The sequence below is a fragment of the Ascochyta rabiei genome, chromosome 1 (genome assembly GCF_004011695.2).
Source record: "Ascochyta rabiei chromosome 1, complete sequence".
Taxonomy (NCBI): domain Eukaryota; kingdom Fungi; phylum Ascomycota; class Dothideomycetes; order Pleosporales; family Didymellaceae; genus Ascochyta; species Ascochyta rabiei.
In genome coordinates this window covers 1492106-1751896 of record NC_082405.1, presented here as the reverse complement: position 1 = coordinate 1751896, position 259791 = coordinate 1492106, and the positions used below count along the sequence as shown (strand labels likewise).

The 259791-nt window shown below is 49.4% G+C and overlaps 81 protein-coding genes across 83 annotated transcripts in view, besides 208 other annotated features; 38 read left to right on the top strand and 43 right to left on the bottom strand.

The window, feature by feature from the left end:
• Positions 1 to 1608, bottom strand: part of EKO05_0000506 (RNA helicase) — a gene marked incomplete at both ends in the record, with an annotated part of 4585 nt that extends 2977 nt beyond the window's left edge. Inside the window, 2 exons of the mRNA XM_038936759.1 lie at positions 1 to 759; positions 870 to 1608. The exon at positions 1 to 759 is cut by the window's left edge and continues 928 nt beyond it. Coding sequence (XP_038803048.1) covers positions 1 to 759; positions 870 to 1608 — 1498 coding nt within the window. The remainder of the gene's footprint in view (positions 760 to 869) is intronic.
• Positions 1164 to 1189: a tandem repeat.
• Positions 1609 to 1986: 378 nt separating the features above from the next.
• Positions 1987 to 10287, top strand: EKO05_0000505 (translational activator of GCN4; the record flags this gene model as incomplete). Its single annotated transcript, XM_038936408.1, has 6 exons — positions 1987 to 2116; positions 2174 to 4266; positions 4318 to 4996; positions 5043 to 5237; positions 5286 to 9455; positions 9506 to 10287. 6 exons carry the CDS (start codon positions 1987 to 1989, stop codon positions 10285 to 10287), a joined length of 8049 nt encoding a protein of 2682 aa, XP_038803047.1.
• Positions 10288 to 10817: 530 nt separating this feature from the next.
• On the top strand, positions 10818 to 12284 carry EKO05_0000504 (uncharacterized protein; the record flags this gene model as incomplete). The annotated part of the gene is made up of 2 exons (XM_059635444.1): positions 10818 to 11448; positions 11551 to 12284. 2 exons carry the CDS (start codon positions 10818 to 10820, stop codon positions 12282 to 12284), a joined length of 1365 nt encoding a protein of 454 aa, XP_059491427.1.
• A 2737-nt stretch (positions 12285 to 15021) lies between these two features.
• On the bottom strand, positions 15022 to 16764 carry EKO05_0000503 (uncharacterized protein; the record flags this gene model as incomplete). Its single annotated transcript, XM_038944716.1, has 1 exon — positions 15022 to 16764. One exon carries the CDS (start codon positions 16762 to 16764, stop codon positions 15022 to 15024), a length of 1743 nt encoding a protein of 580 aa, XP_038803045.1.
• Positions 16765 to 17506: 742 nt separating this feature from the next.
• Positions 17507 to 18719, top strand: EKO05_0000502 (uncharacterized protein; the record flags this gene model as incomplete). The annotated part of the gene is made up of 6 exons (XM_038936946.1): positions 17507 to 17582; positions 17631 to 17727; positions 17780 to 17832; positions 17887 to 17958; positions 18012 to 18237; positions 18293 to 18719. 6 exons carry the CDS (start codon positions 17507 to 17509, stop codon positions 18717 to 18719), a joined length of 951 nt encoding a protein of 316 aa, XP_038803044.1.
• A 1878-nt stretch (positions 18720 to 20597) lies between these two features.
• Positions 20598 to 22442, bottom strand: EKO05_0000501 (RNA helicase; the record flags this gene model as incomplete). The annotated part of the gene is made up of 2 exons (XM_038937031.1): positions 20598 to 20870; positions 20919 to 22442. The coding sequence occupies 2 exons, from the start codon at positions 22440 to 22442 to the stop codon at positions 20598 to 20600; spliced, it is 1797 nt and encodes a 598-aa protein (XP_038803043.1).
• Positions 22443 to 24773: 2331 nt separating this feature from the next.
• Positions 24774 to 26893: a mobile genetic element.
• Positions 26894 to 27451: 558 nt separating this feature from the next.
• On the top strand, positions 27452 to 30399 carry EKO05_0000500 (uncharacterized protein; the record flags this gene model as incomplete). The annotated part of the gene is made up of 3 exons (XM_038936756.1): positions 27452 to 29795; positions 29845 to 30196; positions 30246 to 30399. The coding sequence occupies 3 exons, from the start codon at positions 27452 to 27454 to the stop codon at positions 30397 to 30399; spliced, it is 2850 nt and encodes a 949-aa protein (XP_038803041.1).
• A 1112-nt stretch (positions 30400 to 31511) lies between these two features.
• EKO05_0000499 (uncharacterized protein) lies at positions 31512 to 32330 on the top strand (the record flags this gene model as incomplete). The annotated part of the gene is made up of 1 exon (XM_038936601.2): positions 31512 to 32330. One exon carries the CDS (start codon positions 31512 to 31514, stop codon positions 32328 to 32330), a length of 819 nt encoding a protein of 272 aa, XP_038803040.2.
• Positions 32331 to 33641: 1311 nt separating this feature from the next.
• On the bottom strand, positions 33642 to 37141 carry EKO05_0000498 (Non-specific serine/threonine protein kinase; the record flags this gene model as incomplete). 3 transcript variants are annotated; one of them, XM_059635443.1, is made up of 3 exons in its annotated part: positions 33642 to 34376; positions 34424 to 35046; positions 35098 to 37141. In XM_059635443.1, the coding sequence occupies 3 exons, from the start codon at positions 37139 to 37141 to the stop codon at positions 33642 to 33644; spliced, it is 3402 nt and encodes a 1133-aa protein (XP_059491426.1). The 3 variants fall into 3 exon arrangements, with proteins under 3 accessions (XP_059491426.1, XP_038803039.1, XP_059491425.1); XM_038937004.1 differs by having other exon boundaries at positions 35287 to 37141; XM_059635442.1 differs by having other exon boundaries at positions 34424 to 37141.
• Positions 37118 to 37198: a tandem repeat.
• A 214-nt stretch (positions 37199 to 37412) lies between these two features.
• Positions 37413 to 37446: a tandem repeat.
• A 207-nt stretch (positions 37447 to 37653) lies between these two features.
• Positions 37654 to 37705: a tandem repeat.
• Positions 37706 to 37748: 43 nt separating this feature from the next.
• Positions 37749 to 37788: a tandem repeat.
• A 135-nt stretch (positions 37789 to 37923) lies between these two features.
• Positions 37924 to 37962: a tandem repeat.
• Positions 37963 to 37978: 16 nt separating this feature from the next.
• Positions 37979 to 38022: a tandem repeat.
• Positions 38023 to 38346: 324 nt separating this feature from the next.
• Positions 38347 to 38407: a tandem repeat.
• A 2598-nt stretch (positions 38408 to 41005) lies between these two features.
• EKO05_0000497 (Hexokinase) lies at positions 41006 to 42647 on the bottom strand (the record flags this gene model as incomplete). The annotated part of the gene is made up of 3 exons (XM_038936597.1): positions 41006 to 42322; positions 42374 to 42522; positions 42611 to 42647. 3 exons carry the CDS (start codon positions 42645 to 42647, stop codon positions 41006 to 41008), a joined length of 1503 nt encoding a protein of 500 aa, XP_038803036.1.
• A 1114-nt stretch (positions 42648 to 43761) lies between these two features.
• EKO05_0000496 (uncharacterized protein) lies at positions 43762 to 44910 on the top strand (the record flags this gene model as incomplete). The annotated part of the gene is made up of 2 exons (XM_038936404.1): positions 43762 to 43942; positions 43997 to 44910. 2 exons carry the CDS (start codon positions 43762 to 43764, stop codon positions 44908 to 44910), a joined length of 1095 nt encoding a protein of 364 aa, XP_038803035.1.
• A 324-nt stretch (positions 44911 to 45234) lies between these two features.
• On the bottom strand, positions 45235 to 46497 carry EKO05_0000495 (uncharacterized protein; the record flags this gene model as incomplete). Its single annotated transcript, XM_038944713.1, has 1 exon — positions 45235 to 46497. One exon carries the CDS (start codon positions 46495 to 46497, stop codon positions 45235 to 45237), a length of 1263 nt encoding a protein of 420 aa, XP_038803034.1.
• Positions 46498 to 46644: 147 nt separating this feature from the next.
• Positions 46645 to 46970: a mobile genetic element.
• A 205-nt stretch (positions 46971 to 47175) lies between these two features.
• Positions 47176 to 47426: a mobile genetic element.
• Positions 47315 to 47380: a tandem repeat.
• A 196-nt stretch (positions 47427 to 47622) lies between the features above and the next one.
• EKO05_0000494 (U4/U6 x U5 tri-snRNP complex subunit Prp1) lies at positions 47623 to 50516 on the bottom strand (the record flags this gene model as incomplete). The annotated part of the gene is made up of 2 exons (XM_038936790.1): positions 47623 to 50056; positions 50155 to 50516. The coding sequence occupies 2 exons, from the start codon at positions 50514 to 50516 to the stop codon at positions 47623 to 47625; spliced, it is 2796 nt and encodes a 931-aa protein (XP_038803033.1).
• Positions 50517 to 50572: 56 nt separating this feature from the next.
• Positions 50573 to 50625: a tandem repeat.
• Positions 50626 to 50772: 147 nt separating this feature from the next.
• Positions 50773 to 50798: a tandem repeat.
• A 445-nt stretch (positions 50799 to 51243) lies between these two features.
• Positions 51244 to 52080, bottom strand: EKO05_0000493 (uncharacterized protein; the record flags this gene model as incomplete). Its single annotated transcript, XM_038944712.2, has 2 exons — positions 51244 to 51388; positions 51455 to 52080. 2 exons carry the CDS (start codon positions 52078 to 52080, stop codon positions 51244 to 51246), a joined length of 771 nt encoding a protein of 256 aa, XP_038803032.2.
• Positions 51624 to 51657: a tandem repeat.
• Positions 52081 to 52265: 185 nt separating the features above from the next.
• Positions 52266 to 52351: a tandem repeat.
• Positions 52352 to 52362: 11 nt separating this feature from the next.
• Positions 52363 to 52401: a tandem repeat.
• Positions 52402 to 52568: 167 nt separating this feature from the next.
• Positions 52569 to 52599: a tandem repeat.
• Positions 52600 to 52649: 50 nt separating this feature from the next.
• Positions 52650 to 53931, top strand: EKO05_0000492 (uncharacterized protein; the record flags this gene model as incomplete). Its single annotated transcript, XM_038937049.1, has 4 exons — positions 52650 to 52657; positions 52759 to 52777; positions 52833 to 53628; positions 53732 to 53931. 4 exons carry the CDS (start codon positions 52650 to 52652, stop codon positions 53929 to 53931), a joined length of 1023 nt encoding a protein of 340 aa, XP_038803031.1.
• Positions 52692 to 52734: a tandem repeat.
• Positions 53932 to 54344: 413 nt separating the features above from the next.
• On the top strand, positions 54345 to 55230 carry EKO05_0000491 (uncharacterized protein; the record flags this gene model as incomplete). The annotated part of the gene is made up of 3 exons (XM_038936371.1): positions 54345 to 54432; positions 54485 to 54581; positions 54636 to 55230. The coding sequence occupies 3 exons, from the start codon at positions 54345 to 54347 to the stop codon at positions 55228 to 55230; spliced, it is 780 nt and encodes a 259-aa protein (XP_038803030.1).
• Positions 55231 to 55287: 57 nt separating this feature from the next.
• On the bottom strand, positions 55288 to 56586 carry EKO05_0000490 (Dihydroorotase; the record flags this gene model as incomplete). The annotated part of the gene is made up of 3 exons (XM_038936717.2): positions 55288 to 56070; positions 56122 to 56313; positions 56452 to 56586. The coding sequence occupies 3 exons, from the start codon at positions 56584 to 56586 to the stop codon at positions 55288 to 55290; spliced, it is 1110 nt and encodes a 369-aa protein (XP_038803029.2).
• A 306-nt stretch (positions 56587 to 56892) lies between these two features.
• On the bottom strand, positions 56893 to 60604 carry EKO05_0000489 (DNA (cytosine-5-)-methyltransferase; the record flags this gene model as incomplete). The annotated part of the gene is made up of 4 exons (XM_059635441.1): positions 56893 to 58298; positions 58356 to 59409; positions 59466 to 60377; positions 60428 to 60604. The coding sequence occupies 4 exons, from the start codon at positions 60602 to 60604 to the stop codon at positions 56893 to 56895; spliced, it is 3549 nt and encodes a 1182-aa protein (XP_059491424.1).
• A 788-nt stretch (positions 60605 to 61392) lies between these two features.
• On the bottom strand, positions 61393 to 62753 carry EKO05_0000488 (uncharacterized protein; the record flags this gene model as incomplete). The annotated part of the gene is made up of 2 exons (XM_038936909.1): positions 61393 to 62247; positions 62364 to 62753. 2 exons carry the CDS (start codon positions 62751 to 62753, stop codon positions 61393 to 61395), a joined length of 1245 nt encoding a protein of 414 aa, XP_038803027.1.
• Positions 62754 to 62921: 168 nt separating this feature from the next.
• Positions 62922 to 62983: a tandem repeat.
• Positions 62984 to 63316: 333 nt separating this feature from the next.
• Positions 63317 to 63369: a tandem repeat.
• Positions 63370 to 63396: 27 nt separating this feature from the next.
• Positions 63397 to 65808, bottom strand: EKO05_0000487 (DNA-dependent ATPase protein rad54; the record flags this gene model as incomplete). The annotated part of the gene is made up of 1 exon (XM_038944711.1): positions 63397 to 65808. The coding sequence occupies one exon, from the start codon at positions 65806 to 65808 to the stop codon at positions 63397 to 63399; it is 2412 nt and encodes an 803-aa protein (XP_038803026.1).
• A 460-nt stretch (positions 65809 to 66268) lies between these two features.
• EKO05_0000486 (mitochondrial 54S ribosomal protein YmL19) lies at positions 66269 to 66854 on the top strand (the record flags this gene model as incomplete). Its single annotated transcript, XM_038936572.1, has 2 exons — positions 66269 to 66397; positions 66450 to 66854. 2 exons carry the CDS (start codon positions 66269 to 66271, stop codon positions 66852 to 66854), a joined length of 534 nt encoding a protein of 177 aa, XP_038803025.1.
• A 373-nt stretch (positions 66855 to 67227) lies between these two features.
• EKO05_0000485 (uncharacterized protein) lies at positions 67228 to 69696 on the bottom strand (the record flags this gene model as incomplete). The annotated part of the gene is made up of 3 exons (XM_059635440.1): positions 67228 to 67482; positions 67621 to 68371; positions 68423 to 69696. The coding sequence occupies 3 exons, from the start codon at positions 69694 to 69696 to the stop codon at positions 67228 to 67230; spliced, it is 2280 nt and encodes a 759-aa protein (XP_059491423.1).
• Positions 69299 to 69393: a tandem repeat.
• A 339-nt stretch (positions 69697 to 70035) lies between the features above and the next one.
• Positions 70036 to 70123: a dispersed repeat.
• A 274-nt stretch (positions 70124 to 70397) lies between these two features.
• Positions 70398 to 70427: a tandem repeat.
• Positions 70398 to 70563: a mobile genetic element.
• Positions 70564 to 70628: 65 nt separating this feature from the next.
• Positions 70629 to 70657: a tandem repeat.
• Positions 70658 to 70785: a mobile genetic element.
• Positions 70771 to 70934: a mobile genetic element.
• Positions 70857 to 70865: an inverted repeat.
• Positions 70857 to 71225: a mobile genetic element.
• Positions 70935 to 70971: a tandem repeat.
• Positions 70972 to 71034: a mobile genetic element.
• Positions 71035 to 71428: a mobile genetic element.
• Positions 71217 to 71225: an inverted repeat.
• Positions 71429 to 71596: a mobile genetic element.
• Positions 71597 to 71601: 5 nt separating this feature from the next.
• Positions 71602 to 71744: a dispersed repeat.
• Positions 71745 to 72159: 415 nt separating this feature from the next.
• Positions 72160 to 72204: a dispersed repeat.
• Positions 72187 to 72224: a tandem repeat.
• Positions 72206 to 72651: a mobile genetic element.
• Positions 72546 to 73079: a dispersed repeat.
• Positions 72704 to 73129: a mobile genetic element.
• Positions 73112 to 73473: a mobile genetic element.
• Positions 73474 to 73475: 2 nt separating this feature from the next.
• Positions 73476 to 75342: a mobile genetic element.
• Positions 73926 to 73959: a tandem repeat.
• Positions 75330 to 80193: a mobile genetic element.
• Positions 75590 to 75601: an inverted repeat.
• Positions 75590 to 75768: a mobile genetic element.
• Positions 75757 to 75768: an inverted repeat.
• Positions 76778 to 76786: an inverted repeat.
• Positions 76778 to 77060: a mobile genetic element.
• Positions 76937 to 76945: an inverted repeat.
• Positions 76937 to 77281: a mobile genetic element.
• Positions 77052 to 77060: an inverted repeat.
• Positions 77273 to 77281: an inverted repeat.
• Positions 79232 to 79281: a tandem repeat.
• Positions 80194 to 80947: a mobile genetic element.
• Positions 80261 to 80316: a tandem repeat.
• Positions 80809 to 80864: a tandem repeat.
• Positions 80948 to 81556: a dispersed repeat.
• Positions 81557 to 81767: a mobile genetic element.
• A 24-nt stretch (positions 81768 to 81791) lies between these two features.
• Positions 81792 to 82707: a mobile genetic element.
• Positions 82337 to 82345: an inverted repeat.
• Positions 82337 to 82617: a mobile genetic element.
• Positions 82553 to 82611: a tandem repeat.
• Positions 82609 to 82617: an inverted repeat.
• Positions 82622 to 86550: a mobile genetic element.
• An 11-nt stretch (positions 86551 to 86561) lies between these two features.
• Positions 86562 to 86713: a dispersed repeat.
• Positions 86677 to 86714: a mobile genetic element.
• Positions 86715 to 86927: a mobile genetic element.
• Positions 86921 to 87003: a mobile genetic element.
• Positions 86937 to 87265: a mobile genetic element.
• Positions 87004 to 87106: a tandem repeat.
• Positions 87208 to 87258: a tandem repeat.
• Positions 87266 to 87638: a dispersed repeat.
• Positions 87639 to 88209: a mobile genetic element.
• Positions 88208 to 88883: a mobile genetic element.
• Positions 88884 to 90033: a dispersed repeat.
• Positions 88928 to 88936: an inverted repeat.
• Positions 88928 to 89412: a mobile genetic element.
• Positions 89404 to 89412: an inverted repeat.
• Positions 90034 to 90094: 61 nt separating the features above from the next.
• Positions 90095 to 90159: a tandem repeat.
• Positions 90160 to 90220: 61 nt separating this feature from the next.
• Positions 90221 to 90734: a mobile genetic element.
• Positions 90367 to 90375: an inverted repeat.
• Positions 90367 to 90461: a mobile genetic element.
• Positions 90453 to 90461: an inverted repeat.
• Positions 90718 to 90795: a dispersed repeat.
• Positions 90731 to 92597: a mobile genetic element.
• Positions 92595 to 94985: a mobile genetic element.
• Positions 93146 to 93387: a mobile genetic element.
• Positions 93149 to 93384: a mobile genetic element.
• Positions 93231 to 93239: an inverted repeat.
• Positions 93231 to 93845: a mobile genetic element.
• Positions 93479 to 93717: a mobile genetic element.
• Positions 93479 to 93741: a mobile genetic element.
• Positions 93606 to 93641: a tandem repeat.
• Positions 93640 to 93643: a direct repeat.
• Positions 93644 to 95235: a long terminal repeat.
• Positions 93644 to 98460: a mobile genetic element.
• Positions 93679 to 93689: an inverted repeat.
• Positions 93679 to 93795: a mobile genetic element.
• Positions 93784 to 93860: a tandem repeat.
• Positions 93785 to 93793: an inverted repeat.
• Positions 93785 to 93795: an inverted repeat.
• Positions 93785 to 94087: a mobile genetic element.
• Positions 93837 to 93845: an inverted repeat.
• Positions 94079 to 94087: an inverted repeat.
• Positions 94986 to 95257: a mobile genetic element.
• Positions 95258 to 99568: a mobile genetic element.
• Positions 96456 to 96464: an inverted repeat.
• Positions 96456 to 97071: a mobile genetic element.
• Positions 96678 to 96970: a mobile genetic element.
• Positions 96684 to 96907: a mobile genetic element.
• Positions 96705 to 96970: a mobile genetic element.
• Positions 96870 to 98460: a long terminal repeat.
• Positions 97010 to 97086: a tandem repeat.
• Positions 97026 to 97159: a mobile genetic element.
• Positions 97063 to 97071: an inverted repeat.
• Positions 98461 to 98464: a direct repeat.
• Positions 99569 to 101160: a dispersed repeat.
• Positions 101161 to 101162: 2 nt separating this feature from the next.
• Positions 101163 to 101414: a mobile genetic element.
• Positions 101407 to 101444: a tandem repeat.
• Positions 101416 to 103467: a mobile genetic element.
• Positions 101521 to 101529: an inverted repeat.
• Positions 101521 to 101894: a mobile genetic element.
• Positions 101774 to 101782: an inverted repeat.
• Positions 101774 to 101907: a mobile genetic element.
• Positions 101820 to 101828: an inverted repeat.
• Positions 101820 to 102067: a mobile genetic element.
• Positions 101886 to 101894: an inverted repeat.
• Positions 101899 to 101907: an inverted repeat.
• Positions 102059 to 102067: an inverted repeat.
• Positions 103444 to 103883: a dispersed repeat.
• Positions 103670 to 103681: an inverted repeat.
• Positions 103670 to 104106: a mobile genetic element.
• Positions 103854 to 104405: a mobile genetic element.
• Positions 104095 to 104106: an inverted repeat.
• Positions 104288 to 104296: an inverted repeat.
• Positions 104288 to 104351: a mobile genetic element.
• Positions 104343 to 104351: an inverted repeat.
• Positions 104406 to 105973: 1568 nt separating the features above from the next.
• Positions 105974 to 105982: an inverted repeat.
• Positions 105974 to 106211: a mobile genetic element.
• Positions 106019 to 106027: an inverted repeat.
• Positions 106019 to 106210: a mobile genetic element.
• Positions 106202 to 106210: an inverted repeat.
• Positions 106203 to 106211: an inverted repeat.
• Positions 106212 to 106214: 3 nt separating this feature from the next.
• Positions 106215 to 106266: a tandem repeat.
• A 284-nt stretch (positions 106267 to 106550) lies between these two features.
• Positions 106551 to 106649: a mobile genetic element.
• Positions 106650 to 107143: 494 nt separating this feature from the next.
• Positions 107144 to 107174: a tandem repeat.
• A 188-nt stretch (positions 107175 to 107362) lies between these two features.
• Positions 107363 to 107546: a mobile genetic element.
• Positions 107450 to 107480: a tandem repeat.
• Positions 107547 to 108535: 989 nt separating the features above from the next.
• Positions 108536 to 108598: a dispersed repeat.
• Positions 108595 to 108871: a mobile genetic element.
• Positions 108872 to 110010: 1139 nt separating this feature from the next.
• Positions 110011 to 110839, bottom strand: EKO05_0000484 (RAS2 protein; the record flags this gene model as incomplete). Its single annotated transcript, XM_038936735.1, has 2 exons — positions 110011 to 110664; positions 110762 to 110839. 2 exons carry the CDS (start codon positions 110837 to 110839, stop codon positions 110011 to 110013), a joined length of 732 nt encoding a protein of 243 aa, XP_038803023.1.
• Positions 110719 to 110752: a tandem repeat.
• Positions 110840 to 110881: 42 nt separating the features above from the next.
• Positions 110882 to 110916: a tandem repeat.
• Positions 110917 to 111039: 123 nt separating this feature from the next.
• Positions 111040 to 111060: a tandem repeat.
• Positions 111061 to 111393: 333 nt separating this feature from the next.
• Positions 111394 to 111402: a tandem repeat.
• Positions 111403 to 111438: a tandem repeat.
• Positions 111439 to 111483: a tandem repeat.
• A 15-nt stretch (positions 111484 to 111498) lies between these two features.
• Positions 111499 to 111542: a tandem repeat.
• An 85-nt stretch (positions 111543 to 111627) lies between these two features.
• Positions 111628 to 111670: a tandem repeat.
• Positions 111671 to 111763: 93 nt separating this feature from the next.
• Positions 111764 to 111843: a mobile genetic element.
• Positions 111773 to 111799: a tandem repeat.
• Positions 111781 to 111840: a tandem repeat.
• A 113-nt stretch (positions 111844 to 111956) lies between the features above and the next one.
• Positions 111957 to 112035: a tandem repeat.
• Positions 112036 to 112064: 29 nt separating this feature from the next.
• Positions 112065 to 112108: a tandem repeat.
• An 82-nt stretch (positions 112109 to 112190) lies between these two features.
• Positions 112191 to 112379: a tandem repeat.
• Positions 112380 to 112694: 315 nt separating this feature from the next.
• Positions 112695 to 112739: a tandem repeat.
• A 1434-nt stretch (positions 112740 to 114173) lies between these two features.
• Positions 114174 to 114211: a tandem repeat.
• A 277-nt stretch (positions 114212 to 114488) lies between these two features.
• Positions 114489 to 114986, bottom strand: EKO05_0000483 (Propionate--CoA ligase; the record flags this gene model as incomplete). The annotated part of the gene is made up of 1 exon (XM_038944710.1): positions 114489 to 114986. One exon carries the CDS (start codon positions 114984 to 114986, stop codon positions 114489 to 114491), a length of 498 nt encoding a protein of 165 aa, XP_038803022.1.
• An 84-nt stretch (positions 114987 to 115070) lies between these two features.
• Positions 115071 to 116642, bottom strand: EKO05_0000482 (Propionate--CoA ligase; the record flags this gene model as incomplete). The annotated part of the gene is made up of 1 exon (XM_059635439.1): positions 115071 to 116642. The coding sequence occupies one exon, from the start codon at positions 116640 to 116642 to the stop codon at positions 115071 to 115073; it is 1572 nt and encodes a 523-aa protein (XP_059491422.1).
• A 1033-nt stretch (positions 116643 to 117675) lies between these two features.
• Positions 117676 to 118580, bottom strand: EKO05_0000481 ((S)-2-haloacid dehalogenase; the record flags this gene model as incomplete). Its single annotated transcript, XM_038937058.2, has 2 exons — positions 117676 to 118109; positions 118154 to 118580. The coding sequence occupies 2 exons, from the start codon at positions 118578 to 118580 to the stop codon at positions 117676 to 117678; spliced, it is 861 nt and encodes a 286-aa protein (XP_038803021.2).
• Positions 118581 to 119372: 792 nt separating this feature from the next.
• EKO05_0000480 (Histone H4) lies at positions 119373 to 119829 on the bottom strand (the record flags this gene model as incomplete). Its single annotated transcript, XM_038936498.1, has 3 exons — positions 119373 to 119536; positions 119588 to 119725; positions 119820 to 119829. The coding sequence occupies 3 exons, from the start codon at positions 119827 to 119829 to the stop codon at positions 119373 to 119375; spliced, it is 312 nt and encodes a 103-aa protein (XP_038803020.1).
• A 473-nt stretch (positions 119830 to 120302) lies between these two features.
• Positions 120303 to 120370: a tandem repeat.
• Positions 120371 to 120375: 5 nt separating this feature from the next.
• On the top strand, positions 120376 to 121046 carry EKO05_0000479 (histone H3.1; the record flags this gene model as incomplete). The annotated part of the gene is made up of 3 exons (XM_038936453.1): positions 120376 to 120400; positions 120608 to 120943; positions 120997 to 121046. 3 exons carry the CDS (start codon positions 120376 to 120378, stop codon positions 121044 to 121046), a joined length of 411 nt encoding a protein of 136 aa, XP_038803019.1.
• Positions 120522 to 120551: a tandem repeat.
• A 299-nt stretch (positions 121047 to 121345) lies between the features above and the next one.
• Positions 121346 to 122165, top strand: EKO05_0000478 (uncharacterized protein; the record flags this gene model as incomplete). The annotated part of the gene is made up of 2 exons (XM_038936847.1): positions 121346 to 121685; positions 121738 to 122165. The coding sequence occupies 2 exons, from the start codon at positions 121346 to 121348 to the stop codon at positions 122163 to 122165; spliced, it is 768 nt and encodes a 255-aa protein (XP_038803018.1).
• A 188-nt stretch (positions 122166 to 122353) lies between these two features.
• EKO05_0000477 (uncharacterized protein) lies at positions 122354 to 124141 on the top strand (the record flags this gene model as incomplete). The annotated part of the gene is made up of 2 exons (XM_038936970.1): positions 122354 to 122840; positions 122910 to 124141. The coding sequence occupies 2 exons, from the start codon at positions 122354 to 122356 to the stop codon at positions 124139 to 124141; spliced, it is 1719 nt and encodes a 572-aa protein (XP_038803017.1).
• Positions 124142 to 125027: 886 nt separating this feature from the next.
• On the bottom strand, positions 125028 to 126184 carry EKO05_0000476 (uncharacterized protein; the record flags this gene model as incomplete). The annotated part of the gene is made up of 2 exons (XM_038936454.1): positions 125028 to 126003; positions 126060 to 126184. 2 exons carry the CDS (start codon positions 126182 to 126184, stop codon positions 125028 to 125030), a joined length of 1101 nt encoding a protein of 366 aa, XP_038803016.1.
• Positions 126185 to 126286: 102 nt separating this feature from the next.
• Positions 126287 to 126317: a tandem repeat.
• Positions 126318 to 126626: 309 nt separating this feature from the next.
• Positions 126627 to 126907: a tandem repeat.
• Positions 126908 to 127159: 252 nt separating this feature from the next.
• On the top strand, positions 127160 to 128981 carry EKO05_0000475 (uncharacterized protein; the record flags this gene model as incomplete). Its single annotated transcript, XM_038936799.1, has 2 exons — positions 127160 to 127317; positions 127370 to 128981. 2 exons carry the CDS (start codon positions 127160 to 127162, stop codon positions 128979 to 128981), a joined length of 1770 nt encoding a protein of 589 aa, XP_038803015.1.
• Positions 127746 to 127778: a tandem repeat.
• Positions 128315 to 128344: a tandem repeat.
• Positions 128838 to 128901: a tandem repeat.
• A 56-nt stretch (positions 128982 to 129037) lies between the features above and the next one.
• Positions 129038 to 129076: a tandem repeat.
• Positions 129077 to 129219: 143 nt separating this feature from the next.
• EKO05_0000474 (uncharacterized protein) lies at positions 129220 to 130253 on the top strand (the record flags this gene model as incomplete). The annotated part of the gene is made up of 3 exons (XM_038936772.1): positions 129220 to 129360; positions 129441 to 130024; positions 130079 to 130253. 3 exons carry the CDS (start codon positions 129220 to 129222, stop codon positions 130251 to 130253), a joined length of 900 nt encoding a protein of 299 aa, XP_038803014.1.
• Positions 129233 to 129260: a tandem repeat.
• Positions 129385 to 129423: a tandem repeat.
• Positions 130254 to 130963: 710 nt separating the features above from the next.
• Positions 130964 to 132271, top strand: EKO05_0000473 (Saccharopepsin; the record flags this gene model as incomplete). The annotated part of the gene is made up of 3 exons (XM_038937033.2): positions 130964 to 131065; positions 131121 to 131271; positions 131331 to 132271. The coding sequence occupies 3 exons, from the start codon at positions 130964 to 130966 to the stop codon at positions 132269 to 132271; spliced, it is 1194 nt and encodes a 397-aa protein (XP_038803013.2).
• A 705-nt stretch (positions 132272 to 132976) lies between these two features.
• EKO05_0000472 (Sterol 3-beta-glucosyltransferase) lies at positions 132977 to 137469 on the top strand (the record flags this gene model as incomplete). The annotated part of the gene is made up of 4 exons (XM_038936377.1): positions 132977 to 133831; positions 133880 to 134320; positions 134372 to 137128; positions 137179 to 137469. The coding sequence occupies 4 exons, from the start codon at positions 132977 to 132979 to the stop codon at positions 137467 to 137469; spliced, it is 4344 nt and encodes a 1447-aa protein (XP_038803012.1).
• Positions 137470 to 137690: 221 nt separating this feature from the next.
• Positions 137691 to 137736: a tandem repeat.
• A 384-nt stretch (positions 137737 to 138120) lies between these two features.
• Positions 138121 to 138160: a tandem repeat.
• A 133-nt stretch (positions 138161 to 138293) lies between these two features.
• Positions 138294 to 138332: a tandem repeat.
• Positions 138333 to 138358: 26 nt separating this feature from the next.
• Positions 138359 to 140865, top strand: EKO05_0000471 (Protein-serine/threonine phosphatase; the record flags this gene model as incomplete). The annotated part of the gene is made up of 3 exons (XM_038936882.1): positions 138359 to 138609; positions 138674 to 140035; positions 140082 to 140865. 3 exons carry the CDS (start codon positions 138359 to 138361, stop codon positions 140863 to 140865), a joined length of 2397 nt encoding a protein of 798 aa, XP_038803011.1.
• Positions 140866 to 140900: a tandem repeat.
• Positions 140901 to 141694: 794 nt separating this feature from the next.
• Positions 141695 to 141822: a tandem repeat.
• Positions 141823 to 141870: 48 nt separating this feature from the next.
• On the top strand, positions 141871 to 143657 carry EKO05_0000470 (uncharacterized protein; the record flags this gene model as incomplete). Its single annotated transcript, XM_038936995.1, has 3 exons — positions 141871 to 141942; positions 142012 to 143181; positions 143232 to 143657. The coding sequence occupies 3 exons, from the start codon at positions 141871 to 141873 to the stop codon at positions 143655 to 143657; spliced, it is 1668 nt and encodes a 555-aa protein (XP_038803010.1).
• A 459-nt stretch (positions 143658 to 144116) lies between these two features.
• On the bottom strand, positions 144117 to 148268 carry EKO05_0000469 (uncharacterized protein; the record flags this gene model as incomplete). Its single annotated transcript, XM_038936798.1, has 4 exons — positions 144117 to 144442; positions 144508 to 144837; positions 144899 to 146384; positions 146472 to 148268. 4 exons carry the CDS (start codon positions 148266 to 148268, stop codon positions 144117 to 144119), a joined length of 3939 nt encoding a protein of 1312 aa, XP_038803009.1.
• Positions 148269 to 151883: 3615 nt separating this feature from the next.
• EKO05_0000468 (uncharacterized protein) lies at positions 151884 to 153684 on the bottom strand (the record flags this gene model as incomplete). Its single annotated transcript, XM_038936570.1, has 3 exons — positions 151884 to 153067; positions 153120 to 153206; positions 153255 to 153684. 3 exons carry the CDS (start codon positions 153682 to 153684, stop codon positions 151884 to 151886), a joined length of 1701 nt encoding a protein of 566 aa, XP_038803008.1.
• A 3262-nt stretch (positions 153685 to 156946) lies between these two features.
• EKO05_0000467 (uncharacterized protein) lies at positions 156947 to 159834 on the top strand (the record flags this gene model as incomplete). Its single annotated transcript, XM_038936968.1, has 2 exons — positions 156947 to 157092; positions 157182 to 159834. The coding sequence occupies 2 exons, from the start codon at positions 156947 to 156949 to the stop codon at positions 159832 to 159834; spliced, it is 2799 nt and encodes a 932-aa protein (XP_038803007.1).
• A 1374-nt stretch (positions 159835 to 161208) lies between these two features.
• Positions 161209 to 162261, bottom strand: EKO05_0000466 (uncharacterized protein; the record flags this gene model as incomplete). Its single annotated transcript, XM_038936638.2, has 2 exons — positions 161209 to 161692; positions 161747 to 162261. The coding sequence occupies 2 exons, from the start codon at positions 162259 to 162261 to the stop codon at positions 161209 to 161211; spliced, it is 999 nt and encodes a 332-aa protein (XP_038803006.2).
• A 706-nt stretch (positions 162262 to 162967) lies between these two features.
• EKO05_0000465 (uncharacterized protein) lies at positions 162968 to 163654 on the bottom strand (the record flags this gene model as incomplete). The annotated part of the gene is made up of 1 exon (XM_059635438.1): positions 162968 to 163654. The coding sequence occupies one exon, from the start codon at positions 163652 to 163654 to the stop codon at positions 162968 to 162970; it is 687 nt and encodes a 228-aa protein (XP_059491421.1).
• A 755-nt stretch (positions 163655 to 164409) lies between these two features.
• EKO05_0000464 (WD40 repeat-like protein) lies at positions 164410 to 166415 on the bottom strand (the record flags this gene model as incomplete). Its single annotated transcript, XM_038936394.1, has 4 exons — positions 164410 to 165950; positions 166031 to 166208; positions 166264 to 166352; positions 166400 to 166415. 4 exons carry the CDS (start codon positions 166413 to 166415, stop codon positions 164410 to 164412), a joined length of 1824 nt encoding a protein of 607 aa, XP_038803005.1.
• Positions 166416 to 166482: 67 nt separating this feature from the next.
• Positions 166483 to 166530: a tandem repeat.
• A 403-nt stretch (positions 166531 to 166933) lies between these two features.
• Positions 166934 to 167518, top strand: EKO05_0000463 (uncharacterized protein; the record flags this gene model as incomplete). The annotated part of the gene is made up of 1 exon (XM_038944709.2): positions 166934 to 167518. The coding sequence occupies one exon, from the start codon at positions 166934 to 166936 to the stop codon at positions 167516 to 167518; it is 585 nt and encodes a 194-aa protein (XP_038803004.2).
• Positions 167519 to 169913: 2395 nt separating this feature from the next.
• Positions 169914 to 169960: a tandem repeat.
• Positions 169961 to 171683: 1723 nt separating this feature from the next.
• Positions 171684 to 171696: a tandem repeat.
• Positions 171697 to 171805: a tandem repeat.
• Positions 171806 to 171835: a tandem repeat.
• A 6-nt stretch (positions 171836 to 171841) lies between these two features.
• Positions 171842 to 173182, top strand: EKO05_0000462 (Gluconate transport-inducing protein; the record flags this gene model as incomplete). The annotated part of the gene is made up of 1 exon (XM_038944708.1): positions 171842 to 173182. One exon carries the CDS (start codon positions 171842 to 171844, stop codon positions 173180 to 173182), a length of 1341 nt encoding a protein of 446 aa, XP_038803003.1.
• Positions 173183 to 174881: 1699 nt separating this feature from the next.
• EKO05_0000461 (Allantoate permease) lies at positions 174882 to 176711 on the top strand (the record flags this gene model as incomplete). The annotated part of the gene is made up of 5 exons (XM_038936753.2): positions 174882 to 175121; positions 175174 to 175419; positions 175479 to 175989; positions 176046 to 176423; positions 176479 to 176711. The coding sequence occupies 5 exons, from the start codon at positions 174882 to 174884 to the stop codon at positions 176709 to 176711; spliced, it is 1608 nt and encodes a 535-aa protein (XP_038803002.2).
• A 76-nt stretch (positions 176712 to 176787) lies between these two features.
• On the bottom strand, positions 176788 to 177307 carry EKO05_0000460 (uncharacterized protein; the record flags this gene model as incomplete). The annotated part of the gene is made up of 2 exons (XM_038936723.1): positions 176788 to 176872; positions 176928 to 177307. The coding sequence occupies 2 exons, from the start codon at positions 177305 to 177307 to the stop codon at positions 176788 to 176790; spliced, it is 465 nt and encodes a 154-aa protein (XP_038803001.1).
• A 985-nt stretch (positions 177308 to 178292) lies between these two features.
• Positions 178293 to 178319: a tandem repeat.
• Positions 178320 to 178332: 13 nt separating this feature from the next.
• Positions 178333 to 178362: a tandem repeat.
• A 114-nt stretch (positions 178363 to 178476) lies between these two features.
• On the top strand, positions 178477 to 179331 carry EKO05_0000459 (uncharacterized protein; the record flags this gene model as incomplete). Its single annotated transcript, XM_038937013.1, has 2 exons — positions 178477 to 178566; positions 178663 to 179331. The coding sequence occupies 2 exons, from the start codon at positions 178477 to 178479 to the stop codon at positions 179329 to 179331; spliced, it is 759 nt and encodes a 252-aa protein (XP_038803000.1).
• Positions 179332 to 179442: 111 nt separating this feature from the next.
• Positions 179443 to 180332, bottom strand: EKO05_0000458 (uncharacterized protein; the record flags this gene model as incomplete). The annotated part of the gene is made up of 3 exons (XM_038936880.2): positions 179443 to 179749; positions 179802 to 180212; positions 180268 to 180332. 3 exons carry the CDS (start codon positions 180330 to 180332, stop codon positions 179443 to 179445), a joined length of 783 nt encoding a protein of 260 aa, XP_038802999.2.
• Positions 180333 to 180734: 402 nt separating this feature from the next.
• Positions 180735 to 182576, top strand: EKO05_0000457 (26S proteasome non-ATPase regulatory subunit; the record flags this gene model as incomplete). Its single annotated transcript, XM_059635437.1, has 3 exons — positions 180735 to 180813; positions 181074 to 181381; positions 181446 to 182576. 3 exons carry the CDS (start codon positions 180735 to 180737, stop codon positions 182574 to 182576), a joined length of 1518 nt encoding a protein of 505 aa, XP_059491420.1.
• Positions 182577 to 182911: 335 nt separating this feature from the next.
• Positions 182912 to 183996, top strand: EKO05_0000456 (Target of rapamycin complex 2 subunit avo2; the record flags this gene model as incomplete). The annotated part of the gene is made up of 4 exons (XM_038936549.2): positions 182912 to 182913; positions 182968 to 183133; positions 183211 to 183378; positions 183430 to 183996. Coding segments are annotated over 4 exons (903 nt in total).
• Positions 183997 to 184070: 74 nt separating this feature from the next.
• EKO05_0000455 (uncharacterized protein) lies at positions 184071 to 184811 on the bottom strand (the record flags this gene model as incomplete). The annotated part of the gene is made up of 1 exon (XM_038944706.1): positions 184071 to 184811. One exon carries the CDS (start codon positions 184809 to 184811, stop codon positions 184071 to 184073), a length of 741 nt encoding a protein of 246 aa, XP_038802996.1.
• Positions 184424 to 185828: a mobile genetic element.
• A 230-nt stretch (positions 185829 to 186058) lies between these two features.
• On the top strand, positions 186059 to 186481 carry EKO05_0000454 (uncharacterized protein; the record flags this gene model as incomplete). The annotated part of the gene is made up of 1 exon (XM_038944705.1): positions 186059 to 186481. One exon carries the CDS (start codon positions 186059 to 186061, stop codon positions 186479 to 186481), a length of 423 nt encoding a protein of 140 aa, XP_038802995.1.
• Positions 186482 to 186588: 107 nt separating this feature from the next.
• On the bottom strand, positions 186589 to 187565 carry EKO05_0000453 (uncharacterized protein; the record flags this gene model as incomplete). The annotated part of the gene is made up of 2 exons (XM_038936711.1): positions 186589 to 187100; positions 187154 to 187565. 2 exons carry the CDS (start codon positions 187563 to 187565, stop codon positions 186589 to 186591), a joined length of 924 nt encoding a protein of 307 aa, XP_038802994.1.
• Positions 187566 to 188906: 1341 nt separating this feature from the next.
• On the top strand, positions 188907 to 190109 carry EKO05_0000452 (Medium-chain acyl-CoA dehydrogenase; the record flags this gene model as incomplete). Its single annotated transcript, XM_038944704.1, has 1 exon — positions 188907 to 190109. The coding sequence occupies one exon, from the start codon at positions 188907 to 188909 to the stop codon at positions 190107 to 190109; it is 1203 nt and encodes a 400-aa protein (XP_038802993.1).
• Positions 190110 to 190321: 212 nt separating this feature from the next.
• Positions 190322 to 191987, bottom strand: EKO05_0000451 (uncharacterized protein; the record flags this gene model as incomplete). Its single annotated transcript, XM_038937047.1, has 2 exons — positions 190322 to 190758; positions 190817 to 191987. 2 exons carry the CDS (start codon positions 191985 to 191987, stop codon positions 190322 to 190324), a joined length of 1608 nt encoding a protein of 535 aa, XP_038802992.1.
• A 2428-nt stretch (positions 191988 to 194415) lies between these two features.
• Positions 194416 to 194980, bottom strand: EKO05_0000450 (uncharacterized protein; the record flags this gene model as incomplete). Its single annotated transcript, XM_038936575.1, has 2 exons — positions 194416 to 194898; positions 194948 to 194980. 2 exons carry the CDS (start codon positions 194978 to 194980, stop codon positions 194416 to 194418), a joined length of 516 nt encoding a protein of 171 aa, XP_038802991.1.
• A 1563-nt stretch (positions 194981 to 196543) lies between these two features.
• On the bottom strand, positions 196544 to 197143 carry EKO05_0000449 (uncharacterized protein; the record flags this gene model as incomplete). The annotated part of the gene is made up of 1 exon (XM_038944703.1): positions 196544 to 197143. One exon carries the CDS (start codon positions 197141 to 197143, stop codon positions 196544 to 196546), a length of 600 nt encoding a protein of 199 aa, XP_038802990.1.
• A 1624-nt stretch (positions 197144 to 198767) lies between these two features.
• Positions 198768 to 199488, top strand: EKO05_0000448 (uncharacterized protein; the record flags this gene model as incomplete). The annotated part of the gene is made up of 3 exons (XM_038936388.2): positions 198768 to 199028; positions 199082 to 199357; positions 199411 to 199488. The coding sequence occupies 3 exons, from the start codon at positions 198768 to 198770 to the stop codon at positions 199486 to 199488; spliced, it is 615 nt and encodes a 204-aa protein (XP_038802989.2).
• A 1276-nt stretch (positions 199489 to 200764) lies between these two features.
• Positions 200765 to 202123, bottom strand: EKO05_0000447 (uncharacterized protein; the record flags this gene model as incomplete). Its single annotated transcript, XM_038936787.1, has 5 exons — positions 200765 to 201115; positions 201167 to 201352; positions 201401 to 201452; positions 201506 to 201580; positions 201627 to 202123. 5 exons carry the CDS (start codon positions 202121 to 202123, stop codon positions 200765 to 200767), a joined length of 1161 nt encoding a protein of 386 aa, XP_038802988.1.
• A 1400-nt stretch (positions 202124 to 203523) lies between these two features.
• Positions 203524 to 203573: a tandem repeat.
• A 959-nt stretch (positions 203574 to 204532) lies between these two features.
• Positions 204533 to 205797, top strand: EKO05_0000446 (Mitogen-activated protein kinase; the record flags this gene model as incomplete). Its single annotated transcript, XM_038936559.1, has 5 exons — positions 204533 to 204636; positions 204692 to 204887; positions 204939 to 205320; positions 205374 to 205721; positions 205769 to 205797. The coding sequence occupies 5 exons, from the start codon at positions 204533 to 204535 to the stop codon at positions 205795 to 205797; spliced, it is 1059 nt and encodes a 352-aa protein (XP_038802987.1).
• Positions 205798 to 206979: 1182 nt separating this feature from the next.
• Positions 206980 to 207621, bottom strand: EKO05_0000445 (Thiol oxidase; the record flags this gene model as incomplete). Its single annotated transcript, XM_038936384.1, has 2 exons — positions 206980 to 207406; positions 207515 to 207621. 2 exons carry the CDS (start codon positions 207619 to 207621, stop codon positions 206980 to 206982), a joined length of 534 nt encoding a protein of 177 aa, XP_038802986.1.
• A 72-nt stretch (positions 207622 to 207693) lies between these two features.
• Positions 207694 to 207861, bottom strand: EKO05_0000444 (uncharacterized protein; the record flags this gene model as incomplete). The annotated part of the gene is made up of 1 exon (XM_059635436.1): positions 207694 to 207861. The coding sequence occupies one exon, from the start codon at positions 207859 to 207861 to the stop codon at positions 207694 to 207696; it is 168 nt and encodes a 55-aa protein (XP_059491419.1).
• Positions 207862 to 207961: 100 nt separating this feature from the next.
• EKO05_0000443 (uncharacterized protein) lies at positions 207962 to 208951 on the top strand (the record flags this gene model as incomplete). The annotated part of the gene is made up of 3 exons (XM_059635435.1): positions 207962 to 208006; positions 208068 to 208289; positions 208343 to 208951. The coding sequence occupies 3 exons, from the start codon at positions 207962 to 207964 to the stop codon at positions 208949 to 208951; spliced, it is 876 nt and encodes a 291-aa protein (XP_059491418.1).
• A 384-nt stretch (positions 208952 to 209335) lies between these two features.
• EKO05_0000442 (uncharacterized protein) lies at positions 209336 to 210278 on the top strand (the record flags this gene model as incomplete). Its single annotated transcript, XM_038936461.2, has 2 exons — positions 209336 to 209822; positions 209875 to 210278. 2 exons carry the CDS (start codon positions 209336 to 209338, stop codon positions 210276 to 210278), a joined length of 891 nt encoding a protein of 296 aa, XP_038802985.2.
• A 472-nt stretch (positions 210279 to 210750) lies between these two features.
• EKO05_0000441 (uncharacterized protein) lies at positions 210751 to 211587 on the bottom strand (the record flags this gene model as incomplete). The annotated part of the gene is made up of 1 exon (XM_038944702.1): positions 210751 to 211587. One exon carries the CDS (start codon positions 211585 to 211587, stop codon positions 210751 to 210753), a length of 837 nt encoding a protein of 278 aa, XP_038802984.1.
• A 1846-nt stretch (positions 211588 to 213433) lies between these two features.
• On the bottom strand, positions 213434 to 214116 carry EKO05_0000440 (uncharacterized protein; the record flags this gene model as incomplete). The annotated part of the gene is made up of 2 exons (XM_038936375.1): positions 213434 to 213843; positions 213891 to 214116. The coding sequence occupies 2 exons, from the start codon at positions 214114 to 214116 to the stop codon at positions 213434 to 213436; spliced, it is 636 nt and encodes a 211-aa protein (XP_038802983.1).
• Positions 214117 to 214502: 386 nt separating this feature from the next.
• EKO05_0000439 (uncharacterized protein) lies at positions 214503 to 215168 on the bottom strand (the record flags this gene model as incomplete). The annotated part of the gene is made up of 2 exons (XM_038936894.1): positions 214503 to 214919; positions 214971 to 215168. The coding sequence occupies 2 exons, from the start codon at positions 215166 to 215168 to the stop codon at positions 214503 to 214505; spliced, it is 615 nt and encodes a 204-aa protein (XP_038802982.1).
• Positions 215169 to 215923: 755 nt separating this feature from the next.
• Positions 215924 to 217646, bottom strand: EKO05_0000438 (multicopy suppressor of BFA (Brefeldin A); the record flags this gene model as incomplete). Its single annotated transcript, XM_038936958.1, has 3 exons — positions 215924 to 216145; positions 216199 to 217347; positions 217482 to 217646. 3 exons carry the CDS (start codon positions 217644 to 217646, stop codon positions 215924 to 215926), a joined length of 1536 nt encoding a protein of 511 aa, XP_038802981.1.
• A 250-nt stretch (positions 217647 to 217896) lies between these two features.
• EKO05_0000437 (Uroporphyrinogen-III synthase) lies at positions 217897 to 218826 on the top strand (the record flags this gene model as incomplete). Its single annotated transcript, XM_038944701.1, has 1 exon — positions 217897 to 218826. One exon carries the CDS (start codon positions 217897 to 217899, stop codon positions 218824 to 218826), a length of 930 nt encoding a protein of 309 aa, XP_038802980.1.
• Positions 218827 to 219198: 372 nt separating this feature from the next.
• On the top strand, positions 219199 to 220559 carry EKO05_0000436 (Uroporphyrinogen-III synthase; the record flags this gene model as incomplete). Its single annotated transcript, XM_038936531.1, has 2 exons — positions 219199 to 220438; positions 220489 to 220559. The coding sequence occupies 2 exons, from the start codon at positions 219199 to 219201 to the stop codon at positions 220557 to 220559; spliced, it is 1311 nt and encodes a 436-aa protein (XP_038802979.1).
• Positions 220560 to 221003: 444 nt separating this feature from the next.
• Positions 221004 to 222722, bottom strand: EKO05_0000435 (uncharacterized protein; the record flags this gene model as incomplete). The annotated part of the gene is made up of 2 exons (XM_038936908.1): positions 221004 to 221817; positions 221866 to 222722. The coding sequence occupies 2 exons, from the start codon at positions 222720 to 222722 to the stop codon at positions 221004 to 221006; spliced, it is 1671 nt and encodes a 556-aa protein (XP_038802978.1).
• A 548-nt stretch (positions 222723 to 223270) lies between these two features.
• EKO05_0000434 (uncharacterized protein) lies at positions 223271 to 225186 on the top strand (the record flags this gene model as incomplete). The annotated part of the gene is made up of 2 exons (XM_038944700.2): positions 223271 to 223411; positions 223495 to 225186. 2 exons carry the CDS (start codon positions 223271 to 223273, stop codon positions 225184 to 225186), a joined length of 1833 nt encoding a protein of 610 aa, XP_038802977.2.
• A 790-nt stretch (positions 225187 to 225976) lies between these two features.
• EKO05_0000433 (uncharacterized protein) lies at positions 225977 to 230476 on the bottom strand (the record flags this gene model as incomplete). Its single annotated transcript, XM_038936767.1, has 4 exons — positions 225977 to 227747; positions 227795 to 229456; positions 229505 to 230227; positions 230289 to 230476. The coding sequence occupies 4 exons, from the start codon at positions 230474 to 230476 to the stop codon at positions 225977 to 225979; spliced, it is 4344 nt and encodes a 1447-aa protein (XP_038802976.1).
• Positions 230477 to 230810: 334 nt separating this feature from the next.
• Positions 230811 to 230896: a tandem repeat.
• A 327-nt stretch (positions 230897 to 231223) lies between these two features.
• Positions 231224 to 231259: a tandem repeat.
• Positions 231260 to 231628: 369 nt separating this feature from the next.
• Positions 231629 to 236656, top strand: EKO05_0000432 (RING-type E3 ubiquitin transferase; the record flags this gene model as incomplete). The annotated part of the gene is made up of 1 exon (XM_038944699.1): positions 231629 to 236656. One exon carries the CDS (start codon positions 231629 to 231631, stop codon positions 236654 to 236656), a length of 5028 nt encoding a protein of 1675 aa, XP_038802975.1.
• A 557-nt stretch (positions 236657 to 237213) lies between these two features.
• Positions 237214 to 237253: a tandem repeat.
• A 1-nt stretch (position 237254) lies between these two features.
• On the bottom strand, positions 237255 to 238116 carry EKO05_0000431 (uncharacterized protein; the record flags this gene model as incomplete). The annotated part of the gene is made up of 3 exons (XM_038936927.1): positions 237255 to 237467; positions 237532 to 237845; positions 237900 to 238116. The coding sequence occupies 3 exons, from the start codon at positions 238114 to 238116 to the stop codon at positions 237255 to 237257; spliced, it is 744 nt and encodes a 247-aa protein (XP_038802974.1).
• Positions 238117 to 239498: 1382 nt separating this feature from the next.
• EKO05_0000430 (uncharacterized protein) lies at positions 239499 to 242066 on the bottom strand (the record flags this gene model as incomplete). The annotated part of the gene is made up of 2 exons (XM_038936401.1): positions 239499 to 240764; positions 240813 to 242066. The coding sequence occupies 2 exons, from the start codon at positions 242064 to 242066 to the stop codon at positions 239499 to 239501; spliced, it is 2520 nt and encodes an 839-aa protein (XP_038802973.1).
• Positions 242067 to 242227: 161 nt separating this feature from the next.
• Positions 242228 to 242235: a tandem repeat.
• Positions 242236 to 242263: a tandem repeat.
• Positions 242264 to 242346: 83 nt separating this feature from the next.
• Positions 242347 to 243094, top strand: EKO05_0000429 (nuclear cap binding complex subunit; the record flags this gene model as incomplete). The annotated part of the gene is made up of 3 exons (XM_038936947.1): positions 242347 to 242409; positions 242464 to 242603; positions 242797 to 243094. The coding sequence occupies 3 exons, from the start codon at positions 242347 to 242349 to the stop codon at positions 243092 to 243094; spliced, it is 501 nt and encodes a 166-aa protein (XP_038802972.1).
• A 182-nt stretch (positions 243095 to 243276) lies between these two features.
• EKO05_0000428 (Pyridoxal 5'-phosphate synthase (glutamine hydrolyzing)) lies at positions 243277 to 244187 on the bottom strand (the record flags this gene model as incomplete). The annotated part of the gene is made up of 2 exons (XM_038936605.1): positions 243277 to 243871; positions 243925 to 244187. The coding sequence occupies 2 exons, from the start codon at positions 244185 to 244187 to the stop codon at positions 243277 to 243279; spliced, it is 858 nt and encodes a 285-aa protein (XP_038802971.1).
• Positions 244188 to 244424: 237 nt separating this feature from the next.
• On the top strand, positions 244425 to 245577 carry EKO05_0000427 (uncharacterized protein; the record flags this gene model as incomplete). Its single annotated transcript, XM_038936485.1, has 2 exons — positions 244425 to 244523; positions 244618 to 245577. The coding sequence occupies 2 exons, from the start codon at positions 244425 to 244427 to the stop codon at positions 245575 to 245577; spliced, it is 1059 nt and encodes a 352-aa protein (XP_038802970.1).
• Positions 245578 to 246537: 960 nt separating this feature from the next.
• Positions 246538 to 247076: a mobile genetic element.
• Positions 247067 to 248937: a dispersed repeat.
• Positions 248934 to 249745: a mobile genetic element.
• Positions 249746 to 250811: 1066 nt separating this feature from the next.
• On the top strand, positions 250812 to 252971 carry EKO05_0000426 (uncharacterized protein; the record flags this gene model as incomplete). Its single annotated transcript, XM_059635434.1, has 3 exons — positions 250812 to 251541; positions 251596 to 251781; positions 251848 to 252971. 3 exons carry the CDS (start codon positions 250812 to 250814, stop codon positions 252969 to 252971), a joined length of 2040 nt encoding a protein of 679 aa, XP_059491417.1.
• Positions 252972 to 254826: 1855 nt separating this feature from the next.
• Positions 254827 to 255085: a mobile genetic element.
• Positions 255078 to 255132: a mobile genetic element.
• Positions 255133 to 256920: a mobile genetic element.
• Positions 256916 to 259212: a mobile genetic element.
• Positions 259206 to 259791: part of a mobile genetic element that runs on past the window's edge.
• Positions 259207 to 259211: a direct repeat.
• Positions 259212 to 259411: a long terminal repeat.
• Positions 259212 to 259791: part of a mobile genetic element that runs on past the window's edge.

Sequence of the window (259791 nt, the reverse complement as noted above, 5' to 3'; positions counted from 1 at the left end):
AGCGATATGTTGTAGGGGAGATCATCTTGTACGCTACTCGCGCTCCCGGATCTCTAGATCGTATTGCTTCTTCGAGGCAACGCCGAGGGGTCAAGCCACTTTGTTTGCCGAAGTCTCGTAATACAACGTTACCCGACTCAGCATTTTCACTCAGTGTTTCGTTAGCCGCTGGCTCATCGGGGATGGCAGAGAACATGTCCCCCAGCATGTCGGCCTCAGCCATGATGTCGTCGGCGGCACTCCCATTTGTGGCTGTTTGCGGCTCCTCCATAGGTGCTGGCACAGCTGGTGCTTCAAGCTCTTGTTGTTTCCGCGCAGATTTTGATGGTGTTGTTTCTTGCTGTCTTTTAGCCGCTTGGTTCTGTGCAATTTCGTTTCGCTTCGTAGGCCATTGTGCTTCGGCTTCACGGTCGTCAAAAAGGGTATCAGACTCGAGTTGCTGTAGCTGGGATAGAAGCTTCCGGACTTGTGGAGATTGTACCGTCTTCACAGGTGCCGCTTTTTTACCTTTGGGGCCCTTCTTGCGTGGGCTGGCCTCGACAAGCTCAGGATCGATTTCGTAGAGTTTGCTTTTGATTTTCAGATACGTTGGCACGAGCTCTTCTAAGTCGATATCGCTGTCAATGTCGCTGACGTGAACGTCGCCATGGTCTGAATCAGCCAGAGTCGGTGGTCCGGGTGCTGGAGCTTTGTTTGAAGCACGGTCGAAAGCGCTGGCTGAGTTCGTCTTGACTGCTGAGGTATCCGGTACAGGTGATGCTACTGCATGTTAGCGACTGGAGAAGCCGAGACGAATTCTTGCTTCGAATAAAGTTGAAACCTGTGAAAAGACAGAGCAATGGCCGGTGCGGAAGAGAGCTAGTACCTACCAGGGCGGGACACATCCGGAGTGAATATAGCTGATTGTTTTGGCTTTGGCTCTTCGTAAGAGAACGCATGTCCTTTGCACTGGTCAAGTGCGAGCCATTCTAGCGCTTCTTGCAGGCCCCAGACAGTAGATGTTGCGTCGATGCCGCCAGCATCTGCACATAGCCATTTCAGAACTGGCTCGATCTGCTCATGGGAGAAGCCCAGATCACGCAAAGTCAAATTCAGGGTCCAAAGCTTAGACATTGCGTCCTCTTCTGACATCACCTTGAGCAAAGACTGTTGCTGTCCTTGCCTTCGATTCGAATCGTTCGATTCGGTTTGCGCTAGCGATATGATAGTATCCAAGACCTCGCTTGGAAGCCAATCGTGGACAGTCATAGCATGAGACTGCGCACGAAGGACTCTGCGGTCTGTCTCAAACTTGGTGACCTGCCGGCGAGACTCTCGCCGCACCTTGGCAGCATGCTTCTCAACAAGCAGCTGAAGTTCATCGCGCTCGAGCTGAGCTTCCAGTTCTTCTGGCGTTTGAGCTGCTTCCTGCTTGGCGACTTCTTCCACCTTAGGAGCTGGGGTTGCTGTTTTAGCAACGTCTGCACTGTCTTTCGAAGACGTGGGCACACTTTCCTTGTTGACGGCGGCCTCATCGACAGCAGACTTCTCCACTTTTGGTTTGCTGGCGACCGAAGTGGTGGCAAAGCCACGTGCAGGATTACCCGCTGGCTTCTTCTTCTTCGCCATTATTGAGTGTGGTAGATGGGTTCAGATTTTGCTTGACAGGTGAAACTTCCAAAAAGGGTAGGACCTCAGGCGGGCTGCCGTATAGAGTATATCGGGGCTTGATCCTTTACGAGATCAAGATTGGACAGGGCGCAGAAGCTGATGGGACGCATGTAGGGCGGCGCAGAGTGCTCCAAGGTGCAGCGAAGAGGTGCAGAGGGCTGCTGGGCTGAAGTGGAGTACCTTGAGAAGGGCGCTCCACTCTCGATGTCATTGAATGAGTCGAGCTCGGGCCGCTCAATTGGCCGACGTGCATCGCGACTAACTTTTCGAAGAGCAGCAAACGCCCCGCCAACCACCCCGCATTCCCCTGCTGCTGTCCCATGTGGCAGAGACGACATGACTGTGAATGGGGAGGTTAAATCACAGGCCATCGACCGCGATGTCCTGCGGCGTGGTCTCGTGACGAGCTCTACGAAACTGAGAATTGAGAGTCTGGGGCGGCTCGAGCACCAGGTGGCAGACGAGTGTAGGTGCACAAGCAGCATTTTGATAGGAACCGCGCTGATTGCGAATTCGTGTGTAGCTCTCGTTCCTGCCGATCTGCAAGCTCTTCTAGCCACGCTCTTCGAAACATATCCCCTCTACGACGACAGAGAATCACGGCGCGCTGTCGAAGCAGTCCTCAAGTCGCTTGTGAACGGCCCACACGGCGACCTCGTCCTGCCCGTAATTGTCAAATTCCTGAAAGAAGAGTGCCAGAAGAAGGGCATTGCACACGTTAATGCATTCGTGCTGGTCGACTGGTGCTCGACACTGCTTGTGCAGTTTGCGAAGCAGCCAGAGCGATGGTCCAAGTTTGGATTGGACCTAGCATTGGCTGATGCGCGCGTGCTGGAGACGTGTGTGGCCGCCGGCAGTGATCGTCGAGCTACTCGCATCTCGCACTCTGCTTTGGTAGTCACACGGCGCGCTCTGCGTGCCATCCTGGGCTCCAAAGAAATTGGAAAGGATGCACTTGACAAGCTGGTGGCGAACCTCACTGCGAAGGGCGCTGCGCCCGCGGCTGGCAACGCCGTATTTCTTGGAGTCATTGCCGGTGTCTCGTCACGCCTGTCAGACGTCAAGCTGCGATTCGAGCAACACAAGCAGGAGTACTACGCTTTCTACGTGCGCGAAATTGTGGGCTCGAGAAGTCAGCTACCCGACCATATATCAAATGCGTTTCACGATTTCTTCGACACCTTCCCCACACTTGAGGAGCTGCGCAAGGAGGTCATAACACCTATCGAAAAGGCACTTCTGCGAGCACCAGAAGTCGTGCTGAACGATATTGTTTCGCCAATGATCTTGGCTCTTCCCGAGTCTATGGACCTTTCAGATGTGTTCATCAGCAACTTACTTAAGCCACTGCTCTCCAACGTCAAATCTAGCAACCCTGTCATCCGCGCTGGAGCTCTCCGAACCTTTACCGCGCTAGCCTCCAGGTCACAAAACGAAGATGTCATCGGGAAGGTAGCAGACGAGGTATTAAACCCGCTGAAGCAGGGCAAGGTTTCGGGTGTTGAACAGAAGGTATTACACGCGCAGATGCTGTCAGCTTTCAAAGAGTCCTCGGCTCTGTCTCACAAAATTCCCGCTGGTATTGCACCTGTTGCACTGAAGGAGCCCGGCGAGTCAGCTGTTGTGGCAGAAGTGTCCACCATGGCCAAGCATCTAACTTTCGGGTTAACCAACGGAGTAGCCCTTGACAAGACGGTCGCGGATGCCTTCATCAAGGGCATGGCAGACAAACGCATCCCCGTCCGCCGCCTTTGGGCTATTCGCGCGGCAGACATTTGGTGGAACCTTACCGAGTCACAGCACGGCCAAGCAGACATCTTGGCGTTCTGCCAGAGCACACTGCCCAAGCTTGTAGAGATCTGGCAAGAGGTCAATGCAAATCCACTTCCTGCAACACAGAACGGTCTGGTGACTGTGGGCCACTACGTTACTGCACTTCTTCTCAAGATCCGAGATACCAAGGATGAGAAGCTTGCTGCTGTCTACAAGAAGTCTGATGTGCTCTCGCAATCACTCGTAAGCCAACCGAAGCCTTCATTCCTGCTCAATGCGAAAGTGTACACCAAGCTGTCCACCGAGGACGATGTTGCAATCGCACTCCGCGCGTTAAGAGCTGTTGCTCCCTTTGTCATCCAGGAGTCTGTTTCCGGAGATGTCCAGGACGCCTGGGCACAGGCTTTTATCTTTTTCATTGCGGGACAGAGTGTTTCTTCGAGAGCAAAGTCTGCCGCCAGGCTAGCTCTGACCCAAACGTACCTCGAGGTATCAACAGAGAAGATCAGTGAGATCGTCATTCAGGGTGCATGGTCGTGGTACAGATTGAGCACACAAGAAGACAAGGAAAGCGCCGCGTTCGCATCCAAGACCGGAGCTACCGAACTCGGTGCGGTCCTTGGGTGCATCTGCCTTCCACCTGATGTTGTAAAGAAGCTCGAAGGAAGCGTCGATCAAAATCAGCTACGTAAGCAAGCCATCAGCCTATTAGTACTGGCAAGGGGCGAGCTTATTCCAAGAACATCCTGGATCGACATGTGCCTTCGCATGGGCGTTGACCCTGGCCAGCTTGTGCAAGAAAATCTGCAAGAATGCATGAGTTTGATTAATGCAGCTACCGAGGTGCGTGCATCACCTATTTCACTCAATCTGTCGTCACTGACATTTACGCAGAACAAAGACAACAATCAACTTGCAAGCATTAGCTTAGCCGCATATAGCGCCTACACTGATTTGGCTTTTGTCGCACCTGAATCAGCTTTGCCAATTATCGTGAAGCAGTTCAGTCAGGATCTTGATCCTAAACAGCTCGAGTCAGTTGGGCCACAAGAAGCAGCCATCTTCAGAACACCGGAGGGGACAGCATACGTAGACGTATTGTCCAAGAAAGCACCAGTCACCATCGACAAGAATACCAAGGACTACGACACTCTGAAATGGGAGGAGGAATTACGATCACAGCTGGCTCAAAAGCAGGGCAAAGCCAAAAAGCTCACTTCTGAAGAACAAGCGAAGGTTAATGCCCAATTAGCCAAAGAGTCGGCTATCAGGAGAGAAGTGGCTTCGACAGAACAAAAGATGAGACGTGGAGTGGGCATCATCCAGAGCCTTGCCACTGGGCCTCCAACGGAGGCAGAGCAGTGGATGGGACCTGCTGTCGACCTTCTCATACACTCAATCCGCGCTGGTGCTGGTCTTCTTCTCGGAGACCTGCCAGCTACAACCTTCATCGCATGCTCCCAACGTGTCTCGAACCGTCTCGGTGCAATCAGACCATTCGTCGGTGTCGCAACATTGCGAACGATTGGTTCAATTCAGCTCTCAGACGAGTACGAGGGAGAGCAACTTGGTGGTGCGTTACTCACCTACTTAGCCTTTCATCTTGCTAACAAATGTAGATCTCGTTACAAGAGTTTTGTACCGACTTCGCTTCCTGAGCGAGCAGCGTCCTCTTGATCCTGTATCTGTGGCATATTGCTTGCCACTTATTTTCCTTGTACTTGAGAAGGGCGGCATTGGCAAGTCGTCCCCAGAGGAGGCGGACGAACAGTTGATTCTGGCATTCGAGTTCCTGTCTTTCCATGCCAACTCATGTAAGTCGAGCAATTTTCTTCGTAATACTTCCGCTGACATTTTCACAGGCACAGATACCCGACTGCCACGTAAAGATATGCTCGAAGTCCTCATCTGGTCAATGCAAAGCTACCAGCAACACTACAAGATAATCAAGGATTGTCTGACGGACCTTGCCAGAGGCCTGGCTGTCAATATTACCAACGAGGAGCTGGGCGCACTACTTCGAGGAACTATTGTACCTGAGACAGCTGTACGCACAGCAACACTACAGGCGATTGATGCGGAACTTGACATGAACGACCTCAAGTTCAGCGAAGAAATCTTCATCGCGTCGCATGATGACGACGAGGAGAACGTCGAGCTTGCAAAGACAATCTGGGACGATAACGAGCTTCAGCTTAGTGCTGATGCTGGCGCAAAAATGCTGCCCTACCTTGAGTCTCTTGATAAGCAGCTTCGTCGAGCAGCTGCTCGCTCTATTGGCGAGACTGTTGCCGAATTCCCGGAAATCTTTGACGACCTCCTCCAGAGACTGCAGGAGTCCTACATTGAGAAGGCTAAGCCCCGAGTCGCAGAGCGTGACGAGTACGGCATGCCACGCAGGAACGATACACGTGATCCTTGGGAGGCCAGAGACGGTATCGCGCTTGCGTACAAGGAGATGACGCCTGGCTTCAAGCCAGATGGCCTGTCGGACTTCCTCACGTTTATGGTTTACAATGGCCCTCTGGGTGATCGAAGTGCTGCTGTCCGTGAACAGATGATTGAAGCCGCTACATCAATCATCACCAACAAAGCCAAGTCGAAGGTTGAACACTTGATGGAGTTGTTCGAAAACGCACTGGAAAGTCCTGATCGCAAGTCAGAGATGTACGACCAAGTCAACGAGGCTGTCATCATCCTTTACGGTGCCCTAGGCCGCCACTTGGGAGCAGGAGACAAGCGTGTGCCGAAGGTCGTACAACGTCTACTCGCCACCCTCAGCGTACCCTCCGAAACCGTGCAATATGCCGTTGCACAGTGCCTACCACCTCTAGTCCGTACCTCAGAACAGGAGACTTCTAAATATGTTGACCAGATGATAGAGCAGCTCCTGCAGTCTAAGAAGTACCCCGCGCGTCGTGGTGCTGCCTATGGTCTCGCAGGTATTGTTCAGGGTAAAGGCCTTGGCATACTCAGAGAATACCGTGTCATGTCCACACTCAATGCTGCAGTCGAGAACAAGAAGGATCCCAATGCTCGTCAGGGCGCCTTCTTAGCTTATGAGCTCATGTCGCTTATCCTTGGGCGTTTATTCGAGCCGTACGTCATTCAGCTCGTGCCTCAGCTGCTGGTTGGATTTGGCGATACCACCGCAGACGTTCGTGACGCTTGCTTAGATGCAGCGAAGACGTGCTTCTCTACCCTCAGCTCCTACGGTGTCAAGCAGATTTTGCCCATCCTCTTGGATGGTCTTGATGAGCAACAATGGCGCAGTAAGAAGGGTGCCTGCGATTCTTTGGGCGCCATGGCTTACCTTGACCCTAACCAGCTCGCTCTCAGTCTGCCAGACATCATTCCGCCTCTCACAACTGTGCTGACTGACTCTCATAAGGAGGTTAGGTCCTCAGCCAACCGCAGTTTGAAACGCTTTGGAGAAGTCATCAGCAATCCAGAGATCAAGAGCGTGGTCGACATTCTTCTCAAGGCACTCAGTGACCCGACCAAGCACACCGACGATGCTCTCGATTCACTTATCAAGATTCAGTTTGCCCATTTCCTTGATGCTCCATCGCTGGCGCTTGTCGTCCGCATTCTTGAGCGTGGTCTGGGCGACCGCTCCGCTACAAAGCGCAAGTCTGCCCAAATCATTGGCAGTCTGGCGTATCTTACAGAGCGAAAGGATCTCATTGCTCATCTGCCAATCCTTGTCGCTGGCCTGCGTGTAGCAATTGTCGATCCTGTGCCTACTACGCGTGCCACTGCCTCGAAAGCGCTTGGTTCGCTTATGGAGAAGCTTGGAGAGGATGCTTTGCCAGATCTCATCCCAAGTCTCATGGCAACCCTCAAATCAGACACTGGAGCGGGCGACCGTCTTGGTTCGGCACAAGCCCTTTCCGAGGTCCTCGCTGGTCTGGGTACTGGACGTCTGGAGGAGACTTTGCCCAGTATCTTGCAGAACGTCTCGAGCAACAAGCCGTCTGTACGAGAAGGCTTCATGTCGCTCTTCATCTACCTGCCAGCTTGCTTCGGAAACAGCTTTGCGAACTACCTTAGCAAGATCATCCCTCCTATCCTTGGTGGGCTGGCAGACGATGTCGAGTCCATTCGCGAGACTGCTCTGCGGGCTGGTCGACTTCTGGTCAAGAATTTCGCGACAAAGGCCATCGATCTGCTCCTGCCCGAGCTGGAGAGAGGTCTGGCAGACGACAGCCACCGCATCCGTCTCAGCTCCGTCGAGCTGGTCGGAGATCTCTTGTTCAACCTTACTGGTATCAGCGGCAAGGAGGGCGAGGATGTCGAAGAGGGTGCCAAGGAAGCTGGTCAGTCCTTACTCGAGGTTCTTGGAGAAGAGAAGCGCAACAAGGTTCTGTCAGCACTCTACATCTGTCGCTGCGATACTTCTGGTCTTGTTCGCACCGCCTCCATCAATGTTTGGAAGGCATTGGTGGCCTCTCCGCGTACCCTTCGCGAGCTCATTCCTACACTCACTCAGTTCATCATCCGCCGTTTGGCTAGTTCCAACATGGAACAGAAGGTCATCGCCGGAAACGCTCTGGGAGAGCTTATGCGCAAGTCTGGCGACGGTGTGCTGGCAACATTACTCCCTACTCTCGAAGCGGGTCTGCACACTACCGATACCGATGCCAAGCAAGGTATTTGTATAGCACTTCGCGAGCTCATCTCCGCAGCAGCGCCAGAACAGCTAGAGGACTACGAGAAGACACTGATCCAGGTTGTAAGGACTGCACTGGTGGATTCAGACGAAGACGTACGAGACGCCGCCGCCGAAGCCTTCGACGCCCTGCAGCAGATCTTTGGCAAGAAGGCTGTCGATCAGGTCCTACCCTACCTGCTCAACCTGCTGCGCAGCGGAGACGATGCGCAGAACGCACTTTCTGCTCTTCTCACACTTCTCACAGATCAGGCAAGATCAAACATCATCCTGCCCAACCTCCTCCCAACACTTCTTACTTCGCCAATGTCCGGCTTTAACGCCCGCGCCATTGCCTCGTTAGCTGAAGTTGCAAGCTCTGCCATGACCAGGAGGCTGCCGACCATCCTCAACACGATTATGGACAATGTCATCACTTGCAAGGACGAAGCTCTCAGGTCCGATCTGGAATCATCGTTCGACAAGGTACTGTTGTCAGTTGATGAGTACGATGGACTCAACACTGCCATGAGCGTCATGCTGGCTCTGTCCAAGCACAACGACGAGCGCAGACGTGCTCGCGCAGACATGCACCTGGTCAAGTTTTTCGCCGAGACCGATGTCGACTTCTCGAGATATTACCCTGATCTCATTCGAGCTCTACTCATCTCCTTTGACGACGGTGACAAGGAAGTCGTCAAATCGGCGTGGACGGCCCTTAGCACGCTCACATCGAAGCGCCTGCGCAAGGAGGAGATGGAATCACTTGTCATCTCTACTCGTCAAACCCTTTCGCAGGTTGGTGTTGCCGGTGCAAACTTGCCTGGTTTCTCCCTACCGAAGGGCATCAGCGCTATTCTGCCCATTTTCCTGCAGGGTCTCATGAACGGCTCGGTCGACCAACGAACACAAGCTGCCCTAGCCATTTCAGATATTATCGACCGCACCGATGCCAAGGCGCTCCAGCCGTTCGTGACCCAGATTACGGGTCCTCTCATTCGTGTCGTCACAGAGCGCTCAACGGAAGTCAAGGCAGCTATCCTGCTTACGCTCAACAACTTGCTTGAGAAGATCCCAACCTTCCTCAAGCCTTTCTTGCCTCAGCTGCAGCGTACGTTCGCCAAGTCACTTGCGGATACGTCTTCGGATCTTCTGCGAGCGCGTGCAGCCAAGGCACTAGGCACGCTGATCAAGCTTACTCCCAGAGTCGACCCTCTCATTGCTGAGCTTGTTACTGGATCCAAGACCAGCGATGAGGCCGTCAAGCTGGCCATGTTGAAGGCCTTGTTCGAGGTGGTCAGCAAGGCTGGCAAGAACATGAGTGAGGCGAGCAGGAATGCTATTCTGGGTCTCATCGACAACGAGCTCGATGACTCGGACGGTAAGCAATAACAAGATGATCTGAGGGGACCTGAACTAACGACCTTGCAGATTCCATGGCAATCACCAATGCCCGTCTCTTAGGTGCTCTTATCAGCTGCTTGCCGGAGGAGAGCGCTGCCAGTCTGATCAAGACGCGTGTGCTGACAACTCACTTCAGCAAAGCATCCTTGCTCGCTCTGAACGCTATCTTGCTCGATGCTCCAGAAGCCCTTACGGGTAGTTTTGCCGACGAAACTCTTCACGTCATCTGTCAGGGTATTGCACACAATCAACCCGTTATCTCAGACAACTCGGTCCTGGCAGCCGGCAAGTACCTTTTGAGCGAGAGGACAACAAAGACTTTTGAGCACACCAAGCCTATCTTCGAGGCTCTCGCTCCCGTTGTCGAGCCCGGTCACCCTGTCGACACCAGACGTCTGGCGCTCGTTGTCCTGCGCACTGTAGCTCGCGAACACAACGAGCTTGTGCGCCCGCACATCCCGCTCCTTGTCCCTGTCGTGTTCGCATCGGTTCGCGACCCTGTTATCCCCGTCAAGCTGTCTGCCGAAGCAGCGTTCTTGACCATCTTCTCAGTCGTAGAGGAGGAGAGTGCTGTGTTTGACAAGTACATGGCGGACAAGGGCAAGAGCCTTCCGCCTGCTCAGCAAAGAAGCATAGGAGAGTATTTCAAGAGGATTGCGCTGCGATTGGCGAACCAGGCGAGAGAGAAAAAAGAGGCCGAGGGTGGTTCGGGAGGATTAGGATTGAGCAGTGATGAGGTAGAAGATGAGAGGGAAATCTGGAGCGTAGGAAAGGTGGAGCTGGGCGATGTGTTTGGGGACAGCTCGTAGGTGTGGATAGAACGGGCAGGGAAAAGCAAGATTCTGAAAGATTCACGTAGTTTGAGCATATTTCAAATGAATGCATAGCGTTGTTTCTGCGACCATCGCTTGCGCACACGGTTGGGTAAACACTGTTCTTCTGGTCAAGCACCCAAGGTGTTGTCGATCAAGTGTACCCTCCCACGTCGAGTCTGGCACGTCTGGCACCCCAGAGCTTGGCGGTGAACTCCGCAACCTCCGTTGATGCAACCTCACCCTACGTCCACCACACCGTTTCCATCAGTGCACGCCCACACAACCATCGATGCACCCCATCGCCATCATATCCCTAACCAGGTAGCTCCCGCGATCCGCCTGGGCCCCTCGAACGCTCGTGCAGCCCCCTCAACAGCCCTCGCGCATTGTCGTGTTCTCTACCGCGGCCCCCCAGCTCTCCGCAAGCATCACGCGCTTCGGCCCGCCTACACGTCCTCGATCACGACGACCACCGCGTCACTACCAGCCATTGCGCGCACCACCAACACTCCCCGACCGCCAAAATGGCAGGCACCATCCAGCCCAACGACACAAATATGGCCAACACCGGCACCCTCCCCTTCTCCAGCATTCCCGACCTCGACCCTCCACTCACCCTGAAGAAGCCCACCGCCCCCCGCTCACCACGCATCGACGTCGAACCTCTCTACTCCGCCGTCAAAGGCGCAATCAGCGACGCGGATTGGACCACATACAAGACATCACTCACACAATTCTTCCTTGGCAACCTCAACCAGGAGGAGTTGAGCTTCAAGCTCGGCAAGATTCTCAACACTGCTGCCCTAGAACACGCGCACAACACACTCATTGCGGCAATCTATGCAAATATATGGCGCGACGCGCCCGAGCCGGGTATTGCCTCATGGGTGTCGTCGACCGACAAGCCTTCCAGTTCGACGGTCAAGGGCCAAGGGGACGAGAGCGAGAAAAGGCTGAAGTATGAGGTTATGCAACTGTCGAGACGGGAGCGGAAAAGGCTGAAGACTATCCCTGCAGCCGAGACCGGAGTGCAGGACGCAATCGGCGGAGGGGCGGGAACTGGAGCATTGGGACTGGTGAACGAGTTGGCGGAGATGAGGCGAGGGAAACAGCCTGAAATTGGCCCTGTGGGTCCAACTGGAGGGTATAAAACCAGTACGTCTATCCTCAATATCCTCCTATTACATGTTTGCAGCATTGATCTCGAGACCCTTGACCCTAGGTCGCTAGGCAGCGTGATACTGACTACGCGAACAGACTGGGATCTCGAAATCCGCAAACGCTATACCGCACCCCTCTTCTCCGAAACCCACGAATTCCCCACCTCGCTCTCCATCTCTGCCCGCCTCCTTCCCACCTGCTACGAGTTTGGCTTACCCCAAGGCCACACCCCCGAATGTCCCGACCTCATGAACCTCGCGACCGAGACGTACATCAAGGAAGCCCTCGCCTCTTTCCTTGGCAAGGTAGCGGTGAATGGGGTTGGGTACGTCAGGACAGGCGCATTCAAGAAGAGGGTCGAGCGCGAGGAGAACGCTGTCGAGAGGGGGGAGGCTGTAAGGGACGGAAAGGGTGAACTACCTGTTGAGAGCGAGGAGCGGCGGAAACGGAAACAGCTCTGCATGGAAGACCTACGTTTGGCATTACAGCTAGGTGATGGGTATCTGGGACAGACGCCGATACTAGCTGGCAACATCACAAATTCCACCTTCTTGGATGTGCCAGGGATAGAAGACATCTATCCTTTGCCACAGAAGCAGAAGAAGAAGGAGAGAGCGAACGGGATTGTAAACGGGATCGAGCAAGACAAGAGCGGCCTGGCGAAGTGGCTCGGTGACGGCATTACAGTCGACTTCAAAGACAGTGTGGAAGGAGACAAGATGCAAGTCGACGGCGAGGACGAGATGGCGACTTGGATGGGCGGGAGTGTAAGAGACGTTGGCGAATTGGATTCGGCGCTGGACGACGTGCTAAATCTGGGCGACTTGTAGGCATATCGCGCGCTGCAAGTCTGCCTTACTTGCTACAGACTTGGTGGTTGGTGTTTTGTCATGCATTGGCGGCGTTTGTTGTATTATTCATGGCGTTTGGACTGGCTCGGGACGATACCCTTTGGGAAGACCAAGACGGCATATTTGCTTCTAGGCTGCACGTTGGTCAAAGACGCTACGGATAGCAATCTTAACAGATTCACATCATTACAGGTGTTGTTATGCCGTGAGCGAAACGAGTGCAAATACTGTGGTCTATGAAGCATTTTCATCCCCTGCTGGGCTGATGCAAAGCCTGACACACGCTAGCGCCATTATCAAACTCCAAATCTTCCTCCACTGGCAGTTATTCAAACGCTGCTTTGCCTGCATATTCCACTTCTTCCTTGTCTCTATTCAAGCAGTTGAGGGCTGTGAACCCAACAAATGGCCTTTTTATACCCAAAGCTGGACTACGCTCAGCTCTCACGAACAACTCAGGCATTGTTCGCCCTACTCGGACAGTAGTTTGAGGTAGTAAGATATCACGCGTCAGCAGTTTGAATATAACAACAACAAACTGCTCTCTCTTCGGTACTACGTCCACGTTCTCAATTGGCCAGGTCTTTTGTAATTGATGGCCAATCTCGCTTCGTTTCCTTTTACGCATCGTGACAAAAATCCAGGCTGTATCGTTGCAAATCGGATACAGCTAGAAGTCTCGCAGACCTCAGCCTGGAACGGAAGAGGCTGGGATCAACTGCAGCAGTGCGAATCCCTGAACGCCTCCGGATTGATTTTTGACATCTGAAGGCTGAGCCAACTTAACCAATATTATGATTATAGCCTCGCTATTCGACAACCGTAAGGGTCACGATCAGCTGACATAAGACTTTGTTTTGCCCACCAACATGTGCCTCACTTCCATCTCGGCTAAAGCAAATAGTCGTAGCCGTGTGCTCCTTCCGGGCAACACCTGGCGAGCCTTTCATTCGGCCCGAAAGTCAGCCTACTTGGACTTGAGGAATGTGCGCGTATATGCTCCAACCACTGTCTCTGGATAAAGGCGTGTGGGACATGGTACAGATGCAGGCTATATCTCACAGGTGTATCTGGCTGATTCGCTTGTTTTGCTTTCTGGGCACCTTCTGCATTGATATGCGATGCGCGGTAAGCTTGTTCCTTGATTCGCTGGGCTTGTCGTCCCACAGGCAGATACGCGTCATTCCGACTGCAAGGTGTGCAATGAAGAGGGTGTTGATTCGTCGGGCTGTCACCAAGGTGTTTGAAGGATTGCAGCCATACCCAATTGGACATTGCTTCTGGTGTTTACACATCGCAGCAGTACTCCCCCGTTCGATGGAAATAAAAGTGATAGGGCGACAATATCGGTGTTTGGCATGTCGATTCAGAAATAGGAGTAACAGCAGTCGAGGCCTCTCGGTCGTGTTCACGAAAACCTGTCTCGAAAAGCTCGAAAGGACCATACCGATAGAGCTGGTTTCCGTGATTCCATGTCGGTAGTGACCTATCAGAGGTGGCAATTAATAAATATGATCAGGGTCTTGTTTCATACTCAGCCACATTTTCGACCTTACCTGCACACATAATGGCATGTGTGAAAGCTCGTGAAAACAAAGATCATTCTAGAATGGAGAACTATGAAGCCGTAGATCGCAAGCCCACAGACATGAGCTTAAACACAAAGGAAATCTGCTGCTAAGTTCATCTGACTATATCTGATAGTATGGCGATTCTGTGTTCCGCGTGACAAAATCATAATAAGTCGCGAAAAACCAACATACATCAAAAGGGGTATTATATAAAGAAGCGAAACACTTATAACTAATGTCCAAAATAAAAATATCAAAGAAAGTACATCTACGGAATCGTTAACTCATTTGTACGAAACACTGCAATAGAGCTGGAGAAGATAAATCTGCTCGCCGACTACCAAGCCTACACCTGCTACCGGAAGATCGTGTTGAATGGCGTATGTTTTGCTGAAGTCCGCTCTACTTTCCTCGGGGAGATCTCCGCATTGAGAAGGCTGTACTCGAAAGGGCTGTTTGAGGAGGCGCTCTCGTGGACGTGGCTTGGGTGGATACTCGGATGTGTACAAGATGCTGGAATCCAGCGTTGATCCAGATCCAATGGGTTTGCAATCTCCTTTCGACTGTACCGGACTGTAGTCTTATGAGGATCGAGCAAGATGAGAAAAGATCTGGAAGCTTATATGCACTGGCTAAAGGTGTGTTTGTTACGAATGACCACAAATCGCCGCGTTTCGTAGAAATTCTGTTGGCTGATTTTTGCCGCTTGCAAATGATTCTTGATATCCTTAGGGTAGATGTCATTGTTCTGGGCCCAAAGCATGTTGAAGACCTGCCACCTGTCAGTTCCCATATTTAATTCCTACACATGTTCCCAGTGCTCAACAAACCCTGCCATTGACGTAGAATCCATCTTGATGTTCAGCGGTAATGCATTGAAAGCCTGTTTCGTTAGTGTTGCAGATGTTCGATGTCAGGGGTGGCACCTTACATGTACTACATGCGTTGCTCTAATCAAGGCAAAAGTCTACCCAGGAGTTGTATAGAGGCTCGAAAGGAATCACAGTGTAATCGAGTCCGTTCTTCCGAGGCTCTGCTTGTCTACTTAGCAAGTTAGAGTTGATCGTAACGCTTTCCGCCATGTACATCGTAGTAAGTAGTTTGAAGAAAGTAAGAATGCTGCACAATCTTACTTACAGTGTATCCTATGATGCGTGCGATTGTGCATCAGAGACAACTAATCTATCCATATCGTTGCTGATAGTGTTCTCTAGCCATAGAACTTCGATAACCGTATCATCGAGTGAAAACCCGTAACAAAATTCTCGCTTCAGCTCTACGGACCAGGTCCAATGGGAGTAGGTTACCCCAGGAGTCATTATAGCCGCATTCACAGCTTCAAGATCTGTGTGTACAAGATCTGCCACCTCGCTCACGCGTGGCTGGGATCGTTCGTCAACGACTTTGAGAGACGTGGGCGGTGATGCAGTCCGTGAAAATTTAGCAGCTCCACTATCGTGCGCACTGTCGCATCTTGCCATCAAAATATCGGTTGCACTCACCTGAGATGCATTGAAAATATCGGCTGGTGTTCGGTGGCCAGCCTCCACACCAATGTCCAACGTTTCGTCGTTTGTCAGATCAATGCTTGGGGGGATCGAACACTCGGTCCAGGAAGCTGACGGCGAGGTCAGACCACGCAGCAGTGCCGTATTATCGAGGCCAAGCCCGATTGTCTGCGAATTTTGTGTTGCATACGCTTCATCGGATCGAGAAGCATGCAGTGCGCTATTTGAATCATTGTCCTGGAGGCTCAGATCGTGCCCTTCAAAGGCCGATGGTGTGACTGAAACAGATTGAACCAAGTGCTCCATTTCGTTAGAGGCCCAATGCTGTCGAACCAAAGTCTCCCACTGAGCCACGTCAGGTAACAACGATTCCACAAAGTTCAGAGCTTTGTGCAAAGTGCTGAGATACTGAACTCTTTGAACCACGTTCTCTCTCAAACATTCAACTAGCCAGTCCCTGATATGATGTACGATGAAATTGCTGTCCTCAAGCTGCGACAACGATCCGTCCGACCTTGTGTGTGACACCATCTTGAGGCTAATCCTGTCTCTCGAAAGAATAGTAGGCTCGGAGAAGCTGCGAGTTGTCGCTACAGGCTCAGTACCATGCTGAATCATGGTAGCCTTTAGGTGTTGGACCCTAACTTCGGCGTTTGTGATTTGATCAAGCAAGTCAAGGAAGGATTGTACAAATTCGATCGAACCGAGATCTATCAAGTCAGCATCCTCGACACTCAAGTTGGTTGCGCTGATGAGTCTATCCGATATTTGCTGTCGAAGCTTCATAAATCGTTGGACAAGTCCTTCGAGCTCTTTCGTGAGCACTTGGTACTGAATCGCGGTCGAAGGACTCATGGGTTTGGGTAATCTGGGCGCTGGGATGTGGTCTTCCAGCGCCGGAACACTATGCCCTTCCAGGTTTGACTCGGGAAAGATGTCTCGCAGTCCGTACTGATATAAATCCGATTCTAGATCCATGAAATTCCATTCCAATGCCCCTTGTTCTTCCTCAGCTTGAAGGTACTCGTCTTCCAAATAACCCAACTTGTTTCTTTCCTCATCAACAGCCCTGTAGGCCACTGCGAGCCTCTCCGGGATGCTTTGCGAAATTTGGTTGTAGTGCTGGCGGAAGGCGTTCATTAAGGTGACCTCGACTTTGGCTGTTCGAGCACGCTGCTCACGCATGTGCTGGCGGCTCTCACTCAGAACCTCACGGTTGATGAGAGCCTCCTCTCTGGTCTCCTGCAGGTCCTCTTGTCGTCTGATTAGGCTTTTAAGTCTTGTCTGAACCTGTCTTGCATTGAGGTCGCTACTGAAAGACGTCTGAGTGTTCGCCTTGTAACCCGCCAGCGCACTTGGTATGCTACTGGATACCGGCATGGCGCGTTTGAGGCCATAGAGGCCATATGAGATGAGAGAGGTTCTGTAATAGCTCGGCCAATCTGAATAATAGACAATCGAATGAGATTTTGCACTGCGAATCTTTGTCACCCTATGAAGTCACGCTCGACTTGAAGGCTATGGGTGCGAGCTTGACTTGTAGTTCGACGACCGAAACGTGGTCTGGTCTTACAGGCAGAGCCGATTGATGTATCTGAGAGGTCAAATTGCAGGAGGCTGACACTGGGGCCTGTGCAAGCTGTGGGAGAACAAGGCGCGAAGGCAAGCAGCCACCGCACTATACGTACGCAGCTGCACACAAAGCAAGGGGGCACAATACACGGTTTGGCGGGTATGTGCTATCGCACAGCTGCCCTGTTTTGTTGAAGGGCGGGCTATTTGCCTGCCGGCTCATGCTCTGTCCCGGCCGCACGGGTTGCACGGCACGGAACGGCACCCTGCGGTAGGTCTTCTACGACACCAACCAACAACATGTGCCACGCACGCTTGAGAAGTCATGCGCCGCCCATATGCACTACTAATCAGAATGCATTTGCAGCTTACGCAAGTGGGGAAGCGTCATGCCCAACAAAGCATTGAAGAAATGACACGTACTGAACGCTACCTACCGTCAACGAGTCGTCCAGCTTACTGCAGAGCCGCATAGCTTTTCGGATAAATTAACCGCCAGTCGCGTTGTCGTGAGAGGTCTCGAACCCGCAGAATACGCGGTCAGGGAATCATGGCATCAAACGGAACCTGGCAATGGGACGGACGTTATCAAAAGTTCTATCTATTTGTGGGAAACGATGCGAACGGTGAGTCCTGTGGGCCTCATAAAGATTTCCATTTCTGATCTCCAATAGGAAATCCAGTTTACGAATGGGCGGACACGGTGCCGCAGCCTTCAAACGCGCAGCTACCATCAGGAAACACAACACAAGCCCAGCCTGGCTATGAACAGTACGCTGTCCTTGACACAGTTCTTTAGTGAAACAGGCTAACGTCAGCTGAGATCTCGTGCGCGATCTGATTCGGTTGTAATCGACCCAAACATGATCCCGGGTGGTAGGTGAACCATCAACCCTCGGTGTAGGATTGTATTGACATTGCGTTTCACAGCGAGCGAACACGTGAGAACCCAGCTATACTTCACTGGGACACCAGAACGTGGTTGGTACGAATTAGACTCTAGTAGGGAACTCCCTCGTAACCTGATCTTCTGTTCACCCAACTGACGTCACAAGGCTACCGCATGAGAACCAGAGCAGAAGCGCACCGTTTCTTCCAAAAAGGCCGTGTGCTCGCCATGCTTTATGCGGAGACACAGAGCGAAACATCTGCTCGAAACTATAGGAATGGTACTGATAACACCGCCATCACTGTTGGACGATTTGGACAGGGCGTCTTCTCGCAGATCCGTAGGTTTGTGATTGTCAAAGTTAAAAGAGCCGAGCACTTCTTCTACGCCTGGTAAGTGAAACAAATACCCAATTCAGTATGTACCACTCACTAACGATTCGGGAAGCGCGATCACGACTTACGGCCGGCGAGGAGTGACAAAGCCGGGCTGCAATGCCGCCGATCATTCTGTTGTGTACCTCAATGGGAAGCTTCCAATCATGTATTCAGGAGAAGCAGAGCAAGGTTTGGTGAAGGATCCTATCATGATTATGCCGACCGACGCCAACGAAGCGATGGATCCTAGCTCCAGGCTCAGATACGGAAAGATGTATCCCATTGAGTGGAACGTGAAGTTTCGTGATGTTGGCATGGTGTCCCCACGCGACAGAACCAAGCTTATGAGATACTTCAAAGAGTCACAACAGGCCGGTTTCGATTCGGATACCGACGATGATACAGAAGATGGCGCTGATGAGCCCCAACCCTACCGTCAAGCCTCTTCGCAATACTCGTACTCCCATGGACCACATTCTGGTCATGGCCACTATTGACGACACTGAAACGAGACCGGGGCCACTGGCAAACTACTCATACGTTTTTCATTGCTCTCCACAAAGACAATTGTTCGCCTTTGTTAACGTTTACGGGACACAGAACCTTTCATTTTAAATTGCCGACATACAACGACAAGGTTGATCTCCTTGGATGCACGACGACGTTATCTTAGTTCGATAGCTCCTTACCACATAATAGCCACGTCCTACCATTGTCTAATAATACACTACGGAAATTGCACCCTGGAAGAGGCTTTGTGGTTAGTAGTGAGTATCGTGTGGAACGAGGCAAACAATAAGCAAACTTGCGAATGTGGGATGATTACTGGTATTGACAGGGGTATGGCTGCATGCCACCGTCCTATGGCACCTGAGAATCAAGGCAACGAACCCTACCATACGCGTTTTCAATTCGACTTCTAAGCAAACTATTGGTTTTTGATATTGCTTGTGAAACCCCGAACAGTGAGATGTATCGAATTGTCAAGAAGCCCAGCCAAAAGGTTCAACTGGTACCAGAGGTTCCAGCCAAATGAGCCATGAAAACAAAGCGGCACATTGAAGACCAGTCACGCCATACGAGTCAATGATGATCGTCAATCCACGAACGCGCCGATAGAGCTAGCAGTGTAGCCTCTAGACGGGTGAATTTTGTTCTGGGTTAGATCTCCGACATTGCTTAACCACAGCTGACACGTTGCCTTCGAGCCAAGTCGCAACGATTTGTCTGAGCTGCATGCCGGTGTCATGGGCTGAGATCTCGATAGTCCACATAGAACATAGAGCATCGCTGTATGAGATAGGATGCGCTTCACGAGGTCAGCTACGCCTCGCAACCCCTCTGCCCCACCAATCACGCTACAGAGTCTACGTGGTCCCGACGTGGAGGATATCATTCCAAGCTGGCCAAGCGCTAACGGACAAGCGACGAGACAAGGACAATACCACCCGTGCATCTCCATATTCTTGGCCGGGCTAGAGGGTTTGTCGGGCCTATCGGAATGGCACAGCTTGCGGGTGTGGACATCTGCTGTAGCCCGAGGCACGCCCTGGCGGTATTGAGCCTTTCAAAAGCAAGCCTTATCAGCCGATCATGACTCACGGAAGGTCATAGAATGGGTAAGGCTGGGCTTTTGGGAGGGCGGGTCAACTCAAAGATTGGTGTTAAAGGGAGCGCCATCTGGCAGGTTGCACCGCTGCAGCTGACCCTTCTCCCGTCCCACAACGGCTCGGGCCCTACGAGACCCACTTCAAACCGTACCCGAACTAGCAGCTTGGATTTCAAGTTAAATTTTTTCACGAAGCTTCATCCTTGGCAGAATGTTTGCGCATCTTGAACAGGTATCAACATCGGGTGGATGTAAGCTCTTCTTCACCATCAACGGATCTACTCTTAAATAGGGTCTGCAGCAATGTTGCGAGTTTAATCCTAGATCAGCTAAAATGTACCGTTTAAACACATCGGATGTTCCATGTCCTCGAGGATTAAGAGGCGAACGTTGAGTAGAGACAGGGTTATTGATGGACGAAGACCTCCGATTTTTCGGTACCTCGTGCTCAGCAACAATTTAAATTGCTTCTTGCTAGCTTTCACAATATTATTATACTCACGCATCGTTCGCCTCTCTCCCTCCCAATATGTATTCAATATCCGCAATTGAAGTATGAGAGGGCCAATCCACTCTACCAGCGATAAATGTGGAAACGCGCGATCTCATCAATGCCGCACAATGTAAAGGCCTTGAGGAAATATAACACAGTCTTTATTACCAGGTTTGATTGATTAAAAACAGACCTTCAGGACGGGGTGGGTATGTATAGAGCACGAACACAGATCCAAAGCGCAGCAGCGTGGTTGGATGATCACTTGGATCTCTATTTCTTGCCCTTGCCCCTCGCATTGAATGTTTTCAGCGGATCAACTTTCCCGTTCTTTCCGCGAACGACCTTCCTCCTTCCACCACCCTTGACAAACTTCCTGCCACCAGGCTTGGGCATGTTCAACCCAACGAAGCCGACGTCTTCGGGTTTCCTTCCACCTGGAAGCAGGTAGTCTGGAATGTGCTTGAGATGGGGTTGTATGCGAGCGGGGTGATTGAGGGTCTGATCGTGACGGAGATGGGCGAGCGCTTCGGGGTTCTCCTCGAACTGTGCAGTTGTTAGTCATATTTTGAGCTCTGGGCTGATGTAACGTACGTAGCGGGAGAGCTTCTGCGACTTGGACAGCTCCATCCTGATCTCCTTAATGCGTGCTTCGCGGATAGCGATCCTTGTGACCGACCGCAGAGCATCGCCAAAACGGTACCTAAAGGGCTCAAGGCGCTTCATGTCAAAGTTGTAGTTCTCCAGCTTCTGCCCATCCGTCTGGTGCTTCTCCACCTTGTCCAAAATCTCTTCGTCGTTCTCACAGGCTGCAAATGTTGTCGGCTTGTGCTTGCGGTACTTGTCCTTAGGAATGATGAAGGAAATGGCGGTGCCAGACTTTCCGGCACGCGCGGTTCGGCCGATCCGGTGGAAGTACGACTTGTAAGAAGAGGGAAAATCGAAGTTGAGGACGCAGGAAACATTGAGGAAATCGATACCGCGAGAAACGCCGGAGTCAGTATCGGCAGCCTTCTTCTCTGTCTTTGACTTCTTCCTTGGCCGTGAGGTACCGTCATCCTTCCTTAACCCCAAGATCTCAGTCTCATCTGATGCGATCAGAATGTTGTAAATGTTCTTGTTGAACTCTTCGACGATGTGTAGGCGCGACGCCAGCGGCAGCTCCGAGTTCAATACACACGACTTGATGCCGAATTGCTCGAGGAACAGCTTGACGCGGTACGAGCGGTCAGTGTCGCCAACAAAGACGATAGTCTTGCCCTTGATTAGCCTGAGCTTGAACATGGCGTAGATCAACAAGAACTTCTCCTCCTCTGCGCACTTGATAACATATTGCTTGACCTTCTGCGCATCCTTGTCCAGATCGTCTAGCTTCAGCACTACCGGGTCAGTGCATAGCAAGCTGCCAAGTGACTCAACTTCAGTGTTGAGTGTGGCGGACATGAGGAAGATCTGAACGCCCTTTGGAATGCTTTGCGCAATCTGGTCGAGGTCTTCCTTGAATCCATAGCCCATGACCAAGTCTCCCTCATCGACGACCAAGTGCGCGAGCTCTGCCACAGACAGTGCACCATTGTTGATGTTCGCACTCGCTCGCGCAGGTGTTGCAATGACTACGTCTGGGTTGTCCGCCAGCTTTGCTTTCGTGACAACCTCTGATTCTTTGCCAGCAATGTTCTGTATCCGGATGTCCTGCCCGCAGTGTGTCGAGAGTGCCTTGGCAACTTTGGTGATCTGTAGAGCTAGCTCTTTGGTAGGGACAAGAATCAAGGAGGTTTTGCCTTTCTGTCGCAGGGCGTTGTGGAGGACAGGGAGAAGGTACGCTGCTGTTTTGCCTGTGCCCGTGCCACTGCGCGCCAAAATGTCACGACCTTGTAAGGCAAGAGGAATGGCTTTCGATTGTACAGCAGTCGGTGCGCTCCACCTCTGGTCTCTTATACCCCGCAGTAGTCGTGGCTCAAGTTCGAATTCGGCGAAAGATGCAGCAGGCGCGGTTGTAGGCTTGGACGGTGTGGTGGGCACGTCGCTCTGGGATGCATCGCTCGCTCTGCGTTTCGTAAGCTGCGGAGATTCTTCTTCAGGGACATCGTGTTCATTGAGCTTGCGCTTGTTCGCCATTGTGAAGTGTAGAATTACAATTCGCCGTTTGTTGGAGAAGTATCTGCTCTGTGCACCTTGCAGAGTTCATCGCAACTTCTCAACTTTTCGGGGCGCTAGGACTAAATTAGGCAAGACGCGCCCCACTCATGGAAGAATCGTCGGTCCGCAGATTACCACTCATCAGAACCGCTCGTCGAGGTCCCTCATGTGGCTATCCTACTATTTTCTCAAGGGTTTTCATTGAACATGTCTTCGGCAAGAAAACCTACGACTCATGACCACGCGTCAACCACTACCTACACCGGGACAGTATTTGACTCGGTCTGGGATAGGGTGCTTATGTAAAGAAGCTACTTGAGCGACTCCCCAACCCATCACACCAGCGTAGAGCCATGATGAACGTCGACTCAGTATTGACATTGTGGCGGTCCTTGATACCAGTCTGAACCAGCACGCAGCCTGTATCGAGCAAGGGACCGTCCAATAATACATTGGTTCGTGGTCTTACTGATCGTGCTGTAGCTGCATATCAGACTCGCAAAATATGAGTCGTCACCATCACAAGCTCCTTCTTGGCAATGAAATATGTTGCATCGCGCTAATAGACTTAAGATCAATGTCTCCAGGAAGGTTCCACGATGAGGCCTTCACAGCATGTTGGGAGGTAACGCGTACGGCTTCATCCGCGCCCCTGTCGATCGCCCTATGAGTCCGCGCTATTACCATCACTCGCCGAACCCGCTTGTCTCATCAAGCAGTGTTGTCAGTGCTCATCTAGACAGTCTCAACTCTTGTGATTAACGCACCTGGCACTGAACCGCCATATCGGCCAATAGTGGTGTCATACACTTTGACAGAGCAGATCGTGTAGATCCATACGCCAAATCAGGTAGGCAACGGCAGGTCAACTTTCAATTGAGCCTTCGACTTGGCAACCTTGCATCACGGCTCTTTTTGATCCCACTGGAAATTACCGTGATGCAAGAAGCAAAGCTTCTTGACGTGAAGTGAAGGAGATGAAGACCTGCAATCAGAGGGCTCTTCAGTATAAAGACGGCCTATCGTCAGTAATAAGGAACTATCAATCTCAGCACTTCTAGCCCCAGTCACTCATTTAAGAAGTCTTCTTTACCTCGAAGTAATACTTAATCCTTATTCACCTATTCACAATGTGAACCACTGCCTTTGTTTCCAGTTGCTGTAGACGACGCGTTTGAGGTTCCCACTATCGCTGTCCCTGCTGTTGAGGATCCGCCCAAGGTTAACCTACAATCTTGCGAGATGAAGCAAAGCCTCCCCGTTGTTGGCGGTACTGATGTACCTGTCGATGTTGGAAAGCTCCAGGTTGACACTGCTGACAATTATGCTGAAGACGTAGTCCAGGGTACTACTGTCAAGGGTCTGCCTGAGGTTGACCTGCAGTCCCGTCAGGTTGAGCAGAGCCTCCCCGTTGTTGGTGGCGTCGATGTTCCCCTCGACGCAGGCAAGATCCAAGTCGGTACTGTAGATAAGTATGTCGAAGATGTTGTCAAGGGCACCACCGGTCTTTAAGATGCTGCGTACGCTCATTGCACACATTCTCAGAAGTCGGCTAAGGGACCACTTGTTGATTTGCTAGAGACAGAGTAGATGAGGCAACAAAACACGTATATCCGCCTTGTAAAAATCCCCATGCCCCATCTGCGCTTTTGCTAATATTTGCCTTTTTCCAGCATACATCCTTCTCTTGCACAGTCGCGTGTGGCAGGGTTGATCTTGGTGTCAAGGTGTGACCCGTGCCTTCGGACCTTAGACCCGCTGATGTGAGCGATGCTTAGATGTGACTAGCTTTGGCTGCTCTGGATGGGGAGAAGACGCGCGTCATGAGGGTGTCGTCGTGAGACTATGACCTCAAATCTACGTCGCATAAAAGCGTTCCTTGGTCTCAGGCTCGATAGCTCTATTGGTCAAGCCTATTGCAAGGGGAAATTCACGCAGAGGTTTGTTAAGTCGCGGCGGCAAGGCTGGTTATGGAGCTGCAGCTGCAGCTTAGTGTTCCATCCGGGAGAACGTGGGAGGCCACACTTCGGGAGCGGACCGTTTGAGACGAGCTTTAGCTGCTCTAGTGGCAATCTTGAACTCTTGCGTGTCTTGAGCGCGGTCCTCATTGTGTGTGCGAATTCTTCGTGTATTGCACGCTTGAATTGACGCAGTGTTGTACACACCCAGGAATCTTTAAGCAGAAGTTCATGTTAAAATTATAAGCCACGTTCTGCATTGCCGACCCTTAAATACAAGGATCACAATGCCTCTGGCCAAACATCAGGTTAAGATCGAGTTAATAACATTGAGACTCGCGCTAATGACACCTACCGTGTCCGTGCGCGCAACAACCAGAGTCGCACAACAACCGAAAACTACCTTAACGCTCAAAATTAGATAAGGCTATAGAGCCACCTATAATAGCTATTATTTTGTAATTTTATAGTATAGTACTAATTAATTACTTATAAAAAAGATGTACTATTTAAATTTGGCTAGTAACTTAACGTTACAGCTACGTGATGTGGTTTTAAGCAGGGGAGCTAGGGACAGCAATAGGGGACTACAACCACTAATATTATCCCTAGGACTATGTTTTTAATGCTTTTTTAGCTAGGTTGCTTATAAAGCTTTCTTTTTACCCTTTTAAGGTAATTATATAGCTTTTATAGTATTAAGCTCTTATTATTAATACTGCTTTTTAGCCTTCTATTTAGCCTTCTAATTTGCTGTATTAGCCTTCTTCTTCTTACGTACTACCTTAGCTGCCTCTTATGCTACATGCCTCTCCTCCTTCTCCTTCTCCTTAACTAGCTTCTTAGTAGCTGCTACTTCCTTACTAGTAGCTTTTCTAAGCCTCTCCTCCTTCTTCTTACGTTGTCTAACTTGCTTACAGAAGCGTGCTTTGTTAACCTTTCTAGGTAACTAGAACACTGCACCACTATAGTACTCCTGCTGTTACTGCAAGTCTAAGGTTTTACTCTTCTTTTTATGCTTCTTCTGTGTCTTTAGAGTCTTTTTAAGGCTATCTATCTTATACTAGAGAAGTAAGGTTTTAACTAAGATATAGTAGATTAATTATCTTATCTTTTTAACATTACTCTTACTTTAGTTTTTAACTACATACTATAACAATGTCTCTATTTTAAGCTAATCCTTATTACTATAAACAGACAATAAGGACCTATCTAAATCTAAGCTCTCTAGTGTTTTAACAAAGCAGTAGAGGATAACGTTAGGATTAAGTAGATAGATACCTGTTACCTTAAAGGACTTAAGTATTAGCTTTTTAGTAAAGCTACACATCTACGCTAGCTAGAATAGGTAGAAGAAGTCTACTCTAGTAATAGGTGCATTATTTTAAGCCTTATAGATATATGTTATAACTACTTTTAAGTATACTGTTAATAGAGGCTTAAACAGCACTATATTAAGCAGCTAGAGCGTTTAGGTTAAGTAAGGAGAAAGGATAGCTAGAAAGATCTTGTAGTTATTACAGTACTTAATAAAGTCTATTATTACGTAGGATCTGTGGCCATCTAGTATTAAAAGCCTCTACTTTCTTTGTGCTTTCTCCTTAGTGTAGTAATTAAACACCTGCTTAAGCTAGGTAAGGCCTATATCCCTATTTGTCCACCCTAAGAAAGATAATATAACTATTACAGAGTGTTTTTCTAGCTTAATTTTAGCTACCTAGTCTAATTTAATACTAGCGTTAGCTAACTTATAGATAATGCCTAGTAGTAGTACTATTCTATTACTACACACACACGCTATAAGCGTCTGCTAAGCTTAGTTACTATCCTAGATAGATACTTTAATCTCTCCCTTTATCTATATACACTTACTAAACATATATTTTATTCTGCCTATAATACTAATTATAAAGCCCTTCTTATCTATATTATATATATAGCAACCCTTAATAGAGTATTTAGAGATTTTGTGCTATAGTAGGTTAAAGTAGAGCGTATATTTATTGTAGGAATTAGTATTATAACATAGTTAATCTATCCTAGTAGAGTAATATAAAATAAGATAGATAGAGTACTTATTAATAAAGCAGGTAACCTAGCTCTTACTAACTAGATTTTAAGCCACTAGCAACGCAAAATTCTAGATTATCTCTCTAGTAGGTAGTAAGTAATAAGTACTAAGCAACTCTATATACTTTATAAGCTCTATCTCCTGTTATAGCATTAAACGTTACTAGTTAATATCCTTAGTCTCCTAGGAGTCCTAAACGTGCTTATGTCTCTAAGCTAGAGTTACGTAGTTAATGCTAAACCTGGTAGCAAAATGCTAATACACAAGTTTTTTACCTAGTTTTAGCACATTAATTACTATAAGCGCTTTATTAATAGCTGCTATAGTTGTTAAGTTATAACGCGTTAAAGTATGGTGTAGTTGTGATGATTCGGTTGTTGCGCGACTCCGGTCGTTGCGCGCACGGACACGGTAGTGACAACGCAAGCGCGACGCGCCCAGCGCACGAACACATCTCCAACCTTTCTCCATACGTACCAATTTTTCTCATGATCAGTAAACAGTCACATTGTATCGATAGTGCCTACGCCATGTGCGCAGCTGGGTGCAAATCGTCAGCTTTACGTTTGCACGCACAATGAACGGAAGGCACCGGGTTTATTTACTAGTTCTAGCTCTCAAGCGTGCGTCAACAATGTGTTGTTGATGAAGCAGGTACCAGAACGCAACAAAATCTAGTCATGATCTACCTTTCAAAGGATGGTTCTCAGTACTCACCGCTCTGTGAGTACATTGGGTATCCAATGGTGAAGCTTTCTGGTTCCTTCTGGTCCCTTCCCTTGACCAGCAGAGACCGTCATGGTGCATGCCTTATGCATGCTTACCAAGTTATCGCGATGACAGCAATTTGTTGTCTGAATCCGGGTCTCTGGGCGTTTTAATGGACACCGCGCCCTTCTGAGATACGTTCACTTTCACGTCGATCCGTCAATCGTTCAGTTGTGTCGACTATCTTCATCATGGCTAACTGTTCGCTCGTCGCCCCTGGCCTGGTGTCACAATATGGCGGCCAGGCCCCGACATTCAGTTATCGTCAAACAAGTCACAGTGGTGATTACTTCGGGATCCAGATGACCTACATGAACGGAGCGTCTACTTGTTACAGTGGCAAACCCAACTTCACTCCAGTCATACAGAACCCAGCCCAAGGATTCAGCGTGGACTGTACGTTTGTAATATCTTCGTCATACTCTGGAATCTACTGCCCCAGTGCTCCGGTCACCCGCATTCCTAACGGCGTCCTCACCGTTTCTTACAAGAACTGGGTTAACAACCAGCCCACGCCAATCGCTTTTCCGGCTACTTTCGGTCCTTCACCTGCCCCAAGAGCAGTGACTGCAACTGCTGGAGCTGTAGCAACCTCCACCGCAACGCAAACGTCGACTGTTTCGCCAGGCTTCGCTTCCACTGTCACTGTGTACGCCGCCGGTGCCACCCAGACCTACACAAACACAATTATTGTTACCCAGACTCGGACCACGACCAACACCAATTACGTCAGTTCTTGCGCTGCCCCCTCGGTTGTTTCGAGCTCCAGTAGGTCACCAGCGTCTAGCTCTGGGACCTCGTCTAGCACGGCTAGCGCGTTCCCGACCCCCAGCGGACTGTCCAACAGCTGCCCAGAAGATGACGGCAAGTATGTCTACACATCAGCAGGTACCTTCCAGATCACTTGTAGCTACGACCGTGACGGTACGACTACTGGCTTGTTCCATCCAGGCAACGGCCTCCTGGGTTGTGTCGACCTGTGCGCGAACACTCGAGGTTGCGTTTGGTCGACGTACTACAGCGCTCAGGATGCCTGCTACCTCAAATTTGGCACAGGCGTCCCCAACTACAGCACCGCCGCATGGAGTGCCAATTTGATCACTGCGTCGTCATCATCGACTCCAGTCCCATCTACTTCTCCTGCCATTTCATCGCCGATATCATCGCAAGTCGCTACCTCCTCATCAAGGGCCTCGTCGAGCTCCGCTGCAGCTCCAGCACCTTCGCCGTCATCGAGCTCTTTGTCAAGCCCCTCGCCAAGTCCTTCGCGAAGTTCATCATCATCGGCAGCTCCATCGCCATCGCTTTCGAGTCCCGCTGCATCTCCTTCGAGTCCCGCTGCGTCTTCTTCGAGCCCCACTGCATCTTCTTCGAGCTCTGTTGTGTCTTCTGCATCATCGCCAAGTGCTACATCTACCAGCATCACATGCCCATATGACAACGGCAAGACAGTCAACACAGCTTCCGGTGCGTTTGTAGTAGAGTGCTACATCGACCGAGTGGGTGGTGACCTCAGCACGGAGTACCCTGATGGAGGCTTTAACGGATGTATTCAGCTTTGTGCTAACACTCCCTATTGTGTCGATGTCTCGTATTTCCCGAACGGACCTTGCTACCTGAAGAAGAACCTAGGTACCCCTAGCTCTAACAATGGTGTATGGGGGGCTAGGTCAGCAGCCGTTCCTCTTTCGTCGAGTGCAGTTTCTTCCACCGCTGCTTCTAGTGTCATTACCTCATCTCCTGCGGCGACCTCGACCAGCTCTGCCACAACGGCAAGTTCTTCTTCGTCCGCTGCGGTCACATCATCATCTGTTGCTTTTTCCTTGGCTGCAGTGTCGTCGGAGCCAGCGGTGACTGCTTCATCCTCCGCCGGTGTTTCAGCCACGACCACTTTGACAGGTCCAGTCGCAACATCTTCTGTGGGTTGCCCTGGAAGCAACGGTCAGACTATCGAGACAAGTGCAGGTACATTCCTCGTCGAATGTGGCATCGACCGCGGTGGCAACGACATGGTGGGTTCGCCCGTATACCCTGGATCGTACGAAGCTTGTGTCTCAAATTGCGCTCTGCGTCCTGGTTGCGTGGTTGTTTCTTATATCGCCTTCGGGCCCTGCTATTTGAAGAGCGGCGCTGGCACAGCCAGTCAGAATGCTAACATCATTGGAGGTAGACTGATCAGCAGTTCCTTGAGCTCTAGTACTGCAGCAGCTTCTTCAGATGCGGCATCATCTTCGGTCGTGGCGTCTTCGTCAGTTGTAACTTCATCAGCTCCAATTTCGACGCCAGTTGCCACATCTGGGGCCGGTTCTCCAGTGCAGACCGTCACCGTTACGACTACTATTGGTGGTACTGGATATCAGTGCGCCTGCACGCCAACAAACAACCTGGGCTCTGGATCAGCTTCTTCAGCCGCCACATCCCCGGCTGCTACGTCTGCTGCACTTGGCTGCCCGTCTTCCGACGGTTCGACCTTCACAAGCAATTGTGGGGCCATGTACGCTATCGAGTGTTACTCTGACCGCTATGGCTACGACAGTATGTATCGACCATTAATGTTTACACTAGTCTACTAACTCCTATCCAGTTCCCGGGGGCCCATCGTACACCAACACTCTCAACGACTGTATCGCAGATTGTGACAGCACCGACGGCTGTATTGATGTATCATACATCCCAGGGTCCCCCGGCCCTTGCTACAAGAAGAGTAGCATCGCCGAGATCCGTCCTAACAACAACATCTTTGGTGCTCGCCAACTCACCCAGTGCAAAGCGTCCACCAAGCTCAAGCTTCACCGTAAGCGCGTTGTCCGCACACCAACGGAACTCAAGAAGAAAATCCAGAAGCGCGGAGTCTACGGTCCAGACTACACTTTTACTCAGGGAGCCACCACAACGATTCAGACAACAACTTCCACTGTTGTTCGCATGACGACCATGTAGGTGCTTTTATTAAGCTTTAATGAGTATCCGCTGATGAAAAGCTAGAACTACAACTCCTGCCAACGTAGGCACCACGACTGAGACTGTGTACACAACTGCTTCTACAACCGCCACCGTCACCAACAGTGCCACGGTCACGCAGGCTCAGCAGACTACGGTCACCACGTGTCCTGCAGTTACGAGACGTGCAGTCTTATAAGTGAAGGTACCAGTCTCGCTACAACTCTCATGAACGGAAACCCGCAAAGTGCAGTACAAATTCGTTACTTAATGTAGATAGATATCTGGACACCACAAACAGCATTCCCGTGGTTTCCAACTCACTAATGTAATTTGCTCATGCATCAAGTTTGGCTTGATATGCTGTGCACTTCCGTTCGATGTTCAGAATTTCACGCGATCTTCGGAGCGTTGCAATGACTACGCTCCTTCAAAAGCTAATTGGATGTTTAGAAACTGTGATGCGAATATCGGTTAGACCGATGCTATTAGCGTCCCCCTATCGCTCATTGGAGGCCTTGTCTCCCCTCACTATTCACTCAGCCTGTTTGTTACAAGAGATCGTGGTGCAGCACGCTTGTGCAAAACGAGAAGAGGTCAGATCCTCACATTCACCACTATCTTTTCGCGTCGCCTGTCGTGCCTTCACTGCAGTCATAATGTCAGCTCTTGTATCGAGGTCCCGAGCCGAAGCGGTCAGGAAGAGGCGCGCTCATGCGAAGTCGCGCAAAGGATGTGGTAACTGCAAGCTACGACATGTCAAAGTGAGCTAGGCTACAGCGCAATGTATTGGACCTCATAAGCTGATCAGCCAACAAGTGTGATGAAGCGCGACCTTTGTGTAAAAACTGCAAGTTGTATGGTGTATCGTGCGATTACTCCGGTTTACAGAGCTCTTCATTCCTCAATACCCCGGGTTCCTTTCAAGTACACTTTGCCTCAAATTATCCTGACAAGACGAAGCCCAACAATTTGATCGAAGGAAACGCTCTTAAAATGTGGATGCCTCCACTGAAGTCCATATCTATTCACTCCGGCCTTCCAACAATCGTCAACGACTCGCTCAACTTCAACGTTCGGAGTCTTGGATGGCTGACTGGCTCCCAACACTTCACAGCAGACCAGCTCATGATCGTTTCGAGATTTAGAAACAGGACTTCAATAACCATCGGCAATCCGCAGATGGCCCCATTGTATCGAGATCTTGTTTGTCAGCTTGCATGCAAGGTAATAATAGCTCGCTCGGACTTGCTACCCTGATCCGACCCCCGTGACCTTGTTTGGCTAACCCTGCTTCAGCATGCCTTTCTCATGCACATGCTGCTTAGTGTCACTCTAATGCATGACGCCCATCTTGCGAATCCTTCGGCAGTTGCCTCCAAAAGCAGCCAGGAGGCTCTCAGGCACTGGAACACGGCTTCAAAACTCTTCAATGAGATTCTTTCTCGACCGATTCCACCTTCTTATCAAGATGCCATTTGGACAACTGGAGTCTTTCTGGGTGCCGCATCATTCTGGTCCATTGGCTCCACCAACCCGTACGAAGTATGGCCGCTAAAACCGGCAGAGCCGGATGATCTATCGTGGCTGAAAGTTGGTGAAGGCAAGAAGCACCTCTGGCGTCTGGCGCAACCGAAAAGACCAGATGGTATCTTCTACGAGCTCGTCAAAAATTACAACTGTCACAGTGTGCCAGAGTGGATGGCCATGGACTCTGAACTACATATCTCTGATCGCATGAAGAGGATCTTCGACATCACAGCTTCATCAGATGAACACGACAACATCTACTACCGGCCAATACTTACCCTCTCAAAGTGTCCAAACATCCAGCTGACCTACGAGAACGCGCTGAAGTTTCTTTACATCCTGGCGGTCCTTACGCCAGACTTCTTTGCGCTGCTGGAAGCAAAAGACGTGAGAGCTGTATTTATCATGGGATGGTGGTACATGCTATTGAGGACCGGAGATCTGTGGTGGATGAGTCGGAGAGCAAGAGTCGAAGGGCTTGCCATTCGGATCTGGCTGGGGAGACAGCAGGGCGGAGAAGAGCTCGTGTATCTGCTAGATGAGATTGAGAAACATTCAGAGTTAGACGACCATGCGGCGCCATGGTTCTTCGAGGCGTGAACCCACATTGTGCGAGGGCAATATAGCATTGACACAAAACACTCTGTACCGAAAAGCATCACAGAAGTAAGGTCTCGGCGGCAAAGTCAAGGCTGGTAGATGAGCAAAGATAGTCTTCACAAGAGAAGAAATGCGCCAGGATCAGCAGCCCACGACGGCGTGGGCGCCTTCTGTAGAGAAACGAAACAAAACGATGCAAAAAGCGTACCATAAAGCACACAGTACTTGTGCGCTGGCTTCACAAGGCTAGCCCTCGTGCTGTTCTGCACGAACGAAGTAGCGTACCCGAAGCCCCCTCCGAGCTTTTTTGCCCACGTGTTGGAAATACGAGTATCGAGCACTACAAACGACCTTTGTTTCTCGGGGATGACACACATCTTTTATACCATTCCGGGGTGTTCGAATTTTTCAAGCTGCTGAAGCCTTGACTCTTTTTCGGAAAGTCTCGGACGAGTTACGCATGGGAGAGTTGGTACGACTCAATCATGTTTGAGGAGCAAGACACCATGATGCATTACCCGGGCCAATGCGAAGTGCCTTCCCTGTCCCCCATGACCATCTGATTCAATTGGTCAGGTGATCAGGTGTTCGGTACCATTGGACGTGCTGAGCGAAGGATAGTCTTGAAGGGCTGGGCTCGTCCACGTGACCTGCACCTACGACTAGCGACATGAATGTCGTAAAGGTTGCATCACACACATCACACTCAAAATCGCGCAAATCCCCCTTCAAATGGTCATGATATCGTGATATTGTTTCTCCAACATTACCTTCGAGATCCACCGTACTCCACCCCCACCCGTTTCTTACAACTCCACACCAACCGTGTACACAGCGCAAGGCCCGCACCACCACTCATCCGGTACAGAGAGAAGAAAAATCGTTGCCATAATCGTTGCAACATTTCAGAAAAAGATCAAGAGTAACGCCAGCCCCCAGTTCGCGCATTTCCAGCTGCGAAGGTATCCTTGGGGAATGCTTTATGCAATGCAAAACTCCTGAAACCCAGGTCAGAAAGGACGTCTCAGTCCGAAAGACATCTGGCCGTGAAACTCATAAACAGGAACAACTCTGAAAGGTAGAGTCGTGGAAGCAACAAGATGATGATGCTTTTGCCCAATGGGCCAGAAACGCCGATAGAAGAAAAAATACAAAAGAAACGCTAGCTGCATAGTGCTGATCGAGGTGTACTATGCGGCGCGATTTTGGTGTGTTGTTGCGGATCTGTGTATCCCCCCACCCCCCCCAAAGAAAGCACTAGAAGTCGGAACAAGGCGAGGAATGGTATCGACAGAAGACAAGTGAAGCAGCTTAGCTCATGTCCATCATGTCAGCGTCAGCATCATCGAGCGCATATGTGGCCAGTATATCCTCGCCTGGTCCAAAGTTGCCTTCGTATACAGTGGCTCCCGCTCGCCTCCTGTAGTCGACCCACTGGCAACCAAAGCACTGCAGGACTTGCTCAGATGTTGGCCGCTCTTCTGGTACAGGATGCAACATTGCTTTGACTACCTGGTCCATGGTATTGGGGTCGGTGTAGTCAATCATGAACTTTGGGGCACGGGCAAGGTCCTCTTCCGGACTTGAGGCTGCCCGTATTTGGACCGTGGACTGGGGCTCGATGTCGGTGTCTGACATGAGGAAGGTGTCCAGAGAAACGTTACTCTCGGGAATCGGGTCACCGTTGCCATCGCGGCTCAGGGTACCGCTATCGGCACTCCAAGTCAAGCTCGGGAGTACGTGCTCGAATTCGCCTGACCTGAGCTTCGTCCAGTAGGTGCCGTTCTCGGGAATAACACAGTTGCCGGCAATCTCAGTCAGCATCATGCCGAGCGCGAATACATCGGCGGGCTTGTCAAAGCGGCCGCAGAGAGCTTCTGGCGCCAGGTAGTGGCGATCGCCTTCGCCATCGATGCCTTTGGGTGCAGGCCAAGAGCTGGCCAGACCGAAATCAGCGATCTTCAGCGAACCCCCAAAGTCAATCAGGATGTTGGCGGGCTTCAGATCGAGGTGGATGTAACCTGAGTGGTGTATAAAGGTAAGTCCCTTGTAATTGTTAGTACTGTTGGACAGAGGCGATATGATTGGCTTACCTGTGACAGTTCCAGTAGAATCTTCCAAATGCGGAAGTCGTCGAGACGGCTACTGTATCCAACAGTGTCGAGGAAGCGGCGCAAGTTGCCGCCTTCGCAGTATTCGCTTTGGATGTACAAGTGTGAGTTGGCTTCCCAGTGGTCGTTGATGTTCAGAACGTGGTCATTGCCCCGAAGAGCATAGAGGATGTCAACTTCACGCATCTTGCGGTTGCGGTCACCCTGGCCTGTATATGGCTTCTTCGACTTCTTAACGACCCATACCTGACTCCCAGCTGGAGTGTCCTGCGTTGAGCCCTGCACAGACTGGCTGACGCGGTAGACCTTGGAGAACTCCCCTTCGCCACCGTCGAGCTCCTTGACCTCACGGAAGCGCGAGCTGATGGCCTCATCGACGTCGTTCTTGGTGAGACCGATGGGGATAGCTCCCTTGTCTTCAGCGAAGAAAACGGAATGATCACGTGGCGTGGTTGGTGTAGCGGGAGGGAAAGTGCTGACACTGCTGTTGAAGTTCATCGAGCCGCGCCTGTTACCCGCGATGGACAATCGATTTGTCTCAGCGGGTTGGAACGAGGAATCGAGTGGGGAACCTGGCGACGATGAACCGAACGAGATGATGGACGCTGGGAGCTGGTTAGCATTGGCCTCACGACTGAAGGGAAGAACAGTTGTACGAAGTATCTGTCGCGAAAGCGGTGATGGACGACCCAATCTCTTGGTACGTCGCAAGAACCGAGTCCGAGTAAGAGAAGCTTGTGCGGGAGAGGAGGTACAGTTCTTTGAGTCAAGCTGCTCACCACGTGATGGTGGCGAGCTACTCTTGTCATGTGAAGCTGTCGCAACTGTGTGTGGACTAGACTTACCATTGAAATCATTGGCAACTTCTGGGGCCGCAAACGTATCGTTACCAATAGAAGGTCGGGAGCGGAAGGTTTTGCGCCTGAGACTGCTCTCCTTTGAGCGGCGACTCGATGCACCATGTCCCTTTGTAGGGGTCGGTGGCATATCGTCAATGCTCGCGTCGGTGTCAACCATAGTACGGTTGGCAGTTGGCGACTGGCTATCAGGAAGGTCGTCATCACCATCCACGCTGACCATGCTGCCTCGGCGCTGAAGGGATCCGCCCATGTTGCCAAAGACGCTGGTTCCTTTACCAAAGGATCCCGTAGAGAACTTTGACACATGCGCGCTAAAGGGTGTGCTTGTTGTGCCGAACTGAGGTTGTGGCCTATTGAAATCTCCAAATAAACTTCCACCTCGCTTAACGAGAGGTGTGTCGATGACATCAGTCCTGTCTGCCTGAGCAGGGGGATACGACTGCCGCTTAGACGGGGTGTCAGGCATGACATATACATTGGCGGGCTCGTCCGCATTGCGGTTCTTCTTCGACATGAGACCGGTGGAGAATGCAACTGGGGCTTGCTGCACAGACTTGAATGGCGTGTCAAACGAGTCATGTTCTCCTTCCGGTGCGTGTGGGCGCGGTACGCCGATTGGCAGAGAACGTGAAAATTGATGACTCTGGTTTGGCCGACCAGGTGGAGCTGCGAAGTGGGGTGCCCGTGGCGGTGCCATGGGAGTCATCCCACCGAGACCTGACGTAGTTGAAGATGGTGTGTGCGCATGCGACAACGGGTGCGGTTGCGATGCGCCGGCAGTGCTGCGAACGAAGGGTGTAGGCAAACCCATGCGCCCAGCATCGAAGGTGGACTTGCGGAAGGGCGTCTGCGTGGGCGTGGTACTTTGACCAAGAGAGCTGTCGAGCGACATGCGGTTTCTCGATTTGGACGCTGCGAGGCCAGGCATGGCAAACTCGCCGTCGAAAGCTGGTTTCGGTCGTGGTGAATTCGCGTTTCGCTGCATCACAGTCGATTTTCGAAGAGACGTGGCTCTGCGCATAGGCGATTGCGACGGGTTCGCAGGCGTCGAAAAGTCGAACTCGTTTTGCGTCTCCTCCTCTTCCATAGGTGATTGTACGGCATGCATGCTGTTGCGGTCGAAAATACTCTCGAAATCGGTTCCCAGGTTCGAGACGCTGTGCAAGCTCCTCCGCTTAGCGACAGGACTGAAGCCAGTGGGTGTCCCGCTCAGGTTCATAACACCATCGTTACGCTTGAGAGGACTCGACTTTACAGGGGGGCCCGGAGAGAGATCCGGACGTCGGTGCGCAAACTCGAACTTGATGGGCTTGTCGTTCAAGCCAAACTTCCTGCAGTCCGTGTCCATGCTCTCGAGGGAATCCGAGCTGGAAGGGCGTGCGGGTGTGTCGTTTTCTTGGCCGACGGTCGGGCGGGTGTAGAAGGGTGTTGTGGAGTTTGCGCCGGTGGGTGAGTCGCCGAGGACGCGACGGGGGCTTTTTGAATTCTGTCGTGCGCGCGGCGAGGCCTTGAAGTTTGCGGTGGGTCGTCGCAGAGTGAATTTCTTCTTGGCTGGCACGGCCTGTGCCAGAGGCGATTCAAAAAATGTCTTGATAGGACTCGTTGGCTTGTGTGCCTTGGGGCTGAAGGCGCGCGCGAGTGCTAGTGGAGAGATGGGCGAGCGTGGTGAGTCGGACTTGTGCAGCTGGAAGCGCGAGGGTTTCGAAGGTGAGCGTGATAGGGAACGGCGCAGCTGCTGCAGATGGGCGAAGTGGGTGCCGTCCAGACGATAGGTGGGTGAAGGGAGGTCCAGGTGCATGGTGCCGGCCTCGCGGTGGGGCGAGTACGAGGCGAAGGCCATGGCTGGCGGCGGGGTGCAGGAGGCCGTGGGGTCAGTGGGTGAGGGCGAGGGTGAGGGGGGTGAAGCAGTGGCTGGCTGGGTGGTGGGTGAGGACGTCGTGGGTAGATGGGGTGGTTGGTCCCCGCGTGGTGTGGACGGACGGGCTGGGAGCGTGCAGCGTGGCAGGGTGGACGAGGCCAGCGCGCAATCAATAACGATGGCCACGGCCAGAGTGTTTGAAGCGGGGTGCAGGACGAGGCGCGGTGGGAAGAATGCAGTGCGAGGAATGCGCGCGACAGCGACAGCGACAGCGACAGCGACAGCGAGTGCACGCGGTTGGGTCTACACGTCGCAAGCAGGAGTTCCCCTCAGCGAACAACGACCGAGTGCAGACGGTCGCACTCCATGCAAGGCCTGTCGAGAGGGTGCGGCAGGCTCGAGGGCGGTGCTGGCAGAGGCGCGTGGACGTGTCGAGGGGCGATTCGATGCGGCGACGCGCAGGCGGAAGCGGAATGCGCTGTTGTTTTGATGTTGCGACAGGCGGCAGGCGGCAGGCGGCAGGCGCGACGCAAGCGGAGGCAGGCGCGATGACGGAGCCACACGCAGCGAGGTGAGCCAGAGGCGTAGACAAAGACGAGGGCAATGGCGACGGCAAGGGCAAGGGCAAGCAGTTGGCGAGCGATGGAGAGACCCTGGGTGCGCTCTTGCTGCTGCGATCGGAATCGACGGACGGGGAGGGTAAATGGGAGAAGGCGCGCACGCGTACGAGGCGGGCGACTGGGCTGGCGGGCTACTGGGCTGGCGGGCTACTGGGCTACGGGGCTACGGGGCTACGGGGCTACTGGCCTATTGGCCTATTGGCCTACTGGGCTACTGACCTGCTGGCCTGCTGGCCTGCTGGCGAAACAGCAGATGCCTGTGCACGCGAGCGAGAGCGGCCGTGCGCCTGCTGTCTTTTCCGAGGCACCAGCCCACCCCTGCAGGTGCAGCCCGCCGTTGCGACTCTACTCTGCGCTTGTGTTGCGGCCCCCGTGGGCCAATCGACCACGCCGCGCCAGGCACACGATGAAGCAGCAGCGTTCGATGCACTCGACGCGCTTGGCCCTGTCGGCGCCCTCGACCCTCGAGACACTTGATGCGCGCTCCATGCAGCTGCGCGAAAAATGCAGGTACTGCTTTCTGTGTCTCCACTGCCGTTCGCTGCTGCTACCTGTTCAGCAGCCCACTTGGTGTCGTTGTTGTCGCTGTTGTTGCGGTTGTCACTGCCGTATTTGTTGACGTGGTGGTGGCGAGTAAACAAAACACCAAACACCACAACCGGCCTACTCCACCCGCCACACCAGTTGACCGTGTTTCGATCAGCCATCATCCATCGCAGCAGCGGTCGCCCGACGCTCGCACCACCACACACCTACTACCATAGCTTGTACTGTCCAGTGTCAGGCTGTGAGGGTGCGGTGCGCATCGCTGGCCAGAGGCAGCCCCGGCATGGCCCCCTTTCCCACCACAAGCTGCGTCTGCAGCCCGCGCGAGGGCCAAATGAAGCAATTTCGTGCTCATTCATGCACACTGCACTGCACACGCGAAAAGGGGCAGCGCGGCAGCGGCCCGCCGAGCATAACAAACGAACCAACGAACAGGCAGAGGGACCGACAGCCGACTGCACAACGACAGCCCTGCTTCTCCACACAATGATTGCCGCTGCAGCACCTGTCGGACCTTTCGGTGGCTTCTCCCATGCATTCGCTCGCTTGGTTCCTGTCTATCCTTTGTCTAGGGCTCCGTGGCCTCGAAAGCCGCCTTCGTCACCACAGCTCAGTGAACGTAAATAGCTAGCTAGTAGTAGACCTCGGCTCCGTGTGACCTGAAGACCTCCACAGCCGCCGTCTTGGCTGCGAGATAGCATATGCTGTGTTCACCCATGCTGTGCTCAGCTTCTCCCTCGGCGCGACTCGCCGTCCCTGCAATGCTTTTCGTCCTGAGCGGCTACCCGTGCTGCGGTAGTGCTGCGGTAGTGCTGCGGTAGTGCTGCGGTAGTGCTGCGGTCGGTTTCTTTGCTCTGAACAAGACGAAACAAATCGTCATGTGAGAGCTGAGCGAGCCTCCAAACACACAACGTCATCAATACCACAAGCCCCCACTACCAGGAGGCCACACACGCAGCGTGGTCATCAAAGGCGGCTTGTGAGCTGTCCTAAGCTCACTGTTCGTCTTCGTCGTCGGTATCGAGCTCTCGATGACCTTCTCCCCATCGATTGCGCTTGCTGATGGATATCGACACATACTCGTCATGACGTCCACTGGACCCTTGCGCTATGCTACGCTCCAGGACATCAACCCTCCATTCCAAGGCTACCAAGCCGCCGATAGACTCGGATGGTTGTCCATAGGCACGTTGATGCTGTGGCATGACGCGTTGTTTGTGTGTGTAAACACCATCCAAATAGGCAAGCCTTTGAACCTCGTGATGTTGTGGCATGACGCGTTGTTTGTGATCGTAAACACCATCCAAATAGGCAAGCCTTCGAACCTCGCGAACCGCAACCACAGCGCATGCCTGAATCCACGGCCTAAACCCTGCAGAGAGTAATACAAAGTCCAGCATGGTCCAAGGGGAACACTCGACCTTCAGCTTGTGTCCGAGTCCGAGCGGACAGATGTCATGCAGCCTGCACACTCAGCCTTAGCCGCTGTATGCGCAGCCTCGGTTGACATCGTCATGTAGCACGTTTCGATTGGGAGAAAGCGAACATGGGTGCATTGGACAGCTGCCATACGCAAGGCCTTAGCTCTACACACGAGTCTGGGTCAGGTACAAACGCAGACCGTACGGTTTGCGTGGCCGCTGCCTGCCGGAAGCTGCGGTCCTGCTCGGCCACCGGCAGCGTAGGAGCTCACATGCGTGTGTCGGTCAAGTCAACAGTTGCAAAATACTTGCCAAACCCGGCGCCAGAAGGAAAGAAGACGGAAGCGAACTGCGCCATCTATAAGTTCCCTAGCCAACAAGGACCATGGGTGGCGGTGTATCATCTCCCCAAAGAGCGGTATCCTAGTGTCGAAATAGGGCGGAGCCGAGTCAGTACAAGGCATCCTGTGCTAGCTACAGAGAAGATCCACCACCCTACACGTCAAGTTAACCACCTGGCTGGGCAATGCGTGCATGGCCCTCTATGCATTCTTCAGAAGACCTTGAATCTTGCAAAGATTGGCATCTGCAGCGGATCACGCTTGGCTCGTCATCGAGGCACGAAAATCAGGGTCGTAGACCCTCGAAGCTGTGGCAATCCACCTCTCCTTGACAAGCCTATCCTACCCTTTTCAGAGCCCGTTTTCAGATCCTTGGACTGGCTGCTCTAGCCTTCAAGCCATCACGGAGAGCGCGACCCAGCCGTCCACGTAATGCGAGATGCCAATTCTGGTGCCCGAGATTAGCTCAATGCCTCAGAGTCCTCCAACATGCATGCGCATCCAGTCCGTCCCCATAGTGATGCGCTGTACTGGATCGTCGATCAATACAGTTTCTGTCCAGCGTACTCATGGTACCCAGGTCAAGGTACACATGGCCTAAGTGGGGGGGGGGGGTGCTCGAAATTGTCTGCGCGCGCACTTCGTGACCATTTCGCGTGCTGAAACGTACTTTCTTTACGCGCGCACAACACACGTCGACGTGTAAAGTGGCTGGCGACCCAAGTATAGAACCGACTTGTACCGGTCGGTTGCCGAGAAGGTTTCTGCATGTCTACCATTGGGCCTATCTACGCTTCAAGCTTTGTTGGCTGTCATGTGTCAGCCGCCTCTCCTCTCACCACATCGCATCGAGGTGTGGCACGGATGATAGATTTACTTCTAGATCGTCATTACAGGATAAAGTAGAGACCGCTTGGCTCATGCTGCCCGAGGCTTCTTTCCGGCTATCTTCAGCATAGCATCACGGTCTTGGATACCCGCAAGCTGGCCTTCCTTCACGCGCTTGATCGTGAGCGCAGCAATCAAAGCAGCACCAACACCGGAACCGTCTTCCGCGGGTAGAATCTCGACAGGGTCGTTCTTGCCCTTGCCATACTTCGCAGGCCAATCCAGGATCTCCTTCAGTGCCTGCGCATTGCGGATCTTGAAATGGGGGTACTTGGTAAAGACGGAGCCGTCAGCACCAACGTGTGTCTGGTCCCAGTTCTTGTGCTTGCAGATGGCCGCAACACCGCACGCGGTCAGACGCGCAGCACGGGTGCCGATAAGCTCAGCCAGACGTCGGATGAGCTCGAGCTCTGGCTTTGAACATGTGATGCCAAGCTTGTTCTGGAAGAGGTCACCAGTCTCTAGCAAGTTCTCGAAAGGATCCTCCTCGATGGCAGAAAGGAATCCTGCATCCAGAGAGTAGGGCCTCTCCAGTTTGCTGGCATCTTGACCCTCGAAGATCGCGCACTCGTGGCCCTTGTGCAAGTCCAAAAGGACCAAGCGGAAAATCTCGCCCAGGTACAGCCCAGCGACCATCTTTTCAAATGACTGCTGACCAGGACGAGGTGACTCCTTGTCGATGATGACGTCGTATTGTGTGCGGGGTAGGACCTGGTGTTCGTTGTCGAATGCGCCCCATTCACAGTTGACAGCCATGGGTAGCTTGGGGTCGAGGTTGAGGTGTGCAATCTTAGGGATAGCACCGCACTCCTCCATGTATGCAGCGTTACAGCCAGTTCCGAAAATACATCCAATTTTGATCTCCGCGTCGGTGTATGCGGAGGCGATCATAGTGCCAGTGGTGTCGTTGACCAGAGCGGCCAGCTTAATAGGCACTCCACGCTCAGCCAGGGCCTTGTTGAAGGGTGGTACAACATCGTGCCCCTCAACTCCGTCAATGTCGAATCCTTTTGTCCATCTCTGGAGAACACCGTGGTCGATGTAGTCCTGAGTTGCCGGGTAAGAGAACGTAAAACCCAAAGGCAGATCCTCAAGCTGCTCGTCCTCATGGTGATATTCGACGAATTGCTGCAAACAATCGGCAACATAGCCCCAAAGTTCGTCGGCGGTTCCCGTTTTCAGCTCCTCGGGCATGCGGTACTTGGACTGAATGATCTCGAACTCGCCCTTCTCATCGGTCAGGGTCACCTCGCAGACGCGCAAGTTGGTCCCTCCCATGTCGAGAGCAAGGTACCGGCCGGTCTCGTTACCGTCAGGAAAAGCCATACACCATGTTGGGTTCATGGGCTGCAGCGTTCAGTCTTATGCCATACAACCTTTTCTACAAAGAGTACTCACGATTGATCCTCCTTCTTTTGTCAGACCCTTCTCAAGCTCCTTCACGAAGTGATCCGTGATCTCCTTCAGCTTCTGAGTAGGCACGACAAAGAGCTCCTCGAGCTTCTCGATCTGCTCCTTCAGATCCCGGGGCATATCCGCCATGGAACCTTGTCTATTGTTAACTCTGCGCATAATGTATTCCAGCTCGCTCGCGACCATGCGCAGGATCTGGGAGGGGATTCGGTATGGTCATACCCTTTCGGGAGGGAGGCTTCCTTGCACCTGTAACCATCGTGACGGTGGCTGTACGTAGTGTGAAGGTAGTTCTGGGGAAGCTCGAAGCTGACGCAAAAGAAAGATGGAAGCGCTATCTGGAGACCTTCGGCACAGATAAGGCGTATTGGTACGGTCCTGAAGGGGCGGTCAGCATGGATGTGCCAAGTACGAAGAGGACAGATGTCTGCGCGGAATGGGGCACGCAGGCTGTGGAAATCATGTGTTGCAGCTCCCTTGTACTGATACTTTCAGACTCGGTCACGGCCGGAGCTCGATGTTGCTTTGAGACATGAGACGGACTTACAGATGCTGTCCAATAACGATCACAATAACGAGGGGTTCTAGTCTGACGGACGATTTGATGTGCAATGATTAGGCGATGCAAAAGCTGTTAGGTCCAAAAGTTCAGAGATAGAAAGGCAACGCAACTGGGGCACTTGGTGGAGGAATTGACGTGAGGAGGGGCTGGAAGCCGCAAAAATAGTGGAGGTTGTGCCCCGCCCCGCCAATCCCGCTGTCGGGGCGAATGTACGTCATCGCTATGATTGTTCCTTCAACGTGTTCGTGCTTGTTGACTTCACTTGGGGTCGCACAACAACAAGATCAATCAGTTTTAGGATTAAACGTGCCTGCTCCCTTACGTTCTGAGACGTTGCCCGTCCTCTCTAGATTACTAAAGACGTATCTTGTACCACTGCGACTGCTTCAAAGACCAATGATTGAGCCGGCATACGCACTGAGCAGTTTTGCAAACACTGTAATCTCATCTACTGCAGCACCTCTGAAGGCTATACACACCTCACAAAATTCAGAATTGCTGCTCCTCAGAGCTGTGATCCAGTCCAAGATTCCAGCAATCACAAAGGCCACAACAGAGCTATGAACTGGCACGACTTCATGTCGCAACGCTGGCCCCTCGAACATCCTGTTAGTCGAGAGCAAACATTACGCTAACCGACCAATCAGCCACTCAGTCACCACGTTCGCCAAGAGCTCATGATGGTCGGTGTGGAGTCATCTTCACTGCGTTTGTCCTTGCCTAGCGCCAAGCACATCATCATACAGCCTCACACTTCATGTTTACATTGATATTACTCTGCTTATACCAGAGACATCTCTAGGAACCCAATATGCAAATTCAGTCGAGCTCGCCCTCGGGTATTGGTAAAGCACTACAGCAGCTTGATGGCAAGCTTGAAGCAAACAGCATCGTTTACGCTGGAGAGGCGAGGCATATGCCACTGCTAGGTAGCTTTGACCTGACAGTGTCAGAAGCGCGCATGTTTGCCCACTTGGACCTTGGACCTGACGGTAGCTTCTCTGAACATCGGAACTACGACTTCACACATGACTGACTTGCTCCAGGTGCAACTGAGACGACCCCGGATAGCAGCGTCAAAGGAATCGGAGTACCTAAACGCCGCGATACCGTATCCACTTTCAACAATGACCTTCGTAATTTCTGCACAGGTCAGCCACCCAAGCAGTCATTCCTGGCCCCAGGTGGACGAACACCCCCTCGCTTTCGCATGTCTCGACGCTCGACCCTAGCCGACAAACCGGAATTAGACAGCCTTTTGAAAACTGTCATGATCACGTACAAGGGCAAGGAATTCCTTCCGCTGGACGAAAATACTGTGCACCGTCTGTCTCAGTACTTGAACGGCTCGAAGCCTTTGGCACCCACATGTCTCTTCACACGGCTCATGATAACCAGCGATGCCAACAAGATTCGCGCTGATCGCTTCGTAGCTACCTTGGAGCAAGTTGGTGTGTACTGTAAGCATCTGGCCATCATTTCACCGTTCCATGCTATCGAGTTTGGCAATGTTTTCGCCTGTGAGGTCGATACCCTGGAATCTGGCAGCGACTGGGAAAGGATCCTACAGTGCTTCCCCAACCTCCAGACTGTCATCTTCGAGTACCCAGCAGGAGAACCCACGATTCTCACACGAGATACGTTCTATGCTTTGAACTGTGCACTTGCCAATAGCACAACTCTCAAGAAGATTGAGAAGGTCCAGCTGGATGTTCCACCTCGTGTGCTCTTCGACTACCATTGCGACTATCACTATGGTCAACGTCAATGCCACGGTCCCTCGCCTCACGCATTCAGTGCTACGTCGTTGCCGCTCACGATGGTTGGCTCGGACATGGTGTACGCAGATGACGTCGAGGCCTCTGATCTACTGGATGTTGATGTCGTCTTTGGCAAGGTTGAAACCACTGACGAGGTCGACGCCATAAACAAGTTCAAGACGGAGACCATTCCTCTTTAGACGCGAAACAATACGGAGGCTTCTATTCGAGTGTATGAAGCTACCTTGTATTGGTGGTGCGGCAGATGCTCAAGGGCGGCACTGGCGCACGGTCCCACATAGCCATTTAGGCTCCGAAAAGTTAATCGCACAAAATCAGCCATAGGAGTCATGGTTACCTGTGCCGGAAACCATTTACGATGGCAATGCGGTTTCCGACTTACAATTACGCCCTGGGACTTGTGTAGTATAGCAATATCATACGTTTACTATTGTTCATTGATCCCAGTACCGCAACTATAGGTTCTTTCAACGCTGGAATGCTAACAGGTTCTTCGTACGCGATCAATACTTGGCCTTGAACGGTATTGTCTGCATCTGCTTGGCTACATCCGCCTCAATCCCAAACAACTTGTACAGCCATCTGATAATGATGAAAAAGCTTATAGGCTCGCCCATGTGCTTGATGCCCGTGACAAACCTCGCTTCCTTGGGCGCACCATGCTGGAGAGCGAGGTAATAGTCGTCGATAGGGAAGATCTCGTCCTCGGTTCCGTTGACCAGTAGTAGTCTCGCGCACTCGGGCATGTCCAGCGTCCCGTCCTCTAGCAACGAGAATTTGCTCTTCGCCTCCTTCTTGAACGTTTCGACGTCGTCTCCATACCCCCACTTGTACGCCAGTGTGTTGGCCAGGTCGAAGGGATACTCCAAGTGGTTCACATTATCCAGCCATTCTCGATCAAACATGTGATGGCATCCTCCTCCCAGCGCGACCACACCGGCCAGGCGGTCAGCATGCGTGTGCGCGACGCGCATGGCGTAAAATCCGCCTGTGCTGAAGGCCCAGATGGCCGTCTTCTTGTTGTCAAGCAGCGGCTGCTCGTCGATCCAGTCAAATAGACTACTATACAGTCGGTCTGGGCTCTTTGCATCAGACGCTGTGGCAGGGCAGTCGCCAGTCCCCGGAATTTCCAACACAATCGTCGCAACTCCTACTCGGCGCCAGCCTTCCATCCACACAGCGAGCTCGGCCCTGTAGCCATCGAGCCCGGTGAAGATGATGACGGTCGGCACTGGTTTGTCTTTTGTAGCTGTATTCGGAATCAGGAGGTAGACGGGGATGATTTCGCCCTCATTGTTGCTGCGGTGTTTGTGTGGAATCTCGACCTCGTGGACAGGATGCTCGCGCATGCCCAGGCCCTTGATGCAGCACTCCTTACCCAACTTCCATGCTTCTCTTTGCACGCCACTCCTCGGAGCGGGAAATCTTGAAATACGGTACACAGCACTAGCTCTTAGGTAGTACTCGGATGCTTTTTCTTTCTCGCCAGTAGCTTCTGCCTCTTTGGCAATGCTCTTCAGGTGCTCTGCTTGAGGAAAGTACACTTTGGCATACTCATCCCAGTTGTACGGTTCCTTGAAGTTGCCCTTGGTGAGTTCGGAAACGATAGGCTCGAAGTCTTTGGCTGTGCCGAACATGAAGGGGTAGACGCCCATTTCTGCAGGCTTCTTCCACTTTGTTTCCCACAGTTGCGCGTAGGATTCATGGTGTGCCGCGGGCTTCGACATGTCGTCTTGAATAAAGAACTTCCCGCCCGGGGCTGCCATCTTTGGTCGTAGTAGGTAAGAAAGACTTTGCGTGTAATGTCTATTGCGTGTGAATGATGGAGCGTGGTTGGAATGAAAGGAAGTTTGGATGAGGCGATGGAGACATTTCCTTATTGACGTTGTCGGACCTTTCTATATAATTCTCTCTACTATGGTATCCGGCAAAAGTAGTTTACATGGCCAATGCACGACAGGGGTGTTTGCCACCGGAGATAAAGTAGACTTATCTCAATACAGTCATTTGTTACACTCAAATCTCAGTACTTTATGTAACCACCTTAAGCATTAACAACTGCCTATCAGCGTGCTGGCATAGTCTTAATAAATCTCTAAAGGGACTTAGGGTTAACTAATGCCCACGCCTCTTACACAATACTCCTAAGTTAATCAGGAGTACGCTGCTTCCCACCTAGTAGATCGGGATGGTTTCTCTCTATAGGTGACCTTAATCTTAATACAAATTATATAGCTTTTGAGGTATTCTTAGTTAGTAGAAATATTCTGTTCGTCTGAGGCAGCACCACTGTCGTGCATTGGCCATGTACACTAGGTACATTTGCCGGATACCATAGTAAACTGAATCATTGAGCACACAGGCCGGCCAATGTGCGACGTGCCGGTGCGGCAATCATAGGCGGGCTGTTCCGGGTGTGGTCCGCGTGGGGAGCCGAACGCAGGACACGCTTGAGCTGACCAACGCCAAGAGCTCAACCGTGCCTTGGCAGCTCCACCTGACCAACGCTAGGGATTATCTTCTAAACCTATTTAGAAGATAAAATAAACATGTTAGGATTACCGGTATGTTTGTAACAAAATCTTAGGGCTAAAGTTAGTTTAAGGTTAGAGTTAGCTTAAGGTTAGGGTTATTTTTAGGGTAGGGTTATCTAGAATCTACTATATTTTTTTGTTGTAGAGTGCAGTAGCTGCAAGAGTATCCTCAGCCGAACGTCACGACTGCACGACACGGCCGCTCGTTTCGTGTTATTCGCCAGTACCTAGCGCTTCTACGACGTTTGAGGGCAATGAAGATCGCATGTGGTGAAATCGATATTTGGTATGGATATAGGTTTCGGTCGGCGTATTGTGTATACAGGTGGTAACGAACTACTCAGTAGTAATGAAGAACTACTCCGCCTTACTAGCTGCAAGCTTCAATACCTCCTCAACACCGAGTCGCGCATTCTTTGGATCCTTGTTTACACTTTGCCAAATCTCCCCATGCTTTGGTTCCGCCATCGCGGCCTTGCTCAACACTTCCTGCTTCTTCTCCTCCGTCCCATGCTGCTCAAGGAACTTGTAAAACCAGACCCATCCGTCACCGTAGTCTGGATCCAGGACCACCGCCTTTGTGAACCAAGTAGCCGCTTTGTCAAGCCTCCGTTCGGACCAGAAGATGCGAGCAACGACCACAAAGAGCTGCGGGTCCTTTTCAACTTTCTTGATAGCTTCGAGGGCGCGCGGTTTCCGTTGGGTCCTAGATTCGAGATGCATGATCTTCTCAGCCCAGAGAAGTCCGGAAGTAGGACAGTCTTGGAGAGCAGTAGCCATGACTTTTTGGGCAGCGGGGATGTTGCCCTGGCGGTGTTCCAGGCGGACCGATTCGCAGAGGAGGTCAGCGTTCTTGGGGTTCTGCTGGCGACCGCGGTCAAGTGTCGAGCGAGCTTTGACGACAGCACCGGTCTTCTCTTGTATTCTCGAGAGCAGAATGTAGAGCATAGGTGACTTTGGTGCGGCTCTTGTGCCAATGCTGAGTGCTTCTTGTGCCTCCTTCAGCTTCGACAGCTGCTCGTAAATCTGCCCCTTGATGGCGTGCAACTTCCAACTGCCGGGCCAGTTTTGCAGGCCTTGGTTGCAGATATCGATAGCAGTTTCGTAGTCGCCGAGTTGGCGCTCGAGAACCGCAGACTTCATAAATATGCGATCGGTGGCAGCCGAATCTCGCGCAACCTTCAAGAAACTGCGCGCCTGTTCGTAGTTGCCAGCGTCCGCTTCAAAGTCGACAGCTCTTGTGTAGAGATTCTCGTTACCTGGAAGTTGCTCGAACGATCGTCCTAACACCTGACGAGCACCCTCAATATCTCCGGCCTGCCACCTTTCTCGTGCATACAGCAGCCACAACGATTCCGAGTTCGGGCAGGCGTTGACAGCACGCTCAAGGACACTAAGAAGCGACTCGGTAGTCCCGTGATGCTTCTCAAGGTCGGCAGACGCATGCCAGACTGTGGTCGAGTATGGGAAAACGGATACACAGTGCCCAAGAATAGCCCGGGCTGTTTCGTAGTGACCTCTATTGGAGATGCTCTTTGCGTCTTCCAGCCAAGTGTCGCGTCGTTCGTCGTCCTCGTCCAGACCCCAACCGATGGTCGCTTTCACAATGGAGCCCGCAGTCACTTTGTCGCCCTCCTCTTCACAAATCTCGGCTTGTGCCAGCCACTCTTCGCGCTTGATCATAGCGTTCTCCTTAATCAAGGCCTTGACCGCGCGTTCCATGATCTTGTCGCAAATGTCGACCTTTCCAAGCTCTTCTTGCAGTCTGCAAGCGTGTACCCAAATCGCCCAACTGGTAGGAATGGCTTTGCGCGCCTTGTTCAAGACCTGCTGAGCGGCGTCTGCATCGCTCACACGCGCATAGGAGATCCACAGCTCTTCTGAGAGCGGGACCGTGTCTGTAGCCTTTGCAAACAGCAGTTTTACATTCTCGATGTCTTCGGTGTCGTTGATCAAGGTCTTCCAGAGCTCCACAGACTGAGGGTTGTGATCCAATGCTTGTCGAGTGACCTTCTTCCTAGCTGCTGGCGTCTGCTCTAGGTCGATGGCTGCTTTCCACAGCACAATAGCCTTTGGGTTAAGCTTGATGCCGTTGGCAGCGATGATCTTGGCGTTGTGCAAGTTCTCGCGGTTCAGTCGGATGGCTTCCTCCCACACAACGATCGACTTGGGACACATGTCGCAACCTTTCTGGATGACCTTCTTTGCGGTGTGAATCTTGCCTGCAACTTCTTCGAGACGTGCTAGCGCAACATAACCGGGGCCGTTGTTGACGTTCGTCTTGACTGCCGACTCCAATAAGACACGCGCGCGGTTTATGTCTTCCACTGGCACTTCGCCGCCCTGCATTTCCTTCTTGTCCAACGCCGTGATGTAACCTTTGGGGTCGACCGAAGTTGCCGTCCCTGAGGTTGTCGTTGTCTGCGTACCGGGGTTGCTCGACGCCGCCGAATCTAGTCGCACCGTCAAAGCGGACAGTTGTGCAGCACCGATGGAGGCAAAGTTGGTCATGGTGCCCGAGTCGGAGTCGCCTGTGGATATGGAAGTCTCCAGCTCGCCAGATTTGGACGCGGCGGACAGAACGCTGTCAGGTACCGCATACGATCGTGCATTTGCCATGCGAGCTTCTCGCGCGCGCTTCGCCTTGCCCGTCATGTCTCCAACCTCGGGTAGCGCAGCCCATTCTTCTTCCGATACAGCGCCGAGCGCACGCTTCAGGTCGGCGAACTGGAGTTGAATCTTGGGGTTGTTTTTTTCGTATTCGTCTCGTTCTTGTTGCTCGCGAGCTTCCCTAGGTCGGACATCGGTATCTGTTCGTGGCGAAAAACACGATGAATACTTCGAGCAAAAGATAAAAGGGCAAAGGGAAAAGAGAACATGGGTACTAACCGTCTCACTCGCCGCCGCTTGTCCATTTTCTCGTCCACTTCCTGGTATATGCGGTCTGCTTCGTCGTCGTCCTTGTCGTAGTTCATGCCGCTCGAGAACAAACCCACCTCGTTATCGGGGTCCTGGAATCGATCTGCCTCGTCGTCCTCTTCCTCCTTTTTCTCCGTGACACCATAGGCAGATGGGGCCGCTTGGCCTAAAGAAGCCGCGCGCTTGGCCAACATTTCCTTCATCTGCTCCTCAGAAGGGCCCTCCCGTGCCGGACCAAGATCGCTTCTGGTCGTGAACCCGGTAGCACCACGCCCGAGACCAGCTACATAGTTCTCGGGCGCAGGCATAGACAGGAAGTCGCGTCTGCTCATCTTGGCGGTGTTGGCAGTATTGACGTGTTTGTATGGGCGTCGTCGTTGTCTTTGTCGTCGTTGTCGTTGTCGTTGTCGTTGTAGTTGTCGTTGTAGTTGTCGTTGTCGTCAGTCGCGTGGCCTCTGCGAGGCCCGGCAGTAGCTGTTCGGCGTCAAGACGACCGTACTGCGGGGACAGCTAACACGGGCCAAACGTTTGGCGTCGCCAACGTCTTGAGCTTCGTACGGCTCTGCTGTGGATCAGAGGGCCAGCAATTGGGTGGGGGCGTGGCGTGGCGTGGCAATCAAGTTGCTGGGTAGAAGTTGCGATCAGAAAGTCAGGCTGTCACAATCACGTGCATCTCCCCAGCGGCCGCTAGCCAGAAGAAGGACTTTGCGATCTGCCATGGACATGCACCGGATGTTGGAACTGCAAGACTGACTAATCATCGCTGCAGTGTGTTGATCGGAATATCTACTTTCTAAAACTGGAGACTTTACGAAGCAGTCCTGCCGCATACTTTTCCGCGGAAGCATTCCTTTGTTGGTTCAGCACAAAGTTTGCAGAGTTCACAGCCGCCAACATGGTATGCTACTCAAGGATGCCGTTCCTATCAGTATGTTCTGCGGCACTATCGTGGTTGTACACTTTGTTTCATGCGCTCAATACTCCACGTACGAGATCTTGTGTACGTGTCGTGTATTCATATGTTCATCCTCTTTCCAAATCCCCAAGTCTCGCGTTGGCTCAACGCGCAGGACGGAGTGGTATCGACGTTTTGTCATTCGCCGATTTGGGTAAGGATAGTGCTGCCTTTGGAGACATGGGCGGTAGTGGGGGGACCGGTGGTGGAGTCTTTGATTGCGTTGCTTCGCCTCTCAGGCTTTTGGAGCTGAGTGGGTCAGTACAGGAGTAGGTCAGTACAGGAAGACAATGTAGGTGCGCTCGGCCAGTCTACCTTCGTGTTTTGCGGAGCATGCCGCCTATCCAGTTCTTCATGCTCCTGCTTGTCGAGGGTCGTACGGGTTCTTGTGCATTGCCTGTCCACACGCTGCTCCCGGGACTTCTTGCTGGCGGGCTCAGCGTCTTTGTCTCAGCTTCTTCCTCGTCCTCTTCGTGTTGTAGGCCGTCGTCGCCGTCGTCGTCGTCGTCGTCGTCGTCCAGGGGTGGGGCCCACCGCTCTACATCGCCATTGACCACGACGAACCAGCCGAGTTTGGCGTCTGGTGTGACCTTGTCTCTTAGCTCTGCAACGGCGGCCAACTGCTCGTCTGACAGGGCAGGTGCCTGTTGCAGCTCATCTACGTCTATCCCTAGCTTGATGTCGTGGACCTGGTCGCATACGTATGCGTAGGGCTGGTCCTTGACTGTGAGGTCGTCTGGGTCGTACTGCTCGATGAAGCGTAGGGTGGGCAGGCGTGCCATGATATCGGGCCATTGCTGCTTGAAGTTGTCGGTCAGGCAGGCTTGGGTCGCGGGGGCCATGACCCACTCGGGGGCGACATCATCGAGGTTCTGGAGAATGGTGTGGATGCGAACTTGGGCTCGCGGCCAGCGAAAGCCATGGACCAGCCAGGTGGGCATGGTACAGGCTCAAGGGGGAGAGTCTACGCGGATGTGCGTGGGTGTGCGCGACTTGCTACGCTTGGCGACTCGCGAGGTGTGGGGGGACCGAGGGGACCGACGAGGCCGAGGGGACTGTGTGGTCTAGGAAAGGGACTTGCTTTCTTGCCGATGCTCAGCTTGCGAGTCGCGCATGATCGAAGGCAGTAGTATGTAGTACGTAGTATGTATGTATGTAGTACGTAGTATGTATGTAGTATATATGTATGTAGTATGTAGTATGTAGTATGTATGCAGTATATATGCAGTGTGCAGGGTGCAGTGTGCAGGGTGCAGGGTGCATGCAGTGTGCAGGATAGAGGCGGGGCCATGCATGGAGCGGCTTTGTGAGCCTCCCGCACCGTTGTCCCGTTGCAGGTCCACAGTGCAGCGATCGCCGACGCTTGATGCTCCTGCCTGGTGGCTGCAGCTCCTGCCCACCCCACCATTATAGCTACTTGCTACTTGCTACTACCACCACCACCACCACCACCGCCGCCAAGACCTGCCCACGGCTGCCAAGACTTGCCCACGGCTGGCAACGAGCCACCATGCCACTGTACGCCGTCCGTCCCTGGCAGCCTGCTCTTGCACCCACGCCCACGCCCACGCCCATGCCCATGCCTATGCCCATGCAAACGTACACTAACACAGCTGCAGACACCTCCTCGGCAAAAAGGTAACCCCTCTCCAACCACACATCCCCACCACGTCCTCGCACTGACTCGCCCCAGTCATGGAACGTCTACAACCCCGCCAACATCGCCCGCGTCAGGGCCGACGAGGAGGCCGCCGCCGCCCGCGATGCTGCCGCTGACCAGCGCATGCAAGACCTCGACGCCGAGCGACGCGCTGCCCTACTAAGGGGCCGGACACCCCCGCCGCTGCCTGAAGAGCCCGCCACTCACAGCGACCGCACGCGCGCCAGAGAAGGCGGGCACGACACAAAGAGGAGGAAGCTCGCAGGGGAAGATGACACCGACATGGACATTCGCTTGGCTGCGTCCGTGGCGAATCCAACCCACGGCGACCACACGGACGCAAAGCTTCTGAAGCTGCGCACACCCACGAGCGATGCACCCTTGACCGACCATGCCGGCAACATCGACCTCTTCCCCGTCGACGTTAAGGAAGCCCTCAAGCGTGAGAAGAATGCAGATGCCGAAAAGGAGAAGCGCAGGAGGGAGCTGGCTTTCGAGGACCAGTACACCATGCGCTTTTCGAATGCCGGCGGCAACAACGGCTTGCAAGAGCCATGGTACACGGCTCGTCAGAAGATAGCCCACCCCACGTACGCAACCACTGCTGCACCTGAGTCCTCAGGCTTCGACACTAAAAACGTCTGGGGCAATCAAGACCCTCGTCGCAAAGAACGGGAGCAAGCACGCATCTCCTCCAACGATCCTTTTGCATTCATGCAGAAAGCCCAGACACAGCTGAAAAAGTCGAAACAAGACAGGAAGAAGTGGTCAGACGAACGCAACCGCGAGCTGGGAGAGCTCCGAGATGCACAGGAAAAGGAGGAAAGAGGTAACAACCACCGCAGGAGGAGCACGCATCGCCGCAGTTCAGGTCGTAGTCCCGATCAGGAGCGCAAGCTTACACAATCGCTTCGCAAAGACAGACCATGCAGTCCAAGCCGACATCAAGATCGTCATCGCCATCGTAGACACGCACATAGTCGGTCCTCTTCATCGCGACATTACAGGAGTCGAAGCCCTAGTAGCCGGGCACGACAAGACAAGCACGTTGACACATGACCAACAAGTAATCCATGAGCTATATACATCTGGCAGTTTCCCCAATCATCAGGTCAAGCCGTACCCCCATTAATAAGAACAAGGTGAGAGGTGAATCCTAGATAAGCAACTGCTAGAGTCAAACAGGTAATCAATCAAATTAAATCGTTTCCTGGGCCTCACCTACTTGATCGTTGACAGCCCTGGCCATTACCTGTGCAGGCACAAGTGCGTCTACCTCACTCTAATCGCAGTTTCTTGCTCTTCGTCATCTCATGCTGTGCATTTTCTCCTCAAACGTCGCCCAAGTCGCAGCGTGATGAGACGGATCGTTTCTGCGAACCATCACTGGCGTGCAACCAAGGCAATCGATTGCATCGTCATAGCTTATATGCATGCCCCGCCGTGGGGCAACAAGTTCCGAGGTGGACCTCAGAACTACTTACTCTTGAGCTTCGCACAAACCGCTTCCACTTTGACATCTCCAGGCTAGCTCTCCTGTCCAACATGACTTCTCACCCTATGCAACAGTGTTGCGTCATCGGCGTCAAGCATGAAGGCACACCGAAAGGAGACATCAAAAACATTGGCGACAGTACGTATTTCCCCTCCCAGACATGGAGAGATTTGCTGAGTCGTTGGACAAGTCCGCGCATACATTACCTACCCTGAAAACCGCAGCACCCAGAACGCCATCCTCATCATGACCGACGTCCTCGGCTTCGAGTTTCCAAACGTGCAACTGTGCTGCCATCCTTGCCCTACCGATCCTCTCAAGCACTGACTAACGCATCAAAGCATCGCAGACCAGTTCGCAGCAAACGGCTACTTTACCATCATTCCTGACGTCTTCAATGGAAACACGGTCCCACTCAACCCCGGGCCTGACTTTGACTTCCCTACCTGGAAAGCCACTAAGATGCCTCGCGAAGCTGCTGTCGACCCCATCTATGCCACCGTCATCAAGCACCTGCGCGGCGAGCTTGGCGTGAAGCGCTTGGGTGGCGTAGGATACTGTTTTGGCGGCAAGTACGTATGCAGATGGCTCAAGGAGGGTGGCCTTGATGCTGGCTATACTGCGCACCCAAGTTTTGTCGAGGTGCACGAGCTAAAGGGAATCAAAGGGCCGCTGAGCGTCGCCGCGGCGGAGACGGACTTTATCTTTCCTGCGGAGAAGAGGCGGGTGACCGAAGATGTACTCAAGGAGATGAGTGTGCCCTATCAGATGACGCTCTACTCGGACGTGGAGCATGGCTTCGGCGTCAAGGGCGATCTGTCTCATCAACGCGCACGATTCGCAAAAGAGCTGGCCTTTTTGCAGGCTGTCCTCTGGTTCGACGAGTATGTCAAGAAGGAGACGCATGACACGCCTATCCCAAACCCTAGCTGCTAGATGTATGTAAATGCAATGATTCCTCTCACTACGAGTGCTTGTTTGTTTCTGGCGGGTTTACCTCCACTCGGCGCTCCACGTCTGCTCACCCTTCCTGAACGGGACCACCTCGACGCTGACACCATCCTTGTTCAATACATCCACAATCTTCTCTCCACCTTTCTTCAGCATGATCCTCTCATTCTTCTCATCCCTGACCTGGTAGAACTTCCTTCCATATCCACCAAAGAAACCCTCCAACACCTCCTGGCTGACCTCTTCCTCCTTGACGACACCCCTCTCAACACCCACCTGTAGCGCATCGAGCACATAGCCCAGCGCATACGGCTGGGTAAACACGCCCGCAGCTACCTTGTCCTCGCCCCGCTTCTTCGTGCTCGGGTGCGGCGCCGAATCCGTGCCCAGGAAGAAGCGACCTTGACTGCCCACTACAGCCTTCAACAGCGCATCGCGGTCCTCGGGTGTCTTGGCTACAGGCTTGCAGAAGCAGAACGGATCGCCAGCCCAGTCATCAATAACCAGACTCAAGTGGTGCGCCGTGATGGTCCCGCTGACGCTGGGCCCGCAAGCGCGGACAGCGTCGAGGGCGGCCGCCGTACTGCAGTGCTCGAGGATGATGCGCAGGTTAGGGAACCTGGCGTGCAGGGACCGGAAAGTAGGGAGGAATGCAGGCTCCGCGTTGAGGATGGTGATGGAGGCCGAATCCCCCGTTTGGGAAACATGGGTGTTTGCGGGCGTCGAAGGGACTTCGCCATGCAGATTGAGGATCATGTTTTGTTTTTCCATCTCTGCGAACACGGGGTAGAAAGGTTCATAAGAGAGAACGCCAGACGAGGAGTTCTTTGTCTCATGTTAGCGCTTTTACGAGAGGAAGGGACGGCTACTACTTACCGTGGTGACACCAGCTGGGTAGGACTTGACACCGGTGATGCCTGCCTTTTTGGCCTCGCGAATCACCTCGGGTGTGATGTCCTCGTGCAAATAGAGGGACATGAGATAGTGAACATTCGGCTCGATGGCTCGCAGGCGGTCACGATACTCGAGAGCTGCTTGAACCGATGTGACGGGCGGGACAAGATTAGGCTAAGGAACAAATCAATCCTTGCGCGACTGAGAGGAGAGACGAGAGTGTCTGCGCAATAAGAGAAATGACATTTTTTGAGAAAGCCTGAGAAAGAACTAAACTCGACGAAGTGACCTGGTGGCGAAGAACTAGCTTACCATGACATACACCTGATTCACACCTCCCTGGCGGATGGTGGGGGTAACGAGCTGCGACATTTCACCGTCACGTAAGTGCACATGGGCGTCAAATGCCGCCGGCAACTCGATTTCAGTCAGATTGATGAAACTCATGTCTTATGATCTGCCTGGATAACGAGTGTTCGAAAATGCTGTGGTTGTTGATTGAATTTTGAGGTCGCTGCATGAGAGCGAGATCGGGAAGCAGCTAATGGTGGAGCTAACCAAGCTAGGAAATCATCCCATTGAATTCAACTTGCGATTTTCTTTATCGGACTATCTCACCCATACAAAATGATCTAATGAACCTGGTGTGTTGCTGCTACCCAGGAGACCTACAACAGCTTGACCGCTTTACTAGAGGTTCCGACTTCTTTGTGCAATGCCTCGGGCGCGAACTTCGCTGGTGCTGATCTTCGGCTATGTGCCACTCCTTTGCAGCCTTCCGAATTTTGCGCGTTTAAAAGAGCCGGCAGTCTTATCCGCTAGCTTGGGACCCTCTTCTTGTTTCTCTGCCCAGTCTTCTCTTTGGCGTTTGATCGATGGATATTGTCGTGCTGACTGCATGGATGTGGACAAAGCTGATAGGGAGGATCTTCGAAAGCTTGTTGGTGCAACTTGCTCTTTGACTTCGATGAATCGTTGCAGTGAGGTCAAACGTAGACTAGCCTGTGATGATTCATTATTGACTTTGTCAAGCAACGTCGACACATTAAACCTCGGCTTTGTTTCGCACGTTGATGAGAATGAATCTGTCGATACTGGCGCCGAGGAAGATACGCTTGTCTCTTGCAGTGTGTTAACGTTTGAAGGCCGAGCCGCTTCTGTTAAGCGATATTTCAGCACTTGATCGACATCTACAAAAAGCTCAGTTTCGTTTTCTAAGCCATTGGCGGGCTCAGTGATGCATTTGGACTTGGTCAGAGTATCGCGTAGTGTAAGCCCTAGAGAGAACGATACCTTCCGGTCTACTCCGTTGCCAATAATTCTCCATTGTTCGTTGAGTGATCCTATGATTGGCTCGTGGTCTGGGTACCCTTGCGTACGTCGAACCTCCTGGATGCTTAGTGGACGATGCTGAGACCAATGCACTGAAGCACCGTTCCGCGCATCTTGCATATTGAGATCCGTTGTGATCGTCGGTATGAGCCCATCTGCTTTAATGCGTCGGTACGCTCTTCCCATCTCTTTCTTACGCATCTGAAGGAGTGGTGGTACCAGCTCCAGCTGCATAGCTTCTGCGTAGCCGTAGCCTGGAGGTTGTCTCGGTATGAACTCCAACAGCGCCCGATCTTTGCCATTTGTCGGCCGGGAGAGACGATGATCAGGAAACAAAACACAAGTCTGCACGTTCCCATTGCCGATGTTAGGGAGGTCGGATGTGAGCTCTGCGGCAGAGACGTGCGGGAAAGGCGTAGGGTAGTATTCCCGATCGCCAAAGCGCTCACCGTTCGGAAGTCTGCCTAGACTGCGTGCGACAGTTTCTTCATAAGAACGGCTGTGAGTATGGGGAGGCTGTAGAATTTGCTGAAGTCCTGGTGCTGCGATTGTCAGTACGATTCTTGATCGCCGCTGGCAGCTGCCGTAGCTCCAGCTATCCATTATGAATTGATTGACCTGGTAGCCCATGGATACCATGCAAGCCACTAGTTGTGAAAGCACGTTCTGATCTTCGAATCCTGTTCGTGTAGACGCCATGTTGATGACGTTCTCCAGAATGCCATATAACGGGCGATACACATCTACAGCCGTGCAGAACGTGGTGACATGTGAGGCATGCGTAAGCGATTGCTGGCTTAACATGTTTTGTTGCAGAGCAGAAAAGCCTGCTCTAGTTAGTGACGTTCACCAGATGCTGGTAGGAATGAGAGTCGCTAGCGTACCCGGACATGGGGAACCTGCTGCAATCAAGTCTACTTTGCCAACGCAAGCCACATCGTTTGACTGAATCGCAGACAGCAACTTCTGGAGGTAGTCGTCAACAGATCCACAAAATAGTCGCATATTTTGTGGGTCATGACAGTTAGCTCGCTGCGTATGGATCGCCGCAGGGTCATAGTCGACTGACGTCTGGAACTCCACGGCACCTCCTTCCTCAAGGCCTCGATCGAGACCACCGCCACCGCTGAACAAGCTGAGACCCCTCAACTTCTTGCAGGGCAGTGGTGCTTCCCGAGCCTCGTGAAAACCTGCTGGTAGCGCTTCCAAAAAGTTCAGCCGCCAAACATCGTCCTCAAAGTGCAATCCCATGCTGATGAACCAATGATCGCCAGCACCTCGTTGATCGTAGGGTGAAGGTACCTGATGACTGAGTACATCGTGCCGTTGAACAAATCGTATGCGGCAAGCCCGTTTGATTCGTGTTATAGGCAATACTTTGAGCTTGTCGGTGAGGACGAGTTCATTAGGCGCAACCCTAGTCCGCCTGGCCTCGAGCGCCAGCCCCAAACAGTCTCGTGCGAGTCGCAAAAGTACACGGGCTTTCATTTCACCGGCGTTGTAGTCGATCTTGTAGATAACGACAGGTTCAAGGCGCTGTTGACCGTTGGTATACTCTGTGATGTAGACCGTATCGCCGGCACGCCAATCCATAAACCTCGCTTTCGGCTTACGGCAAGGGCACATGGTGTGATCGGTGGTGACTGTCACAAATGCGCTATCTTGTGTGATGTACGTTTGGCGGATGATGAGATCCTTTCCAGTGTTGAGAGATTTTGGGTTCCAGTCCACACTGTGTGTTCGTGAGACATCTGTCGTAAGTATCTCGCGCTCACCGCAGTTGCAGTTGTCCGACAGAAAAACCTCGTTTGCAATAGGATATTTGGCGAGACACATGTTAGTGTCGGAAGGGCGATAGAGCCATAGAACCAGAAGTCGCTGCGCACCGTTGCGAAGATATTCGATTCCTTGGACATAGGCAAGCCACTCAGAACCAGACTTTCGCCAATTGGCTTTATCAGCCTCGTCCGGGATGATGAGACCACATCTCCCACCCTCGCGCCGGAGTCGCTCGTAAATTCGGTAACAGTGTGCTCGGACGAAGTCTGCGCCGTGCGATCCTCTGCAAAGCCTAGCATCTGTTTTCTCAGATGCTGCATCTCCTTGACCGCTTTAGAGGGAGAAGCCGGTTTCAGCTTGCTAGCGAAGTACACATGTTTGAAACTTTCGAACACATGTGGTGTTGCGAGAGTATCCTTGACTACGTCCGGTTGCCGCTCAATTGCCATGGTTCTATTGCACTTGCAGTGGCTCCACACCGGGTGGCTAATTAGATGTTTTGAGGTACTTAGGTTGACAACCTGGTTATAGAAGAAATCCACATAGGCATTCAAAGCAACTCGGAAGTCTCTTACATTCCCGAACGCTGCAAACCACTCTGTGAACTTCTTGTTGGACCCGAACCGTTGTATAAGCCAACAGTGAAAATCGTTCTTGAAGCTCTCTAATCCCACTGTGTTTTTCTTTTGGTCGTCCATATAGTCAATTGCATGCTTTCCCAACGTAGCGACCCACATGAAGGGGGCGTGGAATCTTTTATAGCGAGAAGCAGGTTGTTTCAGCTGTAGCCAGATATCGTGAGTGGTTTCTATGCTGGCCAATCTGGTTTGAATATATGCGACGATGTCAGGGTCTTCTCGTGAGCCGTATCCCTCAATCGAAAGATCTTGGATCTGGATGCGTTCAACGTAGTGTTCTACTTGGCCTAACCGAACGTAACCATCGAAAGAAAGGTTTTTGGCCTTGACGTCGAACAGGTGTAGACTCGTTAGCTCCGAAGAGCGCTTTTGGTCCTTCAACGGGCATCTATAAATCTCAAAGTCAAGAAGATCTGCAATGACATTCCTCCTCCCTAGTCCGGATGTCTCTGGAGCGGGCTTGTCCTCTTCAAGTCTCTCCCATTCGTACTGTTCAGAGCTTAGCTTGCGCTTCATAACTTTGGAGTTGGCCCACTAACCTTCAGGCTCTCTAGGACGTCTTTCTCGGAGGTAGTCGGCTCAGGACAGCTGTGGTTTGCAGCGTGTGATCTGGGATAATCCCATAAGGAGGGCGTCACCTGGACCTTGCATCGGGATGTCGGCTCAGGACGCGCGCCGACTCCAGCAGAACGCAGCTGGATTGTTGCTGTCAGCATAGCGTTCGAAATCTAGGATGTGAGGGTAGTTTGATGCACTGCCAGTCCCTCTAGCAATGAGATGCCAGATGATCGCAATTCCAGAGAGCGTTGTGATGTGGATTGACGTTATTTTTAGGTGTATTGAGGTGGAGAGAGCTTAGCCAGGCATCTATCCAACTCTGCCGAAGTGCGAGTGAAGCCGTTTTGGACCGTGGCGCAGCGCTACCCTTCTGTTGTTTCAGGCACAGTGATTGTTCGCTGTAGGCGCGTTTTTACAGTCAAACGTGACGCGTCGTGCACCCCAATTGCAACCCATGGAACGGTTGTTCAGTTGCGGCACGGTACTGCTTGCTGCTAGTGAGCCTCACCGAGGCGAGGGGTGGAAATGCCCAGCCACCACATTTTTAGAGAATTAGCGCAGCCGTATCGGTCAAACACATGACATGCAGGAGTGGATGCTACCTCGAGAGCAAACCATGGTGACTGAGCTCTCCCGGTGAAGACGCAGCGTGAAGAAGAAAGCGCGGTGGGAACAGAGCAGCTGCTTGGTGTGCAAAGTGTGGGAGCCGAGGCACGTGTCGACGTGTAAACGGTGGTCACAACCAACATGCTTGAGCCAGCAGTCAACAGCACAGCGGCGTCAAAGAGGGAAAAGGAATGATCAACGGATAACACAGTCTGATGCACGTTGCTCGATAGCGACTTCCAATCTATATACAACAGTCATGATCGGATCTAATGTGCTCGCCGGCTAAACGCCCGCGCCGCCGCAACGCCAGTCAAAGAAGCCACCATGTACATCATGTTCAGAGCTTTTCGCCGTGGGGTGCATAGTCCCAAATGTGAGAGGAGTCGTACGTCTCCGTCTCCTCTGCTCTCAGCTTGGGGTCGTCGCCCCGCTTCCTTGCATCTTCTCTTAGCTTGTCGAGCTCAACGTCCATGTCGCCAATTGTGCGCTTCAGCGTGTCCATGGTGACCTTTTCGGCGTCTGTAAAGTCGGGCTCTTTACCGTCTTCCTTGGCCTTGTCTGCGCGCTTGTTGAATTCGTCGAGCTGATTCCATTTTGCGTTGCGATCGTCCTGCTTCTTGATGTAGTCGTCGAACTTCTGGCGGCCGCCGAAGCAGATGCCGTAGCCGTCGCAGTAACACGTGTTCATGGCTGGGCAGTAGATTTCATGGCCGGTGAAGATATAGTGCCAGATGTACTCGAAGATGCGACCGGAGAACTGATCATCCATGCCGGTGGTGAGCAGCCACTTGCGGTAGTGCTGGAAGCGCTCGAGAGGCACTTGGCGAATCCTGTCGCGTGAGACGGCGAACTGGGCACAACAAATGCCCGAGATGGAGGGCGGGATGGGGGCGCCCGGGTGGATCTCCTCCCAGACGCTCTTGCGCCAGTAGATCTCCTCGGGCTTGTGGAAGAAGTCGAAATCGCCGCCGGGGCGGTCCATGTGGATCCAGTCCGGGCAGCCGGGATCGTGGTGGCATCGCACGTTCATGTAGCCGAGGCGGGCGACGCGGTCGTGGTTGAGGCGGTTGACGATCTGGGCGGCGTCGAGGCCCATGAGCTGGTTGTTGTGCCACGCATGGCGGTGGGCGTGCATGAAGAGCGAGGTGTCGGGGAGGTCGTCATAGTGGTCGATGATGTAGCTGAGGTAGACCTGGCGCGCACGGTTAGCACTGTCTGCTCTCTCGTCCCTATGCGCTGTGTCGTGTGCTCTGCGCGACCACTGCACTGCACTGCGCACTGCTGTATGGCCTTGACTGCACCACCTACCATAGCCTCACGGCCCTTGTTCTTGGGCACCTTGTTCTCCGCCTTGTCGTTGTCGACCTCGTAGACGACCAGCGGCGCATGTGGAATCTCCTGCTGCATCCATTCCAGGTCTTCCTTGGTCGTCTTGGGCACCACGATTTTGAATGTGTAGTTGCTGCCTGCGGGCTTGGGCTGCCCCTCGGAGAAGCGCAACGGAATGCTGAAGTCCAGTGGATCCACTCCCGGCCGCAGCGACGACGGCCGCTCTGTCGACAAGGCGGACCCGAGCTTCCATGGCGACAGCGACGCGCTGGCCCCTGTGCCTGACACGCCGTGACGATACCACACCACTAGCGCCAGCACAAAGGCCACGAAGAGGAAGGGCACGAGCCGAGGCGGCCCGCTGAGCATGTTGGCGGCTAGGGCGGACCGTGATTGCCGAGTGCAATGGCAATGGCAATGGGTCACGGCACGCAGGTTGGTGTGCAAGAACGAGACGGCGTGGGCAGAGCCGACATGGCCTGGACAGACTGCAAGACTGGCAGACGTGCGCTTGTCCCCGTGCTTTCGGTGGAGCTAGCGCTGATGGCGCTGATGGCGCTGATGGCGCTGATGGCGCTGATGGCGCTGATGGCGCTGATCTCGCTGATCTGCCCGTGGACGTGGACAGGCCCCGACCGGTTTCGGCGTCTAGCCCCTGCTTTCCATTTCGCTCGTTGCCTCTGTCAGCCATTACGCGTCAAATCTCCTTACTTCCAGGCAGCCTTGCAACACCATAGCACATGCACGCTTCCAAGTCCGGTCCATGTCACCCGCAACCTCTCGACATGCAATATGTGCACACTTGCCTTGCATTGGACACACGAACGCACAAGTGTCAAGTCCAAGAGAATTACGCCTACGATGCCACGCCACGCTTCATGAGCTGGAAACGCCCATGTGATGCCCAGAACTCCACTGCTACCCAAATCTAGCAACTACCAACCACCAACCACCAACCACCAACCACCAACCACCAACCACCAACTACCCGCTACCCACTACCCACTACCAACTAATGACTGATGTACTGGAACACGGCGCTGACCTCGTTACAGCCCTGCGCAGTCTCCTGCCTGAGTAAGAGATCCTGTATCTTCCCAAGCGGTCCCGACTCCCCGTCGTTGACAAAGTGGTTCCATGTGCTCGTATCGCCATACAACATGGCCGGTGCCTTGAGCACCTGCCGGCCGTCCTCTTTCCTGCAACGCTTGCATTTGAACGTGTCGTGCGTGTCACTCGTAGTGTTGTCTCTGTACATGAACAACTCGCGCAACGAGTCGAGACTGAAATGACGCTCAACATCCTCGGCCGAGTCAACAACACACGAGGAAAGCGATTGCTTGTGCGACTGTCGCTGAAAGATCTTCTCCTCAATAGTGCCAGTCGTCATGAACCGGTACACAAAGCAGTCCTTCTTCTGTCCGTCACGCCAAACACGCGCAAGCGCTTGCTGGTCAGCCGCGGGGTTCCAGTCAGGGTCAAACAGGACCAGTCGGTTCGCTCCGATGAGGTTGAGGCCGCAGCCACCCGCTTTAGACGACAAAAGGAAGACAAACTCGGGACCCTCGGGGTCATTGAACTTGTCGACTAGCTTTTGACGCTTACTGACGTTCATCGTGCCATCCAGGCGCAGACAACCGTAACCGCGAGATCGACAGAGAGCACCAAATATGTCCAACGTCTGCGTGTAGTTGGAAATGAGGACGATTTTGTCATTCGTCTCAGCACGAATGCGGGCGAGCATGCGGTCGAGCACTAGCATCTTGCCAGAGTACCAGACCTTGACATCTCGGTCTCTTCCTCGAGCATCCTTGGGTACAAAGTCTTCCGGAAGTACGTTCTCGCTACCAGGTACATCCATGGGCAGGTCGAGTAGGTCGGGGTGGTTGCAGAGCTTCTTCAGCATACCGATAGCCTTGAGAGGCTGCGAGCCTTTGCCTTTGAGCAGACTCTTGATCTCCGGCGACTGGAGGAAATGGTTGTAAAGATCCTTCTGAAAAGGCGCAAGGTTGCAGAAGACCACATGTTCGTACTTGACAGGCAGGTACTTGGAAAGGATGTCGTTGGTACGTCGAATGATGAACTTGTTGACGAGCGTCAGAAGCTCTTTGAGGCGTTCGTCACCCTTCTTTCGGTCTTCGTCCGTTCCGTCGGCATCGCGACCTCTCAATATAGGAATCTCAAACTGCTTGCGGAAGTCTGCTCGTGTGCCGAGGTAGTTGGGGTTCGCAAAGTTCAACAAGGCGAAATATTCAGACAGATCATTCTGAATTGGAGTGCCAGAGAGGATGACGCGTCTTTGTACGTTCAGCCCGTTGAGCGCTGTGAAGGTTTGGCTTTCTCCGTTCTTCAGTCGGTGACCTTCGTCGCAGAGCAGTAGGCCGATGGGAGTCTGGCCAAACTCGTCCACGTATAGGCGAAGTGTCTCGTAGGAGACAATGAGAACAGGTCGAACAACAGAACGTCCGGAGGCAATGGACCACTGTCGAATTTGTGAGATTAGCTCCTCCTTGGTTGCTTTGCCGTCTATAGCGAAGGGGTGGATTGCATCCGGGCCGAGCCACTTGACCAGCTCGTTTGCCCAGTTTCTGACCAGACTTGAAGGGCAAGCGATGACACACTTCTGAATCGTGGATTTGCCGGCGTCGGGGGACTGCTTGATCAGTGTCCACATGAGTGCAATACATTGCAGCGTCTTGCCGAGACCCATCTCGTCCGCCATGATGCATCCGTTCGCCTTCGGGTCGATCAAGCCCGTCGTGGCTCGGTACAAGAAGCGGACACCTTCAACCTGATGCGGGCGTAAAACTTTGGTCAGTCTTGGATCGATGACGACTGGCACTCTTGGCCGTTCTTCGTCGACCTTTTTCTTCAATCCAAGAATCTCAGCAAGGCTCTTGTGTACTACAGGCGTGTCCATTTCTTTCTTCTCTTCCTGGCTCATCTTGGGCACAACCTCTTCCGTGGATGCAGGCTTGTCGTCAACAGTGGGGTCGTAGAGGACAATGGCGAACTCTCCACTCGGGTCGTGCAGCGGCCGAGCAACAAAGACGGCGCCGAGGCGCATGCCCAAAAGTGGCGCAGGGCGGTTGGCATTGTAGGACGTCGCGTCTTTGTTCAGCAGAGGAACCGAGAACCTCGCCCTGAATGCCGTGTCTTTGTCCTTGGGCTTGAAGACAGGGAAGCGGTTGATGTCGCGCGTGGCGAGTGCCAGGCGGTCGTCGTTAGAGTAGGGCTTGTCGTCGCCATCCGCGCCATCCGCGCCAGCATAGTCGACCTTGCGCCTCTTGCGGGCAGGCTTCTCTGAGATGCGTGTCGACGCTGCGGATCCGGGGCATTTGAAGGGCTTGTGCAGGCGTTCTGTCGAGTGCGGGGTGCCGCCATACAATCGCACCACGGGCTTTGCGGGGGTACACTCGCCCATTGCGGTCGACTTGGGACGATGCCTATCTGCAGTTAGTCTACGTGCGCGTGATCGTGCATGTCGGAGCTTACATGGGGGTGGTGGACGATTAGGAGAGGGAGAAGCGGTTGTGCTGCGAGCATGTGTTGACTGGCGCGGCCCAGTGGCGCAAGATGGAAGGCGGCAGTCGCGTCGTGCACTTCTTGGCAGGCGCGGTGTCACGTGGAGGCCAGCACTGACTTGCACTTTTTCACATTGACTGGTGTGAGCGTCACGGTCATCATGACTACCTCAAACTACGCCGGGCACAAGAACTCGCGACAAAGTCTATGATGAGCTCCGGCCCGCTCGAAACAAGTGCGGCGCGCAGTTCACAGCCGTTCTGACACGGCTACGGAAAAACCTTGTTCCCCTCTTTGCGCTGCGGACCTCCGAAGCTGCCCCAGGACGGAACCGTATTCACCACCAGAGACAGCACGCAATGGCACGGAAGGCGATAGCAAAGGACCAAATCGTCAAGCTGATAGTCGGCGCTGGCCAGGCGTCCCCATCGCCACCCGTCGGCCCGGCGCTCGGTAGCAAGGGAGTTAAGAGTATGGATTTTTGCAAGGTAACAGTCACCAACTCTTCAAGCCCTGGCACGGCTGCTCACACATAGACAGGAGTTCAATGCGCGCACAGCCCACTACAACCCCGGCACCCCGATACCTGCTCGCATCACCGTCCGACCGGATCGCTCCTTTCACTTCTCTCTTCGCACGCCTCCCACGGCGACCCTCCTCCTTTCCGCTGCTGGTGTTGCGCCCACCAAGAGCAAGATCCGCGGCGCAGGCAACGTACCAGGGCCGATGAACAACCATGAGGGACAAAAGGGCAAGACAAGTACAAACAGTCCTACCATCGGCAACGCCGTCATGGGAACTGTGGGCACAGTCAGCCTGAAGCATGTTTACGAGATTGCCAAGATCAAGCACAGCGAGACCAGGCTTTCAGGTCTGAGCCTCGAAGGCATCGCGAGGAGTGTAGTGGGACAAGCAGGGAGTCTAGGTGTTGTCATTGTGCCGTAGACGGCAAGAACAGCGGTGATTCAGCGTAGAACCGTCTTTCCTAGCCTGGAAACATCAGGAGCGCAGACATGTTTCGCTTTGTATAAGTTTTTGTACGACAGGTGTATTTCTACGATTTTGGGGGGTGGCATATGCAAGTCGTGGTGGTTGAGAATCTGAGCTCCACCTTGGTTTACAGCGTCTGCGACCATCATAACAAAGTTCGTCTCGTTGGCGTTGCCTGCAAACAAAGTAGAGCCCACTTTCTGTTGCCAAGTTGGTGTGCTGATGTAACATCGTCGGAGGTTGTTGTGCAAGGCCCAGGAGTCCTGCGCAGTACTATGGATCAACCTCGCGACAACATGATTTTTTGCTGCTCGTCCTAGATTTCGTCTCAAGAGAACCCATAAACCCCGCCTTGCTCTTGAAACTTCAGCTGATGGTCACGTAAATCGGCCCACAATCTCAGCTCAGTCTCTTCGTCCATGTTTGCGTCGGACGGGTCGCTAGCCTCAGGACTAGCCCGCTCCAATTTCCCAAGGATCTCAAGGAACTTGTACAGATAGTCCTGATGCTGCAGAGCCACGCTGCCCTTTCTCTCCTTGGGCACTACCAGCAGTGTGCTGGCAATTGAGCGTATCTTTTGGATCTGTGTCGGAACAAACCGTAAGCTGGCGATCGGGCTCAAGTTTTGTGTGTGCAGGATGAAGTGAGTCGGACAAGACAAGTGCAGTTCATCGGCTTGATAGAGAAAATCAGAATCTCGCAACTGAAGCAGTATACTTACGAATGAGTCTCCATTTGGCTCCATGTTGACCATGTCGATGCTGCCGAGCACCACAAGAAGGTCCTTGACGACAAGCTCTCGCTCTTCGGACATGATCTTCTCAAGGGCCTCGGCGTCTGAAGTAGAGCTGGATACGAACCTGTCCAATCCGGTCGCCAGGGCGCTAGGGGAGCTCCGAATATTGCTCTGAGCTTTTGTGCTGGCCTTCTCTTGAAGCATAAAGTACTTCTCGACAAGATAGGAGCGCGTAGCCAAGTGGCTAGCATACACGTTGGCCTTTTGGATCTCATAACGACGCAGGTCCTGGGCTTCGGCAGTACTAAAACTGTTCAGTGCAGGCTCACGCATGCCGTCGAAGTCAGGTAAAGGTGGGAAGTACGGCTGCTTGGGTTGTGCCAGGTTGTCACGTGCGGCTTTAGACTGTACCTTGAGGACGTCTGGTAGGCTTTCGAGGATCTGCCTACAGCGCTGCAAGCTCTGCTCGAATATGCGCTGCTGTCGATCCCAGTCAAAGACCTCATCCATGCCGAATGCCATCTCGGCAGTAGAGAGCGAAGAGTACGACAAGAAGATGCGGACATTTACGTTGAAGCCTGTGATGAGAGGGATAACACCGGACTGCTGGGCTTGTATTTCGTCTGGGAAGATGTGAACATCGTCTACTTCAACAGGCAGTGGCGGCAGGGGCTCGGTGGGTGTTGCGGGCGCAATTGTCAGCTCGCTGAATGAGGCGCCAAGTTGCTGGATTGTCCTGCGCCACGGTCAGCACATACGGATACTCTCCCGTACACGCAAATCTTACCGTACGCCAACGAAGACAGTCCAGAACAGCCTCCGACCAATCTGCTCGGTGATGTGATCCAGCTTGAAGTCGTGTGCGCCGTCGAAATTTGGGCCATCTGAGCCCCACGCGCTCGGCACAGCTCCCAGATGAGTGTAGCCCTGGTCGTGTGCCTTGTGCAGGCCCAAGGAGCGGATGATGGTCAGGCACTCGGCAAAATAGAGCCGTAGCTGGCGCCATTGGAAAACATACGCGCCCGTCAGGCCTAGGAAGTAACTCGTGCAGGCATCATATACGTTCAAGCTGGGCCGGTCAAGATAGCCAGGTCCTCGCGCCTGGGTACACACCTCGCGACACTTGTCGACCAGAGAGAGGTGGGAGGGGTATTCGTGGCGCGTCTGCGTCTTCAGGTGAAGACGTGGCTTGCGCGGGAACGATGCCACGAGACAGGCAATCATCGAAGCCAGCAGGGCCAGAAAAGATGGATTGGTATAGTCTTCGCGGCGCGCCCATGCTTCTCGGAACGACGGTTCGTGCGGGAAGGGACACAGCGGGTGGATGTGGGTGAAGAAGTCGTCGATGAGGGCGTTCATGGTGTTGAGCGGACAAATGGCGTCGGCGGACAGCTGCGTAGGCGTCGACGACTGCAACTGGGCCAGGGCGTGGGCGGCATTGGTGGGCGACTGCGGCGACGGCTGGCCCGAGGCGGGGTCTGTCTCGTCCAGACGGCGCTTTTTGATGGCTTCGGCATGGCGGTTGGGAGGGCCTCGTCTCCTGCTGGGGCGGTCGAAGGTGCACGGAATCTCCAACGCAAGGCAGGCACGGCACGGCGGCCCGGACTCATCGCACTTGACCTTGCGGATGCTGCACGAATCGCAGGCCTTGCGGAGGCGATTGGGCTTGTGGTTGTGACCGTGGCTGTGACCGTGGCTGTGGCTGTGACCGTGACCGTGACCGTGGTTGGTGTTGTTACTGTCAATGTTGCTCTGCTGCTGCGCCGAAGCTATCTGGACCTGCCCGTGGCCCTGTCCAGGCGGCGGCAGGGGTCGCTGGTCGGTCAGGGCATGATTCGCGTGGAGAGCTTGTGCCTGCAGCACTTCGTTGATGTTCTCAATTTTGGGGTAGCCCGGCTCTGGCGGTGGTGGATAGGACACTCCTGGCGCTCCAGACACTCCCGGCGCTCCAAGCAATCCGCGTGAAGTCTGGCCATCGAGCTGCTGCGTATTGGGATGCTGCGGGTAGAGCGTCGTGTAGGGATGCGGCGCGTTCTCATTGGGATCGGGATATGCGCTCATGATGAACCGATGTTTCTCCGCAACAGCCTGAGGGTGCTTCAGGCGAGAGGCGTTAGCTCAAGAAGTTCGGACGCACTGGATTGACGGCAAGCGCCAGCACGGGACTGTTCTAGGCGGATGCTTGGCCCACTCCGCTCCGCGCGTGCTTTTCACCCAAGCGTGAGAGAAGATTTTGCAGCCATCATAGAGAGCGCGCTTGAATGCATCCGGCAAGTCCCGGCCGAAGGAACGCGTCTTGAAGATCAACGTCGACCTGTTCGAGCTCTCCAACGTTAGGCACAATAGGGAGGTTTCCCAGTCTATTTTGAAGTGCGCGATTCAAGGTTTTCGCTGGTTCATTGTCAGGACTTCCGATAGGATCAGATGGCACAACCTACTAGCGGGTTCCATCTGACTTCGTCGATCCTTCCAGACCTTCACTTTCACTAAGAGCTAGGGCCATTGTCAGGATTATTACCCAACGGGAGTCTTGATACTTTAGGATGATCCGCAATAGCCCATTTTCAGCCATAATTAGACGTTAGCGCTGACTAGTTATCTATAGTATATAAGGAGGGTGTAAAGCACCGGTCCCTCAAAGGGTCCATGCCCCGACTCACATCCGACTCGGTGCCTTTACATTCCGCTTCCGTCCCGCATCCTAGTCAGCACTTCTAACCCTCCCTGTACCTAAAGGTATAAAGGCATAAGGAGAATTAGTCTTTATTAATTAGTTAATTAATAAGTTTAATGTCCTGTGTGAGTATAAGACTATATAAGACGAGAGTAGTTAAGCTGCTCTAGTAATTTAAAGAGTCTATTTGTACAAAGGGATAGTAGATATATGTTTACAGTCATATAGTAAGGGCCTGTGCCCTAGGTTGTTAAGAAGAGCTGTTATTCTGTTAAATTAGAGTTGTGTAAAACTACTCTATAAGTAGGCTATTGTTCTAAATTAATTAATTAATTAATTAATTAATTAGTTTAACGTTCTGTGTAAGTCTAAGACTATATAAGACAAGAGGAGTTAGGCTACTTTAGTAGTTTAATAGTTTAGTTTGTTTAAGGGGATAGTATATATAAGATTACAGTCCTATAGTAGGAGCCTATATATTATAATCTATAGAATATAGAAAGGATATAAGCTAATTATAGTGTATAGGGCATAGTAATTATAATAAGTTATTAGGTTTAGCGTAAGTAAATATAACAGTGTTAGTACTTAGTAAGATGCTAAATATTACATAATATAATTAGGCTTAGTATAATTAGTATAATTAGTAATTAGTATAATTACTGCTTAGGGTAATTAGAGGACTTCTAACACTAATTAGTCTATACTACTACTACTATTATTAAAGTATATAGTTAGTAGGAACATAACCCTTATAGTTTATGTTTAACCTTATTAATTAAGTTTATCTTTAGAATCTTAACATACTCTTATACTAAACAGTCTACTCTATACTATTTATTACACCCTATCTTTATAAGCTTTACTAAGTTAATAACCCTTACTAATCTAGTAACTGTACTTATCCCTAACAACTAATAGAATTAGTGCTTACAGTCTTTAACTAAAGTACTACTTTAATATTTTAAACACCTCTAGGATAGGTACCTCTATAGAATCCTATACTACCTCTAGTAGCTCTAATATAGACGTTTATATAGATCTACTAGTCTAGCCTTTAGAAATAAATGTTTATAAATCTATCCTTTACTACTAAGACTATAGTAAGCTTAATAACTATAAGGTTACTATAGGTAGGTAATAGAGTAGAGTAAGATAGAACAAATAATAGGGTAATATTTAAGAGATAAGATAAATTCTTAATAGATAAGTCTTAAGGTTTGTAAATATTATATATGTGTGTAGCTAGTAGGTCTCTAGGCTTACTCTAGAACCTAGCTAAGGTATTATTAAGGCTATAGCTCTGCCTACTATGCTAAGTATACCTTAAAAAGGTAATAATGCTTACTTTAATAGTAAGACAGTAGCTAGAACAGTACTTATTACCCTTAGGTTAGAGGTAGACGCATCTACATGCCTAAGGCTAAGAGTCTAAGGCTAAGAGCCTAATAATATCTGCTCTTCTTAATAAGTGCCTAACCTAGGCCTAATAGGCAGGTATCTATAGTGCTAGGATCTAACACACACCTATAGCTGCTTAGAGAGATCTCTCTCTTATCCTAAGTACTAGACCTTCTAGCAGCAATAGCACTAGCCTACGTAATAGGGCTGTGCCTTAGCTTACCTACAGATAAGCTAGCTTAGCTAAGACTAGACCTGTGTAGGGTAGTTAACTATCTATAGGTAGACTAGGTCTACTAGTATAATTTAAACTTACGCTATACTATAGCTATTAAAGTAAGCATAATATTAAGGCTATAGCTCTGCCTACTATGCTAAGTATACCTTAAAAAGGTTATAATACTTACTTTAATAGTAAGACAGTAGCTAGAATAGTAATTATTACCCTTAGGTTAGAGGTAGACGTATCTATATGCCTAAGGCTAAGAGTCTAAGGCTAAGAGCCTAATAGGTATTTCCTAGCGTAGAGAGGACACTTATAATAATAGCCTTTCCCCTACTCTCTTTAAAGGTTCGTCCTAAACTGTATAGAGGTTTCTAGTAATATTATTAAGCTCTAGAAAAACCTCCTCTAGAGGGAAAAACTTAGTAGGAGAAATATAGCGCTAGGAGGGGTCTATTAGTTTATATTTATAAGGATAGAAAGTAATTTAGTATATAAAGAACGCTAGTAATCCTATCCTTATAACGTTTACTTAGCGTATTACTAGAGCAGCGTTACTGCGCAGCTAGGTAGACAATTCTTTAAAAAAAAAAACTAGCTAAGGCTAAGTTCTCCTTTATACCTTTATTAGCAGCTAGTTAGTAAGCTATTACTTCTACTAGATATTACTATAAATAATACTTTAGTAGTTATTAGCTCTAAAACCTATATAGCTAAGGCTATAGAAAGCGTAATAAGTATATACTAAGTAGGTAGTTTATAAGAAGTATTATTTACTTCCTATATAGTATATATAGCGCCTAGTACTAGGCTAAGAGTTACTCTAGGCATACCTACTGTTTACTCTCTACAATCTCCTAAGGAATTAGGTGCCTTAATCTAGGGCTAAGGCTGCTAGTGGCGTAAGTAGTTAGACGTTGTCTGCCTTATAGGTTAGATTAGTAAGTCTCTAACTAGTAATGTCTATAAGAGGATTGCTAGCAGCTTCTACAGCCCTATTCCTACGTAAACTAGACTAGAATTTACTTATTTATAGGGGATCTTATCTATATACTAGTAGTAATAGTAAGCTATTAGCCTTACTATATATAATACCTTACTTAGACCTTTACGCAGTATAGTCTAGGCTCTAGCGTTTTATTTACACTATAAATCTTAGGTAGGATTACTAGTTACCCTTCTAGTAGTTAATAGACTGTTAAAGTTATACTTTAGTTAAAGACTATAAGTACTAATCCTATTAGTTCTTAGGGATAAGCACTAGTAGATTAGTTAGGGTTATTAGCTAAGTAAAGCTTGTAAAGATAGGGTGTAATAAATAGAACAGAGTAGACTGTCTTGTTTAAGAGTAGGTTAAGATTCTAAAGATAAACTTAATTAATAAGGTTAAATACAAACTATAAGGGTTGTGTTTCTACTAACTATATACTAAGAAGATAGAGTACTTATTAATAAGTAACTAGAGTTAATCTTATAAAATATATAAGGGTGCTTATAGATAAGTATATTATACTATACTTATTAATAGGTAGTTATATATATTAACGTATTTAATAGGTAAGTTAGCTACATAGGCGAGTTGGCTACTCTGCTAAGACTATACTAACATTCTACCTTATAACGTAATAACTTAATAATAATATAAACCTACGCCCTTAAAAGAGGCTGTAATACAGCTTACGCTCTAGGCACTTAAATAAGACGTAAACCTTACTATATAATGCGCTATAGCTATATACAACACGCCTTATAGTATACTATATAATTAATATATAGAATAACCTATATAAGCTAATTATACGCTAAGTTAACAGAATATAGATTAGACTAAGGAGGATATAATTACTAAGTATATTCTTAAGCTAGATATATAAGAATTTACCTCTTAGCTAGCTGCTATAGCTAATATAGCTAATTCTTTGCGTGCTAAGCGTAATATAGGCTATATTAGCATAAACTAGCCTAATATATTTGTTAAGCGCTGCCCTAACCTTAAAGTAAAGTTTAATTATAAGTATAACTATAAGAAAGTTCTCTATAAGGATCTAGAGATTATATAAGGCTAGTTTAGACTTATAGTAAATGTTAAAGCTAAGTATAGTATCTAGGATAATAATAGATATAACTTTAATAAGATAGGCTTTATAATAGGCTAGATATCTATAGAAGTAGTTATTACAGGTTTAGAGTGTTAAGGATAGCTAAAGGTAGTGTAGTAGGGTAATTAAGAGTAGATAATAGTTATATAGGGCATTAATAGCATAGGGTAGGCTATTCTACCCTTTATTATCTTTAAAGGCTGTAACTACGTCTCTGCCTAGTATAAAGAGGACAACCTGCCCTACAACTAGGTTATTAGAGTCTCTAAGAACAGATAGACTACTAATAAGCTTAGTCTAGACTAGTTAAAGCACTTTAATGCCTATATAAAGACGCGCACCTAAGGAGTGCACTAGCTGCTCCTTATTAATAGCTACAAGAGCTATAACTCCCTTAACTCTTAATAATACTATAAGGAAGTAAAGATTATTACACTATATATACCTCTATACTTATCTTACCTCTTATAACTACTAGATATAGGTTGTTTTACCCCTCTAAAGAAGGTATATAGGCGCTAAGCTAAGATTCTTATATATAACTATATTACTTATATTACTAAAACTAAGTTTCTACTATGCTTTATAGACGCCTATAAGGAGACATTTACTTTTAGCAATATCTAAAAAGGCTTCTAAGGCGCTGGAATAGTCCTCTTTAACCTAGAACAGGTTATAATAGGTCTTAATGTCCGCCTACGTACCTTACCGCTACCTACTATAGAAGATAAGCCCTAGCAGTCCTAAACCCTAAGTACTACCCTGTAATTAGGGTTATAATTAAAGCTAGTTTAAGAGAGGATTTAAAGGCATGCAAGCAGCTTACTAACTTTAATAGTTAAGGCCTTTAAAAAGCTTACTAAAGGCGCAGCTATAGTAGCGTATAAGCTAGTATTAGCTTAAAGGAAGATTACTAGGCTTTAAGTAGTAAATAAGGCTGCTACGTAACGTAAATTGCATAAAAGAAAGTAGTTGTAGCAGAAGGGAGTCCTAACAGCTAAGAAAGGCCTTTAATTAACTACTCTAACTAAGTTTAGGGCGCGTAGTAATAGTAAGAAGGTAAGGAAGTAAGTACGTGTTAAAGCAGGTAAGGTAACCTAAAGACGCTGTAAAAAGTGCTATAACGTAGAGCATAACTTACGTACGTGTAAAAAGCCTAAAGAAGGTGTTACTAAATAATATTATATACTATACTACTATAAACAATACTAATATAGGCTAATGTAAGCTATAATAGAGTAGAATGTTAGTGTAGTCTTAGCAGAGTAGCTAACTTACCTGTGTAGCTAACTTACCCGTTAAATACGTTATACTTATTAATAAGTAGTTATATAATATCCCTCTCTATTCTATTCTTCTCTATAGTTTGTTCCTTTAGACTAGAGTAAGAGGTCTTAGTTAGCTAGTACTTATGTTTATGCTGTACCCTAGTACAGAATTATAATACTATCCTCTCTTTCTCTTTATTTTATTCTTAAACTATATAATTATCTATTAGAGTTTTATATAATCTATAATCTCTATATCTAGTAACCTATAAGTTAAGATGTTCTTATATACCTAAAATATCTATCTTATATTAGTAATCTATTAAGCTAATACTTCTACTAAAGTCCCCTATAATTATTATTTCTTTAGCGGCTATAAGTACTATATTATGCTAGGTAGTCTAAAAAGTCTAAAGTGTACTAAGTGTATAAAGGCTAGTAAGCTATATAGAAATATATCTTAGGTATTATTAGATAAGACTTACAAATAGTATTAGAAAGAGGTAGAAGAAAATAAGTTACTTCTTATAACTATAATTACGTAATTATTATATAATAAGAAAATTCTAAAATAGGTAAATAAACGTGCGTAGTAAAAGGCACTATATTTAGTAAATAGAATAGTTAAGGCTAGTAAGTTAGACCTAGCTAAGGAAGTTAATTCTAACTATTCTATAGCGTCTATTAGCATATATACCTCGCTAGCTACCTAGAGCACTCTTAGCTTAATTAATAAGTCTATAGTAAATTATAGTACTTATATACTAATTAGTAGTAGCTTATAAGATATATAGGTAGTTTCTATATATTTTTTAAGTCTAGGTATTCTAATTATTTAACTAGATACCTTTATTAATTGCTATTTCCCTTATATATTATAATTTTTTTAACTTCCTATTTATCTTAATATTAGCTTAATAATAGAAGTTCTCTTAAACAGGCGTTCTAGGGTTAGCTAGTTCTAATAGTAATATGTAGAACACTAGATAGATCTTTACATCCTTTAGTAGGTTAACTCTATAGTTAACTAGGCTTATCTGCTTAGAAATTAAAAATAGTCTAACGTTAACGTAGTCTAGTTTTTTTATTATTCTTTATATGTAAAAGATTTTTATAAAGAGATAGACTGTATCCCTCTCTTTTAGCTAAGGTGCTGTTTTTCTTTTCTAGTTAACATATAAGATTACTTGTTCTTAAGCCTTACTAATATTTTCTAGTACCTTTTTATACGATTCTTTTTGTCTTACTACTAAAGATATTGCTAATTTAGTCTAAATTAGTGTGTCTAAACTTCTAGTAAAGAGGTTTAGGTGCATCCTATAATTTAGGAAGAATAGTAATTTTCTTATTACTTCTAATAATTTACTATTATATGTAATCTATACTATAGGTAATAGTAACACCTAGTTATCTTACTACTAATTACTGTATATTTATAGGTATGTTTCTATAGTCTAATTTATTCTTTTAGTCTATCTATCTATCTATAGATAACAGGCTATTAAAAGCTTTATCTTAGTACTAATAGCTGCTAAGTGTGTAGTCTAGTAGTTTAACGTAAAAGGCTTATCTTAATTACTAATAATTAATTGTAGTATGCTATAATACCTTATATATTAATCTAGAAATACTTATATAAGCTACTCTATAGTATAACTATATTAAAACAGTATTATTTTAGCATACTTAGTAAATCTATTAACTATAACAAATATTAAGTTATAGTTATATCTAGTAATAGGGTCTCTTAAGATAGGTAGCTATGTAATAGAAACTATTAAAATATTTATCTATAGTGCTGTAGGTAGCTCTATTACCTATATTTTTGTATATTTTGTGTGTGTACAATGTTTATTTTACTAACAGTTAATATAGTTCTTAAAAGATTTAGTAACCTTATTCTTTATATTACTAAACTTATAGTATTACTTAATAAGAACTATTATATATGTAATTTGAGGATGTCTATATAGTAGGTTATTATAGTAATTAGCTATAATTTTATTCTAAAGTTCTTCTAGTACGTCTAATATAATAAACTATTTGTTTTTAATTTATATTATATTATTTAGTTACTATAATCGTCTAAGTAACCTATTATTATTAATTTCTAGTACTGCAAACTAATTTTTTGTCTTTTCTCTTTTAACGATATATTATCTAATAAGCGTATTAGCTCTACTATTGTCTTTACCTAGTATATACAGTATCTTAAATTTATATTACCTTAGTATCTTAAACTAACGTACTTATTATTAATTTAAGACCTTAGTAGTAGTAAAGTATACTAGGTTCTTATAGTTAGTATAGATAGTAAGTTCTAAGCAGCTTTCTACGTATAATTATTAATGTTCTAAAGCTAATTTAATTAGAAGTAAGTCTTTGTTGTATATATTATAGTGTTCTTTAGGTTCTAAGAACTTTTATAAGTAGTAAGTAAAAGAATACTATAGTTTATTCTTCTCTTCTATAATATATACGCCTTATATAAGATCTAAGACGTTAGGCTCTATATATATTAGTTTACTACTATAAAATATAATTAACATAGAAGGTATAATATAGGCTTACTTAAGTGCCTTAAACACATTATTCTATTCTTATCTCTACTTAAATAGTGTATCCTTTTACGTAAGCTTTATTAGCAGTATTATATCTAGAGTAGTCCTTAATAAACTAGTAGTTAAAGTTAATAAATTCTAAGAATTCCTAGATGTGTTTAACTGTTTTTAGCGTCTGCTATGTCTTAACTACTTCTACTTTTATTAGACTAATCTTAACTCTGTATTGTCCTACAACATACCTTAGAGATTTAACTTCCTTATTATACTATTTACACTTCTTAGGTTTAAGTTATAGGTCTACCTACCTTAGGTATTTTAGCACTTCTATAACGTTTTATTTATACTCTTTTAGTGTCTTTAAGTATACTAGGATATTATCTAGGTACGCTACTATAGTTCTGTTAAGGTATAGTCTTAGAACGTTATTAATTAACTCCTAGTATATTACTAGTGTGTTTATTGGACTAAATAGTATAACTAGGTACTTATAGAGTCTATAATACGTTTTAAATGTAATTTTTTATTCCTTTTCTTTCTTTATACGTATAAGGTTGTACACACCTTATAGGTCTAACGCTATAAAGTACTAAGCTTCTACTAGCTAGCCCTATAACTCTATAATATTTAGAAGAAGGTAGTAGTTTTAATAGTAATTTTATTAAGCTTCCTAAAGTTAATGTAAGGTTAAAGCTTACTATCCTTCTTAGGAATAAATAAAATTAGGTACCCTGCAGGTAATTCTAATCTTCTAATAAATTCCTTCTTAAGGTTTTTCTTAATGTAATTGTAAAGTACTTTAAGTTCCTTTTCTAATAACTAATATAATAGCCTAAAAGTTATTATCTTTCCTTTCTAGAGCTTAATCTTATAATTCTAGAATTTATACTTAGATAGAATTTTTACTATAAGCTTTTCTTTAAATATCTCTAGATACTATCTAGATATATTAGAGATAGTAGAAGGTATACTTCTCTTCTTCTTAACTCTTACTTTATTATCTATAGGGCGTTTAGCATCTATAGAGTTAACTACTCTATCTTAGTACATCTTATATATTAAAGAGATATTATTAATTTTCTTCTTATCTACTAGCTGCTATATACGCTACGTAGGCTTAGATATATTAATACTATATTTATATCCTTCTAATAAAAGTCTTTCTTATACCTAGTCTATCTTTAGGTTATACTTTTATAACTAAGAAAGTCCTAGTATAATATTATATATAGCCTTTATAAAGATATCTAGGTTTATTTCCTTATAGTGCCTCTATATCTATAGGGGTGCTGCTATTACTTTATATATAATAAGTAGTTTATCTAGCATTAATTCTCTATTAGCTACTTAGAGTAAGTAAGGATTCTTCTTATAATATAATCTAAGTCTAACTTACTATATTACTATTTTAGATATATAACTTACTTATGCTCCTAAGTCTAAGAGTACTTTTAAGGCTGCTCTATTTAGTTTAATAGGTAGCTTAATAAGGTAAAAATTCCTAATGCTATTAATAGATTAATCCCTAGGGCCTGTAGGCGCTAGCTTAAAAAAGTCCCCTCTTTACTAAACCCTTTAAACTCCTTAGTACTGTAATACTTCTTACAATCTATATTAAGGTAGTTCTACTAGTGTGTATTATAGTAACTTCTATTACCTACTAGCTATATTTATATTATAGCCTATAGGTTATCTATTTTATAAAAGTATACTTTTTAGTATTTATTAATAAGATAAAGTTTATATAGGTTATTATAACACTAGTACTATAAACTATAATAGAGGCTTTATTATACTAGAAACTATCCTATACTAAGCTTCTTATTATAGTAGATTATATATTTATTCTTAGTGTATACTATCTATATAAGGTTTCTATATTTTAGGTTTTAGTAGTTTAGAATATACTATAGTTATAGGCTAATTATTAGTAGTACTTCTTTCTACTTCTATATACGTTCTAGGCTAAGCTATATTTCTTAGTTACACTAAAGCTAGTCTTTAGCTTCTTCTAGGTTATTAGTAAACTGTTTACTATTTTTATTTTCTTTTCTAAACTAGTAAACAAGCTATTAGAGTTCTAATATTATTTCTGTAATTTTAGTTACTTATATAGAACTAATAAGTTCTTAATATATTTAGTAATAGGCTTCTTTATTATTATACTTCTAGCGTTGTTAAGCTATATATTCTTATTTATATATTAGTAGAGTACTAATTTAGTTAAACTCTTATCCTAAGGTGTCTAGTAGGTTGTCTATCTTTTACTAGTTGTTATTAGAGTAGTACTCTATTTCTTTACCTGTCTAGGTGTTCTAGTAGAGTATTACTATATAAATTAGAGGTATAATACAGTTATTATTGTTTTCTAGACTAGAATCTAGGTCTTCTAGTAGTTGTTCTATATTATTAGTATAAATTTTCTATTTACTAGTATCTATATTATTATAATTATAGGTACGTACATTTAACTAGTAGTAAACCTGTTTTATTTAGTAGTCTCTAGTAAAGTAGCCTAGCTTACTACAGTTATAGTAGTCCCTACTACCTCTATATTAGTTACCCCCCTTAGGCTTTTTATTCTATTACTTTAGTAGTCCCTTATTAAGGTTTAAGAGGTCTATTACTTTAGGTCTGTAGTATCTACTCTAAGTGTTACTATAGGTGCAACAACTTATATTTAGCTAATTACAGCCTCCTTACTATTCTTAATTTAATTTTTACGCTACTAGTTCCTTAGTAGCAGCCTATTAGTAGCAATAACAGTAGTACGTGCTCTAGGGTTATCTTAAAGTTCTTACTAAAGTTTACAGAGTTGTACGTTAATATTAATAGTAGTATTAATAAGCTTATTAAGGGTTTTTATACTTACGCTAGTACGTATAAGTTCTTTCTTAACCTTAGGCTTTCATCCTTATTAAAACATAGTAATTAGGGTAGTATTATCCTAGTTAGTATTAGTAGTAAGCTACTTACACTCTGCAGCGTAGTTAGCAGCTAACTTATTTAATCTAATTTTCTAAATGTTATATTAAGCAATGTATAGTTTGTTAGAGACTCTAAAGATTAGCTTAATTGTTTTTTTATGTTTTATATAAAATAATTTAAAAAGGTAAGTAATATAACTACAAATATAAAAACTAAGAGAACACTTCTTAAATGAACTATAACAAAGAAATTATAATATAAAATAATTCTAAGTAGATATAGTTAAAGCTATAATAGAAGCTATAAAAGTCTAGAAATACTTATAAGACTAGTAATAGGTATAACACACCTTATAAACTAAATTAAAATATTACCTAAGCTCTATAAGTCCTAACTAAGTCTCTAAAGAGAATAGAAGTTAAGGAATAGAAGAAATACAAATTTTTTGTAATAAAAACGTTATAATTAGGAGTAACCTATTATTTATTACACTAGCGCATCTTAGACTAGATACATTACTAGCTAATATATAATATTTAAGTTTAGTAAGCCTATACTACTAGCAGCGCTAGTGTAATAAATTATTCTAAACTGACTTTTTAACACCTTGCTTGCAACGGTGCCAAAACGGGTTTTTTAAGGCTTCTTCTCTAATACTAGAATAAACCTAGTAAGACTAAGTACAGATAAAAACTTTAAGATTATAATACTCTAGGTATAAGAGTACTAAAACTAAATCTAAAACACTAAGTGTTTTACTAAGGGGTGATCTAAAACCGGATCTAACCCTATCTAAAACAAGATTTAGGCCTATCTAAAAAACTAGATCTAGGCCTATCCGAAACCGGATCTAGGTCTACCTAAATCTAGATCTAAGACTATCTAAAAACCGGATCTAGGCCTATCCGAAACTATAAAGAATAAATACTGCTCTCTCTCTATAGTTACAAAATTAATTAATTTCAACTATTACTTCCACAACTATTACTTCTAATTTTCACACTTTAAAAAGGTTAAAGTCTTTTATCTATTTATCTATATTATTTAGAGCCTTACTAGCTTAGTACTACTATATAAAGGGCTTAATCTAGGTAAACGCTTTACTACGCATATAGCTAGCTGTAAGGACTACTTATTTAGCCTTAGAAACCTTCTTACCTTAAAAGGTAAAGATTAGGTCCTACTATATAAGCTAGTTATTAAGCTTACTATAATCTCTATAATAAAGGTTAGGCTTATTAATATTTATAGTACTAGTAGTAACAGTTATATCTATATTAACGTTACTAGACGTAGAGTTACTAGGGGTAGCATAGGATCTAATAGTACTTATCTTAGGGGTGTTTAAAATGTTAAAGTTGTACTTTAGTTAAAGACTATAAGCACTAATTCTATTAGTTCTTAGGGATAAGTACTAGTAGATTAGTTAGGGTTATTAGCTAAGCAAAGCTTATAAAGATAGGGTGTACTAAATAGTATAGAGTAGACTATCTAGTTTAAGTATAGGTTAAGATTCTAAAGATAAACTTAATTAATAAGGTTAAACACGAACTATAAGGGTTGTGTTCCTACTAACTATATACTTTAATAATAGTAGTAGTAATATAGACTAATTAGTGTTTAGAATCCTCTAATTACACTAATTACTAATTATACTAATTACTAATCGTACTAATTATACTTAGCCTAATCCTATTACGTAATCCTTAGCCTCTTACTAGGTATTAACACTATTATACTTACTTACACTAAACTTAATAAATTATTATAATTACTATACCCTATATACTATAATTAGCTTATGTCCTTCCTATATTCTATAGATCGTAACACTACCTACTTAAGTATTCTCTAGCTGTAACTAGGTACTAGAAGCCTCTACTTATTAGTATATATATAATGTTAATAGTAACTAACTTCTATAGTATATAGAAGTAGGTACTAGTTAGTATATTCTTTATAATCTTAGTTACTCTAAGTTAGTAATCTTTACACGTAGAGATTCTCTTCTTAACACTCCTATATATATTAAGCTAGTAGTATTATTATTAAGAGACTATTAAGAATACTGTGTTTAAATCTTTATAGCTAATAGTTTAGTAGATGTTCTATATCACTGCTGTTTAGATATCTATATTGTTAACTACTTACCTAATAGTAATATTTCTTAATATTTTTAAGAATAAGTAGCTGTCCCTCTTAAAGAAGTTTATAGCTCTCTTCTTTTAAGCTCTATACCCTTTCCTACTTAACCTAACTAGGGTCTTAAGAGAGTATAGGAACATAGTAATGTCCTCTAATTTATAAGAGTATTCCTGTCTTAGAATCTAGGTAGTTCTTATATTAACCTAGTAACCTAACACTACATTTACTATTAGGTTTTTATTAAACTCTTTAATATTAGATTTAGGCTTATCTAGGTTCTCTTACCCTTCTAGCTTTAGGTATCTTAATAGTGCGTCTATAATTACGTTCTTCTTTCCTAGTACATAGTATATTTTAAAGTTCTAAAGTAGAATTACAGCAAGCTACCTAGTTATAACTAAGCCTAGAAGGTCTAACAACAACCTATTTAGTTAGGTAATTAAGGTCTAGAAATCTATTTTAATAATAAAGTGTATACTATATAGCTACATACTAAACTTCTTAAGTGCCTAAATAACTACCTTATATTTAAGCTCTGTTAAGTACTACCTACTTTCTACCTTAGACTAGATAGTGCTTTTAAACCTATATAGGTGTTGTTTTCTATCTAGGCCTATCTATTTAAGGTATACTCCTACGCCTATATTACTTACATTAAATAAGAGAAATACTTAACTAGTATTTTTATAATTATTGTTATAAGCGTACGTACGTTAATAATATACTTTTTTAGGAGTAATATTAAGCTCTATTCTACGTTGCCCTATTGCTATACTACGTTGTTCTTTAATAACTAGAATAATAGTTTTGCCTTTAAGGTAAATAAGGGTATTTAGATATAGTAGTACACTACAATTCCTATAGATAATTAGACCTTCTTTAGGTTCTAACACTATAGCTAATTTATAATTTTATTAACTTATCTTTATGCTAGATATTATCGTTCTATAGACACTTTATAACTAACTACCTCTAATTAATTATATCCCTAGTAGTATTTAAGCCCTAATACTATACTACTAGCTCTTTCTACATCTATAAAAACTATATCTAGTTACTAGATATACTTAAGTATATATTACTAAACACTAGGTAAAGCCTTCTTACTATTATAATCTGTCTTTAGGCTACTACTAGTAACGTTGTTAAGGAAAGGGAGTGTTTCTAGCTAGTAATCCTTAAGAATCTTTGTTATAATTCTTTAAAAGACAGCTACTAAGTTAGTAGCCTCTTAAACTAGGGTATATAATTATAAAAGGCTAATTAGTGTTATAACTACTGTTATATCTTTACTATCTTTATCTAGTATTATCTAGTTATAACTAGAGAAGAAGTCTATAAGTAATATAATCTTATTACTAGTAAACCTCTTAGAGAACTTATCTGTAGTTAGTAGGGTTCCTATATCTTAGAGATAGAGACTTTATTTATATATTAGGCGTTATTAATAAACTAAAATATACTCTCTTTATTAGATAATAAATGCTATAGGTTTCTATATTAGCTGTTACATTACTTAAATATTCCTTACTCTAGCCTGTTATTTAATATTTTAATAAGTTCTCCTTCTAAGCTTCTTATAATAGGGAAGGTCTTAACCTACTAAGCTTTAAATAGGATTATTCTATTTTAGTAGAAAGAAGAAACCTCCTTTTAAATTTACTTAGATTTAGAAAAGGTAAAAGCTATAGCTACTTCTCTATTTAGGATTATTTCCTTAAAGAGTGCTATCTCTACTAGAAATAGAGTATTACTAAACTTCTAATCTCTTATTCTCTAAGGAGTAAGCCTTTTTCCTCTTTAGAAAGGGGCATATTACCTTTTAAATAAGTAATTAAAGACCTAATATTATATAGTCTTAAACTAAGTATTAGCTACTATTATTTATATACAACTTTATTCTAGGCCTTCTAACTAAGTTCTATAGGTTTATTAGATTATAGATTGTTAATAGGTTTAACTCTTACTTCTACTTGTTTATAGAGTATATTAACTTCTTAGTTTTTAACTATATTATACTAACCCCTTATCCTAAATAAATTATAAGTTTATTTAGGATAGTAAGATAAGAAAGTCCTTATTTGCATGTACGTGCCTAGGGTCCCCTCCCTTAGAGATCTATTAGAGACTGCTAGCATTATTCTGTGTAAAGATAAAACTACTTAGGCCTTTTAAGATTCCTAAATCTATAGTTATACGTAGAAAGTTATAGTTTACTTCTACTAAGTAACAGAACTTTAGTGTTATTAGGTCTTTACTAGTATTAGAATATCCTAACCTAATTAAGAAGTTCCCCTAACTTTTCTCTTACCCTAGTTATACTTAACTAGAGTAGAGTAGTAAGAAGATAGGTCTATAGTAATAAAGTTTATATTTCTTCTACTATTATTAGATATAATACAGTATATAGTTCTTCTAAACACGTTATATTATATAGCTAGTCTTACTAATAAGCAGTATAGTATTCTAAGAATAACTAATCTAGGTAGGTTCCTTATAAGTATAAAGTGTGTTAAGGTTCTAACTTCTTTAATCTAGACTAGAATATTCTATAATATTCTAATAAATAGATCTATACTACTATTAGCTATAAAAACGCTCTTTTCTTTCTCTATTAGGTATGTTATTTCTTTGTACACTATTTCTAGTGCTTAAGAAGTACTAAACCTTATTAAATTTATTTAAGCTCTAGTATTAATTAAATAGCTAACTATAAATAATTTAATATAAGCCTAGTATATTAGTAAGTCTTAGTATACTAGCTTCTCTAACCTAGTAGTTTCTATAGTTTTAGCTAGCTTATATAGAGAATCTTTATTATTCTATATATCTCTATATACTTCTACTTAATAGCTCCTATAAGCATTTCTTTCTAATCTAATATTAAAGTATTAAGGCTTACTGTTTACAATTGCAGAATAATTTTAGCTAAACTTAGCGCTAGTACAGACCCTTATAACTTCTAGCTAATTAGTAGTTAACTAGTAAGACCTTTTAACTCCTAATTAGTTAGAACCTCTCGCCCCTAGGGTTGCTACGTTAATACTCCTACTAACTATTAGGTTAGAGTCTAACTTTTTTAAAAGCTTCTAAAATATTACTTAGATATAACCTTAGGAGACTAAGTCTCTAATAGTAATCCTCTTTACTTTGCAACAGAAAACTGCAGTTAGAATCTTAGTTTTAGATAGTTTAAGTAGGTCTGCTATTCTGTTATCTAAGCCTGTTATTAAATACCTCCTCTTTTATTAATTTAATAGTAAAATAGTTTCTAATACCTTCTCTTAAAATAGTAGTTTAATAAGAGTATATAGCTAACTATAAGGCTAACTAGTAAAGAGTATTATTTAGTTACCCTCTATTAGTAAAGGGCCTAACCCTAACAAGTCTTTAATATCTACTACTAACTTATCTCTAGCATTATTATATACTTGCTTAACAGTAGCTTATTTAAAAGTTAAAGGTCTTTCCTTTCTAACTGTAGCTCTCTAAGCTCTTTTTATAATAGTATTAACTTAGTAGTTACGTGCCTTATCTAACCTAGTTACTATAGTTAAGAAGGAGCTATCTTTAACATTATATACCTCTAGTATAATATTCCTGTTATTAGTATAATTAAGACTATAAACTTTGTAATAGTTATTATTAAGGATTTAGAAATTCTATAAAGAGTCTAATAACTTACAGTCTAGCTTATAATTATCTATTATAGTTAGTATACTAATACTCTTAATACCTTTTTCTATATATCTAGGCCTAGCCTAGATCTATATATTACTCTATTTAATATAATATAATTTAAAAAAGTAAGTAATACAACTATAAAAACTAAGAGAACACTTCTTAAATAAACTATAATAAAGAAATTATAATATAAACTAATTCTAAGTAGATATAGTTAAAGCTATAATAGAAGCTATAGAAGTCTAGAAATACTTATAAGACTAGTAATAGGTATAACACACCTAATAAACTAAATTAAAATATTACCTATGTAAAAATTAGAAGTAATAGTTGAATTAGTTTTGTTACTAGAGAGAGAGCTGTATTTATTAATTATAGTTTTAGATAGGCCTAGATCTAGTTTTTAGATAGGCCTAGATCTAGTTTTAGGTAGACCTAGATCCGGTTTCGGATAGGCCTAGATCTAGTTTTAGATAGGCCTAGATCTAATTTTTTAGACGGGCCTAGATCTAGTTTTAGATAGGGCTAGATCTGGTTTTAGATTACCTCTTAGTAAAACACTTAGTGTTTTAGATTAATTTTAAGTACTCTTATACTTAGAGTTTTATAATCTTATAGTTTTTATTTATACTTATTCTTACTAGGTTTATTCTAGTATTAGAGAAGAAACCTTAAAAAACACGTTTTAGCACGATTGCAAGCAAGATGTTAAAAAGTTAGTTTAGAATAATTTATTACACTAGCGCTGCTAGTACTATAGGCTTACTAATCTTGGATATTGTGTATTGCTAGTACTATATCTAGCCTAAGATGCGCTAGTGTAATAAATAATAGGTTACTCCTAACTAAAAGGTTTTTATTACAAAATTTGTGTATTTCTTCTATTCCTTAACTTCTATTCTCTTTAGAGACTTAGTTAGGACTAGTAGAGCTTAGGTAATATTTTAATATAGTTTATTAGGTGTGTTATACCTATTTACTAGGCTTCTAAGTATTTCTAGACTTCTATAGCTTCTATTAAGAAGTTAAGAAATAGGAGAAATACACAAAATTTGTAATAAAAACCTTTTAGTTAGGAGTAACCTATTATTTATTACACTATCGAATCTTAGACTAGATACATTACTAGCTAATACATAATATATAAGATTAGTAAGCCTATAGTACTAGCAGCGCTAGTGTAATAAATTATTCTAAAATAACTTTTTAACACCTTGCTTGCAATCGTGCCAAAACGCGATTTTTAAGGTTTCTTCTCTAATACTAGAATAAACCTAGTAAGATAAAGTAAAAATAAAAACTATAAGATTACAATACTCTAAGTATAAGAGTACTAAAAATAAATCTAAAACACTAAGTGTTTTAATAAGGGGTAATCTAGAACCGAATCTAGCTCTATTTAAAACTAGATCTAGGCCTGTCTAAAAAACTAGATCTAGGCCTATCTAAAACCAGATCTAGGCCTATCCGAAACTAGATCTAGGTCTACCTAAAAACCGGATCTAGGCCTATCTAAAACTATAAAGGATAAATACAGCCCTCTCTCTATAGTTATAAAATTAATTAATTTAACTATTACTTCTAATTTTTATATAATATAATACTCTAAGTATAAGAGTACTAAAAATAAATCTAAAACACTAAGTGTTTTACTAAGAGGTAATCTAAAACCAGATCTAGCCCTATCTGAAACTAGATCTAGGCCTGTCTAAAAAACCAGATCTAGGCCTATCTAAAACCGGATCTAGGTCTATCTAAAACTAGATCTAGGTCTACCTAAAACCGGATCTAGGCCTATCTAAAAACTAGATCTAGGCCTATCCGAAACTATAAAGGATAAATACAGCCCTCTCTCTATAGTTATAAAATTAATTAATTTAATTATTACTTCTAATTTTTATAGGTAATAAGCCTAGCGCACTATTACCTAAACAACATCTAAACTAATTATTTCTTAATTAAACTAATTGTTTCTTAAATTAACACCTCTTTAAGTTAAAAACAGCACATATTTACAATTAAAATATTAGATTCTCTTAAAATTAAAAAGCTCTCTAGCTAAGCTAATTACAAATTCTAGAGTAACTAAATAATAGCTATTCTTACTACTAAGGATCTCTATAACGCTATCTACAATAATAATAATAATCCTATTATTATTCTAACTACTATAGACAGAAAGGTAAAAGTATATATTATACTTAGTTATAAAAAAGGCCCTAGGATATAAATTTAAAAGTGTACTACTGCTATACATTGCTAAATTATACTAGTAAATCTATACTCTCTAAAAGGATTTACAGCTAAATTTCTTCTATTAAAAGAATTCTTTAAATCCTATCTCCAGAACTTCGATTTAATAGAAAATTTCCTAAGCAAAATTAAATATCTTAATAATAATTTAAGCTTAAAAGGAATTTAATTACCTAAGTAAGCAGTACTTGCTTATGTCCTTAACAATCTAACTCTAAATTACAAGGGATTTGTTACTATTATTACCTAATCCTTTTGTTAGAATTTAGATAAAATAAATATAGAAACACTATTTTCTAATTTAATTAATAAATCCTGTTGCTAAATAAGTACTAAAAAAGTACTATACTAAACAAAACACAAACTATACTAAAAGAATAAGGTTATAAAGTAACGCTATTATAATAAATATAAAGTAAATACGTATTAAATAAGTAGTTACTAGTTTCTTAGTCTAGAAAAGAAACCTAACTAGTTTAAAATAGATATACCTATAATTCTATTAAACAATTAATTAATCTAGCTAAAAATATAGCAGAAAAAAGGGTTAAAAAAGAATAAGATTAAGCTCTCTTATCTCTAGATTAAATAGATCTAGATTTACTAGGGGAGTTAGATAATAAGGTATTTTATAATAATAACCTATAGTTTAGTTTAACTAAAGCTAACTTAATACTAGATTTAGGAAGTACTTAGCATTTAATATGTAATAGGTTACTGTTTTTAGAAGGTAGTTTAGTAGATAAAGTAACTAAATTGGGCTAGGGTAATAAGACTACTATTAATGCTGTAGCTATTAGAAAGTTATGCTTTATAGTAAATAATATAAAAATTATACTAAATAATTACCTCTTTATACTAAGCTTCTCTATAAACCTTTTTTCTATTTAAAAATTAATAGAAAAAGACTTTAAGGCAAACTTTACAAAGGAAGAAGCTATCTTAATAAGAGATAATCTAGTTAGTAAAGCTAAGTACGCTTATAATATGTATATACTAGACCTTATAAATAAGATTATTATTAAAGATAGCTCTATAGATAATTTAAACTATAAGAACTATATACTCTACTTAGATCCTAACAGATCTACTATGGAAAAGCTAGAACTATATTATAATAGATTTAGATATAAAAGTGTAGATACTATAAGTAAACTACTTAATATTAAAATACTATAAAATTATAATTTTAACTGTGTAGCCTGTATACAGGCAAAACAAACTAATAATAAATTAAGAGTAATAATAGATAAACCTACTATTTATCTATAAAAAGTAGTAATAGATATTTACAGACCTATAACCTCTAGATTAAAAGTAGGATATAGATATATTATCTTTTTCCTAGATAGTGCTACTAGGGAACTATACTTTAAGCTCTTAAAACAAAAGTTAGAGGCCCTAGAATTATTTAAAGAATAAATACTAAAAGTAGAAAACTAATCTAATCTATCTATTAAGATAATAGGATTAGATAATGGTAAAGAATTTAATAATTCTCTATTTAAGAGATTTACTATTAAAAATAGTATTCTTTATTAAATTTTAAGCCCCTATACGCTAGAACAAAATAGTTTAATAGAGAGAATTAATTAAACTATTATAGAAACAACTAGAGTATTACTATTAAATACTAATATAGATCTTCTATACTAGGTAGAGGTAGTTAAAACAGCTGTTTATATATATAATATAACTCTACACTTCTATTTATCTATATTACTATTTAAAAAGCTCTATAATAAAAAGCCTAATCTAGATAATCTAAGGATTTAGGGCTCTATAGCATACTATAAGGATAAATTATTAGGCCTTTTAAAGCTAGAGCCTAGAGCTAAGAAAGAAATTCTTATAGGTTTTAACGTACTCTACAGGTAAGCGGATTAAACGGGTAAGCGGATCACTCTGCCAAGACCACACTAAACCTCCACCTTACCACGCAATGCCTCAACAACAACATTAATCTACGCCCTTAAGAGAAGCTGCGATACAGCTTGCGCTCTAGGCAATTAAACAAGACGCAACGCTTACCCTATAACGCGCTGCAGCTATATATAATGCGCCTTACAGCACACTATACGCTTAATACACAGAACAACCTACACAAGCTAATTGTACGCCAGTTTAACAGATTATAGACTAGACTAAGAAGGACGTGATTACTAAGTACATCCTTAAGCTAGATGTACAAGGATTTGCCTCTTAGCTGGCTGCTATAGCTAATATAGCTAATTCTTTACGTGCTAAGCGCAATATAGGCTATATTGGCATAAACTAGCCTAACACGTTTATTAAGCGCCGCCCTAACCTTAAAGTAAGGTTTAATCGCAAGTACGACTATAAGAGAGCCCTCTGTAAGGATCTAGAGATTATTAGGGGCTGGTTTAGGCTTATAGCGAATGTTAAAGCTAAGTATAGTATCTAGAACAATAACACGTACAACTTTAATAAGACAGGCTTTATAATAGGCTAGATATTAACAGGAGCAGTTGTTACAGGCTTAGAGCGTTAAGAACAGCCAAAGGCAGTGTAGTAGGGCAATTAAGAGTAGATAACGGTTATACAGGGCATTAATAGCATAGAGTAGGCTATTCTACCCTTTATTATCTTTAAAGGCCGTAACTACCTCTCTGCCTAGTATAAAGAGGACAATCTGCCCTATAACTGGGTTATTAGAGTCTCTAAGAACAGATAGACTACTAACAAGCTTAGTCTAGACTAGTTAAAGCACTTTAATGCCTATATAAAGACGCGCACCTAAGGAGTACACTAGCTACTCCTTATTAACAGCCACAAGAGCTACAACTCCCTTAACTTCTAACAATACTGTAAGGAAGCAAAGATTGTTATACTATGTATGCCTCTATACTTATCTTACCTCTTATAACTACTAGATATAGGTTATTTTGCCCCTCTAAAGAAGGTATATAGGCGCTAAGCTAAGAATCTTATACACAACTACATTACTTATATTACTAAAACTAAGTTTCTACTATACTTTATAGACGCCTATAAGGAGACATTTACTTCTAGTAATATCTAAGAAGGCTTCTAAGGCGCTGGAATAGTCCCCCTTAACCTAGAACGGGTTATAATGGGTCTTAATGTCCGCCTACGTACCCTACCGCTACCTACTGTAGAAGATAAGCCCTAGCAGTCCTAAACCCTAAGCACTACCCTGCAATTAGGGTCGCAATTAACGCTGGTTTAAGAGAGGATTTAAAGGCATGCAAGCAGCTTACTAACTTTAATAGTTAAGGCCTTTATAAAGCTTGCTAAAGGCGCAGCTATAGTAGCGCACAAGCTAGTGTTAGCTTAAAGGGAGATTACTAGGCTTTAAGCAGTAAATAAGGCTGCTACACAACGTAAATCGCATAAAAGAAAGCAATTACAGCAGGAGGGAGTCCTAACAGCTAAGGAAGGCCTTTAATTAACTACTCTAACTGAGTTTAGGGCGCGTGGTGATGGTAAGAAGGCAAAGAAGCAAGTGCGCGCTAAAGGAGGAGAAGTAACCTAAAGACGCTATACAAAGTGCTACAATGTTAGATATAACTCGCATATATATAAGAAGGCTGTAGAAGATGTTTCTAAATAATATTATGTACTGCACTACTGTATACAAGGCTAAAGTAGGCTAATACGAGCTATAATAGGGTAGAAATTTAGTGTTGTCTTAGCAGAGTGATCCGCTTACCCGTTTAATCCGCTTACCCGTAGAGTACGTTAACTAATATTATTACTATATCTTAGATAATTTATCTAAGAGGATTATATAAACAAGAGATGCTACAATCCTAGAAGGAAAATTTAATAATAGTTTTAAAAACTAAGATATAATTATAATAGACTTTAATAAAGAACTTACTAATAATAAAAGAAGTTATTAAGAGTTCTCCTATAAGAATAATAACTAAAGTACTAGAGTAGATAGTCTACCTAGTAACTCTAATAGCACATAAAACTAAGATTAAACTAATAGTAATATTAACAACTACTATAGTAACTCTAAGGATAAATTAGTATTTATAACTAGTAATACTAATTTAGAGCTAAGTACCTACTTTAAAGCAATAAATTTAGAGAATAAAAAGGAATAGCTAGAAGCTTGTAAACTAGAGTTTAATTAACTAAAAGAATAAAATACCTAGTTACTAGTAGAGCTACCTAAAAATAGAACAACACTAAAGGGACGCTAGGTGTTTAAGATTAAGGAGGACTCTAATAACAACATTATTAAATATAAAGTAAGATAGGTTATTAAAGGGTTTAGCTAAATCTATAGACTAGACTACCTAGAAACCTTTGTAAATACAACAAGAATAGAGATTATAAGACTTCTACTATTTATAGCAGTATTTCTAGATCTAGAAATAATACAGCTAGATTTTAAAAACGCTTTTCTATACGTACCTATAGATGTAGATATATATACAACAACCTATAGGCTTTTAGAAGATAAGACTAAGGTTTATAAATTAAATAAGGAAATTTATAGATTAAAACAAGCACCTAGAGCCTAGTATATATACCTAAAAACTATTCTAAGTAAACTAGATTTTAAGCCTATATTTATAGAATAAGGTATCTTTATAAATAAGAAGATAGATATCTATCTAATAATCTATATAGACAATGTTCTTATAATAGAAAATAACATAAAACTTATAAAAGAACTAAAAATAAATCTAGTAAGGCTCCTAGAACTAAGTAATCTAGGAGAAGTAAAATATTTTCTAGGGATAGAGATAATAAGAGATAGAGTAAGAAGATTAATTTACTTAAAACAAACTAAGTATATTAAGGATATACTAGTAAAGTATAATAAGCTAGATTTAAATCCTATTAGTAAATTAGCAGAAGCTAGTGTTAAGTTTTAAAAGAATAAAGAATAAGTAACTTTAGAAGATATAAAACTATACTAGTAATATATAGGTAGTTTAATATACTTAACTACCTATACTAGACTAGATCTAGTATTTAGTATATATAGCTGTGTAAGACAGATGTCTAACCCTACTAAAGAATACTTTATAGTAGTTAATAGGATTTTAAAATACAGAAATTACATAAAAGAAAATAGATTATTTTTCTAATTACAATTAGTAACCTTATTACTTAGGTATACAGATGCAGATTAAGGTAGTAATTTAACTACTAGAAAAAGTATAATTAGATATATATTTATGTTTAATAACACCTCTATTAGCTAGTCTAGTAAACTATAAAAATTAACTTCTCTAAGTAGCTATAAAGCAGGGTATATAGCTCTAAAAGAAGCTATTAAAGAATATACCTATTTAATAAGTATCTATAGATAACTAGATATTAATAAACTTCTAAATCTAAAAGAAGAAAAATTCTATCTATTTAGTGATAATTAACCTGCTATTACACTAGTAAATAGCCTAGAACACTACTCTAAAACTAAGTATATAGATATACAATATTACTTTATAAGAGAAAAGATTCTAAAAGAGATAATAGATCTAAACTATATACCTACTAAAGAATAATTAGTAGATATAATTATAAAAGCATTAAATACACCTACCTTTTCTACTTTATTTAATAAGCCAAATCTATAAAATAGTTATATTGCTTAAGAGGGTATGTTTAATATAATAATTTAAAAAGTAACTAATACCACTATAAAAATAAAAACTAAGAGAACACTTCTTAAAATAAACTATAAATAAGGAGATTATAATATAAACTATTTCTAAGTAGATATACTTAAAGCTATAATAGAATCTATAGAAGTTTAGAAATACTTATAAGCCTAGTAAAAGGTATAAAACACCTAATAAACTAGATTAAAATATTACCTAAGCTCTACTAGTCCTAATTAAGTCTCTAAAGAGAATAGAAGTTAAGAAATAAGAGAAATACACAAATTTTAAAATAAAAACCTTTTAGTTAGAAGTAACCTATTATTTATTACACTAGCGTATCTTAGACTAGATACATTACTAGCAATACACAATATCTAAGATTAGTAAGCCTATAGTACTAGCAGCGCTAGTGTAATAAATTATTCTAAACTAACTTTTTAACATCTTGCTTGCAATCGTGCTAAAACGCGTTTTTTAAGGTTTCTTCTCTAATACTAGAATAAACCTAGTAAGATAAAGTAAAAATAAAAACTATAAGATTATAATACTCTAAGTATAAGAGTACTAAGAATAAATCTAAAACACTAAGTGTTTTACTAAGGGGTAATCTAAAACCAGATCTAGCCCTATCTAAAACTAGATCTAGGCCTGTCTAAAAAACTAGATCTAGGCCTATCTAAAACTAGATCTAGGCCTATCTAAAACTAGATCTAGGTCTACCTAAAACTAGATCTAGGCCTATCTAAAATCTAGATCTAGGCCTATTTAAAACTATAAAGGATAAATACAGCTCTCTCTCTATAGTTATAAAATTAATTAATTTAACTATTACTTCTAATTTTTACAAACTTTAAGCTCTTAAAACAAATATTAGAGGCTCTAGAATTATTTAAAGAATATAAACTAAAAGTAGAAAACTAATTCAATCTATCTATTAAGATAATAGGATTAGATAATAGTAAAGAATTTAATAACTCTCCATTTAACAGATTTACTATTAAAAATAGTATTATTTATTAATTTTCAAGCCCCTATACGCTAGAACAGAATCGTTTAATAGAGAGAATTAATTAAACTATTATAGAAACAACTAGAGTATTACTATTAAATACTAATATAGATCTTCTATACTAGGTAGAGGTAGTTAAAACAGCTATTTATATATATAATATAACTCTACACTTCTATTTATCTATATTACTATTTAAAAAGCTCTATAATAAAAAGCCTAATCTAAATTATCTAAGTATTTAGGGCTCTATAGCATACTATAAGGATAACTTAATAGGCCTTATAAAGCTAGAGCCTAGAGCTAAGAAAGGAATTCTTATAGGTTTTAACTAATATAATTACTATATCTTAGATAATTTATCTAAGAGGATTATACAAACAAGAGATGCTATAATCCTAGAAGGAAAATTTAATAATAGTATTAAAAACCAAGATACAATTATAATAGACTTTAATAAAGAACTTAGTAATAAAAAAAGAAGTTATTAAGAGTTCTCCTATAAGAATAATAACTAAAGTACTAGAGTAGATAGTCTACCTAGTAACTCTAATAGTATATAAAACTAAGAGTAAACTAATAGTAATATTAACAACTACTATAGTAACTCTAAAGATAAATTAGTATTTATAACTAGTAATACTAATTTAGAGCTAAGTACCTACTTTAAAGCAATTAATTTAGAGAATAAAAAGGAATAGCTAGAAGCTTGTAAACTAGAGTTTAATTAACTAAAAGAATTTAATACCTAGTTACTAGTAGAGCTACCTAAAAATAGAACAGCACTAAAGGGACGCTAGGTGTTTAAGATTAAGGAGGACTCTAATAACAACATTATTAAATATAAAGTAAGATAGGTTATTAAAGGGTTTAGCTAAATCTATAGACTAGACTACCTAGAAACCTTTGTAAATACAACAAGAATAGAGATTATAAGATTTCTACTATTTATAGCAGTATTTCTAGATCTAGAAATAATGTAGCTAGATTTTAAAAACGCTTTTCTATACGTACCTATAGATGTAGATATATATACAACAACCTATAGGCTTTTTAGAAGATAAGACTAAGGTTTATAAATTAAATAAGGTAATTTATAGATTAAAATAAGCACCTAGAGTCTAGTATACATACCTAAAAACTATTCTAAGTAAACTAGATTTACAGCCTATATGTATAGAATAAGGTATCTTTATAAAAGAGAAGATAGATATCTATCTAATAATCTATATAGATAATATTCTTATAAAAGAAAATAATATTAAACTTATAAAAGAACTAAAAATAAATCTAGTAAGGCTACTAGAACTAAGTAATCTAGGAGAAGCAAAATATTTTCTAGGGATGGAGATAATAAGAGATAGAGTAAGAAGACCTATTTACTTAAAACAAACTAAGTATATTAAGGATATACTAGTAAAATGTAATAAGCTAGATTTAAATCCTGTTAGTATACTAGCAGAAGCTAGTATTAAGTTATAAAAGAATAAAGAATTAGTAACTTTAGAAGATATAAAACTATACTAGTAATATATAGGTAGTTTAATATACTTAACTACCTATACTAGACTAGATCTAGTATTTAGTATATATAGCTGCGTAAGACATATATCTAACCCTACTAAAGAACACTTTATAGCAGTTAATATGATTTTTAAATACCTAAATTACATAAAAGAAAATAGATTATTTTTCTAATTACAATTAGCACTCTTATTACTTAGGTACACAGATGCAGATTTAGGTAGTAATTTAACTACTAGAAAAAGTACAACTAGATATATATTAATGTTTGATAACACCTCTATTAGCTAGTCTAGTAAACTATAAAAATTAACTTCTCTAAGTAGCTATAAAGCAGAGTATATAGCTCTAAAAGAAGCTATTAAAGAATATACCTATTTAATAAGTATCTATAGATAACTAGATATTAATAAACTTCTAAATCTAAAAGAAGAAAAATTCTATCTATTTAGTGATAATTAACCTGCTATTACACTAGTAAATAGCCTAGAATACTACTCTAAAACTAAGTATATAGATATACAATATTACTTTATAAGAGAAAAAATTCTAGAAGGGATAATAGATCTAAACTATATACCTACTAAAGAATAATTAGTAGATATAATTATAAAAGCATTAAATACACCTACCTTTTCTACTTTATTTAATAAGCCAAATCTATAAAATAGTTATATTGCTTAAGAGGGTATGTTTAATATAATAATTTAAAAAGTAACTAATACCACTATAAAAATAAAAACTAAGAGAACACTTCTTAAAATAAACTATAAATAAGGAGATTATAATATAAACTATTTCTAAGTAGATATACTTAAAGCTAAAATAGAATCTATAGAAGTTTAGAAATACTTATAAGCCTAGCAAAAGGTATAACATACCTAATAAACTAGATTAAAATATTACCTAAGCTCTACTAGTCCTAATTAAGTCTCTAAAGAGAATAGAAGTGAAGAAATAAGAGAAATACACAAATTTTGTAATAAAAACCTTTTAGTTAGGACTAACCTATTATTTATTACACTAGCGCATCTTAGACTAGATACATTACTAGCAATACACAACATCTAAGATTAGTAAACCTATAGTACTAGCAGCGCTAGTGTAATAAATTATTCTAAACTAACTTTTTAACACCTTGCTTGCAATCGTGCTAAAACACGTTTTTTAAGGTTTCTTCTCTAATACTAGAATAAACCTAGTAAGATAAAGTAAAAATAAAAACTATAAGATTATAATACTCTAAGTATAGGAGTACTAAAAATAAATCTAAAACACTAAGTGTTTTACTAAGGGGTAATCTAAAACCAGATCTAGCCCTATCTAAAACTAGATCTAGGCCTGTCTAAAAAACTAGATCTAGGCCTATCTAAAACCAGATCTAGGTCTATCTAAAACCGGATCTAGGCCTATCTAAAAACTAGATCTATGCCTATCTAAAACTATTAAGGATAAATACAGCCCTTTCTCTATAGTTATAAAATTAATTTATTTTAACTATTACTTCTAATTTTTACATATAGCTTTAACTATATCTACTTAGAAATAGTTTATGTTATAATTTCTTTATTATAGTTTATTTAAGAAGTGTTTAATTAGTTTTTATATTCGTAGTTGTATTGCTTACTTTTTTAAATTATTTTATATTAAACAACCTAAGCTCTACTAGTCCTAACTAAGTCTCTAAAGAGAAGAGAAGTTAAGAAATAAGAGAAATACACAAATTTTGTAATAAAAACCTTTTAGTTAGGACTAACCTATTATTTATTACACTAGCGCATCTTAGACTAGATACATTACTAGCAATACACAACATCTAAGATTAGTAAACCTATAGTACTAGCAGCGCTAGTGTAATAAATTATTCTAAACTAACTTTTTAACACCTTGCTTGCAATCGTGCTAAAACACGTTTTTTAAGGTTTCTTCTCTAATACTAGAATAAACCTAGTAAGATAAAGTAAAAATAAAAACTATAAGATTATAATACTCTAAGTATAAGAGTACTAAAAATAAATCTAAAACACTAAGTGTTTTACTAAGGGGTAATCTAAAACCAGATCTAGCCCTATCTAAAACCAGATCTCAGCCTGTCTAAAAAACCAGATCTAGCCCTATCTAAATCTAGATCTAGGTCTACCTAAAACTAGATCTAGGCCTATCTAAAAACTAGATCTAGGCCTATCCGAAACTATAAAGGATAAATACTACTCTCTCTCTATAGTTATAAAATTAAGTTAACTATTACTTCTAACTTTTACATACTTCTCTAGGCCTTAAGTCTATACCTTTAAATAGAGTAGGCTTAACTATAGAGGCTAGCTAGTCTAGAACATCCTATAAAACTTTAAAGTACTCTTAAATCTTCTATTTTAACTAATTTACTTAATAGGTAGGTAGGACAGATCCTTAGATAGGTTTAATTTAATAGTAAGTAGAGCTAAAATAGGATCTATATTAACTATCTAAGTTAAGTTAGAAACTATACTACTCTATATAGGTAAGCGCTCTATATAACTTACACTTATAGGCTCTATAGTTTAGCTTTCTATATATATTATAAGAGTTACTATACTCTCTTCCTTAGAAGTAGTTTACTTCTTATCTTAGGTTAATGTTTCTAGGTGTGTTAGTAATGTAAGAGTTATTATTCCCTCCCTAGGTAGCACTAGCTCTAGTTACTTAAGAAATAAAGTAAGCGTAATTAGTAGGAGACTAAAGGATTTCTCTTATTGAATTGTTAGAGTTTATAAGGGTGCTAACCTCTACTAGAGATAGCTTCTATCCGCCTATTACCTAGACAAGCTCTTTAATATCTTTATTAACACTAGAAGGTAGAGGTGTTTTGTTCTTACTACCCTAACTAGGTAGTTAATCCTTAGCCTTAGTAATAATAGACTTAGCATTAATTAGCTCCTAAGTGCTGTTTATAAGGCGCTAGGTTTCCTTAGTATATTTATTATCCCTTCTAGGCGTAGATTTCTTTAAGCCTTAGCGCTGCTTATACACCCTTTTTATAGAATTATAAATATTATTTAGTATAAATAAAGATTAATTTTTTATGTCTAGCTTATTTTATATGTTAAAGAGGACAAGGTCTTTATTAACCTTTAGTAGTTCTAAGAAGAAGTAGTATCCTTTCTTAGAGGTTAAAATCTAATTATCCTTCTAATATATATTACTATATACTATAAAGTTAGTATAGTAGTTTAATAGTCTAAGAAAGGCTTAAGAGGTTTCTTTTATATAGGCTTTAAGAAATACTTAATTACCTATACATTAAGCAGTATCTTAGTCTTTCTAGTAATTCTTTATAGTAATCTAAAGCTTAACCTAATTATCTAAAGCGTATAGTTTTAAGCGTTTAATAAACCTCCTATAGTAATTATAGCAGTAGTTAGAGAGGACCCTAACCTTCTACTTATTACTTAATCTTCTGTTTTCTACTATATAGTTATAGGTATTAAGAAACCCTATAACCTCCTTTCTATTAAAGGATAGTTAGATAGACCTTCTGTTAATTAGAATAACAACCTAACAGCTATTTTCTATTAGGGAAGATAGTGTCTCTAAAGAGTCTAAAGGGGTGTCTATAGTAGTGTACATTAATCCTTAGTAGTCTATTATATTAAGTAGATAATAGTTTCTTATAATTAAAGTAATTCTAATTACTCTATCTGTAGGAGTAGCTTAGTACCTAACTCTTATATTCCTCTAGCCCTAAGGTATAGAGCTAAGTAGAACTATGTAGATAATATATATAATAAGCATTAGAAATTAGACTAAGATAGTCTCTTAGCTAAGGCCTTTCTAGGTTAAGTAAATGCCTGCCTTATTTTAAGCTTGTTTTTCTAGTCTTCTAAATAATAAGTCTGATAGTAACGTTCTAGTCCAGAATTAACAGGATAATTCCTAGGCTGTGCCCTAGCCTTTAGAGTAGCAGATATTTAGATAATAACGTCCTAGTCTAGAATTAACAGGATAATTCCTAGGCTGTGCCCTAGCCTTTAGAGTAGCAGATATTTAGATAATAACGTCCTAGTCTAGAATTAATAAGATAATTCCTAAACTATACCCTAGCCTTTAGAGTAGTAGAGTTTTAATGTTACCTACTATACTATGCCTTCTAGTTAGGTTACTATTTTATTCTAGTATAAGTATAAAAGTATCTTATTAGCAGGCATATTAGAAAGAATACTTATTAACATTATTATTAAGAGTTAGAGGGATAGGTAGTATAGTAATTAAATTCTATAAGTAAGTCTTTCTAGTTATTATTATAGGTGTTGTGCCTTAATAGTTACTATTAAGGCTTCTTATACCTTTCTACTAGCTAGATTACATATAATAGCTAAGTATTCTAGTTCTTACTAAGGTACTTACTATGTACACTAGCACCGTACTAGTACTATACTAGTATTACGTACTTAATAACCTTATCTAAGAGTAACCTTAATAGTACTATCTTATCCTTTCTCTATATGTTTTGTTAGCCTAGTAGGTATAGGCTTTATAAGGATAACTTTAGTATATATCCCTACTACGTCTAATTAATAAAAGAGAGGTGTATTAAAGTATTTCTTACACTACCCTAGTTTCTACTCCTACTAACTTTTATAGATTAACCCTGTTTTCTATTAAGCCTATAATATATATAATTTCTTAATTAAGTATACCCTCTATAAGATAAATAATAAGACAGTTACTTAAGATAACTAGGTAACTAATAATAACGTAATTACTTAGGTATAGGTATACTAGCAGACTATCTATAACTACGCTAAGGCTTATTATAACAGCTTTATTACCTATAATACTATAGTTTACTATTATATTAATAAGTCTAGCCTAAATAAGACTAAGTATACTTAAGCCTATTAGGTCTTCTAGTTATATAACCTTAAGTAGTATATTTTAGGTATTTTTCTCCCCCTTCTTCTTATATAGAGCTAACTTTTTATAAGCTATAGTTAGGACTATTAGTATAAAGCTTTCTAATAACGTTATAATTAATAGTATAATTAAGAGTTACTTCTAAAAGATAGGTAGTACTTATAATGTAGAGAAGCAGTAGTACTACTATAGTACTAACCTGCCTTCTACTATCTAGGCTTTATTAGCTCCTTCTAAGTAGTTTTCGTCGTCTCTAACTAAACCTACTCTAGGTAGTTGTTGCTGTTTTAGCCCCTTCTATAAAATAAGCCCTTCTAAGGGTTATAGAGGAGCTGCTTAAGCTGTAGTTATAGTTATAAAGGCCCTCTACTTCTATAATACTTCTTAACAGACTAGTAGATAATAATAAAAATCTCCTCTTCTATAAATGTGCTGTTCTTTACTAGTAATGTATTAGATAGACGCTAGGCCTTCTTTAGCCTCTAGTTACATAAGTTCTAGGGCTATCTATTCTTACCTTTTCCTTTAGCTATTTTAGAGTAGGGTTTATTATATAGACTACTGTAGACATCCTCTCTTTTACCTTAATAGTGCTAGTTTGCTAGTTGTAGTATAGCTTACTATTAATAGATTACCTACCTAAGCGTACTAGTAATAATCCTAAAAGATCTTATTACAGTAGTTTAGGTTCTTAAGTAGTTCCTAGGTAGCTACTTTATTTAGCTAACTTAGCTACTTAACTCTATACTTTTTTCTCTAGGTAGTAGTATCTCTATATAACAGTATACCTTTAACTTTAAACCTATTACTAGGTAAAACGTCTTCTAGTATACTAATAGGACCTAGCTAGAACCTACTACTTATTAGAGGTTTTCTCTAGTGCTTAAGAAGGAATATGTTAAACACTAGGTGTACTCTATCTATTAATAGGGGTAGCTTTAGCTTATATGCTAGCTTACCTACCTTTTTAATTACTATAAATAGCCTAAGGTAGTAAGCGTTAAACTTCTTAGAAGAATAGCTTGTTATTAGGTTTTTAGCCTAAAGGAGAACAGAGTCTTCCTTAGTAAAGTGTTGTTTAGACTATTTTATATTATACTACTAGGCGTTACCTTTTTATATATACTCTAAGGCCTCTTTTACTATTTTCTACATCTTATACTAGCTTAATAGGTAGCTAGTAACTTACTAGCATAGTTCTAGTGTCGCCTTATTCTTATCCTAGATAGTTTAGAGTTTTTATAGCTAGTACTTATTAGGTATCCTGTTAAATCCTTTAGAGTCTATACTAAAGGTAACCTTTATAGGAGATTCTCTAAAGATAGAGTAAGCTTTAGAGTTATAGGCGTACTTAGCGTATAGTAGAAGGTCTATCTAGTTATCCTATTAGTAGTTTATATATAAATAGAGGTATATTTCTAACTTCTAGTTTTGTTACTCTATCTGCCTATCTGTCTAGGAGTAGAAAGCTGTACTTAATTAGTAGTTAATCTTAAGGTAGTAGTATATATTAGACTAGAATTAACTAGTAAATAAAAGTTAGTTTAGAATAATTTATTATACTTTCGCTGCTAGTAGTATAGGCTTACTAATCTTAAATATTATATAATAGCTAGTAATGTATCTAGTATAAGATGCGCTAGTGTAATAAATAATAGATTACTTCTAACTATAAGGTTTTTATTACATAATTTGTGTATTCCTTCTATTCCTTAACTACTATTCTTTTTAAAAACTTAGTTAGGACTAGTATAGCTTAGGTAATATTTTTATTTAGTTTATTAGGTATATTATACCTATTACTAGGCTTATAAGTATTACTAGACTTCTACAGCTTATATTATAGCTTAAACTATATCTACTTAGAAATAGTTTATGTTGTAATTTCTTTATTATAGTTTATTTAAGAAGTATTCTCTTAATTTTTATATTTATAGTTGTATTACTTACTTTTAAATTATTTTATATTAAACATTTTATAATTTCTAGAAACTTCTTTTACTTTTCTGTAAAAAAAACTATAGAATAAATTCTTTACTACTAGTCTATTAAATATTAACAACCTTATTAATAACTATCTTAACCTAGACAATCTACAAAACGCCTATCTTCTAAGAGAGTAATTACTAGAGAAATATACCCTATATGCTAATATGTTTAGTAAAAAAAGAGTCTAAAACCCTTTAAAAATACTACCCTTATAAGTATAAAATTATCTTAGAAGAACAATTACTAAATTCTTATTTGCCCCTGTATAAGTAAAATCTTAAAAAACTTAAGGCTACTAAGACGTTTATGTAAATTTAACTTAAACACTATTAGATTAACTACAGTTAGAGCCCTTTTCTATTACTAATACTTTATGTTTATAAACTAAATAGGAGCCTATATATTTATATTAACTATTATAAACTTAATACTCTTACTAGAAAAGACTCCTATCTAATACCGCGTATAGATAAGCTACTTACCTAACCCTTAAAAGCTAAAATCTTTACTAAGTTTAATATCTAGAACGCCTTTAATAGGATCTGTTTACACTCTATATTAGAGAAGTATACTACGTTTTATACCTATTATAGCAGCTATAATTATAAGGTTCTACTATTTAGATTATAGACTAGCTACGTACTAACAATATATAAATAACGTTTATATTAAATACCTTAATAACTTCTATATTACGTACCTAGATAACATTCTTATCTACTCTAAAGACCTAGCCGCATATAAGCGCTACGTTAAACTAGTATTAGAACGTCTCTAATTAGCTAGAGTATAAGTAGATATTAAGAAAAGTAAGTTTAATGTTACTTGTACTAAATACCTAGGATATATCCTAACTAATAAGGACATTAAAGTAGACTCTAAGAAAGTATAAGCCCTAAGAAATAAGACCTCTTTTACTACTATTACTAGTATAAAGTTGTTCTTAGGCTTTAGTAGGTTCTATTAAAAATTTATATCTAAATTCTTATATATAGCTAAGCCCCTTATCGCTTTATAAAGCCTAGTAAACCTGTTTAAATAGACTACTTAATGCTAATCTAGTTTTAAAAGCTTAAAAGAGGCACTATTATCTATATCTACTCTCTGCTACTTTAACCCTAAGTATAATTTAAAGATTAAAACTAATATATCTAATAGACTTTTTATAGGAGTTATATCCTAACAATACCTAAATAATAAATAGTACCTAGTTGCTTTCTATAGCTAAGTACTCTCTAGTGCTAAGCTTATCTAGGAGATATATAATAAGGAACTATTTACTATTTTATAAGTATTCTATAAGTAGAGATCTAAACTTACCTCTGCTACAATACAGATCTATATCTACTCTAACTATTAATCCTTAAAATTTTATAACTACTAAAGTTCTAAACACTTAATAAGTATAATAGGCAGAAGCTCTTACTCTATTTAACTTCTGTATTAAATATACCCTAGAAAAGAATAATAAGTATGCTAATATCCTTAGTTAATAGGAGTAAGATCTAGTAAACCTTAAATATGCCTAGAAAGATAGCTAATCCTAAGTACTATTAGGTCTACAGCAGTTACACTAACAGATTAATTTTAATTTAGCTTAGAAATACCTAGCTATAACTAACCTAGCTATATCTACTATCTAATTAATATAACCTATTATAGACCTAGATTTACTTAAATTAATCTAAGCCCTTATTAAAGAAAAGTAGATGTTCTTTAAGTAAGAACGCTTATCTCTAGTATTGCTATATTAGATCTATAACAGACTTCTAGTCTATTAGGATTAACTATATATACTAGCTAACTCTACCTTATATACCTACCTAATTAGAAAGGCCTATAACTAGCTATTAACTACTTATTCTAGTGCTAAGAAGACTTATTAGCTACTATTACAACAGTACTACTAGAAGGGGATAAGTTCTACTTATAAACAATATATCCGGAATTATATCTATTATTATTAAGGTTACCTAAAACAGACCTAACTCTACAGATACCTACGTCTCTTACTAATACCTAATAAGCTAATATAATATCTATACATTAACCTTAAAGACTTCTCTAAGAATAAATTAGGCTATAATTAGATTATAGTTATTATTAATTACTTAACTATATAAGCTATAATAATTCTATACTATAAAATTATTATAGTATATAGAATAGTAAACTTATTTATATAATAGGTATATTAATTTATATATACTTCTAACACTATTTTAAGTATCTAAGAAATATAATTTGTATTAACCTTCTAGTTAGAATTCTACTAGATTATAAGTTTAAAGGTTAAACTATCTATAGCCTATTATAAAGAACGTAATAACTAAACAGAAATTATAAATAAGTATATAGACTAGTAACTTTATCTGTTTATCTTATACTACTAAGATAACTAGTCTAAGCTTCTCTTAATTATTAATTATGCCTAACTTACTCTACTATATTCCTTAATTAGAATATTGCCTTACTAAGCTATCTATAGTAGTAAGCCTAAATAGAGTTAGGATTAGAATAGAACTAATTTAGGTATAAACCTAGTTAAGAAACTTAATTATAAGAATACCTTAGTATTAGCTACCTATATATATAACGCCTAGAAGGTAGCTAAAGAAAATATAGAGAACGCTTAAGACTATATACGCTCTATAGTTAATAGCTACTATTACCCTATAAACTAGACTATTAATAACAAGGTATATCTTTCTACCTAGAACTTAAAAAATAGAGTAACTAAGCTAGAAGCTATCTAACAAGTAGGAGGGTCCCTTTAAAGTTCTAGAGTAGGTAGATTACTTATATTACTTAAAACTTCTACTAGGCTTAAAAATATATAATTTGTTTATACTAAACCTCTTATATAAGGATTCTAATAACCTCTTACCTAGATAAGAAGCCCTAAAACCTATATATATCCTTAACTAAGGCGTAGAAGAATAGAAGGTTTAAGAAATTTTAGCTAGTAAGATTATCTGCTAAAAGCTTAAGTACTATATAAGCTAGGTTAGCTATAACCTAGACCTAACCTAGTATTCTGTAGAAAACTTTATAGAAGCTCTATATAAGCTAAGGTTATACTATAATAAGTACCCTAATTAACCTAGGCCTTTTAAGGCACTAACTAAGTAGATTAAAGTATAGAAAGAAGGCTAGGAGATTTAGTAAGTATAAAGATATCTTAATTTAGAAAAGAATAAAGGAAATCTATTAAAGCTAAAACGCCTCTAACTGCGTTATACATTAGAAAGAAAAAAGAAAGAATAAAAGAAAGAACCTTCCTTACTATATAAATAAGGAAACCCTCTTATAGTCCCTTAATATTACTTATAACAGAGTTACTGTTAGCTAGAATATCTAGCTTATTAATACTACTCTTCTTCTTAGAAGGTAGAGTAGTTGCTAGCGTTACTAACACCTGTCTAACTTTAGTACCTTAATAGACTATCTCTTGTTACAGCTTAACTACCTTTCTAGTTAACACCCCTATATTCTCTACTAACTCTACTATCCTTCTTCTCTCTAATACCTCTTTCTTAGTTAGGCTAATATAGTACTAGTGTAGTATTACGTTAGTAGTAGAGACTTCTTTAAGCTAGGTAGTTACTACCTATACTATACTTACTAGATCCTTTACTAACTCTATAATAATATACTAGGCATTCTACCTTAACTCTACTACCTTCTCTACTAACTCTATATACTTACCTTTCTTTCTTACCTTCTACCTCTACGTAGTAAGGTTGTCTAAAAAAGTTACGTATTCTAGACTAGCGTAAACTAGAACCTAGAAACTGTTAGTATTAGGTAAGAATAGGAAAAGATTATACTTACTAGGTAATACTTCTTATTTTTAAGTGTGTAATAAGTACACTTAGATAATAACGCCTTAAGGAGGCTATAATTAACCTCTCTTCCTCTTATAAAGGTATAAACTAAATAAATACAGATAACTCTATAGGCCTCTATAAGAGCTCTAGGCAGGACTAGTATTAGTATAGTAACTAAGTAATAAACCTTTAATTATTAGTAAGAATATAAGATAGTGTGGTAGGTATACTTATAGTAAGAAATAGTATCTATTAGAGTAAGGAAAGATGTAAGAATTGTCTGTTATATACACACGCAACGCGCCTAGATAATAATAATAATAATAAATAGATAGCGTACTAAATAATAGAGGAAACAGCTTATTTTTACCTAAAAATTAGGCAACAATATTATAAGTAAGAAAGAGTAATCTTTACCTTAGATAAAAATAATAATATAAAATTAAAACAATATAATAGTAAGCTACTAATACTCTAAGATAACATTAAACAGGTATAATCCTAATAGAGGATAATTATATAGATTTTTATACGTATTAGGATAATCTACCTATATAAGAAGAAGGATAGTATAATATACTAGTTACCTAAAGCCTTATCTAATTCCTCTTTAACTTATTACTAACTTAGTGCTGTTACATCTGTATCTACCTTATACCCTAGGCTAGCACTCTAATTCTTTCTAACTCTTATAAGGTATAAAAGGCACAAGGTTAATAGGTATAGAGAGCTAGTTTTTAAGTATTCTTTTATATAAGACCTATAGGAATAGAATAATTCTCTATATAAACTATCCTAGTACTCCTATACACCTTATAGCAGATACCTACCTCTTTTAGAGACTTCTATTATTCTATATTGTTATATAATTAGTCTATATTACTACTATACTTATTAAAGTATATAGTTTATAGAAATATAACCCTTATAGTTTGTGTTTAACTTTATTAATTAACTTTATTATTAGAATATCTTAACCCTACTTATAAAACAGATAGTCTACTCTATACTCTTTCTTATAAACCCTAGTTACTACAGTCTTTAACTAGATAACTACCCCCTTAAGAACCTCTGCCTGTACTTATCCCTAAGACATAATTAAACAATTACTTACAGACTTTGTCTAAAGTGTAAAACTTAACAAATACATTAGCATTTAGAAAGACACTATTTAAATAAAATTAATTGATTGAGTATAGTTCTACAATCTTGTCACCCTATTTACCATTGTCCTTTCTCGCTTAAACACACGGTTGATTTGGCAGGCACACAGCCGAAGACCCTGGATTCTCAGCACACACACCTCTGCACGCTGTGCTTGGCAACGACCCGCCTTCGTCCTGGGTTTCTAGGAACACGGCCGATGGAGGGCGGGACGTTCAAGCGCAGTGCCCGGTCGACGTTCCGAGACTTTCTCGTTGGTTTAAAGTGATGCAGCGTGATGGCGAGCTTGTGTGTCTCACCCCGGTGACGAGGCGGTGCCGTGCAGTGCGTCCCGTCAGTCAGTCGTGTTGGGCCCGTGGAGGCAGGCGCCAGCACTGAAATATGTACTCCACACACACGGCCAAAGAGGCGACGTACCCACCTCACCTCTGTGTGGGCACCGGAGCTATTTCTTCGTGAGGAAGAGCTTCCACGGAAATCCGGCCAGCCGGAGTCGATCTAGGTCGGTTACCGCGCCAAAGCTGTCTGGCGCGGCTCACACGTGGGATTTGCAGCATTGTGACGCAGAATCACAATACGCAGTCATGATATGATGGGAATCGTTAATAGTGCATTCAAAGGTATCCTGTGCCATGGAGAGCCCAACCTAACCCTTCTTAGCGCGCATACTTTTTTCTTTTCCCTCCCCAATTTCAAACCATCACGCCCAGACCCAGCACTGTCACACACTGCGCGTACGCTCTGCATGCGCTCTGCAGTGTCGAGCCACTTGTTCGTCCACGTCCATGGCAATGATGATAGAATCAGCCTTGCAATGTCGTACAAGATCGTAGCCATGTGTGAATGCCCGTCCACACCATGATGCAGATGTTCCTAAAATTAAAAAAAGGGTCCTTTAGACTCCAAAACGCCGTGGGTGTCATGCAAATCCAAACAGAGAGAGAGACGAATGATGCGCGCAGTGCTAAACGCCGCTCCGATGCCGACGCCGTAAGAAGATGGCGGTCTATGAGGGTTTGTGGTGGCGGGTACGAGGTAGATGTCGTGACTTGTGAGGGTGTGGTGTGGTTCGGTTCCCAAAGCTCAAATATGCGGGGCTCGTCCAGGCGGTGCTGTCATCACAATATGATACACTTGGGCTTGTCCTTGCGCTTTGTAGAGCGGCCGTTGTTGCCTCCACGATCACCACCACTCCCTCGAACGCGATCGTTGGCTGGCCCACGCGGGCCACGCGTCTTCTCGGTTCTGTCTGAATGGCGGCCCGAGCCTTGGTGTCGCTGTCGACGCAGTTGTCTGACGACGTCGAAGAAGGCCTTTTCGACGTTGACGCAGTTCTTGGCTGAAGCCTCTACAAAGTCGCAACCCAGGTCCTTGGCTAGGGCCTGGCCTTCCTGTGTAGACACCTCGCGCTCGGTGACGCGATCGCATTTGTTGCCCACCAGCATGACGGGGGCCTGGCCGAAGACGGGGGCCGATGCACTGATGGGAGAGCCGGGGTAGGTGGGGGAGCCAGCCATGGCGGTTTCCTTGACGCGCTGGATCTGACTGTGGAAGCGCTGTATGCGAGCGAACGAGGATCGTGAAGAGATGCTGTAGACGAGGACAAAGCCCTCGCCGTCGCGTATCCATTGGTCTCGCAGTGCAATGTACTCCTCTTGGCCAGCTGTGTCGAGGACTTCAAGCATGCACGACTGGCCGTCGATCTGGACCTGCTTGCGGTACGAGTCCTCGATAGTGGGGTCGTACGTCTCAACGAAGTGGTTCAGGCAGAGCTAGGGGCAGGTGTTAGCATGATTGGGCAGGACTGCAGTCGAGTGAAGCGATTAAGGAGAGGAGAGGAGAGGAGAGGAGAGGAGAGGACAAGCCTACCTGGATGGTCAGGGCCGTCTTGCCCACACCTCCATCGCCCAGCACCACGAGCTTGTACAAGGTCATTTTGCCCGCCATGGTGAGGGAGGCGGTGTAAAGTCGGTGTGTAGATGAGGCGGCGTGGTGTGTGGTGTGTGGTGTGTGGTGTATGGTGTATGTTGACGTGGTGTCGTAGTTTCGTGGGGAGGCAGAGGCAGAGGCAGAGGTGGTTGATAGGGAGAGTGCTCGGGTAAGCGAGGCGCGGTGCAAGCTCTCAGCCACGTCTTTGCAGAGGTGGTGGCGGGCGGGCGGGCGGGCGGTTGGTGTTGCAGGTGACGGGCGGCGTTGGCGACGTTGGGGGTGGTTGATGCCGGTTGGGGATGGGGCAGTAAGGGTGCTTGTCGCGGTGTCAGGCGGGCAGTCCCAACTCGCGCTCTGGCACAGGAGGGGGCAGAAGGGCTCAGGAGGGCTCCGGTGGGCGTGTCGCGGACAGCTGCAGCGTGCTCAGAGTTGATCGGCGGCGGCGGCGCACAGTGTTACACGGTTGCACGGTTGCACAGTCGCACGGGGCTGCACAACGGACGTCGCGGCGGGACGTGGACGTGCAGCAACGTCGGTGCAGAAAGGGCTGCAGAAGCGAGTGGGGGGGAGATGGTGGGCGTGGCTGCGGCTGGCGGCAGGCGGCGGCGGTGCGGGCGAGGATGGCGATGCGGGCGAGGATGGCGGGTGACGGGGCGCACGGGGAAGGAAGACGGCGCGAGCAGAGCAGAGCAGAGTAGCGCAGAGCAGAGCAAAGCAGAGCGCGCTGGAAGCGGCCGTGAAGATGCGGGATGCAAGACGCGAGGGCGAACGTCGGGGCGAGCGGAGCGACGGTGGTGCTGGCAGTGGCAGGTCGAGGCAGGTCCAAGCAGGTCCAAGCAGGTCCAAGCACAGAATCCCCACGTGAAGGGCTAGAGGTGAGGCCGACGGTGGACTAGATACCGCCTATCGACTATCCAACACTGCCGAGATATCAACAATCAACAGCAGCAATGGTGGCGGTGGTGGTGGCAGTAGTGGGTAGTAGTAATAATAGTAGCAGCAGCAGCAGCAGCGACAGCGACAACAACGTCAATGGAGGCTCCGTCTGGGCGGCGTTGCATCGACTCGGGCGGCGTGGGCGTGGGGGGCGCTGCTGGGCGTCGAGGCGGCAAGGACAGCGCGCACGGGGTTGCAGTGGGCAATGAGCAGTGGGCAGTGGGAAATGGGCAATGGGCAATGGGCAGTGGGCAGTGGGAAATGGGAAATGGGGAATGTGGCCGTGGGAGGGCCAGCGAGCGTCGCAGGTCGAGGGGTCGAGGGACGAGGGACGAGGGTCGAGGGTCGAGGTCAGAAGAAAGGCGCTGCTCGGCAACCTGGGCAATCATAATCATGGGCGGCCGGGGGTTTTCGCAAGCTGCCACTCCACTCACTGCCTGCCTGCCCGCCTGCCTGCCTGCCCGCCTGCCTGCCCGCCTGCCTGCCTGCCCGCCTGCCTGCCCGCCTGCCTGCCTGCCCGCCTGCCTGCCCGCCTGCCTGCCTGCCCGCCTGCCTGCCCGCCTGCCCGCCTGCCCGCCTGCCCGCCTGCCCGCCTGCCCGCCTGCCCGCCTGCCTGCCTGCCAGCGCCAGAGTGGTTGGACTTGGGCGGACCGCAAAACCTCAGGGTTCTCTCCACCCCTCTCTTGCACGGCTCGCCTGGCCGGCTGCTAGCTGCTCGCCGCCCCCAGTTCCCAACGCTGCCCTCGCCAACGATGCCGTGCTCCACGCTCCTGGACGTGTCTCTGCTGTGTGCCCCACCGAGTGCCTCCTTCATCTCTGTGCCACCTCGTCTACCCACATGCGCTTGCTCTGCCTCTTGCTACGACTTCTCGACAGCTGACCTCGACGCAAGCGGCAGGCGTGTAGCTGTGCCCACGCTGCTATCGTGCCAACACCAACACGCCAGCACGCCACACGCCAGCACGCCACACGCCAACACGCCGGCATGCCCTCCACCATGCTAACACGTGCATTGCAGCAGCGCTGCAGCACTACTGCCTCCCTCCCTCGTGCATGCCCGTGTGTCCTTACGAGGCCTTCGCCCGCCATCCCTCCCAGGCAGCGTCGAATGTCCAACACCTATAACAATCATAATACCCAGGATGCCACTCCACCTGCGTACTGCACCTCCACCTGCGTACTGCACAGCGCGAAACACGTCCAAAAAAAATAGATACATGAAAAATGAAAAATAACCCATGACCACAACCACAACCTTAGCCACCATTCCCGACTGGTTTGACATCGCAGGCCACTCCTTGTGGATGCGGCTGCTTGCAGTAGCTGTGCTCCCGTCTGACCTTATCGTGGCTGCTTGAACAGCTCGCCCCCACTGCCCCTCGCGTGCCTGGCTCGGCTTGTGAGGCGCAACAACGAACAATGCGGCGGCCTACAGCTGCATGTCTAGTCGAATGCATCCACCACTTCCTCACCGTGACATGTCACTGCAGGTACCGTCGCTGAACTAGGACCCGGACTGCGTCTTGTACCCAGACCCCGGTCCACCTTGCTGGCCGCGCCTCTAAGCAATTCCCAGGTACCATGTGCGCCCGAGTTCCGTAGCCTCAGAGAAGCGCTGAGCGCTGAGCGCTGAGCGCTGGGCTCTCTCCCGAGCCGCCGGCTTCATGCATCCACGTCTCCACACATCCAACCGACACAGGCCCCGGCACACGTTTGTCCATGGCACTGACATCCGTACCCTGCCGCACCACAGCTGCCATGTACGACAAGGCACCAACCACTAGGCGAGACCGCGTGCGGTCGATGGGTGGTGACGAAGCCTATGCAGACGTCATCTGATTGGGCCCAAGGCCGAGCAGCCAGCGTGCGCAGATTCATGTTACATGATGTTAGTACGAACATGCGTGCATGCCATGTCCACTCGCCAGATGCATGGCAGGCCTAGGCTGCTCCTGCCCGGCTCGAATCACCAGGCGGCCCAGCAGGAAGGAACCCTGGCACCGTCGCATCTCACACGTGCTTTCGAGCTGTCGAGCCCGCAGCTGCTGTCAAACACGTGAGGCGTCTAGCCCAATACGCACCAGACAACCTACAACCTACGCTGTCAAGACGCAACATCCTCGGCATCCAACGGCGGTCAACTCGTCATCAACGTTGCTTGTTCTCTCCATGCCACACGCTGCTGCTTCTCTGCGTAACCGACAGCGGTCGTGGGGGACGGGCCGTTGCGATCTGACACCGATCAAGGCAGCCTGACGCAGCCTGTAGCCAACCGGGCAGACGCGAACCAGCCTCGCCAGGAATCTCCTTCTTGCCCACCGTCAGTGTGACGTTGGACGCTGACGACGAGTTGACAAACGACTCCGCTGTCGATTTCGTGACTTTGCCTGTCGACCTCGCGTGCGTGGCGCAAATTGCCTAGCCAAGCTGCCTAGCCAAGCTGCCTAGCCAAGCTGCAGTGCTTCGCGGCTATCAACATCCATGTCGTCGTAGAATACAGGCCAAAGGGCACGGAGGAGGCAAGACGGGTACGGTGGCATCGAGGTGACCTGTCGTGTTGGCGGTCTGCTCTTGGCACAGACGACACAACAGGCAGCACCATCAAGGCAGGAAGGAGCACCACAAAACACTGGCTTACCACAAAACATGGCCAATATTCACGACTGCGACAACGAATGCTGAGTACACGTCTTTCAAACGGCCGCTGTTGACTGCACTGAATACGAAAGCCCTACAGCTTCGCCTTCACTTCAGTCGCCTTGTGCAAATGCTTGCCCTTGACCTCAAAGTACTCCCTAATCTTTTCCCTCGCCACCTTGACAGCCTCGCCATCTTCAATCGTACTCGGCACATTGACCTCCTTGTCAAAATCTTCATGGGTCGCATTCTCCAATAGCTCACGCAGGACGCGCCTCAATGTCTTCCCGCTCCGCGTCTTTGGAATCATAGCTTTGCCTTGGATGACACCGCCCAAGGACGCTATGGCACCAATCTGTTCACGTACAAGCTTCTGAACCTCGGAGAGCAGCTTCTCGTCAGGCACCGCACGGCCTGGGTGAGGATGCGTGGCAAGTGTGACAAAAGCAAACGGTAGGTGGCCTTTGAGGGCGTCGGGAATGCCAACCACGGCAGCTTCGGCAATCGAAGGATGAGTCGTCATGGCCTGCTCAATCGCGCCTGTGCTGAACCGGTGAGCGGCTACGTTGATGACGTCGTCTGCTCGCGACATGATGGAGATGTAGCCGTCTTCATCAATCACACCAGCGTCGCCTGCCCCTTGTCAGCCGCGTTTCGACGTGCCATAATGAACGCGTCACTTGCCAGTATCGATCCATTTCCCGTCGAAGCGCTTCATATACCCCTTGTAAAACCGCTCCTCGTCTTCCCACAGCGTTGTGAAGGCAGTCGGCGCCAACGGAATCGCCATGACAATGTTGCCCATCTCCCCCCTCTTCATCTCCTTGCCTGCATCGTCAACGACGCGTACATCGAAGCCTGGCATGGCTTTGCCAGCAGAGCCAGGTTTGATCCGGAGTGGTACCGGACGGTCCGACGAAGAGAAGTTCAGTCCAGCAGAGGCACTCAGGGCAATGCCAGAGATGGGTGATCCAGACTCCGACGACCACCAGTTGTCAACGACGATAGCGCCAGGCGCGCAATGTTTTGACAACAGCTTTTGGTACATCTGTACGATGCTCGGTTCACTTCGCTCGCCCGCCAGGAACAGAGCTCGCAGCGATGTTAGCGCGCCCTTCTCTCCATACCGCTTCTCAAAGAGCGTGTTCTCCCCATCCTCTCGTCGAATGGCGCGCAGAGCAGTCGGCGCAGTGAACATGGTGGTAACCTTGTAGTCTTGAACAATGCGCCAGAACGTACTTGCGTCGGGGGTTCCGACGGGCTTGCCTTCGAAAAGCACCGTGGTGGCGCCAACCAGTAGCGGTGCATAGACAATGTACGAGTGGCCTACCACCCAGCCAATGTCGGATGCTGTGAACTGAACATCCCCAGGGCCGTGGATTCCGAAAAGATACTTCACGGAGAAGTGGAGGCCAACGGCGTGCCCACCAGCCGAACGAACGACCCCTTTCGGTAGGCCCGTAGTTCCGCTCGTGTAGATGATGTAGAGCCCATCGCCACTCTTCACGGGCACAGCCTCAGCCTTGAGCCCTCTATCCTTGGCGCTCTTCACGAGGCGTTGCCAATTTCGCTGGCCCTCTTCCTTGACCACTGGGTCCCATCTCAGCTGCTCTCTCTGCCACACAATCGTCTTCGATGGCTTGACCTTGCTCCTTCGAATCGCTTCCTCGATCATGTTTTTGTACCCGGTGGGCTTCTTCGATCCCTCGATACCGCACGATGCTGTCATGATGGCGACAGGTCGACTCGCTTCGATTCTCTGCGCCAGTGCCGCAGGCGAGAAGCCGCCGAACACGACGGAATGAATGGCGCCCAATCGAGCGATAGCTAACATAGCGAACATGGCAGCAGGGATCATCGGCATGTAGATGAGGACGACATCGCCCCGTTTAACCCCTTCTTCTCCGAGGACGCCCGCCAGTGTCTCTACTTCCTCAAGTAACTGCTTGTACGTATACTGCTCTTTTGTGTTCGTGACTGGACTATCCCAATAGATGGCTACATTTCCGCCGTTTCCACTCGCTACATGCCTGTCCACACAATTATAAGTCGTCGAGATCTCTCCGTCTGTATACGAGCTCCATGAGTCATGCTCCATGTTGCTCTTGGGAAGAAACTTGGTACTCTTTTGAAACGCCTTGGTGGGTTTTTTGTGCCAGTAAAGATTTTCCCCATGGCGAGTCCAGAATTTCTCGGGATCCTTCATGGAAGCGGCATACACTTCGTCTTGGATGTGCCTTGGAGACATGGTTGAAGTTCCTTCGACCGCCCACGGGCTCCTGCAGTAGGTAGCAGCACCGACGAAGGACTCCTGTGGCTCTGGATTTGTGGCTTCTGGCTTCTGCTGTCCCAAGATTGAGTCGACAGTAGCGAACTTGTATTCGGTTGATCCACTCGGTGGAACGCCAGGTTGGTGCACTCTTACTTCAATCGTTCACCTCGGCAGAAGGCGTTTAGTGTATATCTTGTTTCGAATTGACTGGCTAACGTTGCGCAATTCGAAAACGTTGTCACTGCAGTTGGTCTTGGTTGGATTTTAAAGGCCTCCCCATTGGAGCTCGTCGAACCTGTTCGGCCCAAGGGGAGCTGATGACGATGCCGAGGGCGTGGTGTCTGGGGGGCCGCTAGCGCAATGCGGGGAACACTGGCTCTCTCGGTTCCACCACTCAAGTGACAATATTGGTCTGCTTTAGGGCAGTATGTTACCGAGCATCGTGGTGGAAATCGAACACACGCATTTGGGACTACCACAGGCACATCGTGAGCATGCGCAAGGGATGTTTGGTCATGATTGCGTTGCATGTCTCGGTTGCGCGTTCTAGGGTGGCCCGGTGCCTCGCATTACGGTTGAATCTCTTCCTTGCCTATTTGTTCTGATGATCAAGTGCTTACGTGTCAAGCAGAGTGCGGGTGTCTGTAAGGTGGACTCGTGATAGGTCGCAACCAGCAAAGGTGGTGACAACTCCAGCACATTATTTTTGGCTAAAAATGCTACAGTATTTTGATTGGTGGTGTTGGTATGATTCAGTGGATTTTCAGTTGATTCTATCGCGTTGCGGCGTCACGAATAATTTTTGTGTCGTTACGAAAGAAGATGTAAATGCCCATTTCTGCTCCACAGACGTCCCGAAGAAATGACCGGATAAACATTCAGCCACCAACACCCAGCAACCGCATAGCAATGATATCCATGCGGTATTATTCATATGCGCTATGATGATTTCATGTACCTGATAACAACTCCACGCACTAGGGTTGCCGTTTACCAACGTCGCAACGACTCATGCAGCACCCACAGGTGCCGACGTACTGAGTCTTCTCGACTGATCTGCAGCATTCAACTCGATGCCGAGCTTCTCCGCCACAGTAATGAACCCCTTACTTCCGTTCCCAGAACTGATCCACAAATCTACCCAACCTTCATCCCGCGCCCTCTCGACCTGCTCCCTGCTCCAGTCCTCCTCATCAGGGCGTTCGACGTAGATGACCTTCAAGCCGTTATCCTTTGCAGCCCTCAGGTCGTTGAGATGCGCAGCGACCATAGCACATTGCTCAGGTGGCAGCTGTAGCCTATGGGCAGCTCCAAGATACACATGTGGCGAAGGCTTGTAGGTACCAAACAGTTCTGCCGAGAATATGTGCGTGAAAGGAATGGCACTGTGGATACGGAGATCCGAGAGAAGGCTGAGGTTGCCGTTGGACAAGGTACACGTATCTGATATATTAGCATTCGATGCAACGATGAACGGCAGGACGTACAGAAGAGCCTGTTCAGCATAGTGACGCCCATGGCAGAGTCCGCCCAAGGGTCCAAGCGATGCCAAACTAGGCTGATAGCACGTAGGTGTTCCTCGTCCCACAGACCATCGATCTCCCAATCGGAAACCAGCTGCTTCAAGGACTCGAGATGATGTTCGTCGACCGACTTCCACGGGACGGATGGATCTGTAGCGAGACGCTGCGTGAACTTCTTGTAGCCATCCCTCCATTGCTGAGCAAAACTGGCCCAGTGTTGTTCCGTCATATCAGACGCGGTAAGCCTGACACGGGACGCCAGAGAGGCAGTAGCCGAGTTGAGCGCAACATGAGCCTGCGCTTCCAGCTCCTTCACCACGGCATTGCGCCAATCGACGCAGGTACCGAAGACGTCGAAGAACAAGGCACGAGGCGGTGGGGAGAGAGCCATGGTGATGCCAGAGATTGGACGCGCAGATGCTCTCGGCAGTGGAGTTGGCGATGAGAGGTCATTTTGTACTGGGCGGTGCGGTGATGCTGCCATGGAGGGGCTACGCGTGATGTTATCACGTCAGAGGAGCGATGATTACCGGATATGCAGCGGACAATCGGGAAAGTCTCAAAGAGAGCAATGAGATACAGCGAGGAGAATGGGAGAAGATAGGGTGCATGGGAAAAAGCCTTTGCAACCTTGAAAAACACCAGGCCTGCAGAGGAAGTCGTGTTTGGCCACGCACACACTTGCCGAATGCAGCCAGCACGACAGACAAAGAAGGCGTTCCACATGGTGAGGAGGCACGCCTGAGACCTACAGCAGCAAAGTCCATAGCGGCAGGTCAAAGCGACCCTAGCTGTGTGGCCGTGTCGAGATGCATAGAATGGCGATGATGCTTCGTGAAGAGGGTGCAAGCAAGGCAAGACGGCGCGCCACGTACCAATCGAGCGACAGGTCGCCCATCTCGCTATGACCACCGCATTCAACGTCACAACAAGCAGACACGTGTGAGGGGTTCGTAGACAAGACCCAAGCCAGCCAGCCAGGTTTCACAGGCAGCGACAGAGAACGAACAAGTGAAGAATTATGGTATCATTCCATGTAAAAGCAATCAATCCCACTGATGTGACCGTGAACTCCGTAGCCTACTATACAAGGCATTGTGACCATCCCACCAAGCACCGAAACCGACCGTGGACCGATGAGGCCGGCAGAAGTCGTGATATGAAAACCGTGAAAGAAAAGCGCTTAACCACCGAAACCGTACAGGGTGCGGCCTTGACGCTTGAGGGCGTAGACAACATCGAGCGAGGTGACAGTCTTGCGCTTGGCGTGCTCAGTGTATGTGACGGCGTCACGGATGACACCCTCCAGGAAGGTCTTCAGCACACCACGGGTCTCCTCGTAGATCACTGGAGGCGGTTAGCGGACGGTAGAGCAGACGGGCCGAGGGAGACACCTACTGGCTGAGATACGCTTGACACCACCACGACGCGCAAGACGGCGGATAGCGGGCTTGGTGATACCCTGGATGTTGTCACGCAAGATCTTGCGGTGACGCTTGGCTCCGCCCTTGCCGAGGCCCTTGCCACCTTTGCCGCCTGGGAGACGCGTTAGCACGTTGACGCAGAGAGTAGAAGGCAAGACGCGTCTGGTGCAGAGACGCGTCGCGGCGGAGGGGAGGAGGAAACTCACGTCCAGTCATGTTGATGTGGGGAGGGGGTGGTTGTTGTTGGGGAGCTGGGAGTGCGTGTGGGAGCGGGATGAGGCTGGTGGAGAAGATGCAGCTGGCTGGTGGTGGAGGAAATAGTGCAGATGGGGATGCTGGGTGCTTAAGAGGGCACGGCGATGGCAGCCCTGCGACGGCTGGATCACACACACCGCCCACCCGCCAGACGCCTGCCCGGCCAGATCAGAGATCAATCCTCAAACGCGGCGGCGCACGGGCGCGCTTTCCAGATCAACGACCGTGCCACTGCCCGATCGGGCGCGCGCTTTAGCGAGCCAATCAGCACGGCCCGCCCTCACTTGGGAGTTTCCCAGTTGCTGTTCCCGCTGCAAAACAGCGTTGATGTTCTTGCGCCGCTTTCCAGCGCGCGTTGGGAGTTGATTTTCCAGGCAGCCGCTTGCCCCCGTTTCCTTATTAACCTCGCCCGCCCACCTTCCTCCCTCTCTCATCCACCACTCCAGCTCCACTCTTCAGCCTCAACTCCCATCTTCATCCACACCACCACCACACTCACCACACGCCATGGCCCGCACCAAGCAGACCGCCCGTAAGTACCTCGCCACCCATCCTCTCGTCTCCTGCCCCGCCCGCACGGCCTGCGTCGTCGGCGCAGCGCCTTTGGTGTTGCTGTCAAGCCTGTCTGCCGCCACATTGGCTGCTCTCCACGCCACCACACCTCACCTCACCTTACTGCACCTTGCCTATTTCGCCCCCTCCCGCATAAACAAACAACACCACTGACACCCAACTGCAGGCAAGTCCACTGGTGGCAAGGCTCCCCGCAAGCAGCTCGCCTCCAAGGCCGCTCGCAAGTCCGCGCCGTCAACCGGTGGTGTCAAGAAGCCTCACCGCTACAAGCCCGGTACCGTCGCTCTCCGTGAGATCCGTCGCTACCAGAAGTCGACCGAGCTCCTCATCCGCAAGCTGCCCTTCCAGCGTCTTGTCCGTGAGATTGCTCAGGACTTCAAGTCGGATCTCCGCTTCCAGTCCTCTGCCATCGGCGCTCTCCAGGAGTCCGTCGAGGCCTACCTCGTCTCGCTCTTCGAGGACACCAACCTCTGCGCCATCCACGCCAAGCGTGTCACCATCCGTACGTCCTGCCTCACTCGATGTTCCGCTCGATCGCCCGCTAACTGTCCGCAGAGTCCAAGGACATCCAGCTTGCTCGTCGTCTCCGTGGTGAGCGTGGTTAAGCTTGTCATTGGTTGAGACCGACCTTACGATGACTTCTTGGTCGGAGATGGATATTTGGTTACTTTCATAGGCGTTTTCACGGTATCATGGTTCACGGTCTTCATCTCGGGTTTATGGGTGCACTGGAGCGGTGCTGAGCATGTAGTATATCCAAGCTAATCAGTGGTGGCGCCTTCCACTGGCGATTGATGAATCGATCGGTTCAAACTTCAAAGTATCGTATATGGTTTGTGATGACTGCCCTCGCTGTGCAGCTGGCATCTCCCACGTGTACTCGAGCCGCACCATTGCCGGCACAATGGCGCCGTCGCCTTCGCGTGCTATGTCCGATCGCCCCGCAGTGACGCTGTCCGCACGCGCGCCGTCGCGACTACGAGTACAAGGAAACAGGCCGTGCCATGGCTGCAGCTACCACGGCTGCGACATCATCCAGTCTGTTGTCTTCACTCGAAAGCCCCGCTCCACAAAGTCCAACATGACCTGGCAGCAAGAGTTCTGGTCATGGATGTCTCCATCCCGCGTCCCAACCGCTGAGCCTCCTGCAGTGGGCGAGAAGGCGCCCTCGACACACAAGCTCACAGTGCCCAAGGATGGGAAGCCCACTATTGTTGCCTTCCTGAGGCACTGCGGCTGTCCTTGTGAGCTCAACATGTGCGGTTCACCACGCACGCCTTTGCTAATGGAATGTAGTCGCCGAGAAGACTTTTCTCAACCTGCGCGATGCAGCAGCCGCGAACCCGAACGTGCAATTCATCGCCGTCTCCCATAGCGACCAAGACTCGACAGACCGCTGGCTTGCCTCTCTGCCTGACACGTCCAAGAACACGCAGGCCAACCTTGATGTTGTTGTAGATGCCGAACGAGAAGCTTACGGAGCCTATGGCCTCGGGGTTTCGAGCTTCATGCACGTCGTGTCACTGGCTGGTCTAAGTAACTTGAACAAGCTGGGCAAGGAAGAGGGCATCTGGAACAGGCCAACCGAGAGTGGAAACAGATGGCAGACAGGAGGCAACTACGGCATCGACAGAAACGGTACAGTGCAATGGAGTGGGAAACACGAGCGTGCAGATGACATGTCTGATTTCAAGGAGGGGGTTGCGCTGGTCACTGCGCATTAAGAAGGGACCAAGTACATAGTGTATATGCAGGACATGTCAACAAGACTGGGCGCACAGGACATGCATGCCAGCTTGCGCGCACGGTCAACATGACCATGGATGTGCAGGCCTGCAATGAGTCTCTCTATGCTGCACTGCTCCAAGCGCAGGATCATGACCTCACGACATGACGCGAAAGCGCGCTTCGGATGGCGCGTCTTGCACTTGCCACCTGCGCAGACACCACCACTGCGCCAGCTAACGCGCCCGAATATGGCACAATGCCCGCACCGTCTGTGCCGGTGACGTATGCCTCCAGTTACTATGGTTCCGAGGTCGACGTCGACGTCGACGTCCTCTCTGTCGCCTCCATGAGCGACTATGGCTCAGAATTCGACGCAACCGATATCAACGAGGACGCGCTGCTGGCAAGCACGCTCGACTCGATAGCACAGCACCGTCCCAGCGCCACCGACAAGGGCGTCTTGCTTCCCAGCATCGAGTTTGAACAAGGCGAGGTCGAAGACGAAGACCATGATGACCTCGTGGTCGTACACAAGCCGTCTTTGCTGCGTGTGGCGAAGAAAGACAGGCGCAGTGCTAGGCACACAAACACGCGCAGACACGTCCAGAGCTCGCCCATGCGAGACACGCTGGAAGTCGAGTACGACGAGCGTTCGCGCCGGGCATGGAGTGGTGCGTTCCCTTGCCCCCCCCCCCCTTCACATCTGCAGGCTCGCTGAACTGACGACTAACAGCGCCTAGTTCCTCTGGAAGAACCGCAACCCGCGCCTCAGCCAAGCAGGACCAGGTTCTCGCGCACGAACTCAGTCCCTGCCTCCTCACGCACGCTCTCCGTGCCCACGGCTGCCGAGAGTGACACCCGCCCGCCCATTGAGCGCTTTCGCACCAAGCCTAAGAAGCCGCTCTCTGTAACCGACCTTGTCTCGCCAGCATGGTGCGAACTGCAGTACTTTTACACGCTGTCCAGGTTCGGGCGCAAGCCTCGTACACAGGCTATGCGCACCGGCTCTAGGATCCACCAGAAGCTCGAAGATGAGGTACACACGACGGTCCCGGTGCAAGTGCAGTCCAAGGAAGATCGCTTCGGTCTGCGCATGTGGAATGCGATATCTGGCCTGCGGTGTCTGCGCGATTCCGGATTGACGAGAGAACTCGAGGTCTGGGGCGTGATAGACGGACAGGTGGTGAATGGCATCATCGACGAGGTCTCGTACGAATGCCCTGATCCAGCTCTCGAGGAGCACGTTGAACTCTCCAAGACGCAGAGGAGTGGTGGCACCGTCCCGCTGCCAAAAGACCAGCCTAGCATCGCGCAAGCCTTTGCTAAAGCTTCTGGCGCAGACAACGCTGGCGATGCATGGATCGGTCGTCCCGGACCAGACCGCCAAATCTACATTGCAGACGTGAAGACGCGTGGTGTACGCACAAAACCAACTGGAGCTTCACTGCGACCGACATGGATGCAGCTCATGCTGTATCGGAAGCTCCTCGAATCTCTGTCACTCAATACCGTAGACGCCGAAACCATATTCGCACGCTACGATCTCAAGCCTCTGGAGCCGTTCACGGAAGTCTTCCTGCAGCAGGTTGGGGGGGTTGACCCCGAGAACGAGGTTGCCAACTTCCCCAACCTGCTCTCTTTGTGGTCTTTCCTCGTCACAGAGATGCAGCTCGCGATCCCACCTTTCAGTCTCTCGTCGATTCTCCGCGCCGAGTTTCACTACTCGAAGACTGGAGACGTGATTGGCAGTGAGCTCACTGTATACGACACATCTGTCATCGAGAAATACATCGAGGAAGAGATGGCATGGTGGAAGGGCGCTAGGGAGGCAAAGGGCGTGGAGGTTGAGGAGGCGTTCAAGTGCAGGATCTGTGATTTTGCAGATAGTTGTACGTGGCGGCAGAAAAAGGTCGACGAGGCGGTCGAGAAGAGCAGACTCAGACGGATGGAGAGGGAAAAGAGCGCTGTCTAGTAGCTAGCTGGTTTGGTTTCTTGTTACTCTATGTTATGTTGACGACTCTGATCAGGTGTCAGTGGTCCTGATATCCAGCGCCTTTTCGTCTGTTCTGGGAATCTAGATAATCTGGCTGCTTTGCAAACGAACAGTCACAAACGTTTGTCTTTGGGAAAGATCAAGCCACCGATCTCTATTCCAACAGTACATAATATGACAGTTGCATATGATATCTGCTCACCTACTCGTTTCAACGTATTGATGTCGCCCATCCTCGGCTGGACTTCGGCGTCCGGCCGAGCTTTGTCTACATCGTAGAAGGGGTCATGTGAAGAGGTTGTCAACCTGGGGGGATTTTACTCTTTCAACGTTGTTACAGGGGAATTCGATGTCGCTAGGATTGTGATTGCAACTTTCACGATAAACTACCAAGGCGTTGTGGTGTAATGATTTTTCAAGCGCATAGATATGTGGCAAGAAGTCCCAAAATTACGATCGGACATTGTCTATTGCATGATCTGGTCGTATATCGTCACTACACAAACACTTATATCGAACAGCGCTGCATGATGCCATACTCATCGGAGCTACTTAGAGTACAATCGAAGAGCTAACATCCTGCTAGGGGACGCCGTGCACCGACGTGTTGTCGAGAGCACCTGCACGCGTTGGTCCCCTGCGAGACGCGTCGCAACGACCAACGACTAAACACGTCACAGCACGTTGGATCGGGCAAATACAGGGTAGTATATCGTAAATCATGACTTGTTTTCTAGGCATGCGCGCTTACTGGACTTGATGAGCCTCACTGTCTGCAGGAGTAGCCAAACACAGGTGTGCAATACCCAGATGTAGAGGAGGCAGTCCATTCAAACAAGAACGGGCGACAGCCCTGTTCAGTCATCTACTGGCCGCTGGGAATCTGATAGGGTCCATATCCAGGCTTGGGAAAGTTCGGTGTCCCGTCCTCGTTCCACGTAAACTTCTGCGCGCGAATCGTCCTTGCGCCCCACCCATTGGTCGGATCCTGCATGCCGTGATATACAATCCAATCCTCCTTCCCATCTGGACTGGTCGTGAAGCTCGCATGACCGACGCCATACGCCTCCGCGCCCGGATTTTGATAGAGGACAGGGTACGGATGCTTGCGCCAGTCGCTCGGGTTCATCGGATCGTCGCCGACCAGCTCCAGCTGCGCGAGGCAGTAATTGCGGTTATCCGAGCGTGCGGCACTGAAGATGAGGAAATTCTGCTTCGTCTCTGGATTGATGAGCTGCTGGGGTCCCTCGTTGGAGGAGAGACGGTCGTTGCTTGCGCGGCCGAACGGTGTCTTCTCCCAGGCGTACTCTGGTGTGGAGATGATCTGGCGGTCCGTGAAGGGTGAGGATACTGTCCAGGGGGTTGACATCTTAGTGATGCAGAGATTGGCCGGCCAGCCGTCATACTTTCGATACCAACAGGAGTAGATGTGGTACAGTTGATCGTTGTGCTGGAAGTATGTGCCATCAATCGAGAATTGGTCATATGTATTGAGCTCTGCCTTGTAGGTGTAGGAGGCAGTCCATGGGTCGGCGCCAATGCCCTCGACCACATACATGCGATGGTTTACGGCCGGGCAGTTGTACTCGCACCACATGTCCGTTTCAGGCGGCGGAGAATCGTTGCGCGGATCTGCAGTGAAGATGATGTACCAGTTGCCGTCCAGACCATGGAGCTCTGGTGCCCAGAGATCTGTGGAGTAGTTCATACCTGGAGGCGGCTTGAAGAGCAATTTGAATTCTGCGTTGTTCCAGTCCGTGAGCACTTTGCTACGTTGAAGGGTGATGTTTTCGTTATTTGTGTAGGTCATGTAGTAGTAGTCACCGTGGCGGAAGACCCATCTGTAAAGTGTTAGATGGTTGATGGGCTTGAGGCGGTGATGGAGCAGCGAACGTACGGATCGGCGGCCACGGTGTCAAGAATTGGGTTCTTGAAGGTGGTAGTGGTGGAGTTGGTAGCGTTTGGTGTGGTGTAGCAAGCGCTCACAGCAGCAAGCGCTGCCACGAGCAGCGTCCTGAACATTGTCAAGAGTCGCAACGGCAATGTGGGAGGATTGATGGACAGGATAGAGAAGGGAAGGTGGGGACAGAGACAGGACCAGAAGGTCGGCTCTATATAGCACGAGAAGCGGGGCGGAGGCAGAGGCGGAGGCGGACGAGCACGGTGAAGGATCCAGGCTAAAGGTGGTGCACGACAGATCTGCGTGGTCGTTCACGACGTGGGGATGGTGGCGGTGCAGCTTCATCACTAGGGGCATGGGCATGGCTGAGTGGAGTTCTCCCTGCAGGATGCTGCTGCTGCTGCCATGGGCCACCAAGGCGACTAGACGGTGCTGGAGCTGGGGCTGTCGTGTGAAGACGTGCTGTGCAAGACGTGTTGTAATTATCAAAGAAGCAGCGCAAGTCTGTTGTTGCTCGGCATTGGATGTTCCATGTCCACGGCCCATTATCGACTCTTCACTGTCTTCACTATTCACTGTCTTCACTGTTCACTATTCACTGTTCACTATTCACTGTTCACTATTCACTGTACACTATTCACTGTTCACTATTCACTGTTCACTGTTCACTGTTCACTATTTACTGTTCACTATTCACTGTTCACTGTTCACTGTTCACTGTTCACTGTTCACTGTTCACTGTTCACTGTTCACTGTTCACTGTTCACTGTTCACTGTTCACTGTTCACTGTTCACTGTTCACTGTTCACTGTTCACTGTTCACTGTTCACTGTTCACTGTTCACTTCTCGCTGTTCATGGTCCTCTTCCACTGTCCACCATCTGCCGTTCACAATCTACACAGCGTAAAGGGTAAAGGGTGAAGCGTGCTTGAGTGACGCAGTGCGGGGAAGGAGGGGGAAGACTGGGAAGGAGGGGGAAGGCACGGAGCGCTCAGCGGCCCAAGCTGCAATGTTGTAGATCCACATGGACGGACGCGCTTCGGCAACGGCGACTTTTCCGTGCCGTCCTCGCTCGCGGCCAGTCCTCTCACGCAACATGAACAACTCGCAGTTCCGCCGGCTGCTCCTGAGCGACCAGGCCAAGCCGCAGGACGGCAGCAGCCAGAGCGCATCGCCGGCCTCGCGCACGCCGGCCTCACGTACGCCGGGCGGTGCACTCGGCGCGCGCAAACACTCGAGCATCCCCATGACCCCGTGAGCGCGTCCCCCCAACACGGCCACATGTGCGCGCTGACCGGGCCTGCAGGCGTCAAGTGGGCAGAGGGTCGTCGGTCCAGGCAGACTTCGCCCGCCAGCTGGCCGAGCGCAACGCCAAAGCCCACCCGCAGAAGAAGGCGCGCGCCTCGGCACCCAAGGGCACCCAACTCGCCGCCGGCTACACAGACCGCACCAAGGAGCGCGTCGACGACGACGACAGCGAGCTCGCCAAGCGAATCAAGAACCTCGACGAGGCCATGCGGCTCGGCCAGATCGACCGCGAGACGTTTGAGAAGCTGGTGCAGGACATGACGGGTGGAGACGTGGGCACGACACACTTGGTCAAGGGCCTGGACAGGAAGCTGCTCGAGCGCGTGAGGCGCGGCGAGGATGTTCTGGCCGGCCACAAAGACGCAGCTGCCGTGGGAGGAGAGGAGGAGGAGGAGGAAGAGGAGGAGCAGGTCGAGGTTGCGTCCGACGTCGAAGACGCCTTTGACGAGCTGGCCGAGGCAGACGTGGGCCCACTCACCCGTCAGCAGGTGGAGAAAAAGGGCGAAAAGCTCATGGCACCGCCGCCGCCGCCACTGCCCGTCGCAGGCGCAAAGAGGACACGGGCCGACATCCTGGCAGAGCTCAAGCGCCAACGTGACGAGGCAGCCAGGGCAGCAGAGGCAGAGCATGCAAAGAGGTTCCCGACCTTGGGCCCTGGCTTTCGCAAGGTGACCCCACAGGGCGAGCGATCCCGCATCGAGACCGACGACAAAGGCCGCGAGGTTCTGATCATCACAGGCCCAGACGGCAAAGAGAAGAGGAAGGTGAGGAAGCAAAAGGCCGAACCCCAGCCGGCGCCCGAGATACGGCACGACCTGGACGACGCCACGAAGCCCATCAACATGCACAATCTGCCCGCACCAAAGCAGCGGGACGAGGCCAAGTCCGACGACGACGACATATTTGCTGGCGTTGGGTCCAACTACAACCCCCTTGCGAACCTCGACGACGATGAGGGTGACGACGACGACGAGTATTCTGGGGAGGAAGGAAAAGCTGCGCCAGAAGCTATCGTCGAGAAAGCACCGTCAGCACCAGCCGCCGTCCCGGTCTTTCCGGGGCCGGAGACGGAGGAGGGCCTTGCAGCGGGAGCATCGAAACCCTCTGGACCCACTCCATCCGCCAAACGGGACTACTTCAAATCCAGACCCACGCAAGGTACTACACCCGACAACACATCCGGTCTCTCGTCTGCCGATGCCACCGTCCGAGCTGCCCTTGCCAAAGTCCGTAACCTCGATGAGAAGTCGACTCTCTTGCAAAACCTATCCTCGGCCAACCCCAGCGATGCTGAATCTAAAGAAGCGCGCCTCAAGAAGCGCGCTGCCGAGCTTGCAGCCTCAGATCGTGACATGGAGGACATGGACATGGGCTTTGGCGAGTCACGATTCGACGACGCCGACGAGATGGAGAGGGAAGGAGAGAAGGTCAAGTTCAGCGAGTGGAAGGGGCTGGGCACTGGCGGTGACGACGAAGACGAGGACGGACTCAAGGCTGCGAAGAAGAGGAAGCGTGGACCGAAGAAGAGGAAGGGCGATGTCAACAATGCTGACGATGTGCTTCAGGCCATGGAAAGGCAAAAGGAGAAGAAGACAAAGACACTGGGGTGAGGCGTCCGATGGCGTTCTATACCCTTTTATCGTCGAATGCAAACGCAGACGCAGACGCAAATGCAAATGCAAATGCAAATGCAGGTGCAAATGCACGAATCATGTAAATGCGCCGTGTATCGAGTCTCGACATGTGCAGCCATGTTCCCACGGCCGTCCACGGCTCTGTCACATGCGGGCTGGGCAACGCAAGGCGCTAGTGCGTCACTTGTCGAACACTGAACATTGAACATTGAACATGGCCGCCTACGCCAACACCAACACCAACACCAACACCAAAATGCCCCAACAACAGCGGCAGTCTGCCCTGGGCAACGTGCCCAGGGTGGTCATTCGGCCGGTATGGGACAACATGGTCGCCGTGTCGTATCTGCCCAAGGTACGCGCCCCAGCAGAAGCCGCTCCAAACCCCAAGGCCCCAAGGCCCCAAGACCCCAAGACCTTACTGACAGGCAGCAGGGCATCGTCTTCTTCGCCAGACACCCGTACCTCTATCCGATGCTCAAGACCCGTCTCCTGCCCGCCTTCCTGCTCAGCGCCTTTGTTCTGCTGAACCTGTTCGTCTGGACCTTCCTGCCGCAGGTCGCGTTCCTGTCGATATTCCACAAGGGTGGCAGTGCTTGGGTGAACGGCACCTTCCTCGTCCTGGGAGAAGGCGCCGCTGCAGTGGCTCTTCTGTTCGAGGCTTTCTTGGTGGACGAGACGCAGGTGGACATTTTCGATGCCGTTATGATTCACAAGGGATACGAGCATCTTGTCCGACAGCATCGCCCCGTCTCGGACGAGCAATTGAACGACCCTGTGCGCCGCCTTGGAAGGCCGACAAAGACCTCAGTCTACGCGCCCTTCTCCTTCCGCCAGATTGCCGAATTCGTCATACTGCTGCCGCTCAACTTTGTTCCCTATGTAGGCGTGCCGTTGTTCCTACTTCTCACCGGCTACCGCGCCGGTCCTCTTCAGCATTGGCGGTACTTTCAGCTTCTGGGCTTCGATCGCAAGCAGAGAGACAAGTTTGTGAGCAAGCAAAGGTGGCAGTACACCTGGTGCGTTTCTCACTACCAAACGCTGTGCCGTGCAACCTACTGATCATCGTCCAGGTACGGCACGGTTTACCTATTCTTACAGCTGGTACCGCCATTCAGCATGTTGTTTCTCTTGACAGCTGCTGCCAGCTCTGCTCTGTGGGCAGCCGATCTAGAGACGGCTCGACGAGAACACGAGGAGAGGATCATTGCTCCTCAGTACAGCGACGAGCCAGATGCTGTAGTGTGAAGCTGGCACGCTTTGAATTCACGACCGATCGAAACCATAGTGCCAATGAAATCGTTCGTCCTACTGAGCATGCCGCTGCACGTGAAACCCTCTACTGAGGAACCGAGCGACCGCACCTACACAGCAGCGGTAGCGCCCTCGTAAGCAACGGAGCGCCTTGCGACGACCAAGCTTGCGCCAGGCCAGGCCTTTTGGGCTAAAGTAGCCCCTTGATTGTGTATGTCAATACGCCATCGATTGTGACTGAGATTGAGTTTCTGCTCAGAACAGCATCGTGCGCTGCTAAGGCGTTCGATTGAGCACGTAGTGAAGCAGTTGCGTTGGAGCCTGGAGGGAACGGGTCACTGGGAATAGGCAACTCTGCCAAACTGGAAACCGCCTACTGGACTACGCAAGACAAGACGCAGCCACGAGCGAGCGAGTTGAAGTCAACAAGTCAAGTGCATGATGACTCTAGGTGACGACGGGCCAGGACGAGCGCGAGCGCCTACCTAGATTGTATGGGGAAACAGGGATCGTCGAAGCGCCTCGGTGCCGAAAGCGACTGGCGCGGACCGATGCATGACCTCATCCGGCCGCCGAGCCCCAAGCCCCATCCCCAGCCATCTCTCCAGGCAGCTCCCTCCGCCACCCTCTGCCCATCTCCATCATCCACTTCACCTGCATCCTTCGAGTGCATTCCCCCATTTTACCACATCTCGACTGCCATCATGAAGACGGCCATTCTCCTCGCTGCCGGTGCGCTGGCCTCGCCGGCCGTCGCCGGCGTCCACAAGATGAAGCTCCAGAAGGTGCCTTTGTCGGAGCAGCTGGTAAGTCAACGCCGTTCGCCGCCCTGCGATGGCGACATGGTCTGACAGCCCGCAGAAATACGCAAACATCCAGGAGCACGCAAAGGCGCTCGGCCAGAAGTACATGGGCATCAAGTCTGAGAACCACGCCGAGCAGATGTTCAAGGCCCCCTACGTAGCCGACGGCACACACCCAGTGCCTGTCAGCAACTTCCTCAACGCCCAGTGTACATTGCCCCCTTGTCTCATCCTCCCCTCAGCACCCAGCAGCTACTGACGTCGTCAGACTTCTCCGAGATTTCGCTCGGTACCCCTCCCCAGGACTTCAAGGTTGTTCTCGACACCGGAAGCTCCAACCTCTGGGTTCCCTCGTCCGAGTGCAACTCCATCGCCTGCTACCTCCACAGCAAGTACGACTCGTCGTCTTCGTCGACCTACAAGAAGAACGGCACCTCGTTCGAGATCCGCTACGGATCTGGCGAGCTTAGCGGCTTCGTTTCCAACGATGTCTTCCAGATCGGCGACCTCAAAGTCAAGCACCAGGACTTTGCCGAGGCCACTTCTGAGCCTGGTCTTGCCTTTGCCTTTGGCCGCTTTGACGGTATCATGGGCCTCGGTTACGACACCATCTCGGTGAACAAGATCGTTCCTCCCTTCTACAACATGCTCGACCAGGGTCTGTTGGACAAGCCAGTCTTTGCCTTCTACCTCGGAGACACCAACGCGGGCCAGGAGTCTGTTGCTACCTTTGGCGGTATCGACGAGAGCCACTACACTGGCAAGCTCATCAACATTCCCCTGAGGCGCAAGGCTTACTGGGAGGTTGACCTCGATGCCATCACCTTTGGCAAAGAGACTGCCGAGATGGACAACACTGGCGTCATTCTCGACACCGGTACATCTCTCATTGCCCTTCCGTCCACCATCGCCGAGCTTCTGAACAAGGAGATTGGCGCCAAGAAGTCGTACAACGGCCAGTACACGGTCGAATGCGACAAGCGTGACAGTCTGCCCGACCTCACCTTCACCCTGACTGGCCACAACTTCACCATCGGTGCCTACGACTACATTCTCGAGGTCCAGGGGTCGTGCATCTCTGCCTTCTTCGGCATGGACTTCCCTGAGCCCGTAGGTCCCCTTGCCATACTCGGAGACGCCTTCCTCAGGAGGTGGTACTCTGTCTACGACGTCGGCAACTCGGCGGTCGGTCTTGCCAAGGCCAAGTAAATGGCTGTTGCCGTCGAAGGGATGCATTTGGAGTTTTGGAGGAACCTGGGACTATTGACTAGCAAGTAACATTGCGTGGTCCACATCGTATTCAGCATTAATGGGTTACGTTTTCTTTGCCGGCACAAATTGTCGAAGTCATGTATATCAGCGAATCAAGTCCATACCATGAGAGCACCTTGGGAGCGCCTGCAGCCAAAGCGAGAGTTGTAGTTGATGTGGGTTGCGTCGTGTGCCTGTGCTGCCTGTACGCAGTAGCGTGTGTCCGTTCGTTATCGATATGTGACGTATGCTAGGTACAAGTCTCGATGACCAGCCGTGTTGAAACGATCATGTGCACTGGGGGCTGTCGCAAGGCAACATGCACAGTCGTGTTCCTGAAGCGGTCTTGTTGCGTGATGCTGCCTAGTCTAGTGCAGGTGGCCCGGCTTATCGTGTCAACCAGTCATCCGCGCAGGACCGCGCTAAATGTCGTGCGTGCGGTCGTCACGCTGTCAGTGCATCGATGCATCGCTGTACTCGTTCAATATGTGACGATACCCTCTAGGAGCTGCCTGTAGCAGTGAAGGTCTTCTGTGGAGCAAAATCACACCACACCAACCGTCGGCATATCCAAGCCTCTTTGATCGGCGCACCCAACGAACGACCTCCGAGCGCCTAACCGCCCGTGAAGCTACCGCAACGTAAACGTGTGCACCACACAACATGGCGTCGCAAGACAGAGGGAGGGCTAGGTCGAGCCGCAGGTTGAGTAAGAAGCGTAGAGACCTGGACGAGAAGCCACGCAGGCGATCGCTCGATATACCGGAGCGCTTCAAGGATGGGGAAGATGCGGACGACGACGTGACGGCGCCGAAGAAGAACAACACCTTGTCGATGAACCAGTCCATTTTCTCTATGATTGCGCGCGCGGGGCAGCAATCGCACAAGGACCTGGCGACCATGCACGAGGTAGACTCGGGCGACAGCGACGAAGAAGGCAAGAAGCGCCAGGCTTACCACGGCTTGGACGGCGCCGCACGATTGAGCCGCCTGAGCTCAGCGAACGACTTCCCACAGCCGACCGAGGAGCTGCAGGCCGACCAGTCCCACCAAGGCAAGCAGCACCGCAGGGTCTTGTCGGAACACAAGCTGTTGCGCTCACTACCCAGACCAAAGAGTCGAAAGGACGCTAGATCAAAAGACCACCCCATGGAACAGATGTCGTCCTCTCAGCTTCTGCCACCAAGACCGCCTCTTCCGGAGTCTTCTCCCTCTGTATCCCCGAGCGAACGATCGTCCATGACGAAGCCCAAAGCTACCGCTGACGAAGATACCAATGTTGAGAACGTGAGGAGTTCAGAGAGAAGCAGTAGCTATGGAAGCTCAGCTGGGATGGCCAAGACTCCAGCAGTGCCCGTCACTCTGGCTCAACGAATACGGCAGATATTCGAGTTTGAGGATGTCGAAGAGGTAATCTCAGAGTATCCTTGCTGGCTGCTCCAGAGCATCCTATTGCAGGGGTACATGTACATTACGCAGAAGCATATCTGCTTCTACGCATACCTCCCCAAGAAACATGTAAGCAGTCGAGAGTAGCCGCACGCGGCCTGTGTTGACATGTTGCAGTACGATGTCAGTAAGACTGGCTACCTGTTCAAGCGCGGCCGATCCAAGTACAATAGATACTGGTTTATTCTACGAGGCGATATTCTGTCCTACTACACGAACCCGGCAGAGCTATACTTCCCGCGCAACCGCATAAACTTACAGTACGCCATCTCCGCCGAGATACTCGAAGCCAGGAAGAAGAATGAGGAAGAGACTGCATTTACCGTGACCACCGATGAGGGATCGTTTCAGTTCAAGGCGGACAGTGCTGCGAGCGCGAAAGAATGGGTGAGGTCTATCCAGAAAGTCATTTTCCGGACACACAACGAAGGGAACAGTGTCAAGATCTCCCTGCCCATCCAAAACGTGCTGGAGATTGAAGAGAGCGCCATACTTGACTTTGCGAACACTGTCAAGGTCAGAGTGATCGACAACGACGAGACGTTTGCCATCGATGAGGTACACATCAGTTATTCTACCTGTAGCAGAAGCCTCGCTGACATTAGGTAGTACTTCTTCTCATTCTTCAACAACGGCCAGGACGCACTTAACGTTTTGCGGATCATGATCAATGACAACGAGCACCACCAAACAACTGAATCTCATAACGACCCAGAAGCTGTCACGCCCACAGCGTCACCGAACGCTGGTGCAAAGTCGCCGTACGGCTCACCCGTCGTGGAGAATGTTCGCGCGACTCTCTCACCACTACCAGCCCCGCACGCTGGAAGATCAAGCATTGGCAATATGTCTGCTCGATCCAGCGTGGATGCGTGCCGAAAGGGCTGGGATGCGCGCCGCAGTATGGATGCTAGTCGCACGTCCCACCGCCCAAGTCAAGAGGTGCGACGCAGCTTTAGTAGAGGCCGCCACGACCTGCAAACGAGGAGACGCCCGGGGGATCAATCACCGTTGTCACCAAGAGCAACGGATACGGAGTCTGCCACTACTTCACTCGAGCGTGACACGGAGTCTTCCGCTGCGATACAGTCTATGGATGAGAGCGGCGCATCCGCGTCCCAGATCTTGAACCGATCCGATGTGTTTCGAGCGCCAGCGAACCATTCACCTGTTGTTGCCTCTGATCTATCAGGGCCACTAGCGCGATACTCGCATGACACAACGCGCTCTTCGGGGCGAGGGAGACAACCACCGAAAACAACGCAACATTTGAACAGTGGCATCAGCGCAAAGGCGCCGGCTGTCGCATCCGAAACCACAGAAGACGATGTGGAAGCAGGCCTAGCCCAACCACGACTGTCAGGCTCATCATCAGCGCTCCAAGATATCGCGTCTTACCCTCTGAATAAAGCTACAGGTCTTGCAGGCTTCCTTCGAAATCGATCGAAAAAGATGGGCAACTTACTCGCAACCGAATCAATGGGGTACTACGAAAAGGTCTCTGGCATGCTGGCTGGCGGACGCAAGCACTACAACACTGTAGAAGGGCTCGAAACCGGTGATGAAGTACACGGCTACGAAGACGACGAGGACGCAGTCAAAGCGGCTGAGAATTTCAGAGAGCATTTCGCCTTTCCTGAGACGGAGATACTTCAGTCCTCCTTCTTTGCATCACTACAGCGAGTGTTGCCCAACTATGGCAAAATCTACGTTAGCGGCAAATACTTTTGCTTCCGTAGCCTGATGCCTACATCGAAAACGAAGATCATCCTGCCCATGAAGGACATCGAGAATGTCAACAAAGAGAAGGGGTTTCGGATCGGCTATCACGGCCTCGCTATTGTCATAAGAGGGCACGAGGAGCTCTTCTTCGAATTTTCGAAAGCTGAGTACCGCGACGAATGCGCTATCACTGTGCTCCGCATATTGGAGAGCGCAAAGTACTTGGAGGACAGATACTCGTCTTCTTCAGGAATCGACAGTGATGACGAAGCGGCAAAAGCTGAGCATGATCTTCTTCAACAAGCGCGAAAAGAGACCGCGGATGACCCGCAGATCGATGTATCTGACATTGTCCACGCTACCGATCACGACCGTATCCCGCTGATTTTCGACGATCCACTTGCCTCATTTGTCGATTTCAAACCGGCAGAATCGCTTACAGTCGTCTGTCTTACGATCGGATCTCGTGGCGACGTGCAGCCCTACATCGCACTGTGTAAGGAGCTCCTGAAAGAGGGCCACAAGCCGCGAATAGCAACCCATGCAGAGTTCGAGCCGTGGGTTCGAAAGCACGGTATCGACTTTGCGCCCGTTGATGGCAACCCGGCAGAGCTCATGCGAATTTGCGTTGAGCACGGCATGTTCACGTACAATTTCATGAAAGAAGCGAATTCCAAATTCCGAGGCTGGCTTGACGACGTCTGCAGCTCTGCGTGGCGAGCTTGCCAGGGTGCCGATGTTTTGATTGAGAGTCCAAGTGCGATGGCTGGTATCCATATTGCAGAAGCGCTCGAAATTCCTTACTTCCGTGCCTTCACAATGCCCTGGACGCGTACCCGAGCCTATCCACATGCTTTCTCAGTTCTAGAGAAGAAGATGGGAGGCGGTTACAACAGCATCACATACATCACCTTCGACGCCATCTTCTGGACAGCGATTTCTGGTCAGATTAACAAGTGGCGTCGTCGAGAGCTTGGGCTGCAAAACACTTCCCAAGCCAAGATGCAGGCCAACTCTCGACCATTTCTGTACAACTTCAGTCCTCACGTGGTACCTCCGCCGCTTGATTGGCCAGACTGGATTCGTGTAACGGGTTACTGGTTCCTGGATGAGGCCGACATGTACGAGCCGCCCGCTGACCTAAAAGCTTTCATCGAAAAAGCACGAAGTGATGACAAGAAGCTCGTCTACATTGGCTTTGGTTCCATTGTAATCGACGACCCAGCCGCTTTGACTAAGACTGTAGTAGACTCTGTCCTCAAGGCAGACGTGCGCTGTGTCCTGTCAAAGGGCTGGTCAGACCGTCTGGAAACGAAGGACGCATCGAAGCCTGAGATTCCTCTACCGCCAGAGGTGTTCCAGATCCAGGCTGCTCCGCACGATTGGCTGTTCAAGCAGATGGATGCCGCAGTACATCATGGTGGATCTGGCACAACGGGAGCAAGTTTGCGAGCTGGCATTCCGACTGTCATCAAGCCTTTCTTTGGTGATCAGTACTTCTTCGCTCAACGCGTAGAGGATCTCGGTGTTGGTGTATGGCTGAAGAAGGTCAATACGAGCGTCTTCAGCCGAGCTCTCTGGGAAGTGACCAACAGCCAGCGGATGATCGTCAAGGCGAAGGTACTCGGACAGAAGATTCGGAAGGTGTGTACTGAGATTGGACAAATCCGTCGTTATCCACTAATTTGAGGCAGGACAACGGCGCACAAGTTGCGATACAGACGATTTACCGTGAGCTAGACCGCGCTCGCACGCTCATCAACAAGCACGCCAGGCAGGGCGACGAGCACACCGATGGATTTGAGGACGACTGGACCATGATCGAAGATGGGGACAAGGTCGATGTTGCGCCGTTTGAGGCGCAGCAGGCCGTCACAGGGATGACTCAAAACGCATCACGGACGGGTGGCGGTATGCTGGCTCTAGGAAGCATGACAATGAGAGGAGCGCAGACGCGCATTTCGGAGTCTGCGGATAGAGGTTGAGCGTTTAGGGAATCGTTGGTTACCAGCAGGGCGTTTTAGGAGCTAGGAAGATTGATAGACACGACCGCTCACGACACCATGGCTTGGGCGCCAACTTAGATGACTGTAATTCATGATAGCTACCTCGTGGCCGTGCACTGATCTGCAGCATACATAGTTCCGTGACGTTCGTGACAGCAGCCTGTCCAGTATCTCTGTGCATGTTGCCGTGCAGGTCAAGCCATGAGCATGAGCATGAGCACGAGCACGTGCCAAGCATGAACAGAGGGGGGTTGCCTGGACTGACCAAGCGTAGGGAGAAGACGCCCCTTGCCATCAGCGTGCAAGTCAACACACGACACTGAAGCGTGCATGGAGCTCTTTGTCTTCTTCGAGTGCCTGCCTTTGGCAAATACGAACGTCTTCGTTTGATACCTCTTCGAGGCAATGTGCGTGGTGCGGTCGCCAAGGCTCTAAGACCCCTGTCTAGGTAGCTCTCGATGCATTTAAGCTCCAAGCCCCTCCTCCTTTGGAGCTCCAGCAGCTTTTGTGCTTTTACGGCGGTGTACATCCCTGTCCCTGTCCGTACGCGATTTCTCCGCAACAGCCAGTCGTACCGCATTGCTGCGCGCCTGCACCCCACGAGCCTCCCCACAACCATCTCCCTCCATTACTGCCACTGCCACTGCCACTGCCGCTGTCACTGCCACTGTTGCTGTTACTGTAATTGCTTCGCGCATCGCGTCATAGCTCCGTCGGCTCTAGTGACACGCGCCCAAGCTCCCCCAACTCCCGCGGAACTGTCCCGAATGCGCCGACTTGCGCAACGCGACTGCCCCAAACATCACGCCCACGCCCACGCCCACGCCCACGCCCACGCCCACAATCGCATGCGCAGCCTCGACACGTGATGAAGATCTCATCGCCTTCGGGCCTGCACTATCCCATCGTCGTGCTCGAGCTGCTCAAGAAGCCTGACGATGACGTAACGCGCTCGGAGCGCCTGTTCACGTACACGTACGAGAGCACAGTGACGGAAACGGACAAGTGGGGGGAGGACAAGACGCTGAAGAAGAAGCTCACCGCGCACTTTGATGCGAGCACCGAGGGCAAGATATCGCGCTGGTACATCAAGGCCGGCACCGTCGTCGCGCGCTCTGGGTAAGCTGCCCGCGCTGCACACGTTGCCCTTGGTTTTGCGCTCACGCTGACGCCATGTGTCCAGAACCGAAATCATCGAGATCGAGGAGCCATGTACGCACGAGATCCAGTTTGGCGGTCTCTGCGCTGAGTGCGGCCAGGACATGACCAAGGTCGACCATCTCACCCAATCTCGCAACACCGACCGTGCGACGGTCAACATGACCCACGACAACGTCGCCCTGCTCGTCAGCCACAAGGAAGCCGTGCGTGGCGAGGAGGAGACCAAGAAGCGGCTGCTGGGCGCGAAGAAGCTGACGTTGATTGTCGATCTTGACCAGACCGTCATCCACACCACCTGCGAGCGCACCATTGCCGAGTGGAAGGCGGATCCAGAGAACCCCAACCACGATGCAGTCAAGGACGTCGAGGGCTTTCAGCTTGCCGACGACAACGTCTCGAATGTAGCTGCGAATTGGTACTACGTCAAGATGCGCCCAGGGCTCAAAGCCTTCTTTGACAGAATTTCGAACAAGTACGAGATGCATGTCTACACAATGGCTACCCGCGCATATGCGCAAGCCGTGTGCAAGATCATCGACCCCGAGCGCAAGTACTTTGGCGACCGCATTCTCAGCCGCGACGAGAACTACACAGATAAACTGAAGAGCCTGCAGCGACTCTTCTATCAGAACACAGCCATGGTGGTCATCATCGACGACAGAGCAGACGTCTGGCAGTACAGTCCCCACCTCGTCCGCGTGCCCGTCTTCAACTTCTTCCCTGGCGCTGGCGACATCAACGCAAGCTTCTTACCTAAGCAGCAGGAGCTCGTTACACAGTCGAGACCCGCCCCAGCTCCCACACAGAGGACTGAAAATGTCCCTGTAGCTACCCCTGACGCCGGCGAATCTACCGAGGTCACACCCGTGGAAGGTACCGACGGTGTCCCGGATGCGCTGGAGCAGCAGTTGCTCTCTATGGCGTCTCCCGAGACACTGGACGAGCAGACCAAGGAGCAAGAAAAAGTCATCATCGCCCAGCAAACCGAGAGGCCTCTGCTGCAGCAACAGCTCATGCAGGACAAGGCGGACGAAGAGGCAGAGTGCAGCGAAGAGCCCGTTGCGATAGCAAATGGCGACTTGCAGCACTCGGAGCCTCCGAAACAGCGACACAGCATTCTGCATGACGATGATCGAGGCCTGGATGTCATCGAAAACAACTTGAACCGTGTACACGCTGCGTTTTACGACGAGTACAGAAGGTCAAAGGCGGTGGGACCGGCAGGACGTGTCGCAGCGCTCAAGGGCGAGAGAAGCCCCAAGAAGCGGATGAATGACACTATTCCTGATGTTGCTGAGCTGATGCCGGAGATCAAAGAGCAAGTACTCGGTGAGGCAGTGGTGGTGTTCTCTGGCATAATCCCGCTTGGCGTTGACGTTCAGACGTGAGTAGCAAGGCGATGCTTGGCGAAGGCTGCTAACGTTGACCAGATCTGATTTCGCGCTTTGGATCAAGAGCTTTGGCGCCGAAGTAAGCACCAACATAAGTCGACGGACAACGCACGTCATCGCCAACCCGGATCGCAAAACGACCAAGGTCAAGAAAGCGGCGCGCTATGAGCACATCAAGATTGTGAACCCAGAGTGGATGTTGCAGTGCTGCTCGAGGTGGGAGCATGTCGACGAGACTCCTTACCTCATTGAAATCGACCCAGCGGACCGCGGCGGCTCGCCGTTCGAGGACGACAGCATCAATGCATCAGGCGACGAGGAGACAGACGATGTTGCTGATTCGCCCGTGACGCTCAACCTGACTGCCGACACGTGGGACTCGGTGGACGACGAGCTAGCCGACTTTCTGGATGGGGACGACACGGACGGCGAGCACGCGTCGGAATCCGAGGGGGAAGGCTCGGACGACAGCACAGCATCCACATGCAGCAAGAACCAGAAGAAGCGAAAGCGTACCAACGGCAACGCTACCGATGGCAGCGAGGCGGAAGAGAGCGACAGCAGCGTCACCAGCACATCCCGACTGCAGAGACGGAAGAAGCGCACAATGGAAAGAGTAACGTCGTTGGCGAACGTTGTGAGTGCAGAGAAGTCTTCAGGCCTACCGACACCAGAGGCAACAGGACCCGAAGCGGTGTCGACGGGCGACGAAAAGGAAGGGCCTGAAGGCAATGGCGTTGCAGCCGACCTGCAAGACGACTACGACGACGGGCTGGAGGCCGAGCTGCTAGCGGGCTTCGACAGCGACGATGGCGAAGCATGAGTGAGTGTGATTGTGAGTGTGATTGTGATCTGATTCGCCTGCATAGCGTGGTGTTTTGCATTTGGCGTTCTTGTTGGGGGGCGGGGGCGTGTACGGATATAGGGGGTTTGGGTCACGATCTGGATATCTCGAGAGCGCTCTTTGTTTGCATGTACGTTCTGTCCCCATAGTTGAACAGCGGCGCGGGAATCTGCGCGACTCCATGATCGACTATGCACACACGATGTCCATGATATGATGATACACGGGAACGCTCTGGTACTGGTGTGGCGTATGACGTGATGCAACGACGTGCTCGTGGACAGAGCGGCGACGGATCCCTGCAGACGGGTCGAGCCAATGGGAGCCAGCCAGGTGCGCCTACCCCAGCTTCCGAGTGGGGCAGTTGGCTCTTTGGCTCTTTGGTTCTTGGGCTCTTGGGCTCTTTGGCTCTTGGGCTCTTGGGCTCTCAAGCTCTCGGGCTCTTTGGCTCTTTGGCTCTTGGGCTCTCAAGCTCTCGGGCTCTCAAGCTCTTTGGCTCTTGGGCTCTCAAGCTCTCGGGCTCTCAAGCTCTTTGGCTCTTGGGCTCTCAAGCTCTCGGGCTCTCAAGCTCTCAAGCTCTCGAGGCGAGGCTGAAGGTCCCTTGTTGTGCTGCAGCTTCGTGCTCAGCGTTGCCCTTCTCTTCTCTCCCTCTCGCTGGAGCTGCTCCCTGGCTGTGCCGGTCAGGTGGTGTCTCTGACTGCACCCAGCGACCGAGCAGCAAGCCCATTGCTATACACACGCACGCCCAAGCACGGTTCGTTCTACCAAGCAGCTTGCAACGTGCAGCTGCTTTGAGAGCCGCCGCCAGCATTCTCCATTCTCCATTCTCCACACTCCCAGCTCCAGGCTCCAAGCTCCAGGCTCCATTCTCCACACTCCAAGCTCCATTCTCCAAGCTCCAGGCTCCATTCTCCACACTCCAGGCTCCACACTCCAGATTCCAACCCCGTCCGGCCACCGACTCGTCCACGACGCTGAGCAACCATGTCTCCGCAGATCCCGAGTCCGGACTTTACCACTCTCCCCACAGACCTCAAGACGCTGGTCGTCGACCATGTAAGTCGACTGCCCCACGCTGCCCCACGCTGCCCATACCACGCCGGCGCGCAGCTGACCGCCTTTCAGATCAGCCGTCCCACCGACCTCAAGAGCTTGTGCCTCACCTCCAAGCAGCTCCGCGAAATCACCGTCCGCCGCCTGTACCGCCAAGTCACCATCGACGTCGGCTCCAGCAAAGACACGCGCCTTGGCGCCTTCCTCAACCCCAAAAACATCGGCCTGCCACACATCCGCAAGCTCGACTTGTACCTGACAGAGGTGCTCGACAAATGCAACCAGATACACCAGGCCAACTTCGCTGTCCGCATGATCCTGGAGCTGCTGCCCGAGAACATACTCGACAAATTCTCGTGGCATCCCTGGTCGCCCTTCTCCGCCGACAACCTGGTCCTGCTGTACAAGAAGCAGAAGCGTCTGAAGTGGGCAGAAAGCATCGCCCTCGACAGACATGTACTGGACCAACTACAGAAGATTCCAGGCTTCAAGGAGCAATTCGCCAATGTTCGCAAGATTGGCCTATACCCAGACTCTCGAGAGGTCCTCGAATACTGCCATTTCATCCTGAAGCACACGTCCAATCTCGATAAGATCACATTGCATGCAAGTTTCGAGGACAGTGACGTCCCAATACCAGACAGAGAACTCAACGACTCGTCCACTGGCCCTGGTCTCATCACGTCCACCATATTTAGCCACATGCAACCATTTGCAAAGTGCACGCCTCTTGCGCTCAAGGAGATTACACTGCAGAAACTTGGCCTGCGGTATGCAGCAGACACCTACTGTAAACTCATCGACTTCCGCACCGTCAAAAGCATTCGCACCTTCACTTGTACTGGCACCGATGCCTTGTTCGCCGAGTTGAGCAAGAGCACCAAATTGCCGCAGAAGCTAGACACCTTGGAGGTCAAACTCGCAGACAATCCCGAAAACGATGGTCTGGGCGCCTTGGATGGCTTCCTGTGCCTCGTTTCCGGCATCAAGGTCCTCACACTGGACTACTCGGGTGTGAACAGCCTGCCTGCCTCTGCCGGCATTGTGAGACACGGCAAGACGCTCATTCAGTTGAGCATTCACGCCTCAAGGGCGCCTGAAGAATGTGACGATGAGCTGGTGTACGACTATGCCTCGTTCTCGCAGATTTGCAAGGACTGCACGTTGATCGAACAGCTCTCTGCAGCATTTCCTAAAGTAAGCGTCGTCCGACCCAAGAGCGAAAGCTTTGCCAACTTCGAGGTAAGTCTCTCCAACTTTGATCCATTGCCCTGCTCCCTGACTTGTCGTAGAACTGCCTCGGTGACCTTCCCAGTCTCGTGACGCTCAACGTTACCACCTGGCCTACAACACATCCGTCGTCGAGTAAACTCCCCCGCAAGATTTACGAACATCTCCTTGCAGGCCTCGCACAACAAGGTTTTGAGACCAGCGCCAAACACGCAAAAGCTCAGGGCCGTAGCTCCAAACTTGCCATTGTTGCGTTCGGTGCCTCAGATCGCGTGTACGACCGCGAAGACAGCGAGAACCAGATCATCTTCGTCAAGGGACGGCAAACAGATCCATTGGGCAACGAAAAAAGCACGGCGGTACAGATTGGTTGGTGTCTGAGGAAATTTATAGATGCGGGCGCCAAGAGCGATGTCCTTGACTTCTCGTTGAGCCATACGTGCAGACCACCGACAGAAGATCCACCAAGTAGCGAAGATTCTGATTAGAGATGGAAGCTACGGCGCGGGCGCTTGGTGAGGCTGACGAGAGGATTGCTGACGTGGATCCCCCGGAGGAAGCCGAGAGGCAGTAATTGAGTTTAACGATGCAGCATTATATCCCAAATTCAAACACTGACCACGAAGCATTCATGGAATGCAGACATTGACCACGGAGTATTCATGGAATGCAGACATTGACCACGGAGTATGCATGGAATGCAGTGTTTGCTGGTGAGTTGTAAGCCGTCCAATTTCCCATCTCTGTCCTTTACCAGGCAGAGTCACGGTGAGTCTGAGCGTACTGTGGAGAAGAAAGTGCCTACACAGGCAGCCCATGTTACGATTCTATACGAGAAACAGAAACATGAGTGCTGCTTGCTTGCGTGTTGTTTCCAAGTATGCCAGAAATATCCAAAAGGTGCACCTCACGCCCGCGCCGTCAGAGTTGCAGGTGCGCCCTTCCTCTTACCGCCCCCCCATCTTCCTCCACAGCCTCCCCAGCCACCTCTCCTTGACCATCTTCAGCACCACATACGCCAAGAATCGGTACACCACTGCGCAGATGCCCAATGCCATGATATACATGTCCGGGTCCTTGTCAAGCTTGTACAGGGTTAGAACCTGCTGTCCCGTCGTGATAGGGCACTGCTTGTTGATCTTCTGCCAGTCCTCACACGTGAACTTTTGGTGACGGAGCGTGTACGGCGCCATGTTGCCAATCGCCCACTTCACCGGCGACAGATGGTTGAACGCTTGCAGGAAAGACGGGATGCTAAGGGACAACACGCCGCCTTGGGTCGTTGTCAGTAAAACAAATTCCACTGCGCGTGCAAGATGGAGGGGGAGAGCAGCTTACCCATGACCTGTGCAACACTCAGAAACACACTCATAATGTTCACACTGAATCCCGTGTGTGTGAACAGCGTATTGAATGCGATACCTATACTTTCACCACAGCTCGTTATGCAGAACGCATTGAACGTAATGATGAAGAAGGTGCTTGCGTCGCGCTCCAGTCCGCATGCGAGTACCGTGAGGATTGCAAAAACGATACAAGAGATGATCTCAAAAGGTGTGGTGATCGATATGTAGGTCAGGAAGAAGGCTTCGACTCCATAGATGCGGTCCGCGTAGTCTCGATAGAACACGTCACGCTCGGTCGGGTAGGTGGCGATGTTGTTCAACACTGGGTAGAGCCGTCAGTAAGTGATGGCTCTCCAAGAAAACGAAAACGGGACAGAACTCACTACCGACAAAGTAAAGCGGCGCAATTTCCACCAAGAACCCCATACGATTCTGAATAGCGAAGTAGTCATTCTTCAACGGTGCGAAGAAGAGTGCCAACACGATACCCAGGCCTACGACTTGCATGATCCTTGCGACGATCAGGTCGGGCATACGAAAGAAGTTCTTTGTTGCACGGCGGATGAGGATCGAGTACGCGGCTGCAAAGCTCGCAGGCTCGCGCGCAAGGCTTCCAAGTTCGGCAGGTGTAGCTATCGAGCCGGTTCTTGTGGCTGGGAAGAGGCCAGGGTGCCACGCTTCAATCAGCATGCGAACCTTTTCTCTGCTGGCTTCTTCGCGTGATTCGTGTTGGAGGTCGACGGTGATGAGATCGAGTGCAAAATCCGCCGGGTTTACGTGTTCAGGGCAGACGTAGCCCTGTGCAGCAAAGTGCGGGAGCAGCTGAATGGCTGGTCCTGCAAAGACGGGATGACCACCACGAGCGAGGAGCATGATGTTGCCGAAGCGAGCGAACAAGTCTGAGCGTGGTTGGTGAATAGTGACGATGAGTGTGCGGCCTTCGTGTGCGAGACCAAGGAGAACATCCATAATGGAGAGTGCAGTGAAGGCATCGAGACCTGAGAGTGGCTCATCAAGAAGCAGGACGCGCGGTTCAGTCAGAATCTGTACTGCAATGGTAACTCTGCGTTTCTCGCCGCCGCTGATGCCTTTGATGACGTCGTTACCAATGAGATTGTCTGCACAATCTTTGAGACCCATCTTCAACAGTATCTCCTCGGCCTTTTGCACCTTCTGTTGCTTATCCATCCACTTCGGCAGACGTAGACCGGCGGCGTAGCGGAGTGTTTCGCGAACAGTGAGGGAAGCCAAGAGGGCGTCGTCATCTTGAGTAACGAAAGAGCAGATGGAGTGAACGACGTCTTCTGAAGGTGCTAAGCCATTGAAGGTCATGGTGCCGAAAGCTTTGTATCGCGTCGAAAGATCATCCTTCAATCGACCAGCCATGCTGTTGAGGAGCGATGTCTTTCCAGAACCGGACGGCCCCATGATGACGTTCAGTGAACCTGGCTGAAACTCTGCTGTAAGCGGGTTGAGGATTGACTTCGTCGTCTGCTTACGCAAAGTGCGTTTCTCGATGTTTAGACCGAACCCTTCAAGGCGGATGTTAATAGTCCTTATTTCGTTAGGCGTTTGCTCGCTCATCTTCTCTTTGCCTGCAGAACCGTCTATGTTGGATGGCCGAGCGCGAGCCATGGCGATTTCTGCCTTCCAATACTTAAGGAGGACGGCTGCTCCGACGTAGAAGGCGAACACATAACCAATCAAAGCGAGGATGGGTCGCCATATCCACTCCTTTGGGAAGCCAAGAGAGTCCATGATAAACTTGCCGGTATACTCTTTGCATGCTTCGTCTGAAGGGCCACCAGCAGGACAGTCGTAGAAGCTACCAGTGAACTCATTGGCGCATAGAGCCCCAAAAGCATAGAACTGTGGAAGATATCAGCGTTTGTGAACATTTGTTAAACTATAACCAAGGAAGCAAATGAAACGGATGAATAGAAAACGCAGACTTACTACGTAGGCGGTCCACTTGGTCCATCGCACATAAATAGGGATGGTGTTCGACTGTATGAAGTATCCACATGCCATGGATTGCAGAGTGTAAGCAAGATTGGCGACAAGACTGGCACCTGCAAAATTTCTGGAGATGGCCACGCAAACCATGGCAAAACACACTGCAATGTAATGTTCAAGCAAAATGACGCTGAAGAATATAAGGAATTCGCCGCCGTCGGCCTGAAACCCCACCATAAAATAGTAGATGAGGGAGAAAATGAGCGGTACGGGTAGATCCTCGATAGGAAATCGTGCCAAACGCCTCGAGATGAGGAATGCTGGTATGCTGACGACGCCTTGTCGAGCTTCCTCGTCGAACAGCTGAATGTCATCAGTAAGCCGGTAAGTCTCAAAGAGCAATATCAAATAGCCTTGAAGTGCTGCTGCGTTGTACAGTGCGCCTTGCCGAGAGCGAATCCCAGATAGAGAGCCATCAACGTGCAAGAATATCCACCCAGTGATGACAGCCATACTGATAGCCTCCAGAAGACTGCCGAACATGCCCATCGGATCTCGAATAGTCACAACCAAGGTTCGAGTAGTCAACACTCGAATCTGTTGGATCATAGATGAATGTCTTGACACCAACACCTTCGTCGGCTGAGGCTCAGCAGGCGCAGTAAGGAAGCTCTGTTCACCCTTCTCGCTGGACATCTTGTCGTACTGTAGTCTCCATGCTCTTTTGATGTGTTCAACTCTCTCTTCAGCAACGGCCTCTGCTTCTTCGCTTCTGTTGTCGACACTGACTACATCGATAAGATATTCAGCTGGGTTCGTGAATGGCGGCATCGTGTGGCCGAGCTGTGCGAAGTAATTGAGACATTCTTCTGCGCCACCTGCATACGCCGGACTGCCCCTTGTGAGTAGTATCAAGTTATCGAACAAGCTCCAGATCTCTGATCGAGGCTGGTGAATTGTGACGACAATCGTTCTACCCTTTCGAGCAAGGTTCTGTAGAGTCTTGACCACCTGATAGGCGCTTGTGGAATCAAGACCAGTGGTGGGCTCATCCAGCCACAGTAGGCTTGGGTTGGAGAGAAGCTGAACACCCAGGCTTGTCCGCCTCTTCTCACCACCACTACAGCCTTTGTGCGCATGATTTCCTATCCGGGTTTCTGCCGCCTCCTTCAGGCCCAACTCTGTAATGACTTCTTCGACTAGTTGCTTCCTTTCAGACAGGGTCACCGAGGATGGTAGACGTAGTTGCGCAGCATATGCCAAAGTCTCTCGAACAGTCAATGTTGGGAGCAAAATGTCTTGTTGTATCACATAGGCACTCTTGATGTTCAAGGTGTCTTCGCTACCATTGAACAGGGTCCGGCCAGACGTTGAGATTCGGTTTCCTCGCATGCGTCCGCTCATCTGATTGAGCAAAGACGTTTTGCCGCTGCCACTGCCACCAATGATAGCTGTGAGTGTTCCACTTCGAAGGTCGGCTGAAATATCGTCGAGGATTTTTTTCACGTGACTTTGGCCTGCTACCGCCTTCTTTTTCGAGAAGGCTTTCGCTAACGCATTGGGCGACTCGTCAACTGATACAGAGAGATGCTCGAGTCGTACAGATACAGGGTCGACCTCGCGCAAGGAGATAGCATTGTCTGCGTGCGACGCGTGAGACCGAACTGGATGAATCGATTCGGGAAGTGGCTGCTTCTGTTTGTCGATCCCCTGCTCTTTCGCAGGAACTCCAGCCTCAGCGCCTAGCTCGTGGCTCCTGTGGTCGACGCCTGCCCTACTCTTGCCCGTTGACTCCATGGCGTCTGAGATCAGGGTGGCGTGCTCATGATGAGTGTGTGAAAACAAAGAAAGAGCAACGGCAGGCCACACGTCCACCTCCAGTGATTTCGTGGCACGGGGCAGCTCAATCAATCTCACTCGAATGCACGGCGACAGTGTCTTGGATGTCGCTTGCCAACCGAAGTTGATCACCCCCGCTACGCTACACCTTATCTAGCCCGCGAATCGTCTGCCTACGAGGAGAGTACAAACACCACAACCATCAGGAAGTTCATACTGGTTCTTCGACACGGAAGGTAGCACCGCGATCAGCGAGGTGGGCTACAGGGTCAGCACTTGTCAGTCCTGACTCCTGAGCTGCTTGAACGGGCACGGCCAGCCGAGTGTGTTCAAACCGCAACGGCTCGTCTACGAAACAAAGAATCGTGTTGCTGGTGAAACGTCGAAACGCTTCTGGCTGTAAAATCTGTGGGGGTTCGCTCCGCTCGGCGCATTGGAGAACCTGGGGACGGTCGCACGACAGACACTACCAACCTTCGACGGCACAGGGCACAGACCCGTAAAGTTGTACCACCTCGGCACAGTCGACCACACCTCCTTCGCTCGGCTTCGACACTTGCTTTCTCCTTCTCTTACACAATTTTTTTTGCTTCCAAGCTGTGTACATTTGCGTTGGTAAAGTGCAACATAAGCTGCAGCAGCAAATAGAGCCGGGCGCTACCGTATCTGTGTGCGCATTTGCGCAACGCCCTCGTTTTACTAGTAAAAACATCAAATTTTTACAACTTTCGAGCTAACTATCTCCTCAAATAGAGATTAACTATATTTTATATCAAGGTTTTTAAAATCAGACCTTTAGGTATAGAGTCAGACTATATTAAAGTACATACTTTTAGTTATTTTGACTAGTAAAAAGCGGGCGTTGCGCGCACGCATACGGTAGCTTGACGCTTGGCATGTTTGCATCCATTCCATTCTTTTGGGACTTGCGAAAGTCCTGCCGCTTATGGTTCGTCTTCTCCAAGCAGCTCTTCTCCGTTGGTCAGGTTCAGTTTTGTGGCCCTTCCGTTGTTCTGTTTGAATACCAGCCCAAGCACCCCAAAGAAAATATAGTGACGACATGAATGGACACCGGCTGGTGTGGAAGCCGACAAATCACACACCCTGATTGCTCGACCCCTCTTGCAGCTACATTTGTTGGTGTCGGACGGATGAATCCTGCGCATTGCCTAGACTCTGGAAGTTAACTACTGCATGTACATCGAGTCCTAAAGCAATGCAAATTTGCACAAACAGAAAACACGCAGAACTTGAAGTAAGGACGGCAACAGGTACTTTGACATGCGGCTTGCGGCTCTCATAACCACACCTTCAGTGCTATGCAAGGACTTCCTAGCAAAACAAAGCTATAGTGTCTCGTGTAGAGAGTGTTGCCAAATCCAGATCATCGCACCATTCAGCCCCCGTCCCACGTTATACAGCTTTTGGTCATACCTAGGCGAAAAGAATTCCGAATTCGAATCCTGGACCTACACCGACACGCCAGGGACTGACAGCCTCATACCAATGCCTGTCACCGCACTTTGATCTCGCGGTCTACGACCGATGACCTCTTCAGCCATGATCGCTCGCGCAGCGATCAGCTGCAGGTCCGCGAGGCGTTCAGTTCGCCCAACCAGCGACCCCTACCTATTCTCCATGGCGATCAGAAAACCGTTCGCATTAACAATCCAAATCATGGCGCAATCGTGTCCTTGTGGGCAGTGCATTAGCCTCGCTGACATCGGTGAGTGCGAGGCAAGCGGTAAGCTACCGGTACACGTTATCACTCCACTCTGGATCTCGCATTGTGACCTGCATCATCGACATTGTATTGCGAATCCATGCAGGCACCACCGAATTGGGTTCGCCATACGCCTTGACAGCTGGGGTATCAACTTTTTAGTGGACTGTGATCCATTTGAGGGCTCCTTGCAAGCGATGTGCTGCATTGGGAAGTGGAAGACTACTGGAAGCGTACTGGATAGTACGGAGTACATCACGAGGCACATGTGGCTGTAGGGCGGGCATGATCGAGACCTCGACAAACGGTGTGATACGATAAGGCTGACTGCTGCTGCCTTGGAACCCTGCTTATCCGAATCATCCGAAACACATGACGATCACAGAGGGAGGGGGACACGTTTGCGATCCGGAGTATGTCAGCTAGAATACCAAGATATTGAAAAGGAGGATGTGGGATTGCAACGACTCAATGAAATGCCTCGGGTCGGAAATGTGGAGACGGTGGCCTAAAAACCTCTCAAGCTCTCATCAACAGTACGAGACGCTTTGAGTGGGGGAAGAAGCTACAGACCTACCAGCATCATCTTAGAAGGGTAGAGCTACGATGCCACCTCCAGATCATCTCGGGAATCGTAGTCCCTGACCGAGGCACAGACATGACCATTCCTTACTTTTAGGCTTTTAGCCTAATCAACTGACCAACTGTACCATAGTACAAGGGGGGTGCCTAAACGGAGTAGAAATACGATTTGCCGCAGCTAGGGTCTTCTTCTTGTAAAAGATCACCAGATGCTCAGTGCAAGCGGCTCGTATTTCTACTCCGTTCAGGCACCCCCATTGTAGAGCATATTGCGCAAACTCCCGAACCGCGTGGGGGCGACGCTGGCGTCAAAGGAAGGGCCGACACTGGATACGCCAATTGCAAAGTGCAAGGTGCAAGGGCATCATGTAGAGGTCAAGTATTCAGGAAGGTATACCGAGGCTGGAGACGCTACCCCCACGCACAGCACGCAAGCCAGACCGCGAAGCTGAACCTGGCGGCGATCTGCCCATGGCTGGCTGCAATGTGTTCGGGAACCGCGACCCCCTTTTAACACGATATTGCAGATATTGTGTTCTTGAGGAGGTGCAAACTAGTGTCCCCAATCTTTCCGCATCGCACAACAGAAGTTGGCAAAACGTACGGTGCCTTTCAAAGCCTTCGGATTGGAGGAGAAACGGTGCCGCGCGGAAGCGCGGAATTCCGAGACGAGGCTCTAGACAACGCCATGCAGCTTGCCAACTCCTCATCCTGGCACTTCGGTCGATCACCATCGATCCACAAACAGAGCGCTTGGCATTCGAGCAGCACTGTAACTGTAGCCGCATTGGCGTCTGTCCAGCTACGTGTCGTGGAACCCGACTACAACATGCTTGCTATCTCTAGCTATTGACAATGCTTGCAACGAGTACCGCCGCGCCATGTGTGTGAATCTGCCTGGCCAAATGCATCATGTTTGTGCAGATCGAAGATGCAAACCAAACTCGCCAACCGTTCAAATGCTACATGTGCGCAAGAAATCCGTCGCAGAGCCGTCCCAAGGGAATGCCGTACAAAAACGGTACCCATGTTCGTTCGTCGAGAGTAATACACGCTGCACCCATGCGATGGGATATCTTATGCCGGTTCAATGCAAACCGCGCTGCCATCATGCCTCGAAGGATGCGAGCCGTCATCCCAAAAGAGCAATTTCCGGGCCAGAAGAACAATCTCCGTGTTCGATACTCCTTTTTGCTCCGTAGATGTGACCGTGATAATGCAACGACAAGAAGTGAAGTAGAATGCCCGATGAGGCGTGTAAGCCCGTCTTAGGTAGCAAGGAAGTCCCAGCCCTTTTGGTTGATGATTTTTTCCCAGTCCCAAGACTCTTGGTCTCCAGCGTCCATGAGCTTCCAGATGTCGTCAACGACTTCCTTTGCGAAGCCAATGTTCCCAAGGCCCGTGCAAGCGATAAGGCCAGCGAACGCTCGGTTGATTTCGATGCGCTGCTGCTGTTCGAATGCAGCGCAACCAATGAGAAAGAGCGGGAGAAGAACGTTGCTTTGAATCCACCCTTCAGCAGGCAGCTCATTGATGTACCGTATGCCGTCGTCTACGGCGCTCTTGATGTATGCATGGGGATCAGAGCTCTTTGTTGTGCGGTATAGATAAACCCATGTAGCCTGGCGATAAAGCATAGAGATCGTGTAGCGAGGCGTGCCTGGCGTCTGCGGACAGACCCAGCCGCGCAAACCTGAATCGATGGCATGTGCAGCAAGTAACGCTTCATAGTCCATAGTCGGTTCGACTTTGTTGTCGATGCGAGATCGCAGTCGTCGTCTCAGATTACTGATCTTAGAGATGAAGCCAAACAAGCCATCGGATACACCAATAAGACCGGCAGTCTCGGGGTTGATCTTAAACGGCAGGCTGAAGTCATCCATCATTGGTACATCAGTACCGTCCATGGAAGTAATCTGGCTTGCAATCCAGTGGTAGTAGAAAAACTCGTCGAAGAGTGACTGGAACTCTGGGTTGGCAGACTTTTGGCTCATCGCAATCTGTTTCGCAGCGACCATGTGCATACGGTATTCACCAGATGTGTTCCCATCGCAGATCGAGTGAAGGAGATGGAGCAGGATCTGAGCTACATTGGAGTCTTCATAGACCATAACTCCACCTTCTCCGGCCTTCTGGCGCTCGAGGTCATGTTTTAGGAGTTGCAATGCTTTGCCGCGATGGAATGCTTGTCGATCTTCATACTCTTGCGAGGGGTTTATGGAGTACATGTGTGAAGCAGACAAACACAGCACTGAGTGCATCAAGCCCTCGTGTTGCAGTGCCATTGGCAACAGGATCTTGGTGAAGGGGTTCGTTGCTTTATCGCCGTGCAGCGTAAGGACGGCACTAGCTCGATTGGCGAAATGTTGCAGGAGCGAACGGTCGAGGTCACTCTCAACACCTTCCATCAGAGGAGGAAGATCGAATTGAATGTCCTCACTTCGTTTCCGTGCTATACAATAGTCAATCAGCTTTTGTCATCGAAAATACAGCCAATCACCAACCTTCTGCTGCTCTTTCCTTGCCACTCTTCCAGATCTCTAGAGGCTTGTAGCCTTCGCAGTGGATGTTGTTCTTCTGACACGAAAGGCCTGTGCTCGATTAGTGCGGTTCTTGTATGGATGAGTGGCGAGATTTACAGAAGGGCTTAGTTTCATCGCACTTCTTCTTTCGTTTTCGGCATGTTGTGCAACCTGTTTTCGACCGTGCCTTGGCTTGTTTCGAAAGAGTTGTCGGTGAGCGGGGCGGATGAATCCGTGGTCGACCACGAGCTCGTCGTATTCGAACGGGTTCTGTTGGAGATATAGGAGTGTCGTCTGTCTCTTCCTTGACATCTGCTAAATCGAGCTCCGCCTCTTCGACTTTTGGTATGATATCATCGGGGCTTGTGTGTGAATTACGTCGACTGTCTGATTGTGAGTCGGAAGTCGAGAAGATGTTTGAATCAAAATTGGGTGTTGTTAAGGGAGAATCGCTGGCGGAGGACATTGAGGGCGGTGGGGACGAGCTGGTGCTCAAACGAATGGGTGCGCCTGGCGGCGAAGGGCCGATGGAAGTAGATGAGCTCATTCGGTCTGATGATGAAGCAACTTCGAGTGCTATTACCGGCAATTAGGCAACATCGGACGCAAAAGAATTTGTTGGCGTCGTGTATAGTCGAAGCTGAGATCAAGTCCAACAGCACCCAGGCTGAACTCTGTGCAGCAGAGTGTTCGACTTTGCAGCACCCCAAAGCTTTGCACTACTATTGCTAGACGTCGCTTGGCTCTGGGATAGTGGCGAGATGAAGCGACTAGTATCTTGTCGGTAAACTCAATAGTATTGTTGTAAGAAACCTCACACGGCTTACTCGTGAATCTTCGAGTGGTGGAGCGCCCGAGTGGGGGATACGCCTAGCGAGTCACAGGTGCGGACCAACAACTAACGGGACGTGGTGCAACGAACTGCGATCCCGCGTCGCACGGAAGACAACTGAACCCGGCGGCGGCCTTGAAGTAGTCAACGATCTTGTGAACTGAAGGTCCTGTTGTGTGGCAACGCCCTAATGCTCGTAATAGTGGCAGACGTAAGGAGGGACCGAGCTGGGCAATCGTGGGAGGAGCAAGAGACGTTTCGATGATGATCGTCTGAGCGGGAAGGTGATACGACTTTTATCGACTAGGATCCAGGTAACGGAATGCTAGGCGTAAAGTTGGCGAGAAAGGCAAGCCGGCATACGTCGAGGCCAGGCTGCGCACACGGGAAGGACGAGAGGTTATAGTAGGCCAAGATAGCGTCGTTGCAACGACGACGAATTCGCCTCTAATACACGATGGATGATAACCCTGCAACTAACGGTTCCACTCTATCCAGCGCACCGGGCCGCCATCTACTTAAAGCAGGGAGCAGACCGAAGCTTGCGAAGAGGAGTAAGCGCACTGTGCACGCAAGGACCTATGTTAACGTTTGCTCAGAGGCATCGGGAGCTGCATGTGGCTTCGAAAAGAGTTGCCGGCGTGAGCGCTAGCTGAGTGATACAGACATGTCAAGCCTCGTGGAAATGTAACGTGCTGGCTAAGCCGCGCGGATCTTATTGACAGACACGCATCGCTTTTCATCGGCGGCACCTCGTCCTCTCGTGCCAGCTTCGATTTGCTGTTGGTCAGACACATCCCAGCGGAAAGGCGATGATGATCCAAGGTGGAAAGCGGCAAAATATGCAAAAAATACGCTGCCAAAACTGTCTGCTGGCCCATCACGTTATCAGATTAGCCTGCGAACAACTGCCAAGGCTCATCCATCTCAAACGAGTTTCTGGTCGTGACGGTTTATGTTCGCAGCTTGACTCCATGGCTTCTACGGCCGTGCATACTTCAAGAGTTAGTGGCACACGATTTTCCTGTCGACTTTGAGGCGTTCCTAGCTGATAATCCGCCCCACAACGCAAGGCGCCTGGAGCACGCAGTGTTACTCCTATCGTCGCTACAACGTGTGACTTGACGACATCGTTCCTGCAGTCAGGACCTGGCCAAATGACAGCAAGCCCGAACACACCCAATCTTGACAGGAGATGGCAGGCATGAAGCTCAGAGACGCAAAGACGGGTGAGCCTGCCGTGTTGAACGTTTCGAGCTATCAGCCACGTTACCAGGATGGCAAGGGCACACAGAGATCTTTACAATTAGGAACTGGTCCTGGTAGGTTCAGCAAGGCAACGGTCAGCCCAAGATCTGATGAAAAGGTCCTCTCCCCGCATCGAAGAGGTGCTCGCTTGCGCCCGTCAGCAAAAGCAATAAAAGCCTGTCCGCAATGACCTTTTACTGGCCCAGGCGAAAAAGACCGAACTGCACATCTTCAATGCAGGATTCTTTCCCCTGAACAAATATACGTCTTTTATCGTTCGTAGTTTTCGAAGCAGCATAGATGGAGCCGTATTGGACTTGATTTCACAAGATCGGTAGCGGGCGGAGCGGAAACGCGGACGGACTGACAAACTCAAAACGAGCACGCCCCCGAGGTTGGCACCCAAAGGGTGCCCGCACTGATCTCAGCTGTTACCGAGAAGCTCCGACGATGATGTACTGACGCCAGTCTACAAACCTGGCTTACACTTGCTGTGTGTGGCGTCAAGTACGATTGTCCCGAGACCCATCTGTGTGATAATGTTAGCTCATTGTGCAAGGACTGACAGGCGCATCACCACAGAGAAAGACGAATCAACCCAGAAATGTTAGCGTGCTAGCATGAATCGGAGGTAGTCGTGTTCATGGGTGATGTCTCATCACAATGTGGAGCTGGACACCCTGCGCAATCGCGATCATACCGTTTTGAGCGGGATGCGATAATTTCCAGGATGAGTGCCTGCCAGCTGACGACTGTCATGACGCATGAGTGATTGGGAGATCTGTACACGACATCTCTATCTCTTTAGAGGGTGTACGACGAAGTCCAAGATGTACGGGGCTCTCGAAATATCCGACCCTGCAGTGCAGTGACAGTGGAGATCAGAGAAGGATTTCTTACATTAGCCAGTTTATGAGCCCTTTGAAACGATGCAGAGCGGGATCAGGCTTCCGAGCGAGGGCCGAAGGTGGAGAAAAAAGACGAAGCGGGTGTGACTTGCATATATTAGCGGCATGCACTGGCGCGGGGTTTGCTTGGAGCATCTGTGCCGTGTCACTCGTTAAACGAACTCGACAGGATGACAGTTGCATGGACAGCCAATGTTGGGCCTATTCAGATTGCCACTTCACAGCAGCAAGCGTGTCTGCTTCCAGAGCCACCGGCCTCTCGGCTTGTGGACTTGTGTATGGGAGATAGCATCAGACGAAGAGTTGGGGAAGTGATGGCAGAGACTGTCTCGAGCATTGCATGGGGCAGGAATAGTAGACCTGAACACCTGAATACCTTGCACGAAGGACGCTCGTCTGCAGGAAGGTGGAGAGCCTGATGTGCGACTCATTCTATTATTCCCCCTTGGAAAAGTGATCGTTAATTTGTCACGTGTTGGCATTACACAAGACGGCATGCTCAATACACCGCAGTATATATATGCATATACGGGCCGACTGATTTCATCAAGACGCCGACTTTTGTTTTGAGGGAAAGTAGGATCGTCGTAGTCATACAAAGTGTAGATGTGGAGGTAGGCCGGTAGTGTTTGCTTGGTTTGCAGTGTTTGCACGGTGTCTTTACATCTTGGCACGCGCTAACGGACTGCGCGCGCGCGTCTCGAATCAGTCACCCATCCAAGTAACAAGCAACGCGCTTCTCCAGCTTCTCCGTCACGACAGGCCGTTATGTTTACCTGATAGCCAAGTCGCGTGTATCAGTGTAGCTGGCTGTCATCGCCATGTTTAACTTCACACCCTTGCTCGGTGCGCAATCTGCGTCTCCAGCATCTCAGTCACTGCTCGAGTTCGATGGCGGTGTAAAGGTGCTGATTGATGTTGGCTGGGACGACAGCTTCGATGTGGACAAGCTTAAAGAGATTGAAAGGTAGGTTCTGCTTCGTGTGCAAGTCTTCATGTACAGCTGTATGTAGACAAACAATACATGAAGAATATAGCTGATTGTGTTGACTGCAGACATGTCCCTACGCTCTCCTTCATTCTGCTCACTCATGCAACCACCGCACATCTCGGTGCATACGTACACTGTTGCAAAAACATCCCAGCCTTTACACGCATACCCGTCTACGCAACGATACCCGTCATATCACTTGGACGAACACTTCTTCAGGATCTATACGCCTCCACACCACTAGCAGCTTCCATAATCTCGATCGAATCCCTCAGCGAGTCGGCATATGCATATCCATCTGCGTTTCCAGGTGGAGGTAACCCGAACATACTGCTCCAAGCGCCTACGCATGATGAGATCGCGAACTACTTCGGCCTCGTGAATCCCCTCAAATACTCGCAACCACGTCAGCCGCTCGCATCGCCGAACTCACCCCCTCTTAATGGCCTTACAATCACCGCATACAGCGCAGGTCATACACTGGGAGGCACAATATGGCATATACAGCACGGCATGGAGTCAGTCGTCTACGCGGTAGACTGGAATCAGGCGAGAGAGCACGTGCTGTCTGGAGCTGCATGGTTAGGCGGACCTGGCACAGGCGGATCTGAAGTGTTGGAACAGCTGCGCCGTCCCACTGCTTTGATTTGCAGTAGTAAGGGTTCAGGCAAGCACACGAACATTAAGGGTAACCAAAGAGACGAGGCTCTTCTTTCTATGATTCGAGATACGGTAGCGAAAGGGGGTTCAGTTCTGATCCCTTCTGACTCTAGTGCTCGCATACTCGAACTATCATACCTCCTCGAAGAAACATGGCAGAACGAAGCTAGTAGAGCGGACAGTACTAGTCCATTAAAGAACGCAAAATTGTACCTTGCAAGCAGGACAGGTGGTGCGACGATGCGCTACGTACGAAGCATGGTTGAGTGGATGGATGAAGGCATCGTGAAAGAATTTGGAGCAGGTGGTGCGGCAGATGGACAGGAACAGAGCAAGGGTCGCACGGGTGGCGGCAAGGATGACAGAGGCGCAAGGCCGCCTTTTGACTTCAGGCACATTACGTTGCTGGAGCGCAAAACACGTGTGACACGTATGCTTGGCGACGCTGAACCACGCGTGATACTGGCGAGCGACAGCTCCTTAGAATGGGGCTTCTCTAAAGATGCCATCAAGAGCCTAGCATCAGACGAGAAGAACCTGGTTGTCTTGACAGAACGTGTTGGAGAGCTCAATGGGAAAGAGAAGGGCTTGGGAAGATATTTATGGGAGACGTGGAACGAGCAAAACGCACATATCGAACAGGGCTCATCGACGACGATTGTCGAATCTCCGGGCCCGACATCTATACGCGCACCTCGAGCAGTAGCCCTCGAGGGCGATGAGGTGCCTCTTTATCAGCAACATTTAGCGAGACAACGGCAACTGCACAATACCATGGGCGGGGATGCTACTACCAACATGGAGACCGCCGATGTAGTAGATGACCGATCATCAACAACATCAGAAAGCTCGGAAGACTCAGAAGATATGGTACATCCACATCAAGGAAAGGCTCTCAATACAACAGCTACCCTTCGACATGCTCGCAATAAGATTGATCAGACCGATGCTGAGATGGGTGTCAACATCCTTACCAGGCGAAAGAACGTATATGACTTCGAAGTCCAGGGCAAGAAAGGTACTGACAAGATGTTCCCTGTTGTTACCAAGCGAAGGCGCGCGGATGATTTCGGAGACCTTATTCGACCAGAAGAGTTTGCCCGTGCGGAAGAAGAGGACAATGTGGCAGGCGAGCCTTCACGTGGTGATGCAGCAAAGAAGGAGAATGCAGTCGGTCAAAAGAGAAAGTGGGACGGTGTAGCAGATGCGCCTGCCGAGCCAGAGAGCGAGCCAGAAGACGACCCGGACAAGATCGAGGGGCCGGCAAAGGTCTTCGTCGGCTCAGAAACGCTCAACATCAGGTGTCGTATCACTTATATCGACTTCTCTGGTCTGCATGACCGACGCACGATCCAAACACTCATACCGCTTATCAAGCCGCGCAACCTCATATTCGTTGCAGGCGAGGAATCAGAAACAAAAGACCTCGCCGAAGAGCTTCGGAAAACACTGTCTTCCATCGAAGCAGGTAGTAACATTGATGTATTTACGCCTGCAGTCGGGGTCTTGGTCGATGCCAGCGTCGACACAAATGCTTGGTCCGTCAAGCTCTCACGCAGTATGATACAAAACCTACGATGGCAGAAGGTCCATGGCTTGGGTGTTGTTGCTATTACTGGACGACTGCAGGCTGCAAGTCTTGAACCAGTGCCCAAGGAAGAAGAGGACGAAGCTCCGGCCAAAAAGAGAGCGAGACTCGAAGCTACGCCGGCTGTTCCTGTGAGTCAGGAGGCATCGGACGATACGCCTGTTCTGGATGTCATACCAATGAACATGGCAACTGCTGTGCGTTCTGTGGCGCAGCCATTCCATGTCGGTGACCTGAGGCTTGCTGATCTAAGGAAGCTCATGAAGGCTTCTGGTATGGAAGCTGAGTTCAGAGGAGAAGGTGTACTGGTTATCAATGGTACAGTTGCTGTAAGGAAGACGGCAGCAGGAGCTATTGAGGTTGATGGTGGAGCATACAGTTTTGTAGATCCCAGGAGCGGTGATGCAGCTACGTTCTTCAAGGTCAAGAAGAAGATCTATGAGGGCTTGGCTGTCGTTGCTGGTAATTAGAGCTCGTACCCCTCCCTGGAATCGGGTGTGGGTGTAATAGACACGTTTAAGCTTTTTATGCAGGGAGCGGGTGAGATGCTGTTGAACATGTAATGGAATATGAACGGCCATTGACATCACAATCAACAACCTAGCGGTGCCATATGGACATTGTGGCATTTCGTCTTACGCATTTAAGAGCAGTTTCCAAAAGAGCAAAGTTAACGTCTTCTGATTTGACAGGGCTCCATGCACGAAATACATGGACACAGGATCGACCATGACTCCCATACTTGACATCCAAACGGAAGTCTAGTCAACAAACGGCCCACATACACATGCAAGCTGCAAGGATTGTCCTACAGGCACAAGCATAGAGCGTTCCAGCTACTCCAGCACCTACGCTTGCATCGTAGCGCGAAGAGACACCCGCGCCCGCCTTCCCGTTGTGCGAACACACACTTAACGACTCCTCCAACGTGCGCTTACGCGGCTTCTTCCTCGCCATCACAACATCCGCCCCGCAGTAACTTACAACGGATTCGCCACTCAGGAACCTTATCCTCGCTCGATCTTGTGCCAAAGACCGAGAAAGATCACTGCTGCTAGACTTCGATCGATTGCAGTGCTGTACCCAACCATAATCATTCAACCTGAATGGAGCTTTGCTAGCCCGTCGAAGAATCGGTTCTTTTTGTATCAGCATGCGGTGTGCACTGTGGAGGTGTGGTATGTCTTCGTCTCTGGAAGCGAGGTGAAGTTATGGAATCGATGTCAACAGAAACGAGCCATGGGCGTCACAATACCGCGTCCCTGTTGTCCCTGGAACTTTCCAGAGTTAACGAGACTGCTAAAAAGGTATGTTATGCCTCATGAGGGTATCTTCCATGGTGTGCAAGCGGCAAGATTGGCTCACGTGCTCTAGCAGCAGCGAAGGGACAAAGAAGATAAACGGAGATTGTGTGGCGTGAGAATGGCATCAAGACCGAGGACAGCGGATTCAAATTACGGAAGTAATGTGGTGCATGTAACGGGTCAAACAGAACGGGCGCTGTGGTCAGTGGCAGGTTTAGTGGATTGAAGGCGCGAGTCAATGTTGATCAGTTGCTATATACAATTTACATATATGCACAGTCATGATATATTGGTAAGACACCTATTTGACTGTGTTGCAGCTCAACCAGGCTAGTATTCATCTTCTGTTTCTGATCTGACGACGTGTACAAAAGCCAAAAATCCACCATCAAACGAAAGAAAGGCAATGTTTTGCAGACCACCATACTGAATGACTGATACCAATGCACCGAGGCGCCTTGAATGCTGCAACCCGAACAGATACCCCATAGTGATGCGTTTGTTTATAAGAGCGAGAGGGCCGTACCTCCTCGATCAGAGTCATAGGGATGTTTTGCTTTCTGGTCCGCTATCTTCGTCAGATTCGTCTTGGTCATCCGCTGCGGTCCCGGATGATCTCTTCCTCTTCTTGCTCTCTTTGAAATGCACAGTCTGCACGTGTTCCTTCATCTTATCTTTGCGTGCGCCAAAGCTGCGACCTTTGCTCTTTCTCGACGGTCTTCTCGAACGGTCACAGCCTTCTACCGTGCAGAAATACTCTTTCTTCTTCAACGCGTGGACGTTGATGTGGTGGCGTCTGAAGTCGGCCTGCCGGCCAAAGCGTAAGTTGTCGCACTTGGGATCAGAGCACTTGAATCTTCCAGATGCGAGCACGTGGCCCGTGATTACTTCAGACTCCGAGTCTGACGGTGGAGTGCGGGCGCGAACACGGTGTTTCGGTTGTTGCGCAGGTAGAGGTGGCTGTAACGTTACCGAGTCGGAAGGGTCAGCAGCCGTCTTATCTTCCAGAGCTGATAGCAGAGTACTGGAAGATTTGTGAGTCTTATGGAGAGCAGTGTGTTTCATAGCATGGGCCTACCAGGGGCGGGGGCGCTGAGTAGAGTGGCCATCGGACTTTGCACGTGGACGAATGTGGGGCGTTAGAGTGGTCAGGTAGCTTGACTGTCTGTTAAATTTATTGTTAGAAGGTGATTGTGTACCAAAGGTTATGTAAACGTTTATAGCTGACTTCGGTGTGGAAATGGTTACCGATAGGAAGGGACCTGTGGAACACTGACGTGAATCCATCTTCCTAGGAAAGTCGAAGTGACTGTACTGGACTTGCCGAACAGGCGGGCAATTCATATTTTGACGCTGAGGACATATGGATCTTGGGGAATTTGGCTTGTGTGGGTGTCCAGACTTGCTGTAATAAGAACTGCTCACTGGAAGGTACTGCGAGAGGGACCTTCTAGATGGTATGGGTGTGTTGGCTGACATAGACAGATGGGTCCAGAGGGTGAGATGATATATTGCACAACATGTAAATGAGCAAGACAGGATGTATGACACGATGACCAGAGTGGGGTATGTCCATGTGGTTTGATGAGCCATAGGTGCGGAAATATTGGATGTGATGCGCGAATAGTGAATTTGCGTACAGGACCGCTTCAAGATATCAAAAGAACTCGTAAAAACTTACCTGCCTCGAAGATAACCAGGAAATAGGCCACTGGTCGCTTCGTGGATGTATTCTGTCCAAGACGTGGCAGATCCGCTGTATTATCCTATGTTTATCGGATTCCAGGCCAGAATGAATTGAACCTCATGGCGAGAGCTCAGGGTTGTTTTGTCGTGCAGCTTTTAGTTCTCGCGTTTGTGCGCCAAATGAACGAACCGTATGGACAGGGCTGGCTGGTTGGAGTTCGGGGTGACCAACCATCTGTAGCTGCGCTGGATGGCATTTGATAACTGCAATGCAGTTCATCTAACGAGATAACTACTTAGAGTTTGTGTGCTCAGCTTTGATTTATTGAAATTTGTAGTGGCGCCTCGTAGAGGTGAAGTGGGGCTTTGGTCCAGCCAACGAGTAGAAGACAGGTCAAGATGCGTGATCCGTGCATGTTATGACGGGCCTTCCAGTCGTCCTGATCATACTGCTCCAAGCCAGGATGGGCGACGAAAGAAGCTCGGCCGAGCATAAACATGTGCGGAAGCTTGGCCTGGATGGTAGCTCACAGTCCTGGGCTCGCGGCTACTCTACGAATAGAATGGTGCTGCACAGGTGATGTAACGTTGCGTTGAATTACGAGGGTTGTACTTACCCGGCATTGCGACCAATATCTCCCATTCCAAAATCCGATAAGTTCACGTCCGTTGTGTTGGAGAAAAAGTCGATGACCGACTCATCTAGATGCATGTTTGGTGAATGGCGCCGTGTCGTGGTTAGAAAGTTCGTCGCTAGTGCGTATATTGGCTCTGGATCGTAAGAGTCGACGTACTGCTGATACGCTTCAGGTGCATCGAGATGAGGATTGATTGGCTGACTGTGCAACGTCGAGGCGTCAGAGTACATAGATCTTGAGCGTTGCATGTCGAGTCTGTTTGAGGACCAGATGCCTGGGGCCGAGTTGCGCTGTTCGAAGTGCGGACTTCCATACTGTTGACCGGAAGACATCGAGGAACGATACGAAGTATGTGACGGATCGCGAGACATTGTTTCTGACTGGTAGGGGAGGGTACCGCGGGTGTGTGGGGTTAGCTGTGCGTCGCAAGGGTGAGTCTTAGCCTGATGCTGCCTAGGTGAATATTGTGCGGCCTGGGGAGACAACTGATAGTTGGTCGAATCATGGTAAGAATATGTCGTCGACGAATGGGTGTTTCGATTGATGAGCGCTTGCTGTTGAAATGGGTCGTACCCATTGGAGTTGATCATGTTGCTGAGGTTTCCGTCACCGGTTGCATGGAGGTAGCCTTGGTCGTGACCGGAGTTGTACGGGTCGCCCATCTGTGTGGCGAAACAGACGTAAGATAGAAGTGATGCAAAGGCGTAACGCTAATTTTGAACTAAAATTGAATGGTATATAAAAGTAGTGCGCAGTAGCTGCGAGTGTTGCGTAAGAAGAGCAAAAAGAACCGGGAAAGCGAGGTCCAACAGCCAGACAAGGCAGCCATATAAATGCGAGCTTCATATCAAGGGCACTCGCCCTAGTCTTGGAGGACTTCTGCTTGGCTGCAGATTCAGCCTCATGTGTTGTTAATCGCGCATTGTTAAGGTAGGCGGACTTGTAAGTAGTTAGGCAAAGCAGGCAACGGATGACGCAAGCCACAGAACGCGGATGATAGCGCTACAGGCCTCCATGCCACACCGAACGTATTTTTGCAGCTTCGAGATCCTGGATTGAACCTTCTAAAAATCAATCGTATGGAGTGCTCTTGCCGCTCGGGGGGACTCCAGAAGGGTATAGAATTGATGGTGGTTGAAGTGGGAGCCGTGTAGGGTCCTGTGGCGGTGAAACCCGGGGAGACGGCAAATGTTTACAAGGGACACAACCTACCATACCTTCGCCTCACAACTAAGTTCCTTTAGAGCCGCCGGTCTGGCACATGACTGACGCCCTGCATTGATAACTTTGTATGCCGCGGGGATATACATGACAAGACTAGACGCACAGTGAACGCATCAGGTGTTTTTGGTGAATGGTTCCTGTCAGGATGCTAGGTGTGCTACGGCGAGGATGCTAAATCCTTCCTGTGTCCGATTTACGTCTTGACGGTCCATACCTTGATACTGGCATCACCTCCCGCACTTAGGACCTTGGATGCCTTCTGCCAAGCCACACCAGTAACACCATCCTTGTGAGCGTTCAGCGCCTTGATTCGCTTGCCGGGGTCCTCGACACTCCAGACCATGACATTTGTATCCAGGCTTCCACTTGCAGCGTAGTTTTCGCTGTCGTCCCAAGCCAGACATGTGATACGGGCTGTATGCGCACTCCATCGGTCGGTGATGATCTTCCACTCTCCACCAGCCTCGTATGCATAGATCTTGCCGTTACTAGCCCCGAACGCAAGCTTGGAGCCAGAGGCAGAGAAGGCAACCGCTGAAATCGCGGCTGTAGCACGGCGGAGCTCTGTGCCGGTCTCTTTGAGTTCGATACCAGACAGCGTGTAGATGTGCACGAGCTTGTCGTCTCCACCAACCGCAACGATAGACCCGTACGCGGCAATGGAGGTGGGAGCGTACTTGACCGACAACGAGCTAGCCTTGGAACCCTTGGAGTACACGGCAATCGATTCAGCGGAGGAAACCAGTACAACGTCTCCTGTGGCAGCGATACCCTTGGGCTGGAAACCAAGCTCGCTTGCCTCGCCGGTGAAGATCTTGTCAGGAACGGAAATCGACCTCAAGGAGTCATCCCAGCCTACAGTGTAGAGCTCAGCCTGACCCTTGGAATCGGCAGCGGTAATACCTGCGACATAGTTGGAGTGTGAGGCGCCCCCGACTTTATCAGCAAGCCCTGTAGATACGTCCCAAGCGAGGACGCGGCCGTCGTAGCTACCAGTGGCAAACGTCGAGCCTGAGATACCGGCAGATGTGATGTTCTTCTGGTGACCACGGACAACCTTGGTCGGCTTGGGGTTGCCGTCGACCAGGTAGTTGAGGTTTCCTTCCAGATCCACGCTGACAATCAGTCCGTCGCTACGGCCGGTGGGCCAGACTACACCGACTTGCTGGTCAGGAATGCTGACAACGCCTTCTTCGCCCAAGCGCCAGGTCTGAATAGCCTTGCCTACTTCGGGGTCCCATATTCGTACGGTTTGGTCTGCGCTAGCCGTGACGAACTTGTTCGAGTCCTTTGCCCACGAGATGCCGAAGATGCTGCCGGTGTGTACGCCCTCTCCAATCTGGCCTTTGGCCTCACCGGTCTTTCCGTCGTACAGCCATATTCGCTTATCAGCGCCCACGCTAGCGAAGACTGAGCCGTCAGGCGAGAAGGCGGTGCCGAAGACGAAGCGGTTGTGTTGCTCTCGCAGACTGGTGTTGAATTTAAAGGGTGCGCCGTGGTAGAAGACAAGGCTGCTGTCGTCTGACCCAGTGACCGCCCGCAGTGGGCGTTGCTGACGGATCGAGACGCTGTTGATCTGCTGCGAATGTCCTGAGATCTCTCCTACGCTGTTGCCGCTGTCTGCTGTGATGCAGTGCCCATATCGCTCCTTGCCGTCGCCGACAGCAATGATTCGCTGCGAGTCACCGTCCCATGCAATGTCGTTGATCCGCCCGGCAATGATGTGGTAGTCACCTGCACACGGTCAGCTTCACTTTCAGCGTTGGCGGTCGCCCGCGGCCCATGGATGGATGCCTCCAGCATCGCCAACGCACCTTTCGTAGCCCCCTCGCCTGCACAGTCCCAGACCTTGACAGCTCCAGATACATCGCCACTTGCTACGTAGAATCCAGAGGGCGAGAAACGGGCGACGGTGGTCTGGGCGGTGTGCTGCGTGTACTGCTTGCTGACCGAGGGGTCGTCGATGGAGCGCAGAAAGATGGATTTGCCCGACTGTAGCACGTGTCTCAGCCCATTTGGTCTCCAGGCGGTGCTGCTGGCCACTTACTGCGTAGGCTATCCGCTCCCCCTTGGGGTCTGAGGAGAGGGGCGTGGGCTGGCCACGGGTGGTTGTGGGCGAAGCAGCCCAGGTGGCATCTATCTCGGTTGGTCAACGCCACAGAACGAGGGCACAGCGCTCTCACCAGACACGAGAGACATCTTGGCAAAGAAAATGGAGACGCAGAGCAGGCTGGCGAGGAATTGAAGGCGGGCGAAGTGTAGGAGTTGCCTTTGCCTGTGCCTTTGCCCGTGCCTTTGCCTGTGCCTGTGCCTGAGCTGTTGCTTGGATGTGGGGCACTTCGTCACCGCTGGTTTCAAGGGTCGACAGCCCTCATTACTGACTGTAGATGCGGGGCATCGCCAGCTCCACACATCTCAACATCTCAGCATCCAGTGCTTGACATGTTCGACATGTTCGACGTGTTCGACATGTTCACCAAGTTCACCATACTTCAAGCTCGTGCGTGCATCAGTCTGAAATTTCTTGTTTCGTTCCTTCCTGGTTCCTGCTGATCAACGTTGGCTGCAATGAATGCATGGGCAGAGCCGGGCACAAAGCGTGCACGAAGACGCTTCACGTGAGAAGCCGTCCCCATCACAGAACGTTGCAATTCAGCTCCAATTCACAGCCGGAGCCCGCGCGGAGTGGGTCGGTGGTCAGGGCAATGCTCACCATTATGCCTCACAACGAGGTGCAGAAGACAACATGGCAGAACGCATCGCGAGCAGGGCAGCAGAAACAGGAAGAGCTAGTAAGACAGGATTTTGCGGACGCAGGATGGCAGGCAGAGAGGCTCCTCAATGCGATGAGCAAGGCGCCGGACTTCTACTTCCAGGCCATCCAGCAGATCAAGATGACCGAGTGGAGCAACAACCGCGTCGTCTGTCTTGGAGATACTGCGTATGCGCCTACGCCGCTGAAAGGCATGGGCACGAGTCTGGCGCTACTTGGAGGCTACCTGCTTGCTGGCGAGCTGGCACAGCTTGAGCATGCCGAGCATCCAGGCAAGGCGTTGGAAGCGTATGAGAAAGCGTTCCGCCCGTTTGTTGAGAAGACGCAACAGATTCCAAATGTTGTGCCAGGCATAGCCCATCCGGATACCGCATGGAAGAGATGGCTGCTTGAAACGGCAATATCGACGATGGTCAGAGCAGTGAATTCACCGTTGTTCGTTAAGCTGATCGGTGGGGCCAAAACCGCAGAAGAGAACGATGATGGGTTCCAGTTGCCGCAGTACGAGAGTCTTGATCGAGTGCTTTAACTTGTGCGATACACATCATGTTCGTTATACAAAGAAATTCCAACGAGTCGTAAAGCTTGCAGGTGGAGAACATCACATTACCACAGCGTTCTTCCAAGCATTGTGACTCCTTGGCGAAGGTTGACACGCATGAAAGATGTTACCGTGGAGGAAGGTGGTAACAGCAAAAGCCCCATAATGCAGCGTTGCTGGCATCTTTTCTCTTTTCGCCCACGAAATGTCTGGTCTGAGTACCAATACGCGCGTGTAACCGCACACATGAAATCTCTGCGCCACTGCTGTTGCTTGTTGTTAGTATCACCTGCCAGATTAGGCAACCTGGCCAGTAACAATGCCACTAGCAGACCGTGATCTCCGAGTAGGATCTTGGTAGACGCAAAATTCTAACACCTCCTGCGCCAAGCAGAAAGCCGTGCGCTTTGCTACTTGTATCGTGTGTACCTCATGCACGTGGGCTGAGCCAAGATGGAGGATTCAGCCACGAATCCTGCAAATATTGTCGGGACTCGTCGCAAGAGACATGGTTCGTGGACAATTGCATGGTTGGAAAACTGACGCAGGACCGGACCAGGACCGAATCGTGGGGTTCGCGGGATGATTCGGCAAGCCGAAGGAGATGCATCTCTCCTTCAGGTTGCTATTTGGATATCGGCAGGAGGAAGATGAGGAAGAGGGGAAGAAAGGTGGGTCGTCATTCGTCTTGGAGGTTCCATGCGAATACGAGACCAAGAACTCTAAGGGACTCAATCGAGCCATGGAACCATGGGCCGCCTCGATCTGCATCTGCGCTTTCCATGGCTTCGGTGCCCGTAGACATGCTGCGCCTGTTTATACTTACCGCAATGCCGCAGTTCCAGGGCTGTCTCAGTGACGGTGGCCGTGCATCTACAGCGGGCGCAGTACTGAGGTGACTCGGGTGAGGCGAGCAGAGTAATGGCCTGTCTTAAGGGTTGAATGCAATGTAACTTGCAGAACTGTCTCTCGTCGTCGTTTGTTGGCCATCGACGCTGGCTTTGCTCAAACTAGGGATCTAGACGAGTGAAGACTGCGTAGGTGGCGTAAATCATAAGTGTTCTAGCTGCCTTGATTTGCCCCGCAGAAGCGGAACCACGCACCACGGCCCATAACGGTTTGTATCACAGGGACGTTGTAGGTACATGGCGATGAGGTTCCCGCCCCTGTCCCGCGAATGGTGTTGTGTGCAGGTCGTTATTGGAAGGTTGGGAAGAGCTCGACACTATCTAGCAAGCAAGCTAGCTTGCTTGGCCTACTTTGATCCCTCTTTTGGGCTCCTTCCACTCAGTAAACATGGCTTTACCAAGGGGACCAGAACAATTGAAACGCGGTACGTTATCCCGTCGGCGCAGCTCTAGACTTGTGCCGAAACTTGTTCTCCCGGCCGTATGTCCCGCGCCTTCAGCCTGCCTCATTCGATCGATCTAGGAGCACTCAGAAGACACAACGAGTGCGAAACGAGCACAACAGCGATAAGACGGTAGTCCATAATTCGGTTTCGCTATCCGTCTGGGGATGAGCGACGATAGCGTGTTATTGTGGGCCGATCAGTCAATTTGGTGGCGGTCTTACGCTCACTTTAAGGTATCGATCGGAGTAGTTACCGGCCAATCCGGGGTTTTTAAGCTTAAACTATAACCTGTTCCAGCCTTATCTGCCCATGCAAGCAGAAGCGACATCGGCCCAATTACCAGCCCATCCTGTGTCTTTGTTGGTGATTTTTAGTGTTGCTGGTGAATATTTAAACACACGGGGTTGCATTCCAACGCACACAGTTTAATGGGGCTCACATCCTCCCAGGTATCTGCAATGCAAATGATGCAACAGTTGTTTGCGAAGTGTCGGTATGCGGTGCAGTCAAGGATCAGGGCACTGGATAATCACAATTGCGCTTACGCGGCCTCCTGACATGATGGGGCCGTGGTTAAACGTGGGAACGCGAAGCTTGGCCAGTCATGGAAACGGAAAAGTGGTTCGCGGCTTGGCAGGCATGAGTGTGACCTGTGCCAATGAAGTAGAACCCGGGCTTTTGTCTCGCTCCGGCAAGCTGAAAAGCACGTCTTGCAAAGGGACTCTGATAGTGGCTCTTAGCCATGGTGCCTTTGGCAAACGGCAAGGAGCATACGATGCTCTAGAATGACAACTGGCGGCACGCTCTCAACGTATCTCGTACACTCGTCGTCTGCTGCTGCCGCACCTAGTTCATGCGAAGCCGCTTGAACGTCAGGCAATGCTGGACTCCATGCGGAGGATCCCAGAAGAGTCACCGCCGGACCGTCGCGGCTGTCGTTTAAGGAACTGTCGGATGCGAACAACAGAGAGAGAGTAAGTTGCGACGGATGAGAAATAGACGCTCCATGCAGAAGCGGGGATGCCACCGAGCCTGTACCTAGCCTGTAGCCTGTAGCCTGTCACACTGTCAGCGTGGCCAAATCGAAACCTTGTGGTAATTACACAGTAAGCTTGAACTACAGGCACCAAGCTCAATCCATTGTATGTGTACGCGCTTCTGGCCGAGCCTTTAGGCGAGTTGCCAAGAAATGACAGGTGGTCCATTACGTTGCAGTGGAGCTGAGCGGATTGTCCAAGGAGCGGAGGCGCGATGGCCTTGGTTGGTGGGACAGATAGGCACGGTATCTTCCATGAAGATAACCTAGCAGTGCCGGGGTCCATTTTTGCTGCCTATCCACCCTGTGCGGAATGTCAAGACATGAGGGGCAGCTGGCGCAACAGGCATTGGTCAGCTTTGTGAGTAGTGCGTGATCGTCGTCTGCTCTGCGACCGACTGCAGCCCGCAGCCACAACAGTCAGCTCAGCGGAAGCGGGCGCCCAGAAGTTTCTGCTCTCCCTAGGCGCCGAGAGGCACAGCATCACGGAGTGGGCAAGAGCGCTGCGTCTTGGGCCAAGTGCTGGGCAAATTGCCTCAAGCAGCCAACGGCGCTGGTCCACACGCGAGCGGCAGCCAAGGACCAGAACGGACTCGGGCAAAGGCTTGGAAGGTGTCAGAGCTGGGGTCGAAGTGGGCCAGCCAAGCCGCAGAAGGCTTGTCGATGTTAAAGACCAGAGATTGGGTTTAGGTTGAGCAGCGCTATTTAGAGTTGTCCGGCTACACAAAGCTTGGCAGCGGCTCTGGGCGCCAGCGACCCAAGCCTTGTGCGCTGCATGTGAACAGATTGCCGTCGCCTGCTTGTTCGCGTGTCTGCGAGCAAGAAGAGGGAAAAAGACACGGGACACGGCTTCGTGACGCGAGATCATGGCAGTGTACAAGGCGACGTTGCGACGTACGTAGGCGCGCTCATTGGTCGCACCGCTGGCATGAGTGGCCCCAAGTCAGCCGTTCCAGCGCCGTCCAAATAAAGCTTGTCCCGGCAGCTTGAGGGGCCTTATTTCGCTTTCTAGCGCCACCACAAGCCTGAGAGCGTCGATCAAGATCAAGACCCTCAGCGCCGAGAAAGGCCTGAAGGCATTCCAGGGCACTAGGTAGGTTCCGCTCTGCGCTGCGAGGCGCCAGACTAGGTACTACATGAAGACTGCCCGCCGCGCTTGCTGCTGCCTTTTGACTTTTCTTCGCTCCCTATCCTCGCCTGCCCACCCACCCCGGACCCTATCACATCCCCTGCGCCCATTGTGCTTCCACTGCCGTGCCTATCTGTCACGTCAATAAATTATTTCACCGACGGCTCCGTTTCACGTCACCGGGGTTCCACGCAACGCCCACTAGCCCTACCGTCGCCGCACTGCAGTCACTGCCGCTTCAAGAGCACGGCGAGCTTCTCACTTCCCAGCCTGTCATCGTTACAGGTGCCACAGTAAGTGCCTCTGTTCTAATGTCGTTGCAGTTGCATCTCTGCGATGATTCTTTTACGTTTCGTTGTATACATGTACAACCTCTGTTCGCGCTGCAAGAGCCTCATGTACACTCCAGTGTCTTTTCTGGTGCCTACCGTTGTCAGCAGCAAACCTGGTCTACCGTGTGTGGACGACTCCAACACCATAGCGTTGCATTCTCTCCTTGACCACTGCAGCGCTTGCAAAATAGGACCGCAGCATCAATAGCTCAATATTCAGCTCCAACTAACGCAAGTCGTAGGCGTCCAATGCAAGTCTAGTTCTTGCACAACAGCGTAGACGCGGCTTTCCACTGCAGCTCCCACCCAGACCACCACAGCACAGCACAGTACAGCACAGCACAGCACAGCACAGCACAGCACAGCACAGCACAGCACAGCACAGCACAGCACAGCACAGCACAGCACAGCACAGCACAACACACCAAAACACCACAACACACCACAACACCCCCTCGCCATGGAGACATATCATGGCCACGTTCGTACACCCAACGACGCGATTATCCTCTTCGAAGCCTGCCGCATTGGCATATTACCACGCGTCCAGCGTCGCCTGTCAGAGAAAGAGCGCCAGCAGATCAAGTCAGGCTCGGTGTTCGTATGGGATGAGCGCGAAGCGGGTATGAGGAGGTGGACAGACGGCAAGTCCTGGAGTGCGAGCCGAGTATCTGGTAGCTTCTTGACATACCGAGAGATGGAAGGCAAGCGAGGAGGCGCAGCACCAACTCCCCCACTGGTCAAGCGGGCCAGTGGCAAGTCTCCTGACGGTTCTGCCACCGGCGACTCAGACGGCGAGGGCCCAGATGGCTACCGCTACAAGCCTGACGGTCTCATGAAGCAATCGTTCAGTATCACAACCTCTGGTGGCCAGCATCTCCACCTCATCAGCTACTACTCCCGCTCAAACTCAAATAACCTCCCTCAACCGACCAACGATGCGCAACTGCGACACATCAGACCCCCGAAGAATATGTACCCAGAGTCGACTGTTAATGAGACTCAGGCTGCGCCGGCTGTTACTCGTGGGCCCATGCCTGGCTCTCCTCACGCCGCAGCTGCCTACAGCATGGGACCGGCTTCACCATATCCGCGGCCAGGACCCGTGGCACCCATGTACGCAATCCCCATGTACCCTCCAACGCCACCCAATGGCACTCCAAATATCCACCCGTACCACTATGCGCAGCACCCAGGCTTCTTCTACCCCCCTGGCGTTATCTACACACAGCCGGGATACCACATGCCACCTCACCCACAAGGCCACGTTCTCGATCGCCCTCCACAGCCTATCGGCCATCTTCACGCGCCGCCAGGCCACCCGATGTATGCTCACCACCCCGTTTACGCTGCGCACGCGGCCCAAGCGGGCCAGTACATGGCCACTCCTCCAGCGCGCGCGCCCTCATCTGCTGAGTTGGCGCAACACCAGCCGCCTCCTCCTCCCACCCCTGCCTCCTCCATTCCTGAACAAGGGCCACAACTCCCTGCCATCAACGGCGCGGCTGCATCTGTAGGCATCGCTAAGCCACCAACACCTGAAGGCGACAGGTCACCCTCTCATATTGGTGCAGAGTCTACCACTGCAGCTACATCTCGTCCTCTTCCAACGCTTACCTCGCTACTGAACACGAGCGGCACGGACAAGGACAACCAGACCTCGTCTCGATCCGGCAGCCGCAGCCCAAACACTGCACCGAGGTTTCCCCGTGACCTTGCTCCGGAACGTCTGGCTAAGAACAGCACCGCGGCGGATAGCAGCGCGCTGAACAAGCTCAACAGTGTCTTCGTCAGGTCTTAAGACCCTTCTTGCGAATTTCATTTCCTTGCGTGTCAAATGCGCTTTCAGTGTAATGGGCGGGTACGTTAGCATTTACGAACTGCATATGGGCGGCGTTCAACCACTGTGACCATGCTATTCGGTCACTACAAGAGCCACAAAGGCCTGGAGTTTTGAGGAGTACACGGCGATATACGGTTCATCGCTCATGGGAGCATTATATAGATGCAGACATGCATTACTCTAGTAGTTATAGGAAGTGGTCCTTACTGCAATTTATCGTCAGATTCTTTTACCACTTGCTGTCGCATTACACTCCCCCACGTGCTGCCAGCATTTCCTACTCCAGCACCACCTTCTGCAGCTTGCTTCGCTCTTGTCCTCCCAAATATTGTGTTCAGATCGTCGTCCTCCTCTTTCACCAGGAGTCCACCTCAACATCTTCTTCGTTGTCTTCTGCAACATCCCCTGCGGAGCTATCTGCATCGAGGGATCGGAGATTCTGCTTGAACGTCATCTTGGACACATCCGCGAGAGGAAACGCAATTAGTTCTAGTGAAGAGGAGCTCCTTAACTTCTTTGGCTCGAAGCTGGCGTTAATGGACGGAAAGGGAGACTGAAAATTTTGCAACTACTATTACGGGTCCTTGACCTTGTCGGCAATGCATTGCTTGCAATCAAGATCTTACTGATGTCCGACGAGAATGAGGCACAGGTCGACCCTGATAGCAAAAGAACAGAAAGACTTGGACACAGCGTCTCTCAATTCTTGCTCTGACAACGTCGTCTAGAGGCCTTCAGCAGTATCCCAGTGATAGTCTATAACAGCTAGGAAAACCTGTAGTAGTCTAAATACTTTGAATGTAAGTAATTCTTCTGCAAAGCTATTCTGGATGCCTCCTATAATTCAATGAGTGCACGTTTGTGCTCGAGATTTTCTCGTGTTTTTAATACGAGAGTTCCGATTACTCCAGCTTTACTCTATCTACTACTTGTAAGAAACACATAACTGCAACTTATTGTCAGACCCTTCCAAATTGGCCTAAGATCAACTTTAAGTTTATGCTTAGTTGTGGAGCTTGCGCTAGGCTATGCTTGTTGAGGGGGTTTGACCGGCCGACATGTGCCGCTGACATCGCTCACTCATTATGATCCTCGCTCACATTCACACTCACACGCACCAATGTCGACAGCAGTCCGCACCGCAGTGATACAGCCTGATTTCAGTAATACATCTCATTGACTCATGGAGCGTCTCTCCTTTCTACGAATCATCATTTGACGTATTCGGAGTCTCCACACCTCAACACATCATGCCGAACCTCGGGCTGTTACACCACAATCCATTAGCTTCCTGATCTGGCATTTTGTCTGCATATCGATGCACTTCTGACCTACTTATGGTTGAAAGCGCCGCGGATCGTCCGCCATAGCACCAAATCAGTCACACCCCACATCATGGCAACGGCAAAATGCAGATAGCGTCAAGCGATACCAGATCTCTTATCATAAAACGTTGACGGCGCCTAATGAGAAGCACTATTCGGCATCTAAAAGCATTATCTTCTGGTTATCGTGCCGGACCTTAACGCCTTCAACCACTATATAAGCTTTTTGCTGCTGGGCAACGTTCTTGCGGTTGCTTGTCCTACATCCACCTCAAGCCTCACCCCATCCCTGGTCACAACGAACTGCTGGGCCACTACTCAGTATGGAAAAAATGGGGACCGCAACAGAATCATCGCGTCCGCCGAAGGAAGGTGAGGAGGAGGTGGCAGCCACCGAAAGTGGATCAATTTCGCCGGGGATAGTGAAGAAGCTGGACGAGAAGATCATCAAACATTCGCACGATGCCGACGCAGCGATGAAGGCCTTCGAGGGTATGGATGGACAGGTCTTTGAGTTAACCCCAGAGAAAAACAAGGCGCTGTTGAGGAAGATTGATTGGCACCTTATGCCTGTCAGTATAGGCCGTGCCCACCCATCCATTTTCTCGATACTAATGAGTTTAGATCATGTGTATCATCTATGGACTGAATTATCTCGATAAGACTACCTTGAGTTATGCGAGTGTCATGGGTCTTAGGCTGCCTCCGTCAGACAATAAGCTTGCGTCTGGGATCAACCTAAAGAGCGACGAGTACCAATGGCTGGGTTCGCTCTTTTACTTTGGCTATATTGCATGGGAATACCCTACCACTCGATTGCTCCAGAGACTTCCGCTTGGAAAGTATTCCGCTTTCAATGTCATCATGTGGGTAGGTATTTGACGTTTTCAACATTCACCCGCAACATGTACATAGTTGACGTTGAACAGGGACTCGTACTATCGTGCTTCGCAGCTGTAGAGAACTACGCCGGCGCAATCGCCATCCGCTTCTTCCTCGGCGTCTTCGAGTCAGCAGTGACTCCAGGCTTTGCACTATTCACATCGCAATGGTACACCAAGAGAGAGCAGGGCTCACGCACAGCCATATGGTTCAGCTTCAACGGCTGGGCGCAGATCTTTGGCGGTTGCGTTGCATACGGCATTGCAGTCGGTTGTCGCAAGACTGGCACTGCAATCGAACCGTGGAAGATAATTTTCCTTGTTACGGGACTCTTGACTACTTGCGTTGGGTTTGTATTCCTCTGGATAATGCCAGACAACCAGCTCAACTGCCGCTGGCTAAGCAAAGAAGACCAAATCCTTGCTATCGAGCGTGTGAGGATAAACCAACAAGGAATCGGAAACAAGCATTTCAAGTTGTATCAGCTGAAGGAAGCTCTGCTCGACCCCTTGAGCTGGGCTTTCTTCTTCTATGCACTGATCGCTGATATACCGAATGGTATGCCTCCTACCCTCTACATCCTCTTATCTACACTCACTAACGCATCTTTGTAGGCGGCATATCGAATTTCTTTTCTCAGCTGATTGTCGGCTTCGGCTATACGCCCGAGCAATCCCTCCTGTACGGTACACCCGGCGGCGCAGTCGAAGTCGTCTTCCTGCTTGCATGCGGCTGGGCCGGTGATCGCTACGGCTACCGCATCCTCATATCGATGATTGGGCTGTGCACAGCAATGATTGGCATGATATTGATTGTCGCCCTGCCGCTTAGCAACAACTCTGGTCGTCTCGCTGGCTACTACTTGACGCAGGCCAGTCCGACGTCTTTCGTTGCGCTGCTGAGTCTCATCTCGAGTAATGTCGCAGGATATACGAAGAAGACGACGGTTGCAGCGATGTACTTGGTTGGGTATTGTGTGGGTAACATCATCGGTATGTTGACATTGCATTCTTCTTCCACCATCACTTCTGACCTGTCTACCAAAAGGCCCTCAAACGTTCCGTCCCAGCGATGCTCCACGCTACGTACCGGCCGAAGTAACAATCATTGCCTGCTGGGGTGTTTGTCTTGGGATTCTCGCTTTCATCCACTTCTACTGCGTCTGGCAGAACAAGAAGAAAGCTCAGATTTGCTCAGCACCGGGCTATGTGCGGCTGGAAAACCAGGAGTGGCTTGACTTGACCGACAGGGAGAATCCCGAGTTTGCCTACACGTTGTAGTCGACATTGTTGCTCTATACCCAACTCTTGCACAAGGCGGAATGATATGTTGTTGTTCTAGGCCAAGTTCCTCCCTTCAAACCTGCTCCACCTGCGGCAGCTTCATGCTTGCCCTCCATTTTGGCCAATTGATGCCAATCGCAGTGAACAAATACGTCCCACTATCTCTTGTTAGCACACCACCTTTCAAGCCGGCGTGGAGTTAATCTAACTCACCACAACAGCAGCGCAATCGTAGTCGCAACCGCGATCAGCGTACAACTACTGCCCCCACAGCGTCCACCGCCCATACACGAGATGAAAAACGCGGTGAACCAGAGCAAGCAATCCAGCTGATACAGGATGTAGTTCGCCTTCAGGCTCGCAAACCGTCTGAATCGGGCCATGTGCGTGCTGAGGTACTGGTAGAGAAGGAACAAGGCGGACTTGATGGCGTAGACGAGCACCAGTGTCGTAAAGGGCGAGCGCGGCATGGATGTATTGGCCACGAGCGTGCATCCTGTGATGAAAGCGCCGAGCACGAGCACGGCTTGGGCAATGTAGATGGGCCGTTTGAAGCGGTCGGCGAAGGCGTAGAAGGAGCTGAAGACCTCCATGGTGCGTGGTTGGAGCGTTGACGGGGAGGTGTGTGTTTGAGTTGAGCGGAGGGTTGTCTTGAGCAGTGCAGAACGCAAACAAAGTGCAGTGGTTGAATATGTCTTGTTGTTTAACTGAGCAGTTCAGAGAATGATTGTCTCCCTCTGCACTCATATCAACAACCTCACTATCCTGCCGAGCAGCCTGCATCCTACACAGCCTTCAAACGCGCACATTCCATGCTTAAACCGCATGTATTGTACGAAAGCGTCCGTGCATACGTGAGCGAACCAAATCATCCAGCCCCTACATCCAGCCCTCCGTAAAGCTGGAGATTGGTGGTGCAGCTGTCTCGAACACATGTACGTTTTACCGTTCTGAGACTAGTCTCTCACTGCCGTACTCGCTTGTTGCTGGGTACGAAGATACAGAGGAGAGGCCAAGACTACCTCTCCGCAAGGTTATCCATTGTGGGCATGTAAGCTGTCCACATTATCGCCGACCTTGCAAACCATCTCATGCAAGTGTTTTATGCACTACCATTGGTCTTGATTATGACGGGATTGCCTCTGGACGCCGAGAAAATAGGCACTCAATAGCCTCCGTAGAAGCATTCCAAGAACGACTGATCTTCTCAAACAAACAAGTTCTTTCCAGAATACTGTCGGACATATATTATACAAGTCAGGATCAAAGGCCCGCCACCCCAAAATCCTCTCCAACAAGGAATGCACAACTCAAACCCCCGCTCCCAAGACTACACAGACGAAGTGCATTCGGAACCGCCTAGCCATGCCATTCCGAACTCGGGTTTCCATCTTCGGTGTCCCTCTCAACAATACAGCAGAGTACAATACAATCAAAGAGCGACGCAGTGCAGTCAAAGACGGCAAAACGGAAAAGATTCCGCGCTTTTCCGACTGCGGAAGCGGAAGCGGAAACGGAAACGCTGACTGCGCTACCCCGCGCCCTCACCTAGCGCGGGTAATGAAGCTACCCACTGACGTGGAATGCAGTGCAGTGCAGTGCAGTAAGTAGAGCACACTGCTTTACTTTGCTTTGCTTCACTTTGCTTGGATGCAATAACCACAGCAGTGTCCTATCTTTTCTTGAATTACAGATTGCCCGACTTCCTCAGACTTGTTTCGTTAGATTGACAGCCAAAAAACACACATCATTCGAGAGAAACATGTCGGCCACAAAGGTAGCGCTCATCACGGCCAGCTCAGCCGGTCTGGGTGCGCAGATTGCGCGCGTGTTTGCGCCGGATTTTCGAGTCGTGAGTAGTTCCCGCCGTCACCCAGGCACTGAGAAGAAAGCTTGCAAGCATGCATGCATGTGATAAAAGGTATAGAGTGTTGCTGATCAATGGCAGGTAATCAACTACTCGTCAAACTCGGAACGCGCGCAATCCCTCCTAAAAGAGCTCAATGCCATCCCGAGCACAGCCTCTTCGAGCGAACCACGCTTCCACCTCATCCAGGCCGACATGTCCTCGAAACCGTCTGTGGAGAATCTTGTCAAGGAGGCCCTGGACAAGTTTGGACGTCTCGATGTTGTGGTGTCGAACGCGGGCTGGACACGCATGACCACCTTTACCGACATCGAGCAGCAGGTCAATGAGGAAGACTGGGACAAGTGCTTCGTCATGAACGTGAAGACGCATCTGTGGCTCGCCTACGCGGCCAAGAACGCTCTGGCCGAGACAGAAGGCACCTTCATCTCCACCGCGTCTGTTGCAGGTGTAAAGCCGAGTGGGTCAAGTGTGCCGTATGCAGTGACCAAGGCGGCGCAGATCCATCTGATGAAGAGTCTTGCCGTCATTCTAGCGCCGAAGATCAGGTGCAACTCGATATCGCCTGGTATGTTGCTCACTGAGTGGGGGCTGAAGTTCCCCGAGACGAAGAGGAACGCGGCCATCAACAACACGAAGTTGAAGAGGCTAGCCACGGTCGAGGACTGCGCGGACCAGGTGCGAGTGTTGGCGCTGAGCAGGAGTATTACTGGACAGAACATCAGCATCGATGGCGGGTCGTCCTTGTAGATAGTGCCGAATGAAATGGAGTAAAGGCTATATTGATATGCTGACGTGCATCTGAAAGCAGGGGGTATCTCGTTGCGAAGGCAAGGGTCCGGGGTGGTTGCAGCTCGCCGGTCACCGCAGCCCTGAAATGTCTCTGCCCATAGAGTGCACTCTGTCTTCAAGCCCCCTCTTCTTCGACTCGAGTTGTTTCACTTCCTCCTCTTCGCGGCGTAGATCCTCGGCCGTCAGGACCACGTCTTCTTGTGGTTCGTCGTCGAGCTCTGCGTCTTCGTCGGCGTAGTCTCCCCGTGATTTTTTCAGGCGGCCGAGCCGTGCAGTCTGTTCGGCAAGACGGCTCTCGTAGTATTCCAGCGAAGACTCGAGCCGGGCGTGTCGTTGGCGCATAGCAGCGATCTTCTCGTGTGCGCCTGGGACCCGGCTGTAGCGTTGTTAGCACATGGTCGTACTGGCAGTAGTGGTGGGCAACTCACTACACGCCTAGCAGCTTCTCGGCTCCCTCGAGCAGCGAGTCGACGTCGACGTCGTTCTTGTTGGTAGCATCGTACTTGCGGTAGCCGAGACCTGAGCCGGCACCACCGCCCCCACCTCTTCTGATCCTCTCTACCAGCTCATTGCCAAGGACAGCGGCGACAGCGGTGTTACGTCTGGGAGCGCGAACTGCATTGGCGCCGCCGCCTGACGTGGTGGCGCCAGGACCGCCGCTGGGATTGAAGATGGTGTTGCGCCGGTTGGTGGAGGTGGGGGGCTCAGCGTGCGTGGGGGCGGCGGGCGGCGGCGGGACCGAGAAGAGGGCGCGCTCGTGAGCCTCGGTGTCGCGGATCAGGGTGGTGATGTCGTGGTTCTGCAGCAGGGCATTGGTGAATATCTTGGGCGGGGCAAAGCTGGAGGCAGTTCAGAGGGGCGTGTGCAGGGTGGGAGCAGGGTGGGAGTGCGTACTGCAGCTCGGCGATGGACGCGGAGCAGAGCGAGATCTGCTCGAGGTGGTTGTCGAGCAGCGTCATGACGTGCATTTGCGTGGTGGAGGTGGGCGTGCGTGCAGCAGTGCGGCGGTGCGGCGGTGCGGCGGTGTTTGGGGCGCGTCAACAAGGGCCAAGGGTGCAGACTTAGTCATCATCGCTCCGCCGACGTCAAGCAGTGGCAGTGGCAGCTCCGGCGAGCTTGCCTCCAGAACCACGTCCCCCGTCGCCCGCCGCCTGTCGCCTGTCGCCCATCACCCACCACCCGGCGTCACCGCCGTCACCACCGTCACCACCGTCACCACCGTCACTGTCGTCACTGCCGTCACCACCGGCATCACCGTCATCACCGTCACCGCCGTCACCGCCGTCACTACCCTCCCCTTCCACGCACCTCCCTCTCCACCGCCCATCGCACACGACACACAGCACGGCAGCACGGCAACCATGGCGGACAGCATGGAAGGCGTCGTCACCGCGGCGGAGAAGCCCACGGCCGAGCAGACAGAGCAGCAGGCCATTGCCGGTGAGTACCTCGAGATGTAGACACGCCTGCACACGTCCACACGTCCACACATCCACACGTACATGTCTACACATCTACGCATGTACACATCTTGATCCAGATCTGGATCTAGCACAGCATGCCGCCCTTCACCTCGCGCTGCCCCTGCACCAACTGCACCACGTCCTGGCCGGTCCGCAAAATGTGCCCCAACCACATCATCGCCACCAACGTCGCCTCGTGCAAGTACCTCCTGCAGCGCGCTGACCCCACCACGCTAGACATTCGCAGCAACTTCGCCCTGCTCGAGCGCGCCGTCGCCCAGTTCGACTCGCGCTTCGCCCTGCGCGCCCTGCGCTCCATATCCTCGCTCCGCAAGCGCCTCACCGACCGCGTGCTGTGCTCCGTCATCATCCTGACGTACTCACCCAACAATGCCACGGCCCGCACCTTCATCGAGTACATTGGCATGGACGGCGAGGCCATACAGAGCGTCGTCTCGCAGTACAAGGAGGAGGTGCAGGCGAACAAGACCAGCGCCAAGGAGCCCCTGCCCGAGATTGATGTCTACATTGCCATCCTGATACAGGTGGGTTTGCCCGCCGCGCCTTTGCCGCCACGCAACGCAGATGCAGCCAAGCTGACCAACACAGGTCTACCTCTACGACCAGAAGGAGCACGACGAGGGCGCAGAGTTCTCGGAGAAGCTGGTCGACAAGATCCGCGACATGAACAGGCGGACGCTCGACTCGCTGGGCGCAAAGGCCTACTTCTACTTCTCGCTCTTCCACGAGGAGCTCGACCCCAAGCCTCCTTCCAAGCAGTCGCCCGTCATCAACATCCGCGGCAAGCTGCTGGCAGCCATGCGCAGCGCCGTCCTCCGAAAGGACCCAGATACACAGGCTTCCGTCACCACGCTGCTCCTCCGCAACTACATCTCCACCGCCGACATCACACAAGCCGATCTCCTCGTTGCCCAGACACAGTTCCCGCCCAACGCCCCCAACAACCAGGTCGCCCGGTACCTCTACTACCTCGGTCGCATACGCGCCATCCAGCTCTCCTACACCGAGGCACACGAGCACCTGACCAGCGCCACTCGCAAGTCGCCCTCGGGCAACGTGGCCACTGGCTTCTACCAGGCCTCGATGAAGCTGCTGATCGTCGTCGAGCTGCTCATGGGCGACATTCCCGACCGCGAAGTCTTCAGCCAGCCCCGCATGGAGCGCGCGCTGCAGCCCTACTTCCGTCTGGTCCAGGCCGTCCGTGTGGGTGATCTGCAGGGCTTCCTCAAGGTAGTGCAAACACACTCTGCCACCTTCCACAAGGACCAGACCTACACTCTGATTCTACGTCTGCGACAGAACGTCATCAAGACGGGCATCCGCATGCTGTCGCTGTCGTACTCGCGCATCTCACTCCGCGACATCTGCATCCGCCTGGGCCTCGAGAGCGAGGAGTCGGCCGAGTACATTGTCGCAAAGGCCATCCGCGATGGCGTGATCGAGGCATCCATCGACCACGAGAAGGGCTTCATGCAGACAAAGCAGGCAGGGGACATCTACGCAACCCGCGAGCCTGGCGAGGCTTTCCACGACCGCATCCGGGCGTGCCTGACGCTGCACGACGAGTGCGTCAAGGCCATGCGCTACCCCATGAACCAGCACAGGCTGGAGCTGAAGAACGCCCAGGAGGCCAGGGAGCGCGAGCGTGAGCTAGCATCGGAGATTCAGGAGGGAGACATTGACGACGACGATGCGGGAGGAGATTTTGACGGATTGTAGAGGCTGCGTAGACTACCCTTTCCCTCTGGCAAGCACAGTCTATGTGCCAGACGGTGACGTTGGAACCATGACCCTAATGATCATGAATAGAAGAGCATTGACATGGCTATGCAATTCACCCAAACGATCCAACTGCCCCCACGTACACACAATATCCATGCGGCTGGCGAACATGCCCCACTAGGTGCAGTGCTAACTTGTTCAGTGAATGGCGGCGGAGGTCCGCAGCTCCCCCCCATCAGCTCGCGTCTCTCCGCAATCACCACACCAACACCCACTTGACAACGGCGCACGCGTCACCTCCGGGTGTTCCATCATGCTCCGCTGTCACCGACATGTAGGAACAGCTTGCTTCGACACGTTTCCGCCTCACCCGGCTAACCACCGTCAGGATTGATGTACCGCGGCGCCTGCGTCGTGCCATCCTGCTCAACGACCTGCCGCTCGTGCAGCGCATCATTCGCAACAACGCCGACTACCTGCGCAATCCAGACTACCAAGAGAAGAGCAACACAAACCTGCATCTCGCTGCCAAACATGGCTTCACGCAGATTGCTGTAGGTTGTTTTCCCTTGTGCGCCTACGTCATTGCGGTCCGCCGGCAGACCACTCGATACTGACATGCAACAACTAGGAGTTCCTCATCGATGCCGGTCACGAAGATGATTCCGTCAGTCGCAACAACGACTTTGAGACGCCCTTGATGTTTGCGGCCATGGCAGGCAAAGAAGAGACTGGCGTCATGCTCGCAAAGCGCTTCCCAGAGTGCATACCGTGGGTTAACAAAGCCGGCCTAGACGCTGTAAGCGGCGCCCCCTCCCTCTCCACCAAACCGCTACTGACACTTCCCTAGCTCATGCTCTCCAGCAAATCCGGCAGCGGCACCCTCCACCTGATCCCAACCCTCATCGTACAAGACCCATCCATCCTCACTGCGCACGACAATGCTGGTAACACAGCCCTGCACCATGCTTCCGCTGCTGGCGAGCTGAAGACGCTGCGTCTACTCCTCCAGTACGGCGCAAACCCCTTCGTTCTGAACGCGTACAGCTGGACACCCGTGCACTACTCTGCCACGCCCGCCGCCGAAGCCTACTTCAAGACGTTGATCATCGATTTCGAGAAGAAAAAGGCAGAAAGCAAGCGCGAGCTGCAGGAACGCCAGCGGCAGAGGACTGCTGGCGTGCGCTTGGTCACGGACGGTGATGGTTTGGTGGGACGGGGCAGTAGCGAGAGCGAGCGGGTCAGGGTGAGGGCGAGAGACGATGCAGGGTTGCAGGGGCTGCCAGCGCCGGGCATGGACTGGAGCCCTGTTGAGAAGCGGAGAGCGATGACGCCGACAGAAGGGAGAGGGTGGACATTTACGCCTGACGGGATGAGACCAAGAGCCGAGACGGGAGAGAGCAGCGGGACTGTGTAGGACCATGTAAGATGTCCGGCGTTTGGGACTAAGAGGCGTTTGGCGTTGTCGGTGTTTGATCGCACATGCATTCTTCATACATGTTGAAGCAATGCCACCATTCTCCTCGCTTCCGCCTCGTCCACCTCCTCGCCTGGACCCGTGATAGCAGCAGAGTGCACCCACCGCACCCCCGCCTCTCTCTTCAAGCCCACAACATTCGAGCTTCTGACCCCACCCCCCAGAATCAAAGTGATGCGCTCCCCATACTTCTTCTGCAGCCCTGCAACCCTCTCCACCCCCTCCCTCGCACTCCCCGCGCCACCACTAGTCAGCACACTCTCAAACCCACACTCGACAATCGTCTGCACCGCCCCCTCCAGGTCTTCGTCCGCCACCCCATCCACCGCGCGGTGAAAAGTACACGGCAGCGGCGCCGCAAGCTCCACCAGCTCGCGACACCGCGGTCCATCGACCCGCGCGTCTGCCGTCAGGATCCCGAACACGAACCCTTGCACCGCACCGTCGCCGATGGCTTGGAAGCCGTCGATGCTGGATTTCATTGCTTCGAACTCGGTGGGCGTGTAGCTAAAGTCCCCGCCGCGCGGGCGGATCATGATGTAGATTGGGATTTGGCCATGCTCGGCAGTTGGTGCGCCGGGGATCGTGGCGGTAGAAGGGCTCGAGCGCTGCAGCTCGTCGCGGATGCTGTGGAGGGTTGATAACAAGGGGGTTACGCCGCCAGAAGTGTACGAGGCGCATAGCTCGATTCGGGAGGCGCCTGCGCGGGCGGCGGTTAGGGCGGAGGAGGCGGTGAAGCAGGCTAGTTCTAGCATTCTTTTTTGTTTGTTTATTGTATTGCCAAGGCTTGGGTGTATGCGCGGTGGTGAGGGTGTAAGCTAGGTCGGGGGCTAGGACTGATGCGGGTTGGCTTTGTCGTTGCGTTCTGCATCTTGCTCTTGTCTGCTTGAGCGAGTCAGAGAGTGGTGATTGTGCGGTATTGCAAGGTGCCCAAAGCTAGGTAGCATCAGCCAAGAACATTGATCCTCACGACGGCGAGATGCAAGTCGTCAGGCTCTCATCTCATGAGTTCATCCAGCGATTCCAACTCGTTCTTGGAGGTTACAGTATCACCTTATGCACAACATTCACTTTGAAGACTTCAGCAAGGAAGATGTCAAATTCATGGTCGAACAGATGGACAATCGCTCGCCCGTTTCTCACAAGAGAAAGTTACTTGTCATACTACAAGTCGCTACACTATTGGAAGAAACACATAACCTCCAGTCATGTGCATCGAGTTGCTCAGTATATAAACAATTGTATCAGCAAAGAAACGAATAGTACTGTGCATGGACCAGCTTTTTCAACTTCAGATGCAATTTACGCCGTCCGCTGAGAAGCGCCTGGATTTTGGATTTTGGATTTTCTTTCTGGCTCAGGCTGTCCGAGAATGTCCTCAGTTGCGTTTTGATGCTTGCTTGTCAGGGGGCCTCCTTCTGTGTCGAGCTCAGCGCGGAGCTGGCTGTAAGAGGAAATACGTTGGGTAGAGGGCGATGTTGATTTCGAGGCATTCAATTCTTCCAAGTTACGTGCACAGATTGAGAACTATGCGTCGTCACATGGTCTCGGGACGTATGTGGTGTGTTTTCTATCCTGCTCTTCCATGGGGCAACAAACCAGTACAAATCAAAGATGATGTCGCTGTGTAAGTTGCGACATACAGTTTGCGAGGAAGAGGAGTGAGGATCATCAGTTCTTGGGTGTATTAAACTGGACAGTCTCTGAATGTTAGCTGGAATTATTCAGGTCACATACCTCGATAAATTGGTGGACTCGGACAGTAGCATAGACTCTGTTGTCTTCATCCCTTCCAGACTTCCCAGCCAGTCTTGCGAAAAGATCTCTGGGCAGATCTTATTATTTTTCGGATCCAGCCTCTGGAAGATGACCACATTGCCCTCCTCCCGTGGTCATCTGATCTAGATGGGGCTGATTAGTCAGAGAAACACACGAGATGTAACATATACCTTGGACCCTCTTCACAGTCATCGTTGCTCATAGACCTTTCAACACACCCAAGATGTCTGCAAACCAGTCACCCGTTGCACAAGCACACCTCCGCATCGTGCGCCCTACTCGCTCCATATCGGCACTACTTCCCATCTACACCACCGGCCTTGGCTTTCAGATCATCGGCTCCTTTGAAAAACACGCTGGTTTCAATGGTGCGATGCTCGGCCATTCTAGTCTACCGTATCATCTCGAGTTCACTGAGGAGGAGGGCCATGATCCTGGCCGAGCGCCCACGAAAGAGAACCTGTTGGTCTTCTATCTACCTGATATCGAGGACTGGATGAGGGCGGTTAAGAAGATGGAAAAAGCTGGGTTTGAGTCGGCCGAGAGTTATAATCCCTACTGGGACGCTGAAGGACAAGGCAAGACGTTTGAGGATGCTGATGGCTATCGAGTAGTGTTGTGGCACGGAGGTTGGAGTCCGTTCTGACAAAATCCATGAGATCACGAGAGTCATGGGTACACGGGAAAGCACCTTTGAGACATTAGTGATTAGTCTATATACAAGTCGTCGCTCAATCTCTCATCACGAATCGTCTACTTCTCAGGCCAGAACTCGGACAGCCACTCGTACGGCTGCTCAGGCTCATAAACATTTGTGGCAGTTCCGTTGAAGCCAGTGATGTGGTCGCGAGTCATGTTGTACAGAGCGTATTTCTCGTCTGGTCCGGTGCCGACAGTGTAAGGCACCGTCTGGACGTTGTTACCAATCTCCTTGTCGACCATGAACTTGACGTCCTGAACTTGCGAGTTCTTGATGCGGTACTCGTCGCCGAAGTTGGGGTTGATTATGCCCATGCGCGTTCCGTTGATGGCAATGACGTTCTGGATGGTGACGTTGCGCTTGGCTTGGTTAAGGCAGTTTCCGCAGGACTGGTAGAAGGTGCCAAAGGTTTCAGCGTAGAAGCCAGTGATGTTGAATTTGCCACCGAGCGAATTGTCCTGGAAGATCTTGTCCTGAGCGTTGCGGGCTCCGCCGCCGATGACTCGGAGCTGAGTATTGAGGCCCTTGGAGGTCAGGGCGTCCTCACAGACGTCTTCCCACCACACTGAAGCAGGTGTTAGTGTCTGAACTCCATATCCAATTATAAACTCGACTCACCATTCTCAACCCAAGCATCACCCAGGGCGTGGATGCCCTCCGATTGGTGCTGGCCAATGATGACGTTCCTGATAGTGGCTCCACTCATGAGGTTGAAGACAGCGTCGGCATCAGTTCCTTCGGCCTGTTCGTTGCAGCTACCCTCCACACGCTCATAGCGTTTCATCTGCCCATCAAAGATCTGACCAGGGTAGATGTACATGGTCTGATTGAGCACAACTGTCTCTGTAGGGACAGGGAACTCAACTCGAGGGAAGGGGAAGCGTGGTAGTGGTCGTCCACTAAGGTCGCCCTGTGTAGCATCTGCGCCACCCTGAGGTCCATCACCTTGCTGATTCTGGCGGCGACCGAGTGCAGCTGCCGAAGACAGTGCGGGGATGAGAGGAACGACGAGAGCAGAAGTGAACTTCATCGTGACAGTTTAACTTTGACCACGTGTATGTTGGGCAGTTGTTGGAGCTGAGATATAGGGAAGGTCGGATCAGAGTGTGAAAGAGTTGATCTAGTTCCCTGCTCCATCGTTGTGGTCGAAGACCATGTTTATATAGCTATATGGTCCCAACCAATCTAAACCAGTATTGGATCGAATCAGTAATATGGCCGAGCAGCCCGAGCTTCGGTGCTCAGTGGCTCGGTCTCGTGATCAGCATCCTTCACTGGTTACCTTACTGCGACAGCAGTGAATATCTTCCAAGTCAATTGAAGACCTGCAGCTGGCGAAGAAGCATTGCTGCAGTCTCCTCAGACCTTCAGTACTCGTCCATGGCCGCTACTCGCCAGGTTGGGTCAGTGCAAGATATTCTCATAATAGTTGAGGTCCAACTCTGCTGTGTCCAAGATTGTGTTGACTAAGGCTGTCAGGTTCCTGTGATACTCTCAGCCACGAGGAACCGGAAGAATTGATGTTCTGGTGAGTTCCGTCAATCGCATCAGCTCATGTCGTCTTGGTACTGCAAGCGATCTGGGCATTTCTGGGCATTACAGCCAAGAAGACGCCTGACAACATTGAGGTGTTTCTCCACGAATTGTCCCCAGATTGTAGCCGGTGTACTGGGTCGATTCTGTATCCCCGCGTGTCCTTCCCCGCGGGGTCGCAAGGATTCAGTACATGATTTCCCGTCTTTGCTGAAGTTGAGTTGCCATGGTCATAGCGTGGAAGGTTTCTTGAACACGCGCACCCGATACGCTCGTAACCGGATAAAATACCTGCCTAGCACTGTAAAGGCTGAGGGAAGGCTTCAAACCGTGTTGTCTCAATTTTTGGAACGCCTCTAGTTCAATCTCATTCATCAGATGTTGCCCAGACTCGATCCGAGGCCGCGGACACCAGGCGCAGCAGGCGTTGTTGAGGATTACGGACATTCGGGAAACTCGAATACCTACGTACAAAGGTCTGGCCATCAATGAGCATGCACAGCTCACCCAGACCGAAGTCAGCTCGTCATCGAACGCCTCTCAAAGTCGATATTGGTGGTTGCGAGATGTCGAGCGCAAAGATCTCTATCTGGGATTCGGATTGGCTTTTCCGAGGCGCACAGCGGCCCACTGAAAAGACCGAAGTCGGCTATATGCTCTCGCCATCGCTATTGAAAACAATCGAACTGCGGTCGCTGAGGAATATTCGAAGCTTCCGACACATTATTTCTCATTGCCCGCGATGCCACAATTTCAAAGAAGAGCTTTACAAACCTGCAGCCGGGTATGGCTGTCCGCACGGAGGAGGGCGTTCTCGACCACCGCCCCGCGACGCATCATGGAAATAACCGGTTTCACTGAAAACCAATTGATGGTTCGAGAGGCTATCAGCCAAGTCTGCGCCAAATTCCCAAACACGTATTGGCAAGAACACGATCAGGATGGGACCGACCCTAAAGACTTTCACGCGGCTCTTGCAGCTGATGGCTGGCTTGGAGTTGCGCTACCGGAGGCTTATGGCGGTGCTGGCCTGGGGATATCAGAAGCAACCATCATGATGCAGACAATTGCCGAATCTGGAGCTGGTATGGCTGGCGCTCAGGCAATACATGCGAACGTTTATGCCACGCAGCCATTGGCCAAATTCGGCACAAAGGAACAGCTCGAAGGGACAATACCCAAGATCATCTCTGGAGAGTGGCGGACGTGTTTTGGCGTCACGGAACCCAATGCCGGCCTCAATACCCTCTCACTCGCGACTGCAGCAAAGAAACAAGATGACGACACATACTCCATCACTGGTCAAAAGATCTGGATCACCTGCGCTCAAGTCGCATCAAAGATGATCCTTCTCGCTCGGACGAAGGCTGCCGAGGAGGCCCCCAAGCCCAGTCAGGCGCTCTCCTTATTCTGCATCGACGTGGACAAGAGCAACCCCGGGATTGACATTAAGAAAATCAAGAAGATGGGCGGCCGTGCGGTGGATGCAAATGAGGTGTTCTTCGACAACTACCGCGTCCCTGCCAGCACCCTGGTCGGCAAAGAAGGACAAGGATTCAAGATTATCTTGGATGGGATGAACGCTGAAAGGTGCTTACTTGCCGGTGAAGCACTAGGACTAGGATACGCTGCCCTGGCAAGGGCAGCAGGCTATGCTCGCGAGCGCAAGGTCTTCAACAGACCCATTGGCATGAATCAGGGTGTTGCTCACCCGCTAGCCGATGCGTACATGAATCTCGAGGCAGCCAAACTAGCAACCTACCATGCCGCTCGTCTGTACGATGCGAGTATAACCGACTCTTCTATTCGACAAGATGCTGTAGGCATTGCAGCAAACAGTGCCAAATACTTGGCAGCAGAGGCGGCTTTCAAAGCATGCGAGAGGGCGATATTGGCTCATGGTGGCATGGGATATGCGGCTGAATATGATGTCGAGCGTTGGTTCAGAGAGTGCATGGTGCCTCGCATCGCTCCTGTTAGCAGAGAGATGATTTTGAATTACGTCAGTGAGAAAGTACTAGAGCTGCCGCGAAGCTATTGAGATAGCCGAGCAATATGTATCCAACAACTCCAATTGTACAATACAAATGCATCGTAGACCCTCCCTAATGTCATAGAACATTGTGACTGTGCAGAAGCAACTTGTTGCGATTGGATAATTGTGTAGTGAAAGTTTGGAGGAAGGTTCGACGCGTCGACGCAGTTAGCAAGTAGCCGAGGAGCGGCCGCGAGCCTGGGAAAGTACGACATCCCTCACGCATTGGCATCCCATACTTTCTCCCCTTCGAAGTAAGTCCGCAATACCTTCGCGCCATCGAAATTCCCCTTGCTGAGGTCTTGATTCATAACAATGAAGTTTGCTTTCTTTCCGACTTCTATGCTGCCCAGCTCCCTTTCTCTACCCACAGCGATAGCGCCGTTGAGTGTCATCATGAGGCACAGAGCCTCTCCACCAACCGCTTTGTCACCTCGTCCTACTGTTGTGACAATGTTTGCCATGTGTTGGAATAGAGAGGGATCAGGCACAGCACCCCAGTCTGAGCCGATGGTGATATGAGCACCAGCATCCATCATCCTAGTGAAGTTCCAGTTCATCAGGCCCTCACTCGCGGCCGTGACCGGATGTACAAATAGTTCGGCAGGTGACATTTCGGCAGTGACGTTAAGAGGGGCGTAGCGCTTGAAATCATCTGTGTAAGATATTAGAACAATGTGACTTATAGGTTCGCAGATGTGTAATCTTCTTACCATCATGCACGCCTGAATTGTGTGCAATTTCGTGCCTAGGACCATTGAAATTGATCCTTCTTGCTGCTTCGATCGCATCGAGCGCGTGCCTTGTTGCGCCGGTTCCAGTGCAGTGAATCTTCACCGTCAGCCCTTTCTTGTCGTACTTGAGCACGGCTTCTACAGCATCCTGGGGTACAATCATGCTGTGATCGATGTCCCCCTGTTCGGTCATTCCTGCTTGTGTGAATAGTGGTGGGAGAGGCACGCCATCCATCATAATTTTGACGAAGCGCGTATCGATGTGTTTGCTCGCGTATTGATTGGCAACTTCGAGGAGTTGCTGCAAACCTTTTTTGCTCTCAGAAGCAAGCCACTCGTTCTCATGTACAATGTGCGTAGATATTTCCAAAGCCAGCGACCCTTCTCTTTCCATTTCGCTCAATGCTTGCAGCAAGATCGTGTTTGAGCTTGCTTCTTGTGTGCTTGTGACACCAGCTTTGTGGGCAAGTCGAATGGCATGTTTCAATGCACGCTTTACGTGTGCGCGGCTAGGAGCAGGAATGGAGATGGCAGCTTTTGCCATCGCGCTCTCCGCGAGCTCGCCTGTGAGACTACCATCTGCTCTTCGGAAGAACTTGGCGCCGTGTGTGTCTGGTTCGTTTTCGATATCGTAACCTGCCTGAACCAAGGCGGCTGTGTTTAACAGCATGGCATGTGCTGCACCTCCAGACACCACAACAGGCTGGTCTGGGAAGAGCCTGTCGAGATATTTGCGATCTGCGACTCCATCAGGAAACCCTTGGTTATTGTAAGCGCTGGCTAAGACCCAGTCTTGATACGCATTCATGTACTCGCATGCGCAGTTTCCATGTTTGATTTTCTCGGCGATATTTAGGTGGGTAGTGTCCATGTCAATGGTAGCGTGTGACGTCAAGCCCAGTCCAGAGAACAAGAGGTGCATGTGCGCATCGTGAATGCCCGGCATCGTGAATCGACCTCTCAGATCAACCACGACTAGGTGAGACCGCTTCGCTTCGGATAAAATCTCCTCTGTGGATCCGACGTGCGTAAAGAAGCCATCGTTGGATACAATGAAACCAGATGCCCACGGACTCGAGACATTCACGGTGTACACGGAGGCGTTGATATAGGCGGTGCTTTCGCTCGCGGAGTCTTTGTCGGATGACATTGTTCTGACTGATCCTGGGCGTCAGTTAGGTGACATGTATCACCTGTACTTCCGTTTGTGACAAACAGAGACCACGCAGGACATGATGGGACGAGGTATCACATTCGCCGCGGTGAACAGCCACGTTGATAAGGTCGGAGTTGGAGCTATATGGAGGGGAAGAGCACGCGGAATCATTCCGTTGTTCAGCCATTACTCAATCTAGCCGAAGATGTTTGAGGCGCTCGAAGGCAACATGTTTTCTATGGTCACGACCATTTACGCCTTGGGTTCTTAAAGTCCGTTCTTACAAGGGATACAATGAATTTGATAGGATATCAGCCCAACTGTTTACATTCGGGATTGACTAAGCTTGTTTGGGCAAAGCGGGTTTATTAGTTTAAAAGCACAATAGACAAGGCTGGAATATCGTTGCCAGTCTACATACATGTGATTTATGTGGGAATAGCCAGATTTTCCCCTTTCAGAGGAGAGTATTTTCCTGTAATAACACAGGAATGTAGACGGCTTCTACATAGACTTCCGACGGTCTTTGTTTGGAAACATCGAGCTGGTAACAAGTAGCACATGATACGCACGCTTATCAAGTTTGACCGAGAAACTGCTGGCTCAACCCCGGTTCTCATCCCATGTTGGCGATGTCCGTTCGTTCGTAGATGCTCGTAGACTCTCAGAGTAAGACACTGCGAGGGGTGTGAGACGCATGCAGCCTGTAAATTAGACGGCGGTTTCCGGCCCAATATTTTATCTGGTGATGAAGCACATAGAAGCAGTGGATCGGCCCATGCGACCTACTTTTGCTTTGGAGATTCGGCATCCCGTTCCAGCCTGTGATAGAGATGCTCAAGAAACCTTCGGCCTTACCTTCACATGGTCGATTCTGGCAATCGACAACTTGAGTCGCTTGCCTGAAATGACTTGACAAAACATTTGAGACTTGATGCTTGTGCAGCTTGAACAGGAGGCTAGGCTTTCTTTCCTCAAGCCTTTCTGCTATTTCGAGCAACAACGTAATGCCAAATGACAGATGTAACCTATGGTGATGAGCTTACCGGCCCGGTTCGTCGAATGACAAAGGCTACAGTCAATCGCTCTTCGAACCCTGCAGCAGGATGTCAAGGGATCGACACACTCCGCATTCCATAGATTTGATGACGAAGCGGGGCGTCTGGTGCAGATGGGTGAGAAGGAAGCTCCAGGCAGGTCCGTTCGAAGGAAAATCGAAGTCAATACCAAACCGAGGGCCCTGATGATCCAGCAGGGGACATTATTGGTATGAGATGCGCGCATTCATCCGTCGCGAAGGTTCCGGAGCAGACGGAAAGCCTCTGACACATCCTCCCCATATGCATGCATCTTTTCGTCTGCTGTAAGGTCACGCAATCAGCTTGGCTCGCGTGGAAGAGCCAGTTTGGAATGCACGAGAAGAACCCTGCAGCTGCTCCGTTGCTCAGACTTTCAGCATGGCTTCTTCCAGTAGGACGGTTTCCCTGCGATTGGTCTCCCAGTTGTGAGGATAGAATAATGCAAGGCTCACCCAACTGACTGAGGGGTTACGTCAATTTCCCCGCACTGGGCATACCGATTAGCAACAACATCTTTCGACACCAGCCGAAACTCTTGTCTCCAGCGCTTGGACTTTTGTTGGGCCTGTGAGTTTGGGTAGGATGAGCGTATTGTGCCGGAATATATTCTTGGGGTTGCATTTGTGGTTGTGGAAAGACGTTGGGTATGATGTCACACCGATAAGCAAGCGAAAACCTGGGGCGAAATCGACGATGCCCATTATGAGAGTGTGCCTAAAGGATTGCGGCGGGTGCCGTGTCCACTTGCGCGCGGCGACTTCTTATCAAGTAATGCACTGCCAATAATAAACCTTGTGAAGCATGTAGGTTGAAAGTGACGGAATGTCTTGATTTTGCGGTATTTCCAGAGCGATAGAGAATTTTCAGTCTAGGGTCCGTTGCGTACGAATGCAATATGTGGAGAAAGAGGAAGACGATTGTAGGGGCTACGGATAAGTCGGAACTCGCCGAATCAGTATGCGAGTCTAGAACGTTTCTATGCACCATGTCTTGTAGCCAAGATCAGTAGGTGTGGGCACGAAAGGAAGGTTTTCACATGAAAACTCAATTGTGGTGTTATTGCACATGTTATTGGAGCGTAGCCATATTCAGAACAGCGCTGCAGAGAGTGTGGAAAGAGTTATTTACATTGCTCTTAGGTAGTGGTACGTCAAGAGGATGCAAGTTGCTTTCTACAAACACCGTACTCCAGGTAATGCATGTATGCATTGGGTATCATTCTCTTCTTCAGTCATCCTCTGATCTGAGCACTCCATCTCAGGAAAGGCAACACGCCATAGCCAGCGCCAAATAGAAAGAAAAGGCCGCATGAGTTTTCACAAGTCCGTAAAGATGCCATTAACTTAGGTCCAAGTCTTGGAAGCATTGAGACCAAGTTCTAAATGGTGGGCAATGGAGGATGCATGGTCTCGCTCGGCATTGGAAGAGTGTCGGCGTCTTTGTTGGCGAATATGGTGTTCAGACTCCATAAGCTTCTCCTGTATGAAGGCACGGTATTGTGGGTCAGTCTTGACGGCGTCGGTGTTGAGCAACTCCATGAGTGTTGCTACGATTTGCTGGTTGATCTCGTAGAGCTTGTGGGATTCGTCGGTATTTAGGTCATCAACGCTCATCTGGGCTGCTGTGCTCGATCTCGTGGGGACTGGCTCAGTGGCTGTTGGATACGTCGAAGTGGAATCCGTCGGCGATACAGGCGATGATGACAGTGACTGAAATTCAGGTGAAGATGTCGACATCGGTAGACCAAACGGGATGGACATTGATATTCGACGTTGAACAGCTTCTTTCTGAGCTGCGAGCAGAATATATTTCTGCATTGACTCATTCTACAAAGCAAGTTAGTGCTAGTCGTGTTTTTCAACTTGTGATGCTTACTCTGTTCAGTGTAGGTCTAGTGGAGGGAGCCATTGTGCTGTGGTATTGATTTGTTGCTTGTCGTGTGCTTGAAATTGTTTCGAATAGTTGAATTGTATAGTCCAGCTGGAGCGGGGATCGTTGTAAGCTGGACGACTTGAGCAGACCCAAAAGCGTTAGCGTTCCAAGTAGCTTGGTACGGTTTGAGATGCGTAACGCAACGCTTGCGGAAACGGCTGAGAGTTTGTCGTTTGGCTGATTGGCGATGTGATTGCGATAGAGTGAGCTAAAGCTGCAAGAACGCGCAAGCGTGGAAGGACAATGCTAGGTTACGGTAATAGTTGCCAGTGTTTTATGGAGGACGGATGCGAGACCCTTTTGAATGCTAGCTACGAGATGCGCATTCTTCCAGACCGCAAATGCCATGACGTGGAATCATTGCGATGGACCTGAATTGAAACCAAGCCGCGTACCCGCCCTTGAGCATGGACGTCTTTTCGAACGTTGAGCTTGGTCAGGAACTGGGATGGAATACAACTGAAGCGCTGATTGGGGGTTGAAAGCTCCCTTGTCGATCGATGCCCTGTGCAAAAGTGGGTCGTGCCCACGGAACCCACACAACGTCACTGTGAAAACGCAGAGGATCAGGTATCGGGGTAGACTCGCGATCGCCAGCTTTTGCTAGAAGGAAGTCCCTGAAGATCTTTCATTGGTGTGATTGAGGTTAGGACCTGCAGGCATGCGACACCGCGGAGCCTCCCTAACTCCGAGGCGGTTCATTCTTGAACATGTTATTTTCACTATGCCATCAGAAAGTGTCAGCAATGCCATCTTTGGGTAAGAATCCCATCTGTACCCCAGAAATGACGTTATGTTGAAACATGTATGTTGCTTTCCTCACAAGACCTCCTTCACGCCGCTGAGCGGTGGTTCTGGTCTCCGGTGTTACTCCTGGCCCCTGGGCAACACTTCTGCGGAACGCCTCACAGATTGTTCGATTGGGTAGGCCTGTGGCGTTGGGCCAAGAATCCAGAAATTGATTGCAACAGACACTCTGGTCTGTGATTGATGGATTAGGTAGATCATTGCCTCGACGCCACAGCTGGAAGCGCCAACACTAGCATAGCCTGTTTCCTGAGACCTGTTACGTGGCTGGATCCCACGTGAGGTCGGTGTGCTCAGCCGTGACGTCCTGTATCAGGCGCAGATAAGTTTAGTGACAACTGATGACTGTTGTGGGCGGTGTGCTATACGGTGTTCCAGAACAACAACTAACCAGTCAGTGGTGAGACGTCATGTTTGTGAGGATCGTGTCGCGAAAACAGGAAGAACCCTGGCGCAGGAGTGGAACGCTGCTCGTAGTGGGAAAAAGTATCTTCGACTCTGCCTCTTGGTGAGCTGACCCTTAGAGACTCTTTCTCAGCTCATCTATATATCTACGAGATCGCTTGAAAGCAGGAGCTATGTAGAAGAGGCCAAGCAGCAACAAAGCTATGCCGTTTTTTCCGCACGATATGTGCCACCTTGAAGCTCTCAAAACTATAAGGCAATAGGTCGAGTGTTGTCTGTGAAAGGCCGGAGCAGAAAGTAATATTGTAAAAAGAACTCGCAGAGCCGTCATCCGGGAGCTGGCTGACGCCCGGTCCAAAAGCCTTTCCCATAATTCACAAGAATCTCCTCGCCAGGCCCAATGCCCTTTGCTCTCTTTCCACTCTTGCCGGCGCTGAACACAAAGACCCCCATTCTTTTCTCCACGAGACCGAATCCCACATCCACCAAGACGTCGCGAAACTCTGCGTTCGGCCCTGTGGAGATGCCTCGATAGTCGTTCATGAATCTTGCCTCGTTGCCCATCTTTGAAGCGTCGACGCTGATTCCAATCTCACGGTCCAGCGAAAGGTCATAGTCAGACGTTTCATCTGTCTCAGTCTGATCGTGTACGAATCCCAGATAAGGTAGTATGAAACTGTCCGGTGGTAGATGCTGCGCAGCGTATAGTCCATGTTGGCCATGTGCTGGGTGTGAAACATTTGATATCGGCTTGATTTTAACGTTTGCATAAGGGCTTCTTGTTGTCAAAACCCGCTCTGTAGACGACAAATCTGCCTTTGAGAGGAGAAGCAAATTCAACTTGTCTTTAGTGAGCTTTTTTGAGTAAGATGGCGCGCGCAGGTACGTTGTGCCTTCAGGCCATTCCTGGGGCGTTCTAGCTTGCATATTGACGTGTTCTGCGCCACGCTGAGGGTAGTGGGCGGATTTGCTGGCAGTGATCGAGGTCTCATCGGTCTTCGTACTAAAAGCTGTTTAAATCAGTAGCACGCATGTCCCGTTATGAACACGATGCAGTGGTGATTGGCGTGCAACCTAGAGATGATAATGGAGGTGGAGGGACAAGCGGCGAAGTGCGAAGTTCAAGGTCTTGGCGCCACGATGAGCCACATCGTACATGTTGCACGGCAGCAGCTCAGCTCAGCAATCGCATTTATGCTATCATTCGAGACTTCGGCATCGTCATGGAGACCTGGGCGCGCATAGAGATACAGGATTTATCGCCACTTGCGGGAAATGCTAGGTAGGCATGTGGCTGCTCGTATTGTTGACTGACTCATTTCACAAAGAAGTTGATGCAACACACGCGATAACAGTGTGGCGCTCGATATCACCTTCCTATACGCGCGGAGGATGCTCGAGCGAGATTGCACAAAGAACACTTTCCAAATAGGGTCGTATGGGGCGGCAGCACTCGAGATGCGGCAATAGGGTTGGGGGCTTCACGGCCAATCATTGCACAAGGTCGCACCCTTTGTTGAGGTGGTACGAGCTGAGCGTTAAACACGACATCATCTGGCGATTCTTTCGTACTGCGAGTGCTAACTGTGGAACTCTCGTGAGAGATGCGGGCCAGCACAGGTCCACCGGGTATTGTTCGAAGGCTCTGCGCTCTTCGGCATTCGGCCCCTCATCAGATCTTAGTCTGGAGTCCAGACACAACAATGCAGGAACCCGCACGTATCCACCTCAGCGTTGACCAACACCTCTTCAGTGCGTCGGGAGACCGCCCTTTCTCGAACCCTTCCACCGATTGTGTTTGATAGCGGGCAACTATTGAACTGATTTTCGCTTTGATCTATGCTCCATACATGCATGTATGAATCAGATTCATCGATACAAAAGCTTAGACGACTCGAGATGCACAAGAACGTCGAGATACGCTGACACCTACATCTGATCCAGAGATTCACTGGAGGCCGTACGACTCTTTTCCACTTGGACTTAACCACGACTGCAAATCGCATCTCTACACTACGTTGTGCACGGCTAGCGGGCGGTTGTGCACGTTGTCTGCGTAAGAGACTATTTGCACTAACTTGCTTTGAGGTAAAAACAGTTAGACAAGGTAAGCGAGCTGTTGAGGCTGCACGGATCTTGGCAGGGGAAATTGGTTCTCATCTCGTTTCTTTGCACTTTATCCTATTGTGATAGGCTAATTCAGCTTCCATCAATAAACATGCTCAGACGACCAGCCTTATCGACGCTGCCCGGTAACGATTCCCCCTTTACCGTATCCACTAAGACGCCACCACGGGCCAGCTTCTCCAGATGCTCGCTGGTGGATGCTACCATCGATGTGACATCCCTGACTGTCGATGTTGGCTCTTTGGTAAGCCGGTATACCGTCGAGTTCCTATAAAGTAGCTTTCCCAGTGCCTGATCATGACTTCTCCTCCTCACCCACACTCACTACACTAATACACCGGATATCTCCGATTTCACTCGTTTTCTACGACCTCCAAAGCCTTAACTTAATACCAACGTACTTAATACCAACCCTACAATCAAAATGCGTTCCTTCGCTGTCCTCGCCATGGCCGCCAGTGCCTCAGCTTACGCTTACAACCCTACCTACAACGTCAGCTCCTCCGCTGTTGAGAGCTACGCTGCCTCCACACCAGCTTACGCTGCCTCGACACCCGTCTACGCTGCCTCCACCCCCGGCTATGCTGCCTCTTCCGCCCCGGCTTACCCTGTCGCTTCCTCCAGCACCAAGTACGAGGAGTACCCTGTCACCTCCACCAAGGTTATCCAGGAGACCACCTTCGTCGTATGTTTACACAGTTCTGTCACCTAGCTACGCAGGCTAACACGTTCTTCTAGTGCCCTGAGCCCACTGTTGTGACCTACGAGGAGAAGACCTACTCGGTGACCAAGGCCACCACCCTCACCGTCTCTTCTTACACAACCACCGTCGTCAAGACCACCCACACCCCTGAGGCCCAGAAGCCCTCCAGCAAGGTCGAGACCCCTGTCTACAGCGCATCCATTCCCTCGGTTGCTCCTACGCACGCTCCCTACCCAAGCAGCAACGCCACTGTTCCCACGGCCCCCCAGGGAACTGCCACTGGCTACCCCACCGGCACAAAGCCTGCTACTGTAAGTTTATTCGATTCCGGACACTCTGGACTATCAAGCTAACTCTTTCACAGCCTGAGTTCACTGGCGCTGCTGCCCAGGCTGGTGTCGGCCTTCTCGCCGTTGTCGGTGCCCTCGCTGCTTTCTTGTAAGCGGTGAAGGACCCTTGAACGATGTGCTGAGATGAGCCAGCTCGTCTCTTCCATCTTTCGAGTCGTGGTAAAGGGGAAGGAAACGCCATCTCACGGGTAATGACTTCGACTCTGCATCATGATACCCTCCTGCATTGCTTTGGTGCACTGCGATGGGAGCTCGAGGTCATTCCACGATTCCTTGCGCATATGCCGCAGCAGCATTTCGATTGTATACTTTGACTTGATAATACGCTTTGGTCTAAGGCCGATTTCATGGAGGATCTAGTGTGTGGAACGATGGGTTTCATGTTCTTATAACTCTGGCTGGTGGCACTCGGTGTGCTGGGGAATGGGTTGACACGCTAATTGACATGGTTCCATCTTTACAACTTGGGTGTTCCTTAGGCGTGGCTTTCCGTGACGGCGGCGCATGATACCATTTCAAGACATGGAGTTTAAGCAGCTTGGGATGATACCGCTGGCGGCTTGGATGGACTTTGCTATCAGACACGTTTTTCGCATCCTCGTAACGCAATCTCGATTTCAAATGTGGAGTAGACGTGATGTCGACCAAGCTGCCAAGGGCACGCTCCTAGCTACAAGCGCAGGCAACTCTCGCGTTAGTCTAGGGACCGTTCATTCTCGTTATTTGCTCAATTATCTACCTTGAGCCTTCAAGGGCCAGGATGTGATGGCCGCTACTGGCGTGACCTAGCAGTTTAACAATGCTGTATGTCGGCTTGACAAGCCGTTCAAGCCGCCTGTTGGACCTCGGAGATTGTTTTAGTGTTGACTTGACCGCGAACGGAGTGGCCCGACTAACTGGTGAGGTTGATGACGTTGAATTGGACTTATCTTATGTGCACAATGTGGTAGAGAGGTTTTATGCCGAGGTTTGTATGACCGCTGTTTTGCAATGTTGAGAATAATACTTCGTTGGTCTCAAAGTACGGGTGTGGGTGAGGTGGCTGAACATGGAGATTGGGGAGCGAGTAGGTACATACGAGATCATTGAGAGAAGCTGTTTCAACCACTGTGTGTGTGAGACGGTAATGTTACTTAACTTGTGGATCATATACCCTTGCACGAGTTGTGCTGTGTCAGTTCCAGATAACTACACATCCATGTACCCATTCCTGTCGACTCCACCATACAATTCCAGACTAATCCTGTCAACTCAGCGTCGGATTTGTGTTTGAAGGTCGACCGTCATCATGGAAGACTTTCCGGAAACGTCGCCTTTCCCTCTGACCAAAAACCTCTGCGGTATGGCATTTCGTCACTGTCGTAACGCTTACAGAGTGCGCTTCCTCTTTCCTCCTGTCGGTGTTGGAGGTGGGCTCAGCAACGTTGGGGAATCTTCTGACCAAGCAGTTGCATCTAGATGAGCCAACTGGATATGGAAGGCCTTCAAGAGTGCTTTGTTGTTTGAGTACTCCTGCCAAGCAGCTTTGTCGTTGATGATCGCAGGTAAACGGCATTGTATCTGTGCAACAACAGCCTTACGAAGGCCGCAGTCAACCTGTGGACATCCATCGTCGAAGATGTAGTTGGAGGAATCGACGATGGTCAAGCTGTCGTGGACGAAGGGCATACGGTCGATAATGGCTCTGGCAACTTTGGTCTTGATCCTCTCGAAGTTGTACTGTAGCTCCTGTCAGTATTGTCTTGGATAACTGCAAGCAAAGAAGCGTACCTTATCAGACGCAACGAACAGGTCGAGCAGGTCATTGAGCACACGCTCTTTCTCCATCTCTGATCGCAGCGCGAAGCCAGTGAAGAGGGACCCAGTCGTTGAATTGTACGTGTCGTACATCTCGTCGAGTAGGGTATCAATGGTTCGCTCAGATTCGGGGAGCTGGATCGAGCGGTCGTTGCTCTCCTTGCGATGTCAGCTACTTAGCGTTGATCCATAAGGAGGCAAACAGACTGCAAAACCGCGGTTGCAAACTGCTGTGAAATAGGAGGAATCTTTGCACAATCTGGGGATGTTTGTCAGGTATGTACAGTGAGTGTTGCATCATGGTCGACCTACCTGACGCGATGAACTGGGAAGGACTTGCCTCCCGCCATGATGGTGAAATCGGACCACTCACCACTCTTCCGAAGGCTGTTGTCATTAGTAAGAAGCTTTGGTTCTCGCAAGATGAAAGTACCTTGGCCATTCTGATGAGGGTGCAGGCGCATCCATCCGATGCTGAGCTATGCGGCTGGCGCGCTCATCCTTCATCATGTCAAAGCTTGCGCTGCTGAAGGTCTTGATGCTGTTGTGCTCATAAGCGTAGAAGACATTATTCTGGGTGATTGTCGCAGCATCCTTGAACGCATCCAGAAAGTCGCGGGCCTCTTGTGTCGAACAGAACTTGAGGTCAACTTGGAGATGCTGAAATAAAACAGATATTTTTTTGCATCTGCTGTGCCAGCATGCCATGAGGGCGGTCTTTGCTTGGAAGTAGACTGGCTCACCGGTGTCGGAGAACTGCTCGACTGCAGCGACTGAGTTGGCGTAGTAGTACACGATGCCAAATTCGTGTGTGGCGTGATCGACAAATATCCTCGTAGGATTTGAGGAGTTGATGTCTCTGCCAACGGTGAACGACTCTAACGGCCAGGAAACAGACTCATGCCCTTCTATGATTGAGGCAGGCATCATTGCAGTAGAGAGCAGTTCTGTTGAATTTGACTCTATCGAATGAGAATGCTTGAGAGCAAAGAGGGCAAGCAACGGTACGGAAAGATGAGTGCCGTGGACGCCCTATATGTGCGGCTCAAGCCGCCAACTCGGAGTGCTGTTCACTCTCATCAGTTCACTCTCATCGCCTGCACTGTCATCCTCTGAACACGCTCATGGTGATGTTGAAGATGAAGGTGAAGCTTGACTGACGATGATATGGAAGCAGGAACCAGACCAGCAGTGAGGCACAAGCCACATGAGCCTACACAGCATTTACGAAGGAGCTCGTACTTGGTGTTGCACCGCACACCATACTAAACTAGACCTATTCGGTGCAAGACCAAATACCAGCACCTCCGTAGTCGAATGGGTATGACGATATCATAGCCTGAGTGAGAGCAGTGTCATTCGAATGTTGTTGCCATGGTTTTCTGCACTCCATATCTTCTCAACAACGCAAGGGGCTTTGCTCGATCCGTGGCAGAGGTTGACGTAGTGATGTGCTGGGGCGTGGTTGGGTATGTCCATGGCTTGGGTCTGATGCCGAAACACGCTTCCAGAAGGCTTGCAGTCCTTCCATGGCGTTAGTTCGCTCACTATGAAGGATCAAACGTCCGGCCACTCCACCGTCGCGCTGTCAAGACCTCAGACAGCAGAGAGTTGCCAGGCGTCCGAAATGAGCACATGCACCTCGTGCCACCAATGGCCAGCCTCCACAGCGGCCCTAAGTTTAGACGTGACACCCTTCTCCCCAATCGATCACGTCGCTACCCCTTGGAAGTGGACCCCTGCAAGCTACGGGGTTTCGGATGCTGGGCTCCAAAGAATTGGAATGGACAGGACATTGACTAGGTAGAGGCACACGGGCAGTCGTGCAGTCGATGTCGTCGGCTACGAGGCCAGCAGCTGCGCAGTCTCCGGGAAGCGAGGTGTGGGTGGAGGGCTGGTGGGGCGTCTGCAGAGGCGAGACACATAAGACATGGTCGCTCTTACCGCAGACAGATGCAAAACGCCTTTGCAAAGTTTGTGATGACTCTCGTGCAGGCCTCAACAGAGCGGCCTGGTTGTGCCTCGTGCGGGAGTGGGCGACACGGGCCTGGTTCTCTTGCTGTCTTGTCCGCGCTATTGGTTCGATGTACTATGTAGTGATGCGGCGGCTACCTAGCACTAGCAGCGGAAGGAAGCTCGCGCGGCGGTAGCAGCCTTCAGACAGAGACAGAGACAGAGGGACTGCGACGGTCGCGGGCTGCTATACTTAACTGCGTGCTGCCAGCTGCAGGTGGCTCCTATTCTGATTTCGCTCTCATCCCTGCTCGTGGTGTTGTGCTTGTCGAGTGAGAAGCGTTCCTGCGTGTGCCTGCCCGCCTTGAGCTGCAGATACCCCACCACCACCAGTACTACCAGGACCGCCAGCAACAACACCGCCTCCGCGCCTCCGCGCCTTCCTTCCCATTACACGACAGAAAAACGCGAGGAAGGAGCGACCTTTGAGTGCCACCAGGCTTACTTTACTGTACATTGCAGTGCCTTGCCGCGTTCTTGTCCACCCATCTCGCTGCCATCTCGCTGCCATCTCGCTGCGTGGAGGCTGGCTGACCTGGCCTGGCGATCAACTACCCGCAGACCCTTGGCAGTAGACCCTGCCCCTCCCTCCTCACCTCACGCCGCTGCTGCGCTCTGTTCTCTGTTGTTGTCGTCGTCGCCTCGACCATCCTCCTGCCCTTTTCGCGCAAACCTCACGCCGTCGATATCGACGTCGATAGCCGCCAGACAAAGGCTAAACGATCCGCCTACAGCGTTCGACTTCAATTAGCGCACCCCTCAGTCAGTCGTCGCGCCACTTTACCAGTACGCACGACGCAACAGCACATTGGAGATTGTCCAGAGAGCACCGCCTCCGAGCCCCCTCCGAGCCCCCTCTCACGCCTTTCTCCCGAGTGCAACTCAGCAAGTCTGCTTTCGAGGTATGTGCATGTTGTCCCTCTTCCGGCTCAAGTGGTGGCTGTGCAGCGACGAGTCGGCGCTCTTTGTGCCTGGCGAGGCTCCATTGTCAGCGCGGGACTCTCGTCTGGTCCCGCGTCTCAAAGAAGCACGTGGGGCTGAGCTCACCGTCATGACACTGCACCGTTTCACCATGACCTGCCCCGGGCCCGGTGGACACGAACCAAGACACAGCTTGTGTCCTGCAAACAGTGGCCACATCCTTATCTTCGCTGCTCCAGACTGACAGATGATGCTCGCAGACTGTGCCTGCCAAACCTGCTTCCCACCCCCATTGACGACCCCTGCCTGCTCGCCGCACGCTGCACGCACATCTTGCACAGCAGCTCCTCTCAACCGACCGAGAACCTCCAGTAGCTGAGTCTACCACCCACAACAGCCGCCAACATGCCTCCAGCAGGGAGCGGTAGCTCCAGGAAGATCTCCTTCAACGTGTCGGAGCAATATGACATCCAGGATGTCGTAGGAGAAGGCGCTTACGGTGTCGTCTGGTACGTGCAACCGCCATGGGTCGAGGCTGCGCAGTTGCTAACCGTCTTCTCACAGCTCCGCGCTGCACAAGCCTTCTGGCCAGAAAGTGGCTATCAAGAAGATCACGCCCTTCGACCACTCTATGTTCTGTCTGAGGACACTGCGAGAGATGAAGTTGCTGCGGTATTTCAACCACGAGAACATCATCTCCATTCTTGACATCCAGAAGCCTCGCAACTACGAGACATTCACCGAGGTCTACCTCATCCAGGTACGCAATCACACTCAATGCGAGTGAGAACGAGACTAACACAGGCCGCAGGAACTCATGGAGACCGACATGCACCGTGTCATCCGCACACAAGAACTCTCAGACGACCATTGCCAGTACTTCATCTACCAGACGCTGCGCGCTCTGAAGGCCATGCACTCGGCAAACGTCCTCCACCGCGACCTGAAGCCCTCCAACTTGCTCCTCAACGCCAACTGCGATCTCAAGGTCTGCGATTTTGGCCTTGCGCGATCCGCCGCCTCCACCGAAGACAACTCCGGTTTCATGACGGAATACGTTGCTACACGCTGGTACCGCGCGCCCGAGATCATGCTCACCTTCAAGGAGTACACAAAGGCTATCGATGTGTGGAGTGTCGGCTGTATCCTAGCTGAAATGCTCAGCGGCAAACCTTTGTTCCCTGGAAAAGATTGTGAGTCTCGGCAAGCTTCCTGCCCCGGCGCTGTTACTAACACGGTACAACAGACCATCACCAGCTCACCTTGATTCTCGATGTCCTCGGTACGCCCACCATGGAAGACTACTACGGTATCAAGTCCCGTCGTGCCCGTGAATACATTCGATCGCTTCCCTTCAAGAAGAAGATCCCATGGAAGGCCATGTTCCCCAAGACAAACGACCTTGCGCTTGACCTGCTAGAGCGATTGCTTGCATTCAACCCGGTCAAGCGTATTACAGTCGAGGAGGCGCTGAAGCACCCATACCTGGAGCCGTACCACGACCCTGATGACGAGCCGACTGCCGACCCAATTCCCGAGGAATTCTTCGATTTTGACAAGAACAAGGACAACCTGACTAAGGAACAGTTGAAGCGTGAGTAGTCTGCAAACACTCTCCCTATCACGGCTGACAGAAAATAGTTCTCATCTACCAGGAGATTATGCGATAAGCGTATATCAGTAACTTACCTATGCGGCGTTTACAACAAGATCAGGACACCTGCACGGTATCTGGAAACACCTCCCCTCGTATCAGTGCGATCGACTGAGTGACTAGCTGGTCTGAGCTCATCTTAGATCATCTTTCTGGATCGGATCCCTGGAGAAGAGACGACATATTGCATTGACGACACGGATTGTTTGACGGTAGTAGGGACGGATAAGACCACGGAGCCGCACGTTCCACGGCTGAACTTTTATAAGCACTCGAAGTACGAGCGATCATCGAATGCACTTTGATGCGACTTTGTTCAAACATTGACACCATGTTTTGCTTGAATGTACATGGCTAACTAGAATTGGTGTTGATCCAGGGACGACTGACTGACGGCAGGTATACGTGCGCTATGGCGTCTACCATGTTGACGAACGTGCATGTCGTCAAAGAAGTTGGCTCGAGGAGCTGCTTCAGGTCCAAGGACGGGTGCGAGCATCGAGAGACGACGGCTAGCACGCGCTGTGCAGCCACCGTGAGAAGCTACCTCGTTCCACCACCGCCTGTCGCATTGACTCCTGGACAACGAACCTCGGCGGGCCGGTGCGTACGTCTCGAAGGGGTGCACACTACTGTGGCGTCGGTGGTGCGATGCACACCGCAGTGCTTCCGGGCTAAGGATTTGAGTGCAAGGTGAGTGTGAACTTGTACGGCTGATTGACCTTTGATGACCTAGATGCATGACGGTCGATGTAGGGTGGGGTGAACAGATGGACGAGTTGTTGATCTCTTCATTCGTACGGCGTGATATCTATGAGCACATGATGTGCAACCCCGCCAGGTGCTTGAAGGGACCTTGGTCTTATGCTGCAGATGCGAGACATGGTAGTCGAGTGACTAGTGGTCAGTAGCATATCCAAGCCCCAGAGTTGAGAGGAGGGGTTCAGGATGCATGCTGATGTCACGTTGAGATGCGCTGGTCATGGGGGTAGATACTGAAAGCCATGTTGAGATGATGGTTCTCCACGCCGCCCAATGTTGATGTCTAAGCTCTTGAGTCGTGTTGTTGATACAGAAATGGTCTCTACGCAGCCGCTATGCGTGCGGTAAAATCCCAGGAGCTCCTCATATACAAGTATAGTCGTACACATATTATACACGCCTCCGCACTCTCGTGTGCCTTGTAGTATCGCTATACTCAAGGATCACACCTTCCGTCCTTCCACCCGGTTCTCCACCTCTCTTCCCACTTGTTGCAATCGAATTCCTTCTTCCCCAGCTTGACATTCACCGCGTTATGCGCCTCGCACATCCACTGTCCAAACTCGCTCCTACTCGACACTCTCGGCGTATTGAGCTTCATCCAGTCCTGGAAATCCTCGGCGCACACCCAGCACGGGTACAGCTTGCCGAACGTTCGGAGGAAGGCGGACGTCTCGGACTGCAGCGTCGGAGGAGGGTTTTCAGGGTATGTTGCGGTTATGGAGTGCAAGAGTGTCCAGGAGGAGCGGCCGAGTTGGGCGACGTCTGGGGGGCAGTTGGAGGGGAGTGCGGGCGGCGCGGCGAGTTTCTTGGTTTTCTTGCCCATGGCGAAGAGGGCGGACATGTCGTTGCAGTTCCGGCATCTGTGGGCTGTACGTCAGTGGTTTTGCTCGCTCGGCCTGTGTGTCGTCTGCGCTGAAGACGGCGCATCGCGTCTGGCGCATTGCGTTACAGGCAGGCAGGCTACTCACGGCTTGCCATCTGCGTCGTATACAATGCCATTTACTATCTTCCTGCCCCCAGGCAGCAGCTTTTCTGTGTCCTGCTTCTCCGGGGCTTCGCTCGGTCTCGACGCCATCCTGAGATGTTGCAAGGCGAGTGTGTTGCAGAAGTCGTGATTTCAAAGCATCGCGACGGCCATGCAGCCTTGTCATGCGTCGGTGCGGGCGCGCGCAGGGGTGGCCCCTGTTGCGGTGACGCGCAGCGGACAAGCGACTTCGGTGATCTTCAGGGCTTTTGGACTTGGCTTGGCTACGATAAGACGTATCTTCGTGCCTTTGAACTGTTCCTGGTACCACTGATATAAAGCATAGGCCATGGTGATGCTTTGCTACAAATGTGCCTTGTCTTGGGTCAGCATCGAGTTTTCACCACACCTTCCAAGAACTTGCGCATCTCTGGAAGTGTAGTTACAGGTCATGGATATTCCTGCAGCCGCGAATGTGCTAGGGACCTTGGGCGCGGTGTGTACTACGTACACCCTTCAATGCTCAGTCTACGCCGATGGATGCTGACGGACGAAAGGTGTGTTGGTCCACCCAACTGATACCTCAGATCATCATCAACTACCGCCGACACAATGCCGTTGGTCTTCAACCTACGATGATGATGCTCTGGGCATGGGCAGGTGTTCCCTTGGGCGTGTATAACATCGTGGAAGAGTTCAACATTGCTTTGCGCATTCAGCCTCAGATTCTGACACTCCTGAGCCTCTTGACGTGGATCCAGTGCTACTACTACGAGAAGGTAATAATTCCACCTACATGTCGAAGGATACCAGGAGCTAACGCTGGCACAAGAGCTGGTCTGTTCTCCGCTCTCTTGCCCTTGTTATCCCCGTTGCCTGCCTTATGGGCGGCGTCCAGGCTGCTCTCATTATAGCTCTTCGCCACGCAAAGGAGAGAGATCTCGAATGGCCGCTGATCCTGATGGCCGTACTCGCTGCCACCTTACTCGCAGCAGGCGTAGGGAGACATTATGTTGACATCTATCTTCACCGTACAGTGAGAGGCATCTCGTTCATCTTTGTGGGGCTTGACGCTCTTGGAGATGTATTCTCCTTGCTGTCTGTCATCTTCCACTCCAAGCTGGATATCCTGGGCATGGTTATCTATGCTACTGAGTTGGTGCTATGGACTGGCATCTTCGCGTGTGGAGCGTATTATAATCTCGTGCCCTGGGTGAAAGAGAAGCGCAACAGGGGCAGCAGTTCTTCTGCAGCAAACAGTGGTCCACAAACTGGCGAGAGAGCTACTGGGACCGCAAACACCACCGGCATTACGCTGCACGACATGCCGTCCAGCACCTCGGTATTCAGGACGACTTCTGCGGAGATCGAGATGCATAGACAGCGCAGTGTGAGCTCGCGGATAAGCGGTGTGGCTCACCTACCTTCGAGACCTGCGTAGGTGAAGCAGAACCGGCCACACGCGTTGTGGTTACATTCGAGCCTGTCAATTAGCTCGAGATTAGCCTTGCAGCTGCTTGCTAAATGCTAGATCTAGCAAGCTGTCGATTGTTGCCGGTCTAGGCCTTCTGTCGACTGCTATTGCTGCTTCTTCGTCACCTGGCAGGCGCACCGACCCCAATTCATGCTCACCTCCACACCCCGCAAGAGCTTCCCCACCATAGCACAAGCCCTTCCATCCCTCGTCTTCCCGTCCTCTTCAACTTCGATCGTTGGCGAGCCTTTCTCTCCGAGAGCACCAACCACCAAGGACAGCTTCTACTCGTACACTCCGATTCTCTGCTTCTATCATACGTCTTGCGAGATCTGACCAGCAGCCGCTAGGATGGCAACCAACTCCGTTACGCCTACAAAGGTCACTTCCTTGGGCTCCCAGTACTCCGTCTCTGCCTCGGACGATGTGACTGTCCCAAACCCAACACCTCGTACGGAGGCGCTTGACGACGAGGTAGTGGATCCGCCACCTGAGATTGACTTCGTCGCCATGAGCAAGACCCTGGCTACTATCGCAGAGACTCTGAACGAATCTGCTGATGAGGCTATGTTTCCTACTCCGCCCATCAACACTCCAGTGATCACCTCGCCGGCCACCTCTGTTGTCCACCGACACTCCTTCGCTCGCAGTCGTGGAATGAGCACCATTGGCGATAGGCTCGCCCGGGTCGTGGCCGAGGACCGTAAACTTGCTCACCGCGACTCGGAAACCATTTCTGGCAGCAGCCGCTCGATTCGCTCTTCTGTTCCTGCGACTGACGAAAGTGATGGCGGGTTCAGTGTTCTGCTCGGCGGTGGAGGGAAGGAAAAGCAAGAAAGTGAGTTCTCGTGCTCCTACATCTCGTGCTCCTTTGCTAAAAGTGCGTCCAGTCCCTATCGCTCTAGGTTCACCTCGTATCAACCCTCTGGGACTCATCTCCTTCACGTCCAACGATCTTGCCGACAGGGCTCCCGTACCTTTCAACAGCACTGAACCCATCGAGGACGCTAGCGCTACAGGCATTGGCTCGGGAAGCCACCACCCCAACAGTCAGATCAGCTTGGTATCCGCAGACACCGGAGTCACTGAGATGAGCAATTGGAAGGAAGAGGTAGAGGGCTATTTCGAGCGGGCTGTACAGCGTCTCGAGAACTTGGCGCACGATGAGCATCAGCAGGACCCCAGCAGACCTATGGAGTACTACTACGAGGCGCATCTGAAGCGATTGTTGGGTATTGGCAGTCGAAGGATCCCAGTGTCCGTCAACTTGGTGATTGATTCTCAACAACAGTAGTTACAGACACCAGAGTCTAAAGCATGTGGATTGGGACAGCCTACGGTTTGAAACGGGTAATTGGTCTTCAAAAGCGGTGGGAGGCTGGCGTTAACGGTGAAGGCTTTCGTAGTACGGGGTGTGTTCATGAAGCAGATGAAATGCTCATCGACTATACGGGTTTGGTATGTGGTCAATACGAGAGTCCAGAATCGTTGGATCCAAACGCGGAGGATGTGTTTTTGAGTCCATCATCGTCATGTTGACAGTTGCTGATAGAAAGTAAAGCTGCCTTCCTACTAGGCGTGCTGCCACCACGTTAACGATTGTAGCAATTTGAATCAGGATCAAGATTATTCATTAAACGTATCGCATGAGTGTTTTATGCACGTAGCCAACCTAGGGTATCATCCCTCCATCTATCCAATCCACCGCTATAGAATGCGTATACCCCTGCCCAGAACTGAAGACACCACAAAAGCCAACTGCTTCTTTACATCAAGAAGTACATCAGCGCACCCAGGACTGACACGCCGAACGACTTTGACGAATCGACGCCAACGGCACCCGCGGCACCCTTGCTCGACGCCGCCGCAGTCGCATCCGGAACCTGCGTGGTGACGACGGTTGTCTGCGGCGCGACAGTAGTAGCCTGTGTGATGGTCTGTGGCGCAATGCTAGTGCTGACCTCAACGCCGTTGACAGTCGCTGCGCGGATGGTTCCAGGGACCGTTGTCGGCGCCGTGAATGTTGTGCCGGGCACCGTAGTTGTGTAGACGATGACAGAGCCGAGCTCGGACGCAGGAATCGCGGCACCTACACCAGTTCCTGTGTACTGTGCGGGGACCGAGAGGGCAGACGTGTTGGGCTTGTCCTGGGGAGCGGCCGAGTAGATGTTTCCACCAGAGTAGTTGCCGCTCAAGAGGTTGATGTCCTGGCCGTTGGAGTGGTAGTCACCGGTGGTCAGGGAGCCGTAGGAGCCGTCGGGGAATTTGAAGTTTGTGGTGAACTTGTCGTAGCACATGGGGATGTTGAGGGACTGGACGTTGACGCAGTTGAGGGAGGCGACGCAGCAGAAGCCCGAGGTTGCTGCGCGGGCCGTCAAGCCACGCTTGGAGAAGGAGATACCCTGGACCGAGTTGAGGACGTTGACGTATAGCGAGGAAAGGTCAGAGCCGACTGCGGGCGGGTCGCTGCCAGTAGCACCAGAGGGCTGGCAAGGCTCGCATGGGTTGTCGCTGGAGGCTTGGGCCTCGAGAGCTTGGAAGGGGGAGCCAGGCGCGGCACATGCGGTTGCGGCAAGCGCAAGAGTCAAGTACTTGAGCGACATGTTGAGGATTTGCGGGTTGTGTAAGAAAGGGTGTTGATGTTCTCGCTACGCAACGAAGGAGTGGTGCAGTAATTACAGTTGATGTGTATTCCAACAATCGACAAACGTTAGTTATTAGTACCGGAAACGAATGGCAGTTGCAATCAGATGCTAGACCGAAGAGCGAGAGACGGGATGAAGACGACGATAAAGGGGATTGGGTCAAAGAGAGGCTATATATTACCTGACCTTGTTCAAGGCATCCAAACTCACACCGGCGTATTGGTGCTAAATGGCAAAGCTTGTCTGTTAGACCCCGTTCAATATTGACCTAGGACGAGCCGTACCTCTTCGCGCATGCTCCATTGCCTGTTGGCTAAATGACGGGAGTCAGGGCTCAGTCACCCTTGGGTCGATCAGGCGCTGTTCGGGCACGCCTGCGAGGTCCCCCCACTCTAGTTTTTACACATTCACATAGGAAGGTGTGCCGTGCCTAGATGTCGCTGCCGTTCCATTGGTGGAGAGCGACGCTACGTCTTGGAAATTCTTTTTGGCGGCTTGTCGAGAATCGCGATGGTTGAGTTTGCTTGTTCAGGCGGCCTGAATACGAGAACGCATCATGAGTCGCCAAAGGGCAGATGATCGGATGCGGTAGGCCGAAGCACAGCGAGATTCCTCGCATGGGATTTGTGCTGCAGCCACACCGTCCTTAATTCTGTAATCCAGTGCGGGATGTAGTAAAATCTCGCGTGGTTGGCTTGCGGCTGTCCTGTCTAACGACTGCCAACAACCGTCGCCTTGATGAGTTCGACATCATAATGGACGTGCCGTTACCGCTAGGAGCGAGCTAGTTCAATCGCTAACATGCGCGCGATACCGTCCGTTCTGCGCCAGCTACCCGCACAAATTGCAATGCCAGGCATTGCCAGGCGTGCCAGGATCTTCTTCTGTACACTAACCTGCTCTTGGCACGCGACGGATGGCTGATCTTTGCTCTTTCAGAGGCAGTCACAAGAGCGCGTTCGCCTCGGCATTGGCTCGAGCCTTACCTTATCTCAGCTCCCATTCATCCAAACACAGCTTGAGCATTGTGATCTTTGTCTTGGTTTCGACGCGAGGATTGTGATCTCGACGGCCCTAGGCCTCGAGACGACTTCTGTTTGCCTCTGCTCTCTAGAAGTACACGTCGTTGTTCGTCAGATTGATTTTCAGGTACCGCTTGTGTGTGCCTGTGCCGGTTCCGAAGTGAGCGCTGAGTTTTATGGTACGGGACACCGGTAGGGTCTTAGTCGCCCGACATTATCACATGATGTCTTGTTTGTGCGAAGAGGGAATACCTTCAGCCAGGCCCGGACATGACGAAGCGATCTGGTGCTGACCGAAAATCCTGCTATCAGTTGCTGTTAGCGAAATTTAGAGGTTGCAGCCTGAAGATCCAAGGCTCGCACGATGTGATCTCGTGCTCGTGAGTGAAGACTGCATGCAGGTGTAACGTTGGAATGTGCTTGAACAAGGATACAGGCCCTTGAAAGGTCTATTGGAGCGAATGCGTGTCATCACATGCATTATTAACGGCTCTGCATGAGAAACCCTGCCACACTTCGGGTGTGTGTGTGTGTGTAACAACCTCTTACTCGTAAATGTGCTCTGGATGTAAGGGCCATTACTACCATTCCTGTAGTCCCGCGAAAGCTTCACTAAGATTCGATAGTGAGTCGCGCTGACACCGGATGCTCGCCGTCGGTGCTGGATTGTCTCCACCTCGAGGACTCGTATCTCCAGACGCTGATTGAACTGCACCAAAGCTACTGCAGGAACACACATGCGGCTCTGAATGTGGAATACAAGAGCGTCATTTCTCACTCAGTTATTTTCCCTTGAGCTCAGTTCTCTGCAACAGCTCTTCTGCCCTCATGCCGTCCAATTGTCCAAACTGCTTTCTCTTCCTTTGCCACTCGACCTCGCTTCCCTCTTGATTGGAACGCTCCTCCAAGAGAGTGATTGGGTGCAGTACAGTAGCGCCGATAACACAGAAGAACGTCGCCCAGAACTGCCACAAGTGCACGAGTATCCAGCCTCCTGGCGCAATGAACCGTATCCACTGGTCTACTGCGTAGAGATCGTCCTGCGATTTGATGTAGTACTTCTCATCATCGTCATTGTACTCGAGTTTGATGACCGAGGTCAGGAAGACTGGAGCGTAGTAGAAGGGTATGAGCCAGATTCGGAAGATCTGAAAGATGGACACATAGAGGATGGAATTCGATTCGTCAAATGCTATCTATGTCAGCTTGGCTTTGGAGAGAGTGGAGAGCTATACGCACCGACGCTTTGCACCGTGATGTCTATACTTGGGCTCATGATCTTATACCACCGATAGATTGCCGCGATCAGCCATCTTGAATTCGGCCATTTCCCAGTGCGACAGAATGGGTGTGTGAAAGAGGCATTGGGCGTGAAGTACGTCTCAATGGTCTGCCGCTGAGTCGAAGGTGGAGATTGTGTGAGCAAATGGATTACACCCGCGATCTCCTTGACCGGATTCTCCATTCTGTCAGACGTTTTACGTAACCGGAGCAAAAGTGCTTGTGTCGGTTATGACTGAGTTGGGAGATGATGTGTGAGAGGAAAGTGCGTTTTTAACAACGATTGGTATTTCACATGCCAGGCTACAGCTTCGGCATGACATGCTGACGTCATAGTCCTTTCTTGAGCTGCTCATTAAATGGAACCGCAAGTTACAGCAAGCATGACACGACATTGCATAGATCAAAATGTGAGGAGTTGATTTTTCCAAATGTTTTGTTCATTATTTGTTTGGTTGTATGTACGAGCAGGATAGCTCACCAAGGCATCAAGTATGCAAGGGGAAGCTAGACTCATGCGTCGGAGATTGGTTCATATCATCGTAAGCTCTGGCATCAAACTCAAGTCGTCTACTGGGACTTCCACTGTGCGATCTCACTCGCGTCAAGGTGCCTCAGCTTGTTGACGCTGGGTGCCTCGCCGGTCGCGATGCCCTTTGCCAGCTCAACGAAGCCCCCAATAGAGGTTCTGCTCGAGATAGCGTACTGTGCAGTCTTGGCCTTGACTCGGATCACAGCAATGCGGGGGTCTTCTGGGCCGCCGTCGTGCTTGCCGTCGCCGAGGTCACCGATCCAGGCCTTCAGGGCTGGTGAGTAGTGCTTCCGTACGACTTCGCGGTTCGTCTCGACTGAGGCGTGGCCTGAGATGGAGGCCCACTCGCCAGAGGGATTGATGAAACCGATGTTGACTGATGAGTCCTCCTTGATGTCATCGGTCTTGCCGGACTCGGTGTTGGTGTGGAAGAGGAGGTCGAAACCGTTACCCTCCTTATGGACATGTTAGAAGAGGCTCTTTAGTAGAGCTTCTGGATAACATACCTTGGCGGCGAGGGCCATGGCACGGCTCGCGAGCAGGTCGGTGTCGCCAGCGTGTGTGGTGAACAAGCAGAACTTGGTTTTGTCGATGAAGGTGAAGAGGTCTTCGACCTTCTCCTTCAAGGAAACCTCGTCCTTGTTCTTCTGGGTGTATGGGTCGGCAGGCTTGGAGCCAGTGTCAGTGTTGCTGAAGGAAGCCATGGTGAAAGATTGCGGTATGCGTGTATGTTTAGTTTGGAAGGAAGACTGTGAGACAGCTGTCAGTCCACGCTTCGCAAGAGTGATAGAACGGAACATTGACGTCGTCGTACCTTTGAGGAGTGTGGTGTAGAACGAGTTGAGTTGGGTGATGAGCTGTTTTTGTACACAGTTGACGCGACCTGGTGACGTCACCCCGCCTACACCCACCCCACTGGATCACTAGATCCCTTATTTCGTAATATTTTGTGCGAGCTATTGCTGCTTCGAGCCATAATGCAATCGCGGTTCTGGCTGTAGTATGATGATGGGCATGTCCCTGTTTACATCCACAGGCACCGTACGGGCACTACTCAACGTCTCGTAGAAAGTATCGTCTCTTGCACACCCCACATTCGTCTCCGGGACTAGCCTGTTGCTGCTGGTTTACTGAAGCCTTGAACCCACAGTCGTTGGTGCGTCGAGTTCCGAGCACTCACAAAGCACAGAATCCATGCAGCATATGAGTTGAAGATGAACATTAAGGGGATATATTACGATCTAGATGCCCACTGTTTGTACGCAGAGTGGAAAACGTATACAACACTGTGCAGAGCCTAGACCTCATGCCATGCCGCTGTGTCCCATAAATCATGCTGGAGGGAATCATTGAAGCTAAAAAGGATAAGATGCCGAACCAATGGCCGTGATAGATCTCGAACAGATCGCCAGACTTTTCAGTGACACACAAGATAAACAGGTAGTAGAACACGGGCAGACTATGCCTCAGTAGCCTCCTTGTCCTCAATGGAGGCCTGCTTCAAGTCCTCGGTGACGTCGGCAGCGGCGTCCTTCTCCTGGGCGAGCTCGGCGGATGGGGAAGCAGAGCCGTTGACGGCCTCGTTCTTCTGGGCGGGCTTGCGGGCGGCGTCTGTGGTGCCGTTGGCAGCGTCCTCTTCAGCCTCCAGGCGCGCGATCTCCTTTTTAGCCTTCTCGATGTTCTGGGAATGCGTCAGCTGAAGCTACTAAGTGTGCAACATTCTAGTCAACATACCTCCTTGGTCTTGCGGTCCTGGTCCTTTTTCCAGTGTGCGAGCTTCTCGTTGAGCTTCTCGACGGTGGCGGGGACATCGGCCTGACTTGAGGGTGCGTCAACGCCAACCTTGGCGAGCTCCTCAATGATACCAATGTTCAGGTTGAACTTGGCAGCAGCCGGGGCAGCACCTCCCTTCTTGCCCTTCTTGCCCTTCTTGCCACCGGTACCCATGAAGTAGCTCTCCTCCTCGGTGTCCTTCTTTGAGATACGTGTGCCCTTGATAGCAGAGTCGTCGACAGTGCGTTGAGCTGAGGCAGCGAACTTGCTGGTAGACGCAGTCTCCTTGGCGGGGAGAGCGGAGGGATCGAAGTGGCGGATAAGACCTTCGGTAGCGAAGATCTCGTCTTGGTATGCAGGGGCGCTGGCCTCCTCGAGGCGCTGTTCGGCAGCCTGCTTGCGCTTGCCAGCCAGGTACTGAACCTGTTCCTGTTTCCTGCGCTCGTTACGGGCCTTGCGGGCCTGGAAGTCGTACTCCTGGAATGCGCGCTTCTGCTGGTAGAACTTGTCCTTGAGCTCCTTCCTGGCAAGGTACTTTTCCTGCTGCTCGGCACGAGCCTTGTCAGTCTGCTCACGGAGAGCCTTGAGGCTCTTGAAAGCCTCATCCTGCTCAGCCTTCAGGCCGTCCAGCTCGGTCTGGAGCTTGGTGTACTTCTCGCTCAGTGCCTTCTGCTCAGGATCATCAAGGAGCTTCTTCTGCTCAGCGATCTGGGCCTTGATCTCGTCGATGCCCTTCTGCTGTGAGTCGAAGCCGGAGAAGTTCTTGCGCGCCTTGTGGAGCGACGAGATCTCAGACAGAGCCTTCTTCTCGTCGACCAACTTCATCATGCCAGAGTCGACCTGCTTTTGGAGGCGGGCAATCTCCTGGTCAACATCCTCAGCGGACCTGAAGTTGACGCGGCTCTTGTTGGTCTTGAGCTCGTTCTGACGGGACTTGAGCTGCTCATCGAGCTTCTTCATCTTCTCGAAGATGGCATTGCGACCGGTCTTGTTGCCCTGCTGAGCCTGGCGGATGGCGTTCAACTCGGTCTTGAGCTCCTGCTGGCGCTTGGCGTTGGGAGAGTCCTTGTTGTTTGGGCGGGCGGTGTCGAGCTTGGCCTTGGCGGCATTCTAGCACGTTGTTAGTACCTATGGCGGAGGATGCGTGGTTTGCAGGCGCTGCAGCTACCCGGCGGTATACTGCGCACACCGGCGACAGGCATGTGCGAACGACTAAGCGAAACGGCGAAAATGTCCAGACATACCAACTTGTCCTGGGCGGCCTGGTGCTCCTTCTCTGCCTTGGCGAGGTCCTCCTTGAACTGGTCCTCATCAGGCTTCTCGGGGCGGACGGTCTGCTGCTTCTCTTGGGGAGCAGTAGCATCGGCGGTAGCCACCTGGGCGGCGGAGGGGGTCGCAAGTTCAGCCATTTTGACGATCAATTGGAGTCGAGAGCCCAATCGGTGGAATGCAACGGTCGAGCGGAAGTGGAGAGGGGAGGACCGGGCGAGGGAGATGGGGGTGATCAGGTCCTGAGGACAAATAATTGATAAATTGGCGGGTCGCTCCCTGGAGTGCACGGGTGAATCCCTACCGCGGCAGCCAGTCGTTAGCGCACCACCGACCAGTAAGAGCGGCCCTGTCTGGGAATATGCGCTTCTTCCCTCGACAACCGCAACCATGGCGGAGCACTCGCGAGGGAAAACGCCAATCCTACTGCTCAAGACAAAGTCAGCGCCGACCGACACATATGAAGAGCTGTTCTCTACTTGCGACAACAGCCGGTTCGCACCCGTCTTTGTGCCTGTACTCGAGCACAGGTTCAAACGGGATGCCCTGGCCACGGTGCGCCAGCACATCGTCAACCGAGGATTCGTGCCAACATCGCAGAACGGCCTTGCGACTTACGGTGCTCTGATTTTCACCTCACAGCGGGCTGTAGAAGCGTTCCATGAAGTAGTAGAAGACATTCGAAAAGAAGGGTCCTTTGTAGTCGATGAACTGCTGCCCGAGAGTCTACCTCTCTACGTCGTCGGGCCGGCCACCGCACGTGGGTTGCGGGCGTTGAACCTGCGCTGTCCTATTCTAGGCGAGGAGACGGGCAATGGAGAGGCCCTTGCAGGCTTCATACTGGACCACTACAACGCCCTGTACCCGGGTGTCTTGAACCCACCAATCCTGTTCATGGTTGGTGATAAGAGAAGGGACATCATACCAAAGACACTGCAGTCTGAAGCGCTTGCTGTCGACAGAAGAGCGAAAGTTGATGAGCTGGTTATATACGAGACCGGCGAGCTGCGTTCTTTCAAGACCGACTTTACCACGGTCTGGCGAGGAAATGTGGACAGCGGATCAAAGCGCCAATGGGTCGTAGTCTTTTCTCCAACAGGCTGCCAGGCTATGCTCGAGAGCCTGGGACTTCTGGACGTCGAGACTGGAAAAGCTAAGAAGGTCGAGGGCTCAAGAGACACACTCATAGTGACCATCGGCCCTACGACTCGCGACTACTTGATCAACGAATTTGCGTTCACTCCCGATGTCGTTGCAGAAAAGCCGAGCCCTGAAGGTATTGCTGAGGGCATACGAGCTTTCAGTAAGTTGTCGTCTTAGGGCTCCACATGATAGAACGCAGATGTCTCGAAATCTGGCCTATAGATGGTTTTTCGTCGCCATTGTGTCTCTTGAAGCTGGTGCAGTTCTGACGGGAGCAACGCCTTTTCATCTGCGCGACAGACAGACCTGCAAACGCAAACGCGATCGCAATCGCAAACCAAAGGCACGTGCCCTGACGATTGCTCGTGTTATTTCTCCAGAAACGTGACATCATTGACGCGTCGCACGCGGCGCGCTAGAGAAGCAGCTCAAAGTCAAGTCGCGCCCCAGGAAACACCACACGTCACAACAGACTCCAGCGATTCAAACCCTCATCAATTACTACGCATCGCTTCTTAATCCTCTCTTCAGACACCCCAGTACCTCAGCATGGCAGGAACACGCTCTTCGACACGCAACGGTAGCAACAACTCGAGCCCGACCAAGAACGATGCTGTAGTTGGAAGCAAGCGAAAGCCTGAGGCAGATCATGATGCCGAGACCTCGCCCAAGCGCGGACGTAAAGCGTCAAAGAACCAGCCAACTATCGACAGCATGCTTGACCCCAAGCCAGAAGACCAGAAGACCAAGGATGATACCGAGATGCAAGAAGCTGCACAGGATGTGGTGAAGGATGCAGAGAAGGATACGCCTGAGGAAAAATTGACCGAGCAGACAGCTAAGGGCAAGGACAAGGACGCCACGAAGAAGGAGAGCACAGGCACGGCCAACGGCGCAGAGACAAAGGCCACGGATGGTCAAGATGCTGTTAGCAAAACAGATGGTTCGACGAACAACAAAGCTGAGGATGCCACAAATACCGAGGTAAATGGCGACGGCGCTATTGAAGAGTCATCACAACGCGAGAAGAAGATGCCATCGAACATCCTGGAGAAGGGTGTCATCTATTTCTTCACACGCAACCGTGTTAGTGTCGATGAGGCTGAGAGTGTTGGTGACCTGCAGCGCACATTCTTCGTCCTTCGACCTTTACTCACAGGTGCTAAGCTAGGTGATGGTGCTGTCCAGGATCTCAAGAACAACCGTCTGTTCGCTCTGCCTAAAAAAGTCTTCCCCAAGTCTCACAACGACCGCTTCATGGCTTTTGTCGAGAAGGCCAATACGAGCATCCAAGATCTGAAGGACAACTTCTTCAAAGGCGCAGACTACGACACCCAGACGCAAGGCACTCGCCACACTGACCCTGTCACTCCTGTTGCAGAAGGTGTGTACCTGATCACTCGTACTGAGGATGCTACTACCCATCTCGTCTACTCGACTACGATCCCATCAGACATCGGCGAAGTGCAGGAGGATCTCGGCATCAAGGACCAAGGCAGTTTTATAATCAGTGTAAAGAGCCCCGAGCGTAGCGGCCCAGCAAGCGCATCTCTTCCCCAGAAGCCCGATTTCTCCAAGGAGATCATTGAAGAATTCCGCGGTCTCGCTTGGACCGAGGTCAAGCCCAAGTACCTTGATCACGAGTACTGTCAAATCCTGCTCATTGGCGAGAACATGGACAAGGCCGTCGAGCCCACGAAGAAGAACGAGAAGCACGATAAGGAGACGCCAAAGGAGGAGATCGAGCGGCTTGAGCATGAAGATGAGCTTCGTGTTCAGCATCTGAAGGGTGAGTGACTATCGCCGGTATAGGCTTGCGTGTGCTAACATGTGGCGCAGGTGACGACTCGGTCTTTGAAGACTTGAAGATCAGCAAGGACGAATACCCCAAGGTACCCACGACTTGGTAGCACATCCCAGGCGACTGTCTTGCCTTTGATCATGTACAAAGAGCTCTCCCCATGTGGTGTATTAGGTACAGCGACTGGCGTTCAAGAAAATGGATAGTAAACGCGCACTTGCGCGCTGTGGTGGGTAGGCTGGGCACACAACTTGTAAAAGTTTGCTTCTTGTAAAGTATAAACAGTAATGTTATCATGTTTTGGATCGTTTGAGCGGCACAGTATGCTGTCTGGTTGTCTCTGTAGCGTAAGTCACTCACTTTCGCACCCTCACCTTCCTCCTGCGGCACCCGAACAACAAAACCAATCCAGTGACAACATGACGCAGAAGCTTCAAAGATTGATACGCGATTGGCTTTTGGGCATGCTGAAACTTTGGGCAAAGCTTGTATCTAGTGAAGCTGAAAGCACATCTATCTGCTTTAGTAAGACTATACGAATCGAAGCGTCGCTTCAGTCCTTCTTCAACCCCACCTTCCCAGCCTTCCTCAACCCTACGATCGCGATGCACACACAGCACAACATGTACCCAAACATTGTCCAAAAGCTTGCACGGTACCCTTTCAACAGCTCCCTTGGATCGTGTGTGGACGAATCACCATGTCCACTTCCGCCATCATTGCTGCTCTTGTCACTTCCAATCACCCCCAGCGCAACAACTTGACAGCTTCCCATGCCCAAACTCATCCCGAACTGCGCGACCATGTTGAAGACAGCACCCGCTAGTGCCTGGTCCCTTTCGAGAAAATTGTCACTCACGATGATCAAGCCGACGGTGAAGAGTACGTCGGCACTGAACGGGGCGCAGACCTGGGCCCAGAAGGCGAGGTAGAAATAGTTCCAGCTTGGATCCATGACGGCCATGAGGAGAGGCGAGATGGAGCATATGACGGCAGAGATGGAGACTAGATAGAGCGCCGGTATCTTGTGGACGAAGGTGCCGACCAGGACGTTCAGCAGTACGCCGGTGGCGAGGTTGGGGAGGAGGTAGAGGGATGTTGTCAGTGGGGTGGCTTGTTGGATCTCTTGGAAGTAGAGCGATGAGAAGGTTTCGATGCTATTCATCACGCCATAAGAGAGGGCCACCATGATGCATGTCGATGTGAAGGGTATGTTTCTCCAGAGCTTGTTGGGCACGAGAGCGGGTTTGTTCACGCGTTCGCGGTAGTACATCCATGCTGGAAAGGCGAGGAGGAGGACGATGCTGAGTGCGAGCAAAGTCGCGGTTTCTGCTGACCGGATGGTGGCGAGGTCTGCGCTGAGGATACTGTTGTTTGTCAGAACATGAGCTCCACTAGTTGCTCGAGTTACTTACGCAAGGACATAGGCCAGGATAGCCAGGCCACCGCCCGAGATCATACCTCCAACCCAATCAACCTCTTTGCCAACCTTCTTCGCCAGTGTGATCACTCCGTCGTGTGCACCTGTCTTCAGCTTTGGCAAGCTCCACACAGCTGCGATAGCCGTGGCCAGCAAGGCGCCCCCGGACAGGTAGAAACCAGATCGCCAACCAGCTTTCTCGATCAAGATTCCGCTGATGACCAGACCCACAGCGAAGCCGAGCGGTTGACTGAAGCCTAGACATGCGAAGCCAAGATTCCTTGCTCGTCCTGACGGCACAGCTCCTGAGATTAACGCTACAGAGGCTGGGAGGTGCATGGCCAGCGCGACTCCTTGAAGAGCGCGGAAGACGACAAGCTGCTCGCCCGTAGTTGAGAATCCGCAAGCCAGTGTAAAGGCGCCAATCAACGTGATGCCGAGTAATTCAACAGGCCGTGCACCGACAATGTCGGCGATAGATCCAGCGATTAGGAGACAGGCCCCAGACGTCAGGCCGTAAACAGAAGATGGCCAAAGGTACAGAGAGCGATCAAGGGAAAGCGAGCGTGCAATCTCTGGAAGACCGATTGTAATGACCCCGTTTGTGAAGCTGGAGAGAAAGCCTACAAATGAAGGTGTAAAGATGGCGAGAAAGATGTGTAGGTTGGGCGTCTTCGATGCAGATAAACTCGAGAACTCTGATTCAAAAATTCCGCCAGTCCGACCCGCACCAAGTGTTCGCACTGAGTCCGCAGACGGCCTTGGAGTGCGAACAGAAGGTTCTTGGAAATTGGCCTTGGAGATAGTCTGTAACTGGACAGCTTCTATCACGGTCGCCATAGTAGTGCTCATCGTGTCGCAGTGATTCGATCGAGGAGTAGCTGTGAGCCGCGCGGTCTTCTTATATAATCCTGATGGTTCATATTCAGACAGATCAAAATTCTTGGAGACTCGGGTGCCAGTTTTTCTTTGTCAAGTTGACGACTGGTTCGCGCCCTACATGTAGAGAAAAGGGCGTCTTCAGTAAGCTTGACGACGCTAGTGCAGATCCGGACTGGCCATTTTTAGGACCAGAAGGACTCTCATAGAAGGACTCTCATAGAAGGACTCTCATAGAAGGATTCTCATCAGCATTGCCTGTCAGCGTTATCGCATGTGCAATCGCTCGGATGGAAACAAATACAGCATGTGGAAGTCAATCAAACCAGTGCCTCTACGACGCCTCACAACGTCGAGCCGACTTGCAGGCAGGCCATGGGCTAGAGTCAGCCTTCGCGCAGTTGTGTCGTCTTAGCGTCTATGCCTGTGGTAGAGCGAGGCATCGCCGTTTGAGCTTCCAGAGGTCGGTCCAGTAGCAATCGCGATGAGCATGCTGTGAACCCATGTGAAATAAAACCTGCATGCTGGCGCGTATGGTCGCGCTGGTGTTCAGGGTTGAGCGTTGCTGCAGCAGCGCCATGTTTACAATGACGCGCGCGGCTTCCCCAGCCTCCCCAGCCTCCACTTCAGGCGTTTGCCAGCCACCAGCAAACGGAGCAAAGGTATCGAGGACCATGCTCTCCTCTTCCCCACACATTCCAGAGTCACCATTTCTATCCCGAGTTGTTCTGACAGAACTCACTAGCTGCATTCGTTGTTCGACACATTCACCACCTGCGTCTGCTGGGTCCGCATTCCACAGAGCCCGCCCAACATGGCGCCCCACCCTGAACTCGACGCCAACACGCAGGCACAGGCACGCTCGCCTTTGGCTGTCCGCGCCCTGCACCTGGCCAAGTCCCTCACCAAGCGCGATGACTACAAAGTCATTGCAGCAGCGGGCTCGCGGCCAGCACAGGACCTGTCCGGCCCAGGGTTCCAGGTCCTATTCGCCCTCATTGCCGTGGGCATGACCCTTACAGCCATCTGGTTCTTCTTCTGGGCCAAAAACGGAGGGTTCAAGTGGAGGAAAGACGACTGGGAGGACTACAAATCGACTGTTCTCCGCCGCAAGGGACCTGATGGCAAGACACTGTCCAATGCTACCAAGAGCACCAGGCTGGGAGGAGGCAGTGTTGTGCATGGTGGCAGCTATGGCGCCGAGAGCAGCGTTGGCTACACCGACGAGACCGGCACCAGCGCAGACATGAGTGAGATCCGTGATGCTGAAGAGGGCAAGTCCCGCCACGGCCTGCGTGGTGGTGATGGCAGACGCCACAAGAAGCATCGCCGCGATCATACCAACGACTACAACGACCCTGACCTTGATGGCTACCGCCACGAGAAGGCTGCCCGTGTTGGAGGCCTCAATCGTCAGGCTGACGGCATGTACACCGACTACTCGCCCACCGAACCCTCCGATCTTGGCTCCAACGTCTCCGGAAAACCACTCGTCAAGAAAGATAAGAGAGATCCCAAGAAAGAAGCCAAAGAGAAGGAGCGCCGCGCCCGCGAACGCATGAAGAACGCCAGAGCCGCCGAGAAAGAAGCCCTCAAGACCGCCGCCGCACAAGCCAAAGCCCGCAAGGAAGCTGAAAAGGCAGAAGCCAAGCGTGAAAAGGCCGACCAAAAGAAGGCAAAGAAAACTCGCTCTGAAGTTGGCTCGGAGATGCCAGAGATGGCTGAAGCCCGCACTGAATACACGCGCGCCTTCACCGAGTACACCGCACCCTCTGAATACGACCACTCTGAAGCTCGGGACTTTGCGCCAGCACCGCCCAAGTCTCCTGTTAAGGCTTCCTCGCCTGTCAAGTCTCCTCCACCTGTCAAGGCTTCTGCACCTGCCAAAGCCCCGTCCAACGCTCGCCGCGCACCCCCTTCGGCAGCATACTCCTTCACGACCGGTGACGACGATGCAAACACTGTCTACACCGGCGCATACACTGAGGATAGCCGCACAAATGCCCGCTCTGCTCCTTCTGAAGCTGCCGAGTCTTCGTACTACTCCGACTACCGCCCCAAGGCTGAGCGCGCGCAGGCACGCCAACAAAGCCGCGACCGCACTTCGCAATCCCGCCCTCGTCCTGCGGAATCCCGTTCCCGCCCTACGTCGCAGTCACCGCAGAAGAAGCACCGCAGCTCCAGGCCTGAAAACTCTTATGCGCCGTCTGACATCTTCACAACTGCCAACGGAAACGCACAAGGCCACATGTCTTACCCGTGCCACATTCCTGGACTGAGCCAGGCGGGCACCGTTGTGCCGAATGAGAGCGTAAGCCAGGTTGGCGCACCGAGCCACCGCCGGGAGCGTGAGCGCGGTGGCCGCGACGTCATGGCAGGCTACAGGCGGGGAGGAGAGCGCGGGCGACGCGACTCGTTGAGCGACAGCGATTCGTAGTCATGTTTTACTGACTGGAGGACGATGAGTCTGAATGAGGATGCATGACTGGCGTTATTGGGTTTTGGACTGACATGGCAAGCGATATACAATCATTGGGATGACATTGTACATGCAGTGTACACGGGACGAGCGAAGATACCAGCAACCAACGACTGAGTAATGACACGATGGAATATATGTAGACCTCAAATGAACAATACCACGAACCCACCCCTCCAGTGCACACTTGAATCGAGAACTGATAATTGATCATCGAAGCGTATAGCTGCTGACACGGGAAAGCGCGTCAACATGACAAATCCCACATAAGGTCAAGTGAACCATGCAACCAATGCGTGAAGTAGAAAGGGTATATTCATTTCCATATCGCCAGTAGCTCAGCGCTAAAGAATAATCGCGAGAATGACTAACAGAAGGGGGAAAAACAGAAAGCTAATCATGTCGTAGCTGCGTACTTGGGATATGTATTACCTGGCTCCATCCATCCATCCGTCCACCCTTCCTTCCTTCCTCATGTCATTTCGTTTTGTTTCGATCCGATGCAGAAAATCTCAGCTCAACAGGAGCTGGCGAGTGGGGGAATAGAGCAGTATGGTAGACACTCAGACGAGTAGAAAAAGTACTTGTACAGTAGCATAAGGAGTGTGAAGTCGTGATTGGTGATTGCTGGTTCGTCATGGTGTGAGAGCGCAATTTTGAGATTTGTGAGAGGGGTAGGTGTGAGTAATTAGATGCCTGGAGACAAAAGGTCGTGCATCTATCTTGTCCCTGTTGATGTTGCAGTGATTTACAACTCGTCCTTGACTCTTTGTGTCGCCTCAGTAGCAACGCTTGACGCGCTACTGGCTGCCTTACCAGCATTGACGGATGCACTAGCGTACATCTCGCTGATGCGCGAATTGGCTGCCTCGACGGCGAGTGCGATCCTGCTGTTGGCGCTTTCCATAGCACCCTGTTCGGGACCGTAGATTGCGGAGCTGATCTTGGAGTAGGCGTAGTCGGCGTTCTCACTTGCGACCGAGGCGACAGAAGTGTAGGCTTCACCTGCGCCACTCGCGACGGAGTCAAGGACCTCTCCCGCGTTACTGGCAACCGAGCTGTACACCTCTCCAGCACCACTGGCTACGGAGCCGTATGTGTCAGAGGCGCCGCTCGTGATCGATGCAGCGTAGCCAGTGGCTGTGGGTGTGCCAAAGATGGCTGCGCTTATGGCAGCTTGAGCGCTAACAGCAGCGGCAGTGAAGCTATCCTGAGCCTGTTCGGTGCCGTAGATGGCCTCGCTAACCTGAGACTGGATGGAAGCGTACGCGCTGGCAACAGACTCGCTAGCCTGCTCAGCCGCGCCCTTGGGGGTTCCGTAAACAGCGACCGAGGCGCTCTCAAGAGCCGAGTCGATCTGCGCGCTGGCCTGGCTGAGGATAGTCTCAACGGCGGCTGGTGGGGTGAAGATGGAGCTGACGACAGATGAAGCGGAAGCGTAGGCATCGGCAGCATAATCAGTTGCAGCCTCGAAGCTCTCACCGGCGTAAGAGCTTGCAGAGTCGTATTGCCCGTTGACGTATGATTCAGCAGAGGCAACAACAGCGGGAAGGCCTGTAGAGTATGCTGATGCAAATCTGTTCATGACGCTCTCGGTGAAATCGGGCTCTTTGCCGACGACCAGTTCAGAGATCAGGGCCTGAATACCAGCATACTGCTCGGCGACCCTGGCTGTGGCTTGTGCTCCGTATGCACCAGCCTGAGAATAGACTGACTCTGTCCAGGGAGTAGGCTGACCGTAGACCTGGCTGCTGGCCCTGGCGATCAACGCCTCCCAGTTCTCGCTAGCCTGAGAAGCAACTGACTCGGTCCAAGGTGTCTCAGAGCCGATAACACCAGAACTGACTTGAGAGGCCAGCGACTCAGCGGCAGCCTGAGCGTTCGATGCTACGGACTGAGCATTTGCGGCAGCGGAATTAACGGTGTCAGAAACACCAGATGCGGCGGAAGCTGCCGACACGGACGCAGCCGAGGCAATGGAGCTCGCCGATGCAGATGCGACCGAAGCGAAAGACTCTGCTGTACCTTGTTGAGGGCCGTAGACGGCGCTGGAGGCAGCACCGAGAAATTCAGAGTAGCGGCCATGGGCGAGACCAATAGCCTCGTAGTACTGGCGACGCGCACTGTCAATACCGGAAGTGGGCTGAGTGGAAAACTGAGCAGAAGCCTGGCTAAGACCTTCGGACAGTCTTGACGAAGCAATCGAGGAAACAGACGCAAAGTAGCCTTGGGTCGGGCCTGCTGCGTAGCTCTTCGCCGACTCGGTGTACTGAAGAGCGGCATGCAGCTGACTGCTGGCGGCGGCGACAGAGTCAGAGTATGCCTTCTCGAACCCAGACAACAAAGTCTGGTAAGCGGGCTGCTGAGTTCCGGAAGCCAGAACCGAGAGCTGGGACTTTGCGTTCTCGAGTTGTTCGCTGGCGAGGCTGACGGCGTTGCTGTAACGTGAGCTCACTTCGACTTGTACGGTCTTGATCACTGCGGTGGGCGTAGGAGTGCCGTAGATAGCGTAAGATGCACTGCCGAATATTAGTTTCAGTCATGTTTGAAGCGAAAAGGTACTTACGCGGTGACGGCATCGGCGAACTTGACAGAAGCTATGCTCGTTGCACTCTCAAGAGGCTGCTGTTGAGTTCCATACAACGCGCTCGAAGCTGCTGCAATGGCTTTGGCGTACTGCTCGCTTGCAAGAGAGGTAGCAGATTCGACGCTTCCCTGTGTCTTGGTGGCACCCAAAAGAGCTTCGCTGACAGCCCTGCTCAGCTCAGACGCACGGTCGCCGGCGTCAGCAACCATGCTCTGAAGTTTGACTGAGTAATTCACACTCTCGTCATCATCAATAACATCGTCAAATACAGGCTCCCTTGCTTCAACAAGAACCTGGGCAGCAACACCACCCCAGACCTTCTTGGGAGATTCGGTGGCGGTAGAGGCCTTCTCTACAACGGCATCTTTTGCTCCAGATGCAGCACTAGACGCGCTGCTAGCGGCTTCACTGGCGCCACTGCTGACGCTGGATGCACCGTCAACGACGACTTCGGAAGCCTTCGACGATGCCTGCGAGAGCACATTTTGCGCCGATGGAGTCTCTGCGCCTACAACGGATTTGTAAACTTCGGAAGAAGCTTCAGACATCTTCGATGAAGCATCAAAGGCCGCACTCTTGATTGAAGAAGCAATGCTTTCGCTGACTGGGGTTTCTGAACCGACGATTGCCTCAGAGACCTTTGACGAGGCGCTGCCGACATTATCCAGAACTTGCTGGGCTGCCTTGCGTGCACGAGGGGGTACGGCGTTGTTTGTGAAGTCGTCGGTCGCATCGTCAGCCCAGAGCTTCCACTTGGCAACGTCCTTGAGACGAACCAGCTCGTTGACGTTCTTCGAGGCGATAGACATAGCCTCATCTTCAAGACGCTTGGCCTCTTCGTGAGCAAGGCGGAGACCCTCGTGTCTCGAGCCGACAGACTCGACTTCGGCTTGCCATTCTGTGAGGGTGGACTTTAGCTTGTGGTAGTTCTGCCAGTCTTTGTAGGTCACACCATCAGTCCATGCCCAGCGCATTCCGACTTCCTGGAGTCCCAAACCGTGAATCTTTTCGAGGACCTCGACTGTGCTCTTGACGGCAGCTTGGACAAGCGTATCTGTCTCTGTATCGTAGGAACTCTTCCACTCGCGGACGTCTTGAGCCTTTTGCTTTACAGTCTGTCCGAGCTCACGCGCCTTGGTGCTGCACTGCTCGTGTGCAAGTTCAAGGTCCTTCTCTGTGGCATCTTCAGGAATAGACTTGACGGTCTTCTTGATGAAGCTCTTCAGGCTGACGATAGTCGAGTCTGCGCTCTCCTCGAGCTTGACGATCAAGGCTTTGCCGTGTCCGTTGACGCCCTTCTCGACCTGACGAGTAGTGATTTCGGCGACACGCTGCTCAAGATCTTCGGCACCCTTGTCAGCTGCTGCAGCGAACTTGGTCTGCCACTTGCGGAGATCCTCGTTGAGCTTCTCCTTCAATTCTTCGGGAGAGAGACCGGAGTCTTTGGGGTCGATTGAAGCTTCAGACTGCGCTTCGCCAGAGGCAGCGCTGGACGAGTCGCCACCCAAAATGCTGTCTACAACGCTCGAAGCTGCTTTGCTGGCTGAGCTGATAGATGCAGAGGCAACAGAAGCAATAGAGCTGGAGCTCGACGCAGCAACGGTTGGGACAATTTTGGTGGCATCAGTCGCGGCAGTAGACCTGGTAGCCATCAGGGTCAGGTCGAGAGAATCGAATTTAGTAACTTACGTTTCCGACTCGACAGCATCGACCACGGACTCCACTCTCTGCTGGTCTCGGTAGCGGCCTAAGCGTTCAGAAATGCGGACCAGCTGTGGCTCAACGTTGTCGCCGTAGAGGACGCGTAGTTGAGGCCAGATATTGCGGACGAGGAAGGCCCAGGTGATATCCTTGGCAGAGCGAACGTGAGGGAAGACGACATCGACAATGACGTGACGACCTTGCACGCGAGCTTTGCGGAGGTAGGGCCGAGAAGCCTCGTATGCAGGCAGGAGCGATTTGTGGTAGGCGCTGCTCGAGCCAGTCTTGATCTGGTCGTAGTAAGGGCTGGCGGCATCTGAGGCCCTTTTCACGTGGTGTCCAAGGTAGACATCGTACTGTGCTTGCGCGGCGTTCTGGGCATTCTGCAGGTGTGGGCGGACTGTCTTGTCCCAGCCAGCCTCGGCCTGCTTCCTGGCTTGCTCGACCCTGTGCGCGCCGTACGTAGTGTACTGCTTCTTGGTGAAGCTAGCGGCGGGTGTGTAGACCTGGCGTTCGAAGCGGTCGACGTAGGGCTTTGCCTTCTCCACGTGGGGTGCAAGGTAGGCCTGGTAGTAAGGGTCGAGGTGAGGTGTTACGTAGGAGCGCACCTGCAGATATGGTGTGCAGACACGAGGAGAGGAGTCGTTCAGCTGCGTCACGGAGGACGGGCACCTGAAGGCGGCGGTGAGGATGACGTACCACACCGACAGTCTAGGCAGAGTCAGCACGTGTGCAGCGTTGCGGAAGGAGCGCAAAGAACAGAGCGGCCTACCTCAGCAGGATACTTGTGACAGCGCCTGTGAATGTTCTTCTTTGCTTCCTTGGGCGCACGGCGACGCTGGAGGATTTGGACTTGTCTGCGTGGCCGTTGAGATGGCCGTTGGCTGAGCCGTTCAGATAGCCGCTGGCCTTGGGCTTGGACACCTTCTTTGCGCGGCCATTGCTCTGTGGGGCGGCCATGGTCGCGGTGCTGCGACGTGGGGAGACGGCCGACGTCCTGTGCGAGTATCACTGGCGGCGTGGGGGTGTGCTGTGATGGGACACCTAGCAACGGCTGTCAGCACAGGGCGGTGGGGGAACAAGGACAGAGAAGACGCACAGTGGGCGTGAAGTCAGGCCCTCAGGGTGCGAATTGTGAAATCACAGCGCTCCACGCTCGTGATTGATGATGGGGATGACGGATTGCTAGCTTGGATCCGCACCCGCGCTCTGTGCAAGCGATTCTTGGAAGTGATGTAATTGCACGTGCGGACGCGGGAGCACAATCAAGGACAGCAGGACAGACGCAGCGGTGGAGAGTGAGAGAATGAGAGTGTGTGTGAGAGAGAGAGAGAGAGAGAGAGAGAAAGAGAAAGAGAAAGAGAATGAGAAAGAAAAAGAAAAAGCGCCAAAAGGTGGCCTGGAGTGTCACGGAGGGTACCAGGCACAGAGCACAATCAACAGGTGCGCCGTTTCCCACTCTTCTGGCAGCGCCTCTGCTGTGCCCAAGAGAAAGGCGCAGAGTGCTTCAGGATGCTTGTCGCGGTGCAACTCGACTGGCTCCAGCCCGGGCATCGCGTGCTTAGCTCCGCTGCAGGCTGCACGAACCCTGGATCTCAGACGCATTGCAATGGAACGAGCACGCCTGTGCCAGACTGCCAGTGAAGCAAACGGCCCCAGACATTGCCTGACACTTTCCCAGCCTTGCAGTCGTGACGACGGACCCCGCACTGTCCTGTCTCGCTTTCCACTCCCCACTCTCCAGGGAAGGCGCCGGTGAGTTTGGCAGGTGCCAAGACTGCGGCCATGGCGACTTCCGCACACGCCCCTACCACGTCTTGTCATCATTGCGCCTCTGCACCTCTCCTCGCCCTCCTCGCCCCTCCAATACCGCCGCGGCCGAGCTCGGAGCTTGCCCGTGAAGCAAACCGCCGCCGCCAGGACCAAACGCATCTAGAGCGCCTCCTACTCGCCAGCACCGCTGCCCTCTGTCTCCAATGAGTTCTTGAGCCACTTCACTGCGGCTGTCTGCCACTACACCACCAAACCAAACCCACGTTTCTTTGTGCACCTAGACGGCCGCACCACTACACGCAACCGCCCACTGCACGCAATCGCCCACTACCCTAGATCATGGCGACCGACGCTGGGCCCCTCGATGCGGCGCCTCTTGCTCAGGCACACGACCTGGCGCACGAGGCAGACCACGAAGCCTTTCACGACACGCAGTCCACCACTTCGAACATGGCCGACAGGGACGAAGCAGACACGTGCCGCATCTGTCGTGGCGAGGGTACGGATGACGAGCCGCTGTTCTACCCTTGCAAGTGCAGTGGCAGCATCAAATACGTCCACCAGGAATGTTTGATGGAGTGGCTGTCCCATACCCAGAAGAAGCACTGCGAGCTGTGCAAGACGTCCTTTCGCTTCACCAAGCTTTACCACCCGGGCATGCCCAGCCGCATACCTACCGCTGTGTTTTTGCGCCGCGCCGCTCTCCATGTGTTGCACATGTTCTTGACATGGTGCAGGGGAATCTTGGTGGCCTCTGTATGGCTGGTCCTTCTGCCTTGGTGCATGCGTGTTGTCTGGCGCAGTCTGTTCTGGGTCGGTGACGGAGGTTGGGCAGGAGACATGTACACGGAACTGCCCGAGGCAACGAACCGCCTCCAGCCTATCATGTCTGACCCGGCCCACTTGGAAACCATCCACTCGACACTCGACGCTGCAAGGGCAGCTAATACAACGCAGAACTTGACCCTGTCCAAGCTCCTTATGCCTATATCGACGACAGCCCAACATCAGAATGCAATCGCAAACGAGCCTATCTTATGGACCTTCGCAAAGCGCTTACTCCTCGGTTGGCCGCACTCAGCCATCACCTTTGTACCCGCTTCATTGAACAGCACCGACTACAACTCCACATCTGACTCTTTGGGCTTCCGCAGTCCTTCTCTTCTGTCAGATATTTCTTGGTTTCGTTGGTTCAAATCGCAGACCGCAAACCGTTTCCTCGTTGATGTTTTCGAGGGTCAGATCATCACCATGCTGGTTGTCGTCGCCTTCATTCTGATATTTCTGATTCGAGAATGGGTTGTTCAACAGCAGCCGGTCATCAACATGGTAGCCCTTGGGGGCGATGGTGCTCCGCGCGTAGACAGGGTTGCGGTTCAAGTGCAGGAAGAACAGGCTGAGAATGTGCGCGAGCAGGCAGACAACGTCGCTCAGCATGGAGAGGGTACTGGTCGCGATGAGCCGGTCATCGCGAGGACTGAGCCTGAGTTGGACGCAAACACAGCAGCCAGAGCGGTCGAGCTTGGGGCCGGCCGACACAACGATTTTCTCCGTAGGCAAAGGGAACGGGCTGATGAACTGGTCTTACAAAATACCGACTTGCCACAATGGTTGAGAGATGCTCTCCAATCCGAAACAACACAGGAGGGGAAAGAGTCTGTCATACGAAGCTTGTCTGAGGAGCAAGCGAACATGATAGGCATGATCCACGATCAGTCCTTGATTGACGCATACGCAAGCTTGGTTGCAGAAGAAGAAGGTTCGGGTTCCAATGCCGCTGCTTTCCCAACGCGCTTCAGCAGCCTGCCCGAACAGCAAGCAGTGATATCTGAAAACATCGAGGCGGACGCTTCCGGATCTCTACTGCGGCCAGGAATGCCCGCAAGGGATCGATCTTTTATTGCAACAGAGATCAGGCGCGGTCTGGAAGAGGGCAACTCATGGTCATTTGATAATGTACTAACAAGCTCGGAAAACGCCTCTCGCGACGCCGTTCCCGAAAATTGGGACGATGAGGGAGCGGAAGAAGAGTCAGGCAATCAACTGGACGTACCTCAGTCAGAAAACGACCCTAGCAGCGAAGGGAGCAGTGGAAGTTGGCAGCAAGTCTCTGATATCAATATGGAGGATGATTCCGACCAAGCGCTGGAAGGACGAAGTTCACAAAACAAGGGTAAAGGTAGGGTTGTCAACGACCTTCCCCAGAGCGACGAGGACGAAAGTGCAGCTCGGGCGCCTGCGGAGTCTTCGTCAAATGCCGAAGGTATTCGAGGAGAAACCGCAATGGATGTCGAGATTGCAGCAGAATCCTCTACCGGCCAGCCCGAGGCAGAGGAGCAAAACGCTCCACTTCCGGATGAGGCGTCTGCGGCTGCGGCAAGTGTGGGTGGTGCCCCAGCGGAGGCGCTCGAAGCCTCATTCTTAGATCTAATCTTGGACTGGATTTACGGCCCTGCAGATCCTGCAACACGACCTGTAGACGAAACTGCGAACGATGAACACGTCGTGCGCAATCTTGACGAAGAGGCGCCTTTCGTTCCTTTCGCTGGCAATGAACCACTCGAACCGGCCAACGCAGCGATTCAAGACCCTGAAGTCGCTGCTGCTGCTGCTCAGGCTGGGCTCGACGTCAACGACCAGGAAGCGATCGAGGACGCAGAAGACCTGGAGGGTATTCTTGAGCTCATTGGTATGCAAGGACCGCTCGTGGGACTCTTCCAGAACGCTTTGTTCAGTGCGGTACTAATCTCTGCAACCTTGGCCTGTGCAGTTTGGCTACCATATCTATGGGGCAAAGTCGTCATTTTATTCATAGGGAGCCCCGTCTCGCTCTTCATCAAGCTTCCTCTGCAGATCATCGCAACAGTAACAGACTTGGTAGTGGACTTCACGCTTGTGGTGGCTGCGGGCTTCACGTACTGGGTCTCTCGATCCATCTCAACAGTCATCAAATTGTCGACCAAGGGCGAAGGGTCTGAATATGTTGAGAACGTACTTCGCAGTCTCTCTGTACCTGCGCAATCGGTTGCAAAGAATGCTGCGCTCCGCATCACCAAGGTGGTCATTGACTCATCACTCTCGCCTCACCCTGGATACTTCAGGCTATCCATCAACTCGCACGCCGCGCTACGAAGCCTCCAGAACTCGACGTCATCCGTTCTGAACCAAACGAGTCATGTCTTTGGTTCTGTGCTGGAAGAGGCGCAAGCTGATTCATCTTTCGCGCTCCTTTGGAAGGGCCTTGGTCGTGCAGGAAGCAGCGTAGGAGGTCTCATTCAGAAGAGCAGTGAACTGCTCGCACAGATGTGGACATCTAAGTCTTACAAGATCACTCTCGATATGGACCTTGGTTCCACCGAAGATGTTGCATCTGCGCTGGAGCATTGGACAGCAAAAGACCGTCTGATCGCCGTTACTGCCGGCTACACTTTCTTCGCTCTGGCTGGAGCCGTTTACCTCAGACGTGCGACGCCGCTCAGCTCTTCGCAACAAGGCCAGAAGATCGAGCGTATCATCGCTGATATCCTGCAGCAAGCCGGCGGGGTCTTGAAGGTTATCCTCATTATCAGCATCGAGATGTTGGCATTCCCGCTGTATTGTGGACTACTGCTTGACCTCGCTATGTTGCCTTTGTTCAAGAACGCTACACTCTACTCTCGATGGCAATTTGCTTGTGGGAGTCCATGGACAGCTGGCTTTGTACATTGGTTCATCGGTACGTGTTACATGTTCCACTTTGCGCTCTTCGTCTCCATGTGCCGCAAGATCATGAGGAAAGGGGTTCTGTACTTCATTCGCGATCCGGACGATCCTACCTTTCATCCGGTCCGAGACGTTCTCGAGCGTAGCGTCGCCACTCAGCTTCGTAAGATTGCGTTCAGTGCACTTGTGTACGGAGCTCTAGTCATAGTCTGCCTTGGAGGAGTTGTGTGGACACTCAGTCGTGTCACATACGGTGTACTGCCGATTCACTGGACGACTGAAGCGCCATCGTTGGAATTCCCGCTCGACCTCCTTTTCTACAATTTCCTCACACCGGTCATCATCAAGGCATACAAGCCAGGAGAGAGTCTGCACACAGTCTGCACATGGTGGTTCAAGAAGTGCGCAAGTGCCCTTCGACTCTCACATTTCCTCTTCAACGAGAGGAACGAAGAAGAGGAAGGTCATCACATCAGGTCCACTTGGTTCGGCTGGCTTATTGGCCGTAAAGGCGATATCAACACACCGCAGAACGAAGAAGAAAAGACATACGAAGATGGTACCGCCGACGCTTATTTTGTCCCTGACGGCCGATACGTTCGGGCACCTGCTTCAGATCAGTGTCGTGTGCCTAAGGGGCAAGCCGTCTTCGTAGACGTGGACAAAGACAATGTGCGCAAGGATGGCAACACTGATGGAGGCGTACACAATTCGGAATTGGTGCAGATGGTTTACATTCCACCTTGGTTTCGTCTGCGCATCGCATGCTTTGTGGTTACCATTTGGATCTTCATGGGCGTGAGCGGTATCAGCGTTACCATCATCCCGCTCATGTTCGGCCGCTATCTTTTCTCGCTGTTCCTACCTCCGACAGTCGAGATGAACGACATCCATGCTTTCTCACTCGGTGTCTACACCCTAGGCAGCGTTGTGTATAGCGGCTACCAACTCTACAAGCTTGCCTCTTCGCTCAACCGGCCAAATGTTTCGCCCTTGGCTACACTGCGCAGCGTCGCAGCAACAACTAGCCGAGTTGGTCTGACAGTGCTCCGCTTTAGCTATGTATGGGCATCGCTTATCTTCGCTGTTCCCTTTCTCTGTGCCGTACTCATCGAGCTCTACTTCTTGATGCCGCTGCACGCCTGGATGGGTCCCAGTGAGCCGCACGTTGTCCACCTGATTCAGGACTGGACGCTCGGCTTCCTGTATTCGCGCCTCGCTGCACGCATGATCTTTGCAAACCGCAATTCTCGACCCGCACAGGCATTCACCCAGGTTGTGCAGAGGGGATACCTTTACCCTGACGCCAAGCTCGCAACGCGCTGTTTCGTTCTCCCGGTTCTTGCGCTCTTTGCTGTGGCTGTCGCGGCCCCTGCTCTTCTTGCGTTAGGAGCGAATTTCACCGTCTATCGCGGCGCGAGCGAGGCAACTAGAAACCTGGTTTGGCGTCACAGCTTCCCAGCCGTCGGACTTAGCATTGGTGTGGCTCTGGTGGGCAGAGTGCTTGCAAGAATTGTCACAAGGTGGAGACTGGTTGTCAGGGACGAAGTGTATCTGATTGGCGAGAGACTGCATAACTTTGGAGAGAAGAAGGCACCACAGGCGAGACAAGAGGCGGGCACGCAGACCAGTACTACCCAGAGTACTGCAGTGCATGCAGCTTAGACAATTGGGGGAGCGTATGTTCTTTGCATTTTGGCGTTATGGGAGGATACCCGGATAGCTGACTCGACATTCTTTTGTATGCTTGAACACTCCGCATTATACATGTTCAAAGACTGGAGAACATGCCCAATCGTTCGCGTGCATAGCCCTGCATCAAAATGCGATGGTAATTACATAACGTTTCGAACAAGAGACGACAATCACCAGAACGCAACGCATCATGGTGAATAGGCTGACACACTCACTTACTCTTCATACATGTACATCAACCTCACCAGACCGCGTGCTACCCAAGTTTCTGCTGTAGTTTTTGTTTTGTCTTGTTTTGTTTGAATAGTATGAACTCGATTGGTAGTACACACGCATCCACGCACACAGACGCAAGCGCCGTCCGTACACAGGCTCACAGCCACGCCGCCCCGCACGGGAGGTGCGGAGCAGTGAAGAAAACAATAATGCCGCGCTATCATATCTTTGCGAAATGAGCGGGAACGAGGGACTGGATATCTAAATACGCCCCAAACGCCGTGCCGAACGATTAAACGGACCCCGAAATCATGTGATGTGATGTAATGTAATGTAATGTGATGTGACGTGGTCATGTCCACGTGAGGTACGATGCTGCGGCGAGCATCAACGGTACTGCAATGGATGCGTAGCCGTTGACGACCAGGGTGTGAGGCGCGGGCGAACTCGTGGTTGCGTAGACGACCTGGAAGCCGATTTCCTGGCCTGGCTGCGTGCTGTTGAAGCAGTTGGATGCGTTGACTTCGGGTACGTCTTCGGGCTCGGCAAAGGTGATGTCTGCGCACTGATATTCCAAACAGTCAGTCTTCATGTCCAACGCAATGCTGCCGGACGGGGGCAGAACGTACGTTATACAAGGCTGCGCCGTGCTGCGCGGTTTCAATGACCTGGATGGTTGCGTTGTCGCCAACTTGGGGCGTGAAGTTGGCTGGCAGTGGAACCTGCGGGAGGCAGAAAGTTCCGTCGTATTGCAGGTTGGAGGGGCCGGTGATCTGGAAGACGGGCAGCATGTTGTGTGAGTAGTTGAGCGGCTCGTTGCCGTAACCCATGTTGATGTAAAACTGTGCGTTTGCATGGCCGGGAAACCATCCTGGCTGGATCGATATAGCGCCGCCCTTCAAGGGCCATTTCGTGCGGTTTTGCGATGTTGGCATGCCGCCGCCTGGCAGTTGTTAGTTGATGCTCGTGATGCGTCGCGTGAAGATGGATAACGCACATGGGTACATCCATTGCATTCCATATGGGAACCCGAGGGTACCATTGTCGTAGTTGATTCCCAGCGACCCCGGAATGATGTTTGGGTCTGTTGGCGATGCGGTTCCGTTTGTGTGGATATTGTTCCCTCTCCAGCCAGGGTACACAATAACCGTATGCGCAGCAGCAAGGGACGACCAACTGGCGATGAGATAGACAAGTTCGGTAAAGCGGAACATGACTCTGACTCTAGAAAACGGTTTATCGGATCGATGCAAGCTCCCTTCTCTTTTGTACCTGGTGCACAGCTCAGATGTCGAAAGTCCACAAAGCAAGTCAGCGGCGTGCGGTGGCGGGGGCATCAGCACTTATGGGACCTCGCGGCCACGCCTCGTGCGACCACGCCCAATTCGCGAATGCGAACGCCTCAAGTGAATGGAGCTCTGGAAAGGGTCCGTCGCTTCTGCGTACGCTGGCTGGCCAGGCACTGCATGTCATCCGCTGTGTCGGTTTCTGTGAGCAAACTTGCGCGAATAGGCTTTTAGGTAGCATATTGGCCGAGCAGGGGGACTCGACCAACGAGCTGCGGGATGCACCTCGCGCTCCCGCCCCCAAGACGGCCGGGCCAGACAGTGCACGCTGAGAGCAACGAGGGCGTACGGTCTGATTCGCCGAACTTGTGTGATGGGCTTGTGGACTCTGCAGGTCCGTGCTAAGCGCCCGACTCCACCTTCAAGGCAGGCCGAAAACGTGGATTATCCGGTGCAGTTCGAGGTGAACATCTCCATCGCGCGCGACTCGGTACGTGATAGTGTGATGGAAGCGTGACTCTAACTAGCTCGCGCCTTGATGATGTGGAATCGCCGTGAAAGATGGAGCTCGAACAAGCTTCCAGGACATCCTTACCTTGACAATCATTCACGTTGCGTGTCATGGCAGCACGAATTCTCAGTCAGCATGCCGCTCACGCTGCTCAGAATAAACACCGAGTTCGTGCAACATCAGCATCGTCAGCATCGTCAGCATCGTCAGTGTATCGAGTGGCCTGCACGGAGGAGGATGTTGGGTGCACGTTGTTGCTGTGTAGGCTTGCCTGATTGGGAAGACTGCTCGACGCCAGCACACGCGAGGCCCGTTGAGGCAGACCCTTACTTACGCTTGCTTGGCACACCAGACGTGATCTGAGAAGGCATTTGCCGGAGGCGTCAGGATGGCTAACGGACCTGAGCGAGCTTCGAGCTTCAAGGCGCACGCTCTTTGCTTACTTGGTATGTTGGTACTGCACCCCATATTTACTCCTTTTCAAGCATAGGTCCAAGCCTGCATTACATATCGTTCAATTCCTCTTTGCTTGGCCCTGAGGCGCCCCGTGACTTCGACACAATGCGAACACGATAGCAATGATTAGTTGAAAACCGCACATCATGGACGCGAGTGTGAAGATTTAATGTAGTAGGAGCTTTCAGACCCTCGAGTCGTCTGAACGAGGCGCCAGTTGCCAGATTTATGTCTTACTATCATACATCTTCTCGCAGCTGTTACATGCAAAAGCCTGGATCTCGTCGAATGCGGTGTGATCGGCTGCGTATTATGACTCTTCTATCCAATGATTTTCAACTGCTTAGTGCCCGGTCTCTGTAGGTACGGAAATACCAAGACTTCTCAATCGGGTCGTTGCAGCCTCGACAAGCGCAGTGTTGCGCTGAAGCAACTCTTGGATGTACTCGTTCTCCTGCCTGCGTGAGTATGATGGCACCTTCACACTGGAAGCATGCGCTTGCTCCGCTTGGGACTCCTGAGACGTCTCCTCCACCTGTTTCGCAAGCGTTTTGTGGAGCTCCTTGAGTTTGTTTAAGCGCTGCCATGCTGGGACTTCGCTCCCGTCGACATCATCGGTCAGCGTCCTATTCGACTTGTCTACAGCACTCTCCATCGTCTGTAGCTCCTCGACATAGCCGGCCTCCTTCTCGCTAAGCTCAGTCGAGCCAATACTGTTCATCTTCCGGCGAAGGCTTTCGTAACGTGCGTTGATTGTATCTTGTCTCTTCCGGACCTGCAACAAACGATCGTCGATTTGCGCGGTGCCATACATTGATCCTTCCTCTGATGGCTCTTCATCGTTGCCAATGACGGCGTCGATTTTCGGTACGACCTCAGCCGTCCTAAAGACTTGATCTCTGAACTCGTCTTGGAGTCGTGTCGCGCGGTTGAACAAATCAGCGACAGCTTTTTGCAGCTTCTCTGTCTGCGTGGACAAGACTCGATGTACGTCCATCAGTAGCTCAAGATTGGCGGGCGATAGCCTAACCTCATCTCTGAGCGAGGCTTTGTGTCTTGCAGGAATGTTGATCGAGCTGAGCAGATCAAACGGCTCATAAAGTTCTTTAGGGGGTTGCCATGCCTCACGTACTTCCTTACGGGGGACAGTTGCCTCGATATATTCAGCGAGCTCTTCTTCCGTAGCCATACCATCTTCGGGGGCGTCAAACAGAGCAGCCTGGGGCTCATCGTTGACCGTAGTTAAGATCATGTAGCCAACATTTCCGTCCTCCACGATGACAGCAGAAGTGACGTCTTGTTCAACACTGTTGCCTGACGGTCGACGCTCCAAATACTGCTCAACTCGACTGCTCGCTGACCCAAGCAGACGTTGTAGACGGAAGTCAGCTCCTTCTGCGTGTGGCTCCGAGAGCTCGATCTCAAGTTTCCGTATCCAGGGCTCCATGGAGATATACGTAACTCCACTGGCGGTCGAAACAAAGAAGGAGAAGTCGGTGTGCACATCCGGTGTAATGGTCTGATTGAAGGTGGAGGCACTGTCCCCCTTCAGAGTGATGGTCTCTGCAATGATCAGATCATGCTCGATCTGTGTGATTTCGAAGTCATCCTGAAAGAGTCAGTCAAGAAGGCCTTGAGTATAGTGTTGAGAGCGCACCTCTGCAGATGGAAGCCATCGCCCAACAATTCCCTCCAAGTCGATGCAAACGTGGACTTTGCAGCTATCGGTCAGCAAGCACACAACAGCTGCTGGTAGGCCCTCGGCGGCCTCCTCTTCCGAACCATCCGAAAACGTTTTCAGAGAGTACACAATCATGTCGCTTAGCTCAAAATCCTCGACTTGGGGCGCGACCATGAACGGTCCCTGCAGAAGCGGAACTGCAGGTGTGCTTGACGGACGGTTAAAGACCTTGACCGAGTCGCCGTTGGGTAAGGCTTCGGTGAACGGTTCCTCATACAGAATATCAGAGAGCCATGATACCTGCTTCTCCGATGTCTTGACGTCCTCCTTGGGCGCATCATTGTCTTCTGATAGCTCGGTGTAGTTGATGTTGATTGAAGAGGATAATGTTTGGAGAAAGGTGAATGCGCCAGGTGTCTCGACCAACTGCCATCGGCTGGGCAGCACGGGACACAATGCATAGACATCTCCAAAGACAGTAGCGATCCACAGCGTCATTGGCGCCCAGCCATGCACGCCCTCCTGCTCAGGGAAGTCTCCAAAGCAAGCAGACGCCACCTCCAGCTCGACTGAATCTGGAGAGAACCCCTTAGAAGCTCCGTATTTCGAGGCGCCGAGGTCGTCTTGATCCCTTTGCGCATTCGCCAATTTAACCAGGTCGATCGAGAGAGTAGGTTCGCTGAATGTCGACCTGTCTGCACGGTTGACTTCCCACAGTCGCACCACTCCTGCCTTTGTAATGGTAACCAGACACCGCCCATGGTAGCCCAGAGGATGCCAGAGTGTTGTTGCGATTGGCGACTCTTCGAGAACATGGGCAGTGGGGCCGACCTGGAAGGTTTTTGGTTTGATAGGGCTGTCGTCGCTGCCAGATTCCAGGAGCGAGGGGTCGGGAAGGCTCACAACATGGACTGTGTGTGATGTCGACACAGCCAGGTAATCGCCGGCGGGGGAGATGGTGAGTCGCGTGATGGGGAGCGGTATCGACACTCTGAGGGAGCGGTATGCAGGCGAGGCGCCCTCTTTCAGGTTGACCAGATCTGCCCATCTAATCTCGTGTCCGACGGCCACGAATATCTCAGAGCCCCTTGTTGCAATCGTCTTTCTCGGGCCAAGGTCCTTGCTCCTTGCTGCGGCGCCATTTCCGTTGCTCTGCTTGGGCGCAAACAGGTGGTAGCCGGGGCTGGGACGCGAGAGCCACTCTGGCGTGTAACTGAGGACTTTCGGCATGGCGGCCGGCTCCGGTGCACCGCGTGTTTGTGAGTGTAGCGGTGAGTCTGGTACGTGTTGTGGGTGAGAGAGTCAACTGCGGCGCGCAAACAAAAGTGAGAGCTACCGTGAAAGAAGCTCGACGCGTGCAGGGCTTGGCGTCATGCGGCTACATCGAAGCTCTCCATGTCCACCACCACCACACCTCCACCACAACCTGGATCTCGCGCAGCCGTCTCAACAACCTGCCCAATCGAGTCGCGTACATCCTCCTCACAGATTCTGCACAATCTTCATCGTCATGCCGGCAATCAGAAGCACAATTGACCGCCTGGACAAGCCAAGTTCATATGCCACAGCAAAGGTGCGCCTACGTGAGCTCCGCAGCTCACATGCACGGACTGACACATCTGAACAGAAGCGCAGAAGAAATCGTGACGATGACGAGAGGGGCCCCACTCCTGAGCCCGAGGACAAGCTGAAAGACGCGACAACGCTCTACGTGGGCAACCTATCCTTCTACACAACAGAAGAGCAGATCCACGAGCTCTTCTCAAAGTACGTCAAGCCCTCCCTTGTCTGTGACCTGCACTATATCACCTTCCTGCAAAGATGACACACTATTCGTTAATCCCAGCTCACTCCGATGCACAATGTTGCACTTGAGGTGAAAGCGATTCTACTTCTGAGCCCCTTACTCCATTTACACTACCGAGAGCCACGTCGAGGATATCTACTGACCAACGTCCAGGTGCGGCGAGATCAAGCGCCTCGTCATGGGCCTCGATCGCTTCCAAAAGACGCCCTGTGGCTTTTGCTTCGTCGAATACTACACACACCAGGACGCGCTGGATTGCATGAAGTATATTGGTGGCACAAAACTCGACGAGCGCGTCATCCGCACCGATCTGGACGAGGGCTTCGCCGAGGGCAGGCAATACGGGCGAGGAAAGTCTGGCGGCCAGGTGCGCGACGAATACCGCAATGAGTATGACCCTGGACGAGGTGGCTACGGCAGAGTGTACGCAGACGAATACGATGAGCGATAAGAACGGCGAGAGGACAAAAGGAATACCACTGCATGGAAGGAGTCTGGCGTCGTCTGTTCAACTATAAGATTTGAGGGTTTGTGCTCCTGCACAGAACATGCCCGGTCTAGGTACAAACCATCTAACAATTCAGTGTATTAACGCCTTCGCCCATGCTATGCGCTGCCTGTACTCATACAAACCTATTTTGCACGGTCTGCAAGCTCGAACGTCTGCCTCCGCTCAGCCGCCTTCAAGACTTCCTCCAGCCACCAGACATGTATCCGCGGGTCATCTGTCAGCTCCGGGTGGAAGCTGCAGCCAAACACATTGCCCTGTCTTACAGCAATTATGTCTTCCTTCCCAGCATGGTCGTGCTCCTGGTTTTGCTGCAACGCTGGCGCCTTCATCGACAGCGTTGCCATGACCTCTACCTCCTTGGTCAACTGTTCTTTCGCCAGCTCGTCGACCGGCGTCTTGCTAGGCGCAACGACCGTCTCGTCTCTTTCTTCCTCTGTTGCTTGAACCCCGTTCGCGTGCGGCAGTATCTTCTCGACGACAGGCGCGCGGATGAAGACGCATCGGTACGGCTGGTCGGCGCTCTTGTCCGCGGTGTGCCCGAGGAAGGGGAGGTTGAGATGGGCCTGGAAGCTTTCTTGCTGGCGTCCGAAGTGATTTCTATTCACGCGCACGTCCAAGCCTCCAATGAGTTCTTGCCCGCCTCTCTTGGTTCGGTTCGCGCTCTCTGCTAGCAGGATCAGGCCAGCGCATGTGCCCCACGTTGGTTTCCTCTGCACTCTATTGTTCAGTCAGCTCAGTCCAGAGACTGTCACTGCTAGTGGAAAACCCACTTTACAAACCCCCTCAACGGCTCCAGTATTCCACTCCGCGCAGCCACTAGACTCATGGTCGTGCTCTCACCTCCGGGGATGATCAGGCCTTCACATCTCGCAAGTTCGTGTGGTGTGCGCACTTCGATAAACTCCCACTTGGTGTTTGCGCCCTTCCTTTGCTTCAATTCCTTTGCGGCCTGGCGCAAAAGCTGTACGTGTTCGCTGAAGGCGCCTTGCAGGGCGAGGACGCCAACTGTGAAGTCTGGGATCGTGACTGTCATGTTCGCTTAATGCAGATTCTGAGTGAGATAGACAGTGCAGTGAGGTCTACAGAGTCATAGCCAACGCGGCGAAAGTGGAGAGCAGCTTGCTTATCGATAGAGAAAGTCTGGGGCCCATCTGCAGATCGGAGCGCCTCTCCGAGGTCAGAAATCGGCCCCTCCATTGCCGCGGATAGCCTTACAACTGCAACTGCGGTAACGTCTCGCACAGAACATGGTTCTGCGCTACTACACGACATGGCAGATCCAGACCCAGATGCGGGAAAGAGGCGCGGCCTCACGTGCTGGCTGCTGGACACTAGGACATTATGGCCAGGGAGTAGGATTGCAGAGTCGGTATGCATACATCTCTCACGTCGTCTACCTGCTGGTTTCGAGAGGGGCTACGCCTGAGAGGACACGACTCGATTCAGACTAAGCATGGCCACAGGCAAAAGAGGCTTTGGCTCTGATCAGCCCTGAAGAGAGAGAGCTCATTTTACGAAAATACCATGTAGCCGACGCAAAGATGAGCTTAGCCTCTGCCCTGCTCAAGCGTCTCTTTGTCCATAAGACTCTCGGAATACCCTGGCAGTCCATAAGCTTCGGCCGCAAACGCGACCCAAAACACGGAAAACCCTGTGCCTTGCTTCCTCCACCGCTTCACGGCCCGGCTCCCATTGAATTCAACGTCTCTCACCAAGCCGGACTGGTCGTCCTCGTGGGATGTAAAACACAAGACCTCGATGCCGAGCTAGGCGTCGACGTAGTCTGCGTCAACGAGCGCAACGAAGGCACCATGATCGAGTCGGAGGGCTTCGAAGCGTGGGTGGACATGTACGCCGAGATCTTCAGCCACGAAGAGACGTTCGACATGAAATATAACGCCCCGCCCTTCCCGCTCCTCGACGGCACCACAGTCACGCCTGACATGCTAGGCAGACATGATCGGTGCTGCTCAAAGGGACAGCAACTTTCTATCACACTACCAGACGGCTCCGAGCGCAAGTTCTCGAGCGACTTGTTGATCGACGCCAAACTCCGCCGTTTCTACACTTTCTGGTGCTACAAAGAAGCGTACATCAAGCTCGACGGGGAAGCGTTGCTGGCGACCTGGATCCCACAGCTGGAGTTCAAGCATGTCCGCGCGCCCAACCCCGGTACGCCAGCGCGGCGTAGTACCCATGGCGTGTGGGGCGAAAGGGTCAGCGACGCGGAGGTATGGTTCAAGCACAGCAGGATGGGTGAGTGTCGGCTCGAGATCCAGGCTTTTGAAGAGAACTTCATGATTGGTGTTGCGGCGAAGGAGAGGCGGTGGGGCAGTGAGGATGCAGGGTTGCCTGACATATTGACTGAATTCAAAGGGCTGCATTTGGAAGAGGACGTTATGGCGATTGCGAGGAAGGGGTAGTGGTTGGATGACTACACAGGCGCTGGGAGCTGCATTTGCACACTACAACACCGGCTGCACATTGCCTAAATCAAGTCAAGTATGGCGTGCTATTACGATTCAATATCCTGGAGACAACACCTGATTGAACCTTATCAGACCATTGCCTAAGCACTAACAAGAGTATCCAGCTCTGCGTTAGCAGTGAAACCCGCGCTGGTGTTGCGCTCGCAGAAGTTGAACCCCCTGGATAGCTTATGGTGTTGTAGTCGATCGACGAGCGAGCAACTCATGATCAAGGCCCTACCTTGTGTCACTAATGTTCAGGCGTCCGGTCTTGTCCCAATTCAACTGCAATCTGCGAGCTGTGTCATTGACTAGACGCAACCACTGCTCATCTCACGTGCCAGAGGTTCCAATGATGTTCGCCTACCAGGCGTAGGCAGAATCACGCAAAAGTCTGACGGCGAAACAGGCTACCTGCAAGCACCGCAGAAATTTGTAGCACGTACAATTGCACTCCAGACACTTCTGAGCATCTTAAAAGTATGACCGGACAATCGAGGTAATCAAGCTGGCCTACTTTTTGAGAGTCTAGGGGGAAGCTATGAGCGTTCTATCTTTGACTATGCACACGAATTCTTTAGCAGACACTCGTCAGCTCACCTTACCATCATTTACGTATTTTACCTCTCTTGTTGACTTTTTAGTACTCTTTCCAATGGCCTCTCAGCCTTCTACTAAGTAGTACAGTGGTAGACGTCGGTGGGCAAACATAAGCAGAGGTGAAGATAGTTCCTCGAACTTCTCCCTTACTGCCCTGTCTCTGCTCCCATCTGATCCATTGAGAGTGTTCTGCAATAGTTAAGATACAGCGTTCCTTGCACTGAATAATAGTATGTAGATTAAAGAACTGTTTGTGTACTAAGAACTGACTGTACTCCTGGGAGTCATGGACTACAAAGGTGTAGATTTACAGTACTACGTCAAAAGTTAGTTCCACTAAGCGAATCCCCGCATCATCACCACGCCCACCACCCCACTTTGTGAGGCAATTGAGATAGCTACACATAGTTAAAACGCTCTAAATTTTGAGGTTGTACTGTTCTATACTAGTATTTTATTTACCAGCCTTTTGCCTTCCTGCAGGCACTTAGGCGTGCTGGCATACTACTAATAAGTTTCTTAATAAGCAAGTTTAGGATGCGACGCTAGCACTCCTTTAACGCCTTACAAAACTTATCCTAATGCTCTTCTGCCTTGCTATAGTTGTTAAACTGTAGGTAGAGCTTATGCATTATCCGTTTAAGGCGCCACTAGAGGTGCTTAATTAGGTTAAGATTAGGTAAGTAAGCTAGCTATAGGAGAGTTGTAATGTTGTAATCTGCTATAAATGTCTATACAGCGTAGGAGGTATATATATACGCGTTATCCTGCATAAAAAGCTAAGACTTACAATAGTAAGGTAAGAGACCTTACTTAAGTGTTTTAATGTAACTTTTACTGGTATAGCTAACGTACCCTACAGACGAGCCGGTCACCAGACAAGTTAGTCACTTTTGCTAAGCCCCTACCAAACTACCCTTCACATACTAATGCCTTCTTAACAACACTATTTAGACGCGTTAAAAGAAGCTCAGATACAGCTTGCGCTTTAGGCTCTTAAACAAGACACAATACTCTCTTAGTAACGCGCTGCAGCTATCTACAGAGTCTCTTAAACAACACTAAGCAACTAACACGTAGGACAACCTTTACACGCTAATTCTATAGCTAACTTGCAGAAGCTAGATAACAACAAGAAGAAGGTAATTATTAAACATGTTCTTAAGCTAGACGCGTAAGGGTTTTCCTCTTAGCTCTTAGATATAGCTACTATAGCTAATTCTTTGCGCGCTAAGCATAATCTAGGTCCTGTTAGCGCAAACTGGCCTAGTATGTTTGTTAAGCAGCACCTAGAGCTTATAGTTAAGTTTAATTGCAAGTATAACTATAAGAGAGCCCTCTGTAAGGATCCTAAGGTTCTACAGAGCTAGTTTAGCCTAGTAGCTAACACTAAAGCTAAGTATAGCATCTAGGATAAAGACACATACAACTTTAACAAGACAGGCTTTATAATAGGCTAGATCTCCCTAGGAGCAGTTGTTACAGCTTTAGAACAATAAGGTCGGCTAAAGGCAGTCTAGCCAGGCAACCGGGAGTAGGCTACGGCTATAGTAGGCATTAATGCCAAAGGATAGGCTATTTCTGCCTTCCTTATCTTTAAGGCCTACTACTACCTCTCTGCCTGGTACAAAGAAGAGGATCTGCCTTAAGACTAGGTTATTAGAGTCTCTGATAACGGCTAGACTACTAACAAGCTTAGTCTAGACTAGATAAGCCACTTTAACAGGCATATAAAGGAGCGTACTGTTAGCACCTACTATTTACTTATTATTAATAGTTATAAGAGCTACAATTCTCTTAAATTCCAGCAGTACTGCAAGGATAGCAAGATAATTACTTTTTGCTTACCTCTCTACTTATTACACCTTACACAGCCTCTTAATATAGCTTATTTTACTGCTTTAAAGAAGGTGTATAGGCGCTAAGCTAAAATACTTATATATAACTAGATTAACTATATTATAAAGATAGAGTTCCTACCATGCTTTATACGCGCCTACAACGCTGTAATTACTTCTAGGAATATCTAGGGAGGGTTCTAAGGCGCTAGACTAGTCCTGTTTGACCTATAATAGGTTATAAGCAGCCTTAATATAAAGCTGCGCACGCTATTACCACTACTACCTGTTAATAACAAGCTCTGGCAGTTGTAAACCCCAAGCAACACCCTTAAACTAGAGTTGCAATTAACGCTTGTAAAGATAAGGATTTAGAGGTATATAGATAGCTTGCCTACCTCTATAGTTAAAGTGTTTAAGAAGGTCTTAAAGGGGGCAGCTATAATTGCGCATAAGCTAGTGTTAGCACAACAGAAGATTGCTAAGCTTTAAGCTGCTAATAAGGCAGCTACACAACAAAAATCACACAAAAGAAAGTAGGTTAAGAAAGAAGGTACTCTAGTAGTTAAAGAGGGCTAGCAATTAACAGCCCTAAAAGAGTTTAGGGTGCGTTGTAATAGTAAGAAGGCAAAGAAGCAGGTGCGCGCTGAAGTGGGTGAGCCTTCCTAAAGGCGCTGTAGACAGTGCAGTAAGACTAGACATAACGTGCGAACGTGTAAGAAAGAGGTAGAAGTAGTTTCTAAATAATATTACAGACTGTACTGCAGTTTGCAGTGTTAATTTAGGTTGTTTTGGGTTATAATGGGGTGGAGTTTGGTGGGGGCTTGGCAAAAGTAACCGACTCGTCCGGTGACCGGCTCGTCCGTGGGGTACGTTACCACGTAGAGCATTAGGGTCCCTCTCCATAATAATGAGTGGACTCTGCTGTAGTCTACCCTGTGCATCTAGCCATATAGCTCCCCACACCATCTAAGCAGGTAGACAACTAGTAGAGATCCCAGTAATCATCCTTAGCTTCTATCTCTTATTAGGATAGCAAAACACCTACTGCTGTTTATAGCCAGAGCCCTTCTAAACAGAGCACTTATTGCTAAACTTAACTGTGTGCTAACGCCAATTAAACGTCTAATACTCTTAAGTAAACTAGAGACACTAGAGAGTATGCCTATAAGTAAGTTTAGGCCTCTTTTTACTCCTCTAACAGGTTATATAGTATTGCTTAAGTGTACAATAGATAGTTAACTTGCTAGGCTTATAGGTAGTAGTGTTGTCAGGTAGAGCAATCTGGGCGACTTTAGCAAGCTTAGAGTAGGTAATCTGGGGATTCCTTTGTGTTGTGCGGTGTAGGAGCTTCTTCTGCGTATTAGATAGTATCTTAGGTCTGCCTAAGCAAGGTCTATCGCGTATAGTTCCTGTAGTGTTAAAACGTTTGTAAAGATTTTAGATAGTACGCTCACAACAGCTAAAGTGACTAGCAACTTTATGGGTACCTGCACCTGCGTGTAGCCACCCAATTGCCTAATCCCGCTCTACAGAATTTAAGCGACGGCGTTTCTGCATCTAATGGTCAAGAAAGTAAGGAAAACGGAGTGGTAGTGGTGAAGTTGTAGGTGGTCAAAAAGTATGGGTGGCTGGGTTGACGCGTTGGAGGGACGCTAGCGCGGAACTAACTTTTGACGCGCGACTGTACCAGACGCAGGAACATCTGTTGCGAGTACTTCCGAAGAGCTGAAGATTGCTTGTATCGATCTCTTCCCTAACATGGTAGTAGGCCCAGTAGAGTCTGTATCTACGAACAAGACACAACCGCTTCTAGTAGGTTGTGCCAAAATCCTTTCCTGATATTGTGAACGGACCTTACAGTCGAGCAGGAGCAGAAGGTTACGAAGAAAGAAACTGCTATCTAGCCTAATGTGTCAAGGAACGGTTGCACGAAGATGCAGGCCGAATGTCCACCGAAAGCTCGTGAGGATACATGAGAGGGCAATGGCAGCTATCTCTTGAATTTTACATCACAGCCTGCGAGTGTTCAGGGAACTTGAGTCGCCTACTTAATGCCAATAAAACAACTTGTGGTCGTTCTACTAATTGTGATGTTGCAAGGCATAGATGGATCTGCTGTGACCTGCTGTGACTCGACCGTTTCCGCAATATACGGGGCGTAGGCGAGTGATTTGGGCCAGGAATCGGTTGGAAAAATGTTGATGTACCTGACGGTGGCCGAGTGAAGTAGTGTGAGGGGCGCCTTTTCGCGTGGCGCGGAGATCTGCCGAGATGCCGACTGCGATAGAAGCACCTCCACTTCACCACCAGTGCATTGCCTAGCTCACGTCACTTCCTAGGTTTTAGTGAGCGGGTGCACTAGAACTCGTGCTTTGAGCCTTCTCCTTCACGACGCTTACAGACCTCCAGCGTCTGTAGCAACCTTGAGGCGACCAATCTACTATGGTTCGAGTACAAGCTTCATGCTGCCATCTGAGCAATGCTGACTGAAGGAAGACTGGCAATCTGTTTCCCGCCCGTCTGAGGACGACGCACATAGAGAAGCATCATAATATGACTTACCGCCGCAATGGCAAGCTGCAGGCATGCGAGCCTTGTCGAAAGGGAAAGCTACGATGCGACCACATGATGCCGAATTGCGGGAGGTGCGTGAAGAGAGGCAAGACTGAGAAGTGTATTTACCACCCCGCCCCTTTGACGAAGCCAGCCACGAAGAGGAGTCTAAATCCAGATCCGGGCTCCTTCAGTATGGAGGGCGACGACGCTTCGCACTGGCTCATTTCTGGAACAAAACCTGCATCAGAAGCATACCTAAATCATCTTGAACGCACAAACCGTTCAAAAAGCTTCACGCCACTGCCCCGTTCAGTGCGTTCGGAAGGGAACTACGCGGTAGCCACCTCTATGCGTACACAGTCTCATCGTCCAGACAGCCCTCTTTCGCCCCAAATATTGGAGGAGGATCCCAAGCCGGTTTTAAATCAAATCGTAGGCACAGATGCACTCGAATTTGACAAAGGAGCTGCCTTCATCAACCACTCTGCAGTTCTGGCGGAGAATGAGTCGATTGTTGGCTTGTCACCACCCGGGTGGACGGGCGGATCTCGAATCTTGCAGTCACACATCGATAGGGGTGTAAGGGTCCTTGTGTTGTTGAAAGATCTGTCGTCCATACAGAAGTACATTGACAAATGGTTCTCGTTTGCGGGAGGCGTAGTGATCATCGAACCCATGGTGAAGATATACCTCGAAGGGCTGTGGTCTACGTGGCACAAGATCCTCGAGTCCTCGAAAGCTGCTGATCTGCAGGCAATGTCTGCACAGATATGGGAGAATACCTCAAAGCCACTGTCAAGGTTACTGAAGCGGGACACGACCCCTCGCGAATTTTGCTCGAGCGTCACTGGTCCAGATCTCAGATGGGAAGTGATTGGTATCCTGGCATCTTTGGTATCGCTTGTCGCGCAGTCCCTAAAAGGTATATCACAGCTTCGACACTCGACTGAGTAAGGCCGCTAACAGAGCAATGCAGATGGCGACCCTGTGTTCTGCTCCCACGACGCCGCCCCAGTTCATCGAGTTTCTTTAGCTGCGAGTATGCACAATGTCTCAGAAGAGTGCACCAATTTCTGCGATACTCTCGGTGTGCTCAACGATTTGTATTTGTGGCTGTTATACGAAAACTCTGTCGCATATTGCTCGCTACGTACACGAGGGAGTGAGCCATCACAAGCAATGCTCTTTGCTATCTTCAATAGCAACTCACTACTGACGTCTCCCGCAGGTTACGATAACTGGAAGAAGACCTCAGCACTAGCTGCAGCATTGCAATGTGCAAACTTACATCAAGAAATCACTGCCGACGAGCACACTCCTTTTTTTATTGCTGAACTACGCAAACGGTTGTTCATCTGCGCCTACAACAACGACAAAACCTCGGCTGTTTCTGCTGGGCGACCACCGAAACTTACTAGGCTTTACTGCCGTCTGCAGATTCCGCTGGATCTGACAGATGCTCAGACGATGTCAGAGGGAGCGGAACTGCAGGCCACGATTGCAGAGCTGGATGAGGAAGGTTGGAACCAAGAAGGCGCTGTGCAACGCAGTACTTTTGCGCGAATCTCTGCGACTAATGCTCTGATCACTGAAGAGATCCTGGAAATATCCCTTGGCTATCTAATTCCCGAAGAGATCGTTCGCCGTGCTGCAGACATTGAGGCTCGGGTACTGAAATCCTGGGACGACCTACCAGAGTTCCTTCGCATCGACTTCAGCGACCCCTGGAACTCTCACCGCTCACCGCTAGAGCTTCTGTTTCTTGTTGTCATTCGACTCGCGAGTTTGGATCACCAATTTCTACTACAGCGCACATTGAGCAAGAAGGTACATTGCGATTTGACGAACATAAATTTGCAGTTACTGTCCGTCTGTGCCGAGATCTTCAGGATGGTAGTCATGCTGGTGGACAGCAAAGACTACTTCCGGGATTTCCAAATCGACTTTGTTCAAATTCTAGCTGTGCATGGGATTCCTGCCGCTGCAGTTCTAGCCATGGAACTGCTACATCAAGAACAAAACCCTACGTCTGTTTTGGCGCAGGCATTTCCGCTGCATCGCTCTGATACAATACAGAGCCTCTCCGTATTTGTGTCGTGCTTGGGAACGATCAGGCCAGATGCCAATGGATATCAGAGCTGCGATCGAGGGAGGGCATTCCTGAAGAGGATACTAGATCTCATCTTGGGTCCAGGTCCTGCTTTGTCGAGAAGCGGCCAAGCAGAGGCGGAACAGCTAGCCGATCCCACCCTTGGAGCACCTCTGTTTGAGCCTGGGGATGATGGGGATTTCATGCGCTGGCTCGATGATGTGACTTGGGATCAAGAGACCTGGATCAATCTCACTTCGTAGCGACATTCACAGTTTGACAGCTTTCTCCGGTACTCCCATGAAATATCCCTCCTCACACCCGATATATTCCACCGCATTTCCTTCGTTGCGGGAGCTGCATTTTCGAGTTTCAAGCATGTCCAGAGCATGCAGGCCGCCTTTTCCGTTCGCCAGCGCAGCGCAGCGCAGGTGAGAGAGCGTTTGCGGCGGCACGTTCACACCCGCTATAAGAGCTGATCCCCCCCCGCCCAATTCCTCCCTCATTCCTACAATACAATACCTTTGTACCTCCCCAGATATATTCTCCATATCCACAGCTCTACGAGTCTGTCCTGAGCCTACATCAAACCGAACTAGCGTTTGAAACACCACCTTCACCTCGACTACAACAGCTGATCCTCCCCGCCCACTTCCTCCCTCTTTCCTACATCACAACACCATTCTGCCTCGCCACCGAACTGTCACAGAAACTTCCGACCTAGAGGAATACTTCGGTGGCGCCGAGCTCACTGTCGACCAGCAGCATATCCGTGAGCTCGAGGTTCAGATGGATCAGTTGAACAAAGATCGGGCCAAGGACCGTCAGAAGCTTAGTTTCCACAGCAACCGATACGACAAGATCAAGCCGGTGCTGTCCTTGATCCAGGCGAAAATGACCGAAGAGTTGGTCTAGCAAGACCCCAGAAGCCCCGGTTGTGTTCCTGCCCTCGAGGCCTGGCTCAAGGACAAGTTCCAAGACACCAAAGCCGGCAATGCGCAGCGCGAGCTCGCAGGTGCAAGTCAAGCGGAGATGGAGAAGCTTCGAGAGGAGTTGGTGGAATCAGAAGCACAGCCCATCCCCATGAACGTGGAGGTAGTTGCACCGATAACCCGCATACTTGCCGCCTATCAAAAGGGCATAGCAGATTTCCTCACGAAGGTTAACGAATGCCTGCGCCCCGCGCTCGCTCAGATCGACCCCCGCAGGTTCTGGACCGAGCAGCTACCTCAATCGCTCGAGCTCATCGCCAAGTTCATGGAGCAGCCTGGCATCACGGCGCAGGCGGCGGTATGTCTATCGCATGTCACAGAGGCACACCGGGTAGACACCTTCCTCATCACCCAACATATCATGGCAATGCCAGAGCAGCCCGCGTCTTTTTTAGATGAGCTCCAAGCTCGGCTGGCAAGCACGGCAATACAGCGCCACTATCAGTTGAACAGCACAAATGTCCCCGATTGTTGCCCAGTGGCCATCTATGGGAGGGAATTTGCGAGTCTCAACATGGCTGCCTTTGCTGCAGCGAGCATGGACCTGCATCCCGGTTGGGATTGCGAAACGAATCTCACGGCTCCCTCTTTCGATCTTCAAAGATACGTAAGTATTCCAGTCGACTTTATCAGTCGCACCCCTTCGTCAGCGCCCCTTCAGATCTCGGCGCCGTCCAGCCCACAGGTGCTCGGTTGCTCGCTTTGCCCTCTCTGTGAGCCCTAGTCGGGTTTTGCTTGAACTACATCAAAACACCGAGCTGGAATAGTAGAGTCGATGTCAACGGCAGAGAAGATCGTTATCCTGGTCGAATCGGACTTGTTTGATGTTACACCGGCCAACACTTGTTATGCAGGAAAACTTGGGAAACACAGACGTGACTTATTGCGGGCTAAAAAGACCCCATGGAGTTGAAGAAGTGCTTGAATTTTCTGGACGTACTTGATCGGGATCTGTTCAGGGAAATCGAGGGGTACGGGTGACGATTACGGACAGAGTGGAAAAAATCAAACGGCTTAACCTAAAACCCTAAAACCGCATAACTAAATATGAACAAAAGCAGTATAAAGTGAATAATTCAATTCTATATAACGTACTCCATAAGCGAGCAACACCCTCACTTCATACCACAACAAAGCGAAATTTGGACATAGGGCCCTGCACACCAAAAAATCATTCAAATCTATCTTAACCCAGCGAGGATATACTATCCTAAGCTTCCTAGAGCCTCTAGGCATCTAGTTGCTGCACGCTGCCTAGTTATCTAACCTATTCTGGTTAAAAAAAAAATTCAGATTTGCAGAAGCACAGACTACCCTAGCAACAAACTATCTTATCTGATCTTATTTTAAAGATCTTATTAAAAAGAACACACAAACTAACAAAATTGTTATAGACTAGCCTTAGGGTAGGATGTAATAAGGGTTAATATAGTATTGTATCTCTTAAGAAGGTAACATGTTACGTGTCCTTCTAATATGTCTATAGGGCACGTAACTGCCCTGTCTTACTTAAGGCTTAAATAAGGTCTAAGCCTATAACATACCTTCTTTCCCTATCTCTTCTAGGCTGTATATATTTTACTAGGTCCTTTCTATATTTAGTGTAGCCTAGAAGATGCTAGTAGTAGGTAAACTCTAGGGCTAGTTGTAGTTACGTAAGGGTCTAGCTCTTAGTAGGTTAGCTACTTGTCTAGTCTGTAGTTTACCTAGGGTAGTCCCTATACACACCTAGGTTATTTTTATTTAACCTAGCATACCTGCCTAAGTTAGATACTATACTACTCTATACTTCTACCTAACCTACCTATAATATACCTACCTAATTTTCTATATATACCTTTACCCTACCTACTATATCTGTTATTACCTCTAGTTATAGCTATTAGGCTACTAGTTAAGGAGCTAGTAGTCCCTTTAGAGGAGGTAGTTATAGTCTGCTATAGTCCCTCCCCTTTACCTATAACATACCCCTAGTATTTCTTATCTATAGTTTCTAATCTAGTTATAGGGCCTAACTATATATATAGAAAGCTTACTACTATTATATAAGTAACTATAAAGTTAAAGGTAACTTAGATAATAAGGACCTAGTCCCTATCTCTACTAGCGCTGTCCTGTGCTGCCTCTGCCGCCTCCTTACTATTCTTACTAGCTAGTCTTATAAGTGCCTACGTCTGTTATAGGCCTACTTACCTGCTAATTTCTTCTATAGCTTACTACGTTTCTAGTACTAGTAAGACCTACTGTACCTGCGCTAAGCGTAAGCGCATTTATATTTATAATAACAACCTCTTTACTATAAATACTAAGCTCTACTACACCTAGCGTAATTTTAAGCAGTATATCTAAGTACGTGTTCCTGTTCTAGCCCTATATTTTTAACTAATAGTAGCTAAGGTGTTAGTGCGCGCTAGTAACGCCTATATTAAGACGCCTAGCACCTAGGGTGTAGGTAGTAATAAGGCTAACTAGGGGCGTTAGCCTATCTTTTACTGTAGGTTACCCCTTTTATTACTGCTATAGGTCTTCCTTTCTAATATAACATTTTTACTAGGTGCCTACTATAAGCACTAGTAGGTGTATAAGGCTGCACTTAACCTAGCCCTAGCTAACCCTACACTAGCAAAGCAGCTAACCTCCTCTTACACTACCTGTTCCCCTACTAAGCCTAGTATCTAGGTTGCTCTGCCTACTATACTGTTGTCTAGGCGTTATAGTAGTAACTAGCTAGATACCTACCTCTAACAGTTTATAGCTGCTATAGGTTTAGCCTTTTAGTTCTAGACTAAGCGCATAAACTATATAGAGGTAGTCTAGGCCTATACTACTATAAGAATTTCTGTCTATATTAGGTATACAGCTAACCTAATCTAAAGGATGCTATTAACTAAGTTAAGCGCCTACTTACTACGCCTTACTACTGCCTAGAGTATGCCCTATTGTCCTGCTTATCCTACTACTGCTGCTCTAACTTCCCTAATAAGCACTGCTTGTCTGTCTACTAGCTGTGCTTACTACCCTGCTGTTACTACTCTTCCTTCCCTATAGAGTTGCCTACGCCCCTACGCTAGCACTACTCTCCCTCCTTTATAAGGTCCCCTACGCCCCTATACTATTACTACTTCCCCTCCTCTATAGAGCTGCGCACGCCTACCTACTATTACTACTTACCTTCCTCTATAGAGCTGCGCACGCCTAGCTATAACTTTAAGGAGATATTTGTTGAAGTCGTACTTTAGTTAAAGACCGTAAGCACTAATTCTATTAGTTCTTAGGGATGAGTACTGGTAGATTGGTTAGAGTTATTAGCTAAGCAAAGCTTGTAAAGATAGGGTGCACTGAATAGTACAGAGTAGACTGTCTAGTTTAAGCGTAAGTTAAGATTCTAAAGATAAACTTAATTAATAAGGTTAAACACAAACTATAAGGGTTATATTCCTACTAACTATATACTAAGAAGATATAATAATTGTTAATAAGTAACTAGAGTTAGTCTAATAAAATGTATAAGGGTGCTTATAGACAAGAATATTATTTTATACTTATTAATAAGCAGTTATATATATTATGCTTATTAGTAAGTAGTTATATAATAACCCTTTCTGTCCTGTCCTTCTCTACTGTTTGTTCCTTTAGGGCGGAGTTAGGGGTCTTAGTTAGCTAGTACTTATGTTTGTGCTGTGCCCTAGCACAGGATTATAACACTATCCCTCCTTCCTCTTTAGTTTGTCCTTAAACTACGTAATTGTCTGTTAGAGTTTTATATAATCTATAATCCCTATATCTAGTAACCTGTAAGTTAAGATGTTCTTATACACCTACAATATCTATCTTATATTAGAAATCTATTAAGCTAATATACCTACTAAAGTCCCTTATAATTATTATTTCTTTAGCAGCTATAAGTGCTATATTATATTAGGTAGTCTAAAAGGTTTAAAGTATACTAAGTGTATAAAGGCTAGTAAGCTATATATAAACATGTCTTAGGTGTTATTAGATAATACTTATAAGGAGTATAAGAAAAAGGTAGAAGTATATAAGTTACTTCTTATAACTGTAATTACGCAATTATTACGTAAAAAGAAAATCCTAAAACAGGCAAATAAGCGCATATAGTAAAAGGCGCTATATTTAGTAAATAGAATAGTTAAGGCTAGTAAGTTAGACCTAGCTAAGGAAGTTAATTCTAACTGTTCTACAGCGTCTATAAGCATATGTGCCTTACTAGCTACCTAGAGTACTCTTATTTTAATTAAAGAGTCTATAGCAAATTATAGTACTTATGTACTAATTAGTAGCAACTTATAAGATACGCAGGTAGTTCCTATATATTTTCTAAGTCTAGGTATCCTAACTATTTAACTAGGTACCTTTATTAATTACTATTTCCCTTATATATTACTATTTTTTTTAACTTCCTATTTATCTTTACTATTAGCTTAGTAATAGAAGTTCTTCTAGATAGGCGTTCTAGAGTTAGCTGGTTCTAATAGTAATATGTGGATTACTAGATAGATCTTTATATCCTTTAGCAGATTAAGTCTATAGTTAACTAGGCTTATCTGCTTTATAATAAAAAAGTGTCTAACTTTAACATAGTCTAGTTTTTTTGTTAGTCTTTATGTGTAAAGGTTTTTTATAAGAAGATAGACTTTATCCCCCTCTTTTAGCTAAGGTGCTGTTTTTCTTTTTTAGTTAACATATAACATTACTTTTTCTTAAGCCTTACTAATATTTTCTAGCGCTTTCCTATGCACTTCTTTTAGTCTTACTACTAAGGATATTACAGATTTAGTCTAAATTAGCGTGTCTAGACTTCTAGTAAAGAGGTTTAGATGTATCCTATAATTTAGAGAGAATAGTAATTCTTCTATTACTTCTAATAATTTATTATTATATGTAATTTGTGCTATAGGTAACAGCAATACCTAGTTGTCTTACTGCTAGTTACTGTATATATATAGGTATGTTTCTATAGTCTAATTTATTCTTTTCGTCTATCTATCTGTCTGCAGATAATAGGCTGTTAAAAGCTTCTTCTTAGTACCTATAGCTGCTAAGAGCGTAGTCTAATAATTTAATATAAAGAGCTTGTCTTAATTACTAATAATTAATTCTAGTATACTATAATGCCTTATATGTTAATCTAGAAACACTTATATAAGCTGCTCTACAGTATAGCTATATTAAAAAGGTATTATCTTAGTGTACTTAGTAAATCTGTTAACTATAACAAAGATTAAGTTGTAGTTATATCTAGTTACAGGGTCTTATAAGATAGGTAGCTGTGTAACAAAGTCTATTGTAATATTTGTCTATAGTGCCGTAGGCAGCTCTATTACCTGCATTTCTCTATATTTTATGTGTGTACTGTGTTTGTTTTGCTAATAGTTAACATAGTTCTCAATATATTTAGTAACCCTGTCCTTTATATTACTAAACTTATAGTATTACTTAATAAGTTCTATTATGTGTGTAATTCTAGGGTGTCTGTATAGTAGGTTATTGTAAGGAGTGTACAAAGCGATCATAAGGGAGGATAGGGTTAAAGAGGATAGCAGGTGTATTAAGGTACGTAGTATGTAGTAACAAGACTAATTGCTAGAGTATTAGTAATAACCTCTAACACCTTTATATAGTCTAGGCTGACTAGCCCTATAGTAGCTCGCTAAGACAGGCAGAGGTACCCCTAGGCCCAGCGCCTAACAATGCCTCCCTTCTCTAGATGGTTTGGCTTAAACAATAGTATAATTAGCAATACTGTATTATTTTAGCCTAGCCTTAGACGTGTTTACTACGTCTGTCCTGTTATAGCTAATTCTAACTAGGTTTAGGCGTTTTAGACGCCTTGTAAGGCTAGATAGGGCTTGAAACTAATTCTGCCTTTACCTAGTAAAAGTTAAACAGAAATCCTCTCTTACCTCTTACTTCACCTCTAGGGTCTAGGCAGCTATCTGCGCAGGCTAAAGCTCTAACTAGGTAGCTGGCAGCATATAAGCTATCTATACCCCTAGTTTTGTTAGTTACTACTACATCCTACTTTATTTTAGTAAGTACTAACCTACTCTGTCTAGCACTTTTGTAAGGA